The following is a 258,882-nucleotide window of genomic DNA, read 5'->3' as shown; positions in this document are numbered from 1 at the left end:
AATAGAATTATGTTCCATTCCACAGCCCCTAGCAATGGAAGTGTAAATAAAACAATCTGCAGTTCTTGTGAATATGCAATATGCCCTCCCCATCTCAGTGATGTGGCCAGTTCCTGAAACCACTTGACTCATTTGCTTTGGTGCAAAAGAGCAGAAATAGTGGAATATTGGCTGTTTTCCTCCTGGTAAAGTTCACCTAGGTGCACTGAGAATGCAGGAACAATGAATTTCCTCCTTCAGAGACATCTTTATTATGTGAGGAGGTGTCCATGACATAACAATAACACCTGGTGTGTCACCTTTGGTGACATCCTTAGGTTTCAGTGAGACCCACACACACCAAGGATGTGTTTGGCCAAAGATCATCAAGTCTAGGGACAAAGGGAACAATTTGGGAACTGCAGCCCATGAAAGCAGATTACCTCTCACTTTTCTAATCCAAGAGCAGCCTGGGTTTTAAATGCCCTACAGTTTCTTGTATTTGGACTTCTAGGAACAGGACATATTCTGCCTATGTGGAATATTGCATGAACACTTCCTGCGTGGGAGGCAGGAGGATGCTGCAGCCAAAGGAAAACAAGCTTCTGCTGTTTTAACAGCTCATGAAAATGCTTTCCTTGTGCATCAGTGCTGCTGGAGCCACAGTCCCACAGACACTGAGAGGAAGAAACAAACCACTTATTTTCTGTTTCCATCTTCTTAGGCTTTGTAGGAAGAGAACTTGAGGGCAATGTGCTGAATTCTGCCCTCATCAAGAGGGGCAGAAATTCCATGAGAAAGCTCTAACATCTGCATGGTTCAGGGATGTGACATTCACCCCTACCTGCATTTTCTGCTGTTCCAGCAAAATCCTGCACTCTGTGCACTTCAGTAATAGAGAACAACTGGATTGAGAAGGCTCTCAGCACACAGAAAATTAATAAAATAAATTTCCCCTTGCCCCTGCGTGCAGAAGCTGTGTGAACATTCCTGCACCAGCACTGTTTTTCCAGTATAACAAGTTCATTCCAAATTTTATCCAGTAGGAATTATCTCTTTTAAATATATCAGTGGGCACAGCTGGGGCAAAACTCACTCCTTTCCTGCAGGAATCTTGCTGAAGATGTGGACAAGGCTTTAACACTTCTTGCCACCTGTTCCTGTAAGAACTGAAGCATCACCCAGAGCTGTCCCTCCCAACACCATGAGCAGCCCCACTGGGCTTTGGTGACTCAGAAATCTTCTTGCAATGCAAGAGCCCACACAACCTGTCCTTCCACCTCCTGAGCTTTCCTGGACAAGCCCAGCTTTTACCACTGTTTTTTCTCCCCACAATGTTTTTCCTCACAGTCTGTGACCACTGTCCCTGGGATGGGGCTGTAGATTGGCAGTGGGAGGTCATGGAGGTTGAGGATTTTCTGTTGGCACAATCAAAAAGGTGATTTATGAACAAACTTCTGCTTCAGGCTCTTCTGCAGATCCAAGCAAGCAAGTGACAGCTCGTCTCAGCAAAGGACTGAGCTGCTCATGGGGATGGATGTTTCATTTTCAGACCTAATTTGGAAATTTTCTGAGAGGTGGGTCTGTAAAATGCTCTTTTGTGGCACAAACACATGTTCAAAGTGTAATGCTACCTTGCATAAGCCCCACAAAATCACATTTCCCACCAAGTGAGTACTGAGCTGCAGTCACTCAGGCATCAGATGTCAGACAGTGCTTATGGTTTTTACACTGTGAAAATTTCAGAATGAGGCTGAAGAGGAGATGAAACAGCACTCAGGCTTACCTTTGGCCTTCAATCCAGAGAGATTTACTTTTTCTCATGCAAGCTGGTAGGCAAAAACTTGGAGGATAATGCTCTTGAAGGATGAGGTTACACTTTTCCATCAAAGCACAGTTTTTGATGAGTCCTTTTTCATCTGTAACTGTTGCATGACTTCTTCCAGTGCAGTTTCTGTGACTTCTCAGGCTGATGAGAGCCTGGTCTGAGCAGTTCCACATTCTCCCCTCCCTCCCTTCAGTCAGCACTAGGGCTCAGCAGGTACTGCCTGAGAAGAAACCTCTGCCCCCTAAATTTCCTTTCTGGAATCTTGGAGCTGACATCCCTCCCTCTTTAGTTCTGCCTTGTTTGGATCTTGCTGAGGTCACTTTACCCTGCCCTGCTGGAGGCTCCCTCACACCTGCAGATGGGGCAGGAGCAGGGAGCAGTGGGCAGGATGGAAAGCAGGACCTCCTGACCATGGATTAGGTTGAGCCAGGCTTTACCACGAGGAGAGGCTTAGTTTGGATTGCAATTTTGAAGCAAATCACTTGATTGCTCTAACTTACCTTGAGCAACCTGAGTAGCTTTTTTGGAGGAAGTTAAACCAGAGGCCCTGCTTGGAATTCAGTCCAAATTGCCTTTGGTTCCTGGTGGGACCAAACCCGGGCGCAGCTGTGATGCCCTGCAGCACCAAACAGTGAAGCACCACCAGGGTGCTCCCAACCACCAGAGCTCTGCAGACCCTCTGAAGTGGTTTGTGGCTGTGCAGAGCCCCGGGTTCCATCTGACCCTGGGTGCCCTCAGGCTTTCTGCAGTTCTGCTCCTTCCTTGTTGCTGCACTTTTATCTTGGTTCAAAACCCATTTCTTACCTTTTTTTTCTGTCTGTTACCCCAGAATGATGGCATTTCAAGGGCAGTGCAGCTGAGGAGCCTGCTGCAGATTGCTTGAGGAGATCTTTGGATTGGGCCATGCCACCAATCTGGCTGTACCTTGGACCCTTGGACCATCATGACAACAATTTGGGGTCATGCTTCCCCTTCTATAAAGGGGAAGGACAAATGTTCAGATAAACATCATGAAAATATTCAAGATTCAAAACAAGCCTGTATCAACCCCAATTAAATTTCAATCTCCACTTTCACAGAGGGACATAGGGCTGTGCTCATGGGGTTTGGATGCAGATTCAAATAACCAAAGGGAACAAAGAGCAACGATTAATTCCACAAAACAGATTTTCACCAAGCATCATTAAAACGATCAGATGGGAAATGAACTTGCATGAACCCTGGCAGTTGCTCTTCAGTGTCAGCCCTTTCACAAACAATTACTATTTAGATGGGAAAAAACAAAGAAGCAGGGTAGAATTGATAATGTATTTTATTAACTCTTGCAAGTTTAATCCCCTAAACCTTTCTGAAACCTTGTGAAAGGGGAGAGCAGCCTTTGAAATAGACTGCAGAGAAAGGTTCTCATGAGTTCCCCCAGTTTGTTGTTCTGCTTAGAGGCAGGATTGTTGTTACAAACGTTTGTCTGACCTGCCTAAACCTTGTAGGTAGCCTCAAGTCCAAAGCTAGCCTTAGATTTATGCATTTTTTCCCCCTAACCTAAATCTTTCTGTCTGCAAATTAAGCCAATTTCATCCTTTGCATCCTCTCTGTAATGACGTTAGCACAGTGGAAGCCTGTTTAGTTTTCTTTTTTTCAATAATCTTTTTCCAACTTTTCCTCCCAGTAATCTTTTCTCCACTCCTAATTTGTCTTGCTCTCTTTAGGATTACCTTAAATTTGTGCATATTTTGTTTTTAAACATCCTATGCCAACTTGGACACAAAATTCCAACACCAGCAAGATTGGAATAATTATTTCAGAGGTTGGTTGTCTGTAAAAAGCCAAACAAACCAATCCCCCCCTCTGTGATTCAGCAGCAATGAAGGTTATGAATGTTTCTAGGCAATGTGGGCAGAAGTTTATTCCAGACCTCTCTTCCTTAATAACTGCTTGTTTCTGATCCCCCTGTAGCTTCTTCTGTCTATCCCAGAAAGTTCCTCAGATCTGATTCCCTGTGCCTCTGTTACCTTGGTAATGTGCCAGCAGGGGTTATCTGAGGACGTACCTTGAATTTTCACAAATGTTAACGAGGTGTAGATTGGTCTGGAGCCTCCTTTTTCTATTTGAAAGCAATGCCAAAAGCATTTAAGGTTTTCATCAATGAGCTGGGTGATGGGACTGAGTGCAACAAATCCATGTTCTTCCCAGCAGCGTCCATGCACAGGACGACAGGCAATGGACATGCTGGAATAAGGAAAGCCCCTTTAAACTCTTGGATTGTGAACATGGTCAGATATCAGAACAGCTTGGCCAGATTTGTTGTGGAGCTCCCAAATATTGCTGGAGGTATCCCAAACGCAGCTGTACTTGGCCCTGGGAATCCTGATGCTGCTCTGAGCAAGAGGTTTGGTCTGGCCAATCCCCTGTGCTGCCTTCCCACTGCAAACCCCTGAGATGCTGATGTTCCTGGTGTCAGCCCTGTTAGCACAGCCCAGGGGACACTGCCCCTGCTCTGGAGTGACACCTGATCCATCTGTGCTGCACTTGGAGCCCCAGATCCCTCCTAAGCAGCTACGCCCTGACCAGTTACTGACCATTGCTCCTTGAATTTTACTTTCTTCTAACATGTAACAACCTGCACTGATCTTTAGTTCCTTCTCGTTGGCTTTCTATCCCTTTAATTTAAAGCTGTTCTGAATTCTATCCCAATCCTCCAAACTCCACAAAAACTGCTTTAGCTTATAGCCCATCATCCAAAATTTTTGTATGTTCTCTATTTCACCCTCCAAAATGTTAATATTGAGCAGTATCTGACCCTGGGACAGATCCTCCTCCTTTTCCCTCTCCCTTGTCATCTTGAAATGATTTTATCAATGCTAATTCACATTGGACATGTTTTAACTGTACTCAGGGGCACTGGTCTTTAACCTGCCTGCAGCTACAAAGTTCTGCACCTTTGGGCCTCACCTCATTTTCTCCTCAGTCTGTTTGAATCCAGGTGGTCACCAGCAGGATGTTCATGAGCCAAATCTCCCTGAGCCTGTGACAATGCTCAGCCACATCTCTGAGCCAGCCTGTGACAATGCTCGTGCCCAAGTGTGGAGGGACAGAATGTAAGAGAATAGTGCAGAAGGCAATCTCACACCTGAGGAGTTGCAGCTGTACTAATCACCAAAGATTAGGAACAGGCCTGCCCTTAACAAGCCACAGCTGTGTCCAATAAGAAGAATGCTACAAAAGAGTGGGTTAGCTGGGTGAGGAGAGGGATGGAGTTTGTTGGCTGGGCTGATGAAGGAGTCAGTGCTGTGAGGAGCTGTCCATGAGAACTCCCCGAGAAGGTATGGAACTTTTACAATAAGATGACACTACCTAATGTGAAGGGATTTTCTTCTGTGAAGGGGGAAAAAACAATTTCAGTCCAGCTGGGTTATGTGCAAGCGTAAATCGACTTGGATTCCTGGAGGGGAGCCCATGGCTTGCACCAGGGAATCTCCAAATCCCATGGGTTGTGAAGCCAGGACAGGAGTTCCTAGCTGATGAAGGAACATTCTGGGATGCTGATGCTGTGTAGAGTTCTCTGTGCAGCTGCAGCATCTGAGGGCCCTTCCCTGTTGTGGAGCCCTTTCCCAAACTCAAGGCTTTGGGAGCCACAGGAAGGAACCAGAATCTGGATCCTTGAAAGAAATGTGGGCACAATATTTGAAACAACACTTTCCTGACACACAGGTCTGGGAAGTTTTATCAGGTTATGGAACGTGGGGCATTCTCACAAGTATTGAGTTCACTTTGGCCGCTTGGATGTGGGGGATATTTAAGGAGGCTCCTCTCTACAGGACTTCTAAGGCTGAAGGGAGAGAGGTCCTTGAACAGGGATTTTGTGGCATTTAAGCTCCTCTCTCCTCTGATTCAGCCCCTGCAAGCATCTGTCCATCCCCAGTGGTTGTAAGGCAGGAGCCCAGGAATGCTAACTCAGGTATTTAGGGTCAAGCATGGCAATACCTCCTTGAGCCCTTATCTGGTGAACTGCTGCCATTTGTTACTGTACCTTTCAGTTTAAATAATTGCTTAATGTGCCTGTTGACCTGAGGAACATAAATTTTTTTGCAAAATATACGAGCAAGCTTGTGTTTGGTCAGCTGCTTCAGCAGGAATACAGAGCTCAGATGCCAGGCAGGAATTTTTTTTATAATGATTAAAAGACAGCAGCTGCCCTTTCCTGGGGTAAGAGGACTTATTAAAGTGAGGGGAGATCCAAACAGCCTTGTCCCTTTAAGGTTTGGAAGCTGCAGGTACCACCACAGCTGTGATGAGTAGAAAGTTCATGACCAGAGAGTAGGGTGGGATGGGGAGAGGCTTCCTCTAACAGGCCAGAAAGAGATAAATCTCCATGAATTTCCTGGTAAGCCAGGGCCTTTAAGATATCAATGTAAAAAGGATGCAGATTAAATAGCAGCCAGAAAGGGTTGGCTTGTTGGTTTTGTTTTATTGTAGAACAGGCATTAGCCAGTTTCAGCAAGGATCATGCCCCTCCCCAGCCAGGCTGAGTGCAAAGGCTGTGACAGAACTTAATGCTTGGAAAAATAATCCTGGTGTGAACCAAGTGCTGCAGCAGTACAAGTATTCATATTTTGTCTGGAATTGCAAAAAGCCTTATGGAAATACCAGTGATTTCTTTTTAAATTGGTGTTACAGTTCACCCAGCTTTGTACAAACAGGTAATGCTGAAATACAGTGTGTTACTGCCCTGGAAAAGGTGGGAAAACCCGGTTTTGTTCCAAGGTGAAACACTTATGTGGCAGTGTGGGGAGACCCCAAGGCTGTCGCAGCCTGGCTGCTGGCAGTGACCCCCCCTCAGTGTCCTCTCTGTTGTGGCACCAAGTGCCGCCAGGTTTTACCTTCCCACGCTGAGCTGCAGCCACCAGCTGGGGGCTCTGGCCAGAGCCCCTCTCCCTCAGGTCAGTGTGAGCTTTTCCACTGCATTTTTACATTAAACTGCAGCCTCATGAGTCCATGTGAAATATTTTCAGGTTTGCCAAATTCAAATCCTGATTTGTTGAATGCTGTAATGCCTTTGAGCTTGTGCTGAAGACAACTGGCAAGTTTTTAATTCAACGTGTTTGAAACCTCTTTATTAGCTCCAGTGGTTCTGTACCTTGGGAGATAAAACAGGGGGAGGCACCAGGAGCTGTCCCACAGCTGGAGCTCCTCCAGCCCCACAGGTTAATTAACAGGGGGTGTTAATGCCAAGGGGCTGCCCTGCCCCAAGGGAGCTGCCAGAGAGGATGAGGAGGGCACATCCCAGGGCAGCTCCATGTCCTGCCCAGGTGGGGCTGAGCCCTTGGCATGCCAAGGTAAGCTGCTGGCTTTTTCCAAGGAGGATTTTAATTAGGGGGTTGGAGGCCTTGGAACAGCCCAGGGATTGTGCCTGGGGAATGGGTTCTTTGGGGAGGAGGGACGGGGAAGGTTGTGGGGGTTTTGTTGTTTTGTTTTCCCTTGGCTGTGAGTGACTTTCAGTGCCCTGTTTAGTCAGCTGTGGCTGATTATATAAAGTAACCCCCTGGCTTTTCATATAACACAGAAAGCTTATCACCTTTTCCAGCCACTACAACACTCATTAAAGGCCCTGGAAAAACAACCACCTGCTTTTATGTCTAGAGATCTCCTTATTTTGTGCCTGCTGGGATGGGTGAAGGTCTGGGGTGCTGGGCAGTGTGCCCTCATGGCAGGGCCTCTCCAGGCTGCCTGGCAGTGTACCTGGCTGAAGAAAGAAAAGAAAAAATCCTTTTTATTCTAGATGGATCCCTCTAGTCATGTTTAAATCTCCAGGTAAAACAGTGCAAAAAATGGAGCAGAGCTCCTCAAAGCCCTGCTGTCATTGGTTTTCCATGTTAGGACTGGGAGGAAAAGAAGAGGCCTGGGCCAGTTTAACTGCTGTGGGTGTTGGTGGCATTTTGTGGGAGGGCTGATGTGAGGAACAGGATTTTTGGTGCTTTTTGCTGCATTCAGTGTAGTGAGGGATAGACCAGAGGCCACTTCAGACCTCTGAACTACTTCCTTGAAGGGGTCACCCCTCCTCTCATGACCACTGTGTTGGTGGCTAAATTCATCAAAAAAATGGGGAATGTTGAATGTGTCCAGTCATTCAATACTCCTATGGCATCACTCAGTGCTCTGTGCAAGGACCAAGGCATATTTCTTGAACTTTGGTCTGAAAATAAAGGCCCAGCACTGTGTGGGAGCATGGGGGGCTCTGAGGAAGTGCCCCTCAGCCTTCCCTGTGACTCCCACCAGCCCTGCTGGCTCCCTGTGGGCAGGAATGGGTTTGGGAGCAGCTGATGGAGAAGAGGCTGAGGCACAGCTTCAGCTGCTCTCACCAAGACAGGAGCAGATGTTCCCAATAAAACATTTTCTCCTCAGATGTGGGTGCCTGGCTGATAGCAAACAGCAGGAGGGCCCTGTGCTATGAGACCACAATGAAGGCTGGGGTGGATTCTCTTGTGTCTCATAAACACTTGAGTTTGGTGGAGCCCTCGAGTGCATCTTTGTCCTTCACCCAGCTGCCTGCACTGTGAAACCCACAGGAACTCCATATCTTTGAAAGCTCTCCCACTCTGTCAGGCTTGGCTGAAGTTTGCATGTGGTTATTAGAGCAGAGGACAGGCAAGTGCATGTTTTATTGTTCTCCATTCCCCCCCCCAGTGTGCTTTTTCATGTGTGTGCATATATCCTGCCACTCCCAAATCAATTTGCTGTTGAATCCTTGCTTTAGTGTAATTTAACTGGCAGGGTTGCGAACTTGGAGGTTTTCATTTCTTCTGGGTTGTTTCTCTCTACTGTTTTACGAATATTCCATTGCTCAATAACGGGAGGTGGAAAATGAAATCCCAAGATCATCTTTTAAAGGATGTTAATGACCATGAATGTAACCAATATAGTTAATAGCAGTCCAGGCAGACATGGAAGTCCATTCCCCTCTTTTGAGTAAGGGCCAACAGAGCTTTCTGATTATCCCTACTGGAGAGGGATCTGGATATTAAAGGATAAGTCATGCTAAGTATTTCCTTCTTAGACTCCTTATTCATTTATGCCTACTGGGTTTTGTCATCTTTAAAGGTGTTATTTAGCCTGGTTTGAATTACTTTAAACCAACAAGTTTTAAAAGACAGCTCTTCAACCCATGGAGATGTTTGCTAAATCCCTTTATTAAGGGGACGGTGTTTTTCATCTTTAAGCAACATTTGGAAACAAAAGTAAGAATTATTCTTAATTTGAAGTGTGAAGGGGAGGGATGGAGACTTCAGATTCCAGAAAGCTCTGCTTGGTGGGAGGGGTAGCATGTGTTTGGTTTTCTTTAACCTTTCTGAGTTAAACATTGGGAGGCTCAACAATGATGTACCATGTCATGGATCCCAGCATGGAATTCTTGTGGGGGGGGAAGTTTTTTTTCTGTTCCATAAAGCAAAATCCAGTAAACCCCACCCCCCCCCCCCCATATTTTACCCCTGGAGCAATGAGAAGATAAGGAAGCATTGGGCAGAGGGAGAACAAAGCCCTTTGGCTACAGAGGCTGTTGCCTCCAGGTTCCTTTCAGCTCCACCTCTTTCCTTTGTCCCTGTGTTCCTCAGTCTCCTCCTCCAGCCTGGCTGCCTCTTAACCTCATTAATACTTTGCTTTGATGGTCTTAAATTCTTGACAATTTATTCCAGATGTTTGCTACTTTGAGTGAAATAGATTTCCCAAATTTCCTGTTTACTCTTAATGTCTTTTGTCTTTTTCTGCTTTGAAAGTGTGACATTTTTTTTAACCTCTTAGCAATCCAGACATGTTAGTTCACTGTTCCACCCCCTCTTCCTCCTGGCATCTCCTAAAGTTTGTGGTGCTTTCCACAGAATGCACGCTCCTTTTTTTTTTTTTTTTGTCGTCTTCTTGTGGGGCAATCTTGATCTTTTTCACCTTCCTTAATTCTGCACGGATGAAAGTCTGACTCAAAAGTTTTAGGTGTGTTTGGTGTTGCCTTTTTTTCCCTTACGTGTGCACGCCCAGAGGAGAGCAAGAAAATTATGGAGAGAGAGAAAATAAAAAAAATTCCTACTTTTTGACAGGCTCCAGACCAAATATCCTTCGAACATGGGCCTTGCTTGTTCCTTCAGGTGCTTTCCATGAATTACCTGGAGAGCTTTGAGTAGACAGAGCGGGCTGGCACTGCTCAAGGTGTAGAAGTTGTGGCTGCTGTTAACAGGGTTGGCACAATTCCCTGCACCAGGAGTGCAGTTGGAGCAGCACAAGTGACCTGGGAATGGCTGTGCTGTTGGAAGTTCCCCTTATAGCAATAAAAACGTGTCCATTTTAAAGTGGGTGTATGGCTTTAATTATTCCGTTGTTTTCTTTAAAAATAAAACCAAAAAACGAAACAAATCTTTAATTGAAGCAGGTTTTCAAGTACAAAAGCTGTGCCTAGACCAGGCCTTAGGCCTCAGTCTTGCAGACACTTTCACAGGTGCTTAACTTTACCATTATGAGTAATCCTATTGATTTTCAACAGCACTGCTCAGGCAATAAAGAGTGGATTTGTGTGATCTGGGGCTTACCATGGGGCATATCAGAAGTCACTTTTCTGAAATTAATGGTTACAGGGGTGTAAGAGGAGTGTCCAGCCCAGGATTTAGTTAAAATTAATAAGAATTTTGCTTGTAGGCTTCCTTTGAAGTATTTAGCTGTCCTGTCTGCTCCTTTGAGTGCTGTATCTTAAAGGCCCGACATTTTTTGACTTTTGTTATGATAACCTTCAGAATAAATATTCAGGTAGGACTTGGTGTACTGTGACTTTCTATCTCTTGGCCACTTATAACTTTCCATGGAGGCTCTTCCAAGTGTCAGTGCCTTACAATGTCATTTTTGTGGTGTCTGTCTGACACTGGCTGAGCTCATTTCCAGCCTCTGGATCTCTCTTTTCCATCCAGTTGCCTGTTTTCATGAAACTTGTGGCAATGTGACAGCTCTGAAACTCCTGTCTCGCTCTCAAATTGGGCTGAAAGCAACCAACTCATTCCAAAGTTATTAGAGATGCATGCTCATGCACACCATGATCATATATATGCAGTATTTTTGAAGGAAGTCAGGCAGAAAAAATAAAAAGTGATTTGATTAGGGATAGATGCATTACAATGTTTCATGAGCTTGGAAAAAAATTACTTTTCTGTATGGCTGGTCTTACAAATATGCTTTACCCCAACTTATCTCTTACCCTCTTAACAAAAACAGGCTTAAGGCTGCTGATTATGCAAATATCAGGGAAGGGTTTGCCTTTTGAGGGTGCTGGCACTGCCCAGGCTCCCCAGGGAATGGGCACAGCCCCAAGGCTGCCAGAGCTCCAGGAGAGTTTGGAAAATGCTCCAGGGATGCCCAGGGTGGGACTGTTGGGTGTCTGTGCACTGGGTGACCCCTGTAGGTTCCTTCCAGCTCAGGACATTCAGTGTTTCTATGACATAGAGATGGACAAACCTTTTTGGGAGCCACAGAAGGAAAATTCCCCTTTTTTGTGTTTCAACAATATAAGTGTAGGCTTGGCACCAGAGCTGAGAGGGCTGTGCTGGTTGCCAACACGGTGGGTGAGTAATTTCTGCTCAGGTGTTTGCTGGAGAGGGAAATCTTTGAGTTCTTAGTGAAATACTTGGGGGAAATGGCCCTGTTGTGTTGAAGCCCCAGGATTCTGAGATCCCAATGAGCTTTGTCCCAGCTGCCAAGGGGAACAGGGATCTGACTCCATCCAGCCTGTCTTCCCCTTTAAAAGGACAATTTCAATTTAAGGAGTTTCAAAATAGGAAAAGAAAAACAACAAAACCCCCTCCCAGGTACTGAGGTCGGGAAAGAACATCCAGTTTCAGCTGGAGCAGGCAGGGAAGGAATGTTCAGTGTCAGAGGGGTTGTTCTGAATGGCTGCAGAACCCTGTGCTGCACTGAGTCCTGCAACCCCAGCTCCCCAGCTGCTGTTGATGCTGCAGTTGTGCAGGGAATGCCTCAGCTTTGCCTGGCAAGAACCTCAACTGCAAATTTTGCAGAAGTTGTGGTGAATTTCCATTGAGCTCAGCAGGAGCAGGTTGGATCCTGCCCTTTAGCACTGGGGAACCTGGAGTGGGGCTGCAGGACACCAGGTGAAGATTAAGCATCCCAAATTCTGTCACCAACTCAGTAAACTCCTGAACAAGTTGCTTTTGTCCTTGCACATCTGATTTTTTCTTTAGAATAATTGTGGCACTTTGTTAGGATTCCTGGCACTGTCCAAGTGGGTGCTTTGCAGGAGCCTCCAAGGCCCCCAGGAATTGCCAGGTAGATGGTGATAACTTGAATATCCATTATTTTCCTGGCCGGTGTGGAATTTCCCTATCGAAATCCAATCTATATTTAAGTTCACAGGACAAATGTCAAAAATTCAAGCTCTGGAAATGCTGCTGCTTTCCTGCTGTTCAGCTGCTGGTGTCATTGTTCTGCCTCTGTTTTGGGGACATCTGTGGGGCTTTGGAAAGGCATGAAAGTTACAGTTGGTTTTTCTCCCTCCTGCAGGTTGTAAGACCTGTACCTTCCCCAGGGAGAAGGGTGGGATTTCTTGGTCTTGGACAGCCCCAGGGGCTGCTGCCATTGCTTTACTCCCTCTGAGTGCTGTTCTTGGGGCTCTGCCACTGTCAGGACCTGAGGCACAGCTCAGCCCCTGCTGGCTCCGATGCCTTTTTTGCAGCTCTCTGGTCACACAAAAAAAAAAACGTTGTTCACTGCAAACCTGGGGCATAGGAGATTGGGCACTACTTGTCTTAATTTCTTTTCTTCTCTTCATTGGCTGTTCACTATTTTGGAGATGAGTATAAAGGGAGACACACTGTGCAGAAATAATGTTGCAGACATCTTTTTAAGAAAATCCTTTCCTTAGGATTTTTTCTCCTGAGAATCTGAAAGGTCTCAGGAACAAAATGTAAACAATGATTATCTGCTGCTGTGGAATGCAACAGGTGCATCTGTGATTGGTCTCATGTGGGTGTTTCTAACTAATGGCCAATCACAGTCAGCTGGCTCAGAGTCTGAGGCAGCTGCCTTTGTTATCATTCCTTCCTTTCTATTCTTAGCTTAGCTAGCCTTCTGAGATGAAACCTTTTCTTCTATTCTTTTAGTATAGTTTTAATGTAATATATATTATAAAATAATAAATCAAGCCTTCTGAAACATAGAGTCAAATCTTCATCTCTTCCCTCAACCTGAGACCCCTGTGACCATTGTCACAAAATAATGTTTATTGATGATCCACGAGGTATTCTTCCAGGCATAGCCTTTGGTTATGATTAACAAAATATTAGGACTGAACAGAGTGTCCATGTGAGGCCAAACCAATGAATTTGGGTTTGAAGGCATCAACATCCTGTGAGAAGATCTGGTGAAATTGGAGGTTGGGGTAGAAAAATGTCTTTATTGGGTTGTCGCAGCTGTTCTAGGATTTTGCTGTTAGCCTAAAAAACCAATTAATTCCTTTTCCATCTTCCAAGATGCCTCCAGGTCCTGCCTGCAAGGAGCAGGATCAGCCAACATTCCCCATGCAGGACCTTCCCCTGTCCTGTGTCATTTGGCAAAACAACAGATTCTGGTGGAACCTCCAGTGCTGGTTACAAAACACTCAAAATAGGCATTGAAACACACTGAATTTGCTAATGTGTCTCTTCATAACTTTTATGTCTGGAAGCCCCAGCTGTGATCAGGGCCTTGTTGTGTGAGATGTTATGCAAATACATATTTTGTACAAACAGGATGATGAAACCACATGGAAAAGTTCATAATCAAAGCAGAAAAAAGAGCAACAGGGGAAAGAAAAAGACCACATGGAGCTGCTTCTTCAGGGTCATGGGGTGGGCTACTGGCAAAGGCAGGAACAGCAGTGGCTCTCCTGGGTTCCAGGCTGGTCCTTATCTGCCAGGGGCATCCTCCCTCTTCCCAGAGCTCCTTTAAGCTCTGCTGCAGAGCTGCAGCACTGAGGGGGTTTGGATAATTCAATTTACCCCTGGTTTGTCAATCTGCTGCCTTCCCCAGAGCCCTGTGGCTGCTCTGTGCTGCTGGGAACTGAGCTGGGCTCCTTTGGTTTCCAGAGGGGAGATGGAGCAGAGCTGGGATGCTGCAATGAACCCTGGGGATGCCATCCCAAAAACAACTTGTGGTCACATGCCAAGCTTACCTGGCTTTAAATGGTGTCCAACTGCTTCAGCCAGGCAACTAAATGCTTCTGAAGCTTATTAAATTAACCAGTTAGACCAAGGCAATATCCAAGGCCAAAGAAAGCATTGTGGGTGTGACCTTTTGAAGGAGAATTATAGTTGCTGCTGGTCAGGCTGTTACAGTAAATGTGGTGTCAGTGTTTCCATATTGGTCTTTTTTTTCTTTTTTTTTCCCCCTTTCTTTTTTCCCTGTGTGAAAAGGTTTGCACCTCATGAAAAGGTTTTCATGTGCTGTGAAATGCAACGTGAAACCACTGGATCTTTGTTACCCAAAGAACCTGATCTTTGTGTTACCCAAAGAATCTGTGCTGCTTCTACAGAGAAGGAGCAGCTTTAAAACTGGGATTTGAACTGGGATTTGATGCCAGCCACCCAAATGTTTGGGGGATTTCAGCTCACACTGATTCTCCCTGTTGTGAAAAGCATTCTCTTTGGTTCAGCACTGGAGAGGTGACAATCCCAGGGTCAGGTACCCCTGTGTGGCTCAGCTCTGGGGGCACAAACAGCTTTGCAGTGTTGATTTGTCCTGGTGAGGGGTGTTTGGGATGAGGGCAGGGGACACAATCAGCTTTGCAGTGTTGATTTGTCCTGGTGAGGGGTGTTTGGGATGAGGGCAGGATGCTGCTGCATCCCCACAAAGGGCTCTGTTTCTGGGCAGGCTCTGGCTCGGCACACACAAACGTGCAGCACTTGATTAATCACCTTCATTATGGTCATATTCTCACCCAGGCAGGAGCAGGGCACTGTGCAGAACCAGCCTCCCTTTGTTTCCCCTGGAACTGCCAACCTGTTCCCCCAGGCCACGCCTCCTTTCTAATTTGAGTGACAAAATTAGGGGAAAACTGGTTTGCATCTTGCTCTTCATCCGCCTGGGCATGTCTGGGAATCCCTAAGAATGACTGAATTCAGTGGTTTGAACAATTTTCTTTTTTTTTATTGCACACCTCCCACAATAACTCTGAAGCAGCTTCATAATGGAAATGCTGACACGACTCGATGGCCTCAGCCCCGGGAGTGTGTTCCACCTTCTATTGTTTGCCTTGGCCTCTGTAAATTGTGTATTGCCTCAGTTTAATTGGTTAATTTAATAAACTTCTGCAGTGCTGTATCAGTTGCCTGGCTTAGCTTTTATCCACCAGGCTGATGAAGAAAGTATAAGTTTCAAAAGCTTTCCTGTATGAAGTTAATCAAATAAAAGGTATCTCCTGCTATACTTTGCATGTATGTCTTGGAAGGATGGCTTGAATTGACACATTTTACAATTAAAGCATTTAACAAAACCCTCTAAAAATCTTTGTGTAGCTGAAAAAAAGGGAATATTGCACTTAAGGCTGTGCAGTGCTTCAGAAGCCACATGTGAGTGATACTGTTATAGATGAGCAATGCAATGGTTGACTCTCACAATTAAAAGACAAATATCATAAACATTATAAGTTTTTGGAAGTGAGTATAATTTCTTGCATTACCTTATGTCAAAGGGTATTTTAGATGGACACTTGGGACTGCAGAAGGAGAGAAAAGTGGGGAAAACACAACAGAACGATCACAAGGTGTTATGGAATGGAAGCCTTGCACTCCAGCCATGTGTGAGGCCTGGGTGACCTGCTGTCATTTTCTGGCTCTGGCTGAAGCTCCTCACAACCCTGAGCAGATCCTTTACCTCCTCTCTGCTTTGTTCCCAGTTTTCCCTTTCTGGGAGTCTCATCACTCCCAGTTTGGGGATTTGGGCTCCCATGCTGCCATGAGGCTTTTCCTTTGCCAAGGTGGAGTAACAAAGCTCAGTCCTCACCCTGAGGGTGCAGCCAAGCCTCTGGCAGGGAGGCAGAGAGCCCTGCAGAGGCCCCATGTGAGGGATTGTTTGTCTGCAGCCCAAGCACGTGTAACACGAGCCCATCTTTATCTATTTTAATCCACAGCTCCAGCATCCCAAGATTTAGGGGTATTCATCTATCAGGAGCGATTTAGATATACTTGATCATGCCTCAGGGCAGGGGGACAGCCTAGGTTACTTCTTGATATCCCTTCCAGCCCTGCTTTTTTATGACTCTATTAGATCTGACAACAACAGAATCGTGTACTTTGTTCCAAAGGCTCTGTCCATTAATTAGTACTTTGTGGTGCACAGCTCCTCTTCCCTTGAGGAGCTCTAAGAGGTTGACAAGTGCTAATTAAGTCCTACAAGAACTGGTGTGTTGGGTAATTATTATTTTACAGGTAGAGAAACTGAGGTGCAAATGTAACCCACAGGAAGTTTTGGGACAGTCTCACTTTGGTGTTTAGCATTTTAGCTGCTTAAAATTCCGGCTGGGCTGTGCCTCTGGGCTGCTGTCCATGGAGAATAAGGTGGTGTTTCCCTCCTCCTGCCCACATCTGAGCCAGTCAAGGCTGTAATGGGCTCACCAGCCACGTTTGGGCTGCATCAGCATCAGAGGGGCACTGCTGGTAAAATGAATCTGGCCCGAGTGCCAAAAATAAGTTTATTTTTTCTCTATTCCGTGCTTCCTGGACTTGCAGAATTATGCTGGCTTTAAAGGGGAGCTGCCCCAGAGCCTTGAATCAGGCCCCTTGTACGAGAGGGAGGAAACCTCTTGCAGTCCAGGCCATTTGAGTGTAATTTTCAATCAAACATTTGCCAGTGTAATTAGGCTGCTTCAGCATTCTCCGGTGTGGAGTGACGCAGCCAAGTGGCATTTGAGAACCCTTGACGAGGAAAGGGGCTAATTAGCTTAACTCTGGGTCAACAGCACCTCAGGAGCCAGCCTGGGTCTCTCTACCTGGGCTGCTGCTGTTTGAAGTTCTCTGCTCACTCAGCAGTGGCTAAAGGAGGGTTTCTGGTGTGGCTGAAGAGTTTCCTTTGTCCTGCAGCAAGGTCCTCACCCATTCCTGTCTTTCCATTTGTGATATTGCACTCCTAAGAGAGATGACATGTGGCATTCACATTGTCTGGAAAAATCCCTTTACCCAGGAATTTTTTTTCCTGGGAAGCTGAGAAGCCTCAGAGAAAAAGGAAAACAATAATTATCTGATTTGCTTCTCTTGTGTTTTGCTGTTTTGGAATGTGTTTGGAGATTGTTTACCCACAGGTTTGATTATTTCATTGGTTTTTGGTGTGAGTTGTTTTGATTCTTTGGCTAACTGGGGCCAAGCTGTGTTGGGACTCCAGAGAGGTTCACAAATTTTCATTACTATCTTTCAGCCTTCTGTCAGTATCCTTTTTGTATCCTTTAGTATAGTTTAGTTTAGTATTCTTTAATATAATATAATATCATAAAATAATAACTTAGCCTTCTGAGAACATGGAGTCAGATTCATCATTCCTTCCCTCATGTGGGGGCAATGCAAATAAAATAATGACATGTGCTGGGTTTTCCATGCTGATTTTCCTGTGTCTTCTGCATCTCACAACACCTGTCTGCAAGGTTAGGTTTTGTGTAGAATTTCAGGAAAGCTCACAGATTCCAAAAATAGTATTTAGTGCCCTTAATCAAATTCTGTCCTGAAAACTTAGTGATTCCACTGACTTCTTTGTGTCTGTGAAATCTGCACAGGGATCTGAATTTGATCAGCTGTGGATTCTGATGAAGCAAATTTCATTCCACCACACCAACCCTCAGACCTCCCATTTGTAAATCAGCTGAATTCCCACCTTAGGCCTGCACTCACAATTAAGGATCAATTTTAGGAAAGCCCTTCCCGGCTCCACCTGAAACACCCATTAAATGTTGGCAAACCAGGAATGCAGACCCGAGAGAACAAATTCCAGGGTGGTAGCACATTTATCCTTGATGTGCTGCAGAGGGGCTGGTTAGACAAGTTAAACTCCAATTAGCAGCTTTCGTGTGATGGCAGTTTTGTCTTGCTGCCTCTGTCCAGCCCTGTCACGCTGCTGCACATCAATTCCTCCCCTCCTCCAGGGTGTGGTCTCTCTTTGCACGCTCTAATTTGTGGTGTAAACTGCTGCTCAGTTTAAAGGACCCCATTTGCCAGTCCAGGCTGTGCTTTGGTGAGAGGATGAAGTGCCTACAGCAACCAGGAGAGGTTTTCCCATTCACACACAGTCTCTACTAATCCCACAGGTCACAGGGGAGTGATGCAGCTTTGCAGGGCAGCACAGCCTAGGAGGGAATGGGCTGGTTTATCAGGAGGACAGGAGAAAGTGGTGGGAATGAGCCCCAGAGATGTTTCTGCCTCGTTTGTTCTCCCTGATGAAGTTTTCTGGACTAGGATTACACATTTGGGCTTTGCAAATAATCTTGTCCCAAACTGTGCTGGACATGCAGGTGTGCCCTGTGCTGTGTGAGGCTCCTGCCAGAGCAGCCACACCATGGCTGGGCAGATCACACCCACCGTGCTGCCCAGCCCCTGTGCAGTGCCCATTTTGGGGAGTTCTGCCACCTTAGAAAAACTCTTTGTGTGGTTGGGAACATCTCTCCCTGTATGGGATGTTTCAGAAATGGGGCTCTGTTGCAGACAACTTTTATGAAAAATCTTTTCCTTAGGATTTTTCCTCCTGAGAAGCTGACAGGCCTCAGGAACAAAATGTAAACATTGATTATCTGCTGCTGTGGAATGCAACAGGTGCATCTGTGATTGGTCTCATGTGGGTGTTTCTAATTAATGGCCAATCACAGTCAGCTGGCTCTGACTCTCTGTCTGAGACAGAAGCCTTTGTTATCATTCTTTACTATTCCATTCTTAGCTAGCCTGCTGATGAAACCTTTTCTTCTATTCTTGTAGTATAGTTTTAATGTAATATATATCATAAAATAATAAATCAAATCTTCTGAAACATGGAGTCAGATCCTCAGCTCTTCCCTGATCCAAGAACCCCTGTGAACACCGTTACAGGCTCCTTTTCTTGCAGAGGTGGCTCTGCAGAATGCAGAAAGGAGAGCTGGCATCTCCCAGCTCTTTCCAAGGAAGCAATCCAAACTTGTTCTGCTGGAGAGGGATGGAGGAGCATTGGGTGCAAGTAACAGCCCATGTTTTCCCCATGATTTCAAGCCAAAATGCTTTTGAATGGACATTAGCAATGAATCCTCCCCCTTCTCCATTCCTTGTGGGCCAGACCTCCTAAACCTGTCCTACTCTGTTGTGTGTCCAAATCTGGAGCCTCTTCCCACCAGGACATGCTGCATTTTGTGGCTCTGCAGGAGGATGGGAGTGCTAAGGGAAGGTTCAGTGCTCAAGGGCTGCAGTTCAGAGCCCAGCTGAGCAGACTGAGCACTCCCCAGCTGCTAAGAGAGCAAATCAGTGAGCAGAAATGTCCTTGAGCATTGCCAAAATGGCCAATGGATCCATGTCCATGTCCTGGCAGGGCTGGGCATCTCAGCCTGAGCATTCATGTGGGATCAGAGGTGAAGGGCTGGCAGGGGACAGCAGCAGAACACTCAGGGGATGCTGAACACCCCCTCTCACTGCAGCCAGCCCCTCTGAGCACATCTGTCCATCTGGCAGGTAATCAGCTCTAGTGGGAGCATCAGTGAAGGGATCCCTCTTGCCACATCTCCTCCTAAAGTGACTACTCTAATTTCTGTGACATCCAGCTGCAGGGGCTCTGTGTCTGTCCTTACAAACCATTAAACTCCTTCAGATCTGTCTATATATTTTAAGTAGTTTCTGACCCCTGGGTGACAGTAGCTGAGGGGGATCTGATTTTTTAATATTTTTTAATTTTTTTTTATTATTTTTTAATGAACATTTTCTTGTATGGAATGAGTCAAAAACTTTTTGGCTAAGGAGGATGCATATTCACAAGCTCCTGTCCCAGCAGGCTGGGCATGGGCAAAATCTGCCTTCCACAACAGCTTTGTGTTTCCCAGAATAAAACAAAATCTGTTGGATTTTCCCTGATCTTACCAGCAAATGGGACATTTTTGTCTCCAGCAAGAATTCCTCCAGTTTCCCAATTACAGTGGTCTTGATACTGCTAGGCACAAATTTTCCTGGAAGGAAAAGTTGAAATATAAGGAGTTGAAATGCTGCAGGGGATGAACAGGTAGAGCAGCCTGCTCCAAAAAGCTGCAAGGAAAATGTTTCTTAAAAAGCTCCTTGGATTCTGGAGGGATGGTGATAGTAGTGAAGGAACCAAAAAGGGGAATTGGTTCAGGTTGAATCAAATGTTGTTTGACTCAATACATAATGCTTGCTTTCATTAAAGTGCCTGCAGTTTTTTTTCTTGTTAATTGAAATTAATTTATTAATTTCGGTTTGAAAATGTGTAAGCACTTTCAGGCTGATGACTTTTATTTTTTCAGCTGAAGTGACAAATCCAACATAAATTTGCAATTTATATACCTGTTTTCTTTGGGCTGGGATGAAAGTTAGACCTGAGAAACTCTGCCTGCTTCTGATCTGGACAACACCTTCTGCCTAAGGATGCTTTCATTCATGAATAAAGGGATAAATAAGGGGAATCAAAGCCCAGGGAAGCAGTAGATGCTCTGTGAGGGCTGAGGATTTCACACAAAGAAAGAAAAATTGAAAGAAATGGGTAGTTCAGATATGTTGAACAAAATGTTTTGTCCCTGTGCAAGGTTTTCTTATGATTTCTGTGATGATCCTACATGTCTGTAACAGTGCTGAGTTTCTGTAAGTTACCTGGGCTAGAGATTTGCATAAATAATAATGTATATTTAGCAAAGTGTGGGGCAGCAGAGGAGTAGGAGACCTGACCACTCCAAGCCACCATTTCCAGGCCATCATCATCCTTCACCTTCTAACCAGTGGTGAGAATGAGGTCCCACGTACTTATTAAGGAGCCTTCAACCCCAAAAATAGTGCCCAGCTTATTTTTTTTAGCTGAAATAGAGTGTTATTTTTTGCCTTTGTAGAACCAGGAATGAAAAGGTGAACTATTCTTTAGTTGTTGTCCATAACAACAATATTTTCTTCTTGCAAAAGGACAGGAGGAAAAGTTTACAACACTAATTGTCAGTGGAAGCAATTTTCTAGAAAGGGGGGTCTGGGCTCAGCTGTTTAAATGTTTACTTGCTGGTGCTTGATTAAAAGCTAATTAGAGAAGTATGATTTTATGTAGTTTCTAAATCTGTGAAATCTGGTGTCACTCAAGGATTGAGCTTGTAATTATATACCATGTGTGGGAAAAGTCCTATTGACAGTCCTCACTGATGTCCAAAGAAGCAGCTGGAGTCAGTGTAAACATGGGACTCTGGAAAGAATAACTCACTAGGGACCTGTGGGATTTTTCTCTAATTCATATTAAAATTTATATAACAAGTATGGTGTATTAATAGATCATATTTGTAAGTTGCTATATAAACAAGTCCATAAATATATATTACCTATATATTAATTTGACTTCATGAACAAAACTAATGAGCTGAAACTTGAATTCCTGCTTCCTGAACTACTTTTTCTCTGCTAGAATTCTGGAGGCTTTGGGGTCTCTCCTGTGAGAGGCAGAACATTTTTCTGGAAGATGTTCAGAACTCAGGTGTAGATAACCAAGTAAAAGTTGGATTATCAAAAACGTGTGTCGAGTTTAGGGTTTAACAATGCTGAGACTTTTCTGGAAGCTGCTGTTGTAGGGTGTCCAAGTGCAAACCCAGCTCCAGAGCTCCAGCTCTGGTGCCATCCTGAGTCCGTGCAGGGAAATGCCTTCCCCAAGGGCTCCCCATGCAAGCTGAGCTTTGGAGCCTCTCTCCACAAAGAACTTGTGCTGCAAAGCTTCAGAAATTACAGAATGTGCATTTCTGCTGTGCTTTAAGACCTTTCCTCCTGTCTGGAAATATTCCACTGAGCCCCGAGAGGCACAGAATAAAAAAGAAGGTAAAAATCAGGATGGAAAGGGAAGGGCAGAGGAAATATTATTCTGTAGGAAATCAAAATCCACCGACCTTCTACAAATGCAGAGCAGGAGAAGAGTTTGCCTCCTCTGGTTGGGGAGAATGATGGTATAATCACCAAAGCCATTTTGAAACACATTTCTAAATAAAAAAGCGTTTTGTGCAGTTGCAGTAATTACTGGTCGCTCTCTTGCAATAGCCTGGAGAAAAGTAACTCATGCGTTTGACAGCAAACATGAATATGCTTGTAAAAGTGAGGGCAATGTTAGGCTTGTGTGAGCTTGAGCTCCTCAGAGCAGCCCAGGAAGCTGAACAGGCTGCAAGTCACAACCCAGGGCCTTGACTGGAGTCAAGGGGACTTTGTTGGGATTAAATCCTGCGGAGGGAAAGCCCAGCTCATTTCCAACCTCCCCACGCTATGGGCACGTTACACCTGAGACCCCAAAAAGCACAGGGATGTTTGCAATTGTCACAGCAGTGCTGCTGTGGAAAAACACAGCTTGGTTTCTTGGGAAAACTCAATCTTGTTGTGGAAGATGGGGATTTGAGATTGTTGTTCACACCTCTGGTTTGGGTTTGCCTCTGTCTTCCACATCTTGTCCCATTCTAGGATTCCTGTAGGAGGAAATATGATTGATTCATGGGGGTGAAAAGAGGGAGGATTGGGACAAATCGTGCAAATAGTAAAAATTTCAAAAAAGCAAACAAAAAGGTGATTCAGTTTGCTTCTTGCTTTGCATGTGCTTACCCTGATTATTCCATCCAGTGAATTTGCAGGCATGAATTTTCAGGAGTATTTATTGGAAAGGCTTATAAGGAAATATGGCAAAGTTTGCACAGGGAGTGAATTAATTTCAAGAAGCTCTCGTGTGTTGCTGATTCTCTTTTATACAGGGACAGAGACACATTACATAACCACCCAAAGTTTCTACTTTGGCAATTTGAATATTTTAGATTTTGTTTGGGCATTGAGAAGTTACAAATAGCAAATACCAGTTTACAAATTCTTCCTAAACTGTGGAAAAATTCCTCAAATGAAAGCTGGGGAAAAAAGCCCTACTGATTTGCTGGAAGTGTGTTGACCCAAGGGGAAGATAACGTGCTGACTTGCTGAAGATGAGGTGTATGAAGTCTACTGAGCATTATAACTCTTGCTATATAAATTACACATCTGATCTTTCCCCATTTTTCATTTGCATCACAAAGTGCAGAAAACAGCTCAAATATCCCAAACTTCCTAATTGCTGGTCAATTTAAAATTTTCTATTTACAGGATGTGTGTTTCACTCCAGTTCTGGAGGAACAAGCACATTTTGCTTGTGTTGACAGAGACAGAAGCTCTGCTGCCTGTTGGATCTACCCATGTGGATAGAGAAGGACAGTGGGAGTGAGAAATGAACTCTTTTCTCCCTAGCAGGGCTGAGCAAAATCCTTTTGGAGCAGGATTTTCATCTCCTTTGTGCTTGTGCTCTCTAATGTTATTTCTAGCTGCCTCCTGCACTGTGTAGGATTGCTCAGTCCCTGGCATTACCTCAATTATTAATATGACAATTTCCTGATAGATTGTTTATCAAAGAAAATATTATGTCAATAATGTCTAAAAGCTGTAGCAACCCTGCTCCCAGCCCCAAGATGTAAATACTCTGTTATCTCATGGCACAGCCTTAAATGACGCCACACATCTTGAAATAACATGTTCCAATGTGTCAGAGGAAGAGATTGTTAAAGCCTTTGCCTTATATTACGTGCCTGCTAGCAAATGGGTGGTGAGAGACCCAGAGTTTAATTTTTCTTTTCTTTCTCTCTCTCTCTCTTTTTTTTTAATGTCTATTAGGCAGATCATGCAACTATCTAAACACAGTTCTGGAAAACCTGTTTGCTGGCTTACTCACAGCCCCAAATGGCTTTGAGTTGCAAGAGTGTGGTGCCTAACCCTTCAGGGGAAAAGAAAAACAGAGCAAACCCAGCCCAGTGCACCTTCTAGAACAACATCTTCCGAATTTGTGAAGACTGGGGGGGGAGGAGGGAAGGGAAAAATGGTCTGTGTGTGAAACCACGAATTATATTATGTCTGCCAAAGCCCTTTGAGAATTGGACCAACTGTCGGTTCAAATGATTTGTGCTTATCCAAACTTTACTCATCAAAGGTTTTTATGAGTTCACTTTGGCAATGGTTGTGTTTTTCCATGTGGTGAAATCATACACCTGGAAAACATGCAGCCAAAATGGTGTGGAGCCTGAATAACTCCCCTTGTTCTCCAAATGCTCTTGAGTTTTAAGCATCATGGTAGTTAAAGTGTTTGTGGTCCTATAAAATTTGTACAACTTTACAGTAAACCTGACTCTTGCATAACCCCCTTGGCCAGATGATTGGCAGCTTGGTTGTGATCTTGTAACACAAAAGGGAACCAATATTGGGCTTTGGTTTTTTACTGTACAAAGGGAAGAAAGCTGAAAATCTTTACCTTGGTACAAGCTGTGCATGGTGGCATGGAAAACACTCTGCAAAGAGACAGCCTAGGAATAATCCTGTTTTATGGTGTGCTTCACTAACAGTGCACAGAGCCCCATCCAAAAGCAGTTTTGGGGTGGACAAGAACCACCAAGATGATTGCACTTCCCACAAGTGATGGGGAGAGGCTGATGGGAGATACCAGCAAAAAATCCAACAGGAAGGGCATGTCAACAGTAGCTTGATGCTGACCTTGAAGTCACCTTGAGCAGTCTGTCTGTTGTTTCTTGCAGCCTGCAGCCAAGCCAGTTCTGTTGCCCTCCTCATTTGCAAGTTGGGCCCTCCTGGGACTTGTTTTGAGGCCAGGCTGCCTTTCCTGTGGGCAGGAGGGAGCAGCAGAGCTGGGGAGGAGCAGGAATGGTGGGGTTGCTGTGGGCTGGCTGCTGTGCCTCATGCCTGTGCCCAGGAGAACACCAGGCTGTGGGACTGGCAGCAGAGGGGAGGGCTCTGAGCAAAGGTTCCAAGGTCTTGGTGGCAATTTGAGGCTTTGGCAAGCTCAGGGTTAATCCCATTGGCATTTTGGGCCCTGGGGAGGGTCTCTGAGCATGGATGAGGATGTGACGGTGTTCACAGGGGTTCTTGGATTGGGGAAGAGATGAGGATCTGACTCCATGTTTCAGAAGGCTTGATTTATTATTTTATGATATATATTACATTAAAACTATACTAAAAGAAAAGAAGAAAGGATTTCATCAGAAGGCTGGCTAAGAATAGAAAAGAATGATAACAAAGGCTTCTGTCTCGGACAGAGAATCCAAGCCAGCTGACTGTGATTGGCCATTAATTACAAACAACCACATGAGACCAATCACAGATGCACCTGCTGCATTCCACAGCAGCAGATAATCAATGTTTACATTTTGTTCCTGTGGCCTCTCAGCTTCTCAGGAGGAAAAATCCTAAGGAAAGGATTTTTCATGAAGAGATGTCTGTGACAGGAGGGCATCCTCCCCCCAACAGTGTAATGGGATTTTTTCCCAGCTGTAATTAAGCTGGAGTTGTCTAAGAAAAAGGATGCAGCATAATTCTCAAAATGGCATCATGAAACAAAAGATACATTCAAGTGATGTAACAAATCCAGCGAAGTTGCAAAGAATCCAGGCTACAGTGAGCATCAGTTTCTCGCCTGCAATGCCCAGTCACTTGTCTTTCTGTTTACACAACAAAATAGCCTGAAGAGAGTTAATATGTTTAGAAAACGGCACTTGTGTGTTTTTCTAAAGGGAGAGGAAACTCAGCAAATTGATGTGACTCAACAAATTGAGGATGCAGAGCCGACCACAGCTCTGATTAGGCCATGTGCAGATGGGTTTGAAGGGCACTGGCCTCTGGCCAGGGGGAGCCCAGGACACTGAGCTGATCTGTGCTGAGGGATGGGGATCCCAGGAGCGGAGCCTCCACCACACCAGCACTGCCACAGGGGCCTCGGAAATGGCAGGGATTAAACATAATAGGGGCAGCCTAAAAAGGAATTTAAAAGAATGGGAATGGCTTAATGCAAAAGCCATGAATAATGGTGCCTCAAACACCAGAGCTATTAGTTCACTTCCCAGCAGTGAACCTGGGCACAAACCTGGGCTGCTCCAGCCTGCTGCAATGTAAAGGTCTTTGTTCTTGCCTTTATATAACAAGACACCACCTAATATCCAGGCAGCCTTGTGTGTTTTATGCACACATCTAATTTAGTTGTTAAATATTGCTCCAAAACTCACACGTACACCAAATAACCGTGTATTGTCAAACTGGTTTGGAGTCCATAAAGAAGGGGGTGCTTGGGAAGGGTTGGAAGCTTAAGAATTAAAGAGCATTCCTTTTCATTTAGTGGCCTTGTAATATGTTAGGAGGAGAAAAGAATGAGCCTGGTGGCTCACTGGGGTCCTGTTTCCTCTGTTGACCTGGGGTGGGTGGAGCAGGATGGTGAAGGTGTCCCCAAGCCCTGGAAAGAAAACTCTTAGGGTTTAACTCTGGGACAGAGCTGTTGGATTCACCACCCAGGCTGTTTTCTCCATTTCAAATACATATTAGTGCTTCTTCCCCTGAAGCTTTAACCTCAGAATCCTGAAGAAACCCTTCCTTGAAGGGTCTCACTGCTGTGGGGTGTGGGACCCCTCCTCTGTGTGTGGGTTTGGAGGGTCTGGGGTCCCAGGAGAGAGGAACAGCTGTGAATTACTGCAGAATCTCAATAAGGGCCAAAACCCTTGGGTTGTCAGAAACCCAAGGGATGTTCATTAATATCAGTGCTGGAATGATGATTTTTTTATTCTTTTTTCTTGGTGTCTCCTATTGCGTTAAGGCAGGAATCCACAGAGAAAACCCCCAAAGGCCCAGCCCTGAGGAGCCAGCAAAGTTAAACAGTTCACACATGAGCTGCCCTGAAAGCAGAGGGGAGGGCAAGATGCTTTTCCACTTTGTGATGAGTTGTTAACTGGGAGTCACGTTGCCATGTGCTCGTGGGAGAGCCCAAGGAGGAGGCTTTGAGGACAGCCCATGGAGCTCCCACTGCTCCCCCTCCTAACCAGTCTGCAGCATGGAAAGCTGATCCTGCTGTGAAAGCACCACATGCTGGAAGTCTGCCACATTTTATGGGGAATTCTGAGGAAAAATGCTCAGTCTGTGCCCTCATGTCCCTCTGCACTGCGAGGACAGCCACTACTTCCCTACTACGTGGAGGGGTGTGCAGGAATTATTCTTATTATTATTTTTATCATTATTATTATTTCCTAGGTGTTTGTGGTGCTAGAGTGATGGGAAAACCTGCCCCAGCCTTGGGTGATGGGTACAGTGGGTTTGGGGAGTTTTCCCCAGTGAGCAGAGGTTTCTCTGCCTGCTGTGGGGTTTTTCAGAATTAGAAACTGCAGCTGTGTGGCTGTGGCCACCCCTGGGCTGGTTGAGCTCCTGCTGAAGCTGTGCCCTGCTCCTCACCTCCACATCCTCTCTCTGCCCAGCCAATTCCCCACAGAGCTTTTCCCAGAGGCTGCAGAAAAGTTACTCCACAGCTCCAGTTCTCAGGTGCCCATTACAGATATGTTAAATACATAAATTAAAAACATCCTCCCTGCTCCTGTCCTCCCCCAGATCGTCTGGAGCACCCATCACATGACCTCCTGCTGGCTGGGGTGGTGATGCAAGGACAGGGATTACTGCTGCTTGCAGGAATTGCATGGCAGCCCCAGCCATGGATGATAATTTTGTGCTGCTTGGCGCCAGCACAGTAATCTCTGTGATAGCCTTAGGAGCAGCTTTGCCATGAGATCTCAGGAGTGATATCTTGTCTCCCTGTGAAAGTGCTGAATTAAACGAGTATTTGCAAATTTTCATGAATGTGGAATTCCGTTCTCCCCCCTGAACAAAACTGGGGAGCTTTCTTGAATCTGTGGAAATGACAGATGATAAAGAGTCTGCCCTTTTAAAATACCCTGCCCTCTGTTAATTTTGTTTTTCTGAGATAGATAATAGTTCTAAAAATTCCAGCATTATGGTTCAATATGTTCTGAGGGGAAAAAATCTGTAAATCTTTTATTATGAACCCAGGAATTTTGCTCTGTAGTGTCCCAAAGGTGAGCCTGTACTTTGCTGAGTGAAGGAGGTAAAGTTTATTAAGCCTGTCTTCTTGTTGACTTTATGACTCTGATGTCACCCAAATTATCAAGTTCTTTGTATTAACATGATAATTTCTACCTGTATTGATAGACAATTATAAATGCAACTGCACTGTATCACATGATGTTAATATGTGATTCATCCTTTGTTTCTTGTGAAAACCTGGATCTCCTGCTTTCCCAGGCTGTCTCTAATTTAGGGACTACAAGCTTAAGGCATCAAAATCTGCTCTGTGGTTGTCACGAGAAAGTGGATTCTTCACCCAGTGAGGGGAAGAGCCTCCCTCCAACCTGTGGCTCCACTGGGGAGGTGCCACAGCCAAATTCTCCCGTCCCTTTGGCTCTTGTGAGGACAGTGGGTACATTCCTCCATTTAATGTGTATTTAGAGCAGTGCTGCCTTAAGATCAAAAGAATTACTCTGGATTTGTACCAGGAGCAGCTAAACATGGAATCATACATAATTCCCAAGCACATTTGTCTTGCAAGAGCCACACCTGATCTGCCTCCGAGCTCTGATTTACATGAGACATCCTGGCTGTGTTGGGAACATCTGGGGTGGGGCTGCTCTCTGCCAGGGTGGGCAGAGCCTGGAGCCCACCTCTGTGTGCCCTCTGTGGATCCTCAGACAGCAGGAACATCCCTCTGCTGGGCTGTGCATTTCTGTGGGCCTGTTTTATCCCTGAACACAATGGGCTCGAATCCTGCACAAGAAAGACGTGTCTAGGATGTTTCCAGGATGTGTACATCAGTGATGCATGTGTAGTTTCTAGCACAGAGAGGATTAGAATAAATGCATTCTTAGTAGATACTGTTTTAATCTTCCAAAGCTAAACTTAGATCTCGGACACCTGTCTCTGCAGCAGTCTGTCTCTTGAGCTCATGAATTTTGTGCACAGCTGTCAGTGCTGTATGTGGGGTTCTCTTTTCAGCTGGCTCTATTCCCAGTTGGCTGAAAAGTAGGAGCCTGTCTTAGAAAGAGAATTTCCACTCCTGCATACTTTGATGGAAACAAGAAGATATAAAACAAGATTTAATGACCTAGGGTTTTTTTTGAACCATTTATTAGCTGTTCTGTACATACTCAGTCTCTGGGGAACTAAGTTACATATTATGATAAGTATAGAGTGCCTGTTCCCTATGGACTTTGTTTCATGATTTATGTGGATAAAATAAAGCATATAAACCACATAAATTACCTTGGATAGCTTACTTTGAAATAGGACTCTGGGAAGTGCCACGAGGTGGCCAGATGAAATGCTGACCTGAATCAGTGGTGCTAAAATGGGTTCAGCATCTCCTGGCCCTGCCAAGCCCTTTCTGTAACTCTGAGATTGAAGGTTACAAAAGGAGGAGAATGCTTGTTCTTGGGAGAAACATCCACCTGTGTCATCTTCATTCCTTGGGGACTGATGAGATGGGATGTGTCACAAACGGAAAGGTTTCACCAGGAGCTTAGTGCCGAGAGGTGTCTGCAGAGTTTTGCAGTGTGGTTGACAGGAATTGGACTTCAGTGGGTCCTTTCCAACTCAGGACATTCTGTGGTTCTGTGACTGCCTCCTTTTTTTCTCTGAGAATTGCTCTACTCACCCTCTTTGGATGGGAACCAAAGCAAAGCTGCCCAAAACGAAGAGTGGCCTGGTTGGATCTGCGGTTTGTGTGGGCCTTGCTCCTGTCTGCCTTGGGAACCTTCAGCCCTCCAGGCTGGATCACCTCAGCTGTAGCTCCAGACAAAGGTCCAATTCAGCCTTCTCAAAAGCAGGAGTAACTGTGTGTTCCTGCTCAGAGGTAAATCTCCTTCTCAGATTGTTTGCAGAATTTAAGGAGCCTGGTGCTTTATGAGGGAAAGGTAAAATCCAGGCCTTGTCCTTTGTGGGCAGTAACAGGGATGCATTTCCAGGGAGAGCTCATGTGGATGGAGATCAGCTTTGCAGAGGTACAAACAGCTGAGAATTTTTACCAAGGAGTCACCCTGTGAGGAGTAACAGGGAAGTGGAAACAGGGCCCAAAAGGCCAAGTGCCATTTTCTGCACAACATGAGCCAGACTTGGAGGATGTGGCAAAGCTGGAAGGGCTGGCAGGTTTAGCTGCTGGGCTGTGTGGTGGTTCGTTGTTGGTTTTTCTGGGTCTGGATTGAGGGCACTTGAGATGATAGTTCACGTTCAGATTCAGGTGTTTATTATTTCTTATCAGTAAAACAGTCTCACTACCATGAGTTCAGCAGCTTTTCATTAGAAGGCACAAAATGGCCCAACAATCTCTTGTTCCAAGGTCTTTTAAGACTAAACTATTCAATTAAGAGCTGACACCTAGATTATTTCCCCTTTTAACCCAATAACTGATCCCAAAGAGCCCACAATGTGACTTTTCTGCTCGATTACAAAATTGAGCAGAAAACCCAAACCCATGGAGAAGAAACCCAGGATGACACCCTGTGCCCTCCATCTTGCTTCCATCCACAACATGCTAAAAATCCCAAAACCTCAATTTCTCACCCAGTGATATACCTACACTACTCTCTATAATCTATTTGACACTTTTGTGGATTCCAGTCTATTCTGGAGTTTAGGAAACTTTCTCCATGAACGAGGGTCAAAGTCAGTGCTGCCCTGGGAGTCAGTGAACCCCAGAGCAGACAGAGCACTATCCCCAGTGCCCTGGATTTCAACAGGGCAGTCTCTGGAAATGGAGATTTTGGTGCTGAGAAGTGATAACTGTTTTTCTCTCTTCTCTTTACATATTTTCTCTGATAGCACTGTGGGCACAGCAACCCTTTTGGGGGAGCAGAAAGCAGGGCCTGCCCTGGGTGATCTCCATGGGGAAGGTGCCAGCCCCAGCCCTGTATCCTCCCTGGAAAAGAGAAGCAGCAACTGGAGGAATTTGGCTGGTGTTGGATGATACACCTACAGCAGCAGATAATGATTTGATCAATCGGCAGCCTTGTCAGATCAGACCCCAGATAAGGTGGCTCCGTGCCAGGAGCTGGATCAGAGAGACTTTGTTTGATGTTATCAGAGCACAATTAGGTTACATGCTTTGCTCCGTGGCACAGGCCAAGTGCTGGCAACCAGGAGGTGAATTTACCTGCCCTGGGAGGCCTGGGCACACCTGGCACCTCTGGTCACCCTCTGCCATGGCTGGGAGTTGCAGAAGGGGTGGCAGGAGGGCACCCTGCAGTTCCTGCCCGGGTTTTGGTTCCTGTCAGCCAGCAGATGAGAGAACAAGTAGATTCAGTTTCAGGAGACCTCGGGGCTTAGTAAAAAAGAAAGCTCAAAGGAATTACTCTGTAGAAGAGTAAAATACCAGGTGTAACATGCAGCTAATTATGCCACTGGTTTACAGGATGGATTTTAAATGTTTCTTTCTGAAAAGCCTGAAAGGAAAAAAAAATCAAAGGGGAAAGATTGAAAAACAAGTATGAGAAGATATAAAACAAGATTTATATCTAAATAATTTCCTCTAATTGCTGTTAGAAGACATTAATTTTCCTTTTGATGCTCCACTTTACCTTAGGCTTTGCTGTACCTGCCAGGATGGCAGGGAGTCAAAGAGGATTAGCTCAGCAGCTCTCTGCCTTAGTAGCCTCTGTAAAAGATTTAGCAATGGGAAGAATATACAGGTTTTAAAAAAAATCCTAATTTAAACAGGCCAACGTCAACCTTCGTTTATCCCATGCAATCATGATGACTTCACCAGCATCCTATGGGTACAAATGAGGTAGAAGCTGGGTTCAGAGTGCCAGGGAGGTGTGTGTTGCTTTTTTTAAATACAGAAGTACCAAGTGTACCTGTGCCTGCAGAGGTGTCAGTGGTGGTTTCAAAATAATTTCAAGTGGGAAAAATTTTGTCCATACAGCCAGCCAGCCTAAAGAGCAGCACCAATTAAGGTCTGCCTAAATCTTGGTCTGGAAAAGACTTAAATAATGTAATGCTCAGGGATGAGCCATCCATTTGCCAAGAGGGTACTCTGCCTGGGGAGAATCCATGCAGAAGCAATATGATAATACTTAATTTGCCCAGATTTTTATAAGCTTTTTGTTCTGGTTTGCACATGTGTGGGCCATCTCTCTGTATCTCGGGTGGCATTTGGGCTGTGATTCCCCTGTTGTGCCTTTTTCTGTCTCCTCCATCTGAGGATTGCACAATTTTCTCAACAGAGACTGGGATTGCAGAGATTGCAGTTTGCTGGCTGAGCCTGCGCCTGGCACTGCTGCCAGCTGGGTGGGTCAGATGCTTTTTGTTTCACCTCTTGCCTTGTCAGAACTGTTCAGTCTAAGGGCACTTCTTGAGCTCTGAGTGCACCTGAAATGCAGGATTGCTTTTGGTGGTTGTGGCAGCCACTTCCCAGCTCGGCTCAGAGGCACCGCTGGCTGTGACGGGAGTGGGAAAGTCCACATTCCTCAGGCTGTGCTGAATATCTCAGCCTGGAAGTGTTGTTTATCAAAACTTCTCTTAGATGAACCTTGCGGTAATTCTCCATTAATTTATTTCCTCCAGTTATTACAATGAGTTCTGCTCAGGGGTATCCTAGAAAACCACTTGGAAGCAGCAGAGGAGAGAAATGAAGTGCGGTTGGCTGGAAGGAGCACCCTATGCCACATCACAAGGCTTGATCTCTTCTTTTCCCACTGCTTTAATCTATTCTGTTCTCTGTGTAGGGCTTAAACAAAAGTTACCTAAGAAGATCCTGTCTCTTTGTTTTTACCCTGCATATCATTTTGTAGGAGGCAGTAATTCCTGAACACAGCTCAGCAGTGGTGCAGATGGGCCTTCTGGGTGAACAATAAAACCAGTGCAGAAATAATGAGACCCAAAAGCTGCTTTTAAATTGCAGGTTGAAGTTATGAATAAATCCCCTCCTTCAGATGGAAATATAGAAATATATAGTGTGTATTAACTGTCCAGTTCACTAAGGGCATGGTTTTCATGAGAGTCATTCTCATTTAAGCACGAATAAACACCCAGGCTGTCCAAAAGAGTTTTAAGTGTGTTGAAGACAGACACTGGTTGCTGAGCTCTTCTAAAAATCTGGTCCCACTAAATCAAGAGCAGACAGTCTCTCTTATTCATCTCCTTGTCTGGTGGTGGTTAAACAAATGCTTTTGAGTCTGAGGAACATTAAAATTCTGCAGCTTCCATAAATGACTTTGATTTCAAGATGAACAACGAGATGTTCCAATCAAAACCAAAACCACTGCAGAATGTAGCATTTGAAGGAAGCTGTGCTAATTTCTTCAGAAACAAATGTAGAAGTCAGTAACATGAAACAGCTGACCACGAGCCAGATGCTGCAGAGTGATAACAAGGAGTGCAGGAAGCCCCAATAGCTTTGGCTTTCCAGAGAACTCGAAGATCCATATGTGCACCTTTAGGGCTAGAACTCCTCCACTGCATGCAGGGGTGCTCCAGACACAGAAATAAGAGCAGACTGTGCTTGCAGACACCAGGGAGTGAGCACTGGTAGTACATTTGCCCCTTTGAATATCAAGTTAGGAATTCTGTTATTTTGCACAAAAAGCAGCTACAGAGTAGATAATAGCTAAAATACTTTCATCTGCTTTGATATGTTTCATGAATTCCCCTTGCCATCATATTTAGAATAAGCTCACAAACCCCTACCAAAATTACAAAATAACTACTCAAGGAAACGTGCATTATTTTAAATTCTGCATTCCTGCTCAAGAAACTGTTCAGTGCCCCTAAATATGACCGTGCCCTCTATTAAATCCATTGCATCTTGCCTGTATTCTGACCCACTGCACACTCTTTAATCACAATTCGACCAAATTTGACACTGAGTAATGGTGCAGACTCTGAACCAAGGAACAGTGGTTGGAATCTTAAGCAATACCAGAGTTACTGTGACTTTCTCATATCAGACATGTTCTTCTGAAGACGTCCTGTTCTGCTGTCAGGCTTTTCATTTTCAAAACAACAGATGAGTGTTTGGGAGTTGAGAGAAAGAAAACCAGTCTCCTACAGGAGATAAGATCTGATATAGAGACCTTGGAAAGAAAGTATGGCTAAATTTATGTTTGCTGGAGTGGCTGCTCTGTATCTTATTTATCATTTTTTGCATTTATCCCATTGTAAATTTATTGTTTCTCAAACAATTTTGTGCCACTAAAAAAGTTCTTTCCAGTGAATTCAAGGAATGATTTAAATATTATAAAAAACGGGCAGAATCTCATAGAAGCTCCTACCTGAGGTTTTATCTGTTGAAGGAGATGCTTTAAGTTGGTGATGTGTGACATTGAGGTTTCCTTGCACTGGAGGGTGGTGGCTGCAAATCCATCCCTTGAGGATGTTCAGGGTGGGTCCTGCACAAAGCAAGGGGAATCACAACCACGAGCTCCTGGGAATTCATGGAGGTTTTGTGCTCTGGTGTCATGCCTGGGATCACACACAAACCCCTGGGAAGGCAAAGGGCAGGAATTTGCCATTTTCCAGTGCTGCTCTGTGTCCCATCCAGCTGGATGATGCACGAGCAGCTCATCTCTGACATCCTGTGTGTGACCCCTTTGCTGGGGGAGGGAGAGGTGCTGGACTGAGAGCACTGGGAGGAAGACCTCACATTCCAGTAGATAGGAATGTGCTAATAGCACATATTCTTTTTTATCTTTTTTTTTTTTTTTTTAATCTTTTTTTTTAGGAGGGGCAGCTGCCAATCTTTCTCAAAGCAAAACTCTCTGCAGGACTTACCTTCCTTCCCAGCTTTGAACATTATAATTATTATTTATTCTTTCAAAATAGCACTGTGGCTGAAATCCCCCTCTCAAGATGCAGTGCTTCTCAGTCTTTATCCAGCCTGCAGTATGGATCTTTTTTCCATGTTTTTATAGCACAAAAATGCTGTGCTATCTTTGAGCCCTTCTCTTTCAGAAATTTACCCCAGCTCCCCTCAGCTGATGACTTTATCCAGAGCCACGAGCACTCATGACCTTTCAAAGTCAGTCCCAGGCTCTCTGAGTGACAAAAAACAAATTAGGGAGTGATTTGATTTGATTTTTAAGTAGAGGTTTATTTACTTGCCTGGGAGCCTGGGGCATAGCCAGGGAGAGACCCAAAGGTGTTCACAGCCCTGGTTGTGCCAGCTGTGCTAGACAGTGCTGCTGCCTTACATTAGAAAAACTTGATGATTAAAAAGAAACAGCTAGATATATCTAATTTAATAAGATACAACCCATGTGGATCATAAAAGGGAGATCATAGCTGATTAAAACTGCATGAATTGTTTTAAGTGCATTCCTCAATTTTTAGACTAGAACAAAGGAGATGACCTGATTTATCCTGGAATATGGAGATAGATAAGAGCAACTACCTCGACTAGACTCTTCCTGTGCCAATTCAGGATTGTATATTTAAAAACTAGTCTGGACAAACACTAGCTGTGTGCCAAGGAGCAATGTTTCCATCACTTCCCTTGGAAGATTATTCCATACACTAATAGATCTTGTTGTCAGGAGGCTTTTTCTTACAGCCTAAATCATTCACCTCAAAGCATTAAGGAACTCAGGCAGGAGTCTAATGGGTTGGGGTTTTTCCCTTGTGCCCTGCTCCTCTCCAGTGTCTCCAGGCTGTAGGCATGGCACATGGAGCTGCTGCTGAGCTGGATTACCAAGAGTTTGGGAAGACTCTGTATGAAACAGGCTGCTCTGAAAGGCCAGCCTAGAGACTGGTAAAAAATTGGCTTTTGGATGGAAAACAGAGGATGTCGCAACCAGGAAACAGTTCAGGATGGGGAGGTGTGGCAAGGTTCACTTTTAGCTACACTTTTGTTTCCCTTTTACATTAAAATGGTCTTCACCCATTTTGGGGCTTGAAACAAATTGCTGTTGAGGAAGAGACCAGAGAGAGGAGGTTTTTTTAGTCATACCAGAGCTGTGCTTGACTGACCTGTCTGGGTGTCTGTCCTTATCCCCAGTCAGTCCTTGCTGTGGTGCAGGACCATCAGCCTTACCTGCTGTGGGTTATCTGTAAATAAACACAAGCAGAGCAGAAGTAGTTTGAATAAGCTGCCCTAATGTATTGGTCTGATAACAGATTTATGGGACTGTTTCCACTGCTGTGAATTGGCCCAGCTCCACTGACCGAATTAGGGCTGTGCACATTTACACCAGCGAGGATGTGGCTCATTGCATTTAATATACCAGGAACTCTGGGGCCAAAAATAGCCATGGATACCTTGAAAGGAAATGCCATGTGAAATGCTGACTGAGAACAAGGCTGTTGGGAGGAGGAGGAGGAGGAGGGGAATGTTGGGGTGACTAATACTCTGCGGCCATCTGCACAAATTGGCAGCTGTAAAGCAAAGCAGCAAGGTTATTGCAGTATATATGTGTATATATAGATAGATAGAGATATTGCAGCATTAAGTGTAAAGCACGGGGATATTCTGTGTGGAAGCATTCAGCATTAATCAGTGGGGAATGTGCAATGAAACACGTAGGCCATTGTGTGAGGGTTTAGTTCCCTCGTTACGGGGAGCGCGGCGCACGTCGGAGTGTGCGGAAGGGGCAGCGCGGGGCAACCAAACTTATTCAGGGATTTGGGGAATGAATTCTAAAGAAAGATTAGCTAGGCTTGGCCTCTATAACTCTGAAACAAGAATTGTTGAGTTGAGCAGCTTGCTCAGGCACGGTGATACTGAATTGGGAGCTCAGGGAAATGATTCCTTATCTGAGCTCTTGGACAGACTTGCTGGAAGAAGCACCAAGAAAGATTTGGAGAGTGAAGCTCCATCTCCCGGTCCTGAGGCTGACCCTGGATCCATGTGTGGGATTTGAGAGCAGGGATAGATGAGAGAGCAGGGGGAGTTTAGGCACCTGAATTTCATTCCACTTTTGAAGTTACAGGATACTTTTCTAGTGAGGGAACTGAAAGAAAGTGAGACTGTGGCCCTGCTGAGGTTTGCTGGTACTGGCTTTCACCAAGGCACTCCACATTCCTGGTTTTGTACTGGAGTCTGTCATTGGCTTTTCAGGATTTAAAAAGGGTGACCTTCAGGCCTGGCATCAGGTGTGTTTTTATTTTCAGCACATTGTAGCTTTCATTGTGGTATTTCCAGCTGGATTTTCTGGAAAGCTTTTTTGGAGAAGCCATCCTGGTTTAACCTTTCCATTTTGAGGACCTGCTTTCAGCCTACCCTTATTATCCCTGGGAATCAAACCAGGACATTTAACCATGACATCTTAGATCCTGTCTATACAATGAGAACAGAGTTGGGTTTACAGTGCTGTGCTGATCTGGATATTTGTGATGATCTCCACACGTGTGGAATTTGTGGTGCAATGAGCACCTGAAAAGGGATTTGAGGTCCTTGGGTTAAAGGCCCATCTCCTATAAACACCCCATTGTGGTTTTATGTTCCTCCTCATGCTGAGCTGTCAGGGACACAGAGTCAGTGCCACTTGGCTGAGGAAATGGCAGAACCCCAGTGCCAGCACCACCCCATGGAGCAGCTTCCAGGAATCCTGCAGGGCACAGCTCCGGGAAGGGCCTGGCACCAACACAGCCAGTGGTGCTGCTCCATCATCAGCTGCTCATCCCAAGGCTCCAGAAATGCTCTGCCCATCACTGTGGGCTCCAGAGCCACACAGGAACCTCCAGGGGATCCTCATCCACCTGGTGGAGCCCTGTCCCAAGGCTGTATGGACAAGGCCTCCATGGTTTGTTTGGTTTCCTCATTTCCATCTTGGCCATGATGGAAAATGCTGCACTGGTGCAAAATTGTCCCAAGGCTCTCTCTGTTTTTCTGGGTAATTCCCACCATCCCCAGCCCCTCTGCTGCCCCATGCAGCCCTAGAAACGGCTCTCACAGAATTGTGTGCATGTTTTGGGGATCTGTAATTGCAGTAATTCCTGTACCACCCCACGGACAGGCAGGAATCAGTGTTTAATAATAATGGAAATACAGCAGTGTCTGCACATGAATCACAACTTACTGCTTCCAAGGCTGGCGGAAAGGAAGTTGATCTGAAATGGAGCCAGAACACACTGTTGGTGTTTCAGCTGGGGACTCTCTAAAAAATGTGCTCCTTTCTCAGGGCTGAAGGCTCCTGAGGAGCTGGAAGTGTGCTGGGGGCAGGGCCAGGCAGGAGTGAGCTTGGGAGATGGTTTGGCACGAGCTGTTTGTCCTGGTGTGCCTCTGGAAAAGAACTGATGGAGGTGTTGCTCTGTTCTATCCCATGGTAGCCAGTCCCACCTCCCCTCTCTGGCTGGTTTTAAGGTTTGTTTGTTTGTTTGTTTGTTTGTTTTCTTTACCTCACAGTGGCCATTTCTGAGCTCAGCAAAGCTTCTCTGCAATAAAGGGAAGCCCAGACAGACTTTGGGTTCTTCCAGTGAGGGGCACCCAGCAAACCCATCCCATGATCTCCTGGGGTTACCACTGCATGGTGAACTTCAGGTGTCTGGTCTTTACCTGGTGTTGAGGGTTTTTTTCCGTTTTGTTTTGGTTTTATATATTATTTTTTTCCTTTTAACCTCAGAATAGTTCAAATGTGTTAATTACTCCGAGGTAAAGGAGACATCTTTTAATGTGAAGGCTACCCCTGCACATGTGAAATATTTAACACTTGGTATGCTGAGACTTGCTCTTCAAAGCATTTTCATTAGCTCCAGGGGTAAATAATGTTTGGCAAGGATGATTTAGCAGGCACCAGAGGGAAGGTGCCACCAAACAAGGAAATCACTCAGACACCCCTCCGGTTTTCAAACTAATTTCAATACACCCCATACACCTTGTTGTACTGTGCTGCTGGAAGGTGCAAAGGAGGGGCACACACTTTTTATTTTCACTTTTTACTTTTTTATTTTCTGATCTGTGTCCATGGCAGGAATCTCATTTCATCTCATAAATTGTATTAGCATCCTTTAATATGTACCAAATATTCTACTGGCATTTACAGAAAGAAACCCACTAGATTAGATTGTAGAGGCGTGATTTGGGATGTGCATACGGTTAAATCCCTGATGTTTTCTTTACAAACTAATTCCTGGCCAATTTGGCTACGTGAGTCAAAGCCTTAAATGGCTCCCCAGCATTGAAACTTTGTGGAAAATTTTAGTCTCCTTGATGAAAGGCTGTATCCACAACACAGAGATCTTCAGAATCTCAGTATAAGTGCAATGCTGAAGAGTTTGTTTCTTGAAAAAAAAAAAAAAGCTAGAATGAATGGCATAATAAAGCAGACAATTTAAATGCAAACTAAAAGGAAATTAATTTTAGGGGGATTTTTTTTGATCTGCCGTTCCCAAGAAAAGTGCTTCTTTCATGGTTCAGAAATTCAAATACTGAAAAACTCGGGGGTTTGGCCAAAAAATACTTTTGTTTTTAGGTATTTGGTTTTTCAGGAAAAATAGGACAAAAATTTTCCACACAAACCGACACTTTTTCACAACCTTTCATGTTTCCTTGGAAATTTTCCTTGCAATTTGTTTTTGTTGGAGCAGTCGGGCTCCACCCGCCCCCGGGGAAGGATCCGCAGCCTACCTGACTGGAGTCCTCAAAAGCAGGTTAATGCAAAGTTCCTGCACTTAGCTGAGCTCTGTGGGCACGGGAGGGTTATCCTTAGCACCAGGCACGGATATTCCTGGGTGTCCTTAACCCTTCTTTTCCCAGGGTTTTGCTGTGGCACCCTCACTGTTATCCCTGCACAGATGCCAGGTGGTGGCTCTGGGCATCCCATGGGAGCTGTGCAGGGCTTGCAGGAGGGCTGGGGGTCCTGCTTGGGAGCTCCATCCCAGCTCAGGCTTGGAGGGGACCCCCAGGAATTGCCAGGGAGCCTCCCAGGGTGGTGTTTGTGTCAGTCCTGCGCCCCAGGGCAAGGCTGGCTCATTCCCTGAGGGGCAACAGGGTCTCAGTGCAGGAACTTTGCATTTCTGGGAGCTGCAGGGGAAAGGAGGAGCCAGGAGGGAATGCAGAGAGGGTTGTTCTGCTGGGAAAAGGTGTTCTGCAGGCAAAACAAAAAAAATGGCAGTCCCCAAAAGGTTTCAAGCTGTGGTTTTTCCTGGAGGAGTTGGGCTCCAAGGAGTTTCTGCAGTCACTTGCAGGGTACAGAACAGGTATCAGAACAGGGTGCAGGGATCATGCATGGAGATGTGCAGAAGGCAGCCTCTCCCCACGTGGGTTTGGTGGCTGAAGAAGGGCTGTGGGGATTCTCAGGAGGATTTACCTGGGAGCTGGGCAGCAGGAGGGACAGTGTGTCCCTGATCCTGTGCTGATGCACAAGGGGCTGTGAGCCTGCAAGTGCCCCTCTCCCTTCTCCATCCTCATTACCCGGCCCTAACACTGAGCTTTCCATGCCTGGATTCCCTCTGTGCTCCTTTGGCTTTATCCTGTCAGGCTCCAGGTTCCAAAGTGTGTTGGGATGTTTGTCAGAAGCACCAAGATGTGCTATTTTTACAGAAAATCAATGGGGTTCAGCTATTAAGTGCTTTCACCTGAGCCTTTTGAACACGTCGCCCATCAATAACAAAACAAAAGCAGAACCCCCTGTGTGAGGGGGCTGGGGGTTTAAAAACTGCCTTTGTGCACAGGCCTGGCCCTGAGGAGGGGCACGAGGACACAGCTGCAGCAGGAGCTGCATTAGCAGTGCAGGGATTTCCACCCAGAAAACTTCACACTGCTCTTAAAACGTTTATCCTCACAAAGTGAGGGTGCTGCAGGAGCAAAACACTCAGCCTTTTAATGTCTTGTATAATTAAGGACCACTTTATTTTCTCTTTTTATTAATGACTTACCTTTAATGTTAGCCCGATGACACAGTTGTGTAATTTAATGTGAAATGTATTATTCAGCTCGCTGCTGCCTTACAGAAAGGTTTTGACAGGCTGGAAGGGGCTTGGTTTGAGGACAATAAACCATCTTTTTTATACATGTTGGGAAGAAACTTGAAGGAAGTAAGGTGGTTCTTTCAGTAGTTTGATGGGATTAATTTTTTTAAAAGAAAGTGTAGCTGAAGGAGAAAAATCCAGTAAAGGCCCTATCATAACAAAGGCCAATTAGTTGTTCAGTCCCCAAATCAGAGAAAGCATTTAGGCATGTCCTAAAGTCTCACTGGGGACTGGCCTCAATGAAGCTTATGCTCTCTTGACTAAACACTGAGTTTAAGCAATTATTTACCCTTTGCATAGTGAAATTTGGAGAAAGATATAACATCTTTTATTAAACCAGTGTTTTGTAAGGCACACCAGCATAGCCTCTGTCCTTGGAAATGCTGCTTGGAGGCAGCTGAATATTAGCAGTTGCCTCAAGTTAAACAAATATAGGAATGTTCCTGTGATTTTGTTGAACTGGGGGGCAGAAATATTAATAATTAAATGGGCTACATGAAGAGGCTTCCTGTGGGAGCAAGCAATTTGATTCAGTGACCCAGTCCTAAATTCCATTTGCTGAAGCAAAAAATTGTATAGGGAAAAAATGAGAGAAAGTTTGTAGTAGTCTTGTGCTTTAGACTCCCTTCCAAGTGAGTGAAAATGTGGAATCTTTTTTCTGGTGCCATTTTCTTAGGGAGCAGAGCCAGTGCAGTCAGCCCGTGGTGCTCAGTGACTGTGGATCTGATGGCTGATTTCTCCCACACTGGATGGAGGTTATGGCACAGAAAGCTGGTTCCTGTAGGGAAAGGAGAATTCCCAGATCCAGGTCAAGGTCTGCCATGGGAATCTCATCCCTGAGACACCAGAGCACACCTGGGGCACAGAGCAGAGCACACCTGGCCCAGGGTGAAGCCCTGCTGGGGAGGAGCACTCAGGCCATGGCACACACCCTTTGTGCAGGGGCTCTCCCAGTCCACTGCACTGGTTTCAGGCTGCCTCAGCTGCTGGCCTTGAGCTCTGATTTCTGTAAGGCAAGAGATTTAGCTGTACCTATGCAAAATAAGATTATTATTATGTACCTATGAAAAATCAGATTATTTTATCTATCCCTGCCTGCATGACAGGGGCAGATTCCTGTAAGAGAGTGCTTAGGAGCAGTTTAAATGCAGATTTAAAACCCTAAATCTTTGGTACTGCATTGTCAATTCTTCCAGCACCCCAGCCCTGATGAAGGTAATTTATATTTCCCTATGAACCTGATCCTACAGTGTCCATCCACCCCTGGAGTGTTCCCTACCTGGTCCTAGAGTATCCATCCATCCATCCATCCATCCATCCATCCATCCATCCATCCATCCATCCATCCATCCATCCATCCCTGGAGTGTTCCCTGCCTGCATTGCAGCACCTCAGCCAAGGGGAGGATGCATTATTGCTCTTATGTTCAGACTCAGGGAGTGACCAAAGGTGCACAGAGGGATCACCTGAGCACAAACACCCCCAGCAGGAGGTTAACCCCTAAACCACCAGGGTTTTTCTTCATTCCTCCCTGCAAAAAGCAGGTAATTTGGAGTCAAACACATAAAGGAGGGAAGAGAGACCTGCACTTAGGGCAGTGTTTGCTGCCTGCCCTGCAGCACTCCCAGCCCTCCTGGAGCTGGATCCCAGGTACAGGGAGAGGCTGTGGAGAGGAGTTGGTCTCACATCCCATCTGCATCAGGCAGCACTGATATGCTTAAATTATGATCTTGCAATTAAAAACTGTATTAAAATCTTCTGCTGGTTCTGGAGTGGGAAGCTGTAGTAAATCAGATAGCTACATGGAGACTCTTAGACAAGTTACAAATTATTCATAACCAATTATGTAAATTCCTCTGGAGCTGTAATAGTAAAAAACATCCCAGAGCCCTGTACAAAAAGTGGGTTGGTTTGGGTACCCCCAGAGAAGGAGCAGCACTATTATTGTTTAAGTCTACTCTGTAAATGTGTTAATGGATCCACTCTGAAGTATCTGAGGGGAGAAAGAACAGACTCAACCTATTAACTGCCCATGTCCTAGTAATCATCGAATAAATTGACTTTTATTGTATCCAAAAGTAAGAAATCTTCTGGGATAAAAAACCTTTTGCTACTTGGCTGCTGATAATTGGAATCAACAACTCCAGGAATTAAGAAGGCTAGATCAGCTACATGCTTTTAAAATGATTTGTAGCTGATGTATTGCCAGTTATGCACTCCATGGGCTAATCTCTAATAGTATTTTCATGTATAGCTCTGGACTGAGTGGGTGATTTATTTGACACATGGTTTGATCTACTCATCACCAGCCCTTAACATACAGGGCTTGCCATTCCAGATTGAGCTCTTTGTCCAACAAGTCCCATGCCCTGCCTTTAGCAGGGGCTGAAAACACTCTGGCATGGCAAAGGGCTTGGCTGTGCTGGAAGTGCTGCTGGCAGGGATGGATCCTGGTGGCAGGGATGGCTCTTGATGGCAGGGATGGATCCTGGTGGCAGGGATGGATCTTGGTGGCAGGGATGGATCCTGGTGGCAGGAGATGGATCCTGATGGCAGGGATGGATCCTGGTGGCAGGAGATGGATCCTGGTGGCAGGGATGGCTCCTGTTGGCAGGGATGGATCCTGGTGGCAGGGATGGCTCCTGGTGGCAGGGATGGCTCCTGATGGCAGGGATGGCTCCTGGTGGCAGGGATGGCTCCTGGTGGCAGGGATGGCTCTTGATGGCAGGGATGGATCCTGGTGGCTGGGATGGCTCCTGGTGGCAGGGATGGATCCTGGTGGCTGGGATGGATCCTGGTGGCAGAGATGGATCCTGGTGGCTGGGATGGCTCCTGGTGGCAGGGATGGATCCTGGTGGCAGAGATGGCTCCTGATGGCAGGGATGGATCCTGGTGGCAGGGATGGCTCCTGGTGGCAGGGATGGATCCTGGTGGCAGGGATGGCTCCTGGTGGCAGGGATGGCTCCTGGTGGCAGGGATGGATCCTGGTGGCAGGGATGGCTCCTGGTGGCAGGGATGGATCCTGGTGGCCCCGTGGCTCTTCCCACTGTTCAGACACCCTCTTGGGCCTGACCTCTGTGTGACAGTGACCCAGGCACATCCCCAGGCTGCTCCAGACCCAGGAGTTGTTGCCTCTGTCAGTGGCTTGGGGGCCAAGAGGCAGCAGCAGGACCCTCCTGGGTGAGGAACCTGTGTGGGTTAGGCTCCAGTTCAGAGGCCAGGAAACTTGGCCAGCTCTGCTGTGGGAGATATTGAATCACTCACTCTCTCTCTCTCTCTCTGAACTTGTTTCCACCCACTCCTTCTCTTGCATAATTAGCCTATAAGCTCTCCAGGGCAGGGACCATCTTTTTATAACCTGTTTTGTGTAACACCTAACACACAATGGGGTGCCAGTCTCACCTCAGGCCTGCAGGCACCACGCTGCTGTGGATAATTAGTACTTTTTTAGGCACCACTGTAGTGCAAATAACCAGGGTGTTTTGTTGTTGTTATTTATTCTTGGCCAAGGCCTGGTGAAGGCAGCAGATCACAGAGGACTGTGGACAGGCTGAGTTTAGAGAAGAGCAGACACGTGAGCTTGTGGTGAAGATGTGAGGGCTCTGCAGACCTCTGCTTTATTCCCAGCTCAGCTGCTTCTCAAGTTACTTTTAACGTCCACTTCATTACTTCTCACCAAAGTTTCCTTGCTATGAAAAGTGTAATTAAGGACCAGCTCTTTTGAGAAGGTCTGCTAGAGGTTTGGCTAGAGCAGAAAGAGTAAGAAATTAGAAATGGCAAATTCCATTTAATTGTTCCTTGCCCTTGCACAGAGCAGAGGATGTTCTGTAATGTGTTTTGCTGTGGGTGGGCAAAAGCTGGGAGAAATCACAGAAGATCAAGTGCCAATGTGTGTGTGTGTGTGCTCATCTGACCAGCTGGGTGTGCATCACATGCGTGAGAAATGCCTTTTTTTTTCTTTAAATTCACAGAACTGCTCTTTGTTTCCTTAATCTCACCGTGGATGGCTTCCTCTCTGCGTGCCCATGCTGTAATTCCCCCAGTAGACATCTGTCAGGAATACACAAAAACGAGCACAGCTTTGATGCAACAACAGAATCCTGGAAACTAATCAAGAAAAAAAAATTGCCCTTGTAAAACTGGGTCTGTAATTATTATGGGAGCCAAGATATCGAGATAATAAGGAGACAGCCCTAAATAACTTGGGGGAATTACAGAAGGTAATAATGTACTGCACCACTGCCAGACAGGGTTAGACAGACAGAGTGGCTTTGGGTTTTGGCCTGGGTTCTGCATTGTGTTAAGGCTGCTCCAGCCCTGCCAGACCGAGGGAGGAGTGTGAGGAGTGTGAGGAGAGGGGCTGTGCAAGCTCCTGCCTTGGGCTCAGCCTTCCTGGGGCATCTGCAGCTCCTCACGCCCCTCATCCTGCAGCCTGGGGAGGCTCCAGCCCTGCCACACATGCCAGAGCAGTGAAACCTGCTCACTCTGGGGGGATCAGCTTTCCCTTCCTACGGCAGCCTGGCCTCAACATCTCCTACCCACGAGATGCCCCACTCTGTGCCAGCAAAGCTGCCCTGAGCACACAGAAATCTCTGCAGCTGCCCCCCTGCAGTGTGATACCAGAGATGCAAAATAGGCAAAGGGTTACCAAAACCCAAAAAAAAAAAAATAAAATAAAAAACCCAAGCAAAACTGTTGCTGTCTCTGAGGGAGGGAGTGTCAGCTCGGCTTTGCTGGTTATGGTAAACTGTTGTACACAAGCTCCTATCCTCAGACAGGAATCCCTGTGCCAGAAAGTCCATGTACTCCTGGAAAACAGATGGTGTGGGAGCGAGCTAATCAGGAGTGGTTGCCCTGCTGCATTTGTGTGCTGCCAGAAGAGTCAAGCCAAGCTCCTGTTGCTTTTTCACAGCCACCTTCAGCAGGGCAGGAGCAGCCCAAATTCTCCTGCTGAGGAAATTCTCCTGCTGGAGCCAGGCTGCTTCCAGCTCCAGAGAGCTCAGGCTTGGGCAGCTCAGCACTGTGGTGCAGACATATCCTTTGGGGGTAATAACAATAGAGAGATGAGATATGTCCTTTTCAGAGGGTTTGGAGCAACAGGGTGTTAAGATAATACAGGCAATCAAGCTCAAAATATATCTGGTGGTGGTTTCTAACCCTGCTGGTATTTCTCCTCGGGGTTCAGTGTGTTAGAAGAGATCAGGGGTGTGTTTTAAAGTATGCAGAACCCACAACCAGGAGTAAAGACTTCCAAGGATCTTAAAACTCATTTAGACAAACAGAAATCACCCTGTGCTGCAAAGCTGCTCTGCAAACTGGGGGGCTGAACTCATTTGGAAATTCAGCTTTTAGGTGCCATCGATTTGCTAATCATCAAGACAAGATCTCTGCATCTTTTTCAGCAAAGCAAATGCAATTTAAAGACACAAATCCACACTTATATTATTAAACTTAATGTTTCTGTTTTGCAAAGATATTCATGCTCCAGGATGGCGATGTAGAGCTGTTATCCCTTCGAGCTGACTTCAGTCCTCAAAACTGAATGTTAAACAACAACCTCTTCATTCTCCACTTAACCTTGGAGATGCACTAAAATATTCTGTGCCTTCCTTAAACAGAAGAAGAAACCCCATGAGTTTCAGGTGTGTGAGCACTGAAAATCCCAGTGAATGCCACTGAAGAGTCCCCTGTATGGCAGCACTTTCCAGAGCCACTTCCTACCTCTCCTTTAATGCCCTCGTACTCAGAACCTGGAGGAGCATAGCATGCTACTGCTAAGTGCTTTTAAATCAAGATTTTCAAAATTCTCCTGTGGTTGCCCCTGTTGATTACAAATCTGGGTTTTTCCCCCCGCCAAGACCCAGTGTTTTGGCTCCAGCACCCTCATCAGTTGTAATTACTGTGCCCTTTTACATGGAAAATGTGATCAACTTCAGCTCCTCTGAGCTGCTTCATCCACCTGCACCTGTGGCTATGGAGGGAATGGCTCATGCTGGAAATTCTGACTCTATCAGAAAGGCAATTATTAATCCTAGGAACTGCATTAAAAATATCTCCCTTTTTATTAGCACTATTAAGAGAAGTCTTATTCTTGATGATCTGCTAATCGCTTGTCATGTTAATTCCAATGTAAGGTATAAAAGCTCTTCTTTAGTTTGAGTCAAAATCATGTGTTTAAAGACACAGGAATATAGGTGATGAATTAATATGGTTGGCTGAGGGTAAATATGGCCAGGGTAGATCTCTTCACTCCCTGCTCTCTTTGAATCCTGTTTAATTCACACAGCAAAATGGCCACACACACTTTGGATTTCTGAGCACAAATGGCCTTTGCAAATCAGGAGTTTGAGCTGAGCTTGATGGGGTCTTGTGTGGCACTTACTCTATTTTTGAGTAACTGTGGGTTAATAATTCCAACACTTCCTGTAAAATACATATTTGGATGGAAATAAAGGTTGGAAATATCCCTAAGGAGGGGGCATGATAAATTCTGGCCATGGTTTGAAATGGCAGATGGTCATACCTGGATTTACACCTGGTTTGTGATGTGGGCTGTGATTTTACTGAATTTGAATGATTTGGAGACTGAGCGAATTCTCTTACCAGGCACCTTGGGCACCTGATCTCAGATTGTCTTTCCTTCCACACTGCTTGGTTCTGCCATGGCTATTGCCTCTATCCTGAACAGTCTTGTAATACACAAATTATATTAAGAGGACAGGGACATAAATAATTAATTCTGGGCTGCTGGTATCAGCCAACTCTGCCTGTCCTGCATCCTGCCACAGCTCAGAGCAGGGCTGGGATTCTGCTGTGGCTTCAGATTCAACAAAAATATCTCCTGATGAGATCAGGAGGAGCAGCTCAAAAAGTGTGCTGGTTTAAATCCTTGCTTTTGTACTTCAAATAAACTGAGGGTAAAAAGACAAAAGTTCGTGGTGTCTGTGCACAAGAGGAGAGGGAGAACAGGAGCAGTTCCCATGTCCTGCAGCAGCCCTGTGAGGCACTAAATGTTTGTCCTCCTTTGCAGCACCAGCTCAGAACCAGAGCCAGCATTCCTGGCACAAGCCCTGTGCTCAGGTTAAACCTGGCCAGGGAGCTGGGATGTGCAGATCAAGCATCACTTGTGACCTTGTTTCCATTCCCCCTGCCCTGCCTGTGTCTGCTGGGCTGTCCCAAGTCCCTGTTTGGTGCATCCCATGTCCCTGAGGCTCCTAAATCTGCTCCATGGAGCAGAGGTGGGGCACAACAGCCCCTTTTGCAACCAGCAGTGTTTCTGCCTCTGCTCCTGCCTGGGTGGCTCAGCAACCACAGCTCTCATCATTAGCAGCCACTGGTGGGTCCCAGATTTAGCCCTGTCACCACAAACCCTCTCTTTTGCTCCAGCTTTAGCAAGTGGCAACTCCCTTAATTACACATTTTTCTCCTCTCCACCCCAGCTACTGCACCCGAGGCTGGGGAGAGCAGAAAGAAGGAATCAGAGGGGGAATGTTAAATGAGGAGCACTGTGGTCCATGCTGCTGGCTACAGCCTAACTGTTCCCTGCAGCACAGTTCAGCAGGAGCCCTGGCCAAGTGTGTTGCGGCTTAGGGCTGGATTTTGGGACTTCCCCCACCTCTGTCCTTTTCTCCCTGCTCAGGGAGGTTTATAGTGTAACTCCCCTTCTCTGGCCTGCTTTGGGGTGAACCCAGCTTTGCCCTAAGCCCACCACCCTCGCAGGCATCCTCCAGCCCTGGCCGGGGCTTTCCAGGTCCCTTGTTCCTCCTTGCTCCTCTTTCTCTTTCCTTTGCTGCCCTCTATCCCCCAGCCTTCTCTGCTGCCTGGCACATAAACCTCGAATTTGCTGCATAGGCATAAAATCCTTTTGCACATGGATAGGTCAAAAAAGAAGTGTAGCAATTTGCTTGAACATGTGCACGGGCACCATTAATGCAGATCAGTTGCAAGAAATAACGTAATACAGATTTGCCAACGTATGTATTGCATAAATGCTGACAGGTGCTGACAGAAGTGTGTGCGTAAACATTTAATAGCACTGTTAATTCATAGCACAACAGTTGCTGTTGGCATGGCTTGGAATTTATTATATTTTGCTATTTATTCCTAGTCAGCTTGTTGTCCATCATCCTCCCAGATGGCATGTCTGCCGCCATTCCTTCCTCCTCACATTTATTTGCATGATGCTTTTCCTGGGAGGAAGGCAGGGTGGCTGGGAGCTCAAGTTGTGCTTTGCAGGCTCCAAAGCCTCCTTTCTTGTTCAATATAAGCCCACTCAGTAACTGTGAAGAGTTCCCCTAATCTCTTTATATCTTAATTGCTCTCTGTGAATCGGGGGAAATAAATATTTCATTCCCTTATAGATGTGTTTCCCTATTCTGTTTTTCTTTTCTAATCTGTTCAGATCGCCGTGGTGAAAATCCAGCCCCACTGAATGCAAAGGCAAAACCACCACTGATTTCAGTCCAACAAAGATTCACCTTAACTGACTCTGCCTAAAAGTCTGAGATAATTATCAAGGCTCCTTGTACAGTCCCTGTTGAAAGACACTGGCACCTCCAGCATCAATCCACCCTCCCTGTCTCAGACAGATACCTTGGGAAGGGGTGAATGGCTCTCCAGAGTTTGCCTCTGCATCCACCACAGCAGAAAGTTCAAACTCAAACTAACTTTTAGGTGGCTGTTTTTTAGTTGGGAGTGGCAGGGATGAGTTCTTGCATTGTTGTAGTGCTTCTCTCCCACAGTTGGGATGTTTCCTGATACACATATTTATAGCTGGTGTGGGATTTGTCCCTCAGGTATCCTCCTGGGAACAACACCCAGGTGGCCCTGGGCAGTGCCAGGCTCTGGCAGCAGGCTGGCACCCCTGTGCTGATCCACGGCAGTTTCCAGGAGCAGCAGGAGGAGGTGCATGGACACACTGAGCAGCCTCAGCTGGGTATTGCCAAGGGAAAAACTGAACCAGCCCGTAGGTTTCACATTTGGCTTTTCTCAGTGGAAAAACTGGACAATATCAAATGACAGGAACAGCTTTCCAAAAACATTTTCTTTCCAGCAGTGAGTGAGAGGAGCTTTTTCACTATTAATCTCCGAAGGTACACAGGAATTGGTCGTGTTTCAGGTGTGAGGGGCAGTAAATGGGGTCTCTGTGGGTCTGCTCATGGTGGTCTTCAGAAAGATGGGAATAATGAATGGCCACGTGTGACAGCCTCTAGGACATGTTCCTCATTGTTTTCCCCCAAATTCAGGGTGCTGCTCAGGAGGTGGCAATAGCAAGGACACTTTGATGGGATTCATTCCTTTAATTTCACCAGGAGCCCATAGGAGCTGCAGCGTGGGCTGGCTGTGGCAGGAGTGGTGCTGCCAGCCCAGGGTGGCCATAGGTGCTGAATCCCAGCCCTGAAAGCTGCTGGGGTGTCCTGCTGACAAGTGAGAGGGAGAGAAGTTTCTTGGCTTCAGCAGCCACCACACAGGAAAAGTCAACACGGAGAAGAAAATAAAGCCCTTGTTCCTCTGAATTGTGAAAATTGTTTCCTCTGTGGGTGTAAATGGATGGGGGATATTCTGATTTATCAGGTAAGGATCTGCTCTAACGCGCAGTAAAAGCTTCAAGTTCTGGCTGTAAGTCAGGGGTTAGTCCTTTGGGTAGTCACAGAGGAGGTTTTGCAGGGGGATCAGAAGGTAGAGCCCTTGGGAACCCCAGGAAAAATAAACACAGCCCAAAAAGCTGTGAGAGATTGTGTGACAGCCTCTGGTGAATGAGAAGTGACTGAACACCAGGTTTTTCTCTTTCACAGCCATAAACCCAGGCTAAGGAGCCTGTCCATTACATCTCTGCTGTGGTATCACTCCCCGTGTTTGACACTGCTCACATGATCTACGAACTGGGGCCTGGTTTTGATTTAGCTCTGTTTATTAACTGAGCAGTGCTGACATATTTTAGTGCAACATATAAAATCTAAGGCTTTTTCTTAAGCTGAGGAAATGAGGTTATGTGACATTGATCCAAAATGGAGGGGAGTATTTTAGGTTTCATGTTAACAGACAAGGGAGCAGAGACAGGGGAAATGCAGTTTTTCTCCTGTCCTCCCTGCCAAGTCCTCTGCAAATGGGGCAGAAACACCAGGTTTCAGTAAAGTCTGGTGCAGATTTAAAACCAGCTGCAAATGGCTTTTGATCATTTTGTCATGTGTGTGAAAGATTGTAAGAATCAGTTTAAAACCTAAAATTGAGACAATAAGAAATTCAAAATAACATCTGCTTGAGTTATTCAGCTCTGAAAAGAGTTGGATACGAATGTCCCATGGCTACAGTGAAGGTACAAGATGTTGTCCCCATTAAATGGAAGAGGAAACTGAGGCCAGAAATGGGGGAATGGTGATTGAATGGGGAGAGAAGAGGTTGGTCCTTCAGATTTTAGGAATCCCACTAGGGCTAAGGATAACTGATTAAGGAAATCTAGAGCTTTCTGGCACCAAATAGTGATCTGCAGACAGGCAATGACAGGCCATTAATAGGCCTGCTAATATGGATTTGCATTAACTTTTTGAGGTGTTTTGTAAGGCCCTTGGCTGCCTGTCAAAGCACTGAAGCTGGTGCATTGTTCCAGCACTGGAGTTGCTGCTGTTGGTGTGAGTCCAGCGCTGCTGTGGTTGTGCAATGCTCCCAAGTCCTTGCTTTTCTCCTGATTACCTCCTGAATGGAAGTCCTTTCCTTGGTTTTGATAACAGCTATTAAATTTGGCTGCACCCACTCAACATTGCTTTGCTTCTTGGAAATAGGGCAGGGGTTGTGTAACTTCCATTCATCTGTCCATGCAGAGCGGTTAATTTCCATTATTGAGGTTTCCCAACATCATAAGAGAGTTGCATTAATGGGGCTTATCTGTGATAACCAGTGCAAACTAGTGCAGGAAAATCTGTGAACAGAGCCAGCCCTGTTTCATTCAGCCTGGTGAGTGAACATTACACCATTACCCTCCACCAGCATCTCTGAGCTTCCTGCTCCTCCCACGCCTCTCCTGACCTCTCTCAGGTGGTGCTTGGAACCCACTGGCTGTACTTTGGTCCCTGTTTCAGCTGGAGCTGCCTGTAAGAGGTTCCCACCATCAGTGACTCTGGGGTCTGAGCAAGCTGTGCTGTCATTCCACCAAATTCCCTCAATTCCCACCAGGAGTGTGGGGTTGCCCATTTCCCTCCTGCAGGCAGCCCAGAGCTCACTGGTGCATCTCCCCTGTCCCATCCCTTTAGTCTCCTCAAGAAGAACAGCTGAAGGAGCTCACATGTTGCCCCATGTAATCTCACTGCTAGCTGACATTTCTCCTCCTCCTCCACTCATTTATCCCAAATCCCTTCCTTTTCAGATCCCTTCATTTCCTCCTGCTCTTGCTTTTTAAGCCTTCTCTTATGTGACTTAGTGTCTAGAACAGTTTCCCTCTGTACTTCTCTCCCCTTTCAAATCCTTCCTTAAACCACAGCCACTTCAGCAAGTCCTCCTTTTCAGAGCAGTAATCCCCAGTTATGCCAGAGCCCACAAACATTATCTGGTGTCATGTCAAGCCTGTGCACAGCCTCTGAGGGAGGCTGGGCAGGTATCTGAGAGGGAACAGAGCTTCTAAATCCCTTTGAAATGGAACACAAATCAGGCATCTCGTTCTCTTTGGTGTCAGAGCCCTGTTCTTGTCCCAGGGCAGGGTGTGGATTTAGGGACAGGATGCAGCAGCCCCATCCAGAGTGTGAGAGGTTTGTGTGGAACCACAAATGATTTGAATGTGTGAGTTAAGGGCATGTCCCCAGTGCTGAGATGGGCTGGTTTAGATGTGGCTCGTGGGGTTGGTTCTTGCTCAGTTGCTCATTTCTAGATGTGGATTTTGAGAGAGGCAGAACTCACAAGTGCTGTCTCCTGTTAGGGATCCCCCAATTGTCAGCCCCCATCTCTGCGTAAGTAACTGGGATTGCTCCCAATGGGATCAGCAGCAGCAGGACTGTGGAAGCTTTGCTTTTTGGTCACCAGCTGTGGAACAGGTTTGCTACCAGGGGCAATCCCTCTGTTCCCAGTGAGGCTGATGCTGTGAGAGTCCTGTACAAAAAGTGACATTGAGCATCGTGGAAATGTCAGGAATATTTATCCTGCTGTGCTTCTCAAAGGGAAAGAGCTGGGATTTAGGATGAGGGTAGTGTAGTCAAAAAGGGGTTTAGGACCAGGACTAGGTATGGGTGTGACCATGGGGCAGCACGTTGGTTGCTGTCTAGAGGGCAGAGCAGAGAAGTAATTCAGGTGATGGAGAGTCTGCTCCTCCATTCCCAAAAATTAAAGTGTTCACAGGGATCCCAGCAGGCCTGCACTGGGATCATAAACACCCTGTGGTAAAACCTCTGTGAGGGGGTTCTCAGGTCTCGAGCCCTAAACATGCTGTGAGCAATTCCATTTGCTCCTCACGCTGTGATTTCATTCCCAGCATAGTTAGGAGCAGCCTGTGAGTGGATGGGACTCCTGTGGCTGCTCCTGGTGCAGCTCCCAGGGGACTCTGCCTGATCAAAAGTGCTGCCCAGGATAATGTGAACTGTCAGTCATGATCAGGCCTTAATGAGTGCTGGATTCAGCTCAGTTGGAAACCCACTCTAGGGGGAAAAACCCCTCCCATGGCCATGTCTGTCCAGTGGAGTAAAACACTGGAAGGGGCTGGAATCCCTGCCCTGGGCTGGGCTGGGCTGGGGTGGGGTGGGATGCAGGAGGAGGAGGAGGAGGAGGATGAGGATGGGTGACTGGAGAGGATGAACACTGAGTGGGGACAGGCTTCCCCTTCCAGCAGCTCTGGATTTATTTCTGTTCATTCACTGCAAGTCACAATCCATTCTCTTCATTTTCATTCTTCCATGCTGTGACACCCTTAAAATCCGTGGTACATTTAACTTTTTATTTCCATTTAATACCTTTTAAAGTGATCTAATGCAGACAGATTACAGACAGTGAGGGTTACTGTCCTTTGGTGGAAATACTCTGTTTAATAAAATACTGAGAGACAGACTGGCCCCCCCATGCATTAAAAAAGAAAGATATACTACATTTAGATGCTGTGGCAGTAAAACTTTATAGACTTATCAATTTTGGACAGTCAATCTCCAGAAGTTTTCAAATCACCTTGCAAAGGCAGCCAGCTCTCCTGGTTTGGAAATCAGAACCAGTTGTTTTTGCAGTTTGCAGTATTTAATGTAGATCTATGTAAATTGCTAGGGGAGGGGGAGGAGAAGAGTTTGATCTTAAAATATAATTTGGATTGTTCTCATCTTTTCTTGTAAAGGCTGTTTTGATCATTTGTTGCCACCTCCCAGTTTTCAAACATCTCAGTCTCAAAAAGTTCTGATACTTTTAAAGATAAGGATCAAAATTTATGTATTTTTGTCTCTCAGTTCTCATGCCTTTGACATTCAGGTTTGCAAACATCCCCTATCAAAGGGCTTTAGTATCTTCCTTTTCCTTTCCTTTTTTTGTTTAATTTTTAAATGAAAATTGACATTCTCATTTAATAATGTGACTCTAGGTGCCAAGATTTTCAGAAAAAATGCCAAATACCACAATACCTACGGGAATTTGCAACCTTATTATTAGTAATGGGTGCGTCTTGCTTCTCTTCAAGTCTCCTGAGATTTTGTTGTTTCATCTAAATCCACCCAAATTCTGTGATCTTTAAAAGTGGGAAGAGTGGAAAAGTACCTCCTCAAGAGAAGAACTGATTACAAAGCATGGGTCTAATTTCCAGTTTGAAGCTCTTTAAATATCAAATATTTTCAGGTGCAAGGTTTGGTTGCCTGAAATGTTGTTTTTTCCCCACTTTTTTCTTGCTTTGCTGGTAGAATGAAGGATTTGATTTAACATTATATGCCTGGAAAAAATAAAGCATTTAATTTACATTTTACAAGGCAGTTATTGCAGGTTAATTAAATATCAATTGAGTGTTATAGGCCATATTAAGATTTATTAATAACCCAGCAGATAAATCTCCATGGAATTCAATTAAATGAAAATCACATAAAAATATATGTGCAATTTTATTCATATAATACATAAAACTTGTGAATTATTGTGCAGCATTTTACAGTGAGTTGATTAATGGGAATTAATTGCTGAAATGGAGAAAAATCAATTTAAACTTCCCGTAGCAGCTATAAGAAGCTTGGCATTCTTGTCCCACACCCTTGCAAAGCTGAGTCTGTGTCTGCACTTGGACTCTGCCATGGGATGAGTTGGAATAAATGTGCTTCCTCTCCTCTCACCTGCTTTAGCTCAGCATTTTGGGCTCAGAGAAAGGAATTAGTAAGCCAGCGTGTTCTGTGGAGTTAATTGTGCCACTGGAGCTTTGGAGGTGACAAAAGGAGCAGGAAGGTGACACCGGTGGGTGTCCCTGCTGGCCCCCAGGAGCATGGGGAGCTCTGGGGCTGTTTGACCCAGCAGATTTGGGAGCTTTTTGCCCTTTGGATGCTGTTCCTACTCTGTCCCAGTGCTCCCACGGCAGTTCTGCCAGCCAGGCTGTGCAGAGCAGCGTGTGGGGCTTTAACCAGTCTCAAGCTGTGTCAAAGAAAATACAGGTTGGATATTAGGAAAAAGTCTTTTACAGGAAGGGTGATAAAATGATAAAGTGCTGGAATTGCCTGCCCAGGGAAGGTGGTGCAGTCTCCATCCCTGGGTGTATGTAACAAAGCCTGGATGTGGCACTGGGTGCCAGGGTTTAGTTGAGGTGTTGGGGCTGGGTTGGACTCCATGATCTTGAAGGTCTCTTCCAACCTGGTCATTCTGTGAATTCTCTAAACCAGGATTAGTGAGGGGCTCAAGGCCCTTCTGGGAAGCAAAGCTTCTGACATCTCAGATGAGGTCCAGGAGCTTGTGAGAAACAATACTTTCAAAAATGTGAAAAGTTTATTAAAACCTTATCAAAAATACGACAGAAGATTGAAAAGAGAAAATATTATGGTGCCGGGGTTTTTCCCACCATGTGCTCTTCCTCACAATGGAGGTTTCCATTGTGGAAACCTCAAGGGCTCTCCACAAAGGGCCTTTTAACCCTTTAGCCCCTCCCAAAGTTCTGTCCTTCTCCTTCTTCACTGTCCAGTGGTGGAGATCATTAAATCTTGATTGGAGATCAGGTGCTGCCATAGTAACGAGTGACCCTCCCAAATGTCCCAAACCCAGGCCACCCCCTGATAACAACACAAGGGGGGTACAACATAACTATAAATCTAAAAAACTTCTCTTAACATATATACATAATATTTGCCTTCTGATTGTGAGAGTCAACCATCACATTTCTCATCTATCACAAGCTGGACTTGGAAAATATCTTCCCAATCCTCGCATGGGGCCTGGCCTGGTGCCATCTGCTCCCGGTGCATCCTGAGTTAAACACTGTCAATATGAGATTATGTTCCAATTACAGGACCAGACTGACTGGTTTAACTCCTACCATGAATCTATTTTGCTTTATTAGCATGCCCTGACTCTGTGACTGATGTACCAGACACCAAAAGAGATGGGCTCTGCCCAGAGGGCTTTGTCTCACAGGAACACGCCGGGAGAAGACCGAACGTGGCAGAAAATGCAGATGAATGAGTAACTCAGTCGAGATTTTCTTTTTAATTTGGGGATTCTTTGCCTGGTTTTGCGTTTGGCTTGAGTTTTAATATTGCTAAATTTGCTTCCTTCAGACGTTGCACAAGAACAGAGGCTTCCAGAGAAACTCAAACAGGGTTAGGCATGTGTCTCTTTGAAGTGTGTGTGTTGGGGGGTGAGCACTCCTGAGCATGGAAAACCAAGGGAGAGCCCTGCCCCAGCTCACACAACAGCTCCAGCTGAGCCATGGCCCATCCTGGAGAAGTTTAGCCATGTTGAAAATACAAGCAGGTGTCAGTCCTTGCTCGTCCTCCCTGCTCCTGCAGCAGAGATTGCCTGCATCTGTCTCCTCTGTGCTTCAGCTCTGCTTCTCCCTGCAATAGTTGTCAGGGATATTAGCATTAAATACTTACTGCCTGGCTTAACTAAGGGGTAAGATAGGATTTAATTTGTATGGCTGAAATCCAATTATATAATGGAGCCCCTGGGGGAAGCAGTTATACCTGCTGAATCTCTTGGATGAGTAATTGTGCACAAAGGCTCCTCTCCAGAAGTAGAAACAGATCTGAAATATTTTTTCTTTTCTCTTTTTTTGCTGCTGCTGTTACATAATAAGGCTGAGACCCTGAAAAGAAAAGCCAATGACAACCCAATGCAGTAGAAAGAATTAAAGCATTGCCAGGGGAAAACAAGTTATAATCTGATAAAATCAAGGATCTAACAGGAAGTCTGCAGCAGCATTAGCTTGGAGGAGCCAAAAGGCAGGGCAGCCAAAGGAAGCTTACTCATCTTTTTGGAAAATAGCACAGAGGCTTTGCTGTCTAACTTTTCCCCCTATTTCTACCATGACCAGGGAAAGGGAATCCTCTGGTTGCTTTTGTCAAAGCTTGGGAGGTGAGTAGGTATTAAAAAAGCTGAGCAGCCAGCTAATTCAGATACATCTGAAAAATCCAGCACTTAACCACCTTTGAAAATCCCTTCTGCTTATCCTGCATGTCATCTGCACCCTGATAAGCATCAGACTCACAGGTGATGATGAGCAGGACAGGAACAAAAGCATGATGAGGTTCCCAGCAAGGTTTATGAAAGCAGGCAAGCTTGTAAGGCATTAATCTCTGGGATAGCGCTGGGGCTTGACAACTCTCCCATCTGATATCCTCAGCAGCTCCAAATCCCACAAAGGAATTACTGAGGGACTGGGACTGAAGGCATCAGCCTGTTGTGCTTGTGCAAGGCTCCTCAGAGGTCAGAGGGCCAAAATCCATTCTATTTTTAAAAACAAAAAGCAAACTTTTATTCTTTTCTAATGAGCTCTGAGTGGAAAAAACAATTTCCTCAGTGTCTTTGATTCCAGGGCTACATGCAGATAAAATTGTGACTGCTTCCAGCCAGGGGAGGGAAGGCCAGAATTCCCAGTGGCACAGCGTGAGGACAGAGCCCTCAGCCTCGCTGCCTGGGCAGGGATTTCAGTCCTTGCAGAACGCAGCTCAATCCTGGTGAGGCTCCACGAGGAGGGACCTGTTCCCAGCCTCGCAGCTCCACCCAGTGGCTCTTTTTTGGCAGGATAAATCCATAATTTCAGAGGCATCAAAACTTGTTGAGGCCAGCACTGATGCGCTGTGGAGATGCTCTGGGATGTGCATGAGGAATTGAAGGTGTATTTGTCACATTGTTAAAATTGTCAGTTACCATTTGGATAATGGCAAAAAAACTGCGAAGAGACTTGTAATGAATATACAAAAATCAGAAATCTTATTATCCCTTTTCTTAACCCCTCCCAGCACAAGTGGAAGGGGGAAAATAGAAGGGAACTGGTAATTTACACACTTCACCTTCTCAAATTCTCTGTGAGCAGATTGCAACAGTTTGGGCCAAACTTATTGTTATATGAGCTTAGTAATGAACTACCAAAAGAACTGATTTCTCATCTGTAAGCTCATTTTGAAAAAGAATTCTGTCATGAGTGTGAATTTAACTTGGCAGCTCTCACTGTATTGCTCCACTTTCCTTCCTGGGTAATTACCAGGACTAACAGGAAGCAAATTTTCATCATTTCCATCAAGGATGCCATGCTGAAACTTGCTGTTTCCAGGAGTATCAGGGCACTTGTAATTAAAATAAGCTTCTATTTGTGCATATGCGCACTTTTACTCCAAGAACACTCAAGAGACGGGTACAGATTCACAGAACACAGAAGTGTGACATTAACAGTGTTTATTTTCAATTTGAGCCAGTATTGTAAAAATATCCCATTCCTCCAAGCTCAAGTGAAAACTGACATCTCAGTTGTGCATAATGTAGATTCACCAGCCTCTCTGCAAGTCTTAAAAATAGAGAAGCTGATAAACTGATAGAAACCACAGTTTTGCTGTGAATCTCCTGGAAGTGCCCGCCCCATCTGTGTGAGGAAAATATCATCTGTGAAATGCTGCTCCCAGATGGACTGTGCAGCTCCAGAGCCATGCAAGGAGTTGAAATGACCTCTTCCTCCTCGAGTTCAAACGTTATTTAGCATAAATGCAGCCCCTAAGGCCTTCACTTCACTTGCTTTCTGCCAGCACAGCAGCTGAATATGGGCTTTAATCTGCTTTGTTTTGCCATTGGAGAGCTCTGTGGTAAGAGACTTGGAGTTACAAAATACGTGGATCCCACCTTTAAGCTTGTAGACATCACTTCTCCATCCATACAATTAAAATTAAATCAGCCTGTGCCTTGTTAGGACAAAAGATCAGGGACTTTTCTTTTAGAGGGATAATATTTTGAAATAGATATTCTTTACATGTGGAATATTGAATAACAGGAAGCATCTTGCAAAAGGCAGTTTTGGAAAAGGGAATTTTCTCTTTTTACTTTTTATTAAACCCTAAATCAGAGCAAAAACCTGCTGGGTTTTGCTTGTCCTCCCAAAAACTATCACTGAAGAGCCCTTCAGTGTCTGAGCCAGGTACAGCCACCCCACCAAATGTCCAAGACCAGACTGTGGAACAGAACTGTGGAGCTCCTAGGCTGTGGAACAGAACTGGCTCACTGATTTTACCACAAAGGAGTTTTCTGGGCACCATCTCCCAGCTGAGCTTGTTCTCTCTTGTCCCCACAAGTCCCTCACCATGGTGGCACCATGGCAATGAGGGAGGCCAGCAAGTCCTGTGTGCGTGCAGGGAAGGTTTCAAATGCCCATGGGACACAAAATAGCTGAGATTTTGGCATGGCAAGGGTGTCACAGCTTGCAGCCTGTGAGTTTTTCTCCCTCTCTGTTTCTGTACCAGGATTTCTGTGTTTGCAAAGGTCTGTGCAGGTTGTGAAGCTCCCTTCTCTGCACCAAGGGAAATATAGGTTGGATATCAGGAAAAAGTTTTTTACAGAAAGAGTGATAAAGTTCTGGAATGGCCTGCCCGGGGAGGTGGTGGAGTCCCCATCCCTGGGTGTGTTTAACAAAGCCTGGATGTGGCACTGGGTGCCAGGGTTTAGCTGAGGTGTTGGGGCTGGGTTGGACTCCATGGTCTTGAAGGTCTCTTCCAACCTGGTCATTCTGTGAATTCAGATGAAACCTGCTGCTGTGAGAAGCAACCTCCTTACCCCAAAATTGCTGTTCAGTTCTTCTTTTCCTGCAGCTGGGGGGGTCCCAGGCTCCCTGCAGCTGCTTTCAGCCACTGTGCAGTCCTGAGCCTGCTCTCCTGCCACGTGAAGAGGGGCTTGTACCCAAAATGCCTGGAGGCCTTGTCTGTCTCAAAGGAGAAGGTGGTGACTATGGTGTTCAGCAGGGGCACGTTGAGGAAAGGCTGTGGCCTCCAGAAAGGGGCCAGGATGGCCCTGATGATCCTGTGCAGCTGTATCATCACCCACATCTTCCAGTAGGGGATGTGAGAGCCCAGCCTCACCGAGGGGTCTGCACTGGACAGCAGCTGGTGCCTGACCAGGAAACCCTTCCTGCTTGGGGTGTCATCATAGCAGTAATACACCTGTCCTGCCAGCAGCTCTGCCTTCAGCTGCAGGTGCCTTGCTGCAAGGACATGCATCCAAGCCACATTCCCTGCAGAAATAACAGAGGGAGACAAACAGCCATTCAAGGGGAGCTCAGTTTCCCTGCTCACCATAGAATGAGTGCATTGGGTGTGCCAGCTTCAGTGCTGGGAAGCAGGGAGGCACTCGTGTGTGCTCAACTGTGCTGCACAGAGACTGAGTAGTTAATCCAAGCCTCCAAGAGCCTTTAAACCTTTGGTGTCCCCTTTGAGCTGGACAATTAATGTGCCTTGTGATCCTGGTTCGCGTGAAGCAAAAGGACAGTGGTTTGTAGTGAGAGCAGGATGAATAGGAGGCAGTGCTGCAGGGTTTTATCCCTGCCTCTGCTGTAAGCCTTTGAAGGAGTCACTTGATTTATCTGGGCCTGATCCTTCTCTAACAGCATTTTCAAAATCTGCACTTTTGGAAAAAGACATAGAAGTGTGCTGCACAGAAATCACTGAATGCCTGCATGATCTAATGGTGAATTACATCCCCCTGAAAGGCACCAAAACAAATTCTTCCTATAGGTTTTGTGAGTAATTTCTTGTGCTTGCTAAAACTGGTCATGTAGTGCAGCCTTTTCTGTAAAGAACTTGGTAAGTAGTGGTAGTTTAATTTTTTTTCTAATGAAGAAATGTCTTTTCCTAGCAAAAACATTTTAAAAACACAGAATTTCTCTCTGCTGCCCATATATCCCTGAAACACTTCTCAAAGGGCATAAAGAAAACTCTTGCCAGGAAAATAGTAATAAGAAGCTGCTTTTAAAATCCTTTAGCCAGTGTAAGTTTTGTGGTTCCAAACCCATTTGTGCTCATTCACCATGCTGATCTCTCAGTCTGGGGAGATTATGGCTAAGCTGACGTGCACAATCCCCTGTGACTAAAGCTGGTAGCACCCATGCAAGGAGCTCAGCCCTTCACTCACCCACGTAGGTGTGATTCCTCTCGGTGTCCTCGGGCTCCAGGTAGTTCAGAACACCCCTCCTGGCTCTGGCCAGCAGGTACAGCTCCTGCAGGAAGCCTGCCTTCTCCCCATACACGGTGTTGGCACGGAGGACGCAGGTCCTGAGTGTGCCACCATTGCTCAGCTGCAAAATCAGGGAGGGGGGTCAGGGAATGGATCCAGTTTGGATGGATCCAGAGATGGGATCTCCCACAGTGAGAAAAATCTCCCACAAATAAACCCAAACCCTGGGAGTTCTGGCCTAGAGGAGTGAATATTTGCAGAGCTGCTCTGCATGCTTAGTACCTGTTTTGGGTCCCTGAAAACACAAGGAGGTGCCCAGTTTGATTTTTTTTTTTTTTTTACAGGACACCTGAACCCACATGGTACTCCTTGAGTATGCTGGTGGCATTAATTCTTCTGCAGTTTGGGGCATAAAAGAGGATTTGCAACAACCAAAACCAGGTACCACAGCAAGCCAGCAAGCCCAACTGGCTGGCCTTAAAGTGGGACTGGGGGAGAGATGCTCCAGGCAGTGGTTTAGAGCACAAGTCTCAGTTTTATATTCTCAATTGTCTAGAAGAACTCATATGTCTGCTGACTGTGCTGCCAGCCTAAAACACTGAACAGGGGGCTAGCCCTAGGTATACCAGTATTTTTAGTTCTTAAGTCACTCTGGAAAGACTGAAAATTACACATTTTTTCAGTATGAACTAGGTGAACCTGGTTCCTTCAGCCCTAATTTAGCACAGCCCTTTCCAAAGTCACACTCCTGCTGGAGCTGAAGCAGAGGCTCAAAGGGAAGCACCCTGTGATCCTGGGAGAGTCTGGCAGCTTGCTGCTGATGTGGGAATATCAGGCTTTGGGAGGCTTAGGACAATGTGGTTTATGCATCAAATCCAGGCAGAGGTTGGATACACGCTTAGCCAGGAGCTGTGGGGTTTTTCCATCTCCCTCTTCCCCCTGCCCTGTGCTGTAATTCCAGGGGTGCTAACACTGGATTTTGTACCTTTGCTCCATTGGCTTCAAGCACAATTTTTTCTGCCATGGCTTTTGTCTTCCCATAGGGCAGCTCCACTTCCCCAGTGTACTGAGTGTCCTCATTTCCTCTGGAACAGATTGTGGGAGACAGGGAGTGACCATGGGGTGGGGTATTTTCAGGGTCCCCTGTTGTGGGGAGGAAAGATGAATCTGACTCCAGATTCTTAGAAGGCTATTATATCATATTATATTACATTATATTATAGAATGCTATACTAAAACTATACTAAAAAATAGAGAAAGGATACTGACAGAAGGCTAAAAGATAATCATGAAAAACTCCTGACTCTCTCCAGAGCCTTGACACAGCTGGCTGTGATTGGTCGTTAAGTTAAAACAATTCACATGAAACCAATGAAACAATCACCTGAACCTCTGCTTTGTAGAAACAATCTCCAACCACATTCCAAAGCAGCAAAACACAGGAGAAGAGAATCAGATCATGATTGTTTTCATTTTTCTCTGAGGCTTCTCAGCTTCCCAGGAGAAGAAATCCTGGCTGAGGGATTTTTCAGAAAATGTGACAGTGACAATGGGGCAGAGCACAGGGCTCAGGGACATCTGTGCCAGCCTGGTTTGCTCTGCATTCCCTGCTCCCAGGGGTTTCTGCTACCTGGCAGCAATGGGAATCTGAGCTCCTCACTGCACTTTGGGAGGAATAAAGCCCCAAGGAGCACCAGGTGCTTCAGGGTGTTCACAGGCAGCTTTGCATGGGGCAGTGCTTTCTCAGAGCTGGATTTTAGTTTTGTCTAATAGCAGGATTGAAATAACATTCCATCAGGCAAATTAGAAGGCAGCAGAGTGACATTTTTAAGCAATTCACAGCAAGGTAAAAAGAGCACAAGAAGATGGAGGGCAGGAAAATGAGAGCAATTCTACTTCATTTTTTCATCAAGGGCAGAGAAAAGCCTCTCATGAGCCATAAACTAAAAGGAGAAGCTGCTACTTAATTTTCTCACAGAGTTGATTAAAGTTGGGAGGCATTTGCTGGGGATGTGGTGGAGCTGCTGGAGATCTCCTGGAAGCCTTGCAATCAGCAGGGTTGGGCTGGGATTGCTCCTCCATCTCCCCTCACAAATTACCCTTAGGGGGAAGGAGAAGCAAAGAACCCCTGGCCAAGGACAAGCAGGGAACCCTGGGCTGTGGCTGGAAGGCAACCTGCTCCTTAGGTGCCAAGGGGAAAACCTCATGTGGGATCTCACATGGAACTGGCCTCTCAGGGCCTGGAATAATTCCAAGGAGAAAGCAGAAAGCAGCTCTGCTCCCCAGAGGGTGTCAGCATCTCATCCCAGTGGTTTTAGATCAGCCTGAGGCCATCATGAGATTTGATTTAACATCTCCAGAGGGCTCTGGAGTGAAGAAACCTGGCTTGCAGCATGGGGAAGGAGTATCCACTTGCTCCCCTGAGTAGCAGAGATGGGCTCTCCCTCCCTTCTTGTGCTGCTGGAGACTTTCTTCCCATTTTTAAATTAATTTTCTCTATATTTTTCTGTTAAAGAGAAATCCACCCTGGCAAACCAGGACCTGCCAGGCATGAGGTACCCCACAGAGGGCAAAGAGGAATCCTCACCCTCCTGTGGCAGATGGGCTCAGAGACATGTCCTTTTCAGTGGCCTGGGAGGACTTCACCCAGCAAATCTGCAGCAGAGGTGCTTTTGTCAAACACTGGGCCTTGGGAGAGTCAGCTCTGGCTCAGGCTCCCTCTTTGACCTTGGCAAGTTGTTTTCTCTTTTCTGTGCTCAGATCTCCCTGTGTAAAACGTGGCCAGTGCTGCTGCCTGGCCCCTGCCTGTTCAGCAGTCTGGCATGTTGTGTGTCAGATATCCCAGCTGAGATCAGGCTCTCCTTGCACTACAGCAACAGAAATAAATTAGGAGCATCAGAAATGCAGACTCCTCACACACCCTGGGCTTCTATCACAAAACCCTCCTCCCCTCCCTGTGTTTACAGGGCATGAACAAGAGGCAAACCAAAAAACAAGCAAGACAAAAGATTGATTGTGCAAGGTTTGTTGCAAGCCCAGGAGAGGCCCAAGACAATTAGTGGGGGGTTATCTAGAAGTTCTAGTTTTAATTGCTTTCTCTCTTTTTTTAAATCAATTTTTGGGGGTTTTGGTTTGGTTTATTTTTTTTTCCTGTTTTTTTTGCCCTGCAAAGCTTTTGAAAAGCAGCAGTCTCACAAAGGGACAAACCTGCCTGCTGTTCCTGGGCTGAGCTGTGTGTGCCTTCCCCCACCCCTCTGAAGCTTGGTAGTAACAAAGAGCTCAGCATAATGCTCTTGCTTTTCAAAACGATCCCAGATAAGTGAACGCTAATCAGAGTGGAGCAGCATTGTCAGAAGGTATCTCAGCAGTGCCTGTCTCCCAGGGATTGAGACTGACAGAGGCATTTTCTATTATTGTTGGATGCTGAGGTGTGAGCATTATCCCTGAGCCCATCACCCCGGCCAGAGACTCCTCCTGCTTTGTCTGTGCCAATTCCCTGCACGTAAAAGGGAGGGAAATAAATTCTACGGTGCAGTGATGGAGAAGGGAGACAGAGGAAAAGGAAAAGGAAAAAAAGGAAAAGGAAAAGGCAGGATCCTGGACTGTGAGGGAGAGGGCAGAACAGATGGGGTGGGAAGATGGGAAGAGGAGAAAAGAGAAAGGCATCACCTGTGCCTTCAGTCTGCAAAGCAGAGCCATGTTCTGCTGCTCCCAGTCATCCCTGGGCTCCCTCCTGAGACAGGTGGGGTAAGTTTTCACTGGGAGGCTGATTCTTCTCATTATCTAATTCCCTTCATTCAAAATCAAAGTAATTGGAGAATGAAGACCCCTCTCTAGGGCTTCCTCTCAGGATAATGGGAGAATCTGAGCAGAACACTCATTTTGTGTTCTGCAAAATGAGTGAAAGGCTCCAGGTATGGCTTTGTTTTTGTTAGTGGTGGGAAAGGCTGTTCACAGCTCCATGAGCATCAGCCTGGGTGGGTTTTCTTGCCCCTGCTGGTGCCACCATTACAAGCCAAAGGATTGTGATTAGGCAAGATCTGGGGCTGATTTTTCAAGACATCTATTCACATCTCTCTCTTAACTCACGGGACCAAAATACTGACAAGCATGTGCCTGTATCTACATGAATTCTTAGGAATTATTTGTATTTGCTGGTGTCCAAATTCCATAGCTTTGCAGTGACACAGTCTCCAGTGCTTCTGGTCCCAAATGGATTGAGTTGCTCTCATGGATTTTTTCATAAGCCAGACATTTATTCTACAGATTTGAGTGCTTAGACACTTTTCAAAACAAGGGGCTTATGCCTTAACTTACTTGTGAGCATGAAATTTTGGCTTGTAGGCAATTTTAAGTTATGTCTTTTCTAGCTGGGCTCAAATTTCTAGAACCAAATGACTGGAGGCAGCTGTGCCCAGCCTGGCTGCCTGTGGAGACACCACTTGACTTGGAGCCAGCTCCCCTGGCACACACATTTCCATGGGCTGAGCAGTTTATGTGGCTACAACCAGGCTTGAAATCAGCAAGGAGCCTTCCAATAGTACACATCAGACTGCCCTCAAATTTAACCTAAAACTTCAGCCCCTGAAGTTTTTTAAGATATTTATTCAGAAATATCAGCCCTTCTCTCAAGGTGCAGGTGCTGTTGCCCCAGGAATACAAAAGTATTCCCAAATCCTGAGCAGGGGTGTCAGCTGATTGTCAAAGTCACTTCTGGAGATCAAAGCAAAAAACCCCTCAAAACTGTTATTTTGACCAAAACTGTTATTTACTGTCTTTGTATTGATCCAAATCCCAGCTTTGCCACAGAGGGTTTTCTAAAGGCCTGCTGCTGCTTCTGGGTCTGTGGCTCAATCTCATGGGAGCCCAGAGAGAGGAAAAGGGTTGAGCATAAAGTTCCCTGAAGCCCAGGAGATAGCTCCCATGAGCATGTTCCAGGAAGAAGCACTTTGAGGGATAGAAGGGTACAATTTACAGGCCAGAAGCAGGCCTGTAATAGAAGGGTACAATTTAAAGAACAGAAGGATGTGACTAACCTGAATCCTGCATATTCACACCAATGCCTCTGTCCCTTAGGTCTTCATAGGCAATTACTTTTTTCTGGGATAATGCTACATGAGATTTGCCCACATTTGCTAACAGGAGATGGGCACAGGCTGGCCAGCAGTTCCCTGTGGAGCTGAGAGGAGGAGGGGCAGAGTGGTGGTAGCAGTGTGGCACCACCTGCCCTTTGAGTTGACTCATTGTGAGGGAGAGCAAAACCTCTGACCCAACAGCGTGATGTGATTTGGCCATATCCCAAACTCTGAGCACGTGAAACCTTATCTGAAACTGATTTTAGGGCTCTGAGGAGCAGGGCTGTAGATCCAGGGACAGCCTGGCAGTGCAGCTGGGCCATAGTGCTCTCACCTTGGGGAATCACTGGCCAGGCTTAGGCTGGGAAGAGCCATGGCTCCTAAATGGGCAGAGCAGCAAGGAAAGGTTTTCAAGAAGGAGAAGGGGAACACAAATCTTCTCCTTGGTAGCTGAAATCCATCTGGCTGCAGTTGCATTGCTGTTTGACTGGACAAACAGAGTAAAAGGAGAAGGTTTGCTGAGGCTCACCTGAGCAGGGGCTCACAGGAGCTGTTGGGTCCCACAGCAGCGATGGAGCTGGTGTACAGCAGGTATGGGATGCTCAGGGCACAGCAGGCCCTCACCACATTTTCAGTTCCTGTGGCGCAGGATGGAAAGGACAAACATTCAACCACCTTGCCTTGATTCCTGTTGTGCAAATCAAAACAGATTCCCAGCATTTTTCCAACTTAGAACTAACCCATCTTTTTATGGCTGAAAATATGTAAAGCCCCAGGCGAGGGCTGCATTTCCTCAGGAGGGGATGGTTGATAACATGAGTAGTTTATAACATGAGTAGCAGTCACATCCACAGCTCTGATGTGGCTGATCATCCATGGCCATTGGCAACTGACTTAACTTGGACTTTAGAGCTGCTAACAAAGAGAAGCTGAGGGTTTGGCAGAGAAAAACTCAATTTTTTTTTTTTCATTTGGGGGCAGGTTGTTGGTGAAATGCTGCCTTCTGGCAAAGGATCAGTGTTTTAGTTGCATGTGTTGCTGTGTAGAAGATCTGCTGGGTGCTACAGGGTGAAATCACTCCATCAGACTCCTGATAGCTGCAGAAATTTAAATAAAATAATGAGGGCAGCTTACAAATTCACGTGAAATCCAGACAAATCCCAAACAGGGTTTGCTTTAAGGAAGGTTGTTCCGGCTGAATTAGTTGGTCAGTGTGTGTGGTTAGTGTGGTTATTTTGGAGTATTTTGGTGGGTTTGAATGATTTATGACTCTTTCAGGGGTGGTTTTTTGCATTCATTGTGATTTTGATCCAAGTTGATCCTGTGAGAGCCTCAATGACAAGGACTGAGAGCCTTCAGACCTGATAAGGAAGATCTGAAAGGAAGTTTGTGGGGCTGGCTTGCAGAAATCTCCACACTATTTGTGCCTGGCTAAGCAGGCTCTGCCCTGAGCCTGTCTGCAGACCTTGTGTGGGAGGGCATGTGAATTTTCTTCTCTTTGCTCTTAAGGGCATAATCTGAAATTACCAAGGAAATCCTGAGTTTAGGATAATTTCCAAGCACATGAATCCATCTGAAATCCCAGTGGAAAAGAATCAATGTGCTTCTCCACAAGCCTATCACAATATGTAAAGTTAACTGAGAACCCCTGGTGAGAAACATCACCGGAAACAGCTGAGTTAAAAACCATTCAGTTTAACAAAAAGCAGATTAAAAAGTCTTTAAGTGACTCGATGGAAAAAATAATTCTTGTAGAAGAGAACTCTTCAATTCAGTCAACAAGGCTCTAACAGGATTCAGCAGCCAGTGGTTGAAACAGAGGAGGGAATCAAAGCAGAAGATGTAAATTTTGGCCAGAAATTATAATTAACCATGGCCACACCACAACTCCTCAGCATTGTTATGGCTTGCTGAAAGCCATGATAGATAGCCCATTAACTTGCACCCTTAATTTGAGGCAACAAGTCTGTTGAAAAGGAATGGTCCAATTTAGCCACAAATTGTTGGGCTTAGAGCAGTAATTGGATGGATTTCTGTGGCCTGAGTTGCACAGAGGAGCCAGCTAGAGGATTATATACTTGACCTCTCCTGACCCTGCTTTTTACCATGGAGTCTACAGCAGGTATCAAATACCATTTTTATTCTTTTATCTGCCATGATTTTAATAGAGAACTTCAGGCTAATCTCTCAGTTCAGGATTTTGAGGAGCCCCAGTGAGGGCAGCAGCCCCATTTTGGGGAGTTCCATGTGGAGCCATCCAAGGGGAGGCAGAAATGCAGGACAGGCTCCTGTTAAACCATCCCAGACCGTGCTCCTCAAAGAGTCACACTGGAAAATCCTTGCATGTGTGGTTTTCTGGGAATGTCACCAACATCTGTAAGAGGTTTGTTTGCTGAGAAAGGGACTTGCCTTGTGTTCAGTGCTCTCTGTAAATCCTCTCTGAGCTGAAGCATCGAGCTCACAGCAACAGTGAGGGGGAAGAGCTCACAAAGCCACTAAAAAGCAGCAGGAACCCTCAGGCTCTGAATATTCTCAGAACACAGAGAGCACAATACAGGCTCTTAAAAGCATTGAGTTTTGAAAACAAGTACAGCAATGAAAAGAAGGCTGGAATTTAAATGTTACCCTTGAATGTATCAGCAAATAGTCGAAGCCCTGAGCAGTAATCGAGTTGGAGATGTATATATATTTAAAAAAAATAAAATTCCTTCCTTTTGGTTAACGACTATTTTAGTAGCTAACAGCCTGAGGTACCACTGGAATTGCTGCTGTAATAGGGATTTCATTATTTTTATAGCCTGTGCTTATTTCCTAGATTTATGAACAAATTTTCTCTCAGCAGAACTTGCACCAAACATGAAATTGGCTCTTGGTGGTAGGAGGAGAGGGCTGTGGAGCTCTCAGTTACACGTGGCCTGTTGGTACATGATAGCTGGGAACTCTGACTAATTAAACAGCATCACTCTGCTAATTAAAACAGCATCACTCCCTTCTGGTGGGTGCAGCTCAACGGGTACAGCCTTGTGCTGGTATAGACAGGGCAAAATCCCTGGGAAAGCTGTGAGCTATCCAGAACAGGGTTTAATTTTAATTGTTGTCCCTGTCACACACAAAACAGTTTCAGACCACTGTAGGTGTGTCCTGACCCACCTCAGTGCCACCAGGGGAAGATCTGCCCTGGCCCAGGAGAGCTGTGCCAAAACTGAGCCCAGATTTGATGAGAGGAGCAAGGACAGAGGGGCAAAGGGAGAAACCTTTCTTCTGGAAATGTTCTGGACACCTTTGCCCTGAGCAAGGACAGAGGGGCAAAGGGAGGAATTTCCCTGCTAGAAAGGTTCTGGGCACCTTTTCTATGCCTGGGTGTGAGGGATTCAGGCAGAGGTAGCACAAAATGTGGTTGGATGTGGCTGAAGGTGTGTGAAGGGGACAGGGCAGTGCCCAGGGCCCCCTTGGGAGGACAGGGCAGTGCCCAGGGCCCCCTTGGGAGGATAGGGCAGTGCCCGGGGGCCCGTGAGGGGACAGGGCTGTGCCCAGGGCCCCGTGAGGGGATAGGGCAGTGCCCGGGGGCCCGTGAGGGGACAGGGCTGTGCCCAGGGACCTGTGAGGGGACAGGGCAGTGCCCGGGGGCCCGTGAGGGGACAGGGCTGTGCCCAGGGCCCCGTGAGGGGATAGGGCAGTGCCCGGGGGCCCGTGAGGGGACAGGGCTGTGCCCAGGGACCTGTGAGGGGACAGGGCAGTGCCCGGGGGCCCGTGAGGGGACAGGGCTGTGCCCAGGGCCCCCTTGGGAGGACAGGGCAGTGCCCGGGGCCCTGTGAGGGGATAGGGCAGTGCCCGGGGGCCCGTGAAGGGACAGGGCCATGCCGGGGGCCCGTGAGGGGACAGGGCAGTACCCGGAGTCCCATGAGGAGACAAGGCCATGCCCAGGGCCCTGTGAGGGGATAGGGCAGTGCCCAGGGGCCTGTGAAGGGACAGGGCCATGCCCGGGGCCCTGTGAGGGGACAGGGCAGTGCCCAGGGACCTGTGAGGGGATAGGGCAGTGCCCAGGGCCCTGTGAGGGGACAGGGCAGTACCCGGAGTCCCGTGAGGAGACAAGACCATGCCCAGGGCCCTGTGAGGGGACAGGGCCATGCCCGGGGCCCCATGAGGGGACAGGGCAGTGCCCAGGGCCCCATGAAGGGACAGGGCAGTGCCCGGGGCCCTGTGAGGGGACAGCGCTGTGCCCAGGGCCCTGTGAGGGGACAGGGCTGTGCCCAGAGTCCCGTGAGGAGACAAGGCCATGCCCAGGGCCCTGTGAGGGGACAGGGCAGTGCCCAGGGCCCTGGTCTGGGCTCACCCCCGACATTGACAGCTCTCATCTCCCAGAAGGGCACCGTGCCCCTGTAGTCCACCACGGCCGCTGTGTGCAGCACCACGTGCACCCCCCTCATGGCAGCCAGGAGCGCATCAGGGTCTCGGATGTCCCCTCTCATCACTGTCACACGAGTGGGAGCTGCAGAAAAACAATGCAGAGATGCAGGGGGGGAAAAGGAATATAAATCAGCATCTGTACTTTCTGCAAAGTACAAAAAATCTATAAATTAAAAACATTCATTTATTTTAATTAAATTTACATTAAGTAAATAAATTCTAGCAATAAATTAGTTATTAATAAATAAATCATAAAGATTTTATTAATTAATAATTAAATTAATTAATAATTTAAAATTGAATACATTTATTTTAATTTATAAATACAAATTATAAATTGAACAAAAATTTATAAATAAAAAAATATAAATCAAATCAGCATTTGCACTTTCTGCAAACTACAAAAAATTTATACCTTCCTGCAAAGCATGGAATGCCCTCTTTGCAGGGCAAGCAAAGCACTGTCTGATAGTGACTCTGCCATTTAAATCCAGCACACCAGGGCAAAAGTCCCTTTTTTGGACTCCAAGAAGCCAGGTTTGCTTTTAATTTAATCTGCTTTTAATTTAAGATGGTGCTGTGCATCAGCTGTAGGGCAGAGTGGCTGTGTCTGTGTGTCTGTGTGTCTGTCAGTGCAGAGCCCCACCCTGCACCAAGGGCAGCAGGGCACACCTGGCCCAGGGAAGCTGTGCTGGACTCTTCCCTTCAGACACAAAATTTTAGGGCTTGTGGGAACAACACCTGGTGATTTCAGGACATCCCACAGAGCTTTGTTTAAATTGCAAATACTGGAGATTAAGAAGGAAAATAATGCAACAGGTTTAAAAAGTTTCATAGGAAATTCCTCCCTTAGAGCCACTCAGAATTTTTCCCCTGTTCCCTTTTACCTCCTCCTTCCTCAGAGCAGCTGCTCCTTACATGGCTACTCTTGGCATCTACTATTCATTTTCTTGCTTTGTAACATTTAATTAGGATTTTCCCTTTTTTCCTTTCCTGTAGCTGGGAATAGACCAGGGAGAAGCTGGGATGAGCAGCCTGTACTCCTCAGGGGTTTGCAAGGAGCCACTCATGGGGTTGCTTTGGGAAGGAGATGTTAGGAAAATTAATCCACAAACATCAGAGGTTTATGTTCAAAAAGGAGACAGAGGAGTCCTTTTTGGCTTTATTAGAATAAAAGAAGAGGCCATGGGGCATTCCCCTCAAATTTTTGGAGGATGCAGCCTCCTTTTTATCCTCATTTCCCAGCCACATTTCCCTTCTCTCTTTCCCCATTGCCTGAGGTATTGAGAGGTTCAGACTTCCCAAAACACCTGATACTGAAGATTTCCCTCTAATGTATAACCCTCCCTTTTAATTTTTAATTCCTATGGAATTTAAGGGTTTCTCTTCCCCATTATTTCTTTCATCTTTCAATATCCAATTTCATTTATCAGCAAACCTAGAGTTTATTTGTAAAGGCAAATATATTTTTCCATTCATCAATCAGTGGAACCCTTCCCATTGTTTATTTTCTCCCCCAGTGCTGGTTTTATCTACCAGCAGACCCACAGTTGGTTTGTAAACACAAATCCTCTATTCCTCTCAGAGATGTCTCCTCTGTCCTGGGCAGAGCCCCACACATGCTGGGCTCAGGCCTGGACTTCCTGGAGGATCCCACAAATGAGGGAAGGGTCTGTGGGGCTGTTATGGCTGGAAAGCCTCAGAGAGGATCCAACAGGGCAAGGTGGGCAGAGGATTATTCCTCATGGCCCAGAAGGAGGGATGGAATCCAAGCCAGCAGATCAAGTGGTTGTGTTCTCTGAGCAGCCTGGGATGGAGGAGGAGACAGGAATTTTACCAAAGGGTCCAGCTGCTTTCTTTATTAGCAGAGCCAACAATCAGTGGACTCACTCTGAGGAGTTTTAATATTAAATTAATTAACATTGATCATGAATATTAATTTAGTAGTAAAGCACAGAGGTGATTCAGTGAGAATAGAGGGTGAAAGGAAGGAGCTGTCCATGGAGCAGAGATAAAACCCTTGCCTGGAGGAGCAGAGGAGGATGCTCCTGCTGAGAGCCAGAGCAGGGCGTCAGCAGAATCTTGGGGGGAATTTTTCTGCTCCTCTGTTGTTTGGGAAAGCCTAGAAGCCATCAGGCTGAAGTGTTAAATAGCCTTTTTCACATTGCCTGTGTTAAGGCAGCTGGTGTGGAGCAACCATGAGGAATTTCCAAATTGACAAGGCCTGGTGAGCTCTTCCCAGGGCTCCTAAAGAACTGCAGCTCTAATGTGTTATCAGCTACTTTGGAGAACTTCTGAAGGCACTGGGAGAGTTCAGCAGAGCAAATGAAACACTTGTGCTTAGAAGGGAAGTAAAGAAGAGGCAGGAAATTACAGAACATTTTGGTTTCAACCCCAGGAAATTCAGGAGCATGCACTCCAACACGTGTGTCTGAGCACCTGTGGCATAATGGGCAGGATGGAGGCAGCTGACATGGATTTGTCAAGAACAAATCAAGCCAGATAAACCTCCTTTGTTCTTATGACAAGGTAACAGGCTGCAGGGATATTGTGGAACAGGTTGATGTCATCTATCTTGATTTTTGAAGGGCTTTGGAAACTCAGCGTCATTCTCACAAGGAGTCAGTAAAACATGGGCTAAATAAGCCCCATTAAGGAGAGCACAAAGCTGATGGAATTACAGTTCCCAGGGAATTGCCAGCTGTGGTAGGTGGCTGCCCTGGGGCTCTCCAGGGCTTATTGCTGTATTTGAGTCTTTTTGATTGTTTTCATCAAGAATCTGGCAGATTTGTTCATTAAATCAGCAGATAACATCAGACTGGGAGGGACCATGCTGGAGGATTTGAGTATGAGCTGAATGGAATTAACAGAGTCTGGAGGGGGAGGGAAAAAAAAGTGAAATTTGATAGGAACAAAGAGAAGTTTTTGGGTTTAGCAAGGAAGAGGCAGCTGCTCTTCATGAAGGAATTAAATTGGGCCAGGGCAGCTCAGGAGCTGTTGCTTGTTGTCAGCTGGAAAAGGCACAGTTGTAGTGACAGGTAAAACAGGAGGATAAATTACAGGATGGAAGAGCCAAATCCATCAGCTTTTTGCAGCAATGGGAAGGCCACAGCCCAAAATTCAGTGCCCTCCTTGCAGACAGGAGCAATGGCAATGCCCTGCAGTGCTGGATGGAGCAGAGGGGGAGGAAGGAGGGTGTGAGAGCTGCTTTAGCCTGAAGCAGAAACCAGTATGGAGTGGAAGGATGTGGTTTGCAGATGGTGGAGATTGTTGTTAAAAAGAAAGAAAAGAGACACAGTAATCCTGTAATACCTCTTCTACCTGTAAGTTTAGATTGGAAATCAAGGAGCCAGATTGTACCCACTGCCTGGTGGGGCAGAGATAAATGGGGTGGCCTGGGGACAGAACAAACATCTGTGGTGGGGCAGAGGATGGGGTTGGGATGGCCCCTCAGGCTGCTCCTGCCTCATTGCCTGTGGTTTGCTGGGGTGTCAGGCCACAGAGCCCTCCTGGAGCAGGGATTTTGGCACCTCCCTAAGGTTTAAACAGATTTTTCTTCAATTATGGGTGCTTTTAAGGTAATTGGCTCCCTGAAAGCTGGGGAAACCAGTCTGCTGAGTTCATCTGCCAGGGAGGTTTCTGATAGTGATATTTCCCTGGGAGTCTTGACTTGCTGTGGGTGCATCCCCTTTCTGTCCATATCTCCCCACAGGATCTCCCTCAGCATTTTTGGCCTCTCTCAAAGCAGGCTGAAGGTTTGGGCAGCCAGAGACAGGGAACCCAGCCCAGCATTAGCTGAGCAGAGCACCCTGAGCTGCCTTGGCTTGTTTTGCATGGGTATTCCTGAATCCAGTAAAACAGGATGTTTTTCCCCAACAAATCTCACTGTGCTCAACCCTGCATGAGAGCAGCACTCAGGATATGATCAAATGAATTAATTCAGTATCTCTGAGTATTTACTGAGACTCACCCTCTCCTTTTTTAAGGCTGCTATAGGTTTATCTCTATTTTTATAATTTATTTCACAATGCCTGCAGTAGATGATGAGATGGATTCTGTTGCTGTCAGGATTTTTAGTTGTTCCCCTCAGAAGCAGTGGCTGGTTGGAGCAGGTCAGGAGAGGGTTGATTTTAGCCCCTTTGTGTCAGATAACTGGGCAGCCAAGTTCCCATGTCACAGCCTCTGTGTGCACGTGGCTCCTCACAACTGAGCCCTGCCTGGGACTCAGAGCCTCACTGGAAGATTTCTCTTGGGTGATCCATCCCTAGGGGTCTTTTTTCTTTGATTTAGTGCTGTAAAACTTCTGAGCTGGAAGTTGTTCCTCACCCAGTCTGTTTGTCCAGGTTCCTGCCCCATGCCTGTAGCTGTGGCATCTCCAGTGTTTTCCCAGCTGCCAGGAAGGGGAGGGTTATGGGCACTAAATAGATGTTGGTGCCCTTTTCTTACCTGTGCTGTATTTTTCTACTTCTTCTCGTGCTACTGAATCAAAAACTCTGACTTCTTTGATGTAGTCTTGTTGAGACAGGAGCTCCACAATCCTCTCCCCCACAAAGCCACATCCTCCTGTCACCAGGTAGACCCAGGCCCCATCCATTGCTGCAGATGTTGTTGTGGTTGAGGAGCAGAGAGAAGGAGGCTGCCAGGACCTTACTGTGCCCTCAGTGTTTGCTGAGCTAAGTCTAAAGTTTAGCTGTCACAGAATGCTGCTGGGTGAACATTAACTGCAGCTGGTTGCTCATAAATCAGCTTTTCCTTGGCACAGTGCTGCCACAGGTCCCCTCTGGGCTCTCTGACCCTTTCCTTGCTCCCATGGTAGCCCATGGCCAGTGGGGCACCTCTGCCTTGCCTTGGTGTGTGTCCAGGCTCAAGCCAAAATTTGGATGCCGGTTTTGCACCCTGGACATTCCCTTCCCACAGGCAGGTTTATCAGCTGGGGGAGCTCAGGGCTGCCAGGGGATGCTGCCAGGACCCTGTTCCCATGCCCTGGTGGTTTGTAGAGAGGCTTTAGAGCAGCAAATCCAGTGCTGAGCTGTGCCAGGGATGGGCAGCTGGGGTTTGGTGGTCACCAGATCCACCAGTCTGAGCATCTGGCAGGGCTCCCCTGGATGGATGTGCCTTTAGCTGAATACATCACACACACCCCTCTCTCTGATAGATATATATTTTTTTTTAATTTATATATATATATATGTATGTATATTTAGGAGGAGAAAGACCTCTCATAAATTTGAAAACTTTATTGAGTGCAAACTCAACCACATCCTTTGGCAAAGTGTTCCAGCAATTAATTCTCATCACTGATACAAGTTCCATCTTGGCTGACACACCTTTCCCTGCTATGCTATACAGTTTGTGCAGTTTAGTTTCCCACTGGAGTCCAAAAATGGCATCAGCTTTGTCCAAGGGAGCTTGATCCTGTCCTAAAAGTGGGATGGAGCAGGGACAAGACCTGTCCTGTTTCTCCCTGCCTCTCCCGAAAAGGCTCAGAGATAACAAATCAGGCCTGATCAGCTCCCAGCTCTCCTTGATGCCAAGCAAATGACATCCTTCAGTCTGGAATATTCACATTTTTTCCAATCCATCTTTGAAGGAGCTTGTCACTGGTGTTGGTGAGCTGTTCTTAGAGGGTAAATAAGGCATAATGCTCTCCCTGCTTATTTTTCCTTTACACAGTGTAGTAGTTGTTTTTCTATAGTGTTGCATGGGAAGTTTAGGGTGAGTTTGTTCCTGTTTCATGTTCACTGCTTTCCCCATCCCCAAGCTGGAATGTGGAGACAATTCCAACTGCATTCATGGCCAGAGCCACTCTTACCACAGTGCCAGTGCCTGGCTGGCTCAAGAGCCACTTGCTGCTGAGCATGAGGTTAATGAAGAGTTAAGGCAGTGAACTCCAAGAGTAGCTGTGTTTTGTTGGTGAATAAATAGTTTTCTTTTAATCAGCTCCTGCTACAAGTTCAATGTGTTCCCCTCTGCCATTGATTTTCCTGGGCTGTGTTAAGCTCAGGAGAAGTCAGTTCCCCTTGCTGTGATTACAATCAGTGCCCATAATGGCCCAGAGACCAACATGGGCCTGATGCTAATTTGGTGCCTGGCAGACCAGCACAGCCACAAATGTCCCAAGAAATTAATTTAGCCTTTTATCCAGCAACTCCCAATCTGTACAGTGGTGATTAACACAGCTGCCTTCCCTCAGAGGACTTTGCAAGGATAAATACATCGGAGTTGGAGGTGTTAGGACTCAAAAACTGAGATAAATACACCCTGAGAGACCCAGAGAAGTGCTGCATGGGAATGTCTGGCATGGAGTAACCTTGAGCATGTCCTCATCAGTGATGCACAAAGCCCTGTGAAGCAGAGACCTCCACTCTGTGGACATTTTTGTGTTTACAAGGCTCAGCCTTTGCTGCACTTTTGGTATCTGCATCTCTGCAGTGTAGTCTGATCAGGAGGGGGAAAAACTGGCTGGGATTTACATATCTCATTTTCTTTGGGATATGAAAAACAAGTTCAGAGCCCAGAGCTGTGACATCTGTGACAGAAACAGCCCAGGCCCTCCCCTCCAGCCTCCCTTTGCCAACACAGAGGTGTTGGATCTCCAGGGGTAGCTGTTCCCAGAGCAGGAAGGTTAAAAGAAGGGCTTTACCCACATCATCATCTGGCAGTCTGAATTGCCACAAGAGGTGACTCTGGGGGTCTGCACAAGCCCAGAGGCTGACTCAGAGAGCACCCAAAGGCTGCTGGAGGGGGCAGATACCCAGGAGGTGCCAGGGCATGTCAGGGAGGGGGCCTGGGCTGTCTTTGCTGTCTTAGCTGAGCCAACTCAACCTCCTTGTACTGGGAGGAAACTTTTGGGGAAGTGAGGAACACTGCAAATATCAGCAGATTTGAATTTACACTGATGGGCAGAGCACAATTCTCTGTCTGGCTTGTTCCCCCCTCACAATCTGCTGCAGCCTCCTGTCCTCTGAGTGCCCTCACTGAGCCCAGGCAGAGCTGGGATCCCTGGGTCTGCCCTGGCACAAAATTCCAGCAGGAACTGGAGGAGGAATCTGCCAGGTCTAGGCAGAGCCTCCCTCTGCATTGCACAGCAAGGTGCTCAAAGGTGACCTGAGAGGCTGCCTGAGGAGCTAAAACACCTCCCCAGAGGGCAGGATCTGTCCCTGTGTTTGGGATGTGTCCCTGTGTTTGGAGATGCTGAGGGGTGGCTCTGTGTGTCCTGCAGACAGATCTCTCTGTCCAACTCCTGCAGAGGAGTCAGTGCCACCAAGGACAGGGAGACCCAGCTCTGGTTTTAGGCAAGAAAGGCCCTTTTTGCCCTTTTTTGCCCTTTTTGCCCCCCCAGACCACAGCAGGGCCTTCATGCACATCTTACTTTTAAGAGCCCTCCCAAGGAGCTTTCCCAAAGAGAAGGCTGAGATGTCAGGAAGGAAAAGCCCTGATTTCAGGCTGCAGTTTGCAGTTTGAACTTGCTCTGAACTTCATAAATAGAGGACAGCTGACATGATATTCATTTACAGTAAGTTTATTTCTCAGTGCATTACATGAAAGGTCTTTGGTATTTGTGGGTCCTTGAATACTGTTCCCACTCTGCTCCGTAAGAAAATGCTGAATACAAAACATTCCATATACAGTAACAAACCCCATAGCAAATAAAGAGAAATAGATATTTTGAACAATAACATAGCAATATGAAAACAGATAAGTAACCATGCAAGAGGTGGAACAAACAGGTTGTGTTTACAACAAACATTAAAGCCTGCCATAAATGAGTTCATCCTGTCAGACGAGATTTATTCTTGCTCTAAGTTAAGAAATTACACGTGATTGCAAGATACTGCCTATGGCTGCCCTATAAAAGACCAAATGGTTGTAAAGCTGATCCCCAGCAGAGAAGCCAGGACCATTGGCACACATACAAAACACACTGATATAAATAAAAAAGGTACTGTGTAAAATAACTGGTGAAGAAGTTACCATTTCCTTCTGTGGCTGGGCATGTGCCTCGTGAACAATTATAGCACCTTTCAATGCCTTGGTTTCACAGGAAACCAAGAAATCACAGATACTCTGAGTAGTTTAACCCCTACACCCCCAGTGGAATGTCATCTGGAGTCAGACAGAAGGTGTAAACCTGGAGGAGGATGGGTTTGCAATCATTGCATCAGGAGGGAAGTCCAGGAGCTGATTGTCTCTGGAAGCCTTTGTCACAGTGCTCAGGATCCTGTGTGACAGCAGCTCATGGCAGACACTGGAGCAGAGCCCACCCAGCACCAGCACGTGCTGCTCCAGGGCTGGGTCTGATTTTTAAGGCCTGTTCCTTTGAAAGTTGATGACAAAATGACTCTGGAGTTTGGTGGGAGCAGGTGAGGGCTCTTCTCTCTAGTTAAATCCTGCTTCCCTGGGTTGCTAGCAATTCCTTACAGTAAGTGCAAATTAGACCCTCTGGAGAGGAGCATTCCCTGCATCCCAGGAGTTGCAGGTTGCTGGTGAATGTGAGGGTGCATGACTTGCAAAGGGTTTTTGTTGTGCAATGTGCTGCTTCTGGTTAGCTCAGGGCAAGGAAAACACTACTACTACCACAGCTGAGCCAAGTTAAAAACACACTGGAGCTCAAACAAACATCAGGAATTTCAAAAAAGTCTTAGGGAAAAAAAAAAGAAAAAGGAAAAGAACACACTATGGTATTGCACAGTATGTATGTAAGATAAAGCACTAAACATTTCAATTAAAATATATTTCTAAATGAGCACGCGTTCCAAATAAATCCCCTAAGTTACATAGACATGGCAAGAAGCATTATATGGCCTGGCTGAAATGAACCTCAGGATCTGCCCATCATGGAGAATGTGGTTGGAGTGGTTTGCTTGGTCATCAGTCTCACCAGTGTCAGTGTGTGAGGCTGTGCTCACCTTTAAATGTCATTAAAGTGGGGTGGCACAACAGTGTGGTGCAGCCCTCGTGTGAGTGGAGAGGAGTGAAACCCCAGCAGAGAGAGAAAGTCCATCTGGTATAATCCTGCTGTCCCCCATTTAAAGATACAGCACCTCATCAGAGAGATGGGGCTAAACAAAGCAAAGAGAAAAAATTACATAGCTCATACTATCAATAATTAAAGTGGTCTCAACCCAAACCTGAACAGCCTTTGACAATTGACTTGGCAGGATTAATTGCAAACAACTTCCACTAAATTTTCCTTTCACTTTGTCAGTAATTTGTTTTAAATAATATAAAATTCCAAATCCATGTCAGTATGAATGCCTCAGCAATGTGAGTGACTAAAGCATTACTTTGAATTCAGAAGACAAACTTGGAGAAAGAAAGATTTCTCTTCCAGTTCAGTGAGAAGCCTCTGAAATGCCAGGGAAGTAAAAATGGCCTCATTGTATTCCCTCTTCCCTAAATTCAACCCTGTAGCCACAGGACCAGTGAAACTGAATTTCCCCCTTTCCCCTTTTAAAGATTGCTTTGGTCGGGTTTGGTTCCTGAAGTTGCCATGAGCACAGATTGTTCCTGTGGCCTCAACGACAGCTGCTACCAGCCTGCCCAGAGCAGGAGTTTAGACTGAACTGAGATTTCTCCTCACTCCCCAGGCCTGATTTTCCAACACCAACTGGCTGATTTATCTCCTGGAAGCCACCAGTGAGGTCTTGGAGTGTCCATGTGATCCAGACCAAGATAGTCCCAATTTACCACAGAGGTAACCAAGTACTTCTCAATTCCTGCACAGGAATCATCCTTGTTTTTGGACATTTAATTCTCAGATGGAATGATTATTCCAAGAATGTTCCCATGGCTGAACTTTGCTTGGCTGGCCACAAACAAAACTCTTGCCCTGCCAGTAGTGAAGGAGGGACTTGGGTTCTTAGAGCACCACAGACATCCTCAGAGTTAAGGCTGGGTTTAGAATTAGTGCTGGGGGTGAAACCAAGATGCACTCAGAGAGCTTTATTTCCTTTTCCCAAAGGCATTGCAGATACAGGATGGCTCCTTGAGCTCAGGAACCTGCTGAGTTTTACTCATTTCCTTGTCTCTCTACACCACAGCTGTAACTCAGAGTGCAGCCAGGGACCTCCCCAGGCTCCTGCAAAGCTCTGTGTTTGTTTCTTGGGAAATTCAATCATTCAGAAGCACAACCTGAGCCAGGTGGGCTGAATGAGCCCCACAGCTGGCACTGACCAAGGAGGGGGAGGATGCAAAAGCAGGGCAGGGACTTGCCTCCCTGCTGCCTCCAGCACAGCTGGTTGTTGTTCAGCTGCACAGCAGTAAAAGCAAAAGTTTTGATGCTTGCTCAGATCAGCTTTGCCATTTCACCTGCCTGGGCATGGCTGGGTTCCTGAGGAGCAGGGCCAAGTCAAGGGATGGTGGGTTCAGCCATCCTGGAGGAGCCTGAAACCTGCTAATTTGTGGAAATTCCAGGTTCTTCAGAGGAAGGATTGGGATTGTCTCTGCTGGTAGCACACTACCATGTTTACAGTGTTTATGGACAGTCAGTTTAATGTGGGGCTGATGCTGGGCTGGCAGAGCTCCTCCATTTTTAGCCTCATTTCCAGGGGGCTTTGCCTTGGGAAGATCCCTTGGGGTGCTGGATCAGGGACTGCAGAGTGTTTTCTTTGGAAAGCCCCTGACAGAAACACTGCAACAGTGCAGCCCAGCGTGCTCACACAGCTGTGTTCTGCACAGGAACCAGACACACAGGGGCCATAACACAACTCAATTTGCTCACTTTTGTCCTGGGCTGAATTTGAGAACTGTCAGAATGTGGGAATTAAAACCAAAAAACAGTCCAGTCAGTTTTGTTGATTAACCTCCCCCTTCTAACAAAAATCACTGTCTACATGGATGACATCAGCTTGTCTGACCTGGTTAGCACAGCAGGTGGAGTGATTCATTTGTCACTGAAGGGCAGGTTCAACTTCTTAAACCTGGAAGCTGGTACTTCCCCTAAAATAACCAGTTATTGCAAAAAGGAAAATGACTCTGTATGTAACTCCCAGTGCCAGATAAGCTCTTGACAAGACTCTAATTCCCTAGGCTGTGGTTTGCTCCTACACTGTCTCCAGATCTAAATGGTGAGGATTTACTCACAAGATTAAAACAAAACACTGTGAAAACATTTTTCCTGATTGCTGTAGGATTAAGAAACTATTGCAAAATATCCTTTTCTGTGAATAGCTACTGCCACCACTTAAATTAATTATCTCTGGATGTATGCACAAGCTGAACACAGTATGGGAAAATTCTTGCACAATTCCATCATATCTCATGCAAACTGCTCTATGTTTTCACAGAAATAGTCTAAACTCTTTGAAGATAGACAGAAAGCCAATGCTTCTAGGAACATTTGCATCAAAAGTCCTTGTTTAGCCAACCACAAATAGAAATAATGTCACTCACAGGCAATTAGCAACATGAAAAGCCAGGATTTTGTTGCTAAAATCCAGAGAGCCACCTGAATTTTCAGAGTAATACTTTTAAATGTAATTTGTATTCTAATTTGTTCTTTGCTTAAAAGAAATCCTTGCAGGTCATGCAGGAAATAAAAGCAGATGTCTCCAACTGCAGCAATGGACAAGGCTGAGGCTTGGCTTTGGCTCTGGGTGGGATGGGTGGGCTTGGCCAGTTAAGCAGAGCTTTACTGAGTGACTGTCAAGGGCAGGGAGAGAACAAGGGCAGGGTTAAACCCTGGAGGCACAGCCAGGAGGTGCCACTCCTGTAGGCAGCTTCTGAGACACCTGACAACTGCTATTCCAAAGGCAAAACAACAAAATCAAGGAAAACATTCTCAAAACCCTCTCTGAGCTATGGATAAGTCATTCCCTGCAACCAGGGCTCAGAATTGGCCAGGGAAGGAAACCCAGCCACCAACACTGCAGCCTCCCACCTTCTTCATCTGCAGGGTGCAATTCAGCACTGGGTACTGGATCTTGAACTGCAGAACAGGCAGGGAGGACACAGAGATGCTCCTACTTCATCCTGTGGCTTCTCCTTCTGGCTTCAGCATCATCCAGCAGGGAGGAGAGGATCTGGTGGGCCTGGGGCTGCCGGGGTCCTCCTCGCTTGATCTTGATGCTGCTTCTCAGGGGGGAGCCTGGGATCACATCCTGTCCAGAGCCTGGCTCAATGGAAGACAAAGAGTCTGTAAGGAGAGAAAGTCATGGGAGAGCACTATTTAAAAGGGGAGGCTGAGGAAGGCACTCGTGGGCCCTTCTGAGTGGTTCCTCTTGTGGGAGCAGCGTGCTCCTGTTGCTGGCAGGGGCTGTGCACAAATGGGAAAATGGGACGGGACTGCTGGGAACGTGCCTTGCGCTGTTTGATTTCCCAGCATCAGCCTCATTACATGGTTATGGCAATGGGAAGATGCCAGCAGATCACATCCCAGGCAGCAGACAAAGAACTCAATGTTACAACTCACTTTAAAAGTTTTTTGGCCAATCACACAAAGCAAAAGCACATTGACAGCAGTTCTATCTAATCACTATAAGCACACGTGCCTTTGGTTAAACAATGCTTGCTTATTTTGAATACAATATCTGCTTGTGAGCCTTAAAACACAATGCACAGAGCTCCATGATTAGGCTTAGAACTTCCTAATATCTCACTAGATAAACTTTTCTGCAGCTTAGGGAGTTATTCTAGCCAAGTGTTAATACACAGACCATTGTTCTATTTGTCCTTACTTTTCTAATTTTTACATAATTTTTCTGCTGACCAATCTCATGGCTGCTGCTTAGCTCTACTCACAGTTCTGCTGTCTCTGAGGCCTGCCTCTTGCAGCTTTCCCAAAACCCTCTGAATTTTATGGATTCCCACAATCTCCCTCCTGTTTGCTCTCCATGCAGGAAGCAGCTTTGGAGCTACAGCTTTGCTGCCACCACTTCTTCTACATGAGATGTTTCCCCTCTGCTCTGCCTGAGCTCTTTGGGGTGAGTGCTCCTACTGCAGGGCCTGTTCTCCTCTGTAGTTCCAGGGCCTGTTCTCCTTTATAGTTCCATTCCTGAAGTGCTGTTCTATTGTGTTTGTGAAGTCCCCAGGATGAGGTGAGAGATGAGAATCTGACTCCATGTTCTCAGAAGGTGGATTTTTTATTTTATTTTAAAATAAATATTAAAGAATACTATACTAAAAAGATACTAAAGAAAGAGAGGGGATACAGACAGAAGGCTTAACAAGAATGAATAATAAAAACCTGTGACTGACTCCTCAGAGTCCAACACAGCTGATGGTGATTGGTCATTAAGTTAAAACAATTCACATGAAACCAATCAAACATGCACCTGTTGGTAAACATTCTCCAGACCACATTCCAAAGCAGAAAACACAGGAGAAGCAATCAGATAATTTTTGTTTTCATTCTTTTCTGAGGCTTCTCAGCTTCCCAGGAGGAGAAATCCTGTCAAAGGGATTTTTCAGAAAATATCATGGTGACACTGTTCTTATATTAATTATGAATTTGCTTGGGCTGCAGCAACTACTCAGCACTGCCCACAGACCCCTGGTGTTGGAGGATGAGCTGGTGGGCAGTGGGCACTGATGCTCTTAGGGTTCAAGTACCATTTCACTCCTAGTAAAGGACATTTGGAGGCACTGAAAGGATTGAATGGAAGGATTGACCCACCCTGGGCTGCAGCCAAACCAGCAACAATGCTGGGGATGGATGGTGGCTGTCCCTGCTGCCAGAGCACCTCCAGGTAACAACCTCCTGCTCTTCCCTCTGAACAAATTCAATGTACACTGCTCTGGGCCACTCTTCAGCAACAGATGCTGGTGGCTTGATCTGCCTCATCATTTCCACTGCCCCAATTTCTTCTTCCTTCTGCCTCCAGAGCTGGGTGTTTGTGTTTCCCTGCCAGGAGCCCAACGTGCCAGCCTTGGTTTGATCCCACCAGGCAGCATTTCTGTTTCCAGTGAGATTTTGGCTGCTGGAGGATTTGGGCTCTGTCTGCTGGCACCAAACCCTGCCAAACAATTTGGGCTTTGCTGTGTCCTGCTAGGCTGCTCTCTGCAGCTCCCAGGCCAGGTCAGCTCCAGCTGCCCTCCCAGGGCAGAGGAGAGTTTTGTTTGCTGGGATGTTTTGCCTTGTTGCTTGGCTAGCTGTGGTTTTGGAAACCACACTCAGTGGGAAGATTCTTGGGAAAATGAGAGCATGGGATTGGCATTTCTGAGTGGGGTTTTAAAGCTGGGCTGCCCCAGAAGCTGTGGTCAAATCCTTAACACCTACACTGGGAACATGACCAGAGAACTGGTGCTGGGTGATTTAGACCTCTGTGGTGCCTTTCAGTCCAGGGAGGTCTGTGCTCAAGGAAAATATTTTTTGTTATTTAATGTCTTTTCTCTTTGTTTGTTGGAGTTTTTTAACCATAAACACAAAGATGAATATAATTGCACAAGGAAAATATGCCTTACTTTCCAAGTACAGTATTTTTTAGGGCCTAAAATATGTGTGAAGTGAAAGAATGGAACTATTTCAAAAGCACAGAATAGGAACACAATTATCAATACTTATGGGACAAGAAAACCCCTAAAGTCATACAATATAGGTGTTTAAATATGACCTAAGCACAGTGCACAATTAAAAAACATCCATTTTTGCTGATGCAGTTACACTGGTACAGAAGTACACATGGGTGTAAATAACTCATCTCCATCCCAAGCAGTAACAGATCAATACAAATGGTTTGCTGAAATGACTGTTTCAAAATAACAGCAGCACATGCCTTGCTGCTGCTGTATTTCCACAGAGAATGTGAAAAACAGCTAAATCAGGCAGCTCTGCTAGGGCAAGGTGTGTGAACCCCACTCCCAGGGTCTACAGAAGATCCCTAAGGATGTGATTTTTTGCTTTATACCACTATAAATAAAGGTACAAAGTAAAAGCCAAAGGAGGCCCAGACCCTGGATCTTGTAAATCCCTTTTTCTAATGGACTCATCCAGGGAACCCCCCTTTCCCTCCTCCCTGGAGATCACCCCAGCTGGCATGGGTTGCTGCCCAGGAAATCCAGTGGGCATCTCCCTGGTACCTCCACCAGCTCAAAGCAAAGCAGCTTTTTATACGTTTTTATACAAATTATATAAAAACACATTTTTCTACCCTTGGAATGAAAATGAGAAGTGAAGCAGGGTTAGAGCAGAGGTAAGGTCAGGGTGAGTGTGGCTGAATCATGGGGTTGTGATTCAGGGTTTCCCAAAAATCTTATGCTGTTGCTGCTTGTTGCTTTTGGAAATAGAACTTGGAGCCTCCAAGGGCAGGAGGCCACTGAGCTGTGTTGCTCTGAATTTTTAAGATTTTCTATGCCTTCTGAAATTTACATTCTTGTAACAAACTTTCTCACATACTTTTTGTAAATATCTTATTGATTTGTATTCTTTTATGGAAGAAGAGAAATTTGATGGGCTGTTGGTCTGTCCAGTGTCATTGGAGAGGTGGCACTGTCACCCTCCAATCCACTGTCACTTTTAGAAAACTATAAATGTTGGAGCCAGAAAATAAACTTCTCTTTTTTCACCTTGAGAACAGCGGTGTGTGTAAGTCATGTTTTGTGTCCTATAGTGACAGAGCAGAGCAGGCTCCAGCCCAGCCATGCCCTGGCACTGGAATGGTCCAGCAGCAATTCCATCCCAGCTCTGCTGCCCCCAGACAGGGCTGGGATCCCCAGGTGCTGCCTGCAGTGCTTGGGATGGAATTACTGTGCAGTGAGGCACTGTCAGGACTGCTGGGCAATTCAGCTGCTTAGCATTCCCACAGCTTAAATCAATCCTCAAAGGCCACATCCCAATGAAGGTGGATGCTGATCTGAGGGGAGGTGTGAGGTGGGCTCACAAGCAAGGCCAGGATTGAGGTTCCACGTGTCAAGGACAGAAAAGTGCTCTGGGATTTGCTCAGTGCTATGGAGCAAGTTTGCTACTCACAGGCTGGGATAGCAGAGCCAAACATTTTGCCTCTAACTGTTTCTGAAACACAGAAGGTGTTTGTTGTTCTGGCACAGAAGGTTTTGGCAGCTGGGAGAGAACTAACTGATCCTTGGCTACAACCTGGCAATAACCAACTCCTGTAACAATAACCAACACCATCCTGTGGTTAAGGGAAGAGATCATTCTTTAAGGAATGATGTACACACTGTACCAGTGATGGGAAAGCCAACAGCCTCAAGAGATCACAAAAATCTATCTGAATGTAGAACATGTGGGACTTTCTTTAAATCTGACTGTGAAAATAGGTTTCATGTAAGTTATGACCACAAAATGCTCAGGGATCACTGATTTTCAGGGTGACATGGCAGCTCTGTCAGGGCTTTCTCTGCAAAACCTGGTGCTGCACAAAGCAAGGGCCTCAGAGGTGTTCAAGTCACTTGGAAGATGCTGTTAACAGGATTAAATGATCTGGCCTAAAGACTTGAACAAGCAGCTCTGTGGGAAGCTGGTGGATGATCTGTGCCACATGGCTTGAGCTGCTGCTCATGACTTGGCTGCCTGAACTGTAACAAAAATCACTGTAAGGGTCATTTCACCTGCTACTGGAAAGCCAGAAGAAATAGTGCAGCTGCTGGAACTCAACTCAAAACTAATTCATGGTACCTAGTTTTGAAAATGGGGCTTGAACAGACACCAGAGAGCTCAGGAGAGTGGGAGGATGTTTAACCACCAAACATGAGCAGAGCCCTGGTTCTCTGGAGAAGAAAACCTTAGCAGTGCTTACCATGAATTCCTATCATGTGCTCAAGGATCAATACCCTCTCAGCTAAAATCTTCAGAGCCTCTCGAAGCTGTTGGACACCTTCCCCCTGCAAGAAAGAAAACCAAACATTGGAATATGTTACAGAATAGGCTTCTTGTCCATAATGTCACTTTCATAGCACCAAACCCTGCAGTGAGCATGTTTAAAAATTAAAAGATGCAAAAGCAGGAGTGCAGGAGAAATCCCTGTTCAAAGAGCTCCTCATGTACATTCAAGCTGTAGTTTGTTGTCCTTGTCACCTTAGGTGTGAGCTTGAAGGGCCAAAGAGATGTTGGGAAGTGTTTCAGGGATTGAGAGCAGAGATGTGAGAACTCCAATGCTCTGCACTTGCAGTTTGGTCTCTTGTGGGAGTCTGTCCCTCAGCAGCTGGGAGGGACAACAGGTGAGCAATTCCCAACCAGCTCCATGTGACAGAACAACCTGCTCCGACTGAGGTGCTCAAGAACATGGTGAGAGCATGGCCAAGGAAACCTCACAGACCAGAATTTCTGGCACACAATAAATTCAAACCCAAGGCACCCTTGCTCTGCACATTTAACTGTGGACTCACCCTCTGGCCCCCCAAACCCACCTGTCAAAGGGTTGAAGGACAGAAAAGTGACAAAACCAAAAGTAAAACAATAGAAACACATCCTTACATCAGCACCTTTGTCTCCTTCCTCACCCTTCTTGCCTGGTTCACCCTGAAACGAAGGAAGGAACTTTGGTTACGTGTGGCTGAGGAGCCTTCCAGGGGCCCTTGGATCCCTCCCCACCAAAGGAGCAAATTAAAGCAGCATTTCACCAGCAGGAAACACATGGACCTTCATGCCAAGGGCCAAAGTGCTCTCCTGAGCTTTGCCCTGGCTCCTGTCAGCTTCCCAGGAGGTCACCAGCACTTCTAACAGAAATGAGCTTGTCCAGGAGTGGCCAAGCTGCAGGAGGAGCCACTGCCATGGCCTGCCCCAGCACGGCCACAGACATCTCACTGTGCTCTCAGATAAATTGCTCCTTTCCCCCCAAAATTGCTCCTTTCCCCCCAAAATCCATAGAACAGAAACCCCCTCCATTTTGCTTTCATTAATTAGTCACATCCCTTTCTGCCTCTGAAGATGCTCATTAAGCTTTTCTTGAACAAAGATCTCTCTGTGCTGGGAACATTGCTCCCATGTTTCCCCCAGCCAGGAGGTTCATGCACTTTCTGAAGAGCAGATGACAGGGAGAGATTCAACCACTCTAAGCTAAACATAAAACAAAACTAACAATCTAAAATAGAGTGGAAAGACTTGGGCTCCTCAAATTTGGACATCCCTGAGACATTTGCAAAGCAGAGGTGAGCACAGGAGAAGAAGGACCAAGGAAAAGGTTGTGTGAATTGTATGAAATGATGAGGTGGAACCAAGGAAGAGAGATGAGAACCCTCCCAGAGGCTCTGGGGCTTCTCTAGAACCTGCCAGCCAAAAAAAAAAAACCCAGTTTTCTCCACTAGATCTCTGTCAGCCAACCTTCATCACCATGGGTTTGTTTCCACTGGCCACATGTGCCAGTGCAGACATCTCCTCTGGGCATCTGTCCAGGTATTGCCAAAAAATCATTTGGACACATCTCTTAACCTCATTACAGAGTTTCCAGCTCAGCTTGGCCAGCTGAGGTGCAGGAGGGAGTTGAGAGCAGCTGATGGACTTTGAGCTGTTTAACTGTGCCCACCTTTGGTGCCAGGAGCTGCTGTGTGTGCCCAGAGGGATCTGCAGGCACAGCCCAGCCCCCTGATCCTCCCTGGTCACATCAGCACTGTGCTTTACACCAGGAATGCTTCATTTGTACAGGGATTTGTTAAGGTGAGAGTGTCTGGAACAAATGTGTGAGCTGGAGCCTGTGACCTGTGTTCACAGGGATCCTAGGATGAGGGAAGAGATGAGGATCTGACTCCATGTTTCAGAAGGCTGATTTGTTATTTTATGATATATATTACATTTAAACTATACTGAAAGAATAGAAGAAAAGGTTTCATCTCAGAAGGCTGGCCAAGCCAAGAATAGAAAAGAATGAAAGAATGATAACAAAGGCAGCTATCCCGGGCTCTCTGCCTGAGCCAGCTGACTGTGGTTGGCCATTAATTACAAACATCCAACATGGGCCAATCCCAGATGCACCTGTTGCATTCCACAGCAGCAGATAATCATTGTTTACATTTTCTTTCTTGAGGCCTCTCAGCTTCTCAGAAAGAAAAAAATGCTAAGGAAAGGATTTTACATGAAAAGATGTCTGAGCTGGAGCCAGCAGAGCTCAGCTCTGGAGCAGCTCCAGTGGCACCTGCAGTGCCAGGCACCAGCCCCAGCTGAGCCTGGCACCACCCAGGAGTGCAGCACTTACAGGCAGTCCCTTAATGCCCCTCTCTCCAGGCAGACCTGCTTGCCCCTGTTGGAAATAAAGGCAGTGTCATTAGGAGATGCTTTGCCACTTGACAAGAACACAGTGTAATTTTTACTAGTGGAATTAAGATGGCTTAATGGGAAAAAAAAAACTTTACACTTGGGATAATGTGTAAAAAAATTCCTCTCCCTTGACATTATCACTTAGAGACAGCAAAAGGGGGTTATGGTTTTCTGTCAAGTATCAGCTCCAAATCCCATCAGGCTCTGGAGGAGCTGGGTTGGATACAGAGCTCCTGAGCTCAGGGCCCTCTCTGTAAGACGATTAGCAGGTTTTCTGAACTTTCCAGCAGTCAGTTACATTATAGCAAGAGGGAATTTGGCTGGAGATTGGGTCCTTACAAAGACACTGCATTCTCTCTGGCAGAAGTGATGCTGCCCCAGCCAGAACAGAGCCCAGGACTCCCACCAAGCCCTGATTTAATCTGCTCCTGCTCCACACACCCCACAGCTACTGATCAAAACACAGGTACAATATTTTGGTCGGTTTGTTTCTTTCTCCTGCTGTGCTAATTTCACATTGTTCTCAGTGAGGGGTTTTTGTTCTTTTTTTAAAAATTATTTTATTTTTTCTTTGAGAGAAACAGTTTGAACTAGTATGTGTTGCTTTGGGGCAGAATGAAATGCTGTTGAACTGAACATCTTTTCCTCCCCAGTGTTCCCACCCTGGAGCAGCTGGGGCAGGGCAGAATCCCTGACCAGGAGAGCAGTTACAGGTTATTTAGTGAGAAAACAGGAGCTTGGGAAGAAGAGGCAAAATGTAAAAGCATTCATAGAAATCCATTAATGAAACAGCCACATATTTCCCCTGGCTCTTTCCTGTAGACACACACAGCAACAAACCCATCCTTTCCCCGCCCCCAAAAATTATATACATATATGTACATGTACAAATATATGTACAAATATATACATATATGTATATGTAGTATATAATATATGGTATTATAGTATATATATATATACACACTATAATATATAGTATATATTATAGTATATATATATATATTATTGTATATATATATATTATAGTATATATATATATATATATATATATATATAGTATATATATACATATATGGTAGTGGAAAGGGAGAGCTGCTGGGTTTGTGTCCATCAAATTTATATAAAACCAAGGGGCACCTACAGGACATTCCCATGGAATTCATTCCTATGGAATGCCTTGCCAGCACCAGGAACAGACCCCTATGGACAGGGAGAAAAGCTCAGTCTGTCAGGTGCTCCCAGTATCTTCAAAGGGAAATACTTGGATTCTGCACAGGCAAGAGGAAAAATCTCAGAGAGGAGCACAACAACAGACTGAAAATACATAAACAGCCTGTGCTCCAAGTCCAGGAGGAACAGAAAGGATGTTATCAGCTTAAAGGGGATCAAAGGATATTTAGGCTGGATGTTGGCAATATCTTTTATCCCAGGCCTCCCTGGTTTTGCTCTGAAGAGTGCCTGGAGATGCTGGGGAGCCTCCCTGGCTGGGCTGAGCAGAGGCTGAGCGTGAGCAGCACACAGAGCTGAGCCATCCAGGGGCTGCGTCTGACTGCTGCAGGTCTCTCCCACATCTGTTCTCTCCCAGATTAAGCAGGAAGAATGTATAATAACATTTCCTCAAATCTCAGTAGATGTTGTAAACCTCCCCCTCCCCTCTGCTTTTCTTTGCAGCTGCACAGCTCCTCTGCTCGAGCCCTCATTTTTATCCACCAAACCCAAAATTGCAGCATGCAGTTGTCAAAACCAGCATTCAAAGCCACACTCACAAAAGACAAAAAGCACACAGAGGATCCTACAGAAATTCTGACAGGAAAAGCTGCCAGCTTCCCTTTCCACACTAACTGGGGGGTTTTTTTCTATTTATCAAGACATTTTGATATTTGAAAATCTCATTTGTCCCAAACCTAAGAGGAGAATTACAATTCTAAATCCCCAGCAAGGAGGGAACAAAACCAAATTCTAAGGGATCTGTCAGGAGTGAATGGACACAATGCAACAGGATTTTGTTTCAAAATAAGTGTAGTAATAATATGGTATATTAGTAGTAATATTAGTAGTATGGTCAACCAAAAACTACAGCAAAATGTTAAATAAATCCTCAAGGAAGAGTTTTATCTGTTTCCTGGATGGAAATGTGACACTTTGCCACACACCATGCCCTTCTTTTTTTTTTTTTAGCTGAAAATAAAGATTGAATGGCAATGAGATGCAGTTGGTAATCAGTTCAGGTTTTGCTCTCTACCAGAATCTTGAATTCTAGTCCCAGAACTCCATCAGTCTATTTGTAAAGCCAAGTCATGCCCAAACTGGCTGAGCTGCACAAGGAAAATGTTACCAAAAAATGACCAAAAGCCACTCTGTGTTTCAGAGAAGTGCAAATGATTTCTTACATAAGAACAGGACCAAGCACCCAAAACTAAATTATAACAGAGATTTCCAAAGGCAGATGTGCCCCACCCTCAGATCTCTGCTGCTCCTGGTGCCTCAGGAGGGGTGAAACAAGCCCCTTGCACAGTCTGCACAGAGGAGCAGTTTGTCTGTGGCTGGTTATTGCCAGGAATTGGAGAAGGCAGCACATTGGAGCTCACTGATCTGCATTTCCCTGTCCTGGCTCTTTCAGGCATCCTCTGCTCTGCTGGGTTGGAAGGGGAGCAGGAATGCAGAGGAGGTTCTGTCATGGGGGAATCACACACCTGCAGCCCCCATCACCCCATCTGTGGGACAGGAAATTTGGGAGGGAAAGGAGCTTTTCTCCCACAGCTGTGGCAGTGCAGCCACCACTGCAGCCATCCACAGGAACCAAACAAGGTTTTCCTGCTTGTCCTTGTCCCCTCCTTTGGCTCTCTCCATGCTGGGGTCTCAGTGGCTCTCCACAGCCCATGGTGCCCATTTCAGGCTGATGATCCTTCTCCACCCACTCCACTCCCAAGTGATTTTGTGCTCCCAGACTCACACAGAGATTTCAGACCATGATATTTTGGCAATTCAGCTGGACAGAAGCAGCCAAATTCCAAATGCCACTTTCAAACCCTTCCCAGTGCCTGAATGCTGGGCTGGGAATCTGACACATTTACACCCTTGTCAGACATTTCTCTGGTAGTTCCTAAACATCACCAGTTGGGAATTAACATTCTATTTCTCTGGAGTTCCTAAACTTCACCAGTTGGGAATTAACATTCAAACCCTGATTAGTTATCAGCACTGGACAGCCCACTAAAGATTGAGACACAAAAACATTAAGTACATTACTTCAGTATTCCAAATTTGTTAAGAACATCATTAGACCTGGGGAATGACTTTGGCTGAGGAAAATCTGGTGAGTTTTTAAAGCCTTATACCTCGCAAAACACCCCACACTAAACAGATTTGGCTGGTGGAAGAAAGTTGGTTTCCACAGGCCTTTATCCACCATGTCTTTGCTACCTCTTTGGGGCAACAAATCTAAATTAGAAAATCTAAATTAGGAAATCTGCTAATCTCTTTGGGGAACACCTGACTTTGCAAGGCATTCAACTCTTTCTCTGTAGAGGAAACCTCATCTTGGTTCCTGCAGAAACCCCAGAAACTCTGAATTTACAGCTGGTGGTGGCTGTGGTCCCACTGCATGTGTGAGAGCTGTGCTGTGTATAATTGCACAGCCCCCAGATGCTGTGGGGATCTCCCTGTGCCTGTAAATCCTTACCCTCTCTCCTCGGTCTCCTTTGGATCCCTTTGGTCCAGGCTGTCCTGGAGATCCTGGCAAGCCCTGGAAGAGATGCAGAATGAGAAGGAATTAATTTCTACTGTGCAGCCTTTGTGTAGGTGTACTGAATACATTTCCCAGTGATCCTCAGCTCCTGAAAACCTCATACACCCATTAAGCAATTGGGCTGGATTCTCTTTTTCCCTCAAGCACACACAACAGGAGCTCTGTTTGCAGATATCCCAAGCCCTGCACTTTCTGCAGATCCCTCAATTTGGTTCTTTAAATGCACTGCAGGCCCCTGATGTAACATTTTTTTGGGGTCAGTATGACAGGACAGTTCTTGTTCTCAGTTACCAAGAAGAAATTAATACACAGGTACTGTGTTTAACTTAAAAATCCCCACTGCTTCCCCCTACTTCTTAATTGCCTCAGTGGGTGGCAGGAGCAAGCACACATACCTGAAAATTAATTGGATTGTGTAGTGGAAATTATTTTGAAGCCATTCACTCACCCTAATAAACAATTTTGAAATTAAGCCCAATCTCTGCTAATAATTTTACTCCCTGGGTTGAACAAATCTATAAAGCAGTCACCAATGGCTAAGAAGGGCACAGTCTCCAGATTTCTACTAATTGAACTGCTATGCAGAAATCGATCCAAATTCTTCACTTATCCACCCAGAGAAGCCACAGTTATTAACCAGACCATGAGAGAACAATATTGTTTGTTTATATTCAGCCTGTCAGCTCTGCTTCTCCCCACAGCCATGTACAAGATGCTTTTTTTTCCACCTCAAGTGACTTGGAGGCTGCAGAAGCGAGTTTGGAGCTCCCCTCCAGGCCACTGGGGATTTGAGCCAGCCTGGTTGGGAACAGCCCCACAAATCCCCACATCAGCACCCAGAGAAATGGGGTTTGTGGGCCCAGAGAGAGGAGCATTGCTGTGAGGAGCTCAGACCCAAGGAGGTGGCACACATGTGATTTAAGGGTGCAAATGAGGAGCCCTCTCCCATTCCAGCTGGGAGCCAGCAGTGCTCACCAGCAGCACCTTGTTCCCTGCCTGCAGCCAGCCCCACCAAGCATTCAGAGACTTAGGCCTGGCTTAGGAGCTTCCCTGGGGCTGCCAAACCAGGTAGGGCACAGACCAGGCTTGGCCTTATGTCAAACATGCAGCATGGACAAAGCCCAAGTGTCCAAAGCATCCTTTGCTGTGTGGTGAGACAGGGATGCTCAAGAACACTGAATTCCACAGCTTTGCAAAAAAATAAAAGGCTTACAGTGTGTGCTGCATGTCAAAAAGCCAGACTCTGCTGCAGAATCTACTTATGAATTGTGAATTACCTTATATTTAATGATGTTAAACTGCATCTGTCATTTGGCTGCCAAATCTCTCACTGTGTTTGGATCTATCTGGAGTTTCTCATTGTTCTCCAGAGTATTTCCTAATTGAAAGGATTCTGCTACACTGGCAAACTTTCCCTAACCTGTAGTTCATTGCTTCTTCAAAGTGGTTAATAAACACATAGGAAAAATCTTTATTTTCAGTTCCAAACCTCCAGATCTGAGTTACATCCCTCTATAAAGTTACTTAACCTCTCTCTGTGCTCTCCAGCCATGTGGGATTCCTTTGAAAAATCTGATGCTGCTCTTTTACCTCCACATTGAGCAATATTCTTCCCAAAACTGAGTCCCTTTGTATCAGCCAACCACAGTTTGAGAAGTTTGGCAGTTCCCTATTCATGACTTCACTTCTTTCCATTTAATCAGCTTTTTCCATCCATGTGAGTACTGTGCCCTTCTTCTACCATAAATTCTTTGGAGTGAGTTTTTCCCACTCCATTATTATCTCCCCCCTCCACAATGTTTGTATCAATAAATAATCAAACTGATGGGAATTTGTGATATTTTTCTTGAACAGAAAGTGTTATGTCTGAAAAAGTAGGCTTAACATTCACTCTGGTGAATTGGTGAATTCCCATTGATGCATTTTTGTTCTTTTTATGTGTTCCACAGGAAATGCAGAGTTTTTTCTATCACTGTGTTAGTAAAGCCCATGTCAGATCCTTTGCATCAACTCAGGCCACAGTGAAATGTTTTGACACAGCAGCAGCACAGTGTGTTGTTATGATTAAGGGAAAATCTGGAAAGCACAACCATTTCAACCTCTTAATCCAGAATGAGAAAAGGGAAATAAATCACAGGAAAAGGAATTAAATCACAGAATTTCATGGGGAACAAAACAGCAGATCTAAGATTACTTTCCCTCCTTGTGCATGGGATGATGTTTCACCCCTGACCCCCCTCTGCCCTCCACCCCAAAGCACCAAAGCACCTTACTTGTGATCCAGGGGCTCCAATGGGTCCTGGGGGCCCTTTGGGTCCTGAAGCACCTGGTGGCCCTGGTGGTAATCATAATTGGAGACAATGTTAAGGAAATTTAGGAGGAAGAACCCTAAATTCCAAAGGCATGCACATTTTTCATGTTTTGTTGAGTCTCCCAATGAATGAGAACCCTTCATCAAACACTGGATTATTGAATACCCACATCCTGACAGAACACATCTAGGGGGGATGTTAGAGATCTAGGAGGAAAAAAATGGTGAAAATAGGCAGGAAGGATGTCAGTAACATCCACATTTCCATTCCTTAAAATGCAACTTTTGAGGAAACTTAAACTGGATCCATGGAACAGCTCCATGAGAGCGAGACACTGCAGGTGCTGGTCCTGAAACAATCTCAGGTGGCAAGGGGAGCCCCAGGGCTGCTGCACTTGGTCAGAGATAGGAGAGGCTGAGCAGGGCAAAGCAAAGCTCTCTCTTGGTCTTCACTCACTGCAGTGGCAATAAATTAATTTAAAATCTGTACCACAGGAGAGCTGCTTCCAGGATGAGTTAAGCACCATCTAAACAGGTCAACTTGTCTCACACAGTGACTTAACAGATTCATTCCTTTTGAAAAAATAATTATATCTCAACAGTAGCTGTTAAATTATACCTGCAGATGGGAGACGGGATATTTGCTTAGCCTGAACTTAGCAATACTCCTCTCTGCTTTAGTTGTCACAACCCTTGAGATGAAACAATGTGGACATTATACACAAAGTACAGCTGAATCAGCCTCAATCATTAATGCACCATACAAATGCTTAAGTCAAAGAATAAAGGAATTGAAGGATAAATGAAAGGCCCTCATAATGAAGGGAGAAGCCTTTTCTGCAACTAATGGGAGTTGACTCCTAAATATGCATCATACAGGGAAGTGCTGACGTTTGCAGGAATATTATCATTTAAGCCACCCATCAGCACAGAGAGAAAGAAGGCTTGTCACTGAATTTTCATCTCAGATTCTGATTTCAGTTACACTGGTGAAAATCTGCAATTGCTCAAACTGGCTCCAAAGTCTTTACAGCCATCACAGAGCCTCTGGCCAGCCCCTGCCTGGTGCAGCTCTGCAGTGACAGGACAGGTTTGCAGCAGGGGGAGAACAGCTCTGCTCTCAGGAAGGACTCACTGAACAACCTACTTTTAAAAACAGCTTTTAATCAGCCCCTTTCTCAAGATGTAAAGGTCAAACAGTCAGCCACTACCAACAGATAAAAACCCAGTTACTTCTTGCCAGTGAGGAGCCCTCCCTTTCCCTGCAGACACCCACAGACCATCAACTCTGCACCAGAGGGGCTTTGGATCATCCTGCCCTGCCAGCCCTGAGGCCAGTCCCAGGCCCAGATCCAAGCCCAGCTCTGAGCCCAGCCCCGAGCCCATCCCTAAGGCCAGCTCTGAGCCCAGCTCCAGGCCCAGCCCCGAGCCCAGCCCTGAGCCCAGCCCCGAGCCCATTCCCAAGCCCATTCCCAGGCCCAGCTCCAGGCCCAGCCCCGGGTGTCACCTGGTGGCCCCACAGGCCCCGGGGCTCCCCGCGGGCCGGGCAGCCCTGCCAGGATGGTGTCGATGACGGTGGAGGCCAGCTGGGCTTCTCCATCTGCAACAGAGCACAGGCAGGGTCACAGGCAGGGTCACAGACAGGGTCACAGTTAGAGTCGAGCCCAGCCAGGATCTCAGTCTTGAGCCCAGCCAGGATCACAGCTGAACTTGAGCCCAGCCGGGATCTCAGTTAGTGTCGAGCCCAGCCGGGATCACAGTGTTGAGCTCAGCCAGGACCACAGCTAGACTCAATCCCAGCCGGGATCTCAGTTAGTCTCAAGTCCAACTAGGATCACAGTTAGACTCGATCCTAGTCGCGATCACAATTAGTCTCGATCCCAGCCAGGATCTCAGTTAGACCCGAGCCCAGCCCGGCTCTCTCCGCGGTGCTCTGGCGCCCGTTGCTGGCCGCGGGCCGGCAGCGCTGCAGGGTGAATTTTGTGGGCAGTGCTGCAGGGTGAATTTGATGGGCAGTGCTGCAGGATGCTGAATTTGGGCTCCTGGAGCACCTGCTTTGCTCTCCAAGGCTGCTGTGGAAGAGGTTTCACAGCGAGTTCTGTGAGCCACAGAGAAGAGTTTGATAAGAGGATCCATGTTTGCCCCTGAAAGAATTTTCTACCAAGGTCGCTGACACAGAAACCAAGAAAGAGAGAAGAATAAATAAATAAAAAAGCAACCCTCAGTATTTATTGCGATGTCAAAACCATATTCCAACCCTGCTCCCTGTGGACCTGTACTGTGGCACAGCTGTAATCTGGGCAGGGATCTGTATGGCAGCACCTTTCATCTGAGTACCCCACAACACTTTGGGACAGTTGTGGAAACCTGGGGCAAAAATTCAATGAGCAACTAAGACAACAAGGCCACAAAACAAGCACGAGAACAAGGAACCCCACATCCTGGTGCTACCAAGGCTTTCTGTCCTGACCCTTTGCTAGAGGATCAACAATAAATCTCCTGTTCAACCTGGATGAAGATGTTGGCTCCTGGTCACCAGGATGGCAAACCCTCTGAAAACCCCACATTTTCCACAGCTGGAGGTGCCATAAAGGAATAGTGTCCACCTCCTCCTGCCCATGACCTCAAGCTTACCCGTGTTTCCTTCCAGCCATCCCTGTAACTCATCACAGTAAAATTCAGGGGAACCCTGGGCAGGAAAAGGCTGGGAATGTCTCACTGCAGATGCCAAGTGACACCAGGAAGGTCAGAAGGGTGTTTGCTTACTCTGCAGAGTCCAGCCCAAAGCTCAGAAGGTGAACTCTCCAGAAATTTCAGCAGCCACTTCTGAAGCCTTCCCAGCTTCTGGAGCAGTGATAGAGTGGACTTCCAAGGCAGGTGTTTGAAAGCAGTTCCAGGGGAAACTGTGCAATGGCTTGGGCTGCCAAGGATGACAGGATACCTCTGCAATGCCTTCCTGGCAGCAGGACAGCACAAGATCCAACCCAGATCCCTCTAAGAACCACATTTTGTGCCTAAAACCTGAATGCAAACAGGTATTTATCTGATTGCTGTTTCTAAACCCATTCATCTTCCCCCTCCTCACAGCCCTGAAACAAAACAACTGAGACTCTTCTCATGTTCAGGAGGAAAGGTACCCCAGTGGAGTGTGTAATCCAATTAATTTGAGTTTTATTTGACCATGTCAAAATCCATCACAGCTTGGGAGTAAGATGAAATTGGAAAATGAGCATCAAACAGCAATGAAGGCATTAACAGTTGCAGAGCTTTTTTTTTTTTTAAAGTGATCAACAAAATCAACTGCTCATCCACTGAGGGGGCAGAGGATGGACAGCAAACAACCAGGGTTTAATTTCTGCTGGAGGTGAGCCAGGGATAAAGATTTGGGTTACAAAACATTCCAGCTAAATGGCACATTATTACCATGACAGTTACTCCCACAAATCCACCCCTGCTGACATTTGACTCAACATTATTTAATGAAAGGTGATTCCATGATTGTGACACAGAGGAGAGCTCTGATCAACAACCCTTGGGCTCAGCAGCTCCTGCCTGGCATGGGCAGCACAGGGCTGTGCCAGTTCCTTCAGAGCCAGGTTCCTTTCCAGGATCAGCTCTGAATGAAACACACTGTCAATGAAACATTGGGACTGAAGTGTGTAAAACACAACCCTCATGTGTTTTTAAGGGATTCCTCCATGTTCTCATAAAGCAGCAGGAAGAACTTGTATCCCCTTATAAACTCCCTTATAAATGGGGACATTCTGGGGCTCTCTGCAGCTGGAGATTGTTAGAGCAGCCACAAAACAGCATCAAATGGTAGCAGGAATCTTCCCTTGTCAGCCACCTCCTGCACTGAGCCAGGCTCTGCTGGGCTCAAGAGCTGGATTCTGGTTCAGAGCTCCTGGGCACCCCAAAGCAGCAGACAATGCTTCATTTGAGAATCCTTGATACTGAATTTGCTCCAGGAGCTTTCCAAGCCAAGGGGACAAGAGAAACCAGTGTGGCCTGGCCAGGTAGGAGCACCTGTGTTCTCTGGAATGGAACAGAGACACCCTGAACCAGCACAGAAATGCCCTGAAGGACACAGGGAAAGCTGCCCAGCCAGAGCAGCAAAGGCAGCTCAGGGCACACTTGGAAAGAAATCAGTTTTCTCAATTCCTTTCCTCCTCTCCTTCCCCTTCCCTTCCTCTGCTCTGTTCTCCTTCCTCAGGCAGGGCCCTGCTGGCAGCTGGGATGGTGCTGCACTGATCCCTCTCCCTTATCACCTCTGACATGCTGGGCACACCAGCATGCTCTGCCTCAGTTTCCCCTTGCTCTCCCTCAGGGAGTGGTGGAGTCACCATCCCTGGAAGTGTTAAAAATGTGGGGCTGTGGCCCTTGAGGACATGGCTTGATGGCTGGGCTTGATCTTGATCTGGCCTTGATCTTTCCAACAGTGATGATTCTATGAAAACAGGTTAATTTTACTTCATGTGTCCTTGGCAGATCTTCAAGCTGGAAGGAAACAGCCCTCAAGAGTCAGAGTTGCATTATTTTCCCTAACTATTCCCTAGAAATCACCCATGTTAGCACAAGGAATAGGAATGAGCTGGCTCTAGCCCACGTACCTGATCACTCATTTTTAACTGAGGGATCCCAGTAGCAGCAGCCCCAGCAGTGGGGAGCAGCAGCTCAGTCTCTGGCTGAGGGTTCTGACTAAGGGATAAATTCCCCCATTATGGCCTTGATTTGTTGAAATAGGATGGAAATGAAGTAATCCTGTCTTAATTTTTTTTCTGGTACCTGATCTGGAGGGAAAAAAATGGGACCAATTCTTTTACCACAGCACAGGGAAACTGAGAAAATATTTGTCTCTCTATTTCTGGCTTCTGCCTGCAGATAAATATTGCCAACAGGAACTTGCTGCAATTAATAAAGGCACAGGCATTAACCATGTTCAGGCAGAACCAAACGCTTTATAATAACAATAACCTGATACAGCTCTCACATCTCATTCCCATTAGCAGGAATATGCCTCCCTCTGCTGTCAGCAGCTGGAATTTTGTGTTTATAGTTTTCAGATGTGCTCCTTTCAAAACAAGTAAATACATTTTAAAAAAGCTAAACAGAATTTACAAGCCTAAGTTTTACTGGTGGCTTTCCACCAGCCTGTGGGAGGCAAAACCAGCCAAAAGAGAGGAAAAGTGGTAAGAAAATAAACTTGATACTGCCAGAACATTGTCATGGTGACATAGATAACTTACACTTGCAGCTGGATTTGTATTAAGAAAAAGTGTCATAAAGTTTTGGGCTGCTCCTTCTGCAAACCAAGGAATGCCCAGGGATGGAAATGGAGCAGTCACCATCTCCTCACTGCTCTCAAGTCCCTGTGCTGCAGAGACAATAGAAATAATTATCCATCATTTATCCTCTCCTATTTGGGAACAACACTGAGTTCACCCTCCTCGCACATCAGCTGGGAAGGCCATGCAAAGCCTTTATTCACTTTTTAATTTGTCCACTGATCACAAGGAAGAGTTTAATTCAAAGGGAGGTTGGAGGGAGGGGGCAGCAGCAGCAGCACCCAAACCATCCTCAGGAATACTTGGAATAAAAGGCAGAATGTGTGACCCTGAGAGGAGTGAGAGAGCTGTAATGCAAAACTCCCTTGTTCTCAGGCTGAAGAATGCAGAATGTTGATGTGTATTTTGTGAAAATCTCAGTATTAAACCTGTTACTCATCCTGCCCATACACCCTAATAACTGAATACAAAATCGAGCTGTTAAAATTCTCCCTAAATTCAAAATACATCTGTTCACTTTTGGGAAAAGGAGTCTGGAGAGCAGAGTGGGTGGAAGGAAAGGGAGAGCTTGAGATAACTGTCAGACATGGGGAGACTCAGTAATCCTTGGCTGTAACTGAGACAGCTGAGCTTTGAAGCTGGGCAGGAGCAGCAGAGCCAGGGCAGACACAGCTCAGCTCTGCTCCCTCATCATTGCTGCCACCTCCACAGGGCTGCACCAGGAGAATCAAGCCCAAATCTGAGAGCATTCCAACCCAAGTGCAGGATGTGCCTTCCCTAGAAAGCTTTCACAGCACAAATCAAATAAATCTATGCTTTAAATCAGTATAAGCACAAAGAAACCCTGGCCCTCCTGTTACAGGGAAGGGATGAATCAGGGTGGCAGTGTGGACTCTCCAGTCCATAATTCTGTGTTTTGTGTGCATGTGGGATAATGTGGATGCACCAGAAACACAGGTGGAAGAAGCATCTGCAGGGGCAGGGAAGGAGAGACATTCAACAGATGTTAAATGTTAAATGTCTGTTGGAATTCCAGAGCTGCAGATCTCTAGTCCTTGCTGATTCCTGAGCACCCCTGACACTCCAACACCACAGCAGTGGCACCAAGAGGGCTCCAACCCCACAGCTGGGGTGCACCAGCACCTCATCTGCCCTTCTTGATCCCTCTGGCCCCTTCTCTCAGGTGATGCTACCTGAGCTCTGTCATTTCACCAGAGACCCTCCTCCCACTCCTGATGGAAGCTTAGAGAACACCAAACTGCCTCCCCAAAGCTGGGATGAACCTAAAAAATAACATGCACAGAGAACAAAATCCTCTAAACCCTGCTCTCCCTGACAGTTTAGGAGAGCAGGGGCTTGGTTCTTCATTTTGGAGAAGTGAACTCCCTGTGGTTTCCAAGATGTTCCACCTTGACCAGGAGCTTCCAAGAGACCCACACAATGCAGGGAGTGCCCAGCTGCTCCCAGGGCTTGGCAAGGAGGTGGGAGCAGAGCTGAGCTGCTCTGTGCCTGCCCACTCTGCTGATGCCACAGGAGAACATAGGAAAGTAGGAGGAACTTACTTTCTTTGTCAGCTGTGGGCTGCAGTGAGTAGAGAACCCCTTGCTGGAAGGTGAGAGGAAGGCTTGGCGTGGCTGGTGGCCCTGGAGGACCTGGGGGACCTGGGATCCCAGTTTCTCCTGGAAGTCCTCTTGGTCCCTGAGGTCCCAGCATCCCTGTGCAGAGGCAGGAGAGGAGTGTTAATACTTTTGGGGATGTGCTAATGGTGCTATCATGTGCAAAGGCAGCAAGAAGACAAAGGATTTCTGTCCTGAACTGCATAGAAGGGTGGGGAAAATAGAAACAGCTTCCCAATTTTCCCTTTTTTGGGGGTTTGGGTTTTTTTGGGGTTTTTTTTGGTTGTTTGTTGTTGTTGTTGTTGTTTTGGGGGGGGTTGTTTGTTTGTTTTGGGGGAGTTGGGTTTGGGGTTTTTTTTTGTTTTTGTTTGTTTAGCATCTTCCCCTGCAAAGGAGAGAGCTTGACTTGGCTCACAGGTACTGCTTTTGAGCAGCCCAATTGCTGAAAGAGAGAAATCTCCCCTCTCCCTGAGGCTGAGTGAGAAACTACAGGCAGCAAAATGTGAAATCAAATCCTCCTTCCCTCCAAGTACACCTGTGTCCCCTCCCTGCCAGGAAGCAGAGTCAGTCCAGGAGCAGACAGATCACATCTCCTGTGGGGCTGCAAGGCTCTCCTTGCAAGCTGAGAAACCAAAAAAACCCAGACACATCCTTGGCCAGACCTTGGCCACTGACAGCTTGCCAGAAAGTGCCAAAAAATGTTCACATTTAAGGCACTCTCACAGTTTTAAATGTTACCCAAGCTCAGGCTCACAAGGCACAGCCTTTCAGCCACAGAGAGCAGAGCCTGAGGTCTGGCACCTTTTGTGCAGTTTCACCTTCATCAAAACATTCAGGAACGTTTGGGGAATGAAGAAAGACTCCTAGCTCAGGAATGGAGTGCTCTCTGAAAGAATGGCCTCCTAACCTTTTCCCTTAACACACAAAAGCATCATTAGTTTGACATCCTGGCATCTGACAGCTTGACACAAATGGTGGAGAAAAAAGGGCGTTAAAGCAGGCACCCAGTGAGAGGGTTAAACAGGGAATGCTCTGCTCCAAAGGCTGACAGGTCACAGGCTCCTGAGCAGGATGGGGAAACATGATCCTGCTCTGCAGCTTGCTGGGACAGGCTGCCTCCTGCTGCACAGGAAATCCCAGGGTCAGCCATTGCTCCTGCAGGTGGTTGCCTGCCCTGGGAGCTCCTGGCTGATCCAGCTCCCAGGGAATTCCCACTGGGATGGATTTGATACCAACTGAAGATGCTCAGTCTTGTGAGTGTGGCCTTGTGTGAGCTGCTGTCACAGCCAGTTTGTGTGGAGTGAAGCCTCTCCTGTGACAGGACTCACCTGGTGGCCCTGCAGGGCCCCTCTCCCCAGGCTGTCCCTTCTCTCCTTTGGGCCCTGGAGGTCCTGGGAGCCCCGTGGGGCCAACCGGGCCTGGGGGACCAACCTGGCCTGGAATCCCTGAAATGTTAGAAAGGAGATTAGCTGAAGTTAGGACACTGCTGAGCCAGAAAGGCTTCAGCAACCTCAGAACCAGAGGGGAGGGACTCAGTGATGCAAAAGGGAGAAATGCAGCAGTGCACAGACAGGGGGACACCGTTGGCAGGAGCTCTCTGGCAGGTAAGCCAGACTGGAATTTACTTCTCCTCTTCTTCCTTCAATCCTGTAAGGAAAAAGCACATCCCCATGCACAAGACCCTCCCCAAAATCAGCAGGATGTGCACCCCCAGCTGGGATGTGCTGGGCAGAGCCACACTGAGCCCACACTGTGCCCTTCCCAAGGCCTGAATGGCTTTGGCAGGGTCTGGGTGTCCTTTGCTGGGCTCATCCAAACTCCTGGGCCATCCCAAAGTACCAAAATACACAGAATAGATTTGCCAAAGACAATCAGACCCTGTCTCCCACTTGCTCTTTCACACCCCCAGAGGTTCTGTATCAATGATGTTTCCCTGGTTTCTCCTGTGCTCATTCATCTCTCAGGGCTCTGTGCTGTGCACAGGTTTTTAATCCCAAAGTGACATTAATGCTCCCCCTTGTGCAGGAACTGTCTGTCAGTAATGAACATCACTGAGCAGGGGTCCAGGGCAACACCAGGAGCAGTGATTGCAGCCCATGGGACATTTCTTGGCACTCAGACCTCAGTAAGCCCAGGAGAGGTGCAGAGGCAGCGTTGGTGATCCCAAAGTCACCACTTCTGGTGACACTAAATAAAACCTTAATGCTCTTTTCCCCAAAACAGCATTTCTACCAAAACAACAACAACACTTGGCAATTTTATGGTGTTGTTCAGAAGAGCACTGCTGATCTTGGGCTGACATGGAGAGACATTTAAACACAGTGCAAACAGCACTGAAGCTTTGATGCCCTGGAGGTGTGGGCAAGTGGCTCTGTCTGCTCAGATTAAGTGGTTAATGGTTACAATAAAGGCATGACTGTCAGAGGCCCCTGGTTTCTGGGCTACCAAAGGGCTCAGAGGATTTGAAAGCAGTGGCAGAACAGATGCAAGCCCCAAAGCCAGGGGGAGATCAGGATGAGTCCAAAGTTCAGCACCCTCAGATTTCAGATTTCAGTCCATGTGGTACATATGACCACAACAGAGCAGAGCAATTGAAGGTTTGATCAACTCTTAAGGAGAATATTTCTCCTTCCCAGGTATCAGGAGAGGTACTGGACCCCCCAAAATCAGAGCCAGCAGAATATGCTGCACATGGGGGTGGAGAGCACGGATGGGAATGGAGGGAGAGAAGGAGGAAAGGAAGGAAGCTGGACAGCACCTCCCCAGCTGGAAGAGGGAACAGGGCTGCACAACCACGTCGAGGCTCACAGGACTTGCAGCTCCCACATTTGGGTACAATTCCCACTCTAGATGTGAGATAGCTCACCTGGAGTACAAAACCTCATCACCCCAGACTCCTCATTTCTCAAAGCAAAGCAATAATCCCCCAATATTAGACCCTCCTGAAAAGATTCCCTTTCCTCTCTTCTTTTTTTCTATTTTGCAGAGATATCCAAACTGGTTTTTCTTACAAAAATGAAATCTCTCCTCCTTTAATCCACGATGAAACTGGGCAGAGTGAGGAAATGATTTTTCAATGGCTTTCAGTGGGAGTGTGAGCCTGTACTTTTGTTGCATTCAGTCATCAATAAAGATCTGATTTAATCTGAGTATTGAATAAGGAATTAAGGCCAAGTTTCAATTTGCTTATCCACATCCACATGCAGCCTTTTCTGTGGATAGAAGGATGGATCTCCCCTGGCAGGGGATATTGTTCTGGGAAGCCCAGGCAGGTGATCAGGAGCTCTTTTAGAAAATCAAGTGCATTTTTCACAGCACTGGAAACAGCTTCTACCCCTAAAAACCCCAACACACCTCAAACTTCATTGCAGCAACTTGCAGCACAGAGGGAAGAAGAGCAGAAACTGTTTTGCTGTGCTGCTGAGTGTGAGCCAGAACATTCCCTCACTTGTAGAAATCACCCTCAATCCTTCAGTCCAACCTTATAACTCAATCCATGAAGTCCTGGAGCCCAAAGCAATCATTTCCTGCAGCATCCTCAATGCCAGTGCTGCAGCAGAGCTTTAGAGAAGCTGGCACTTCCTTCCCTGGAGGGGGAAGAGCTGAAGGAAAGGCTGGAGAGGCAGCACTGGGTAATGAGGCAGGCAAGGGCTCACACTGGTGACAAATGGTGTTACCAGCTCTAAAGAGACAAGTGCAACAGGGGGAAGAAAGAGGGAAGAATGCAGGGAAAAGGAGGGAGGCCAAATCAGCTGGCATAAATCAGCTCTCTGCAGTGCCATTGCTTCCAGAGAGCTGAAACCCCTGGTGTTTATCCTCCAAAAATATGAAGTAAAAGAACACAGGAAAAATATTATTTAAAAGGCAGAGGGTGAGTAATCTACTGCTGGGAACCAAATCAGATGTGCAGAGACCTGGATTTTCCCTGGCTCTGTCATTAACCTGCAACACACCATCTGCTGCCCTCCTCCCCAGGGTTTTCCCTGCACAGGAGCTGCTCTGTTTGTGTGGAGCACAGGAAAGTGATATCCTGACATCCCCAGAGGCTTCTGGAGGCCCCAGCAGGTCACACCAGCTAGAGAGGAGTTTTCTCCCATCACTCAGGACATGCCCTGCTGGCTCTGGCCACATGTGCTCCCATGATCTGCCTCTCCATCCCTTGTGTGCTGGGGAATTAATGTCTCAGAGGTGACAAAACTGGTGTTTGGCCTCTCCAACCAAAGCAGGCTGATATGATCAGATAAAACCACAAAACCCAAAGAACAAACTCAGCCTCTCCATCTGTGAGGCTCCAAAGAGCTCCTGGCCACAGGATCCTTCTGCTTTTTGGGATATAAGTACAGGACTGGGCACAACAACAGTCTGTGCTTTGAAAGAGAAATAGCAGAAACTATGAACTTACCCTGTGGTATCAGCTGCTCCTCTGCACCTCTGGGTCCTTTAGGCTCTGTTCAAAAAGGACAGGGTAAAATAATGATAAAAAAAAAGAATAGGAGAAAAATAGAGAGATATGAAAAATTAGGTCTCCTGCTGCCAACTGGCTCAGCCAGAGTATATATATTTTCTTAATACTCAGAAAAATGTATTCTGTTGATTAACAAGCTGATCAGAAAGGCCAGTGCTGCAGCTGTCTCAACAGCACTGATTGCTTTTAAATGATTGTCTGTTCTCAGCCCTGTCACTCACAGGAGCAATAACCACCCTCACAAACAGTAGCAAGTTCTCCTGGATCTCAGCCTGGAGAGGCATCAGCCAGCCCAGAGCTACAGGGTCATCCAGAGACCCTCCCAGAGCTCACAGCACCCTGTCCCTGTCACCCACCTTGGTGTCAGCCCAGCACCCTGCCCTTGGTCCCTCCAGCTGTGTGACATGCAGGGCAGGGCTGGGATTTATTTTGGCAGAGCACCCAGAAGCAGGGCAAAGTAGGGAATGGTTCCCAAAAGGCTCAGGGGAAGGGGTGGCAGGGACAGAGGGTTTGCTTTCCACAGAATCACCCAGCACACTCAGGATTTTGGTTTGACTTCCACCTTCTCCAATATCCCACCTGATGAAAGGTCTCCTGAGAACCTGGGGGCAGCTTGGAGCAGCAAGTCAGGGCATGGTGGTGAAATCATGCAAAATGAGCAGCTCCCCTCCATCCTAAATTGTGTGGAGTTCCCTTCACTCCACCAAAATCCACTCTGAGTTTTTTTGGCTGGCTTTGACTCATGGACACAGACTGGTGTGGGGAGGGAAGGAGGCCAAATATGGCCCCAGATCCATGAAATATCCCCACAGCTCTTGAGCAAAACAGGAATTTGAAGCCCACAGAGGCTGGGTAGGGGCTCCAGCAGTGTCAATGAGCCACTGAAGTGATTATTTCTCATTGCTGAAAGACTCTGGCCTGGCTCCAAACGCTCCAGTGCATTCCTGATTCCTTTCCTACACCACAGTTATTATTCCACACCAGGTTAAATAAATCAAGGCCAGAAAAACAGAGGGTAACAGTGAGCAAGGACAACACCTGGCAGCACACACACAGAGCCTGGAAGCTGGCTGACACCACAGGCTCACCCACAGCTCAGACATCACCACCTGCCTTAGGAGGTGACACCAGTGCCCACCTGGCCTTGCTGCAGGGCTGGGAGGTGCTGGCCCTCCACCATGGGCTGGTCAAAGTGCTGCAGGGGAGCTGCTCTGAAGCCTGGGGAGGAGACAGCCACTGCTCTGTGCCCAGCAGCACAGTGAGACAGAGGAGAGATTCTCCAGAGTAGAAATCCATTTTGATTTAGGTGAAATGTACATCTTTGAGTCTGTGCTCAGAAAACACAGCTATGTAGCCTGACTGCAAGGCCTAGGCTCATGCATATGTATTTGAGAGACAGATAGAACCCTGAAGTTCCCAGAAATACACATGTCTTTTAAGGAGAGCAATCTCCACATGGTCCAGCACTAGTAATAAACATACCAGCTTTACAACTTTCACAAAGTTGTGGAGTTTTTGGTTATCTCTGCAAAACAACAGGACCACGTGTGAGGAGCCTCCATGAGGACAGGACCTGGCATGGAAGGCCCAGAGCATTTTCCTGAGCTGGCGCAGCAAGTGCAGAGCCACTGCCACAGCAAAAATAAATGACATGGGAAAGGCAGAATGAGCATCTGATGGACACTGGGGAAGCTGCTCTCATTCAGCTCCTGGCAGCTGTGGCTGTGGTTCTGAGAATATTTTGCAGAACATATTGTTAGTGAACCTCCCTCCATGTTGTGGCATCATGACAAATCATAAACAGGGATGACATCTGGACTGTCTTGGTTGCTCCAAGTCTGCTGCCATAATCAACTGCCTGGGCCAAAAAAAAAAGAAAAAAAATAAAAAAAGAAGAAGAAAAAAGCAAACCAGGCCCTAAATAATAAAGGACTGCTCTGGAAGTAAGCAAAGCAACAGACAGACAGGGCTTTGGAAGGAGAGAGCAGGGATCTTGAAAAAAGATGGCAAGGTCAAGAAAATTCAATGTGTGGGGATTTGTCTGGCCAAGTGGGCTCACAGGGAGACTTTCTTATAAGTGTATTTTTTTTTCATGCCACAAGAGGGATCATAAAACAGCCCATTGCATTTATGGCAAATTTAGAAAATATAAAGCAGACTGCAACTGATGCTGCTATTCATGGGAAAGCTTTTTGTCCTAATAAAACCAAGAATGACCCATGCAGCCCATTCCTCTACCCCCCAGCACTGCTCCATTCCTCTACCCCCCAGCACTGCTCCCAGACTGGGAAACACAATTTGGTGCTCTGTAGGTAAGCAGGAACTGTCCAACTGTGATCCTGATGGCTCTCTGGAGTTTTCTCAGGAATGTTTTAATGTGTCCAGGCCTCGAAATCCTCAAAAAACTTAAAACAAGCCCACTGAAACACACAGTGGCCCTGTTGGGGTTAACAGAACTCAAACAGACCCAAATCCTGCTCCCAGAAGATGTTTGTGCCCACAGAAATTGTGGCTGCCACAGGCATAATGCAGCTTGAATGGATTTTTCCAAGCACATCCCTGCTCTGCTCTGGCTGAACTCAGGGAAGGGCAGAGACCTCCCAACCCCTCTCCTCTGCAGCTCCCAATGATAGAGCAGACCCAGACTCCTTTCAGCTCCCCAAAGGCAGGGTGTTTGTGGGATGGGTGATTTGGGGAGAGCAGGCCAGCCTTACCAACAGCTGCCACGTTCTTCCTGAGGACGGTGCCAGGGTTCAGCAGGGGAAAGGCGTCGGGCAGCAGCTCCTGGTCCCACGTGGCCGTGGTGCCCGTGATGGGCAGGTTGTTCTCCAGGGCTGGGCTCCTCTCTGCAGCCTCCAGCAGCAGGATCTGCACAGGGCAACCAACACACACAGCTCAGCTGGCTCCCACAGCCAGGGGATCACAAGCCCAGGGTTGTGTTAGGTTGGAAATGGGGATGTGAATTCTATTGCCATCTGTCAGAGCTGGGGCAGTCTAGGGATTTCTAGCTGGTTAGAGTGACTTTGAGATATGTTAGAAAGTCTTTTTCCTCAGCCTGGTGCTTGAAGAAGGAGTCAGAGCTTTTCAGTTCTCGGTCTCAAGGTTCTTTATTGTATCTTATCTATAAAACTTTTTCTCCTGTCCAGCCGAGGTCAGCTCAGCAGGACAGACAGAGCCACTCTGCCTGCCCCCAGGGTGGTGTTATCTTTTTATACTAAAAACTACCTGTACAATATTTATAATTACCTTCCAATACCTATCACCTATGTTAAACAGTGAGCTTCTACTCTAAACCAATCTAAAAGTGCCAACATCAGAGCAGAAGATGGAGGCCAAGAAGAAGAAGGAGAAAGGCTGGACACAGCCAGATCCCTCCAGCTTGCCCCCTGAATCTCCATTCTAAAAACTCTAAAAATATGTTTTTCACCCTGTGATAAATTCACTATCATTCTACTTAAACTTGTGGCTTGCAAATCTTCATATAAGGTTGGTAACTTTTTCCATGGGTCATAATCAAAACCACAGGGGCATCTTGGGCTCTGTGCCAGAGTCTCTGAGCCCCTGGCAGGGATCTTGGCAGTCCAGGACAGCCAGAGGGATGTTCTGAATTCTGACAGGGCAGTTATCTTGTGTTCATTGGGCAGTTTTCTTTATCTCTCCCACAGCCAACCCTCCCTCCAGCAGATCTCTGCTGTCCATGGCCACTGAGTGTCCCTGCAGGGCTGATCCAACCCCAGCATCCCATGGGGAGATGCTCCGCCCAGGGGAGGAGCCAAGCATTCCTGCCTGGATCCAATCTGAGCCTGGCACAGCACAGCAGCCTTTGCCCCCTGCACTACCAGAGGAGCAGCTTTCTGCTGCCCTGCATGGCCAGAGGGAGCCCAGGCCCATCTGCAGCAGCCCTGGAGCTGCAGAGGAAAACTCCCCCCTTGTGCAGGATCCCTGCTGCAGCAGAGCCACAGCTGGCACTGCAGGAGGGCTGAGCCCCCATGGCATGGGGCTGGGACACCGCCCTGACACACAGGGGACAGGGACTGCTCTCACTCTGGCAGTGGTTTGTTTTGTATTACTACATTTTTCTATTTTTATTTTCTTCCCTAGTAAAGAACTGTTATTCCTACTCCCATATCTTTGTCTGAGAGCCCCTTAATTTCAAAATTACAACAATTCAGAGGGAAGGAGTTTACATTTTCCATTTCAAGGCAGGCTCCTGCCTTCCTTAGCAGACACTTGTCTTTTCAAACCAGGCCATGGGTTCACATGGGCCCTTCCCTTTAGAGTTGGACTGGGTGGTCTTTGTGGGTCACTTCCAACTCAGAATATTCCATGATCTCTGACCTAGATGGTTTCAGACACAGTGTAAATTCCTGAGGAGGTCCTAAACTCCTCGCCAGACAGGGCTGGGAATAACTCTGCTTATAGGCCACAGGATTTTGGCATAAGAGTTTTATTGGTTTTAGGAAATCAGCGTCAATTAGGAAGCTGCTGTGTTAATTGTGAGTGTGTCCCACACACACCCTCCTTGGGGACGGCTTCAATGCCTCCAGAGGAGCCTGGCCTCACGTGGGACTGTGTCCCTGGTGAGAAACATGAGAGCAGGAACTGAAGCTGCTGTCAGGGACACAGCATTTCCCTGGTGCTCAAACCAGAGCCAGAAAATCAGGAATTACTGACAGATGGGATGAGGTGAAGGGCTGTACCTGAAAGCCCAGGGTAGCAAACAGAGGATAAGTACTGCTTGTAAAGGCACAAATATCGACTGAATTAAAGATGATGGAGAAGATGAAGATTTTAGAGAGTTGAAGTACTTGAACTTTGAAGCAATTAAAAAAAATAAAAAGCAGACTATTTACTCAAGGAGCTTTGCTTAGAAGCAATAGGATATTATTAAAACTCACACCTCTCTAGGCCTTGCAAACACACACCTGCAAACAAACCCACATCCCAGCAGGCATCCCTGAGGTGTTTGGGCCATTTACAACCTTCTCTCCTTGGCAAACTGACCCCATGTTCCCCATATGGTCCAGGCTGTCCCTCAGGCTCTGCTCCCTGCCCTCTGGTAGCCTCTATGAAACTGGGAGTTGGTCTCCAACATGGGAACATTTTTCCAGGCATGCAACACTGAGGTTTGTTACAGCATCATCTTTTCCTGTTTGAAAACCACCTAAGCAATACTAATTTAGGGATAAGGGAAATAAAAGGGAAACTCAAACTTTCCATTAAATCCCTAGAAGTTTCAGCCTTTACACACTGTGTTGTTTTCACATAATGAAGTCACACTGCAATTACAAATGAGAGTGACTTGGCTCCACTTGTTTGTTTTTAACTTGCAATTATTACAAGGTTTATCACTTCTTTATTGCAAGGCCTGGTGAGAGCCAGCACTGCAGCAGCGCCAGGAATGATGAACTTCCTGCAGAATGTACTGGCCTGATGGGGGTGAATCAGAAACTAATTAAACTGGGAGCTGGGTTAAGTGCAAGGGAACTGAACCTCACTCTTGCAAACAAGCAAAATTCTTCTTTATTGCAAGGATCTTTATTTACAGATCCAGAGTCCTGCTTTCTGAGTACAAAATGGAGTAAGGTCACAATGCTTTTCTTCACCAGGTATGAGTGATGCCAGGCAGGAAGGAATCAGTTCCATCTGCCTCTTGCACTCTGTGCTCCTACACAGTGATTTATTCCTCAGACTTTCCAGGAAACGTGTTATCAGTTCAACAAACACTTAAGCATGTGCCTTACCATAATTGTGCTCAACTTCCACTGCCATGGGACTCAAGTGTGAGCTGAAGACCTTTTCTGCTTCACTTTATATTATTTATTATATCATCCTTTCACTTCCCCAGCAAACATCTGGATGTTGCCAAGATGTGCTCGGGTAGAGAGGCAGAATAAACCCTGGAGGTGGCAAATCAGAGGGGCTGCAGCCAGGGCAGGGTTGGGATGCTCCTGCTGAGAAGAAGGGGCACCCAGGGGCTGTCTTGGCCAGTGTTCTGCAGAGCTGTGGGAACAGGGATGTTCAATCCCTGCAGCCATGGTCAGGGCCCAGCAAAGCACAAGGGCCTGTGGCTCTACCCAAGGTCGCATCTGGAGTGGGATGGCTCCAAATCATTTTTATGGGTGATAATAAAAATGTGTTACCACATAATCAACACAAAACGGTGGCAACGGTATCCTTTTCATTAAAACAACATGTTTGAAATGAGCACTCTGCTGATAAATGCTGTAAAAGCTGTAAAGCCATGCACAGGATAATCCAGCATGCGCTGTTATAAATTGACTATATATACTCTGCAGTCATTAAGGCTCAAACCATAGGAACAAGTTTATTTTCCCTGGGCATGAAATGATACAGGTCAGGAAGTCTCCAGACTTGAAATTGCTGAGAAATTCTAGTTTTTATGATTAGGACTGAAAAATGCCCAAAAGAAATAAAGCAGAAAGAGGAGAGCTCTCACATCCGTGAGATCCGCAGAGCCAAGCTAAAGAAGGAGAAGCACAAGGGATTTAGTCACATTCAAAAATCTCAAACTACACACAGCTCTTTCAACAAGGAGTGTCCTCTCACAGCTCACACAGCACAGAGCACAAATGGGCTCCTTACACATTATTGCAATAGCACTGGAGCCATTCATCCACTTTGTGTCACGTTCTGTTTTTCTTTAGGCTGCCATTGCTGTAGTCAGGGGACTCGAGGAGAATTCCCACTTTCATTAAACAAAAAAAAAAGAAAGTTTTGAGCCCTCTGAGTAAACTGCTGGAAAATGATACCACAGAGGCTCACAGCCAGAAAGAAAATTAGCAAAATGTGCAGTGTATTAAAGTCTCAGTACTAAAATCTTGGTATTTTCTAGTCAATAGGGTTGAGGTAGACAGAGGGATAACATCAAGGGAGGAATGTGTGGTTTTCACAGGGAATCCTCATGGCAAGCAGTGCCCACCTGTGCTACTGCTACAACTTCCATCACAAAAGTTCTGCCTCCATGAAGAATGGAGGCAGAAAAGATCCTCATGCCAGCAGATAAATGAAGGGGGGAATGGTGGATTATGTCACTCACCAGCCAGCCAGGGAAGGCAGAGAGGAGGGCAATGGTTGCTGCCTGTGATGCCAGGACAGCAGATCCTTGCAGGACACAAAAACCCCTTTTCTCCTCACCTTGCAATGTGCACTCTGAGTTTAAAGACAGCCTCAATTCAGCAAAACCCTCAAACTTTTGTCTTTTTGCACTTATGGAAGGAAAAACTCAAATCAGCCTAAATGGCCATGCTGAACTGGAGCCTCTGGCAAGAGAGGGTTTGTCTCTGGCTCAGACCCAGGTCAGACCCAGCTGAGCTGGGTCAGGAGGCTGGAAGGGACTGAGATGGAGCCACCTCTGCTGCCAACAGCACACAGGAGCTGTGCTGGCTGCAGGAGCCGCTCAGAACATGGGGACCATCATGGGGACCATTTCTTGTGCATCAACTGTACTTGATGGCAGATTTTCTGTAAATATGTGGGTTAACAGGTAGAGGACTAGGCTGCAGATTGCCAGTGCAACCATTAGGGCGTGGTCATGGATTCCTATCAGTTCTTCTATGATAGGTGAGGAAGCATCTTGGAAGTTGTGGGTGGTTGGCCACGTTTGGGTAGAGATGTGCTGGGTTTTCACCTGCAATTTAGTCTTGCAAGGCTGTGTGATTGTTTTACTAACATCTCTTTATGAGGAAGAAGCATAAGTGAGCGAGGCTCAGGGCCAGCTCCAGAGGCTGTGGGGTCACCCTGGGGCTCCCAGACCCACCAGGCCCCAGGGCAGGCTCTGGCTGCTGCTCCTCTCCCAAAGCCTGGCTGTGGATCCCGCTCCGCTCGCGGCTCTCCATGGGGACACGGGTGTTGTGTGCCTGGAGCTCAGGCCCAGCTTACTCAACACACCTCCTCCTTCTCCATCTGCCAGCATAAACTTTCTCAACTTCAGACAAATACCACATTTCTTGCATCAGATCAAAAGCTCAGGCCAGGGACAATGGAAATGGGAGGATGATTTTCATCTTCTGGAGATGTTCGGTGTCAGAGGATGTTTTTTGGCTTGTAGTGGCTTTCCAGAACCCTGGTTTTGTTGTTCCCACTCATCAAAAAAAAAGATTTCACAAAGGCAGCCTCCTCCCATCATCTGCTCACATTCCTGATGTCCTGTAACTAGGTAGGTGTTAGAAACAAGGGAAGAGCAGCTAGGCTTCCAAAGATTTAAAAGTTGATATGACAGAGCTCAGAATGCTTTTTTCTTTGGATAAAAATCCAGATGAATATTATTAATTAATAAACAGGGGATATTTAGTCTCTTGAAGCATTGGTGGAATTAACTCCCTTCCATCCCTCTCTAAAAAGGAGGAAAAGAAACTGCATGAATCCAACTCATCAGCTAAAAATTCCAGTGTAAAGTAAAATTCCCTTGATCTTGTGGAGACACAAGCTGATTAATAATGGTAAATTACATAACTTGTTGGACAGATCTTTCTTCATAGCAAATTATTTGGCAATATAAGAGTTTTTTAATCATTCATCAAGACAGATCTAAACAGGGAGTTTGACAAAACGTGATGGGGAAGGTCTCTCTCTCAAAGTGGGACCTGTGAACACAAGGCTCCAGCACTGACACAAGTGCTTGGTTTCAAAAGCCAAAAGACATCCAGTAAGTGTCCACCAACATCTGAGGAACTGGCAGCCCAGAGAATCTGGGTGACTTCAAACTTAGAACATCTTAGAGGCTTTGGCCAAAGGGACAAGATAATTAGTGCATGGAGAGGTTGTTGTATTGATAAATTATGAGGGGAACACTAGCTGATGTCATTGTAGTGACTCAATGCAGAGCAAAAGGTGAGGTTTGTGTCACCAGATAATGCATGGAATACAGAAACATGGATAAAGGCTTCCATCAGGTAGCACAGTTCCTGTTCTTTCTACAAAGAGACCAGATTTCCGAAATCAGGATGGAAAATGCAGCTCTTTCCTCAGCAGGTACCTTCAGGAGGGGAATCAGGGCAGAGAAGACACAAAAGCCCAGCTGCCCTCCCAGTTCAGACCAAACACAGGCACTGTTGAGCAGCTCCTCAGACCCTGGAGGCTTTGCTTGAGAGAACAGCTGGAGGGAAGGATTGGCTGTGCTCCTGCAAGGCACCGGGGAGCTCCTCTGAATGTGCTCCCCAGTGGGATTTACTCTGCTGCTGAGACCCCAGCCTAACACAGGAGCCAGATGGGGAAAGGATCCAGCAATTCTGTACACAAAGCACACAAGGGAGCTCAGAGTGAAATCAGATTCACCATTGTGCCTTTAAAACACCATATAAAAATACATGGGAGCTATAACCTTCCACCCTCAAAACCACTCCTCTGCCCCAGGTATTGCTGGGGATGTAGAAACACCAGGGGTGTGGAACCAGCCCAGCCTGAGGTGAATTTAGTCTTGAGCAAGTGCCCCCTGTGCCCAGCAATGCCCTTGGGATCAGCTCAGGGGTCACCTCAAGCAGGCTCAGATGCCTCCAGTGCTCTTCTCCTCCACAGAGCTCTAAAAGCTGCTGGGAGAGAGCAGAACAAGGGAAAAGATGAGGACATTGGGCCTTTCCTGGCTCACCTCAGTACAAATTCAAAGAAAAAGGACCCAAAGTTGTTTTTATCTCACAGTGATACTTTACTTATGAAGCTCCCATAGAATTTCTGATTAGAATCAAGTGGAAATTCAAATCTTTGGACACTGAATTACAAAAGGATCTGAGCACATCCCTTGGGCTCCTCACACACCTCCCTTGATAAAACCTACTGTTTGCCCAAAAATGTCTTTATCTTAAAAAATCCAAGCTTGTAAACAGTGTTCCCAGGTATTAAACACACCAAAAGTATCCCCTAATGCAGACATTGGACTTGCTTGGCAAACTCGAGTTGCGTGTCAGGAAAAGAGAATTTTGCAAAGTTATTTTATGAAAATATTAAATCCATTTGACTAAAAATGCCAAACTTGTAACTAAAAGACTTTGTGGGAGGGAATGGTGGATGAGGAGGCCTTTGCAGCCTTTTTGTTGTTCTGGCAAACGATTTACAGCATTGGCCAAACACATGGATCAGTCTTAGGGGACAGACTGCTCCTTCCATCCAACAGTGATAAGAAATAAGGTCCAAAAATCACTAGACTTTAGGAGGAAAGGATTTTAGCCATCATTCTGAAAGACAGCAGGATGCCCAAATGAGAGAAGGGTCAGTACCCAAACTGCCTCATCATCAGGATTATTGCAGAGCAGCTAAAAACAGGAGATGGATGCAAAGTTACACAAAATTCAGTTTGCCGACCCAGTTTTGATTCATGGTTCCTCCTTGTAAGAATCAGTTAGGAAGCTGGATTTTATTCTTAGGGATATTTGAGTCACTAAGTTACTCAAAACTCAGCATTAAATTAGAAATTTTACAGGGATTGATTCCACGTTGTTACTGCTACCAGAAACCAGCCAGTTATTACATAGCAACCTGTGAAACAACCCAAAGTCTTCTTAAATTCAGTGTACTGCTGGAGAAACAGATTCTGCACAGAGCCATTAGGAAAAAATACAAATACTAATACTAATACTACCACCTTCCTGTTCAGATAGGAATGGAAATACCTGCTCATAGCTATCACATACAGAACATGGAAAATCCATGGAAATCCTTGGAGTATCAAGCAAGTGCTCATGTCCACCCTGCAGAGGCAGCAGCAGCCTCCCAGCCAGGCAGTTCTGGTTCCCCTCCCAATCTCTCTGCCATGTCACAGCACCGTGAAACATTTGCTATCTTCCAAATATTCCTCCCCTCCAGCAGGGAATTGTTTTATTGTCTATCAGAGAAAGGAAAGACAAACCCCATAAAACATCCCAGACAGCTGCCAGTATTTAATGTAACAGCCTGGGAAAAGAGAAATACAGAAACATTTCATACAATGATCCAAGTTATGATGTTTTACCATCCAAAGACAAGGTAGTGAAGGTGCTGTTGGTGATCTCTCCTAAATAAATGGGCTGATTTCAGAAAAATAGCAATGAATTGATCAAATTCTTTGCACTCTACAAAGATTTTCTTTAAAACCTTTCAGAATCTTCCGTGGGGGGGGATCACATTACAGGGGCTGTTTTCATGCAAAAACTATGCATGTCATTTATCAATCACACAATGAATCAATCAGACACTGGATGTGTAATGCTATCTCCAGGCATTAAAGCTGGAAGTGAAACGCCACGAGCTTCACAAGAGCTGTGTCAGGAGATAAGGCTGGCTTAGATCAGCTCAGATCAAGTACTGCACTCCAACTCCAGCCCAAACCTGGGATTAATACTGCCCAGAGCTCTGTGGTGGTGCTTATTTAGAGAGAATGGGAGAGGAAAATGAGCAGGAATTTGTGTGCAGCTGCCTGCAAATCTGCCTGCAAATCTGCCAGCCCCACTTGCAGCTCTGCCTGCATCCCTGCTCCCTTTCCAGCCCTTCCTGCAGCCCTTCCAGCCCTGCTCCCTTTCCAGCCCTGCTCCTTTCCAGCCCTTTCTGCCATGGGCAGTGCTGTTTGCACTCCCCAGGTTTGTCTGGGCTCAGTCCTGTGACACAGGAGGGCAGCACCAGGCTCAGGAAATTCAGGAAGGGCTGAAAACACTTCCCACTAAGGGGCTGTGCTGGCTTGAGTGAAACTTTGCTATGAAATAAAAGCAGAGTTTGCTCTTTGGGAAACATTTGCTATGAAACAAAAGCAGGGTTTGCTCTTTGGGAAACCTTTGCTATGAAACAGAAGCAGAGTTTGCTCTGCTGTCCCACCAATGATGCTCTCATGGGGTCAGGGGTATTGTGGGGGTGTAAACTCAGATGTCACAGGAGATAAAAAGGGTTGGCATGTTGGGGCTTGGGGAAGGGGTGCTTTTCTTCCAGTCCACGGCATTTCTTGTCCTGGAGCCCAGGGTGGGCACCATCCTCCCTGGCACAGGTGCTGTGCCCTGTACATTTCCAGCTCAGCACCATCAACCAGGCTCAGAACTCTGGCACTCAGTGGGGCTGGTGAGCACATGAGCTCCATCCTGGGGGGACAGTGTGGCAGCTGGAAACAGGAGATGAGGATAGGATGGAGCCTGATTCCATCTGCCCTCACCTCCCTGCCTGCAGAAACCCCTCCTGCAGGCACAAGGACATCCTGGGGCAGCACAGCAAGGTGTGAGGCACCTGAGGATTTGGTTCTGCTGCAGCTGAGCCATGGCTCAGCCTCTCTCCTCCCCAAGGGCAATGAAAGCACTGGTCCCTAATGACTCGTTTTTCATTCCATTTGCTCTGTGTTTATTTTTGCTTCTCACCTTCTGATCCAACTCTCATATTACTAAAATCAGAGGGTTGCTTTTATTACCTCATTTGGACACTGATCTTACAATTTGGATGAACCAGCTCACCCTTGTAATAGGAAAGATGAGACCATTGCTGGTTTTATCCCCATTTTTAGGGGGGCTGCTATAAAAGCTGAAGAGGAGTGAGAAAAGAAGAAATCTCGGGCTATTTTGTCCCCTTGCCATCCCCTGAGCTCACCTTGGTCATTCTGGGCTGAAATTCAAAAGAGCAAAAGCAGCAAAGTGCCTCAACTGCAGCTCCCTCCAGAGGGAGCAGCACTGTGGCAGGAAAATCCAGCTCTGCTTGGGGGGAAGATGAAATTCCATATCTGCCTTTGCAGAAAAAACCTGCAAAAATCCAGTGGGAAACAGCCTCTGGCACAGGCAGAGATGTGTGTGCCCATCCCACCTTCCTGGGCTCCTCAAAACAGCTTCAGGTTGTTGTGGTGAAGTGGGACATTACAAGAAGACAGTGAGGACAGCTGAGAGACAACTTCACATTCAGACCATCAAACAGGAATCTTCCTCCAAAATCCAGAGCAGGAATGCAGACACCACCAAACAAACATAAGCACCTTTTAAATGATGCTGGCTATTGTTGAACAATCACAACTGAGTTCATTAGATTGCTACAGAGATCAAACTGAACTTAAATTAACCTTGAAAAAAGGGGGAATCAGCACATTTCTCCTGTGTACAGCACCAGCAGTCGTGTGCTGTTGCTTCACTCTCTCTTTCATTGTTACAGTCAATTTTTGCAAAGCATCCACAGCTTTTCAAACAAAGTGGAAGCCAAAAGATTGATAAGGACCTTGCTGGGCTGTGCTGCACAAGGTCTCCTTGCAGACACATGGTATTTAGTACTTCAAAAAGGAAAGCAATAACTCATTTTCCTCCGTAAAAGTGAACCCTTTTGATGAGCCTTGCTCCCAGCTTGGGTCTGTGTGGGAGCAGAGGGAAGTCAGGAGGGAAACCATCACAGCCACAGCACCAAGTGCCTGACTGCAGCACTAAATCAGAGACACAGCACTCTCTGCCTGACTTCCCAAAGGGGTCTGGGCAGGTGGAACCTCCTTCCCCCTCCCCAAAGTCCTGCCAGGCCCCAGCTGAGCTGCCATCAGCCTTTACACCTTGTTACCTGTGCAAACCCAGAGACCTGGGATATTTCCCTGTCTGCTCTGGGGTGCCCTGACCCCCAGGGGAGCACTGACTTTGACCTCATTCATGGAGAAAGTTTCCTAAACTCCAGAATAGACTGGAATCCAAAAAGTGTAAAATAGATTATAGAGAGTAGTGAGACACTGGTGAGACATTGAGGTTTTGGGATTTTTAGTATGTTGTGGATGGGAGCAAGATGGAGGGCACAGGGTGTCATCCTGGGTTTGTTCTTCCTTCTTCTTCCTCCTTCTCCATGGGTTTGGGTGGCATTTTGTAATTGGGCAGAAAAGTCTGCATTGTGGGCTCTTTGGGATCAGTTATTGGGTTAAAAGGGAAATAATCCAGGTGTCAGTTCCTAATTGGACAGTTTAGCTTTAAAAGCCCTTGTACCAAGAGATTGTTGGCCATTTCTGTGGTGCTTTTCCAGTGTGCTGAGCCTGGTGTGGACAGCGTGCAAAATTCTAGATAAGGTAACAATAAACAAGAACCTGAAGACTGAAAAGATCCAGTGCATCTCTTTCCTGACACAAAACCACTCCAGGAGAGTCAGGGGAGCCCCTGGGAGGGCCCAGGCAGAGTCCCAGAAGTTGGGAATCAGCAAAGGTACCCTGACAGTTCCCACAGCAGTGCTGAGCAGCACAAGGCAGCAGAGGGGCAGTGATGGCAGGACAGGCAGGACAGGCAGGACAGACAGGACAGGCAGGACAGGCAGGACAGACAGGACAGACAGGACAGGCAGGCAGGACAGACAGGACAGACAGGACAGACAGGACAGGCAGGACAGACAGGACAGACAGGACAGACAGGACAGCCTCTGCTTGTCCTTTTCCAGTCAGACAGACAGAGAAAATCCTGGACAGCAAAGCAAGGTCCAGCCTGGGAGGGAAGGGCTGATTCACATCTCTCTGAGGCCAGGCCTGTGGCTCACCTGCACTCAGGACTGCACACACAGGGGTCCCTCTGTCCTGTCCCTCTGTCCTGCCCTGCCAGAGGACCCCCAGCTTTGAGGAGGCTCCAGACTTCATTTCAGCACAAACAATTCCCAAATTACCATAATATCATGTACTGGCCTCAAAAACACCACACAACCACCACCTCCCTCCACAAAGGTTTCTCCCTAAATTCTTTTATGTCATTGATAAGCATCAGTTAATGAATAATAACAGCAGTAAATGCCTTAAAGGGACCAAAGCATGATAAGTAGCAGCCAGGAGTGGGCTGCCACAGGAGGGACCACAGATCAAAGGGGAATGCTGACTCAGCTGCTTTGTTGCTAGACTGGAACAATTTATCTGAATCCCAGTAGGTAGAAATTAAAACTATTTGTAGGGAAAAAAAAACAAATTCACAATGTGAAGGTCTCCCCCTAATATTTGTCTCCACTAAAGTATGTATGAGAGCCTCCCACCCTTCAGAAAAGGGATAAAAAAAGCAGGACTGGATTGTACTTGAAGAAATACAGCAGAGCAGAGGGAGGGCAGGTGGGACAGGCAAACAGGGGTAAATAAAAATGATGGCAACACTTGGCAAGGTGTTTCTGAGGTCTGAGCAGGATTTTGGAGGAGCTGGGCTGAGGCAGGGATGCAGCCATGTGGGAAGGGGAAGGAAGGAGCAGGGCGAGGGGCAAACAGTGCCTCATGTTCTGGGGCACAGCCCCTGCCATGGAGAGAGGAGGAGGCACTGATCAATCCAGGCCAGCCAACTCGATGTGTTTTTCACCAGAAACACTTGGAAATGTTGGTGGAATAGAATAAAGGCAGCTCCTTACCTTGGCCTCCAGCGTGTTCAGCCTCTCGCTCATGTCAGCCAGCCTGGTGCAGTTCATGCACTCTAGAGAGAACAGAACACACTCATGTCACAGAGAGAACAAAACACAGCCATGTCACTCTGCCAGCTGCTCTGTGTGCTCACACACAGCTCCAGGCTGATCCCTTTATCCAGGGCTCATGGAAAAGTGAGTCAAGATCAGTTATGGAGCAAAATAAATATTCAAATCCAGTGCACAGCTCACCAGGCACATTACATGAACCTTGTTTGGGGATGTTCAGTGGGGCAGAGTGTGAAATGAAGGTCCCAAAATGCAGAAGGTAGATGAAATAAAAATCAGTTTTAAGATTTTTTCATGCTGCCAACCAGCATGGCCTGCTGTCATAGACAGAGACACTTATCCTGCCACTGGTGCACGCTGGTATGGTGTTGCAGACAACTTTTATGAAAAATCCTTTCTTTAGGATTTTTTCTCCTGAGAAGCTGAGAGGCCTCAGGAACAAAATGTAAACATTGATTTCCAATTAATGGAATTGTTTCCAATTAATGGTCAATCACAGTCAGCTGGCTCAGACTCTCTGTGCAAGACACAAGCCTTTGTTATTCATTCCACTCCTTTTCTAGTCTTAGCTAGCTTTTTGATTAAATCCTTTCTTCTATTCTTTTAGTATAGTTTTAATGTAATATATATCATAAAATAATCAAGCAACCCTTCTGAAACATGGAGTCAGATCCTCATCTCTTCCCTCATCCAAGAACCCCTGTGAACACCATCACAGAAGAATTTAACTCTTGTGCTTCCACAGGGCTGGGAATGTTGTCCTGCAGTTCCTGAGCCCCTACAGACTGCTCAGGTGCAGCTGAGGCTGCAGGGATGCAGAGGATGGTGGGGAAACCCAAAGGTTCTCTATGGCAAGGAATGGGTGAACATGGATTCTGCCCTGAGGGAACACCCCAATATTTGAGCTCTGCTGTCCCCCCAACAAGATTTGTCCCCTGTTGCACAAGGCCCCCCGGGGGACCCCTCCCATCCCCAGTCTCTTGCTGGCTTTGTGGAGCACATTGCCTGCCCTGGTGGCTCTCAGCCATGCAAAGATTTGAGTGCATGGCTTGGAAGAACAGGAAGCTGGGCTGTTCCACCCAGGTGATTTACAGGCTAAGAAGATTGTTTGAGTGCTAACAGCAACCCACTGCATCCACTTTCCAAAGGAATTCTCACACTGGCCCTCTGTGAGGAGCTGTGTAGCTTCCCAAAGGAGCCAGACATAGATTTTCCCCCTCATAATATACAACGTTCTGCAGAAAAAGCATCTGATGCTTCAGGAACACTCAGATGGAGGGATTTCCTCACAGGTCAATACTGACATGGACTTTATTTTTATTTTCTGCAATAGATCTTGGGCAATCTCTTTTGGCTTGAATGGACCCATGAACATGCAAGTGCCATAAGTGCACAGTCCTTTGGGGAAGGAAATGGGTGAGGCTTGTTTGGTCTGGATCTGCTTGTGGTGTGTGAAACAGGGAATTGGTTCCTGTATGGAACTGGCTTCAGTCTTTTGATCTTGCTCATCCCCACAGAAAGATAAGAGTGAATAAATCCAGTGCTCCCAGGAGCCAAGAGAGGCACCAGATGTGTTACAGAGCAAATAAAACACAGAGTCCTATTCTCACTTCTGCTGGCTTGCAGACATCAGTAACTCCCACAGGTTTAGAGAGACTGACTTGAACTGCCTGGAAACCATCTCTGAGATGGACTGAGCACTTCAGGTCCCTCTGGAGAGCTCAGCTCATTAAAAAAGGTGTTTGTACCACCCCTGTGCACAGGGATGAATCAATCAGCTCCCCAGGGGAAGGACAGGCTTCAGAACCAGCACCAGTCCAGCAGCTCTCTCTGCTCTTGAAGAGCATCTCAAAGAGCCCTCTCAAGTGCATTTGCAATAGGAAAGGTTTGATTGAAATGGACACAGTGACAGAAGAGGAAAGAACCCAGCAGTGTCACTGCATGTGATATTTGATCACTAATGTGATCTTCATGGCAGTGATGTTGAAACAGCCTAGGTCAGAAATAGAACTACTTGAATTCAGGCTGGATTTGATCTCTGACCCTTTCTGTTGTGAAATGCTTGGAAACCCAGATCCACACCCAAGGTACTTAGACTGGGCCCAAAAGACATTTAAATAATCCAGAAAGTGGATATCTTCATGCAAAAGACCTTACTAAGGCAAGAGTCCTGCCAACAAATCCATGTGACATTTATTTATCTGACCAACAGGCAGACAAGGCTTTGGAAGGCAGAGATGAATGCTCAGGGCTGCAGGACTCTTCAGGGGCTGGAATCCACAGCTGTCCTTGCAGGAACACTGAGAATGGTGGTGACAAATCAAGCTAATAAATATCTTCCCTGAGCATGATGCTCTGAAGTATTTAGTGTCTGATCTTGATGGCTGCTGGTTCCAAGGCCTGGGACTGTGAAGCTGAATTTTCTGATCAGGGTGGAAGCAATCTGTGTTACTTAGAAGAGTTTGAGAATCTCACATCATTATTTCTCATGGAACAAATATAACACTGGGGCAAATGCACACACTCTCTGACCTGGGACTGCAGAGCAGACGCTTTCCATATCTGCAGAAATCCATCACTTGTTGCTACACAGAACCACAGTTTATTTCTCTTCTATTCCTAGTTGGCAGATTTGTATTTTTCCAGCTAAACTCTGAGAAAGGAGTTGTGATTTCACTCTACGAATCCCAACCTCAAAACACATGGTAGGATTTGTTTTAGAAATATTCCAGCAGGGAGGATAAATAATTGAGATAATGAACATGAGACAGTACCAGCATATCCTGTGACACCCAGTCTGTCTCCACAATAGACTGTCCCAGCACATCTCTCCCTTCCCATTCCTCCTTTCAGCTGGAATGCAACTGCAGGAATGGAAAATCCTAATGCAGAGAAGAGATGGAAGACTTCACATGCTGGAAAATAACAACCAAGGTACTCTGTACCAGCTGTGATCCCCTTAACCCTGACACACAAGTTGATATTTCGACCCCTCTTTGATTAAAGATCAGCCTCCAGTGCTGCAGCTTTGCCAACAGGAGATGATCTGAGCACTCCAGATCTGAGCTGAGCTTCCAGTCTGGATACACCCCTGAGAGTGACCTAAAGCAGAGAGTGATGACTTCAGGTTCCTTGTTAACCTGGCACTCCTGCTTTGTTAACCTGGAATTCCTGCTTTGTTATCCTGGCACTCCTGCTTTGCATAATTTCATTATTAAATAGTTGCACAATTCAGTTTCTCAAGCCTGGAAGCCCCACAAGTCTTCAAACTCCTCACTCAGTTCCTAACAAGGACAGTGTGGTAACAGCCTGATACCAGCAGGGCTCTGATGATTTCAGCACTGTTATCACAGTGGCACTGAGGGCAGTCAAAGAGGAACCAGCCCAGCTTTCAGCATGGGACACAGGTCAGTTTTGTGTGAAAAGGCAAAGAAACCTCCTGGCACCTCTGCCCCATTTCTCAGCTCTGACAGCCCACACTCATTTGTACACCCAGAGTCTCTGCAGAATATTAAAAGAGCTTTTGGTTTCCCCACAGCCAGATGCTCAGTAGATATAAATTGCACAGCTCAACTGAAGTCAAGGGATCAAGGCTCTGTCTCTCTTTTTCTTGATGGATTGCTCCAAAATTTGTGTTTCAGAGGAGGTGGTTTATAGCATATGAAAGGGGGGAGAATTCTGGAATCACAAAGCCTTTGTTTAAACAAATAAAGTCTTTGCAGCCAGTTTTTTTTTCAAGACCATATTTTGCTATTACAAGAAACTTCAGCCTTGCAGTGCAATGGGGCATAGCACACAGGCAGGCCCAGGGACTGAGAATCACATCTGCAGCTCATGCTTCAACCTGCTCAGACTCCAAACAAGGCACTTCCCCCCTCCCGGGATCACTTTCCTTTCATCCATTGTTAGCTTCATGTAAAAGCTTAATGTAAATGATCCAAGGTCAAAGGATGACAAAGGACCAAATGTAACATATATGCAGAGAAACAAATAAAATATTAATTTTTGTGCCACAACTTGCCTGGCAGCTCTTCCCTGTCCATCTGATCTAGTCCAGCACTTCAATTGCATGGCCATGCACAAAGAGAACAGGCTGGGTGATCCCAGGGCAGGGCAGCAAACCAGAGCTGCCAACAGCCCATGCTGGAGCTCTGGGGAGGCAACAGCAGCTCCATGGAACTGAACACAACAGCTCTGAGTGTGCAGCAACTGCAGCATCAGCTCCTGCAGCGCCACAGCCACAGCTCTGCCCTGACACAGCAGTGACACAGCTCGAGAAGGCCCAGCTGCAAGAACATTTGGTCTGTCAAAGCAAGCAGGAGAGCAGCTTTTCTCAGCAGACACCTTCCCCCAGGACAAGTTCAGAGCAGTCTCTGAGCAAATCTGGAAGAACTCAGCTAAATTCATCCAGTGCACCATGTTTCTTTGCAAAGAGATGAAATCAAAACTCCCAAGGGAAATAGGAAGCACCATTAACTCTGTGAGCACCCAGGATCTCATGCATTGATGTTTTATTGGACACCACCAGACCATTGACCCTTCCATCTCCTTACTGCCACACACATTGGACACTTTAGCCAGAAAAAGAGCAGTGACACTTTCTGACACTGGCACAGGAGGAATTTCAAGTCAAATTCCACAGCAGAAATATGAACATGGATCTTCTGTGCCTACCTAGGTGGCCCCAGCTGGGGGACAGCCAGCCTGGGCCTGCATCTCCACCTCTCTTTAATTTGTCTGATTTGACCCTTCCAGCCTTTTTACATGGTTACTGAGTTTCCTTAAGTAGTTTATGTTCTGGCCCTTTGCAAAAGCTTTCGCCAGTGCCTGTGAAGGATAGCAGGCCCAGGCCATAAATCACGGCCAACCTGGGATCTGTTTTTTCAACACATTTCCTTTAATGAGAGTCAGATGTTGGCTAGATAGGCTTTATTAATTGTGCTTGTTTAGAGCAGGCTGTGTGTGACTGGGTTTGAGCAGTGAAAGGCTGACAGCAGGCAGGGAGGGGATGGACACCTCTGTCACCCAGTAGCCTCTGGCCTGAGGAGCAAAGGCTCAGCAATCAAAGGGAGGGAAGGGCTCTGACCCTGGCCACAGCTCCAGCCCCAGTAAAGCCAGAGCAGGAGCTGTTTCTGCAAGGGGAAGCTCTCTGAGTTTTGTTTAGTGTAGGATTATTAAGACTCCACTGCTCTGTTTTTACTGCCCTGATATTTATTTGCTGTGTGCATTGTAAACCACAGAACATCCTCAGCTGGAAGGGACTCAAAGATCATCCAGTGCAGCTCCTGGCCCTGCACAGACACCCAACAATCCCACCCTGGGCATCCCTGGAGTGGTGTCCAAGCTCTCCTGGAGCTCTGGCAGCCTCGGGGCTGTGCACTCACTGCCTCTTCTCCCAACACTTCCCATGTCCAGCTGCACCAAATCTGTGTTCTGGCAAACCTTGCAGGCTCCATCCTGGCCACAGCCTCACCTTCCACCCTGCATTTACACTTCTGTTCACTCAGGATGGGACTCTGATCCTTTGGGTTCCTTCCTGCTCAAACCATTCTGTGATCCAGGTTTCCCCCCTGCATTTACACTTCTGTTCACTCAAGAGTGAGACTCTGATTCTTTGGGGGTCCCTCCTGCTCAGACCATTCTGTGATCCAGGTTCCACTCTGGACTGGCAGAGCCCCACAACATCTCACTCATCCTGCTCATCAGCACAATTAAAACATCTCCCACATCAGGAACCTGGAGCTCAGAGCAACTTAAAGATGGTATCTTTGATCAAAGTGGGTTTGTTCTTTCCCACAGTTTTCACATCAGGATTTTGCAGGCTGGAATGTTTTATCCTCACCTGGAAATTGTGAGTTATTAGGTTGCCTATCAATATGAAACAGAACACCTCCAGAATATTTCTGCCTTTTTACCTTCATTCCAGATAATTCACCATCTCTGCTACGAGACCCCAATCACTGCCAAAATTCCCCCATTTGCAATGTCTCTCATATCTCTGTTATAACAACCCTTCCCCTTAACTTTACTGGCTATCTTTAAAAAGCAGCTCAGATTTCCTTTCTTATGAGAACTGCTATCTGATCCTTTTCCTCTTGTAAAGTGTTCATACTTCATTTTCATGTCTACTTTCTTCTTTCCCTTCTTAAAGAGGAAAAGGGGTTTTTTTTTTCCCATAACCAAACAATAAATGTTTTTTCATTATCAGGATATTCAGTGATTTTGAAATGTCTGTAAGGAAAACCTCAGCAAAACCGAGTGAAAAGCAAGTTTACCACAAAATGCAAATTACTCCAAGTTATTGGAGTAAAAACTACAATTCAAGAAGCTACACAAAATTTGGTACATTGTTGCGAGTGAAAAAAATGGGTGTAATTTTTAAAAGTTTTGCAATATTAGCTCTAGGGGTTTTTATTAAATTATTTTTCATACCTTCTGAGTTAAATGTTTCAGCCTTAAGTTTTGAATAGCATTTTTTTCAAATCTTGCTTAAATTAAAAATAAATTATATATTATACAGTCTTAAGTGAAAATAAATGGTTTTGTTTGGGTCAAAAGAAACAATTCTGGTTGACCCAAACCCATATTTTAGTTATTACACTGTGTCAAAACCTGAAAATTTTCCATTTCAGATTCTCCCAAATAATTTTGCTTTCCTTTTTTTTTTTATTTGGCAAATCAATTCAAAACCCCTTCATTATACCCAGGTCTATTCTTAAACACTCACCTTGTTTCATTTAAGATTTCACACATGCACATTCCCACCCCAGTCACTAATTTTATCCACAGTTCCTCTCAGCCTGGGGATTTGTGCTCTTCCCCATCCTGCTGGTGAGGCTGGTGCTCTGTCAGCATTGGGAATTTGATCAGGATCATTCATTCACAGGGAACCCTCAGCTGTGAGATCCATGTCCAATCCATCTCCATCTGCCAGAGGAAGGTTTAGCAGGGAATGGCTGGGTTTTGATGCAACATTTTTGGATAGAAATGCATCATCTTTATTTTTACAAGGACATTTCACTAACACACCCTGACTGAAGTTACCCTGAAAACAAAGATTTTACCTGTCCAGCATGTTTGCTAAAGCCTTGCTGATCCTGGAGCACCAAGTGATGCTGGTGGCACTGGGGCTACTCAATAATTTTGATATTGCACCAAACAAACCCTGCCCTGGTTCACAGGGCATGGCAGCAAAGCAGACAAAGCAAATAAAAGGACAGAAAATAAAGAAACACAGGCGGGAGGATGATATGTATCTAGAAACCTCTCACAGCAAGACAAATCTAAACTGGATTGAAAGTTCCCAGATTTAAAGAGGGATTCCACAGGTTTTCCAGCCAAGGAAGATGAGGGCATGATGTCTACAGGGCCTGGGGCTCCTTCCCAGGGAAAACACCACAGAGTGCTGTCCTCACTATGCCAAAATCCCATGTTTGATCCCACCATCACTGAGCTGAACTCATTTCTCCTCAATCACTGCTCTATGACACAGAGAGAAACTTCATGGGACCCAGAGAAGAACACACAGAAACTCCACCACACTCAAAATTTCATCTCACATTGAGATGGCTTCACATCCCTCACAAAGCAGACTGCAAGTTCAGGGACATGGACCAAAGCTTGCCAAAACTGATCCATTCAAATCCCAGAAAGAGAAAAGAATTTCTTACAAACACTCTGAAAAAGGAGGTATCATCAAATGAAATGCAACTGAAGGAAAATCAAAAAGAAGATCAGGAGTTTTAGTGACTACAAGAAAGTGTTCTGGGAGAAAATGAGGTGCAGTGCAAAGGAAGCTGAGGGCAGGATGTCCACAGGGCCTGGGGCTCCTTCCCAGGGAAAACACTACAGAGTGCAGTCCTCACTATGCCAAAATCCCATGTCTGATCCCACCATCACCGAGCTGAATTCATTTCTCCTTAATCCCTGCTCTATGACACAGAGAGAAACTTCACGGGACCCAGAGAAGAACACACAGAAACTCCACTACACTCAAAACTGCCTTTCACATTGAGATGGCTTCACATCCCTCACAAAGCAGACTGCCTCTCCCTGCTGGGAGAAGCAATCACAGGGAAAATGCAGTCAAAATATGGTGCAGTGTAAGATGAAATAAGGAAGCAGACAGGACAAAAGGAAACATCTGAATCAGGCTCACAGTGATGTCTGCAGGGACTCTCACAATATTGGTTCTGCACCTGTGTAACACAGGACAGGGAATCTCTCACAGTCTGGAGCCAAGCAATGTGTGCTGAGCTGGGGTTTGTGTTTCATAAAGACACTACAGAGCCAGACAAGCAAGGTTTCCTTAGTGAACTGCATCCAAAGTTAACCATTAGATAGATAGAAAATATTCATCTTGTTTCCAGTTGGGATTTCTGACCTCAAAATCCACCCCTGCTTTGGGTTTTATTACTTGGGGCTGGAGAGCTGCAGGGCATCTCTAGGGTTGGACATCTCCTCTCTGCTCAAAGTCCCTGCAACCCACAGACCTGTGACATTCAGGATGCTCAGTCAAGCTCTAGTTGTTCCTCATACTGAACATTTAACCCTGGTTTCCTTTAGCCAAGACAAAAAAATCAGCTGAAAGGCCAGTAAGGAAAAGAACTCTTTAAGCCACTGAAAAGGATGGTCAGAATTCAGAAGAATTTGGCTTCCTGAACATCAAAATACTGTTTGCACATTCTTTCTCCAGCAAATGCACAATGATGATGATGATGATTGTTATTATCACTATTGCCAGAGGCATTTTTGCAAAGGTTTGATTTCCCATGTCAGCTTGTCAGCCTCAGGATCACCACACCATTGTTTGTCCATTCTCCCCCACTCCTTCCCTCTCTCCCTGGGGCTCTGAAGGGCCCCTACAGCCCTCACCCAACTCCCCAGCCCTGCACAAGGCCAGTGAGCACCAGTGAGCACTTGGAGCTGGGCTGGGGTGGCTCACAGGTCCAGGACTGTCGCAGACATCTTTTATGAAAAATCCTTTCCTTAGGATTTTTCCTCTTGAGAAGCTGAGAGGCCTCAGGAACAAAATGTAAACATTGATTATCTGCTGCTGTGGAATGCAGCAGGTGCATCTGTGATTGGCCCATGTTGGATGTTTCTAATTAATGGCCAATCACAGTGACCTGGCTCAGGCAGAGAGTCCAAGCCACAAATCTTTGTTATCATTCCTTCTTACTCTATTCTTAGCCAGCCTTCTGATGAAATCCTTTCTTCTATTCTTTTAGTATAGTTTTAATATAATATATATCATAAAATAATCAATCGAGCCTTCTGAAACATGGAGTCAGATCCTCATCTCTTCCCTCATCCTCAGACCCCTGTGAACACGGTCACACAGGACATCCCTCAAGGACCCTCACTGCCTCCTGCTGCTGTTACCCCTTATCTAAATCCCCCTGAGCTCTGCATGGTCCTTACAGATGTGAGCAGCAGCAAGAGCAATCCTTCCCACATCTCTCTGCAGCTGTGATTTTGTTCTCCAGGACACCCAGGGACACTGGGCTTTCAGGGGACCCAGCAAATCCCTCACATCCTCTGGTCTCCATCATGTGAAGAACAAGGTAGTAACATTTGCATCCCATTACTGGGGAGCACAGAGCTGTGCAAAGGACTTTTTGTTTGGGTTTGTTTTCTGTTGTTGCCTTGTTAACTTCTGGGTGAAGGAAAATTAGTAGAGGAAATATCTGCTTGGGTTTAGCCAGGCACGTTTCAGCTTCAGATTTTTAACTCTTCTAAAGAAGCTACACCTCCAACTCCAACATTTTAGATTCAAAAAAATCAAAGGATATTCATAATCAAAATGTTTTCCAGGATTACTGCATTCTGTTGTTTTAATCAAATCTCACTAAACACTTCCCAACATGGGGATCTATTCACTTTCTGATGGGACTAAGACTTTAATCACCATTTGCCTATTTGCCCTTTCTCTGCCCTGTGACAAACAGCACAGCATGTCCCCAAGAGCCCTCATCCTGGTGGCAGTCTGAGGAGCCTCATTTTGAGGTTCTAGATGATTCCACCCTGAAACTCTCCTTAAAAATGCTTTAAATGGCAAGTTTAGACCCATGAAAGAAGGCCTAACATGTGGGGAGCATGGCAAGCATTGGGTAAGGCTGGGTGTCAGCCAATCTTCTCTCCCAGCCTGTCACCCCACACACTCTGCTTCAATATTATGGTACTTTTACAGCTGTGGAGGTTCTGACAATGAATTTTGACCCTCCCTCTGAGCACTGATGAGGAACAGGGAGAAGAGTCCAAAATGGATAAACTCAGAATGGTGCAATTTGCTTGCAATACAGCAAGAAGGAACTGGATACCTCCAGAGACACCTCCAACCCCACACCATCAACAGTCACTTCTGAGCACCAGGCAACAATACACTGACAAAAAAGCTCCAAGCAGGGCTTTAAATGACACAGCCTGAGCTTTAGAGGCCAATGCACAGTCACTGGTGCCTGCTGGCAACAGGGGTGATTTTGCCACTTCAAAACAAGCACAGGGCCAGATTGCAATGGGAAGAAACAACCATAATTCTCCTGCAGTCAGAGAGCTCTTAGGTTTTGTACCCACTGAGTTTAGCCCCAACAGTACCATACAGAAACTTGTGGGCACTTCATCAAATCAAAGCTCTTAACTGTTTAAGTTCATCTTTCTCCATGAAATGTGTCTGCAAGACACTCTCAGGCACTTCACCAGAGTTAATTGCCTGAACCCAAACCATCACAGCCCACAGATCCTTTAAACTTTGAGAACTGACTTAATGCTGAACAGCTGCCAGGCCCTCACTCGCCTGCAGCCATGGGAACAGCTTTTCTTATCAATAAATGAGGATTCCTGGGTGTGCAACACCCAGGAGTGGCACTGCAAACAAATGCCTCTGCTTGGAGATTAGGAAATGCCAGCAAAAATGTGCAAAGTGCAGCTGGAGGCCGAGCAGGATGCACATTCCCACCAGGGCATGGCCCAGTCCCTCTCCAGAGGTGGGGAATGAGGGCACAGGGGGTGTTTGCTGGCAATTGCTGTGCTGCCAAAGGCAAGGCACTGCAGCTCTCCTCAGCTCAAAGGGAAGCACTGGGCTTCCTCCAAGAACCATTGGTAAATGAGGACTTGAATGGTGACAATTGCAAAAGTACAAAAGCAATCTCCTATTTTAGCCCAATTAGTGCTGTGCTAAATCATCAGCCTGGGCCTTGCCTTTTGCAGGGGAAGGAGACACATCTGTGAGGCTCCTCTGCTGCATGTGGTTTGTGTTATCCTCCAGCACAATATGCATAAACTAATGCTGGTCTACACTTACACAGCACCTCATCTGGAAATCTGAAAGGGATTTATGAATGGTGGGCATCTGTGACATGTTACAGATGGAAATGGAGGCACACAGGGATTCAGTAATTAGCCCCAGACTTGCACAATGAGTCAGCTGCAGAGCAGAGCCCATTATTTGTTCTGTAGTAACATCTAGTGTCCAAGTACAGAGGGAGAAAAGGCTTTCTCCCCAAAAAGTGTACACCCAAAAATACCATCCATGCCTGTGTTCAGACCAAGACTGTGGAGGAACAGCCTAAATCACAGCCTCCCCTGGCACACAGGTCTCTTCATTCTTGAAATACAAGCACAGGCAAGCAGAGGGGTTAATATGCCTGCAAGTTTGTCTGCTTTTTCCACATCAGTTGATCTAATAAAAAAGATTGATTCTCCCCACAAATCTGGCCTCACTTTAACAAATCACTTGATTTGACACAAAGGACTGTATTCAGATAGCTTAAATTCCACTTCACTCCCTGAAAGTAAAGTTTCTAATGGGCTGAAGCCTCAGAAAGAGCCAATAGCAAAGGCCAGGCAGAGACACCCACCTTGGGAAGGGCTGGAAGTGCCTGAGTGCAGCCAGAGGCATCTGCAGCTCTCTGTGTGCTGCAGTGCTTAGGAGGAACATTGCAGTGTGAAAGAAAACACACAGACCTTCCTGTGCCTTTGGGAAACACAGCAGCAGCTCCTCACACTTCTGAAAGCCTCCCAGTGGTAAATATAACACTGTTATTACCTGCCCACCTTGCCTGAAGTGACAGTCCTAAAATGTTGGGATGCAGATCACCAGGGTGTAGAAAAAGTACATAACTACATCCAACCCATAACCACTGTCTCTGCCTTGCTGCCTGGCCCCATACTTCCAAAGGGTTTAGCCCACATCCTAAAATCAGAGCATCATTTGGAAGCTGAATGACTAAAATTAAATCTGCACCAGAGAACTCTGAAGCAATTTTTAACATCATTTTGGGGATTTACCACACACAGCTCATGCACCAGCAAGCAACAAATCAGATTTCATCCACTTTCAACCTTTAAAACCAGTTTGGTTTTCTCAGGGAGGCTGTTCCAACACACTCAGACACAAGGAGACACCAGGCTGCTGGATGCCAATGGCTGAGGAACCTCAAGGGAGAGCCTGCAACTGCAAATGAGGCCACAGCCACCCTCCCTCTGAGGACTCAACCCAGATAAACCCATTCCTGGCTCTTCTCACATCCCACCCCAAAAGATTGATGAGAAGCAGGTTGGGAAAAAGAGAAGCATGAGCTTTAATGGCAAGGACAGCACAACAGGTCTCCTAAGACAGCCCTGAGCCTGGTGTCCTCTCTCAGACAGTGAACCCAGCAAGGAAGAGGAAAGTAAAAGCAGGGTGGCCTTTCCCAGGTGCTCATCAGGCACCTCCTGGGCAGTTCCCAGAGAGAATCAGGCCATTCCTTTTCCAGATGCTCGAGGGAAACTGAGGCAGAGAGCAGGCAGAGACTCACAGCCCCCCTCCCAGAAGCAAAGGACAACCCAGGCTGGCAGTGCCCCCCCTCCCCCAGGCTGCTGGGGTCTGCCCATGGTGCCACTTACGGTCCTGGCTGGGAGAGGAGCCGAGCTGGGGGCCAGAGGAACCTGCGGGGAGACAAGGAGTGAGCACTCAGACAGGGAGTGACAACTGAGACAGGGAATGACAACTGAGACAGGGAATGACAACTGAGGCAGGGAATGAGACAGGGAGTGAGCATTGAGACAGAGAACTAGCACTGGGACAGGGAATGAGCACTGAGACAGGGAATGAGCATTGAGACAGGGAACTAGCACTGGGACAGGGAATGAGCACTGGGACAGGGAATGAGCATTGAGACAGGGAACTAGCACTGGGACAGGGAATGAGACAGGGAGTGAGCTCTGAGACAGGGAATGAGCACTGAGACAGGGAATGACAACTGAGACAGGGAATGAGACAGGGAGTGAGCATTGAGACAGAGAATGAGACTGAGAGAGGGAGTGAATGAGCATTGAGACAGGGAACTAGCACTGGGACAGGGAATGAGCACTGAGACAGGGAATAAGACAGGGAGTGAGTTCTGAGACAGGGAATGAGCATTGAGACAAGGAGTGAGCACTAAGACAGGGAATGAGCACTGAGACAGGGAATGAGACAGGGAATGAGCACTGAGACAGGGGATGACACTGAGAGAGGGAAGGAATGAGCACTGAGACAGGGAACCAGCACTGAGGCAGAGAATGAATGAGCACTGAGACAGGGAATGAGCACTGCTGGTGGCAAAGCCTCTCCCTGCACAGCTCTGCCTCAGCAGGGCAAAGTTCCCTCAGCTGGGGGGGCAATGCAAGCCTGGGTGAGCAACAGGAGCACCTCCATCACCCCTGGGCCAGCAGCAGCCCTGGCATGCACAGCACACACTGCCCTCCCAAAGGCTCCACCAGCCCCAAAACTGCCCCAAAACTCCTCTGGAGATGGTGCTTGCAGTGAGGATGTGACAGCCTGGCCACAGAGAGAGAAAGCAGGATAAGTTTTGCCATGAATTGCCTGGGAAACTTTAGGGAGCTGGAGATAAACAGTGATAGTCAAATATTAAAATCATCTGCAGGTGGTTTTTTAACAATCTGCTTTGCTGGTTTTCTCATGAGGTTGTTTACAAATGTTTATAAAAAGACATTTACAGTGTCTTGTTAATTAGTCTAGCATGTGAAATGCATTGATTAAATGACCAATCAGGTCCACCTGTGGCAAACTAAGGTCTAAAAAGAAGAGAGGATCAAATAAATTGGACTTTTGCTATTTGCCTTCTGATACGACTCTGTGTCATCTCTGATTCATAGGTGGCACTTCCAGGAAATACAATTCCAGGAAATACAGCCTCAGAGAGACCTCCTGGAGGGAACAGGCTGCAGCATCCACCCTGGCTCAGTGTGAAAGGGCCAGGGATTGGGGTTGGGGTGGTTTTTGGGGTAACAGCAGTCACTGCTTCCATCACCCACAATGGGGAATAAATGGTCCCAGGCGCCAGGAAGAAGAGCAGCTGCTGTTGTTTTGGGTGAGCCATGGGGAGGAGAATCCAGCACCTTCCCAGCTGCTGGTGCATGTACTAAAAATGATGTTTGTGACAAAAAGAGAGGGGATTAAGAAGAGGGGAAGGCCTTTAGCAGTATGGGCACAGCAGCATCTCCTAATGCTTAGAAAAACAGAGTACACTACAGAGCTTCTCAGCTGGTTTGGTCACCTTCCCTCTACAGACTTTTTCTGTTTCCAAGTGTAAAGCCAGAGATGATGACTCCAACTGCCTTTACAACCAGTCTGAGGTCTGTGAAGACCTAATTATTTAGGTCTGTGAATCACAAAGCACTTTCATCTGGAAATATATGAGCAAATCTGTATCTGTGTTTTGTGACTAAAAGGGCAATAAAAGGAAAAAGAAAAATGCTAAACAAGCTGAGAAAATAATTGTTTTAGTAGGAAAAACTTCCCCCAGCAGCAGAGGGTGACAGTCCCACTGAAGTGATGGATATTAGTCATGATCACACACACAAAACCATCTTGAAGATACTAACTGCAAACAACTGTTACAAGAGTTTACAAGAGTGTGTTTGTTGTACCAGTGAATAGAAACATTGCATTAAAACCAACCAAACAAGATCAGATAATTGCTTTGAATGTGGTTTTTGTTAGTCTGGGGTCCTGGATGGGTTTGTGCAGAGGCCTGGGAAGCTGAGCAGCCAATTTGCTCACAGTCCTACTCATCCTCACTGGCAGGAACAGGAGGTGCTGGTGCATTTACACCAGTGCCAATCTGGGCAATGTCTGGAGCCCCTCAGGACCCTCACAGAGTCACTAAAGACCACACACATTTCTTTGGAGGATGATGCTTTAACTTTCCTCCAGCTCTGCTGTGTCACTCCTGTGTGCCTTCTAATGAAAAGCTGCAGAACTCACAGTAGTGAGACTGTTTTACTGATAAGAAATAATAAACACCTGAGTTTGAACATGAACTACTGTCTCAAGTGCCTTCAATCCAGACCCAGAGAAACCAATGACTGGGACCCCCTCATCCCAAAGAACCTCAAATCTGGTTACCCTTGGCCACAACAGCTGCCCTGCATGCCAGGGAAGGACACATCAGCTGCAAGAGGAGTGCAGAGAAACAAGAATTGAGCTTCACATTTGAACCCCAAGTCTGGCAGAAGCCTCCCCTGTGCTCTGACACTGTCAGTGCAGCCTGAGGAGCTGCACCGAGGCACCACTTTGATCCTGAGTGAAAGGGAGGAAAATTAATCTTGTCTTTCACGTTTGAGGACTTAAGAGCAACCAAGCACATCCTGCATGAGATTTTTGGGAATGGGTGGTCACAGAAAATGGCAAATTTCTTTGGTGCTGGAAGCCCTGCACCACTAAGAGCATCCACATTACCTGCAAGCCATAACAAAATGCTCCAAACCATATGGTTTTGCACTCTTATCCCAATAATAAAATAATCACTATGCAATAAATTTTCTTTCATCATTCAACCATTAACAGCAACTTCAAACCACCGAGTTCTGCTTCTACTTTGAGAAGCAGAGAAAGATTCCAGTTTAGTCTTTTCCAGATGAAATTAGATAAATGTTTAATGCCTTCTGCAAGATCTGCAGAGTCAACAAAAATACTAAAGGCCAAATCCAGAGGGATCCTGTTAACTAACTCAAGATACATCTAGAGTTAAACAGCATCCACAGTGAGAACAGAGTTTCTCCCTTTGCACAACAGTGTCAGGTCAAGATCAATGACATTAAGAAAATGTTTGCTAGGTCTTTTCTGTAATAGCAACAAGAAAGAAAAAAAAAACCAAACCTCAAGAATGGTAACAGAAAGGCCAGTCAAAGGTAGAAATGTATTCCACAGCCCTGTGCAGAGAATCCATTTCTGGACATCTGCCTAAAACTCTGCATCCGCCTTGTGCTGGCTCAACCCTCACTGCTCTTGGCAGGTGAGATAGAAAATTGGTTATAAAATGAGCTCTATATTTTATAAGTTTCATAAACATTTTTTTGAAAAAAAACTGGAATATGAGGTATTCTCAGAGATTCTGTGCCAGAGAGTAATGTGGTCTAACTTGGAAACAGAGTTACCACCTGTTCATGGCAACTGCTCTTTTAATCTTCATTTCTGTTTTATGAGCTGACCAACACTATTTTATTAGCTGACAATTAGTTTAGGTTGATTTAATTAAGCAAAATTGAGTACAATCCCTCTTTCTTCCCGGGCAAACGTTCTGCAGGATTAGGGGTATGAGCAACCTGGAACCTGTACCAATAAAGCAAAATTCCAGATCTTTTTGTCAAAAACAATCCCATGACTGTCCAGGTAAATACATGTTAGAGGACACAGAGATGTTCCAGGTGTTTCTAAGAGAAAAAGAGGTGTTCTAAGGAAAAAAATAAAAATTGTTTAAGAGGAAAAGAGATGTCCTAAGAGGAAAAGAGATGTCCTAAGAGAAAAAGGTAGGCTCTGGCTGCCTGGGGAAAGCCAGAGGTGCTTAAGCCACTTGTGCTTAAGTTTAACTGTTTGAGTTGCTACCTTGGCTTTTAGAATGAGTGCCTGCAGGTCATGGAAGGACATTGCCAGAATAAAAAGGAGAAAGATGAAAAATAACCCAATCTGGAGATAGTAATTGGTAATTTTTCGAGGAGATAAATTTTTAAGGAGATCAATTCCTTAAACCATGCAGCTGTTCCATTGTGGCAGTGGGACAGAAAGGGCAGAGCAGGGTGGGAGGAGGAGCAGGCACATGGAGGGGTGACTGGAGCAGCCCCTGGGAAGGAAGGGGCTGATTGAGCTCCTGCAGGGATGAGGACATGGTCATTGCTTGCCATGCCAGGCAGCTCATCAAAAATCTGCCCATATCAGCACAAGGTCAGCTGCATCTCAAACAGCTGCCTCCAAAATTGATGTAGCACAGGAGGCAAGGCTCAGTGATTGTTCTTTTCTGCCAGTGTTTGTTCTCCTGTGAGCAAATACCCTCATGCACCAGCATTTGGGCTGAGGAACCACATCTGCAAAGTGCTGCATTAGACAGCAAGGGGTGGATAATGTCTTTAATGTCTTTGGATTTGGCTTTGCTTGTTGTTGTAACTGTTTTCTTCTTTATTTTTTCCCTTGAATATTTTGTATAGAGCTGTACCAAGAAGGAATTCCCACCTGGGCAAACATCTCAGGTTTAGCACAAACTCAGCCTTACACACAGACAGGAGTCAGGTATCAGGCTGAGAGGATTTAACCTTCCTCAGGTTGTAGAGATGTTTCTTCTTGGCTAATTTTAAAGATTCAAAGGAATAATTGATCAAAATCAGCAACCTTTTGAGTACCAGCCTTCACCAAGGTAAGCTTGAGTGAAATACTCAAGGATGAGCTTCCTCATGTCACAATTTCTTGAGTCCCACCTTGCAACAAGGCAGAACCCAGTGGTAATTCTATGTACAGAGCTTGTAATAGAGGTTGTAGCCACAACTCAGCCCTAGAGGATTGATAAAAATGACTGTAACAGTAGTAGAGGCTCGGGTGCAGTTCAGTGCAGACAATTTTGCAGTCAAATGGCTCTTCTGTAAGATATATGTTGCCTTTGAGTCTTAGTGAGCCTTGAAAAGTGAGCCACCACCATCAGTTATAACTCCCTGGCAAGGAAAGCACTAATAATTCTGACTAATTGTCATGGAAAGTTACCCTGATTGCAAATTTGACAGTTATAAAAATCCAATCCTGGAATTCCAAACAGGCCAGGAACATAATTAGGCTGTACATTTTAACACCCTCTTGATCAATGGTGGGGTAATGGAGACCCTTCCAAGGGCTTTGTTTTGAAATGAATGGCGCCATATTGATGAAACAGCTTGGACCCAAACCAGAAATTAAATTGAAAGTTTAAACAATGCAGCTGTATTTTATCATCCTGTATTGTCAAGCTTTAACGAAAATAGCTCCTAAACAGAGCCACATGTTTTGCCTGTTGCCCAAAAACTGAAGGTGAATTTTAAAACCCTTTCCTAAGCTGCAGGATGCCAAGATTTTTCAGCTAGAAGTTATTATTAGGACACAACAGTATTTCATATAAGCCCTGACAATGGTTTTGTATGGTTTCTGTAAAAGCAACTTCATTTTTTACACCAGAGATGGCTCAGATGAGTGACACTTCAAAAAAATGGAACCTCTGCTATGTATTTCTTCTTTTCCATGTACATGTGATAAAGGCAAAAATAAAACCACATTTCAATCATCACAACAACCAATACAGGGAGTGTAAGTTGGATTTCCCCCTCATCCTACGTATCATTAATGGAAATTGTCAGCTGCCTTCTAATGCCTGGACCTGGAGACAGATTTAGTGAGGGTCTATCAGGTATTTCAGTGTCACTGGGAAACCTGCAGGCAGCTTTTACTCTGAGAGTTATCTCCTGCCTTTAAGGATTAAGATATGATTAAAAAAACACTTGTTAGTAACAACATTCCAAGAACCAGATCTTTGATTTTTCTAGCAAATTGGTCATGATAGAGGAGACAGAAAATGTATAATGAGAATTAGTCTTTTTAATATCCAAGGATGGATTTGCACAGCTGGAAAATTAGGGAAAAACTCTGGGGTTTGGTTTGTAATCTGTTCAAATAGCCTAGAGGATTTTAGGGGGTGCAACTCAAACAAATTAAATGGGATTCTACTGCATTTATTTATTGCAGTATAGTATTGCAGCAAGATGGCAAAACTCAGTTCCACATTGAGAAAAAAAAATCTGCTGAAAACCAAAGAGCACATTAAGTTCTACCAGCCTTTCCCATAAAAGTTTAAGTGTTCAATCTCAGTTTTGAATATCCATAAGCCCAGAAACAAGACCAAAAAAAGCTCTGGGGCTGTGAGCCTCCAGTGGAATAGGTTCAATGGCTCAGCCCTGCCATGTGCTCCAAGGATGAGGTATTTCAGTTGGATCTCTGAGGAAGCTTGCAGAGGGGTGCACACAACTTTCATCTCGGTCCACCAGGGGAAGGAAGGGAGATGAGACACGAAGAGATAAAAAAGCTGAGAACAAAGAGGTCCTTGCAGTGCCTCCAGCCTCCCTCATGCTGGATAAACACGTCTGTCAGAGCCTGGGGTCAGGCCAATGCTCTGATGATGCTGCTCTGCAAGCCTGAGTGTCTTTTATCTCCCTGTGCAACTCAGGCTTCCCAAGAGCACCAGGACCAGCTTATCCAGAAGGTTTTCATGGAATGCCACCCATTTCCTCCTGCTGGAAGAGCTGTGAGCTGGACACTGGGTGCCAGCACTGAAACCAACACCACAGCAAGGGTTGTGGGAGCTGCTGTCCTGGCACAGCACCAGGATCCCCAGGAGCAGCACAGCACAGGGACAGTGCCCTGCTGCAAGGAAGAGCTCCCCTGGAACTGGAATTCAGGCAATTTCTCCACGAGAAATGGTGCTGACAGAGGGACAGGGCAGCCATCCCAAGCTCCTTGAGCATCACTAACACCATGTGGTGACACTGCAACCTCTGGTGTACTTGCCAGGCATGGAAATCATGCTCAGCCTCTGGAGATATCTCTCCTTTCCCTCCTCCAAGGGGAGCCCAGGTGAAAAGGAGGCAGGCAGACAGATGAACTTCAGATAAATGCCTTATTTCATGTTTTAGCTCCCTGCCTAACAAACATGGATGTGGTGCATCTTTTCCTTGCATATATCAGGGATGTGAAGGGTGTTACAGAGGCTCAGGGACTCACAGTCATATCAGAGGTCACAGATTACAGAACAGGTTCCTCTAGGTGGGTTTGGGGCACCACCAAGTCCTTAAAGTTTTAAGCATTGGTGCTCATAGTTCTCAGGCAGATGTTTTAGTAAGGGTAAACATCAAAATTTAGGGCCAGGCATAGTGGCCTTGGGCACACCATGAGAAATGCAATTTTTATTCATCTTTTCACCCAACATTTTACTGCAATGCATTCTCAAATGCTACCTAAATGTCAGGATGAGGAGATGATTTTTAATGAGGTTACTACTCCCATTCATCTGCCACTGTCCAAAATCTCAGAGGCATTTATCTCTTTTAGCAGACAAACAAACTATGAAAGAGGCAAGATAAACACCAGCCAAATAACTTGGATATTGTAGCCTAGTATGTGAACATGGGCTTCAAAAAGCACCCAACAGGCAGCCACTGAGGTGGCTAAGGAAGGAGAAGCACCAACCTGTCCTGTGGCAAGTTTTCTCTCCAGTCCTTTCATGGCTAATGAACATCCAACAATGCTTGATAAAAACAGTGTCTGCTACTGATCAAGTGCTGGTTGCTTTGTATCACACTTGAATCTAACAGGAAGAAATGTCCAAGAAGATGTATTGTCTAAGTTCAATGTTTTATCAAAACCAGATGAGCACACATAGCCTGAGGTGCTGGGCAAAAGCCAAAACATACAAGCAGGAAACTGCAAGCGGGTAAAATGTGACACTTGAATTAAAAGAGAGGTCCTTACCTCTGTGCCAAAATCATTTTTACCATGATAGTACTGTGTATCTGGAACACCTCCCCAAACAGAACACTGCAGTTGCTAAAAAGCCTCCCCACATCAGGCTCTGCTGAGTGGAAATCCCAGCTCAGACCACCTCTGGATGATGCACTCCAGTGCCTTTTACACATTCATTTACACAGACATGTCCATGTGCACACACCCAGAGGAAAAACTGCTTCCATCTCAGCAATTTGTACACTCTGCAATACTACTGAGCAGCTTCCTGAATTATTTCCTTCATGCTATGGCCTTCAGTGAGGAACCTTGCCCAGTGGTGTTATGGTGGAGATGAGCAAGACAGAACTGCCAGAGGTTTAGCCCTGACTTTCCACTGACCACCCATCTCCCTCCACTCTCTGCCTGTTTCACTCTGAGGCCCTCTGGAGCTCACTGAAGCCAGGTTTGGAGTCACCGGGATGTGGAGATGTGTGTTTAAGCTGGAATGGATGTGTCTTTTCTGATGTGAAGCCCCACCGTGGAGTTTCCCAGCCCCAGCTGCTGAGGAAGCACAGTTCAGTGGTGCTCACTGAGCCCACCACTAACTCCCAGCACAGCCAACACCAAGGACCAGCTGGCTTGTGGAATCCTGAAACCTGCCAGGTGTGCTTAAGCACAGATCCTAAACTCTCTGGGACAAGAACACAGGGGGAATAGAAGGCACTAAACCATCAGCAAGCAATGCTTGCTGCTTGCACTTTTCTTTCTTTTTTTCTTTCTTTTTTTCTTTTTTTTTTCTTTTTTTGTGCTAAATTGTTGTTTCCAATTTACTTCCAGCAAGGAAAACATACACTGAGTAGGTTTGTCACATTCCTGGTAAAGCACTGCCCATTGAAAAAGCTTCAAGGCAACAGGAAATGTCTCAAATGCCCCCAAATTCCTCACTCCACAACTCCATCCCAGTGGTATCCCTGTGAAACCTGGCTACACTTTACACCATGAAAATTAGTAGCAGAAGAGGCATTCTAGCCCCTGGACATTTGAAGTTTTCTGTCCAGCCAAGTCCATGGAAAAGGCACTGCCACAGATGCAATGGCCACATTTCCCTCACTAACATCCCCCTCCTCTTCCACTGCTAAAAAGTAACATAACTGTTGGAAAGGACTGCAAAATAGTTTTTAGGGTTCATTAAAATATTTCAAAAAGTCACTTTGATTTAAAAACCCACCTTAATAAAGCCATATTTATAGTTTCTTTCCACAGTCTTCATCCATTTATACAGCTGCAGTTCCTCTAGAAGACAGTTCAAAGAAATGCAGCTCTAGGCACCCAGTCAGAGCCTAAAAATCCACTGCTGAGTTGCCCAAGATTTTACTAATAAAATTTGTCTTCAGTGATATAAATTGAAAAGTCAAAGCAGCAACCTGCTCACAATCTACTGCAGAGGGGTTTTCAACCTGCAGCTCAATTCCATGAAAAAAGGTGTTCCACATGACTTGTGATTGCTGGAGGGAGATAAGGACAGAAGCAGAGTAAGTAGGTGTTGAAACTTCTTAGAAATCTGACCATATCCTGGGGTATTTTCACCTGCTCACAGAAACAGGCACTTCATTTCTGATCTGAGATCACAGCAGCCACTTGATGACTTCTAGGAGAGCAGGCCACCTGCTTCCACAGCCTCTGCTTTCAAAAGGACACTCTCCCCCTTCAAGCTCCCTATTTTCCCAATAAAAAGATATTTCAATTCCTTCTCCCTGAGGTCCAAGATACCCCAAGGAGAGGCACCAACTGCAGGAGCACCACACATCAACAGCTGCTCTCAAGATGCTGCCAGATTCAGTTTAGCTGAAAAAAAGCACAAATAAATTTCCTACCAGTGTCTGGGTCCAGCCTTCCGGCTCCACCCAGTAAGATACAGGTCAGAATTCCAGACTAGGAACAGGGGGTAAATTTGGAGCAGCTGAACTCATCTAAGAATCAAAAGCAACAGGAGTTTAATGCTGTGCAAGAATGACACAATATCAAAATTAGGATGGTATCAAAATGTGCACAGAAAAGCTAAAAGGTATTTTGATTTCCTACATTGCTGCCTTTGAGCTGTAGCATCTACCAATGCAGCATTTCTTCAGAGTCTCCATTATTCCCATGCAAAAAAGGGAATGTTTGGGGCTGCAGAAGCTGCTACCTGGCAGGTCCTGCTGCAGTGGGAGTTTGTTCCATGCCCACAGAGGGCTCTGTTCTGAGTGGTCTCTTGGTGTTCCTGCAGCAATGCTGCTAAATGAGAGAGCACTATTTAACTTGCAAAGTTAACTAATGCACAAGCAAGCCTGGGGTTATGTTTGTTTTTTTTTTTTTTTTTTAAGAGAGAAAAATACACATAATCTTATTGAAGAGCCAACAGATAACAAATAGGACAAGAGTCAAGTGTGTTATCAGTGAATGAGGACAACCAAATCATTTTGAGCTTGAGATGTAAGATGCTGACTGACAAAGGCTGGACCTGAACTGCACAGAGACTGCCTGCAACACCAGCAAGGTTAATGAGAACAGCAGGGCAGGGATATCTCCAACAGCCAGACTCTACATCCTAAAATGCTTTCATTTCAGTTACTATGAAATTCCAGTGCTTCTCTGATAACATCTAGAAGGCAAATGTTACCACAGCACAATCTCTGAGGAAGCAAATTTCAGAATTGAAGTGACCTCTGAAATATTTGCCTCCATCACTTTTGCCAAGAAACTTGGGGCAGTTTCATCTTTCATCAGTGCTGATTCTCAGCTTTTGACAAACAGCAAGCATTAGGTTATTATTAGTAGCAATATCTTAAATTAGTGCCCAAGAATCCATTTACCCTTTGGTATTGAAGGAATTTCAAAGGAAAAAATTATTTTTAAACAAATAAACAAACATAAAAACCCCTACCACTCAGAAATTCAGCTGAGCTAGCATGCCTGGATTCAATCTATATCTCCTCAAAAATCACAAACCAGTGGAAGATTAACTGAAAATCATGGGATGGAAATGCATCTGGAATTCTCATTGTGGAGGGTAGATGAGAAGTTTTTAAACTCTGAAGCTTGGTTGACATTTCAGGTGGTGAAATACCTGCCCAGCCACCTCCCGCCCATGTTTGGTGGGCTCCACTCACATCAGCCTTGAGTGACACTCTGTGTCCTTGGCCCTCACAGGGCAGGAGGAGGATCCCTTACCTCAGTACTGGGAGGAATGAGGGATTTGTCTTTACAAACAGGCTGTGTGTCTGCTGGTAGATAAAACCAGCACTGAGAGATAAAAGAAACAATGGGAAGGATTCCACTGATTGATTAATGGAAGAAGATATTTGCTTTACAAACAAACTGTAGGTTTGCTGATGAATGAAATTGGATATTGAAAGATCAAAGAAACAATTTGGAAAAACCCTAAATTCTATAGGAATTAAAAATTAAAAGGAGGGTTATAGATTAGAGGGAAATCTTTGGTATCAGGTGTTCTGGGAAGTCTGAACCTCTCAAGTACCTCAGCCATGGGGAAAGAGAGAAGGGAAATGTGCCCAGGAAATTGGGATAAAAAGGAGGCTGTGTCCTCCAAAAATTTGAGACCCCAGGGGAATTTCCCATCACCTCTCCCTTTATTCAAATAAAGTAAAAGACTCCTCTGTCTCCTTTTTGGACATAAACCTCTGATGTTTGTGGATTAATTTTCCTGACAATACCAATGCTGTCCATACTTTTCCAAGGAGCAGGCATCCTTCCTGCTACATCTCTGGACAAAAAATATATTACTGACAGGGTTACAGCTCCCTGGAGACATAGACAATTGCTTTCTTATTTCACACCCCTTGGATATATGCATCTAACTCCAGATGTCCATGGAATATTTCATTCTATAGCAGGCTACCAATTTCCCTCACCATTTTCCAATTAACAAGCAATTATGATTAGCACTGGCCAAGACATGGGGGGGGGGTGTGAGCTCACTGAATGTCAGAAGGAGAGTTCTACCATAAAGTCACACTCAGAGAGGTTATAGAAGCATAATGAGATTATTGGCTCTCACAATTAAAAGATAACTATTGTGTGAATATTAAGGAAAGCTTTAGTGATGTACAGTTATGTTATTGTAGTTTAGATGTTCCCTGTTCTCCTCACAGTTCCCTTTCCCCCCTGTATTGTTGCCATCAGACATCAGTGGCTATCTGGGACAGGTACAAAGAGGCTGCACAGGTGTCCCTTGCATGGGGCAGGTGGGAATGGAAAAGCTTGAGGGTGCCTAGGGTGTGAACATGGCAACACCTGAGCTCCAATCCAGGTACAAAGCAGTCTGCACTGATAAATGGCACAGAAGAGCTGACTGACAGACTTTGGAGGGGCCAGGGCTGGCTGATGCAGCCTGTGAGAAATAGCTACTCACTTTTCATAGTTTAGGAAGGTTCATTAAACCTTATCAAAGATACAACAGAAGATTGAATAAAGAAAAAGGGTTACGGCGCTGGGAGCAAAAGATTTTCCTCACCATGTCCTCAGCTCTCTCACAATGGAGGTTTTTCCCTTTTTAACCCTTTAACTCATCCCAAAGTTCTGTCCATCAACCCCTTCTTTGTTGTCCAGTGGTGGAGATCTCTTCCTCAAATCCTCATTGGAGGTCAGATGTTCCACAGTGACAACTCAGCCCTCCCAGGTGTCCCAACCCAGCTGTCCCTTGATAACCACATGAGGGGGTACAACATAACTATAAATCTATAAAACTTTTCTTAACCTATATACATGAGATTTGTCTATTAACTGTGGGAGTTAATCATTGCATTACTCATCTATCACAAACCCCCAGGGGTATAAAAGACTGAGCATCAGTCTTGGAGATGAACCGGCCATGTGGTATCCACAAGGGCAGTTGTGAATTTTTCCTTATATAGTCCTTTTGTTGTATTTTTGTCAAGGTTTAATAAACCTCTTTAAATTTTCAAAGTTTCTCACATACAGGATCATCGACAGAAACTCTAAAACCAGCCATTTTCCAGGAGGGTTTTGTGAAGTCCTTCCCCCACACAAACCAAGAGAACCTCAGACCGTTTCATGGTCAGACAAACCATGGAACGCTGCTCAGGCCATGCCTGCTCTGCTCACAGGGTGTGATGTACTCCTCCCCCAGATAACTTGGCCTTGCCTGTGCTAATCCAGCTGTTTTATTTTGTGAATTGGAGTTCAGATTCGCTGGTGCAGGGGGGATTTTCTCCGATAATCCCACTCGTCATTACAGGAGCTGGGTGTGCGAACGATGAGCCGCTAATATCCCCCGGGGAGAGCCCAGCCTCAGACTGGGCTCATTCAGGGGCTGCATCTGGAGCTCCCAAACATGATTAAGTGCCTCAGCTACAGGGAACTGCCTTTTCTTTCTTCCCTTTTAATGAATAGCTCAGAGTCCAGAACATAGGGAAGAGGAAAAGTGCCTGAAAATGGTCAACAGTGCATCAAAAGGATCTGGAAACTTCATCTTGAGTGTCTTCAGGCTCCTTGCATCCTACAGCTAAATTTATATCCTCTCTCTTGTACCTTAACCAGAAAGGCTGAGGGGAAAAGGTCACACTAATCACAAAGAATTGAGGATCTCCTGGTCTGGACAGAACCACACTAAAGGCCAGCAAATCTGACCTGTCAAAGTGGAACCATGTCATTTTATACCAGAATCCACCCCTTTACCAGCAGCTTAACAAACAAGTCTCCCATTTGTGAGCATTTAATATTTTATATTAACTGAGTTAATGATATCATGGCCAGTAACTCTTCCCTTCTGACTTTCAGTTATTTCCTTCTCACTTTCTTCTGACTTCCTTCTGACTCTTCCCTTCTGACTTTCAGTTATTTCCCCATGTTTTTCACAGGACATAAATTGCAAGTTCTGATAACCAGCAGTGGTAACTGTGTGGCATTTTACCCCGTCCTTTCCCTTTCTCACTTTATTCTCTTCTCATAATCAGTTTTAGTTACATGAAAAAGTGACATTGGTTGTGACTGTATGTAAAATGTTTATCAATCAACAGGTTAAGTACTGCACTGCCAGTACCTGCAGCTCTGTCTGCCTTGGGACACTCCTGCATGTGCAGTTTCTGTCCCACACCTTTGGAGACATTCAGAACTGACAAATTACAGAACAAAGATCAGAGCAAGGAGCACTCTAATAGGAGGGCTCGTATACAAGAATGTGAAAGATCAAGCAGAAAACCTGCTTTCAGATTTTTTTAGCTGGTGTTGAAGGACAAATCTCAGTAAAGTTGAGATGAGAGGCAACCAACAGCTCAACTTCTTAAAAAAGTCACCAGTTATGTTACTCTGGCTCAGTTCTCAGTAGAACATCCAGCTCAAAGGAGCAAGTTGCTTGAATTTCTTTCTCTCATGGCTTACATTAATTAAGTACTACTTAATGCAATATGATGTTTTCGTCATTGTATTCTAAAAGAAAGTCAAGCAACACTGGAACTGTTCTCATGGCAAAGTTACTTGAGTGCATTACATCTCCTGCAGATGTCATCACACAGATTTCACACGTGGGTCATTCTATCTGCACAAATCAGGAGCAGCTCAGCAGAGTCAGCACAATGCTGCCATGCAGCCATGTGAGATGAGAAATGAGGCTGCTGCCTCCATCCCTCAGCTGTCCTGGAGCTCTGCAATGTGCAATGGAGGAGGCTATTGGGAAGGATGAAAGTTTGACAAGAAAGTCTCACAGATATGTGTGCTTAGCAGAAAGATTTTTTTAAATGTGGAGTCTGAGGAAGGAATAGAGATGGAAGCAAGTTTTCATATAGAAGAAAAGAATTGCTGAGCCAGTCTCACTGGATAACCAAGGAGGCAAAGGGTGTGTTAGTCAGAAGGGGTTTTTATGACTTAGAGCAAAGGATAAACCCACCTCAAACAAGAAGATGTTTTTACCAAGCAGAAAGATAGCACAGGCAAACAAGGCAGCAAATGTGGCAAGCAGAAAAAAGGTCTCAGAACTTTCCAAGAAAATTCTGCAAGAAAACTGAAAAACAACTTCTAGCTTAAACTGTAATGTACTGACTTTTAGCGATTGGAGAACAGTAACATGAAAATGGTAATTATAGAGTTATGATAGGCTATAGATAAAAGTTAAGGTATAGATTGGTTCTACTGTATGAAGATGCTCAGCAAAGAAAAGTCTATAATGCATTGTAACCAAAAGAAAAGTCTATAATGCACTGTAACCTAAACTCAGGGTCTCCAGGCCTGCCTGCAGCTGGAGCTGACAGCTGTGGGCACAGCTCTGTCACCCACAACCCTGCACTGCTGTAACCTCTTGGATGGAATAAACTGCATTTTGGAGACTGCCTGGAGTCCTGCATCTGTCATTCAGGCTCTTACAGGAGGCACTTCCTAAGAGGGGAAGAGGTGAAAGGGAAAAGCCGTGTAAAAGCATGGAGTAGCTCACATTTCTGAAGTTTAGACTCATTGCCCACTTGCCTGAGCTACAGGAGTCACTTCAGCCAGATTGTGGCATATTGGATTTTAGAGAGGGATTTTTCTCCTACACTTTGACCTTATGGAGGTGAAAAGGAGTCAGAGCAATGGTGGGGCTGGCATACAGCATCTGCTGTATTCCCCTCCTGTGCTTTCCTCCTTTTTCTAGCTAAAGAGTCTACAGCACGTAGCATAATTCCTGTTACAGGAAGGAGAAGTTAATGCTGAATCTGGAGAAGCCAGGGGAGTATCAAGAGATTTCCAACAGCTGACGGCTGCTCTGGAGGAAAATCCAGCTGCTCCTTTCCATGCAGTGACCTGTTAAAGTTGGAACAGCAAATTTCCAAACCAGTCTGTAGCCATGCTTGGAACAGTGAAGCATAAATAAATTAAATTCTTATCTCGGAAAAGCTTATGAGTGTCTCACTCTGTATGCAAGCTTTTCAGGAAATGGGGAAGAGGGAGAAAACCTTCCAAAATTTTTGCACTAAAATAATTTATACTTTTTGCAGTCAGAGAAAGGGGAAAATGGATAAGAGAATAGCAGTTTTTTGTGGGATGGAACAAGCAATGCTGTCTATGGGAGAGCAGGAAAAGTTGTTTTAGATTCTGGCACTGGCTCTTCATTAAAGGCAGCGGGAATTCGACCCCACACATGTTCAGCTGGGACTGGCACAGCTTTCTGCTGGATTCCCCCTCAGAAAACTCCCCTGAAGAGGAGCTGGGTCTGCTGCTGGCAGCACACAGGCAGCATGTAGGGCCTCAAAATGACACAGGCACAAAGCAATGGCAGTGGCAGCCCCAAAAATTGGTATTCCCACCACCCAAGGGCTGAGGCCAGCAGGAAACAGACAGGAGGACACAGGAACCAGGCAGGTGACCAGCAGTGCCCAATTTAAAAGGATAAAAGGATCCTATTTAAAAGGATACAACCTATAAATGAGTGTTAACATGTGGAAGAATTTTCACACTATTCCACACCTTGCATGGACACGGAGCAGTGGCAGCAGCTCTGACACTTTGCCCCAATGGTTATGGAAAGGGAACACTCAAGAAGACTTTCAGTGACATCAGGCAGCTCCACTTGTCAGACACAGAGCACAAAACAGCAAACACTCAAATTAAACCTTTAAGGACTACTGAAAATTGCCTGTAATGATTGTTGGGAAGTGATTCTCTTGCTGACCAGAGCAAACCCAAGCTCAGCCTGCTGCTGTTCCCTGGGAATTAATTGTACCACGTGAAAACAGGGCAGGGTGTGTAGATAAAGAGCAGTCATGACATGAAACAAATGTCTCCTCAATTCAGTAATTTCCCACAGGGAGCAAAAGTTAACCACAAATCCTAAAGACCAGGCAACTGCATTTAAAAGTAATGATGCAAACCATTCTTGAAAATTATTTGCCTGTCCTTAGATTTTGACATTAAGACTATTATTTCAGTTTGACCTTTATATCACCTAAGACAAAACAAAACAATCCTCACTATCATAAAACAATATTGCTGGAGATACTTGTACATGTATTTTATGGTTTTATGAAAATATTTCTCTCAAGAATGCTGTTAATATCTAGTGCATTCTTAACTAATCAGGGATTCTCAGCAAAAAGAAAGACCAAAGCTTGCAATCTGAAATTCTTAGTTCTGGACTAAGTTTTCACATGAAAACTACAAAGACTTTGGTCAGGGAAAAAAATAATGGCAATTAAGTAACTTTCTAACTTAAACTAAATGTCAGCTCTCTCCTCTAAAAACGTCAAAGGCAAATGTTCAAGCATCCTCCCTAATGCTAATTTTATTAATACTGTCAGCAATTCTCAGTATCTCAATCTAAGACAGTGAGTCAGGCAGCAAATCAATCCAATTGCCAAATCTCCAGAGGGAAAGAAACAACAGAGGAAGCAGGCCAAGGAGATTGCTGATAATGGATATTTAGTCTTTATGTGGGACAAATTCTTTGCTACTTCCTCACACTCCTTTTGCTCTGTTACACTGGGGGCACTCAGTGAGTTGCGGCTCAAATGCCTAAATATAGCAATTTGGATTACACTGCCTGGAGTTTTTGTATGGGAAGAATTCCTGACTTCCCAAGAGCATCCACAGCTGACTCACAGGACACCTCACCAAGGCTGGGGTCTGTGCCTTTCCAGGGTGGGACAAGTGACACTGGTGGGGAGCAAACCCAGCAGCTGGCTCAGGTGAATGTGCTGCTTGAGTTCTTTTGTCCTGGGACACAGGGGCACCTTGATGGTCACACCTGCAGGTCCCCTGTTAGCACAGAGCCATTCCACACACATCAAAATCCTGCAGTTTCTGACAGGGTGACACTGGGGATGATTTACAGGTGAGCCCATGCTTGTTGAACAAGCCACTGAAACAATTTGGTTGTAGAAACTGGGTTGCTCCTGTTTGTAGAAAAGGAACCAGACACTGGGGTCAGTGTCCTGGACAAACAGAACATGGGGCCTTTGGAGCCATCCCTGACAGTTCGAGTTTCACCAGCATGGCAGGACATGATGGCATTTCCTTCCCTCAGACTGAGCTGTTCCCCCTGAAGCACCACTATCTGCAAGCCCCTGTCTACATGGGATTTATCTGCCCTAATTTAGGCACCTGAAGGTGAGATATTGCAGCCCAAGGTGGTTGTCCTGGCCTCTCTTCATGCTCAGAGGCAGAGGGTGGGTGGCTCACATTCCTGGGTGACCAGCCTCCAGTACACTTCATCCAGTGTGGAGGAACCTGTTTCTGCACTGTCTGTGTGGGGAGCTTCAGGCTTTCCACCCAAGTTGCTCACAGCCATGTCAGCTTTTCCCTTTTATGTTCTTTGCTGCAAACTTTTATTCCTGCCTCCAGCATACAGAAGATTTTCAGCTCCTAAAACAAGCAGGCAGCCAGGATTTCCAGTGCAGCATTAATGAAAAACCAGCACTGAAGGGATTGAGACCTGCTGGGCACCGAATGGCCAATAAACCCAGCTCTATTTCCTTGCCAGCATTATTTTTCCTGCTTGGTTATATTTAAGCTGAGAGACTTAGGAGAAGCTTCTCCACATGCCTGCACGTGGAGGCTTTATTTCCTTTTCATGTGGGAATGGGGCTCATATTTGATTTGCACTGACCCTTCTTCCCACACAATGCCAGATCTCTATCGCCTTGGCCCTGGGCCACACGCTGTGGTTTGAAACCTGCTCCCTCAGGTAATTATCTGAGGAACATGTACATGGAAATTGATGGTACAAACTCACAGCTGTCAGCCTAGGCTCTGGGTTTGGCTGAGCCAGAAAGGGATTCAAGGAAAACAGTCAGCTTCTAAATATAAATTAAGGGATGGGGAATTTTTTTTTACTTCTTCCTTATGGATTTTTAAGAGGCAGAAGTGAGGGAGAGGTGAAAGTGGTTCTTCTTGATGGGCAAACCTTAGATCCCTCAAGATGTCTTAAAATTTCAATCAAATTACTTTGTGCCTTCAGCTGCTCTGCTGCAGGACTGGGCACTCTGTCAAAGGGAAATTGCTCAGAGACTGAAGCACACGCTCACTGGCACGAGAGATCAAGTCATCTGCTAAAAGTATTTGGGCTTCTTTGAGAAAGTTAAAACATTTTACACCACTTATTGTGTTAAAGCACTACAGCTAAAAGAATCTGGTAAAGCCAAACACAAAGTGCAAAATTAATAGGTGGGATATCCGTTGCTTCCCTGCCTTATTTCTCTGCTGGGCCTGCACTACATAAAACCCCAGGGCTCTCTCTTGCCATACTTGGGTTGACTTCAATCAGTCCTTAAAATCCTTTTTCCAGTTTCCCAGCTTCTTTTATACTTTCTTCTCTGGGTGTGAGGGGAATCCACATTCAGACTCACCCAGTTGGGAGGCTGAGTTTCTGGGCATGACCAAAACAGTGCACAAAGTTTAAAAATGAAAGGTTTTACAGTGTCTCTCTCACAAACATCGCATCCAAAGGAAAAAAGATCTTGCTAATTATTGCATTATTGACTTATTAAGGCAATCCTGAAGTTTCTGATTATGTGAGCCACAGTATCTTGAGAGCACTTAGAGAGTGCTCAGGTGAGTGACCGGTGAACATGTTCAAGAATTTCTGGAGGCTGTCCTGTGATCCTGTGAGCAGAAGGGCAGGATGATGCTGATTGTTAAAAATGGAGAACAGAAGCCAGTTTTTTCTGGATATTTAAGTATTTTTACTTAAATACCCAGGAAAAAAAATGAAGCAGTAAATAAGCAGACTATTTATAAGCACCTGGAAGATAACAATCAAGTCACTTTACAGTCAATATTCATCTGTCCAGAACAAACCATGTCAAACTAATCTAATTTCCTTCTGTGATGAAATACCAGGCCCCTTGAGGAAAGAGTCACAATAGTAGTTTGCACATATCTTGATTTTTGATATGGGCTTATTCTCATTTTTAGTGCCTTTCTCCTGGTGAACTCAGAATGCCAAAATGGTTCTGGAGCAGAACAGGGAAGCTGGATGCCACAGGCTGATGTCTCCCCTTACTCCCTGCTGCAGGCTGGAGAAGCACTGGCAGGAATCTCACCAGCCTGCACATCCCAAAGGAAACCCCATCAATGCAGAGCTTCCTAACAGCTCCCAGCCTCTCTCTGGAATGTGTTTAATTTAAAAGAGAAAAAAGAGAGAAAGAGGTGGGAGCAGAAGGAGAAGAAAGGAAGAAAGATTCCAGGCCTAAGATTTATGGAGAGCCAGGTCAGTGGGAAGGGAGAATTAATAACTAAGGGTTCTGGGGTTTTGTGTGTGGATGATGATAACTGGAAATTCACAAGATATAACTGGCAACGGGGGATGAACACCAAGCAACCAAACCCATCTGTGTGGCTGGAGCCAGAACTGATGCTTGCTGCTACACCAGTGCATAGATATTCCTGTTCTCTGGTTCTTTTTCCAGAAAGAGATGATTTTGAGGTCGTTTGGGGGTTGGAGGTTTAATTGCTTCTTCCAATATTTTCCAACAGCAGATCTGGGGAAAAGCAAAGACTACTCCTGGTTGTACATTAATTGCTAATTGTTTAAATGATCAAAACTGAAGCAAGAGCTTCCAATAACATAATGATATGCACTAACAGCAATAAAGAAAAACACAAACAATCCATCTCACCTTTATTTCCATTTTCCCAAATCCTCATCTCAAAGAGGAGCGAGAGCCAGGGTGAACCTCCCCCTCCTGTCAGTGCTGTAGTTTGTGCTAAATGAATATAGAGCTGCAGGAGTTTAGGCTAAATGAACAAATGAACATAGAGCTGCTGGAGTTTGGGATAAAAGAACACAGAGCTGCAGTAGTTTGGGATAAATGAACACAGAGCTGCAGGAATTTTGGCTGAATGAACATAGAGCTGCAGTAATTTGGGGCTAAATGAACATACAGCTGCAGGAGTTTGGGCTAAATGAACATAGAGCTGCAGGAGTTTGGGCTAAATGAACATAGAGCTGCAGGAGTTTGGGCTAAATGAACATAGAGCTGCAGGAGTTTAGGCTAAATGAACATAGAGCTGCAGGAGTTTAGGCTAAATGAACAAATGAACATAGAGCTGCTGGAGTTTGGGATAAAAGAACACAGAGCTGCAGTAGTTTGGAATAAATGAACACAGAGCTGCAGGAATTTTGGCTGAATGAACATAGAGCTGCAGTAATTTGGGCTAAATGAACACAGAGCTGCAATGAAGCCTTCCTGTCCCTTGCAGTGCTGCCTCCCATGGCTACAGCTCCCAGCCCTGGCCAGAGCTGCTCCATCTCTGCAGTGTCAGAGCTCTCAGGCTGCAGGCACTCCTGTTCTCTCATCACCCCCTTTCCCAGCACACAACCAACACCTTCTAAAACAATCTCAAACACCAGAGGATCACAAGTCCAGGGATTTTTAGCTGTTTTAAAGCCACATTGCAGCCAGGCTAAAGCAGCCTCCCCTGCAGCTCAGGGGGTGAGCTTTCAGACCTCTATAAATTGTTCATGAGGAATGCAAGGGCTTTACAGTCACTGATTGACTATAAATCAATTAGATGATCTAATTTCTGCCACACATGTGGAGTTCCATGAAGTTACAAATGAAAAGGTGCAGGAATGATTTTTCATTTTTAGAGAACAGAAGATGTGGATAAATCAGCCTTTTCAGGGTTTGTGCTCTGCATGAACAGAGCAAAGAAGGCAACATTCTCAGGTTTCATATCACAAAATATTTTCAATTCACCATTTCACAGGTGTCACCCACCCTGAAGAACGTTCCACCTAGCAGGACAGACCTGACACCAAGGAGAATTTATTCTTCTCCTCTTTCTTCCCTCCTTTCAGCATTTCAGCCCAAGCCAGGCATGGTGAGGAGACATTCAGACTCTTCAATCAGGAAAACATGAGAATCTTCTTAAACTCTGCTATGGAGGAGTCTCATGTTTGAATGTGACAAGGACTGTGAATTCCTGCTGAACCTGGGAACTCTTTAACTCTGCAGTGATTTTTAATGATATCCCATTCAAGGTACAATAGCATCCTGTATCTTGGAGTTTAACACTGGAAAAGCCACGTTAAGAGCATGTCCAGCACAAATATTAGGCATAATAAAGACAGCAAAGATACACCTTTGTTTTTTTCTTGAGAGAGAGAGAAACCAAATTAAAAATAATTAAAAGAAACGGCCTGGTTTCATGGCTTGGGCTGTTGGATGTCAGAAAGGAAACAGATTAAGACCAAATTGCTTAATTTAGTATTTATATTTCTATAAATCTCTCAGCCCTTGTATCTGAAAAATCTCTAAGTATTATCCTCCCAATTCCCTGTGAAACAGGCATACATAATCCCTATTTTACATAAGAATCAAAATGTCTTGACCAAGATAACAGAGTTTTGTGGCAGAAAACTGCTCTTCCACACTGCAGGCAGTGAAGCTGGGTAACTGTTTGCCAGGAAACTTGCAGTGTAACACCATCCCAAGGACTGCCCTTGACCAAATTTTTCACAGCTTCACAAAAGGATTGGAGGAAGCTACAGAAAAATCCATTGAAAGCTAAAAGGAGAAATAAAATCAGCTCACAGCTAAGGACATGCCTAAGCCATAGCTTGCTGGATTCAGGCCTGCAGAGCAGTCAGAAGCATTACTACACACTTGCATTTTTACTCACACTTTTCCCCAGCCATCAGCTCCTGGCCACTGTCAGAGACAAGACCAGGGGATGGATGGATGGATATTTTGGATGGATATTTGATCTGATCACACGTGACCAATACGATCCCTGTGCCTTCATTCTCCATCTACTTCCCTCAGCTTCAAAGATCAGGGTAGCTGATAAGGAATTTCTGTTCTTTATCTCAGACTTTTGAAGAACAGAAATCTTTGACATGGTTCTTGCTTAACCCACCTAGGATTCTCTCTTATGGAAATCAGAGCCTGGAAGTTGACAGCACAAAGAGAGAGGGATATGATGGGTCCTTATCCCATCAAAAACCAACAGTTGCATCTCACCACCAACCTCTTGGACCATCACAGAAGAGTTGCTAAAATATGCAGCTTTTGAGGAGACAGCTGCTGAGGATTTTGCAGCAAGCAAATCCCATTTTAATTCTATCATGATTTCCCTGCTCTTTGGGATAAAGAAGACAGACAGAGGGATTAAGGCAAGAGTACCTGGAAAGTGTCTGCTGTAGCAGGACTAAGCCTCTGCTGCTTTTTCTAGCCCATAATGCTGAGGGCTGAGTGCCAAGTGGCACCATGTCAAATCCTCATTGTAGGCACCTGGTGGAAGCTCCACAAGCAGCTGCTCCAGGAGGATGGGCTTGAAGACCATAAGGGCTTGGGACTGTGGCCAAGCCTTAACATCACAGTGCTCCCTTTGATGTGTTTAGACAGTGCTTTCTAGACAGCAGATGATGCTGGAACAGACCTCTCTGCCTGCGCACAAAGTGACCCAATCCCAGAATTTATACACACATCCTGCAGGGATTCAGATGAGGGGGAGACACCCAGGGTTTAGCATCCAGCAAAAAAAAAAAAAAACCCAACAAAAAACTTGCTGTAAGACTGAGGGATGAACCTGCTCAGGAAGGAAATGTGGAAACACAGCAGACATGAGTTCCTGAAGGAAGAGCAGTGCCTGAGAGGCAGAGGCTGCACTCAGTGAACAAGGACAGCTTCTCCTGAGCAAGGGAGGACAGCTGCAGGGAGAAGGGTCACAGCAAGCCCTGGCTGAGCAGTGTGGGTCAGACAGTGCTGCTGGAACCTTTTAGCTGCTGCAGAGATCAGGCTGAGGCACTGTAATGCTAAATAGTGCTGTGTAAGGAAACTGCAGCTCAGCTGAATAAAACAGTTTGTGGATGGCCAAAAGTGCCCACAAATAAATACACATTTGCTGCAAGAACTCCAAATACAGCATGGGTACATCACCAACTCCAGATTTGGGATGAACCAAGATGTGTGGTTCACCTAATATATAAATATGGCTTTTACCATGAGATTGAACACATGTGGCACTTAAAGGAAGACACCATTAACAAACCTCTGGTAGTTTCTAGGCTGTACCACAGCACTGTTGTGGAGCCTTGCTGCTTCCCAGATTGCCTCAGGAAAGGAAACTGAAGCAGCAAGAGTGGCATCTCAGCATTCCCAATGAAACACAGCCAAGGACTTTGCTGACTGCAGCTGCAATCACAATTATTTTGGATACTGGTGGTCCCCTCCACTTAGAAGAGGCCATGAGGGGAAGTGAAGCAGAAGGATCTGCCCCAGGTTGCTCACATTCACTGCTCCCACCTCCCAGGTCTGCTTTCTGTGCTCCAGCCCTGCTCAGCAGGCAGCAGCAGCATCCAGCTCAGCTGGGTTCCAGTCATTAGTGACACATTGATTAATGAGCTTCACTGCTTGGTACCTCAGGAGACACTGCAGAGCATGGCAGCAGCTCCTCTGCACAAAGCCAGAAACAAACACTCAGCTCTGCCCATGCCAGCACTGCCCAAATCAGCACACACACACTGCACACAGCTCTGTGACCTGGCTGGAAACAGTCTGCTTATGAACTTGGAAATGATCTGGGCAAATGCAGATGGAGGTTGCTAGTTCAGTTCCTTGTTCAGTTACTAAAGTTAGAGGTTGTAACAGTGGAGCCAAATTCCAGCCAAGCACAAGCTCTGGCTGCTACAGAGAACAAGGCTTTCAAAGACATCAGTAGCTTTAACAACTTCTGGATGACCCCAGGAGTTATTAGGCTAATCCATACTCTTTCCTAAACTGGTAAGAAAAAGAAAAGCAGCCCAGCAAGGAAGGCTTGAAAGTTTGTCTGAGGGAAAACACATTAGAGTTTGCTGCAGGTAAGGGATTACCAGTCTTTCTGGGAGGCCTTGTGGGATTTCCAGACAATTTTTCCTGTAGCAGCAAGAAATGATCCAGTTTCAGTAGGAAAGGCTACAGGGAAGATTGATCCTGCATGTGTTTAGTCTTCAAAGGTTCAGTAATTTCAGCCACTTGGCTAAGCTTCCCTGCTCATGTTGTTTATCTTCAGTGATTGTTTGGAGATGCATTCAAAACAAAAAAATCAGAACCAGATAGGGTGGGTCCAGCCCAGACGTCTCAGAAAGGCTTCTTGTCCTCCCTGAGCAAGCTGTAAATTTATTCTTCCTTAGTATTACATTAGGGAAGGACTCATTCTTGACAGGACTCTGGTTGAGGAGTTGGCTTCTGGGGACTGCAGGGCTCAGCAGATTAGCCAGGGACTCCTTGCTCCAAGAAACACAGATTTTTTTTCCTTCCTTTTTTCCCCCCTCCCTGTTTCTTTATACTCTCACCCTCTGTTAGTGGTTTCCAAAGAAGCAGCAATCAAATCAAGGCTCACATGTAGTGTCCTTGATAAATGACAGAGCTGGTGAGCAGCTTCAGCAGACAGGGCTTGCAAGATGAAATTTAATCCAACACTGTCTCAAATTATTGAATAAACGAGGCAGCCTGGGAAACAAGCACTGTGGATGGGCTTAGCTCATAAAGAACTTTTTTTTCCTTAGTGCCCAGGAGTCGAAACTCTTACAGCTGCTTTGAAAATGCTGGCTTGTCTCTGAAATGTTCTGGACTCACCCACAGTACGTGCCAGCCCCCAGAAGTGGTTGCTGACATCATATAAAATGAAAAATATAAACCATGTTCCCAGCAGCATTGCAAGATCATTAGTTAGACATCAGCTCATTTCTTTCAGATATTAATAGCTGTATTTTTTTAAAAAATTCCAGATTCAGAAATCTGTACAGGAGACACTTTTTTTTTTCTTTTTTTTTTTTTTTTTTCATGAAAGCCAGCATGCAAATTTATCCTGGTTTTGAATTAGCATTGCAAGACAGGCTAATCTGGGGTTTGGGGGGGTTTTAACATGACAATCAACTGAACAAGGATTCCCATGCCACATTCACTGTTATGATCTATTTGACAGGAACACTCAAATAACCATTAATACTCCAACCTGGAGCTCAGTGACCATCTCTCTTTGCAGGAGGATTCAGAGCCCATCCCTGCATCCACAGCCCTATACCTGCATCCATAGCCCCATCCCTGCATCCACAGCCCCATCCTTGCATCCACAGCCTCATCCCTGCATCCACAGCCCATCCCTGCATCCTCTTCTCCATCTTTGCATCCAAATCTCCATCCCTGCATCCACAGCTCCATCCCTGCATCCAAATCTCTGCATCCACAGCCCATCCCTGCATCCACAGCCCATCCCTGCATCCTCTTCTCCATCTGTGCATCCTCTTCTCCATCTGTGCATCCACATCTCCATCCCTGCATCCACATCTCCATCCCTGCATCCACATCTCCATCCCTGCATCCACAGCTCTACCTGCATCCATAGCCCCATCCTTGCATCCACAGCCTCATCCTTGCATCCACAGCCCATCCCTGCATCCTCTTCTCCATCTTTGCATCCAAATCTCCATCCCTGCATCCACAGCTCCATCCCTGCATCCAAATCTCTGCATCCACAGCCCATCCCTGCATCCACAGCCCATCCCTGCATCCTCTTCTCCATCTGTGCATCCTCTTCTCCATCTGTGCATCCACATCTCCATCCCTGCATCCACATCTCCATCCCTGCATCCACAGCTCTACCTGCATCCATAGCCCCATCCTTGCATCCACAGCCCATCCTTGCATCCACAGCCCATCCCTGCATCCTCTTCTCCATCTTTGCATCCAAATCTCCATCCCTGCATCCACAGCTCCATCCCTGCATCCAAATCTCTGCATCCACAGCCCATCCCTGCAGCCAAATCTCCATCCCTGCATCCACAGCCCATCCCTGCATCCACAGCTCCATCCCTGCATCCACAGCTCCATCCCTGCATCCACAGCTCCATCCCTGCAGCCAAATCTCCATCCCTGCATCCACAGCTCCATCCCTGCAGCCAAATCTCCATCCCTGCAGCCAAATCTCCATCCCTGCAGCCAAATCTCCATCCCTGCAGCCAAATCTCCATCCCTGCAGCCAAATCTCCATCCCTGCATCCACAGCCCCATCCCAGTTCTCCAGCTGAGAGCTGGCTCTGTGGAGCACCCACATCCCACACTCACATCCCATTTCCATCCCTGGGCCTCCTCCTGTGGTGGCCATGCCTGAGCTGACAGTTCCACTCTTCCTCCTCCATCACAGGGGGCTCCTCCCTGGGTTTAGAGGGAGCTCTCCTGCATCCCAACAGTGAGACAAAGATGAAGGAAAAGAAGTGTCCCAAGATTTTATCTTCTCCCACTGCCTCTCACCCAAGGTAGCTGAGCAGTGGGCTGGGGTGAGGACAGGGTGAGGACACAAACCAAAAAAATCCAAAACTAAAATAAATAAATAAATAAACAAAACACTGAGAATTTTAAAAAATTACAAAGAGCATCTTGTATTTGTTGATCTTTCCTAAGGTTCATTGACTTCAGAGTTTCCTGCATGTAGGCTGAAAATAACACAATTTTTGTAATTTATCTTAGTCACTCAGCATAGGGCCTCTGTTCTCAGCTTGTACTTCAAATCTGTTCAGCAATGTATACCACATGAGTCAACTGTGTGGAGTAGCAGGCTCTTCCCTGGAGAGCCTGAGTGTGTGTTTTGGGCTAAGAGTCACCAGGATATTTCAATAACTTGGTAAGTATGCACAAACATCAGTAATTCTAGTGTAGCCATAAAAACTGCACAGTATGGAAACATACAGAAAATGAAAATTGGTACCTTAGACGGCCATAAAACTTTGAACTAGCCACAAGTTTGACTTTAGGAGACCAAAGATATCTCTAAAAAACCCCATTAGCTCGTTGGAATAAACTTTGATACTAACCACAGGGGAATGTTATAGCTCAAGTCTTACCCCATGATTTCTGTTTTAATGCTGAGTTAGACCAGGTATAACCTTCCCTAAATTATTAAAGAACTGCTCACCAAGTGCTCCTGTACTGGTTTCCTATAATTCCCTTTTTCAATTTTATTTTTTCCCCTCTCCATTCACATAACATGCCCTGGCTGTGCAGCCTTTACTGCCTATAGATCACCAAGTTCCTTTTGTACACATCATCTGCACTGACACTTAAAAATAGCACATTTTAGAAAAGCATCAAAACTATTACTTCAGAGTTGCAACTCTAAAATTCAGCTGCTTCTATATTCAACAGCAGCTGCTGGAGCACACCCCTTTCTTCACAAGCCAAATTAAAACCCAACAAGAGCAGTTTTAATGCTGGTCAGATGGTTGAAGCCTTGTGCAAAGCCCTTCCTCTTGCTGTGTTGCCACAACATCTTTGAAAACAAGACTGAGAAGGAAAACATTTGCAGGCTTTAGTCTCAAAGTGTCATCTATCAGTAAAGTCTAACCCAAACCCACTCCTCCACAGCTCTGACCCTGTCCCAGATCTAAGCTGGAGGTGGCCATGGTCCTTTTATAGGGCTTTCAAATTCTGGCTCCATCCTGCCCCATTTTGTTTCTCAAGGCTGGGAACAGGAGGTCACACACTAAAAGAACTCGTGACTGGTGGAGACTTAAAAGTTTATAAATTCAGAGTTACACTCAGCACTTGAAAGTGCCAACTCTAAGATCCTTCTCAAAAATTCCTTTGCTAAATGGAACTGTGGGGGAAGTTTGGGATGGGCAGCATTTCATGTCATGAGAGCGTCTGGCTAAGTCCAACATCAAAGCTGACCATTTTGCCAAAAGCATTGGGAAGACTAAGTCACTGCAAAAATAAAGATTAAATCTCAGATTTAATCTTGAGGTGGGAAATGAAACCTCTGCAAGGCACCAGTCAGTGCCCCAGACTCATGAGGAGAAGTTGTCTCCACTCCAGTCTGTTTCCCCCTGGTGAACATTTTCCTGGTTTTGGGCTGGGAATGCTGCATGTGCCAGGCAGGGGCCCAAGCTCTGCCCTGCCTTCAGACCCAAATCCCTCACTGGCAGACCCAAATCCCAGAGATCCCAGTGCTGGAATGCACTCCAGAGAGGGAGGCAGTGGGAGAAGAACCTTCACCAATTCCCCAGAAGAGGAAATCCTTGAGTCCTTTCATTGCTTCTGTTCAAAGCTCATTTCTAGTGCTGGCTGCTGTAGGAAGAAGCTCCATGAGGAAAACTCCACACCACATTCCTCCTGAACACCTTCCTTCCTGCCCAGGCACAGCAACAGGGCTGCCCCAAAAGCAGGATTTCTCCTCAGCTCCCATCCCTGCTCTGCCACCAGGGCTTTCTGTGCCACCATTTCTGTAAATGCAAGACAGAGAGAGCAATGCCATCCTTTGCAATAAGGCACTTCACACAAAATATTAGGTACAAATTAGGTATTTTTAGCATAATTCAGACCTGCTGACAAAGACTGCACTTTTACCATGATGGATGCATGGTTGGGTGTGTGGTGCAGACATTCTTAAGCAAGCCACTTGCAAAGTCCACAAACCCATCTGCATGCAATTTGATGCTTACACTTATCCAAGGCTATTTATACATCATGGCATTCTTAACCTCAGTGGCTTTGCAGCTCCCCACATCTTTCAATCACATAATTGAAATGATGAAATGGTCCCTGCTGTACTTATTTCATGATACCATTATCGTGACTGCACAATGCAAATACCTGAGGCTGGAGGAGCTTTGAAAAGTGACCTGTGAACACCAGGCAGCAGCAATGCTCCAACCAAAGTCATCTTTTGTTGCCATCCACACTCTGAATGACAAATGCACCAAGCCATGAATGAGGTGCACAGCACACCCGATTCAATTAAAGGCAAAGAGCTCTGCAATAGCTTTTCAGTGCTGACAGCCTGGTGATAATGAAGCTTAGTTATTCATTGCACTGTGAAATGCAAAGCAGAACATGCAACCTGGAGGAGGGAAAGGATAATGTTTGTCTAATTTATCATGTTTCCAACTGACAAATAACTTCAGCCCATAAAAATGAAAAGGAAGTGAAACTTTAATCCTCTCTCCCTTCCTGCTCAGTGGAACGCTTTTAAAGCTTGTATTTGCATTCTGGACCACGGATCCCTGATCCTCCTAAAGGCTGCTGTGTATTAGTGGTTTCACACACTGCCCCAGCTCTATTCCAACAGATTCCAGCCATTAGGCAAGAAGAAATGGGCATTTGGGAGGAAGGGAAATGCAGGAAATACTCTTGAAAGCAAGAGAGGCTGAGATTTTATCCCACTTCATAATGTAGCAGAGAAAGGAATTAAACACACTGACCACATAATCAAGAGGAGTTTAAAACACTCCACCTCTTAAGCAAGAGCATTTGTATCACATAACCCTGGGACACAGCCGACATGTCTGTGTTTGGTCTGGTCTCCCCTGGTTGCCTGTGATCAATGGACAGAGCAGTGAAATCACCTTCTGGATCTTTATCAGCTCCTGTTCTGAACAGACCCCTGAGGACTCCTTTCCTCCGGCTCTGATTAGAGGGGGAGCCTTGCTAGACAGGCTGGGCTCTCAGGAATCCTGGGGAGAGGGGCCAGGAGTGCCCCTGCAGAGGCTGAAAGGCTGGGACAGCCACCCCACAGCTCCCAGCAGGGCACACAAGGGCTTGAGATGCTGGGGCTGGAGCCCTCACTCTCCAGGCTGAGCCCAGAGGGACAGCAAGGGTACCCAAGGTGGCAATCACTGAGTGGCAATGGCAGTGCTCTCTCAGCACCAACATCCTTCTTTTCTAGGCTTCAGCACAAGAGACTGCTCAGATCTGAGCTCCTGGATCCTTCCACAAGGGCAACACATTCCTAGAAACCCAGTTCAGATCTGAGCTCCTGGATCCTTCCCCAATGGCAACACTGCCCTGAAAACACAGATCAGATCTGAGCTCCTGGATCCTCCCACAATGGCAACACTGCCCTGAAAACACAGATCAGATCTGAGCTCCTGGATCTGTCCACAAGGGCAACACTGCTCTGAAAACACAGATCAGATCTGAGCTCCTGGATCCTTCCCCAATGGCAACACTGCCCTGAAAACACAGATCAGATCTGAGCTCCTGGATCCTTCCCCAATGGCAACACTGCCCTGAAAACACAGATCCCTGCTGTTACCCACAGACAAGGATCATTCCTGGATCTCCTACAACATCCTGTGCACTTCACATTGGGAATTCAAAGCATTTCTTTCTTGTTTGCAGTAGGGTTTTAGGGTGTGAATTCCTGTAAACTAAAACCACTGTTTCTCTCCTTTTATCAGCTACACCAAAAGGAAAGGGAGAAACCTAAACCTATGTGTAAGCAATGGGATTGTCCCTAAACACACACACTGGAACCAACTCCTCTTTCAAAGCTTGCAGGTGGGCCTACCATTATCTGTGCAGGATCTCAAGGATAACTGAATTAGTGTCTTCAAACCATGACAGAGAAGATGAACTCCCATACATCAACTGTGTATTTTCACTTACTTATTTTTCTGTTAAATTATTGTGTCTGCCACTCACTCAACCTTGCCATGTGAAAAAGTCGGACACACAATTGGGTGTATAAGCAGGGCAGAGATTTTCCACAAGCATGTGAGATGAGAGATCTCTCCCATCTCCATCATCACAGACCAGCAAATGTTGCAAAGGATCTTTTAGGAGGCACAAGGCAGAGCCTGAGACCAACCACTGCCTCTTCTGAGACACCATCTACCAGCTTAACCCAAAAGGTTGGACCATACAGTGGATTTGTTCAAGTAACCTCTGCAGAATCAGAAGTGATGACCTACAAACAAACACTACAAGCCCACAGGCATAAAAAGCAGCTTAAAATCTCACACAGCTTCCAGCATACTGGATTCTCCTGGCTGACCCATTCAGTGGCCTCACCTAGGAGAAAAAACACTGCAAATTGCTTGGGAAAAGGGCCACAGTCTGTGCTGCAGCCTTCAGCTCTGCCAGACAGTGGTCAGAGGAAATTAAAAGAACTTAAATGAGTAACCAAGCCCCAGGTTGCTCACACCACTGTGGCCAGAACAGAAATCTTCATGAGCCTGCAGAGGGCTGGGAATGAGGACTCACAACTGGAACAGGACTGAAACAACACAGGGGAAGAGATGAAATTCAAGCCTGATCTCAGTCAGGATACGACCAGTCCAGAAAATGCCACTAGGACTTCCTCCAGAAATGAAAGGCAAGGGGGAAGAACTGCTAGGAGTGGAACATTATTAAATCATTTCTGGCAGCATTTTGGAAAGAATTACTTGAATGTTGGCACTTTTCTACCTCTGCTCACAGTTCTGGTAGAGGTTTTTGGAGCCCACGGGCTCTATCTGGAGCTTATTGCTGCTGTCGCCTGACGTTTCCTCAGGCAGGAGCCAGCTGGAAGGTGGGCACATCCACCCACACTCTGAATCTGGAGTGACTTTACCTTACTGCTGAAATATTTGCCTAATTTTCTCTCTCTGCAAGAGCAAGTCTTGTTAGAGGGATTTGTACAGCTCCCTCTGCTCTCACTCCTTATCAATAGGACAAGCTCTTCATGAACACTGGTAGCTGAACTAAGATCTAACCAACTTCCTTTCTGTGCTAAGGTTGATCTTAGTTCAGCTACCAGTGTATCAGCTACTTCTGAATTCTTCAAGGGTCTTTAAGTATGAAAAAAAAAAAATTTTTTTATTCAAAAGAACATTCAACCTTCTCAGACATTCTCCATGTCTGAGAAGCCACACTTAGCCTTCCTTTTGCAGCACAACAGTGATGCAGGGCATCCACAGCCAGAGCTATAACTCAGGATGGACTGAAAATACTGCAGCAAAGCCCTGCAGTGAAGGAGGTCACTCCCAACACCCCCAGCATCCAGAGCAGATGTGCTGCTTGTCCTACCTGCAGTCCAGGTGCCATGGGACACATATGAGACACGTGTTAGAGAGAAAAGGGATTGTCTAAACAAAAAACACTGAGGAGAAAGAGCAACAGGTCTGGGATCACTCCACCAGAAGACAGTGACCTTCCTGAAGCTACAGGCCCATCCCAAGCCCTTCCCACGGCTGGAAGCAGCAGGTCAGCAGCCACAGCCCCAGTGAGAGCAGAAGGGAGGAGGTGGAGATGACAATCATCTCCCTCATGTCCACCATGGGGCTGGGCACGTGTGTGGGTGGGTCCCAGGTCAGCCCAATGACATCAACTTCTTCCCCAGCCCCTGCTGGCCCCGTGCCCTGCAGCTGGAGCTGGGGCTGGCCAGCAGCTCCCTCCCAGCACACCCCACTGCCAGTCCCACGGCCCCACCAGCCACTGCCATGGCGTTTGGGAGATGTTTGGGACACACTGGGGACACATTTGGGACACATGTGGCTGGGACACCACGAGTGGGCTGCACCTGGGCACCAGGCAGGTCCTGCTGGGGCAGCTCTCAGAGCAAGCTCCTCACTTCCAACCCTAAAAGCAATTGTAGGCAAGGCTGGGAACCAGGCAGAGGAGCAAAGGGAAAGAAACCACACATACCTATCACCTATTTAGCAACTGCTGAATAAGCTGTTCTGTACACATTGCCCAACAGAGAGGAATAGAGGCTCTTCTGAGTGTAACTCAATAAATTTGTAGGGAGGGAATGCCAACACACACTTCCAACTCCAACCGCTAAATAAGGAAACATACGTGGAAATTACAGATGAACAAATTCTAAACAGACCTAGGGGAGTTTTCTCCTTTTCATCCAAAAAGCAATAAATGTCACAGAACTGAGCAGCAAATCATTCAAAACAATGTAGCTTACCAAGCACGCTGTCAAAGCAAAAAAATCTGAGTCACTTAAACAACTGGATGCTATTTCAGGAGGGGTTTTTTTTAAAGGCTCATGAAGTGCAAGTGGCTCAAATTCTCCTTTTGTAGTTGCTAACAATGGGCGTGTTTCTTGGCCAGAGCTGATCTGCAGAGGTCTGATTTTTGTGTTTTATTTCGTTCTGAAATGCCTCTCTGACCTCCAGCCGTGGGGCCAGGACCTCTGGAGGCCATCTGCCCAGCCTCTCATCCCAAAGCAGGATCAGCTCAGCTCTTATCATTCCTGACATGTTTGCTTAAGTGGTTCTTAAAGATTTCCAACACTGGAGGCTCCACAACCACTTCAGGCAATCTTGTGTGTGTTTTATATAAATCAGCAGCTCATCTCAAATTGAATGCTACATTTAATTTTGCTCACTTAGGTCCAAAACAAACGTTTGAAACATGCATGTTAATGTTGAAAGATTGGAGAGCACATGGCCACGAGTGCCTACACTCCTGTCCCAGCAGCATTCCCAGCACATCCCAGGAATGCACAAGCACTTGCAGCCACTGCTGCAAACCAACAAACCAACCCTGAGATGGCTGCAGAGCAGGCAGATACACAGAGTTCTTGAAAGCACCTTTAGGTTAGTGATTCCAAGCCATTCAGAAGTTTAAGTATCCAAAGCCACAATTATACAGCAATTTTCCCTTTCTGCTGAGGAGGACCACCACTGTGGGGAGGGTACCAACCTTCCCCGAAGGTTTTATCTCATTCCACAGAAATGTTCACATTTTTACCACACTGGGAACATAAATTATAGTCTGCAATTTGAGCTGGGATCTTGCAAATATTCCATCTGCTTGCTTTGCACTGGGTTTCATCCATCCATGGAACCAGTTCCTTAAACATGTCATTCCTTTATCTGCATGGTTCATCAGCTGGTTTTCCAGGATTTCCAGTTATCAATCAGGTCATTGACAAAGCAATCACTTCCTTTATTTCTTGCAGGATTTTTTTATTGTTTTCCAGAATTTCCAGTTATCAATCAGGTCATTGACAAGGCAATAATTTCCTTTACTTTTGCAGTTTTCTTTTGCTCCCTGTGGTTCAGTTCCTGTGGATCAGCACCTCTCCATTCCCATCTCCAGAGCCTTGGGGAGATTTCCCTGGATTCTGGACTCTCCCAGATCAGGCTGGAGCTGTTAAAGCTCTCCTTTCTTTAAACAGAGCTACACTAGTACATGAGTATAGCCATTTTTCTCCCAACTACTTTTTATTGTCTGCTGTTTCTATCTAACTCAAACTCTTTCTTGCTGTCAAAGTCGAATTAAATTTATCCATTTCCTTTGAAGCATATAATTTTTGTTGTTTCATGTATTTGGTCAAAACATACAGAGCATATAATTAAAACAAACACAGCAACTGGAATTATGGGAAGCACTTCCAGACTCACCATGCCAGAAGTTCTAAGCACCCTGTAGAAAGTACTTTTCACCAGCTGGGTTTTTTTTCACTAAATTCTCAATGTTTGGCAATTTATTTTAATGCTATTCCTTGCCATCTTGATTATGGTTTTGTTTTGCTTTTATTTGGTTTACCTTGTATTTGGATTATATTCAATTACACACACAATATATTTTGGGTAACTCACTGCATGGGTTTACAGATATTTCAGTTTCTCCTCATTGGTTTATTCACTCGCTTCCACCATAACCTCAGCTTGAGTTCCAATCTGACAGCATATTTTTCCTATTTAATGTAATATACTATTTGAAGTGAACATTTCTTTCTAATTGTAAAAACACGTTCTCATGGTTAGAGTAACAGTTGTGACAAACTAGAACCTCTTGGCTGACAAATTAATTCTGTAGGTTTCTATTTACATCCTTTCGAAGAGTTTGCTGATTTATAACTTCCAGCCAGGAATGAAATGTGCTTGTAACTAAAAGTGTTGATTAAATCATTGCCTGATATTAATCAAAAGAAAATGCAGTGTGAGGTGCAAGTCATTTAAAGGATGACATAAATCTGCCACTTATTAAAGTTTAATTCCTCCAGTGATCCAGTAAGATGAACTTAAGTTAAATGAGGAAGGTGTGACTTCCAGGAGTCCTCAGTCTCTGTATCCCAGTGAATTTGGGCAGAGCTGCATGTGCTCAGCAATCTCTGAAAAGTCAGGCAAAGAACCAGAAACAATGAAAACCACTGAATTTCATGCCAAAGGGGGACTCATCCTTTCCTGGAAAGTTCTGCTGCTCTCAATTTGGGACCAAATTATGGATTGCAAATGACTTTTCCTCCACACCCCCCTTAAGAAAAAGAAGTAAAATCTTTGTCTCTCTCTGAAAAAGAGCTCGATGAAGCAGGAAAGCAGTGCCTGCCAAGTCTCAGATGAAAGAGGAACTGCACATCCAAGAGCAACCCAGGCAGACGATCCAGGAGGGAATAAATGATGGCTGTTCTTCCATGCAAGGCAGTTCCATGGTGTGCTGCACTTCCAGCTGCTCCCAGAGGCTGTGAGGGGTGCACCAGGCTGTCACTTCCCAGCTGGCTTCCGATCCATCTGTGTGGGAATGAGGGAGCTGGCACGGGGCAGGATGGATCCTGTTCTTCTGCAGACATTGCACACAGCTGTGATGGTAATTTAGAGCCTTCCTACAAAGAGCTGTGATGGGAAGGTAACTGCTTTTCCTTCCATGCCAGATGAAAATCTAAGCTTCCTCTGAAACCTGCTGAGTCAAACTGGAATAAGAGAAAGGAGCCATAGAAGGGCCAGACTTGCACAGGGGATTTCCTTGTCCTTGGACAAGCAGAGGAACAGGCAGAACAGCTCCTGAGCAGCTTCCATGTGGGCTGTATTTGTTTCAGGCATGTGGACTTGTGGGATGACACAGGGCAAGGACAGTTTGAAAAGTACTAAAAAAAAAAAGACCACTGATCCAATCCAATGTGATAGAAGGGGAAAATTATGGCATGGAAAAAATCCACCCAGCTCTATGTCTGGTGCACAACATATACCTGAACTACATCTACTGGATTGAGCTTTGAATCCTTGTGATTGAGAGTACTTATCCGGGTCTGCCTCAAATCACAATGAGGACACTCAGGAATTGTGACATTTCCATCAAGCAGCTGCCACTCAATGGCTCCTCCAGCACACTGTTGCTCTCTTTTGTCATACAACACCTAAGCCAGCACTGTTTTGCTCAAAAATATGTAAGTAACACTTGGTAAGCCCAAAATGTAGGACTTTGTGTTACCTAAGGTCACACAAATTTCCTTCTGCATGACAATACGACAATCTTGCTATAGTGGGCTAAGGAAGGGAAGAAGAGAGAACCTATAACGGTTCATAGGGAAGAGAAAGAGTTAAAATGAGATAAAGGAGGCAAATACTGTCAAAGTATCACACACAAAGAAGTCCTGCCTGAAAAGTTTTTGAGATCTGTGCTCAAGAAGGCATTGGGGACCAGCAGCCCCCTTAGTTTGGTCTGGTTAACTCATGAAGGAAGAAGCAGGGGTTCAGATAAAGCCCAGGAGCTGTGCTGAGGCTGCTTAGATGGACTGAGGGGATGGCAGGGAAGAGGCAGCAGCTCAGGTTGTTACCTGCTACACAAGATGCCAGTCACAGTAAATAACAGAATGCTTTGTCTCTTCCACACAAAGAACTTAACACATAAAATACCACTTTAGGAATTCAGTCAGAGCCATGTCTCAGGTTCCCTGAGATCCCAACTTCCATACAGCCCATAGCTGCTGTGTGTGGAAGTGTACAGGACCAGCACAAAGCAATCCTTGACCTGGAAACCCTCCCAGACTGCAGTGGTTTGTGGTTCAGCTGCTCCCCTGGCCTGTGCTCAGCAGCACAGAGCAGCCTGTCCTCCCACCCCAGCACCTGCTCCCAGCTCCTGCAGAGACAAGAGCATTCTTCTGCACTGGTTACACTTCATTCACTCCTTGACAGCACTTTCAATCAAAGTAATTAAATTCTTGTGGAATTTTTAATGGAAAATCAGTGTTTGCAACCTGAGATGGTAGCTGAGAAGCACCAGCCTGCCCAGGTGCCTGGATCCATCCTCTACAGAGGTGGCAACAACACAGCATTCCCTCCTCAGCCCCACCTTAGCATTGCAGAGACACTCTGGAGGAGGAGGGAGAGCAAATGGCTCTTGCTGGAGAGACAGATGGGAAAACAGATCCCAGAGAGGAAAGGAAACAGCTTAAAAACTTTTCATCTGACGATTTTTTGGGCAGAGATTCAGGATACTAAAATTGGGCTATGGATTAGGGATGTTGCTCCACATCTTTAAAAAAAGGAAAAAAACCAAACCCTGAGGCAGAAGCCAGGAGTCCAATCACTCCAAAATTCCAATGACTCAGACCCTGGTTGAGATGACACTAAGGCACAGCAAGGCAGGGGTGAACATGTGTCAGGAGAGGAGGAACTCCCCAGTGCGATTTGCTGAGCAGCCAACACCATCAAGCACTGTGGTGTTCCTAATCTTCACAATTCAGAATCTTCCTGGCCATAATTGCATCCATCAGATATTTAGGAGCATTCTGATCTTATCAGCAGATCTGAGGAGCTCTTGAGGAGACTGTAAGGACTCGAGAAAGGAATGTACAGATTTTTCTCCCCTTGAGCAATAGATTGAAAATGCCCTGGAGAACATCAGTGAGGACTCTTATGGCATGTCTTGGAAATTATTCACCAAAAAAGATTGGGAAATACTTAAGGAACAGCTAGAGCAACTAAAACTGAAAGCCAGGCAGGTTTAGGAGTCAATCTGAAGGCAGAACTCCACCAGACTAAATGGATGAGAGGAATAGTGCACGTTTATACAGATTACACATATCCACCTTACTGGAGGTATCTACAGCAGGCTTATCACAGGAGCAAATGGGAGTTCTGAGGGAAGGGAGGCAATGGTCAAGAACAAAACCTGCAGACCTGGGCATTGAACACTTGTACTGCAGCAGCAGAGCCTCTGGAGGGTCTGTTTGCTTGGAGTCCATGATCTCAGAGGTCTTTTCCAACCTTAACATTTCTGCAAGGGAAGCCAGTCACCAATACAGGCAGAAGTTTGGTGCCTGGGAAATAAACCCAAGGAAATGAAGAATTTGTGCTTACATGGTTTGCTTGGGAGTGTGCACAGAGAGCATTGACGAGCAGAAGAATCACCAAGAACTGAAGCACAACCAAGACACTTCCAGCTCTGGTGAACTGAGGGGAGAGCCCAGCCCCACAGGGTGAGAAACGGCTCAGTTTCTACTGACATCTACTGACTGCTCAGTTCAAGGATCTCACAGGCTCTGGATCACACTTCACACAGAGCAAATCACTTGACACCTTCAAGGAAGGATGTTTGATACAGAAATCCAGCAGTGCAGGGAGAAACACATGCCTCACCCCCATGAAAACCCTTGAAGGAAGAGCTGAACCAGTCTCTACTCTCACACTGCACTCATCCATAGCACCAGAGCACCCTTCAGTAGCAGTTTCAGTGGCAGGAGTGTCCCTGACTTGCTTTGGTTTTGTTATTCTACCCCCAGACAAGAGGGAAATGTTGATTAGTGACTGCCCTCAGCACTGTGAACTCCATTTCACATTCCCTCAGTTCTGGCTTCCCAAGTGATTCTCCCTCAGGCACTGAGAAATGCCAAAGGAGCATTGGTTTGCTCCCATTTGTGATTTCCTTGTGCACTAAGGAGTGCAAAGCTCCCCAGGGACCTTCACCAGTCCCTGTGCAATCCCCTGAATTTTGTGACCTTTCCCAGTCCCTGTGCAATCACCTGAGTTCTCCCCAGTGCAGATAATCTAGTCAGGGAAGACAGAGCAGTGCATGGTGGCTGGCATTGCACTCTGGCCTTGCCAAGCCTTCTGAACCTCCAAAAATTTTATAAATGCTGTACAACTCCCTGAATTCTGGGACCTTTCCCAGTCCCCATGCAATCCCCTGAGTTCTCCCCAGTGCAGATGATCCAGGGAAGGCAGAGCAGTGCACGGCCCCTGGCATTGCACCCTGACCTCACCAAGTCTTCTGAACCTCCAAAAAGTTTTTTAAATGCTAAAACCAGAGGTGATCTCATGGACAAAGGAGATCATCTAATTGAGTTTGAGACCAACAGGCATGCTTCTGAATAATCAGGGGATGTGATGTGCAAGCAGCCAGAAGACTCTTAGCTAAAATTACGATGTATGGAACTTATTGAGCCAAGTACCTTTTTACTAATAATTTTCCCCTATCTTAATTCAGGCTGATAATTTGCAATTACAGTTGTAAAGGGCTCCAAGTGGAAAGCCCTTTTATCAGATGTTTCTGTTGTTAGTCGACTTTACAAGAGGGAATCAGATCCAGATGAAGGCTCAGAAAAGTCCAAATCAATCAGCTTTTGACAAGAATTGCAACCCTCCAGCAAATCCAAATAAAGCATCTTGATTTAGGAAGACATGAATGCAATTAACTGAGGAATCCACATTAATTTATTTCCCTTTGTAAATATTGTTTATTTCCTTAACAGGTTACAAAAATGGTGACACACTGAAAACTCAACAACTCTAATCACTGGGCTAACAAGAACTAAGTGATTCCAGGTCCCCCAAAGGGAGCTCAGCTACTCTCAGATACCCAAGTACTGATTGTCTTTGTCAGAGAAGTATTGGCTAACATTTGTTAACCCATAAAAACCACTGTCTGAAAGGGGCATTGAAAGTAAAATCCTTGGCCCTCGAAAGTTTACATTTTTCCTATGTGAAGCATGCTGACTCTTTGATTAGCAGCCAAGAGAATGGACTCAACTCCATTCCAAGTCTTAAAAAATAGTATGAAACAAAACATTAGTGAAGTGATTTTCCCTTGTTTTAATGTGGTTTTCAACATTAGGTTTATTGTTTTGTGGTTTTCTGCATGGAAAGCATATGCTTGCAATATGTTTACAATATTCCAGGGGTTTAAAGCTACAGCATAGTCATTTAAAGAAAAAAAAAAAGAGAGAAAACCCTGCAAATTGAGGAATATTCTAATGAAATAACACCTGATGTTTTCACTTGCTGAGCACCTTTGGAAAAGGTACAGTATAGGTAAAACAGATTCAGTGTTTCTGGCTAATGAATCAAATTATCTCAAACACTACTTTGGACATAATATTCCAGAAGTGTTCTGGCTCTCCCACAGTTTGCAGTGTTCACTGGCCCACCTGCTAGAAGGTGCCATCCTTTTAGATCTCAGTTTATTCAATTAAATATCCAACTCATTGCTCTTTAAATACCCAGAGTGTAGAAGTGCCCTTTAGGGCTGAGATGACCCCAGCAGCAGTGGGGGATACTCCGGACATCACCAAATGCAGCCCCAGAACCTCACCCCAAAGTGTCAGGCTGGTAACAAAGGGAAAAATATCAAGTGACTGAAGTACTTTGAGGCACAGACAGAATCAAAACTGGCGCTACAAGAGGAGGCAGGGTGGAGGAATAAGCCAGTAATTCCTGAAATATTGACTCCAGAGGTGAAAGAAAGAGAACAGCTCCTGGAGAAGCGGTTAGCTGATCTTAGCGCCAAAATGCAATCACAGGGAGGTTGGGAGGCCCACAGGAGGAGCAGATAACACCTGTCCATCCTGGATGGGTGCTCTGGGCAGGCTGAGGTGGCCACAAGCCTGTGTCCTGTGTCAGGGTTATCTGCTAAAGCCAGGCACCCAAACCCATGGTACAAAGCTGCTGCCTGTCTGGGAAATTTGGCTGCAGGCAGCCCAAAATCTGCCAGGAGAGAACTGTAAGTGGGTCCTAAGCACAAAACAGAGGTGGTCACGTAAAATGGATGTAGCACTCGATCCACCAAACTTGGGCAAACCTGTGGAGTGAGAGCCAACTCTCTCTCCAACATGAGCATGTGAAGCAGAGCAAGAGGGTTCCTCAACATCTTAATGTCCTCCAAGCTGTGATGTGAGAGAAGCAGAGGAGAAACTGCTGACATGACTCTTTGTGCACAGTCACACACCCTTCCCTCACACCTCCCCCAGATAGCCTGGCTCCAAGGACTAGCGTCAGAAGAGGAAAGAAGCATTTAATTTTCTAATTCCTACTTCAATGATTCACGAGGTGCTTTTGCAAATTGCAGGAGAACACCCTATGAATCAGTCAGTGACAGAAATAAATTGCATTAATCCATACTAGTAATAAGCTCAGAGTGCTTGAGTTTCAGTAGGAATGAGCTCATTTGTTAAGCTCCCCACTCGGAGCATGTAGGATGGCTTTGTGCCCTAACATTGTCCCACAAGACAAAGGCCCACTTTCCTGCTGGAAGGGACCCCAACTTGCACACCAGATCTTTGTCTTCCATTTCAGACATTGCTGAGTGGCATCCTATCCTTCCACTGCCTTCTCTCATCCTCTGTGTGCCAGCATCCATCTCTCACCTGCTAATTGTGGCCTCTCACATCACCAACACTGAATTAGTCAGCAGACATGGGCTGAGATCCAAACTCCATCTCCAAAAGCAGTGGCCATGGCTACACAGGGAACTCAGCCACCTCAGGATGAAAAGAACCAAGCCAGTACCTCTAAAGGTGAGGGTGAACTCTTCTAATGGCAAAGTAAAATTCAACAGCAAGACAAATGACAATGAACATCAGAGAAATCTGAAATCTGGGGCTCTGTGCACACAGATTGCTTGGAATGCTCCTCAGGCAGCATCACTTGGCTTCACTGCCCTCATCCCAAGAGCTGACCCCAAAGAGCTCTGCAAGGTAAGAGCTGCACACACAGCCATGCCATGGACACCAGGGAGCCTGCTCCATCATCTTTGCTTCAAACACCTCCCATCAACTCCAAGTGATTAAAAAAAGTAACCTATCCATTCCACCAGAAATTCTGAAATTAGAAAGGAAAAAAAAACCACACACACACACTTTTACAATCTTAATAAAGTGCAAGAAATCCTGTTGCTGTGCCTTTAGCCTTGCTAGCCCATTTTCATTTAAATAAGATTTGCTGTGAAGCAACTGGTATGTGTAAGAAACAACACTGGCAACCTGGATACAAATGCTGCTCCCAAATCCTCTGAAACAGGACTTGACAATGAACAACTTGCACCTTTATTTCCAACAGCAGCTTCATTTTAGAGAACTGCAGGAAAAATTGTGATTAGGTCTGGGAAAAATTACAGTAATTATTATGAACACATTCCCAAATAAAATTATGGTCTCAGGCCAGGTTCACAGTCCTCTTCTCTGCCATGACTGCACATTGGGGCAGCCAATCTGTCTTTCTCCTACATTTTCTCTATCTGCTGCAGCTGGATAAGCACAGGATGACTTGAATTTTCACCCTTCCAGTTTGTTGTGGGAATTGCCTCAGCATAATCACATATTAAAAATCCAGAATTATCCTTTCAGGTACCTAACTTCTGCTGCTCTGAGTATTCTGTAGTCACTGCTGCAATAAAATCTGGTTTTAGAGAAGCAGACAACCAAATGCAGAGAAGAAGACATACAGTTAAGTGGTCATACAATGCTCTTTTGTGAGGACTAACTTGCAATTTAAAGAAAATATCACTGTTTTATGAACTGTTTGGGACAGTGCACCATAAACTGGGATTGGTTCCCCTTTTCCCTGGTGTCTCCCCAGCATCAGGTCTGTATTAGAACAGGGGACCAGGTGGGATGTGCAGCCTCTGCATCCTGCACACCACAGCTGCCTCACAAACTGAGAGAACATCAGTCTGACAACTGAAATCAGCACTTCCAGAAATTATTTGGATCCATTCACATTATTAAAATGGAGAATTTGAAAAACCTTCCTCTTTCCACGTTTTTCACACTGTATGATTTCAGAGCTCTCTTCCTTCGTGGGTTCTGGGTGACAGCTCCCATCCTGTCTCACTGAATGGTTCTTGGTGTGCTGGGAACACGTGGGAGTGCTGGGGATGTAAAGGATACCACACTCTGTATTACACACACATCTTGGTGGAGGAAAGACATTTCTCTTAGTAGAACATTTTTCAGCGAAAAAAATGTTCCATGAAGTCCAAGTCTGAGAGAAATGTTGCATGATGTTTTCTTGAGAACACAGATCCTAAATTTGGGGTGAAATCTGACCTTAGATTCTTCCTTTATGTCTGCATTTTCTTTTGACTGAGTGGACTACTTTCACCCTTTTGCTGGGGAAGGGTTTTTTAGTTAGATTTTCAAACATTGCTCAGCTTTTGACATTAAAGTGCCAAAGAACCCAGTATTTCTTCAGTCAAGCAGTTCAACAGATTTACAAACTTAGAACAACTTCTGAAATGTGTTAATTCCAGATAAAAGCTGTGGCTAAAAGTCTGATTCTTAGACCACTAGAGGTCCACAGAGCTGTTTCTGCTAAAGCAGCAAAAAATGCACAATAGTTTTTATCCCTCTGACCTTGAAAGTTTTGAGTGTCTCATTTTAAGGGTTGAACTTCCCTCCACACATTTGGTTAGCTGGATTATTGCAGGACAAGGTTGAAAAAGTCTCTTCCTTTTTTGAGTATAAGCTTTTTTTATTGGTATAAACTCAACCATGAACAAGTTTGCTGCTGACACCTATAGCAATAAAACTGAGGAAGATAAAATGGACTGGAAGCCAATCAGGAAATATTACAAAAAGCAACTGAGCCAGATTTCCTTGGTCATTGGCAGAGCAAAATTTCTTCTCATATGAAGGCAAGTTTAGCACTATTTGGTACCAAAATATTTAAGTTTTCAAGATGAAAGGGGATGCTAATATCCATAAAAGCATCTAACCCAAGAAAGCAAAAATAACAGCCCCAAGACAAAATGGGATGGAAGCAATCAAGGACCTGTAGCCACTTCAGTGAAGAGATTTTTTGTTGTTGCAGTTCTGGCTGCCCTAAAAACTCCACTGTTATTTTAACCAAGCCCTACAGTTTAGCATGAAGGAGATAAGGAGATAAGCAGGTGGGGAGGGGGAGAAGAGCTATGCCCAAAAAGACAGTTCAAGGCAAAGCCATGCTTCAAAGAGAAACTCTAAACCACACTGGGCATTTAGAGGTTGTCAACAGCTTCCCCAAAACAGATCCTTTACTATTACTATAAGCACTGCTGAAGAAACTCTCAGGACTCAAACCCACAGGACTGATGCCATGGGCTGTCCTGACATTTCTGTTTTGAGGGTATTTGCAGGAGAGGATTCTCCAGTTTTCAGAGATCCTTCCCCTCGTGTGTCCTTCCCACCTGGAGCATCCCACACTGCTCAAGCTGTCCCTGTGGGTTGCTGTGGATGGGATTCCACAGTGCCACAAATCAAATCTTGACTCCAGGTGCAGAGCAAACAGCAGGAGCAGATAAACTCTGACAGAACAAAGATCTTCTTGTCAACCAGACAGCAATGCAGAAAGCAGAAAGAGAAATGAGAACCTGCCTGCAGGAAGAATGTTTCCATCTCTGTTAAATGAACAAGGACATGCATGACAGTCCATCCATCACCTGTACTGCTGTTATAGCTAAGACAAAGTAGGGTTAAAATGTGAACCTGTGCACAGCTTGTAAAATGGAGCAAGGAAGATTAAATAGATTTAATTTATATGGGATTGGGCAAGAGTGAAGGGAGACACAGGCACACACAGATATATTCTGCTGCTGCCCTTCTGCCACAGACCCCTCAGAGTAATTCCTTTTTTCCTACTGAAACATTATCACCCACTTACTCTTATCCTGCCTACATAACATCTGCATTTAGAGTCAAAAATACTGAGAAAATCTCCATTAGCAAGGACCAGCTTTCACACTCACAAAGCATCTCTCAGATATCAGAAGAGTTCATTCTCTCCCTCTTCAGTAAGAAACCAGGTTATTTTCTGTTACATTTCTGTTACCAGGTTATTTTCTGCAGTTGCATTGGCTGTAAAGCATGCATTAATCTTTTATGTCTCCAGCACCTTTGCAGTCACTGTTATAATTAAAGGGAAGATAGTAAAGTCTGCCTTCAATCATAAGTTTTCCACAGGTGAGCTTTGACATTTGTTCTGAAATTCCAAAGCTGTATCTCTGGTGACATGTTTTGCTGAGTTTTTAAAAATCAGCAATATTTGCTTGACAAAGCAAAGATCACAGGGCTGTCCTGGAGCATGAAAAGTGAAAAGCAAACAACACAAATAAAGAAAATATCTGATCCTTTGCAGCCTTCCCACATGTAACTTCTCTTGATAGAAGTGAAAAGCAGCGCTTGCTGTAAGATCCAGCTAAAATAAGAATATTTTTCATTGTCCAGCTGAGAAACTCAAATGGCAGCAAACAAAATCAATGGCAAAAACACAATTGTTAAAAACCAAGACCCCTCCCTATGTTACAAAATAACCTTGGCTTATTAAAAGCAGAGACTTCTAATTCCTTGTTTTCAATACAAAGCTTCTGACACCATCCTTTTAAAAAGGAAAAAATGTTCATCTGCTACCTAGAGCTTCAGTAATATCTGGTGGATAAATCTGTTCCTTCTAAGGGAGAGGTGAACAGCAACACCTGAAATGCAGTAATCACACAATCTAAAAGTTTGGCTTCAAGCATGAAGGATAAACGGCAGGAAACTGGAGGAAGAAGAGTTTTAGCCAAAACTGGATGACTGAAGACCAAAAATACTACCGTAAATAATTCACAAAGGAACACAGCCAGGGGATAACTGTACAAAAGCTTAGATCTTTTGCAGGATAATAAATTTAATGGAGATGCCTGATAGCATGAGCAGCACAGATCACTAACTGCACGTGTTTGAGAGGAGCCTGAGCACTGAAACATAAGCATGTGGTTGGAAGGGTGGTCTGAGGAGCACAGCAAAGGTCTCAGTTTCCATTCCCAACTCTAAGACCAATAACTTTGGCAGACCAATAAGAAAACCTCTTAATTTATCTTACTCATAGACAGATGTTATGTGATAGACAGATGTTCCTCACCTGGCTGCCTGGGATCTGAGCAGGCCCAGTATTTGGAGAAGCTTTGAGACTGATGAAATTCCAGGAATTGTCACTGTAATTTAGTTTTATTTATTCAAAATTAAGATGAAAAAGAAAAAAGCAAAAAGCATGCTTGTTCAAGATCTAGGCCTCCTGACAACCCTCAAAACACAAATCATGCACTAAAACTCAGCTGCTCAGGCAACTGAACTCCCAGCAATTTAATCAAGCAGCCAGACAACAGAAAAACACCCCTGTACTTCCCAGAGGCTCTCACTCTTCCCACCCAAAGCCTGAAGGGCTGGATCTGTCCTGCACCATGCCAAGAACAATTAAAATAATGCTACTCCATATCAAGGTATAGGATAAATCCCAATGTAAAGGGGTTATGCCAGCAAAGCATTTTAAAAACAAGATGGCCTTCAGTGTATCCACAATTGATTCACCTGGAAAGCACAAAACTGTGCTGGGTAACAAAAAGCACAAAACTGCATCAACTACAACACCACCCTGCACAGCTTTTTCTTCATGGTGCTGCAAGGGCACAACACTCAGTTTTTTTCCAGATGTCGCTGCCAAATCCCACAGGTACCTTTCCAGCAGGGCAGCATCCTGCTATGTCAGTGCTGGGATTACCTCTGAAAACCCTGGTACTCTCCAGAATTTAAAGCAGGTGTGCAGATTGTGAGGATGCAGACTCTGTGCATGCCCTATCACAATTCTGGCCAAGAATTGACTGAGGGGTTGGATGGGAAATGAGAAAAGAGGGTATTTAGAGGTGCCTGAGGCAACCTGGGATAGTGGAAGGTGTCCTTGGCTATGGCAGGGGGTGGAACAAGAGGAGCTTTAAGGTCCCTTCCAACCCAAACCATTCTGAGATTCAATGATTAACCTCAGTCAGGTGAACCATTTCCTAGCACACTCAGGTTTTTTTAGCCAACCAATTGTCCTTTGTGTCACAATCTGCAGAGGGCACAGAATGGCAGCAGCCTGCTAAATTGATGTCCTGACACTCACCAACCTGCAGTGAGCACAGCACACACCCATCCCTGCTCCTAGTGCAACCCAAAATAAGCATTTCTACATGGGAAACTTTGCACTAAAGTACCAGACTATTAAAGCAATTTTGAGTTAAATATCTGCATGTGGACATCATCTAGCTCCTTCTCCCTGCTAGAACAATGCTTTTAATGACCATAAGCTGATTTGCCCAAACAACAAACTTACCTGGCCAAGTTACCTGTATCAATCATTAGATTTCTAAGAGTGTTTCCTCTAGAATCTCTAAGTGACAAGAACAGCCCCATCTCCTCAATCAGTGTGAGCAAGAATGGTTATTTCCAAATAATACATAAGAGAAAATCAATTTGTGAACTCTCCCAGTGATTTTAACCTGAGTTAGGTGAGCTGTTACACACCTGGTACAACCCTCTCCTGTCACAGACACAATCCCTAATGCAAGGCCAGGGGATCTAATCCAGACCTCCACTGCTTTCAGATTTCCTTTGCTTGATCCCATGAGCTTTCCTGGTGCCTTGCAAGCTTCCCCTGCAGTTCTGCAGTAGCAGGAGATGGATGGGCTCTGCTGTCCCCTGAAACCCCACAGGAGATCACTCAAACAACCTTTCCCATCATGTCCCAAAGGATAAACAGGAAAACATCACAGCTCTGAGTAAATAACCCAGATACAGCTCTCAGTACAACAAACAAGCATAGTTCTCAAGGATGCAATTAAAGATTTTAAGAATAAATTGCAGCAATTAAAGTGGCAAGGCAGGGCATTGATGTGATTCAGGTATTATGAAGTATATTCAGCTATTATGAAGTATATTTATCTATTATGAGTTATGTGCAGAAAAAAGGCACAGACTGGACAGAAGGGGAAGACAGAGCTCACTGAGAAAGGCAAGTTTATTTGGGTTGCAATGGAAAGTACAATTTTGCTTTTAAATTGTTTCAAGACCAAGGATAATTTGAAAAGAAGAAGCCCAAGAAAGCTTGGAGGAAGTGTCCTTCTACTTTCTCCTTCCTTTTTTTCTTTGTCTTTGTTATACTGTATTGGGGGTTTCCAGTATTAAATCTATGGCAGGTCCAATTCTGAGGAGGGATTTTAAAGGAAAAGGGGAAAAAAGAAACTATAGAAGAAAGTTATATCTGATCACTCAGCCTGGAAATTATTTTGTCTGCACAGCCTTGTTTCAAACCCAATTAGTATAAAAGCTTTGGGGAACATTATTTTCAAAGTGAAATCTTCTCTGTCAAAACTTTCATTAATAAGTTCTATTTCTTAGTAGGGTATCATTTTACACAGAGTGGCCAGAGATCCTGCAATGTGGGAAGATTCTTTTTAGATGAAGTGCAGTAATTTGCTTTAGGACCATGGTAGCTCAACATTTTATTTCAGCTTTTGAACCAGAAAGGTTCTCAAATTTTACATATACATATGATAAATTATTTCTCTTGGGCAAACATACTAACAGCTTTTGTTGGTGCTGTTATTACAGGAGAGGGGAGAGCAGAAATGAAAATTCACAGAATAACAGGAGGACAGCCATAGGTCCAGGGCATGTTCATCAGGGGACATAAACGTAGCTGATTGATCACAATTTTAATTGTTGAGCTGTGCTGTGGTCCAGGGTAATGTCCTCAATATGCTGCAAATCCAACAGCACCAGAGCAAAGCATATGAAAGGCTGGGACAGAAAAGCCCCAGTTGCAGCAGTGAAGCTGTGGAATAAACATCCAGAAGAGAGGAAGGGAATCAGGAGTATTGGGGTGTAGACCCACAAGAGAGCCTTTTATGAAAATCAGTGCTTCTGCAGAATTTCCTAAAGATTTCCAGCCATGGAGTAGGAGAGGTTCTTTATTACCTTAAACATAAAACCATTAGCTGGGAATTCCTCTGAAACTCAACACACACAGGTTTTATGCACAAATAATAAAGTGATTTCTGGCTATAATACACCTACACCCAGGAAAAAGACTGGAAACCTTCATAGCCTTGAAGCCTTGTAGAATATGGCTGCACATTTATCCCAAAAGCAAGGAGATAATTATGCCTGTCTGGACCAGTGAATGAAACATCCACATCCAAAAAATGGGTCCCTTTTAGCCTGCATTTGAAAATCTTCCTTATGATCCCACAAGGTTGCCCTAAAGTGTATCTTAGAATTTAGAGTAGGCAGGTTTGCTTTGGATCAGGAAGCTGATCTGTCCCAAAGACACTGATCTGTGCAGTAGTTGCTATGGTACTGCAAGTATTTTTGTTTGTTAAACAGTAGATTAAATAGTCACATAAAACGATTAGACTGGACGTTGGATCATTCCCTGGGAAGGCTTAAGTTACAAACTGGCTTTCTGGGGAAATTATTTAAGCTTTTCACTTAAAAAAAAATGTTTTTTGAATCTTAGGCTGATGTGTTTAAGAGACTCTACTCCTTACTCTGATTTAAACTTATTTGTGTAGGCAGGTAATATTTTTAGGCACTTTTACACCTATTAAGAATGTTTTTGTAACTGTTGGCTTCATGCAGTGAGTGCATTAATAGCTCCTGTTTTATCATCACTATCCTGAATGGTCAGGGCTTGGATTACAATTCTTTTGCAATAGGAATGGATGCCTTGTCTTGGGTCATAACAGTGATGCAGGAGTTAAAGATTAATTGTTAGTCTGAATTTCCAGACTGAACAACAGATTCCCCTTAAAAGGCCAAGTGCTCTGTCTCCAAAATCAGCTTGTTTGGTTACAAAAGTTACTGGGGGATTTGAGAACTTTGAGGTTTACTTATTTCATTTACCTGCCTTGGCATCTGTACCACACTCCCTTCATTAGGTCCAGGCACTGTGATGAAGGAGATCCAAAAATAAGCATAAACAGTCTCTGGCTGATAAATGAGCCTTGGACTAATTGCTCAGATGAGTTAACAGGCTCAGAAGCAGATGGGGACTGAGCACAAGGCAGCACAAACACCACATGTGACAATGATACAAATGGAGAATCTGTACTGCTGGCTCGTGCTACCCAAGAATTCCTATTTTTCTTCAAGAATCTACCCAAGGAGCCAATCTGGGTGGCAAAGCAGTGCCAAATTAAAAATAAGGTGTTGTATTTTATCCAGCCAACCAGTGGAGAACATCCAGCTTCTGAAACCACAACAGCTCCTTTGCTGCTGATGGCTTCCACCAGAATGGGACTTTAGAAAATAGAGTATTAAAAACCAATCCCAATGCAGTAAAAGTGAATCATGCACACAGATACCAACACAGATAACTCTAGTTGCTGAACAAAGATGCCTGATTTCAGAGAATTCTACTTTTTTTAACAAAAACTTCTCTACAGAAAGGTCCAGCTAAGCAAAATAATTATTAACATTAAACAAGTACAGCTGTAGATATCAGATAAGAGCAGTTCTGAGGATAATATTTGGCATATATTACACTTCTTCATCTGTTTTTCTTGTACCCCCATAAATGATGACAGGACTCTTCTCTGCAAGAGTTCCCACAACCAAAGGCATTGATCACTGGAGCTTCTAAAAGAAAGGCACAAGTTGCCAATACTGGCTCCAAAAAAAACAAAATGTGTACCAAACTTGCAAGAAAGAAGTCATAAAATTCCCATCAAAAATGCCAGTAGGACTGAAGCAGATCAACTGCAGACAGACCTGGAAAGTTTAGTGCTGAGTCCCCTTCTTGAGCAGGGGTGTCACAGAGCAGATGCTAAACAGCTAAAATTACAGCACCAAACACTCTGCCCTCAGGCAGGAGGAGACATGAACAGCCCCTGCCTTTATCACAGCAGCAAATACAAATAAAAATGCCCATTTAATAGAATCTAAAAGCTTTCAGCCTCATTTCAGAGACCCAAGGCCCACAGCCACCATTCAAACCCCCAAAGCTGCAGCTTTGGCGGTGTCCTCCTGAGGTTGTTGCTTTGGAGTGATCTCAAATCAGCATTTTCTGGGGTTGAACACCATCCTGCTCAAATCCAATGCTCTCCATACAGCCTGCCCTGGGAACTGGGCTGTTCCACATGACCACATGGATGTCAAAAATAAACTGGAAAATGGGAACACCCATGTTCAGAAAGGACAAGACTAGCAGGAGCCTAAAAAGAAATGTTCTAAATTAGTTCAAAACAGAGAGTTACACAGCGTCTGAGCCTCCCATAGAGACAGGGCCATCATGAAACCTTGGCACCACATTTGTAAAGTTTGCTCCACAGCTGTTTCCTTTGAGGAGGCTAACTTATTTTTATCCTTACATCAGCTATCAGGTATAAGTAATTGCCTGTAAAATTGCTATTTTACAGATGAAGAAACAGACAAAGATGAAAGTCAACATTTTCTGCTGTGGAAAGAGGACTTGGGAACTTGAGACTTCAGATGTCTTAAGCTGGGATGTCTGAGCAGCAGGGGTTGTTTGTTTGTTTAAGGCTCTGCCTACCCTGAACCACCAACAGAAGCCAGTGGAAGCTGCTTGGACTTGGAAACTCCCAAACCAGACAGCCCAAAAATTATTGACTGCCTCTGACAAGCTGGCCTGAGTACTTTGGTCCCCATCACAAGCAGGAGTTGGTGGTGGAGCCACAAAGCACAGCTCAGGGCTCACTGTGCTGGGCCAGGGTACTCCCAAAAACACACAAGTTCATTTTTGGATGCCTTCTGAGCAACTCCAAGAGTGAGCAGCAACATTAAGCTCGATTTCAAGCTGGACTCCTTCCCTCCAGTTCCATTTTTCTTTTTGAAAAGAGGAATTCCTCCATTTAGTTTTAATCCTATTTCTCTCTCTCGAAGCTGCCAAAAAAATCAATGCCAGCTCATGTCAGACAGCAGTTTGTTTCCTTGGGGTGATCCCCACAGGACACAGAGTGCCCTGGGGCTCCCCCTGCCCTGCCAGGCTCTGGGGCCATGCCAAAGGATGGGGATGTGTCCCTTGTCCCCAGCCATGGCCACAGGCCCCACCAGATCCCAGGCGTCCCTCAGGCCTCAAATCCATTGGAGCTGCAGTCCCAGAGGCAGCACAAAGAGCAGCCCAGCAGAGGTTTTATTTACAACCTGCTGACAACAGAGTGGAAATTGATAGAAGCTGCAGGCAGCGAGTGACTCCCTGTCTGTCAGCACCAAATGGCAGCTCCTGCCATTACTCCCTGGACAGGAGCTCTTTAACTCTTTCTGGTTTGGTCTGCAATTCACAGGGGTGCTGCAGGTCTCCACCATGTTCCTGTTTGTGCCATCTTTATGGAAATGCTCCTCCACTGCCTTTGGCTGAGTTGTTTCCAGTTCCAAGCAGTGAGAATGGCCCAGGACTCCAGAGTTACAGATTTACTGTACCCAAGTGTTGCTGCTCCTTCAGGCTCCTGCAGTGCCAGGTGTTACCACACACCATGTTTGAATCATTTCTCCTCTTTTTATTTCTCAATCTCTCTGAAGCTGAATTCACAACAAGCCCTTATCAAGGTCATTAAAATTTGCAGGAAGCTCAGAACCTTTTCAGAACCCAAGTTCACCCCTAGGATGCACCACTTTGGAGCCAGCATAACTACCCAAACCAAATCCCATATTCCAGCCTCCCAACCTAAACCCAAAGTGACTTAAAACACAAAAATGTGGAACTGGAATCACTCTTAAAAAAGCCCATTTTCTATAAACTTTTGCCTTCTACAGGTGCCTGCTGTGATATGAGCAGGTACAGCCATAATGTCACCATCATCCCACTGAGCAGAGAATGCTAAAGGAAAATGAGATAAACTCCAGATTCTTCAGCTGGCATCCACCTCTGCTCACTGAAAGAGCAAACACTGAAGGGCACCACAAGTGCCTTAAACCTTTTTGTGGAAGGATCTGTGGCAATTTCTGTCTCAAACAGAAGCAAATGCAACAGCTTTGATCCAGTTCACCCAGACATCTAAGGGCATAAACAAAATCATGTGGTCCCCAATAAAACCACCAAAAGTGCTCTGTGATTATGCTGGGTCCAACGCTATGCGAGAAATGCAAAAAGTCCCTTGTAAAAACACTTCCTCCTGTTTCACCAGACTTTTCCAGGTCACAGATCTGAGCAAAAATGTGAGAAGATCTTCTGTGAGTCTGGCTTGTAATTCTCAAGATGCCCATCAGAGCAGACAGACAAACTTACTCTTGATTTCTGGATCTTGTGTTAAATCTGTGGCAGCCCATGACATGCTCACACTGAACAGAGGGCACACAATCCCAGACTGAGGGAAGCACATCAGCCCAGCTGAACCAGGAGAGATTAAAGCTCTGTGCACCACTAGAAAAAGAACCCAGTACAACCAAACAGTTAAAAACATTTATGGAGCAAACATAAACTTTCCATCAGGCAGCTGGTTCTTGCTTGGGGAAAATATATACGTTGCTAATAGGAATTATATCCTGTTTCCTTTCTACTGCTTAAAACATACAAACAAATTATATTTCAGACTAATGACATATTATTCATGGATCTTTTACTTCACTGGAATTTATAGTTCAATTCCAAACCTGTAATTTTAAATGTTGGCTGTTTTTCTAAGTAATTCACCAGAAGGAGGTCCCAGGTCCCCTTCCTTCTCCTGCTGGCAAGGGAAAAAAAAACCTGCCAACCTCTACATAAATTGCTGTATATCACAAGCTACTCCACTTAAATGCCCAGACAGAGCTTTTCACATCAGAGCTAAAGTGAAAAAAAAATTACAGACACACACACTTTATGACATAGAGCCTTTCTTCTCTGAGGGTCACACAGCTGGTGTTAAACTAGTGGCAGCAGAGCTCTGAGGCCCAGAGAAATAAATTCAGCATTTATAAAAAAGGCAAAATATCACTAAAAATGCAGTGTTCAAAGAGAAGGAAAACTGCTACCAATCTCTTGCTGCACAAATCCATTGCTGAGTAGGGCTGGGCTGAGGGAACATCTTTAAGGACAGTGAGGGGAGAGCTCACCAAGGCAGGTGTCCTGGGCAAGGACCTGCTCCCCAGCTCCCCTGATCACCCCTGGGGCACGGCAGGGATGGAGCAGAGCACTGACACGTGGCACTGAGGGCTCCCTGCCAACCCACAGGGATTCTGGCTGGGGAAACTGCAGGCTGGCTCCATCCAACCATGCAAGAGGGTCCATAGGAGCAAGCTGGCACCTCAGTTCTGGAACTCGTGTTCCAGTCACCCGTAGGTCACATACCAGAAGGCTGAATGTTAAATTTTGGCTGGGTGAGTCCCCCACATCACACACAGCTCTGGAGGAGACCTGTACCCAAAGCATAAGGATTAGAATGTCCCCACAGTGACCACAAACTGAGTCGTGCCCAGCACAGGGCAGAACTTCCCCTGCTGGGGTGGAAGGAGAGGTGGCTGTCATGATTACCTACCTGTCCTGCAGGAAAGGCACAGAGCAAGCCTCAAATCACATACAGGGACCTTCCAGTTGAAATAAGTGACAGTGGAGGAGTGACATTTTGGGAGTCCAGAAGGACCCTGGGACCCCCACACCCCTGAGAATGGTCCCTGCAGAGCTCACAGTGCTTCCTGAACCCAGCACTGCTTCCCAGTCCAGTTTCTCTCCCTGAGCAGGTCATGGGAGCAGGCACATGAAGATGGGACTTGATCTAAGATGTTTCTTTGTCAGAAGCCACACTCAAGTCCAGGGGAGTATTTCTCTCTCACCCCCCCTTGAAGTCACAGGGGCTGCCTTCGTGCTCTGCATTATGTCAGATTATTTTATAGCAAGAAAGGGTGGAAATAAATACCATCAAACTAGCCTTGCCTTTCCTCCACCATGTTCCACTTTCCTCCCCCATGTTCCACTCAAGAAAATCCCTCAATCCCCACAAAACAAGCTGAAGTTTATGCCAAACCTAACAGAGCTCATACAGACATTGTTATCTTTTGAAATGACACCTTCAATTTAATTATCTCCAAGATTAAATCATCTCCAAACTATTAAGGAAAATAACTCAGTCGTGCCAAAACACTGCATCACACCATGATTTCTCCTTTTTTTTTTCTAACCCCCTTAAGACCCTCTCTCACTAGATTCACAGAATGGCAGAGCACACAGATGTGCACTCATGCCTGGCCCCTGCAAAGGCCATCCTGCCTGCACAGCTTGCCAAGTTTCCCATCTGCTCTAAACCCAACCTCAGCTCTGCTGGGGTAAATTCAGAGCAGTTCCAGGGCCTTCAGGGGTAGGAAGGGACCAAATTTAACCTACTGGACCATGTGTTGTGCAAGCAAAAGAGTACCTGAAAGGGCACCAGCTTCATCTGAGAAGGTGCATGTGGCAAACCAACCACCTCCAAGGTATTTTGTGTCTTCAGTGTTGCTTTGCCTGCAGTTCCCACAGAGTCATCCCATTCCCTCACTGCATTTTCCTGTACAGCTCTGTGGGCTGGTGCTTGCTGAGCTTAATTTGGCACAGGATTCTTAACCCACCCCCCCAGTGGTCAGGGGAGTCGTGGCACCAGCACATGGCACTGCCCAGCCTGCAGCACCATGGCAACAGCACATTCCTGGGGCTTGTGAGCTGCAGACACTTCAATTTTAGCTCAACAGCCAAAACTGAAGTATTTCCTTCCCTCTCCCACAGGAATGGACACCTGCATCAGCAGGAACAGGGCTGAGAGAGCAGCATCCCCACCCCACTGCAAAAGATAAAGATGATTCCTTGGTCTCACTGAACAGCTTCAAGCCAGGGGAAGTATTTGCCAAAAAGGAATGATTATTCCAGCCAAGCTTGTTAGAACGGCAGCGTCCTTTACCATATGAAGGCATGAGGAGCAGCATAATGAAGGCTGGAAGAGCAAGGAAATAATTGCAACCTTCTGGCTGCAGGGCCCAGACAGGAGCACACACGCCTAGGAGTGGCTCCCTTGGCCATTCTAAGCCACTTAAACCAGAGTGTACAAAATAGAATATTCTTAGTTGGAAGGGACTAATGATCATCAAGGGACTAAGGACACAAGGATCATCAAGTCCAGCTCTTAAGCAAATGGCCCATACAAGGATTGAGCCACAACCTCAGTGATATAGGCACCATGCTCTAACCAACTGAGCTAACATGTGTCTAAAGGACCAAGGACTGGATGAGGACCACAAACCGGTTTTACCTGGACCCCAGGAAAGCAAATTTGCTCAGAGGTCAAGTGTTTGGGGCACTACATCTTCCACCAGGCCATGCTGGGGGCCAGGCAGGGCAGGGGGGCTTCACCAGACCCTCAGCAGCGCTACACAAAGTGGGCTTGGTCTAGGAGAAAAAGGACAGGGGCAGAACTTTTCATGATGCAGGCAGATTCTGTCACTCAAATATTTGTCATTTTTGTTCCTGGGAGAGAAAATGCAAACTGGATTGAGGCACAGAGCTGAGAAGAACCAACATCTTCTACAGAGGACTGTTTGTTAACCACGGGAAAGTCACTGGAGTTTTCCCTCAGTGTCCCAACCTGCATAGCACCTAAGTGTGCTGTTAATTCCTGCTCTGTGCACAGGCACACACCATTCCTCCTAAGGAGCTCTTAAATTCATGGTGGTAGCACAAAGTGCCATCTAGGCCCTCAACAGCCACTACCTGCCTCAGGTACGAATAAGGTAAATGCCAATAAAAAGTGCCAGGAAGAAGTAGTTTTTGAAAAGGGCTGGCATCAAGGAAAGTATAAAGGACCATACATCAGACAGTTAACAGAAAATTTTATCCTTCCTTAGGGCTCTTCTCAAGCACCTCAATTTTCTAGCTGGGCAGTGCTCTGAGAGGTTTATCTGCTCTCATGCAACCAGAAGAGATCTCAATAGGAATAAAAAGTTCTGAACCACACAGAAAATTCAGCTCTGTTCATGCCCTGTGACACTGAGATCTGGAGCCCATTCATATGCAAACACACAATTTCACAACTGCCCTCATTTTGTGATCTTTTAACTAAAGCAGACAGTGCAGACAGGAAGAGCTTTCAGTTTGAGACTCCATTCTGTGTTTATAGCACGATACAGACCTACAGCTGTTATTCACAACATAAATAACTCCAACTTCTCCACTCCTTCCCATCCTCTGGTATTCTTATGCCTTGGCAGGAGAATTAACCACTTGACTGGTGTCTGTGCTGTTTGTTATTTCATATTCTATCCCCCCTTGCACAGGAATGGTGCTGAGCTGTGTGGAGAGGAATAAGAGTTTCCTATTTCTACAACAGTTTGTCTTTTTAAAAGTTGGAGGATTTGGTTCTCTGGAGACCTGGAAATGAGATCCTGGCACAGGAGACCTGTGTGCTAATGACATGACACTGTATTGGATTTAGCTGAACTGCAGGCCTGTGAATGACAGTGCTTGCAAGTGAGAGGCAGGGCAGGAAGGAGGAAAGGACAAAAACATGATGTCAAGCCTGAGAACTCACCCGTCTGAGTTATTAGACTGCTCAGAGTCAGCAATTTATTTTATTAACATTATTCCCTCTGGTCTTACGTCTCTGTTACCCCAGCAACCCTTCCCCAGACTCCCTGTGCTATCCCTGGGCTTAAAAGCAGCACAAAATAAAGAAAAAGGTCTGATGGAGCAAGAACTCAGGGCTGCAGTTAACAGGGCCATTGTTACCTTCCAGCCTAGGACTGAGGCATCACAAGCCAGACACACTCAGACAGAATGGGGTCCACAGCAGGGAAACTGGGACAGTGCAAGACAAATTGTCTGCTGTGAGATCTTTGGATGAAAGAAAGAAAACAACAAAACAAACTAACAAACAGAACAAAGACAAATAAACAACAACAAAAAAGGAATCTATTTTATCATGCCAAAATATTTTATCTTTAAAAGCCTTTCCACAAGTTGACAACAACTGTTGGTCTGACCTAAAACTCAAAGGTTCTGCTCATGATGATCCTGCCTCTGTGCAGAAGCTGATTTGAAATCCTGTGCTGTCCCTTTGGACCAGTCTCTTGCTCAAGTGTCCAACTCCACCACAAAGTGAACATCTGTCTCAGGCCAAAGCTGAAACTGGGATATTGCACTGGGGAGGAGATGCAGGACTGGGATTCCATCATTCTGGGTGGGATTTCAGTTCATGACAAAGACAAGCAAAAGGAACAGACTCCTGCAGAAGCTATCAGGCAAATAGCCACTCCCAATTCCTCCCCAGATGATCATTCCACAAGAAAATTACCACCAAACTCCCCAACTTTCAGCAGGTCTTGTGTCCCAGCTTCCCTCATCAACTGCAAATGTCATCTGCTTCTCAAACCCCATTAACACCACCAAACAGGGAAAAAGACAGTGAAGTGGTTTTCATTTTTTCACCTATGACAGGCACAGAGTTTTGATATAGTCAGATAAGCAGCAGCTCTCAATTTTCACCAAAAAAAGGAGATAAATAGCTTCCCCTTCACTGGTTCCTTTTCAAGGTGGAATCCCACTGAAACTATCAGGGTCTTACCACTTCTCTTTCCACTTTTCTAAACAAATCAAGGGTGTAAGAGTTATAGCCTGCCATGCCAGCATCCCGAGTTCCTCATGGTCCTTCAGCTCTCCTTGGACTAAGAATAAATTGCTTTCCTTCCTACTGGTTTTCCAGTTCTTTCTACCCATCAATTGTGCAAAGACCTGTAAGCAGAGCACAACGCACTGAAGGTTTTCAGAAAAGTTCAGGATACATTCTGTGGTGTCCAGTTCCAAAATGGCATAAATTATATCCTGGAACACATTATGTCCTGCTATGTTAGACAAGAGGAAATGTGGTATACAATGAAATAAAAGACATCCTGGAACCCATTACATACTCAAAAGACAAAAGAAAGGACATTATAGGATCGATGTGGCTAATAAATGATGTGTTGGCATCTCTTTTCTACCAAGATGTGGATTAACAACAGATGTATTACACTAATGTCTATTTGTACACTAATCTAAAACAACTGCATTGCTGTTGCAGACAGGAATTTGATAAATGCAGCCCCTATTCCAGCTCCATGAGTGCTGCTGAGCTTTAGGAAAGGTGGGGAGGGAGGTGAGCCACTCCCAGAGTTTTGCTTTTCAGAGTTCAGGCGCTTGCTCTCACCTTCTTTTCTTGCTGGGTTGTTCCCTGATGATTTCTCACCTGCACAGCTGGGATTCTGTGGATGCAGGGAAGAAAATGGGCTGCCTTGCACATCCCAGAAGGCTCAGCTCAGTTGCAGAACACTTGGGAAGCCGGGGCTAACTCAGCACAATGTAGCAGTCCACGCTTGGGAACTCCAGAGGCTAAAGAGTTAAATCCTGGAGTCTGGTAATTTCCAAAGCATCATTTTCCTTCTCACAAGCCAAGAGCCCTCCTGCATTTCCATCAGGGGAGCCCTCCAGGGAAGGCAGCTGCAGAAAGCAGGCACAGGAGATCCCTTCCTCAGGTGGCTGAGGAACAGGAGAGAAGCTCCTGCTGGATTCACCCTCTGGTTCCTTTGCACAAGGAGCAGCTGCAGAGGGGTGAGAGGCAGAGCCTCCACACCCTGTCCCAGTTTGAGAGCTGGGACAGTTCCCTCACCTTCCTCAGCCTGAGGAGCCAAGCACAGGAGAGCAGCTTTGCCATTCTGAAAACCCACAGCAAGGTGGGGACAATCCTGTCAGCACAGGAGTGAAATTCAGTTTAGTACCAGTTACAGAGAGGCTTCCCCAGGCATTGCTGCTCTCAGAACAAATTTCTGTCCACAACATCCCAGGTTTGGGGTGCTTTGTGCCAGGAAGATGAGGAAACAATTGCCTCCTGTTCCTTTTCCCACATTTAAAGCTTCACTGATGTGATTATTCCCCATTAGCAGTGCAGAAGAAGGGGCCTTGTACTTGTAGAGTACAGGCAGAGGAGTTTGGAATACCTGACCCTGTGGAGGCAGCAGAAGTTGTGTATGATGGCACTGGTGGGAGCTGCTGGGAGCCACCAAGGACTGGGCACAGTGGAGCAGCTGGGGCTGAGAATGGGGAGCCCACCTCAGCCCAGCACCCCAAAACTGCTCTCTGGCTGTTCCTGGCTCCAGCTGTGCCTTAACCACAGGAAGAGAACAAGAACAATGGGTCTTGGGGGGAAACAAAAGAAACAGAAGCCTGGGAGGAGGAGGGAAAGGAATGTGAAGCTGGCTAGATGAGAAAGCCTAGGTGAATATATCTGATCCTTCCTCCCCAGCCAGCAGAGGCTTGCTCTGTGAAAAAGATTTTCTCTGAAATAATTTGCATTTGCTTCCAAACGTAGAGCAGATCTGTCACCAGTCACTCAAAGCTCCACTTCAGGAACTAGCTGAGATTATAGAAAAATGTGATGGAGTCTGTCCTCACAATATTCACAGCCTGCCTTGCTGGTGTGGCCAAAAGCACCACTTGGAAATTGGATGGACAGAGTCCTGCAATTACATGGCACAAAATGCCAGAGTGGGTTATCAGCCAGAGGAAAACATGAAAATCTGTGAGCAAAGATGTTTCTTTTCAGTACATCCACAGATGCACACACATTTTTTCTATGTATATTTAGAACTTATATAAAGGGAAATTGTTATTTTGTGTTAAGCAACACAACATCTATTCAGAATCAGCATCTCAGCAAGTTTCACACTGCATTCCATCCACTGCTTCACTTCCAACAGGCCTGTTCAGTTCCCAATAGCACTGACCCAACCACAATGTATGAGAAGCAAGTCCCACTGTGAACCAAACTTTAACTTCCTACAAGTTAAAATTCCTATTAAAATTTAAAATTTCTATTGAAATTAAACAAAACCTCTCCCTGCAGAGTTCCTAGTGGTGATACTCAGAGAGATATTGTTAAGAACTTGGAGAAGCTCTGCTTCATATTAAGAGCTTATCTGTCCACACACACTTGCTAAGGGCCATCTCTGAGTAGAAAGCTGCAGAATAGGTGTGTTCTTCCCAGAGATCATATCTCTTCCCTTCCCCATAAAAATCCTATACAATCTGAAGCAAAAGGGAGTATTATATCCAGGCCATGGTCTCTGCCTAAGCAGCTCTGGTTCACATTTTCATTTCTTGCATTTCTGCTCCTTTCCCTTCTCTGGATGTATGTCAATGCCCCTAAGGTGCTGAAAAAGCTAAGTTACTCCACATGGAGCAGAAGTGGGAAAATTCTCCAACTTCCACATAGTTCAATATTCCAGTACAGTCTGAAGTTTTGCTTCCTGCAACACTTCAACACTTTGGAGAAAGTTAATTTTTCCTGGGACAATAGGATTTGCAAACTTGCATATGACATTTGTTTGAAAGATGGCCCCCACTGACCCTGGCAAAGTTACATAGTGATCATTCCACAGGAGAAACACACACAGTGGTCCAGTGGAGAATTCCCTTTGTTGGCACAAAGTCAGGACATGGCCAAACCTCCTTACAACCGAAGTAGTGCAGTGACCAGGGCCTCAAAACCACACACACACCCCCCGAGGCAAGATGGCCCATTAGTGACAATTTCTGTGCTAACTAGGGCTTCTGTTTTGTGGGTATTTGGGGAAAGGAACAGCAGAAGTTGGCATTCACAACACACACTCAGCAGCAGGACCAGAATCCTTTATCCAAATAAACAGTTCTTCCATTGCAGAGCACTTCCTAAACACCATAAAACAGAGAGGGTGCCAAGACAACTCTTCCATGAAACACCAATTGTTTCTCTGTGACTTTCAGCTCCCATGGACCATCAGCCATCATTCCCTGTCCCTCTGTGCCCAGGGAGGGGACAGGTGCCAGCTGAGCCTGTACCTTCCTGTGCTTGGACTTGGCCAGGAGAGGGACACCTCAGTATTCTGGTAAGTCAGCTCCATCTGGGCAAACAAGAGCCTTGGAAAGACATGGTGAAAGGGGAGGTGAGGGAGAGGTAAAGATGGGAGAATAGTGAAGGACAGCACATGGAGGAACCTACAGCATCCTGCCCCAGGTTATGCAATTCCTGGCTGCAGCCCTGTCCCTGAGCACCAAACACTTCAGATGAGTTAAGGCCCTGGCCTGGGTGCTGCTATGGAGCTGGATCTCTGCTGCTTTCCATCTGTTTGTACTTGAGCTGATCAAGAGTCTCATGAAAGGAAAAGAACCTCTTAAAAGCCATGAATAGGGAAAACTGGGACAACTGCAAGTGGATACCCTAGAAGGAGAAGTGAGGACAAACTTTGGCTGACAGCACTTAGAGCTGTAATAACACTCTCCTCCTATGTTTAATAGCCATTAAAGAAAAAAAAAAGACACCCATGTACAAAAACAATCACTCAATCAAAAGCTGAAAAGGGGCCCTAAGGCCACCTCAACTTGTGCAAGACATTGGAAGGGTGCAGTGGGAGTTTTAATTTCTTCAGTGCTCTTAAAACAACAAAGTATTCCAGTGGCAGCATCTACTCCATGGCCTTGCTTCAACAATCACTTTATTTGGATCTCTGAAGATGTTATAGCATTTGTGGTGCCTTCATAAGTACCTCAAGGTTTGTGCCCTCTGCACAGAGCATTAATCCCTCAGAGGACCCCTAGCAAGATGCACAATGTTCACCTTCCACACACTGTCCTGCAGGCAGCAGAGAAGCAGGGGGCAAATGCAGGGAAACAATGCAGGAAAAAGGTCATTCCTGGCTGGCAGGGGACAAAGAGGCCAGGAGAAACAATGGATGCAAATGCATCCAATGAAAACAGGTCTTGCTGTGATCCTGAAAAGCAGGACAGCAGAAAGAACCTGGGGACCTTTTGTACAAATACTTGGTCTGGACAAGAAAGCCACAGTTCCAGAGCAGATCTGGCATCTATGGCACAGGGACAGTTGACCTGATCACTGTTCCACCAAAAAATGGGTGTTGAGAGTGAACCAAGGCTTAGGGCTCTCTCCCTAAGTTCATGGATACCAAAGAAAAGTCTTCCACACCAGTTGCCAGTGTGGATGCTTCAAGTTCATGAGACTGCAGAAACATGTGCCCCTTTGCAATTGAGAACATTGCTGCATAAGCTGAAAATAGAGTGAAACTGTTCTTCAGTGTATTCCAAAACTGTCCCCATGGCAACAAGAGCAGAACAACTTCTCTAGAATCAATTGCCATCTCTGCTTGCTGAGCATTAATAGTTGTCTCAAGAGACCTGCAGCATAGACAGCTTCCAGGAAACAAACTGATGTGAGTATGGGTTAAAAAAGAGCATGAGATGCCCAGGTAGGACAAGAGTTAGATCCTTGCTCTCAAGAGGACACACAGATGGCAAACCAGGTGTCTGGGGACATCAAGGTGCTTCTCAGGTAGGAGGTATCGTATTTGGATTTGGCAGCAAAATCCACAAGAGGCTTCTACACAGAGAAATTCTAGATGGCAGTTTGTTCTAATGGAGATGACTGAGAAAAAGCTTACTAAGAGAACTTGAGAGCAAGCACCAGTAGAAACGGAAGAATGTTCTTGCCAAATTCCTTCATTTGAGGATTGTGTAATTAGGCCAGGAAAAGCACAACAGAATACACTATGGAGAATAACCCTGCACAGCCTTGCTAACCCAACAGGCCTCCCCCACCTCCAAAGCTGGCTTTCATTGCAGCTACCTGCAGGTACAGTTCACACCAGGTGCTAAGCCAACCATTCCCATCTCATGGGGAAATTCAGCCCAGGGCAAGCATGGGGAGCTGCATTTGACACAAGTCAGAGTAACCAGGCCCTGTCAGCAGGGCAACCCTCCCCATGCAGCAGTGGAGTTCTGCCCAAGTCCCTGGTGGTGGGCAGGACACAGATTTGCACATGCTGCTTGCTGATGTGCACACCCCATTCCCCAGCACCTGTAACAGCCACGCCTCCTCTGAGCCTGCAGCACTCAATCCCCCAGGTGAGACTGCCCATCAGCTGTGCCCACCATCCCCCTGAGGGCTGCAGCAGTGACTCCAGACAGAAATCCAGCTCACACAACCACAGGGATGATCCTGCTGTAAATGGGGTCCAACTTCCCCTGAAATGTAAGGCCTACGCAGCTTCACTGGGATGTTGCCAAAACTCCAAATTCTGAGTATTTGGAAAATCAGGCACCTGGGCACTACAGCAGAGTTCTCTTTCCTCGACTACCCCATAAAACAAAGCTACCCAAAATAGCAAGCCAAATTTTGGAAAGTTTGCTGTACATCACCCCTTGTGTGACCTTGCCTGAGTCATGACTGGACCCAAGAGTCTTCTTCTCCAGCTCTGGACTCTGAGTAGATGGCTACACAGCTTCCCTTGAGACCCAGCGAGGCAGAAATAGGAAATGAAATGGAGAACAGGGAGGAAATTCCATCTCCCAACACAAAAAATTAAGAGGCAGTCGCAGAATTCTCCTGGTAAGAGGTAAAGAAATACGTATGCAAGAGTGAAGGCTAGAGACACAGAAATATCTTGTTAAATTTTTACAGTTTAACCACTGAACAAGCTACTTTCTCTCCATAATTTATACCTGAATTGTATGTCTAGACATGACATCATTTTAAGGTATGCCTTGTGTTCTGTGGTAAGTTTACAATAACCAGAACTTATAATTGCTGTGGTTCAGGTCAGCAAAGGCGGAAAAAATATTCCAAAGCCCCTTCTAAGCAGCTGTTCTTGGTAATGGCTTTAGTCTGTTGTTTTCTGTCAAGGAGACAAGGCCTAGCAAATGCTAAAAGCCAACACTGAACCAACTCCCCTTCCTACAAGTGATGAATACCACAGATAATCTTCCATCCTCAGTCAGCTTTGTTTGGTATGGTTCATATTAAAAGAGTGAGGGACAGCCAGATAAGCAAGGGCAATAAAAACATCTACTGTGCCTGTGGAGATTGATGGCTACAGGCACCCAGATCCTGCTGTATGCCCATTATCCAAATGTCCTGTGGGGCTCAGGTGGGATCACAACAAGTCCCAGTGTATTCTCACTACTGAGGCAGAAATCCCAAGGCTATGAAATCTGGAACCCCAGTGTGGTTAACATGCACCAGCCTCTCTTACTGGAGGAATGAACCCTGCTGTGATAAGGGCTGCTGGCCAAGTGACTTTAATCACAGGAGGAGCTGCAATCACTGCCCTGCAGAACATGGCCTGAAGCATCCTATTGCATCAATGAAGTGGAATTTAGTCATTAGAGTGAGGGAGAAAGCTGTGCAATTTGAACACTAAATGATGTTTAGGGGGTTTGAGGTTGGTCTGTTTGCATGGGCAAGCTGGATACCCCAGGAGCAGGAGCTGGGAGCAGAACACTCAGGAAGATGCTTCAGGACACATCAAAACTGTCTTTATGGCAGCAAACCCAGAGAAGCACCCATGCTGGTCTCTCTACAACTCCCTGAAAGGTGGCTGTAGCCAGGTGAGGTTGGTCTCCATCAGGCAGCACTGACAGAACCAGAGGACACAGTCTTCAGCTGTGCCAAGGGAAACTTAGGTTGGATATAAGAAAATGCTTTTCATGGAAAGAGTGATAAAGTTCTGGAATGGCTGCCTGGGGAGGTGGTGAAGTCCCTATCCCTGGGTGTGTTTAACCAAGTGGCACTGGGTGCCAGGGTTTAACTGAGGTGTTAGGGCTAGATTGGATTTGATCTTGAAGGTGTCTTCCAACCTGGTCATTCTGTGAATTCTGTGAATCCAAAGCAGCTCCAAGATCCCAAAGAGAAACCTGGATTTGCAGGTGCATTGGATGGAACTTGGCCCACAGCATGCATCTCAAAAGGCACAGGAATGTCACACACAGGAAATTGTTTTCTAGAGCAGTCCCTGTTGGAAGGGATCTACAACAAAGACCTAGCCCAAGCCCAACTGGTTTTTTTGACAGGAGCATTAATGTTGCTGAGAAGGAAATGCACATGGAGGTTACACACACTGTGCTCCTTCCTGTTATCTCAGTGGGCAGACAAAGCAGCCAAAACAAGGTCAAAGACAACAGGCAGAAGCGCTAAGTTGTAGTTACTGACAGTGAAGTAAGAAAACTCCTAAGTCAAAAGGTAACATCACAACTAATGCTGACATCTAGAAGGCAAGAAAATCTCTCCAAAATCCAGCTTCCCGCAACAGCCTGGAAAGACTCAAAAGACAGAGGATATGACAACCCCTGTCCCTTTTTGTCCATGTCCCACAAGTGATCCAATCCAGACCACACAAGTGCTCATAGTTACAAGAATGTGAGTGGGTAGAATCAACATGTTGATGTGTTTTGAAATGAAATCACCTTCCCTTTCTATACAGGTTCCACAGACTTTTGTTATATAAGCATCAGTGGTCCAACTCTCCTCTGTCATCTGTAGTAATTAGAAAAATCTTGATAATTGCTTCTTAGCTCTTCCCACACCCTCTCAGAAACTGGGATCCATTTCAGCTAACAGCAAATGGGAGAGAGCCCATACTAGTGCACCAGCAGAGGCTGATTATTGCACCCAAACTGAAGTTAGCCCCTATTCAGCTGGTTAATGCAGACCCAGAGCTCAACCCTGCCTGCTCCAATCCACATGGATGGGACATGAAGCTGCTGGGGATTTGTACCAGAACAAGGGATTTAACACACATTTCAAATCAGCTGCACACCTGGACCAGCAAATCTGGCCCACTGTTGTAGTGCAGGGTTTGTACAGAGCTACAGGATGATTCCCAGGGAGCTGCTCACTGTTCAAGGTCACAGGGAGAGCTGGGGAGCAAAGGAAAACCATGACAGAAGCTGGCAAGGACTGCCCCAACATAGCTGGTGCCCAGGAGCAGTGGTGAAAAGGAGAAGTGCCCACTGCTTTTCAGTGCCAAAGCAAAAAGCAGCCCTGAGAACATCATTTCTCAATGGATCCCCTGGGAGGAAGCACATTCCTGCCCAAATGGTGCAGCTGACCCACTACATCCTCTGTCCCAACGTGGGTGTACATTAGAGCCTACAGCTGGCTCATAATGAAAGTCTGAAGTCATCAGAGCTGTTCTGGCTTCAGTTCTTGTTAAAGACCTTGAACATCAGCCCAGGTTTGGTCAAAAGGTTACACAGGTTTTCCTGGGTTTCCAATTGTTCCAGCTTGCAGTGACCAAGGGTTGATTTAGGGTTTGCTGTCACAGCATATTCACATATACTCTTCTACAAGCTGCCATAAAAAGCCAGGTGAAGATCAGAGTTTCTGCTGATTTGAGATATAAATAAGGTACAAAACAATCTGGACAGGAAAAAGGATACCCATTACTCTGGGATCATCTCAATTTCAAGGAGAAAGAACTGATAAATAATCAGCTTTTGATATACTTCAGGAAGACCATCCTCTCTTACTCCTGACCATTTCAAATGTGTTTGAGGCATCAAATTTACTTTTGCTCTCTTCTGCATCAATCAGCAAAGACCAAAGCTTAACAGCTGAACCTGTAGCAGAATACAGATTCCAGGGTGAAGATTTCTATTCTAGTGTGTACAACATTCACATTTGTTCAGGTAGAAGAGACCAGTGCTAAGTGTAAAAGAAAACAAAGTGCCCACTAGGCATTAATGGAGCCGTGTAAATGCTCATTCACATTCCCTATGAAGGGTGTGAGGGTTACATTGGTCTGTGAGGAGCTTACAGTTTTATGGTCAGTATCCTAACTACTACTGCTGGTAGATATTCTACTTCACTAAAATAAGGGCAGAACAAGAATGACCCCTTTGTACAGAGACATCCCACTGCAGATGAAGGAGTTCATTGCAAGGAGAAAGGTCTTTTGCAAGGATGTTTTCCTGGGTAGCTAATAAAGTGCTGTGCCTTGCTGTGAGTGCTAATATTAAGGCAAAAAGCAAGAATCTTCAAGTTTAGGTTAAACATAAAGCAACACCCATCCTCTGCATCCCACCCAGACAGACCAGATGCAATAGAAATAACTGCTTATTTATGTTCCCACAAGGACCAGTAGTGCACAGCACAAGGACAGTGTTCAAGGCATCTCTGGCAGATCACACTGTGAGATGTGTTTAGCAGATCACACAACTGGAGAATGCTTGAAAAGATACTGTTTGCTTAATCACTTGAGGCTAAGGTAGAAAAGATCAAACAAGCCAAGTTTAGGAGTAGCTTGTCCCCTTCCTTGAATGGGCTGTAACTTTTTACAGTGCAGAGCCCTGCAGCAACACAGTAGAGCCATCCCTACACAAGTACTCTGAGCCACTTGGGTTTAACAAGTCTCCACACCAGTAAAGAGAAAACCAAAACCTTTGTTCCTTAGCACAGGCCTCTGCCACTGAGCCTAAAACATTGGCTGACAACAGCAACAGGTTTGTATCTCCATCCAAATTGGCCGCTGAAGAACTAATTAACCAAGATACTGCACAGTTTCTCTCGGTGTCTCGGGGGTACCGCAGCACTTTCTACAGCTCATGCTGCAGGAAACTCTCTTTCCAGAGCAAGACCTGACACCTTCAGCAGAAAGCTCTAGTGCTTGATCTGGGGAGACACATTTGACAGTCACTGGCAAGCAGGACAGAGTCTAATTAAAGCCCATCTGCCTTGGGTGTCCCTCAAGGTTTTTAGAATGAAGGACCACCTAGCAATGAACACAGACCCTGCACTTCCCACAGTGGATACATGCCAAAACTTCTTCAGCATTACTGCTACAGAAGTAATTATGTGCACACAAATGAAACATCAAACTGAATCCTGACTTGGTCTGGCTTCTCCTCTTTTAGGTTTGAGTGTATCTCATTTACAGGAAAAGACGAGAAAAAAGCAATTTTTTCACTTCTTATCTCCACAACCAGGTGAAGGCTAGGACATCTTCTAGCCTCAGATTTAATACTTCTGATTTTATTAAAATTGCTGCCCAAATTTATTTCAGCCACTGCCTGGGGCAATTGTGCACCCCTCTCTGTTACTCTAATGCCCTTCTCTTGGACCTGCCTGCAGGGGAGGCATCAGCCATACCTGGCACTGCATGGCTAAAGGAGCAGAAATAAAAGGCCTGAGCTTTATCAACCTTTGAGCCCTCATTTGATGGGATTAGCAACCAGAAAACCGCAAATGCTACAAGAATTCTCCAGTCAGGAAGGAACACATGTGAGATGTGGCTGCATCTGTAGCATGACCCTGCTGTTGCCTCTCTTTTATGCTGCACCCATTGCTGTGCATCCTGAAACATCTGTGCCTTCCCAGTGACTGATTACCCAGAGACACGCAACAGAGCTCGGTATCTGCGCGAGGCCGGGGACTGAACCCTGAGTTTATTGCAGAGCAGAGCTGGAGGGAGCTGCTTGCCAGAGATCCAAACTCTAGCCAACAAGTCCCTCCAGGCTCACTTGGAAAGGTCTTGTAACCTCACTGCTGTATGCCTGCTGGGCTCAAAATGAAATGCAAACTTGCATGTTACTTGTGGATTTGGATGCACTATCCAAGGAGACACAAATCAGGAGCCTGAACAAGAAGCATATGTTAGAGACCAGAATAAAGTTTATCAGTCCTTAATGAGCTTCATGATAGGGGATTTTCACAGAGCCATTCCTCTGGTGTCTTTCTTGCTTTGGTGGTTGAGGGACCTAGTACAACTTGGTGAAATTGTGATGCTTCACTCACATTTTGGTGAAAACTTTTATTAAATATTGTTTGAAATATGATGGGACATAAAAGCAAAGCTCATTTCTCCTGTAAGTTTTTCCCAGCCTTCATTTACCTAGGAATGGTAAAGTTGCTAAAGAATCATCCAACAAGATTTCTTGACAATATTGCAGTGACAATCAGGATATCTTGCAGTGATACATTCATAGGAAATATTTATTCAGTCCTAGACTTTCTGTAATCATGTGCATGTCATCATTAGATGACATCATGTCATGTCATCTATACTTACTTCTTGTCCAGTTTCTGAAAACCATGAGTTAGCCTAAATGACCAGCAGTCATGGTATATTTAGAACAGCTTGTTTGTGCTGATGCTATTTTCAGCTGTGTATAACCCACACCTACTGATTCCTCCAAAGTTAAGCAGTCCAATTATTTAACTGTACAACATACTCCTCATCATCTACCATGAAAGGCATATTCCTTTCTGAGCCAAACACTTGTCTTCACAGATGCAACGCATCCCTTTACTGCATTGAAGGTCCTGGGTCTCAGATGTGCAGCACAATTAGGACTGGCTTTCACATGAGTTTAGCAGTTAAAAGGCTGAAGTTCCAGTCAATGCTGAAAATTGACCTCTCTGAGAACCACCAACACAAATGCAGGTACCACAGTCCATGAAATTTCTACTTGTGTGTCAGGCAGTGCCATGGATTATTTAGTAGTAAATGTTACACCTGGTCAGAGTATCTGTAACATCAAACTCCAACATGGCATTTCTTCTCCTGACTTTAGAGCAACACTTCAATCTGACATCTTCCACAAACTCCATTCCACCCCTGGGATCCCACTACCTTCAGAATCCCTTATTTAAATCTGTGCATTTAATTATTCCTGCCTCTGTGGCTGTCCTTGATTGAATCTCACTTCATGGATTCTTGCCCAGCTCTACAGCTCAATCAAGATTTAACAGCATTTTCATCCTAGTCTACCATATATTCCCAGTACTGCCCAGCCTCCAACTCACACAGATCTGATTAGGGAGGGCTCTCCATTCCTTACTAACTTGGAACAGCCCCTGGGATAACTCCATTTTCCACCTCTGCCCAAACAGGCACAGGCTGAGCCCTCACTAATGACAGCACAGAGGGCTTTTTGAGTGAGCTGTGTGGTTTGCAGTTGCACATTTCTGTAGCTTCCCAAATAAAGCTCTACTAACTTCACTGCCTTTATCCTTCTAAGGGGCTCACATAAAGAAGACACATTGAAATGTAAGGAACATGCTTTTGCCTAGCACTTCACGTTAAACTGAAATTAAACTCCACCAGAAATTATTATTTGGAGGAACACTTTTGGTTGCCCATTTGATAACATGGAATGGAGTAAGGAAAGCCTAGGATTCAGCAATATGGGAATTCAATGCTTACTTCTTCCTTTCACCTTGAAGTCTACAAAACATGAAACCAACCTCAAACTTCTCTGGAAAATCCACCTTTTTTCCTGCTCCGGGGCTTGCAATCCCAATTCTTCCTGGATGTTGTCATCTTACTGCAAAAGTTCCATACCTTCTTGGTGATTTCTCATGGGCAGTTCCTTGCAGCACTGACCTCTTCTTCACAGCACAACCAACTAACCCCAACTCTCTCCTCACCCAGCTAACCCACTCTTTTGTAGCACTCATCTTATTGGACACAGCTGTGGCCTATTAAGAGCAGACCTGTTGCTAATCTTTGGTGATTAGTACAGCTGCAACTCCTCAGGTGTGAGATTACCTTCTGCACTGTCTTTATTTTCTTACATTCTATCCCACCACACCGGGATCCCAATTCCTTGCAATCTTTTCCACATGGCAAAGCATCCCAGGGTAGTTGTAATGGGGATTTAGACACCTAGTAAATCTCTTCTTCCTGAAGAAAGTTTGTGTGGATGAGGCTTATCCTGCTCTTGCATAAACCCTCCTTGTGATGACATTTTTGAGCAACCCACAACTGGAAGTAGTTACCACAGAAGACACAAGTGTTACTGTACCAATCACATTAACTTGTTTAATGAAAAACCTACATAAGAAAAGGGGGAAAAGGCAAGAGTCCCTAAGATATAAATAGAAATGTGTCCATCTGCTTCACCCCCAAATCTTGGCTCCAGTTCAGCTTGCTACCAGCTGCACCACCCCATGTACTCTGTGGCCTCCTTCAACCTCTCCCCTTCGTCTCACACCCCCTCAGACACATCTTGCCACTCAGCATGTAAAAAGCTTGCACTGTGAACAGCTTGGCTTAAACTTATTAAAAAAAAACTTTTTGCAAGAGTACCTTGGCCTACCTATCTGCTCTCTGTGGAAAGCTGGTGATGAAGTCTCCCATCTTCAGGATCTTTCTTTATCCTCATGTCTTAAATCTCAGGAGTACAAGATATTTCTCCATCACTCACACAAACTGACAAATCATTCTTTGATCAGTTCTGCACAGATCTCTTAGAACTTGTGTGGTGTAAATTATGTTCTTGTCTCTCCCCCAGTATTTGACAAGATAGAAATAAGGGATGGCAGCAAGATTCTGAACAGAATCACACCTAGGTGTGAAAGTCCTGAAAACCTGGAACTTTGTCCCTTATCTTTCCCTTATGCTCACCAATATTCATATCTGCACAAGTCCCCCCTGCTTCTAGAATCAGATATCAAAAGATAATTACAAGTAAATAAATTACTGCACTAAAAAGAAATGGCACCCTGCAAATCAGGCCACTCAAGTATTCTCCTGCAAGAAATTCAGTAAGTTCTTCCTCAAGGAACCATCCCATTCAGCACTGTTTGACAGCAACATTAAATCCACACATTTCATAACTAAGCCCTTGAAAAGTGATGGGGAGGGAGCTGTAATTTCATAAGTGCTCAAAAATTAAACACAAACCAGCTGGTTAAGTGGGTAATAGCCTTGCAAAGTGAGTGAAAGAGAGAGACTCATTGCCACCCCTTCCAACTGTGGAATTTCATATCAAAGGCCTAAGCCTCATTTCCTATTCCTGATAAAAAAACAAGTCAGTGCAGCAGCAGGAAACTTGGAAACAGCATCAGCAGGTGGGTTTAATTCTTCTTCCATTAATTTACTTGAAAAGAATCAAACTGATCAGTAGCCACCAATTAAAAACTATTCCTCTCATTTAGCTCTTCCTTATGCAAATGGGAGTGTTCTCTCCAAACAGTACTAAATTCTGGTATAAACACAGCTCCACCCTTTCCCCACCACCTCCATGGGAATGGCTGTGGAAAAGAGAGACCGGGTGGAGTTTTTGGGAGAATGTTTTTCCTGACTTGGGCACTAACTGCATTTGCAGGATTCACAGCATAACATGTCACATGTCCCTTTTTCCAGAGGACACTACACTGTCAGCAACTCCCAAAGGCTCTAACAATGAGAGACTCAGAGAGGAAAAAAACCAACTCCCTTCTAACAGCCTCAAGCAAATAAAATTTCATCATTGGGAGGATGAATGGGAAACAAGTGATAATTTGGGGGAAAACAAGAGCTCTGAAGGAACAGCTGCATGAGAAAGTAGCTTGTGAAAAGCTCAGGGTTGAAGGAGGCAGTAAAGATTATGAAAGAAAATGTCAAGAGATTGGATGGGCTCTTCAGAACCCAAATTCTACCCACACCTCCCAAATTCTATTCTAAAGTAATTCAGGAGCTCCCTTGGGTGCAAAACTTTCAATATCTAACTAATCTACCACTAGAGATGTCTCTAAGCTTATACAAGTCTGAAATGGTTTGGGTTGGAAGGGACCTTAAAGTTCATCTCATTCCACCCCTGCCATGGGCAGGGACACTTTCCACCAGCCCAGGTTGCTCCAAACCCTGGCCAGCCCTACCCAGGGGAAGATTATGCTCAGTCCTGATTAGAAATAAAGCAAATTCATAAAGGAAAGTCATTCACTATAAACAGGTGGGTCCTTTACTTGTGAATTAAGACATACACAGCAGAAAGCATCTCATGTGTTTGGGAAAGCCAAGAGCTTATGAAAACACAGAAGATTCTCTACATACCACAGTAATTTGATGGGAGCTAAAACATTTGGGATAGTGTAATGATACAGAATAGAGCTTTCCCACTTATGTTAAGATAACATCTGCAGATATTTAGCACTTCAGATATTTTGACATTAGGTGCTCAATAAAATTCTCCCTGTTCAGATTAGAAACATCCAAAGAAATGAAACTACTCAGATGCTGGAATGCAGCGTCAAAATATTTGGAAATCTAACAGGGATTTTTATTTTTTATAATCTATGTATTCAAAAGGAAGATGAACATTTAGAAATTGTTCAAGTAGTCACAGAGTGCTGATGCCAGAAATGCTCTCAGCAGGCTGTGGATAATTCCAACAGTGACCACACACTCCAGGAACTCCTCAGAAAATGTGATCAGTTTGATCAGGGGTGACACAAACTATGCCTGAAACCAAAGGCTGCTGAGTGGTCAGCATGGTGATGGGAGCAGACAGCAAGTGGGTGACACATTGTAGGGTGGTTTGGGCAGCTTCTGGTGGATCTTGTCTTGAAGAGGCCACCAGAAGCACAAGCAGGAGGTGGAACACTGGAGCAGCAGGAGGTGTATGCTATGGAAGAAAATACGGGGGAAAGTACTGTCCAACACCTGGGACCTACATCACAAACATCAGCGCTCAGGAAGCCACTTCCATGTGTCAGCAATTCCATCATGGAAACAAAATATTTTATGCAAAAATATCAAAACATTCACATGTTTTGATATTTTCACATAAAATATTTTTGAAGGTAGATTTACAGAGATATTTGCCACATTTTACCTCCTACTTAAAAAACTGTAATTAATTCACATTCCGCTTAATAGTCTATAACATGTATTCACATAATTCACTTACTGTGTCTAACAAACAAACTTTGGCATGAAAAGATATTTCCAGAAAAAAAAATTTCTGTGTGGAATCAAATGTTGTACTTGGTTTCAAAGATCTCAAATGAGAGCTAAGCCACATTTCCCTAAAGGAATTACTGAACCAGTCTCTAGTAGAGAACTATATCCCTGTTAGATCCAAACTTGGAGGGAAGGAAGCTCACTCTGCAATGTCTGCAGCCCAGAACTGCCCAGCCAGTCAGAGGGCACTGAAAAAACCACCTTGGGGGGAATTTCAGTGTTCACATGGAAGCTTTTGTTTTATGACAGAAGCTGGGCTCAGCTGCATCACTGAACCAGGATTCAGCAGAACAGGCACTGCAATGGCTCTGACTCCCACTGCTTTCTCTTACACTGTCTCTGTTTCTAAGGGAAGATTAAAAAGTTCAAAAAGCTCTGCTGAGGAAGGAACTGAGGGACTTGAAGAAAGGAGAACACACAAGCTCAGCTCCTAGAGAGAATTGCTGTGATACTACAGAAATGTTACTTCATCATCTCTGTATTGCACTTTCACATCATGGACAGTTCTGTCTTTTAATGGTTCATGGAGAAGAAGGACAAGGTTGGAGAAGTGAGGTCCCATTAACACCACTTTGAATTCCCTTCCTTTCAAAGCTCTTCAATGGGCTTTCAAACTTTCAGGTCCCTTGTTTTGATGTCTTTTCTCCCAGTCTCATAAATTTTATCTCATAATTGCATTTACTCATTTAAGATTTTCCTGGCAGTGTTGTTCTGCATTTCCCCTCCTGGGACCAAGAAATTTTGTAAACCAGCAGTAAAAATGAAAAGAGTTTTTGCGTTCTATCATACCAAGGGGAAAGTCCTCATTTTCTTATGCTGCTTGGAAAACTGTAAACACATGGGAATTTTAAGAGGTTTAAAAAATATCAGGATAACAAGAAAGATGCAAATAATAGTTATTAGAAGTAGATCAGAATATTCCAAGAACTGAAATGAGGAGGGGGAGACATTAAAAAAAAATGTTAAGCCATTACTTGAACAAGGCTGCTCAAATTTCCTATCTTACTTGCATGCTTAGGAAAGGAAAAAGAAAAAGTAAGATTGGAATCACAATGGCATCACTTTAGAGGTGCTGAGGTTGCTCTGGGAGCTGTTTCTTGCCCAAACAACTAAGCTATCTACCATCAATGTGCTTCTGGGGTAAATAAGATACTGGCTACTGTCCCAAACTCAAGCAGTACAAACAAACAAGGAAGAAAGCTATGCTATATTTGTAAAGTAAAATAAGACCTTGCCTGGCTGGAGAGCTCCAGGGCAATGCTGAGCCCCTGAACTTGCTGGGGACACTTTTTCTCTCCCAAGAGGTTGCATTTGCCTTTGAACTTTCAGCCATATAGAAAAAAAGGCTGAGTTGAAATGTCAGCATCATCTTGGATTCAAATCAATCAGCTTGATGCATGATTGCAAGGGCTAAAGCACTTCACCCCTGCACTGCCCTCATCCATATGTTCTTTATATCAGCAGTCAGCAGACTGGGTGGCTCAGTGCATTCATTTCCTGTCCTGGGCTTGGGCTCCACTTTAAACAAAACAAAAACCCCCTGAAACTGGAAAATAAAAGTTAGTATCTAGTGACAGTTATATTCACCAGACTGGTTTGCATCAAGTCTTTTTCTCCATTCAAGGAACTTGAAAGAGACCCTTTGGGAAGGCCTGGTACAACTGGTGGTTTTTGACTATCAACTCATTGAGCAGGTCACAGTTGTACACAACCAGTAAAGGAACTGGAGATCTTTCAAATACTGACACACCTTGGACTGAGTAGAAAGCAAGGAAAGGAAAGGGAGAAAGTCCTAGGCAGTGTCAGCTTGAAAAAGGAGACAGGTTGGAAATTTACCTCGGAAAATTAATGGCCCACTGAGAGCAAGACCTCCATCCACCTCTAGAGCCAGGCTTCCTCCAGACAATGTTGCTCTTTATCAGCTCCAATGCAGGAGTTAGACTCCCAGGATAATTTAAATCTAAACATGTGCAGCTTTCAGTGTTACTGTAGGTGCCTGTCAGCTGGTGACACTGAAGTGGTGACTGTCTCAAGCTAAACTTACCAGCTGAGGATGGAGACACTTCAATAAATTAATTACATTTAGCACCTTGCTCTAGCAGAGGGGAGTTTTCCCACTGAAGGTGTTTCCAGCAAACCAATCTCATCAGGAGTCTGTCATACTTTGGGGCTAGACACCCACACTGAGCTGCTGCTTTTGCAAAAGAAAAGCTGACCTGCCATTTGGGAGATCACAACAAGTTAAGGTATCAGAAATAGCTGCAGCCTCTGAATGGCTTCAAATTCTTTCACTTCTTTCCTTGGTTCACCCTATCCTGTCTTCCCTCATAAAATGCTAAAAGAAATAAATTTTCAAAGGGCAAGGAAGGCTTGATATAAGGACAGCTAGTAAAAATAATCTATGCTACAGTGATTCCCCCAAAAGACACTGCTCCAGAACAGCACAAAAAAGGAGCAAATATTAACTCTGCTTATAGTGGGTTGAAGAAGGAATCAATAGATTTTATAGACAGATTTATATCATCAGGATGCAGAGACCACCTTCATCCATGCCCATGCACACACAGCTCCCAGAACTGTTCTGTGTGCTTCATCAATCCATTCTCTGCTGGCTTAATCCATCCCACTGAGGGAAACACACCCTGACTGTCCCAAGGCCCATTGGGAAAGGAAGAGTTTCCCTTCAGTCTCTGGAACCAGAAGATGTTGCATGGAAGCTCAGAGCCACTGCAGCTGCCAGTGGCAGCAGAGGCTGTCAGAGAATGGAAGGATTTGTAACACAGCAAAAAAGCAAGCTAAAAATAATGCAGGTCCAGGCTGCCTCCAGTCATACCTTCCTCACATCAACTTCTAAAGCACCAGCTGCACATACAAGTGAAATGAAATATTGAGGAGGAATCTAACTACCAAAGAAAGATGAAAGCATTTTGAGGTTCTGCCCTGCTAATTCACTGTGGCTTCAGCACTGCACTGTTTTTGTTTTGCTTCAGTTTAGTTTTCTGTTTCCTTTTGTCTGCTGTTTCCAGGAAGAACTCACACAGATAAGCATCCCACTCTCTCAGAGGAACCAATCTTGCAGCAGGGGAGAGCACAGAAAGGAAAGAGTACAAAAGGCCTCATATTGGGTTGCCAAAAACCCTAAACCAGCCTATTTTTAGCTTTTCTTACTTTGATTTCCAAGTGACACTAAAATTAAGAATTAACATAAAGAGTAAGTAAATATTTCCATTTCAAAATTGACAGCTTGAAGGGCCAGGCAGACCACTAGCACCTTCTTCAACCACTAAAAACTAAGTGGCCCAACACTGCTGCACTAGAAAGGGTCTTTTTTATTTTCCTCTTTCATTCAAGGATATGGGACTGTCAGTAGCACCAGATGTTTTAAGGAGAGGGAAAAAAATGTAAAAAGAATCTCACACTTGAAAGTAAGGGCTTACTACTGGCTTTCTTCTCACACTCCACAGACCATATCCAAGCCCAAAAGAACAGTTCCACCTTTCAAAGTAGCTGTATAAAATTGTCACCTCGTTGCACAGAGCTGCTCCTGCGAGATCGCTGCCGGCTCTCTCAAACCAGCTCACATTGGCTTTTTATTTCCACTGAACTCTGCTGAGACAGATCTGGCACTGCAGGGGGGTGCTGGAATCTCTCCTTTGTACCAGCAGCACCACTAAGCTGCAGTAACTCACACTTGTCCAAACCTACAGGCACAAACAGGGGCTCCTCAGGTCACCAAGCACATCCTCAGCTCTGCCACCAGCCCCAGCTCCCCTTGCCTTGCAGGGACAGCTGAAAACTCAAACTGCACAGAGGAGCTTCTCTCAGCTCACTTCTGTGACAGTGATCACAGGGGTCCGAGGATGAGGGAAGAGATGAGGACCTGACTCTATGCTTCAGAAGGCTTGATTTATTTTATTATATATATTAATTAAAACTACAATATATATATATATTACTTAATAGAAACTATACCAAAAGAATAGAAAAAAGGATTTCACCAGAAGGCTAGCTAAGAATAGAAAAAGAAAAACTAATAACAAAGGCTTGTGTCTCAGACAGTCTGAGCCAGCTGACTGTGATTGGCCATTAATTAGAAGCAACCACATAAGACCAATCACAGATCCACCTGTGGCATTCCACAGCAGCAGATAATCAATGTTTACATTTTGTTCCTGAGGCTTCTCAGGAGGAAAAATCCTAATGAAAGTATTTTTCATAAAACACGTCTGACACATACTTCTTTTAGCATTATGTTAAAATGTAAAGCTCTCTTCTGCAGACTGCAGCTTTGGGTAGTTTTGCCACTTTGCAAGGGTTTTCTGGAGCTTCTGGGATGCTATTGTCTGCTCAGCAGCCTGGAGCCAGCTGCTGTCTGCAGCCATCACTCTTTGGGACTGCAACGAGGCAACTGCCTCAGCAGAGATTGGCCTGAATTGTGGGATTGGTATTAAGATATCACAGCACAAACAGCAGACTCAGAGATGTTGGACACCCCCACTGACCCCTCAGCAGGCTGTGTTGACCTGATGCAAATGAACAGAAAACTCCAGGCTCAGTTTCTCCCATTCGTAAGCTGTGAACTCTCAAGTCAGGTTCAGCAGATACCTTAATGCCTAAACCTGATACTTGGTGGAGAAGCAGAACTTGTTTCAAATCCCCAGACAGTTAAAATAGAAAATGTTAGGAAGAAAAATGTAAAACATGCCCTATTGGGATAAAAAAAGGAAAGTACTTTTTCCTCCTCCTCTGGAGAGAGCCCTTTTCCTCTGAGTGGAGGGAACTGTTTTCACACACACTGTGCAACATGAATGTTACACCAATAAGTCAAGGAGCAGGTAGGAAAGGGAACCAAAGGTATTGATTCAAAGCTCTCTGGGAGCACACATTATTTATGTCCAGACCTTACAAAAGCAGCATCCAGGGACCAGCTTTTATTGGATACAGCAACTGATGGTGACAACAGGGACAGGGAGAAGATAACACACAAAATGGATAAAGCATATTTTCTGAACCACTGATTCCCTTTTCTTTATTTATTTTTTCCCCCTCTCCATTCAGGCCTGTTTGCAGGCATTCAGAAAGATCTGTTTTCCAAGACCACCTTTCAGACTGTGTGTGACATTCAGATGACAATGGGGTGTGAAGGGAACAGGTGATTTGTTCCTGTGTTTGGGAGGTGTACAGAGCACATTAAAGAACAAACCCCAGCTCAAGGCAGCCAGTCCATCCTTGCTGCTCACAAGGACAGAGGCATTGCTGGATAACTCACCCTCCTCACAGTTGCTCCCTGTGAAGCCAGGACAGCACCTCCACTCCAGCGTGGTCACGGTTCTGTAGGACATTTTGTACGTGGGCCTGATGAGAGTCCTGTAACTAACACAAACAAGGAGTCAGCAGAGCACAGTGCCCTGATCCAGCAGTGCTGCTACTGATTCACAGCACATCTTCCACCTGGATACACCCCAGAGCACCCAGCCAACCCCAGCCACAGAAAAAGGAGTCACACAAAATATCAGCAAGGATTTATTCATTGTGCTCATATTGCAGAAGTCCCATACCTTCCCAGTGATTTCTCATGGACAGCTCCTTGTAGCACAGACTCCTTCTTCTTCACAGTACAGACAGCAAACCCCAACTCTCTCCTTACCCAGCTAACCCACTCTTTTGTAGCACTTGTCCTCATTGGACACAGCTGTGGCCTATTAAGAGCAGGCCTGTTGCTAATCCTTGGTGATTAGTGCAACTGCAACTCCTCAGGGGTGAGACTACCTTCTGCACCATCTTTATTTTCTTACATTCTATCCTTCCACATCTATTAGAGTGTGGATGTGATGTAACAGCTTTTATTTACCTCCTTAAGCCCTCATGCTCTACTGGCCCTTCCCCACACCTCTCCTCCTGCAGGTACCACCAGCAGCTTTGTGGAGATCTCACCAATGCAATGGCCTGCAAGATGCAGAGATGATGACTTGTTTCCCACACTCTCCCTTTATGTGGGCTTCTGCGACATTGAACAGAGGCTGGCAACAGCCTTTCCTCACTCAGCAGTAAAAGTTTCCCATCTCCCAGGTGCCTTCCTTTTCCCCACCCCTCAGACCTGGGATGTACCAGCACATCAACATGACAACTACATCAGGGAACTTCTTTTTCCCAGCTACCTGACCTGTGCCTCAATTCTCCCCCTATCTAAAATAGGGTCACGCTCTTCTGGACCACAGCCAAGGTTCTGCAGGACAGTTTGGGAGCTCTGTGAGCAGCACAGCATCCCCAGGGTCCCAATTACAGCACAAGCACTGCCAAGCCCCTCTGGGAACTGGAGGGTGACCTGCAGACACAGCAGGGCTGTGCAAGGCACCAGTGATTCTGAAGTCAACACAAAACAGACAGTTGCATAAGTGACAACTTTTCCTTTAAAACAGCAGCTCGTCAAAGCTGGCAGCTCAGAGTTTTCCCAGTATACAGCCAAACAAGTCACTGCTGCTATTCATGAAGCTAAAAGCAAACACAGAAGTTGTACTCTACAAGTTCCCCTCAAAATTCCTACCCTTATTTAACAGCCAAAAGAATTTGGCACACACAGGGAGAGTCTGAAGCTTTGGGATTACAGTGTTGCAGGCTGCAGTTTATGCTTTTCTCTCCAAGCCAGGCAGACACAAGCCCTGAGCACCCTGTCCCTGGGGAAGAGGCTCCTCCTGCTGAGAGCCAGAGGAGACAGAGACAGCCCCGGGCTCAGCTGGGCACTGGGGGAAAACAGAGCTGGAGGTTGCATGAATCTCATCCAAAACTGCTCCAGGGGGAGGCAGGTGTGCACCCAGGACAGCACTGCAGTGCATGGTAGCTACTCCAAGGAGCAGTAACAAAGGCTTGCCAGGAGAGGCTGCCCATGTGTGTCTTGGAAAGATGGAGCAGCTCAGTCGTGGTTAGCAGAGTCTTTGGGAAGCTAATTTCTCAGGAAGCTGTTTGCTGATGATTTGTGCCAGCTGCCAAACACAGAAACTAAGTTCTGCTATAACCACTGGAGAGGGTGAGCTGCACAAGCTTCCTGCTGAGCACGGGGCTGCCTGCCCTGGGAACAGCCTCACCCAGAGAGGGAGAGCAGCACAGTCTCCTGAGAACAGGATGTTCTCACCCTTGAAGCTGCCATAAAGCCCACCAGCCCCTGCTAACACCCACAGCTGTGATCCAGGCACTTGGCTGGTATGGGCTGCACAGAGCCAGCTCATCCCACCTGTTTCTTTGCTCCTCTGCATCCAGTGGTGTTCAGGAGTCCACAGATGTGTGAGTTTGAGGACTTGGAGCACTCTGATGTAGGTAGACCTCAGTGCTTTTTCACAAAGAGACCAAAGACTGTGAGTGTCTTGCTGAGGGTCTCTCAGAGTAGCTCTGGCAAAGCCCAGGAACTGAACCCAGGTCTCCCAACTCCCAGTGCTGGCGTTGGACTCAGACACATTTCCACACGTAAGCCCCAAAGCATCAGTCACAAGTTCATGACTTTGTCACTAACACCACAGCTGGATTTGACCTTCAGATGAAAGTCTCCAGCCTTGTTACCAGTGTCCAGAGCCAGCGTGTCTCCAACCACACCGTGATTTTAAAACCATGTTTCTGCCAACACCAAGATGTTAAAACTCTTTCAAACTTCATTATGAAGTGTGGAGAGTGGCTTGAGCCAGACTGGAATTTTGGCAGCAGTTCTGTGTCGGGGAAGTAGCTCTAGTTTAATCCTCAAATGAGGGAGGACTTCTCAGGGCATGACAAGCGTGGAGTTCAGCTGTCACAGTCTACCACCCACCCTGAATTCCCTGGAAGTGTCCTGATGTGTGCAGCTCTGTTCAACATTGCACACTCAGGCATCTGAAGTGGGCCCAGTTTGCAAATCCAATTTGTTCTGAAGTTGCCCTGTCCTTCACAGCTTCATTTTTCCTCAATTATGTGACATGGCACCAAGGTCTGCTGGTGCAGACACATCATGCAGATTTATGACTCCTGTTCTAGGAAGGGATCACAGAAAGCACCTTTAGCAAAGCATCATCACCATCTGACACTGGCAGTGTTGCAACTGAAGGAGATGAAAAAAATATATGGAAAAGGAGAGGGAAGGAAGATACCTGTTAAAGATCAGAAGCCCCTGAATGAAAATGTGTGGAAAACACAAGAGGCAGAAAAAAGGATTGGTAGCAAAATAGGGAAGCCTTTTCCTTGGATGTCACTCAAGCCACAAACACTGCACAGAAATCTGCCAAAGGAGAGGGGAAGAAGTTTGGAGGAGCCACAGCCTTGGACTGCTCTGCTCCTCAGGGAGCCAAGGGATGTGCTTAGCACACAGCTCCCTTCTGCAGGAGAACCCCAAGCACTTGATGGAGAACAAACCACCAGGGTCTGCCACCCCACTGCAAGAGTCAGGAGTCATTTCTGGGATTTTGCTGAGGCTTCACAACAACATCCCAGGGAGTGGGGCAACTTTTTTCCTCCAAAGAAAGCTCAAGCAGCTGTTCCTAGAGCAGAGCCAAAACATGGCTGTCCTTGGAGCTGCCTGATCCCTGTAGGATGAGCTACACAAGCCTGTCCACATGCAATTATCATTTGGGAAATAGCATCTCTTGCTTGTGGCTTAAGTGAGTGCCAAGGAAGAGGTAATTTGGGGAAGGAGCATGAGCTGACTGATGAACTGATTTGGGGGTACAAAGCTGTAAGTACTGGAGAGGTCAGGACATACCAAGGGATGGCAGCCAAGGAGTCTCACTCCTCAGCACACAAGGATGTGTTCCCCTTGTTTTCAAGGAAGTGTCACTGAACACAACAGGCAGACATGACACAAGAAAGGGGAAGAGTGTCACATTCCTGGATCAAAGCCTCAAAAATCAGGTCAAAAGAGACAGGGTGATCTCTGCCATGACCCAAGCAGGACAGGCTGTCACACACAGGAAATACCCTTTCTGGATTTCCCTTGCCCTTTGACACTCACAAACAAAGCTGTTTGTGCACAAAGACCACAGAGAAGGAAGGCATGAAACTCCTTTCCACATCACAAGAGAAGGTTTTGTTACTGTGACCCATTCAGCCATTGCAGTTTGTGCCCAAGGAGACCTCAGTGACCCTCAGAGGCTCCTATTGGTTTCTATTCAAGCCCCAGATTGGAAGTTTCACCATCACTTCCTGATGGGCTTCAGGATCACAAGATGAATGAACTTACCTTTTTGACTGGCAAAGAGTGCAAAAACCAAGGAATCCAACCTCTGGTGGTTTCCCTACTTCTCTCATGGCACTGAAGTTAGGTACCAACCCAGTGGGTCCAACCCCACCCATAAAACTTCCACCTCGTATTCCAGGGACCCTCATCTTCATTCCAAAAGTGCATCAAAAGGCATCCAGGACAAAGCTTGGGTAGTTCCTCCAACTCTTGGTACCAATGCCCTGATTTACAGACATGCCAAAACCCTGCAACTCCCCACAGAAAATCAGAGTGTTCAGAAATCAGATTTCAAATCCATCAAGTTAAGTAACCATATCTCAAAGCACTTGGAAAGAAGGGACTTTAAGAGCTCAGAGAAGCTATCAAATATATATTTGGTTCCCAACACCACCATGCCCACACAGACCATCCTAACCATCCTCTCAAAGCCTACCAGACACTGATTACACCAGTCTGTCAGACACCTAGAGCTTCACCTCAAACCAGTGCCAGAGCTGGTGCAGGGACAAGAAGCACCTTTACCATCACATTTACATTTATAGGCATGGCAGAGACCATCACTGTGAATCAGAGCTGTGCTCTTTTTTCCTGCAACCCCAGCTCTTCCAGCTTCCCTACCACAAACACAGCAGTTCCCCAGGGAACAACATAACCAGAGGAGCTCCAAATATGCTCCTGCAGACAAGATTAAACAAAAAACAACCAACCTGCAGCTGCAGGAGTGTTGGAGCTCATTGTGTCTTCTGCCTTTGCCAATGGGGAAGAAGAAGACTGTTTAGCTCTGAACACACCTGGTTCAAACAACTCAGCAAAAGACTAAAACCAGGAAACAAACTGATCTACCATGCCCTGCTGTCCACAGCAATATTGAGTCTCTCAGTTCCAAGGAAAAAGGCCAAGGACACAGAGACAAATGTTTCTGTGCCACCACAGAGTAATCATCAGCTCCTGCCTTTATTAACAATCAGATGTCAGTGCTATTGCAAGCAGCACTGCAGCAGGGAGGAGAATGCTCAGAGAATGTCTGGGCAAGATCAAAAGGCCTCAATCAGCAGCCTGAGCATAACCCCTGGAACAGGTGACCCTCCACCTGTGCCCAGGCAGCACCACACAGCCATTGTTCAAAGCTGAGAATGCCCCTTTGTGCTACAGCTCTAATCCCACCCACCCAGAGCCTCTGTCTGTCCTGCTGCAGGAGCACTGTTCATCCTGCTTTTCTACCCCATGTGTGCTTCAGAGAGCAGATGCCTTTTTCCAAGCACATTTCTCTTCCAAGATGTGGAGTTGTAAGGGAATTAAACACATAAAAGAGTTTATGTGTAACAGGACTTCAAATAGCAATCCTAATGCACTGGAATAAGCTCTGGGATTTATTATTCAATTGACTGGAAAGCAAGAAAGAGAGAAGGATTTCCCTGTGGCATTACTAGTTCTGAAACTGAGGGGAAACAGCATCTACAGGCCAATCTCCTGGGTGACAGAGCCCCAACTTCTCCTACTGACCCTGTAGCAACAGAGTTTTCAAAAGCACAGAAGACCAAATTGGATGAGCCTGCAGAATTCCTTCTTTGTTATTCTACAAACCAGCTTGTAAAATCCCTCCGGGAGCAGTAATGTGTTCAATTTAAATGAAAAGAAGAAAAAAAAAGAAAACCCAGCATTCAAAAACACCAAACAAGATGATCCATGCAAGATGTGTAGTCTGCTTACATGAAATGCACAGAGTATTTGTGATAAGCCAAACCAGCTACAGTACTGAAATAAAAAACCAGGCAGTGACAGGCAGCTGAAAGGGCATCACAGCCCAGATTTGCTGTGCTGCAAGAACACTCTTCCTGCTATCTCTCCCATCTCTGGGTGAAGTTTAAAGCCAACAGATGCATAATTTAATGTTTGGAGTTTCAGTGATTCTTATCAAAGGAAGAGACCAGGTAAACCCATCCTTGTACAAGCCAGCTGTGTGTTTCCCAGAAAATCTTCAAAATCTCTGAAGGCAGAAAATGCTGCAGAGACAGGAGACTCAAAAGCTGAAGTGAGACAGCTCTGTGACCACAGAGTACAGCAAAGCATAAGAAAAACTCACACAACCTTGTTGGGAACATTAATTTTCAAGGATGAGACAAGTAGGAGAGGAGCTGGAATATCCCACCACAAATGAAGAACATTTCCAGAGATGAGATGGGGATTTTCCAGAGATGAGATGGGGATTTTCAAGGCAACAACAGTTTGCAGCAGAAAGTGTTTGTCTTCTGAAGACTGTAACAGCACATGATCTGCCTAGGCCACTCATCCCATCCATTTACCTCCAAAGACACTACTGACCACAACAATCATACACAAATATTCTAATCAAAAGTTGGCTGATTTTGGCCAACTAGAGTATAGCAAGAAGCTGCCCTGTTGTGTCATAAAACACAGTAAGACCAAAGCAGCTCTGTTTTCACCTTACAGGTGAGGTGGCATTGCTGGTCTGAAGGCACAGGAGGTCACAAAAGCTCCAACAACTGAAAGGTCTCAAATCCTTGCCTGGCCTTCAAGGCCACCCTTCTGAGTGAGCCTTGAGGAGTGCAGTGTCCCAGGCAGGGCAGGACTGGGCATCACCCTGCAGCTGCTGCAGCCAAAGGATTGCTGAGGAGAAGGGTTACAATTTGGATGGCTGGGTTTACCAGGCTGGGGACAACCATCCAGGCAGCAGAGAACCAGAGATTAGGTTCCCATTAACACCCCAAGGTAGGGACTTTGTCCTTTCCTTTAGACAGAAAAATGGCACATGAGTTTGAAGCATTCAGCCAGGCTGCTGCAGAGCTGCCCATGCACCAGGAGTGTGACACTGCAAGGGCACAGCCTGTGGCACAGAGGAGCTGAAGCCTTCACTGCACAAATGGAGAGAGCTCAAGAACAGATGTGCTGAGGGAAATCCTCCAGCCAAGACTGCTCCAGAGCAACTCAGCACCCAAGCTAAATAAAGAGCCTGGGGCAGAGGGCAGGAACAGAGCAGCTCATCCCAGCCCAGCCAAAATGATGACACTTCTGCTGAAGCAGCTTCCCAGGAGCAAGTGAATGGACAGCAAGGACATCCCACAGCCAGGGCTGCAAGGCTGGGATCTCACAGATCCTCCTCTGCCAAAGGCTTGACTCTGAGCTGTAGTTTGTGCAGTAAGGGAAAGAAACCCAACAGGAATGAATGGGAGACAGGAAAGGGATTAAATCCTGTCTGGCCCCAGCGATGTCTGCTCGTAAGTGGAGTCTCTGTAGCAGAGAGCCCCTCTCAGCTGTCACCACGAGGCTGAGAGATGCCTTTTTCCTTGGCTGACATCCCTTTTGCTAGTGAGCAGCCTGATAAGGGGTGCTGGCAGAACGAAAGCTCTCCCAGATAGGGCTGACTCCTGTAAACAAGGAGATGAAAACAGTTTGTTTCAAATCACAGCTGGGAGAAGCACTATAAAGGAAAATGGTGCCAATGGCTTACTGACACATTGCATTGCTTACAGTCACACTGAACACTCTGTGCCCTCCATTTCAAGTTCAGGCACCACAAACCTCCCTGGAGAAGAACAGGAGAAGGCCAAAAGACACTTCAAATTTACTTTTTAGCAAAAGAAAAGCAGATATATTTGTATTACATGAACAACTGCAGGGATATAGAGAACAAGAACATTTTTAGCCACTACCAGACCTGGAACAAGCCTGACCTTGCTGAAGCCAGACTTCCAGAAATCCCAAAAAGAGAGACTGGTACAGACAAGGTAAGGAGGAAATAGAAACAAGCAGGGCAGCCAGGCTGAGTTTTGTGCTGTGTTCATCTTCTGCAGGGATTTCCAGAGACCTGTTAAAGGAAGCCACATCTTGGTGGCTGATAAACTCTTACAAGCCCCTTCAAAGCCAGTTTCTTAACAGGAAAGGCACTACACTGCTTTGTGACTTTGGGAACTGCTTTCCTTATTTCTATCCTTTATGCATGAGGAGTTTTCATGCATCTCAAAACAGGAGATGGGTTTTACCTGAATTAGGAGAGAGATTGGTGGTTCCTAAAAAGACAATACTCATTTTGGCGAGAGAGGAGGAAAATGTATTTAAAAAAAAAAAAGTTTTAGAACTTCAACTTAATTCCAAGAAAAAAGAAAGCCACTTCAAGCATCCCTATGGGCTGGCAACAAAGTGCTAGGCTACTGTGTGCTCAGAAAACATCATCTCTGTCACACAGCCTGGCTCATGGTACCAAACATTGCCCACAGCAGCCACACTCAGAAGAGTCATCATTTTCAGCAGCTGTTCTCATTCTCTTACCAAAATCAGGTTCATTGCTGAAAACAAACAACCACTTACAGAAGATGTCTTGGCTGGAGATAACTTATCCAACAGCCCATTCAACTCTCAGATCTCAGATCCCACCTTTGCTGTTACTCTTTCTTGGGGCTCTCCCTTTCAGATGGTGGCAGTAGGGGAAATTATCAAGGACCTGTTTTACCTCTGATGATAAGTGGATGAGTTCCAGCATTTTGTCAGCAGCTTTCTGAGAGATCCTTGGGCAAGAGGTGCAGGGTCTTTCTCTACTTTATGCAAGAATGTCATGCAATATGTGCCTAGAGGCATGCAGGCATTTCCCTGGAAGGGTTCCATCCTCTTGTCCTGCATTTCCTCCCAGTCCGAAGGGAACAGAGCATTAATGTCCTCCCATCTCTTCAGGAAGGTTTCTCCATAGTGATCATCTTCCAAAAATGCAGCTTCTGTTAGCTGAGCTTTCACCAGCTGAGATCTTGAATATTTAATAACCTCAGCTTCTTTCCATGATATTTTCACACAGAAAGAAAAATTGAGATGTCTTCTGCTGTTCTGCATTGTCTCCAAACAATTGGACTCATCAGGCAAACAAACCAAACTACATTTGAAACTGAAAATGTTCCATGAACAATGTCACAACAGCACACACTACTCCTAAAGTCTCTGGGTTAATGTAAGAATCAATGGCATCAATCAACTGCAGGGGCCCACAAAAAGAATTTTTACTATTAGCAAGATCAAATGTTTGGTTCTTGTGAAATTCCAGTTGTGTTAAAAACGAAAAATAACTAAGATTTTTGGCAAGTTTAGGAGACAAGGTGAAAGCTCACAAGTTTCTAATGACAATTATGTGCCTAAAAAGCCTGGGAAATTAAAAAGCTTCAACAGAAGTTTGGCCATGACAGTGTAAAATATGAAGTGTTTCAACCACAGCCTTGCATAAAGACAAAAGAGACACCAAAGCAGATATATTACAAGTGAAAAAACTGAGACTGACCACTGGCCAAGTGGAAACTGGAGAACCAACAATGGGAACAGCCCCATGCAAGATGTGAGTTCTAGATGCAGTGTCACAAGAACAGGGAGGTGGGGCTCAGCCTGCAGTCACCTTCTGGCCAGGTTATCAACTACAGGAGGACCTCAACCAGTGCCCTGTGGGTGAATTGGTAACAATAACAATAAAATGCCTGAGCTCTGTGAGCTAAGTTATGCCTTGTTTATTTGGGAAATTGTTTTAGAAGCTAGGTGCAAATTTAGAGCACAATGGCTTTTTTGCCCCAATTCCCAGCTGGGTGGGTAACACTATTCTGCTCTGAGAATGCCTTTGAGAGAAGGCAAAGAACAACGATGCAGACATTTTACTGAAAGGTGGTAGCTGGGGACAGCTATTCCACACTTCTTTTTCCTTCTTACATGTAGGTTCCAAGACTATAAATGATCAAAAGGCAAAGCAGGCTCAGGGCAAGTTTTTGACACGTAGCTGTTTTTAAGCTTTGTTTCTTGTCTGAGGAGAGAACATTCTGTTTTGAGGTGTCTTTAAAGGATACTGAAATCCAGGAAGTCTAAAGAAATTCCATTCTGAAAGATACAGGGCACATTACCTTTGTTCTCCATTGCCTGTAAGGGATTTGATCACAGCTTTCCAGTGTATGTGATCAATATTTCCACTACAGCCGTGAGTGTGGGGACTTGATACCAACAAGACCCACAGAACCACTGACCCAGCACCCCTGCTCACCTGTTCACTCACTCTGAACATTTATCTGCTTTCATGCCTGACCAGCAGCAGCCTCCTGTGTGGAGAAGCACAAAGTGGCACTACAGCCTGAGCTAACCTGTTTCACATAATTTGTCCTAATACTGATATCTTTGAATTGAACTACCTGTCCCCAGGCTGAATTTGTTCTCCTTTTGTAAATGAAACTGATGTTGTCACATAACTTCTACAATAGAAGTTACTTAATGAAAAAAGAGAACTTTATGTTTCAAGCATCTTGTGTAAGATTATATCACCCAAATAAATAGGAGAATGTATATTATGGGGGTTCATGTAAACATTCCTGTATAAAATATGTAATATTTTACACCTCAGTGTTCTTGATTTGTGGGAACCTCCACTTTGCACAGAATAAACAATGTCTCCTTTCTAAGTTAGACCTGTCTGTGTTTAGGGAGCTCCTAAACCTGGAAGCAATGCTACACTTACCTTCGCCTGTGACTTCCCTGCAGTTATCACCAGTGGTGCTCCTCAGGCACAGCCCCCCAAAGCAGGACATCCCACTCTCTGCAGCCCTCACCAGCCCCCAGCCCAAGGGGAAGGGCAGCAGGGTTGGGCAGCATGAGACATGAAGATTTTTACCTGACTAAGTTGGCACAAGGTCCCGGCCAGCGGCAGCTCTGATAAACTCTCTGGATCACCGTTTCTGACCCGTTCTGCACCTGGCAGGAGACTGTCCTTGTGACTGTGTAGTGACACCAGTGCCTGCAGAGACAGAGGACACACATTAGTGAGACAACCAGGGAACCAGCACACACCAGACTGCAGGAAAAACAGACCAAGAATCTGAGGTGGGGTGGTTTCTTCTGCCAGCCATAGCCAGGCTGACTTGCAGTCTTCACTTCTCACCCCACCCTCTCCTTCCAAGAGCTGCAGAAAGATTCCCAGCTCCTGCCAACCTGAACCACAGATCCAGCAATGCCTCTTGCTTGGTTGTCAGAGGCCAGAGTTTTACAGTGCATAATTTAGTTCTGTGACTTATCAGAAACAATAGGACTTGGGGAAAAAAAGACATGTTCCAAATCTCCTGATAGTCAGCTCCCATTGTACTGGTCTTAATTCCACCCTGTTTGTTATGGTATCATTCCCCAGCCTCCCACCATTCTGAACAACAGCAGAGTAGGAAAATTCTGCTTTTTGGTGTGGTGGAGTTCTCTGTCAGCAGGGTTTGAATGAGCTGGGTGCTGAACAAGTCCTGTTGTTGTCCTGCTGAGGTTACTGCCTAAAAATTGGCAAGGGAAAATGCAGGCAGGGAGGGATGAGTGTCTCACACTGTCTCAAGAGAGAGACAGACCCCTCACTGCAAGGTGTATGAGACAGAAGGAACTGCAGTGTGAGCACAGGGAATTCAGACCTAAAAATCCTTCAGGGACCTTCTCTGAAAAAAAAAGTTTTAGGTTCCAAGAATATGCTTGAGGGGACACAAAAATTTTCCCCCTTGCAACTATTGCTCATTTTGCCAAATACTGGTTCACTTTTTTGTGAATATTTTGGTGTGGAAAGTTTTGTGATGCTTTTGTACATCAGTGTAGTTAACAGGTTTGAGAGTCATTTTCCTATTGACTGGGGATCAGAACTGGGGTCACTGTGGGACATGGAGACACCAACTTGTGCTCCAAAACACACCCAGTGCTTGTGTAAGCATTCCCTGCTGAACCAGAGCCAGACTCCTGGCTCCTCATCTATCTTAAAGCAAGAGCCCTCAATAGAGCACCACAGTGACTCCCCAACCCTGCACACCAAAAATCAATGTGACAATGCACCTGCACATCCCCTTCTCCTTCCCTGAACCACCTCCTGTCTGTCAGTTTCCCCAGAACACACCATCTACAGCATTTGTTGCTATTTTTTTTCCCCTTTTTGCATTCCCCTCCCATCTCCACAGGAATCCCTGCTCTCTGGATAGCTCCCATCTCCATGAATAGGAGGCACAGATGCCAGCACCACATGGGGCCAGCAGGCTGCTCGCTGACCCTTGGGCTACAGCCAGCCAGGAGGGCTGGGACACCCAGGGAGGGGTGGCTCTGTGCCACTGCCACCAGCTCAGAGCAGGGACAGGGCTCAGCTTGCAGTGAGCTGAGACACAGCTCCTGCTCACCAGAAACCCCCCTGGATTCCTCAGCAGGGAGGGGGCACTGTGGGCACACCTGAGGTGACCCCAGGTGAACAGGGAGGTCTTTCAGAGCCACTTATCTCAGATTTGTCAGGGATCTGTGGTGTATGAACAGGGATCAGGACTGTGGGCACACCTGAGGGGACCCCAGGCGAGCAGGGAGATCAAATGTGAGCACTCATCTCTCCAACTTCTCTCTTTACCAACAGAAGAGAGGGTTTGGTTACAAAGGTACTCACAAAGGTACATCACACTCTTGGCTTCCCATAAATAGCATAATTTTCCTGCAAATACAACTTTTAGGGGTTTTTACTGTGGCATGCAGGCAGGTGAGACAAAACCAGGAACACAGATGGGCAAGGATGCATTAGGACATCCAGCTTGGCACTCAGTGCAGATAAAATAGCACAGTGATTACAACAGAAAGACAGACAAAACCAGCCCAAGACTTCCCTTTGCAAGCCAAAAGTCAGCAAGAACAGCCTCCAGAATGCAAGCAGGCTTCAGACAATGTGATGAAAGGCCCCATCATGGCTTACAGAGATTATAAATGACCCTTTATATTATACACAGATGCAAGGAAGGAAGGTTTAGGACTTTTACTGGCATGCATCCAGGATGGCAGAGAATATGTTGCTGCTTATTCAGAAAGAATATTCCAACCAAGAAAACAAAATGATCCAAACAGCAGCTCTTTTAGGATCTCATGTATGCTCATCACCAGCATATTTAGTGTGATGTTCTGCAGCATCCCAAGGAAACTGGTCCTTGCTCAGAGAGAGGAGTTTCACTTGGTCCATTTCCTCCAGCTGTTTCCAAACACCCCCTCCTCTCACACCCTATTTAATTCTTGGAAGACTTTCACAGACAACAGAGGATCTGCACATCATGGCCTGCAAGCTGCTGATTTAGACAGTTTCCTTCTGGGGCTACAGACCCAGATCTCATGTCTTGATCCCAGCTGACAATGTGTTTTTCCAGAGGGAATGGGGGTGTTGATGCCAGCAGATATCTAATCATATTCACTGTGGAGGTTCAGGATGTTGCTGTGGACCCTTCAGGCTAAATGGAACAACAAAATCAATAGTTTGCTTCCATTTGGAGATAGTCTGCAAACTCCTGCTTGGAGCTTGAACAGACCCCCTCCCTCAGCAGATGCTGAGGGGTGCCTGCTCTCTGCTGACTTAGCAAAAGCAAGGATGGCTTTGGGCACCTGGACACTGGAGGACACAAGAAATCCTCCCCTTCCAGAGCACATGGGGAACAGCCTGAGAGCATCACACAGGGCATCCAGGCTTACTCAGAAAGCTGGAGGTGCAGTTTGCTTCCATAGGCAGACACCAGACAAAGCCATACCTGCACCCCAATGACTTTCTGAACCTCCCACACCCCTCAACAGAAGTTTATTGGGAATCACAGTTGACCCCTGGATATTCTGGATGTTTTTACAGCCTGGCATCCAACAGTGAAAGAGAAAAGGGACTGCAGAAGGTGGAGAAGTATGAGGTAACTTATAACCAAGCTAAAATACAGAATGTCCAGAAGAGCAACACAGTCACATATCAAAGCTTCATTCCTGGATGGCATAGTTAGAGCAATCATTTCATGGATGGGAAGACACTGACAGGAAACTTCATCTTCCCTCCCTTCTCACCACTGGGATTTGCACAGTGTTCCCGAAGCCCACAGGGTGCATAAGGGAGGTCTCCATCCATCCATCCATCCACTCACACCACAACACACAGATCCATCCCCAAAAGCAGTGTTTGCTTCTTTCCTAGTCCAACCTGCTCACTTTTTCCAAGCTTCTCTTTGTCCTGGGGTGTCCCTGGAGGACATTCCAGGTGTTCACAAGAGAAAAGCCCCCTGGCTGTTATCTGGCTGCATTTCACTGGAGAAGAGATGACAAAGTGAGCAGTGTCAGAACCACTGGGCTGAACTGAGCAGGACCCAGCAAGGGCTGGTGAATCAGGACTGTGCAGCTCAGGAATGGAAGTGGCTGCATTCCTGCCTAATCACCTCTTTCAGAGAGGTGACAGTTCAGCACCACACACAGACCCAGGGCTGCCTGCCCTGCTAGGGACAGACCTACAGCAGGCACCACCTCCCCCACAGGAGCTGATGCTCTCACTGGGCTGAAGGACACAGCTCCAGCTCCTGAAATCAGTGGTCTCCCAGCACACCGTGCTCCCACCAGCTCAGAACTGCTTCCAGCAGAAACAATCCCCCCAGCTGGGCTCTGCACAAAGCCTGTTGTAGAGCTCACTGAAATGGAGATTTGGTATGGGTTTGGTAAAGAGTTAATTGGACAAGCCAGAAGGAAGAGAATTCTTTCTGAGAGTGGGAGAACATTTAATATACAGGATGGTTTCATCAGCACCTGTTCCATGTGTTTGGGCACAAACTGACCCTCCCCACTCAATAAATATCACAGAAGTCTCTCAGAAAGGTTGGCATTTCTGATGCTTGTGATTTGCCCTAAAGCTTTGTCCTGTGTAAACAACTGCACTGAATTATCTTTTTGTTTCCATAAGGATAACACACTGTGTGTTATACTTAGCAGAGATCAACACTTAGGGCACAGAAAACAGTAGGAGTGTTTTGATAGCTAGGTAGATTTCCCCAAGTTTCCTCATAACATTTTTCACTGGAGCTATCAATTTCCCTGCAATCCTAGCAAGGAATTTCAATAAAATCAGAAGGTCACTGACTTTCACTGGGAAAAAGTTGCTGTTCTGACTCAATGAAAGCAAACTGTGCCCTTTTCTCTGTGTAAATAGTACAGCATCCCATTTGCTCTGCCAGAACAGCAATCCATACACTGTGTGCTGCAGCCCAGCTTTAGGAGGGGTTAGCTATTTATATATTCCCTTGAGGCCAGGAGCAGAAGTTGCCCTCTACATTCTAAGAAATCCAAATTCAAAGGCTGCCAGGCTGTCTGGGTTATCTCTTCCTGAACCATCCACTTCTATAAAATTACATTATTCCTTTCTTATTCACAAATACACACCTCCCTGAATGTGCTTTGACTCTCATCAGGATCAAGTTTAGCAGCTAATTCAGTTGGCTGGGACCAGGTCACTCTTTACTGCTGTGACCTGGCTAAAGAGGAAACTATCCCATCACATGTTACTGGAAAGCTCAGATAAAAGCCAAGCTGGGCTTAAGTTTCCCCTGTTCTTGGCTGTATTCATGCTCTCCCCAGGTAACCAGGTTTTAGGATCAAGGCTGTCATCCAGCTCATTGTCCAGCCACAAAATTCAATTGTAACCAGCAGTCTCCACATTATTGGAACATTCAGCGGTGATGGATTGATTCAGGATTGCCTATAGATAGATGGACCTTTGCTAAGAAACCCATGAAAAGACCACCTGGCAGGGGTGAGGGGCTGGCTGTACACAAGCTTATCAAGGCAGGGTTCAGTTCAAAGCAGATTCTGCTCCTCCATTACAAAGTTTTAAGAGGCCTGCAAGTCAGAAGCCACGACAAGCCACAGTAATCTTGCTGTCAATATTGATGTTTTACGCATGCCTTACTCCCACTGAGCACTTCAGAGTCACTAATAGAGGTTACCCTGACTCCTGCAAAAAAAGGGAGAGAAATCTCTGTAACAGCCCATTCATTTTGGGAAAGGAATAAAACTGGAAAGCTGCTGGTGTTTCTGAAGCCAGACAGCAGCAGCCATTTGAAGCAGCAGAGAGCCAGAGGCACGAACAAGAATAAAACAAGTTCCAGGTCTCCCACTCTGCTCTGTTGGTCAGACAAAGGTTGGAAGGAACTCCAATCTCTCTGCACACACCACCACTCCACCCCCACAATAAGAGTCTGAACAAAGTGGCCATAAAAATAAGTTCTGGCTAGCAGAGTAAGATGGGACAATTTATCTAGGAACCTCCCAATAGCATAACCCTTCCCCGGGGGGGCAATATGTTCTGTGCTTTGTGCACTTCAAATACTCACTTGCCAATAACAGCCTAAAGTTTTCCCACACAAAGTGCATTATCAGAGCCTGCTGGAGGGAGTTTAGTCCTAGAGGAACCTTTACCTGGGGAGGAAAACACGGTTCAGTCTGCACAAGAGCTTCAGTCTCAGTCTTCAGCAAGTTCTGCAGCCAAGCACATTTAACTGTGCTTTCCTTGCTTTGTTTTATGCAGGGGTGACCCTCCAAAAAGCACTACCTTGAGGGCTGAGCTTGCTTCAATCCATAGGAAAGGGCACAAGATTTTACCTTATCCTCCTGCAGCCTCTGAAGTTACAGGGGCTAAGGGAAAACCTCTCCCTATTGGGATTATTAAACACCTAGAAGCAGCATAGCTAAATACCAAGGAACATGTGTGCAACTCTTCTTCAGAGACAAGGAGAGATCCAGCTCCCAGAGCCACATTCAGCTCCTTCAGCCATGAGAACATTAATTTTCTCTTCAAACTTTCAAACTCATTCACTAGGCACCTGCCAGCTGCTGCAAATAAGAACACTCACGTGTTCCACATCCTTGGTCCACTTGTAGAGCATCAGCACTGATATTAATGAAGGATAGAACAGAGAGAGATAAAGATTTAAGTGTTGATCAGGCAGGGAGTATCAGAAACACATTGATCACATTCAAAAATCCCAGTGAGGCTACATACCTGTTTGTGTGTGTGTGTAAGGGCAGAGGGCACAAGGAACATTCATCAAGCATCAAGTCCCTCTGATTCACACCCAGTACCCATCTCTCAGTTTGCCAGTGACATGTTCCAACTGAATCAAACCATAAATATGGTTGACCTGAACCATAATTACCTTCAGCAGTGAAATGAAAGAAGTTAGTCCATGACTGAATGCTCAGAAATAAAAGGGGGCTTCACCCCTTTGAAGTTCTTTGCTTTTACAGACATTCTTTTACACACTGCAGTGTTTTGCTGCTCCCTCCCATGAGCTTATCACAATCAATGAGAAGACAGTAGTTTCCAGTGTTCACAGAGGGAGGAAAGAGGAAATGTACAAAAATATCCATGGAATCTGTCTTTGTTAAATTAGACTGACTTGATGGAATTTGGCATTTGATATCCATGCTGCATGGAAATCATGCACAATTACAACCAAGTATGTCATTTTTGCAACATTAAAAGCTGCTTGAATTAGAGCCTTTCAAAAGAAGAACCTGAGTCTAAACATTTGTGCACAGCTGGATAACATGGCTGTAGCTAGGTCTAACACCTCCATACTGAGAATAGATCCACAGAACTGGTTTGTTCATTCCTAAAAAGCCTAACCTTGAAAAGAGGGGTGGGATCACAGGAAAAGAATCCTTAAGACCTGGATTGAAAGTAGAGAGCTGGGATTTGGCAGTAGAGATTTGGCACACAACTGTTTGTCTGAAACAGATCCCTGTGGTCAAAGTCTACATTTGGTACTGGTCTGTGTCCTCTGAGGGGCTGATCTAGAACTGGTTAGGCTGAGGACAGTGACCCTGATCCTCATTAATAGCACCAGACTAACTTTGATAAAAGACAGTACACCCGAGTTTAGAAAAATTCATTTAGAATTAAATTCTAAATTTGATTTAGCAAGAGGTAGAGTGTGAATTTTAAGTAGAAGAACAGGGCACTGACACACACTTGCTTGTCCTCAAAACCTTTGCAGAAAGAAAAGCAGTTTAAGGAGTCGCTGATCCTGTCAGATCATCCTGTGCTTTACTACTGCTCCTGTTGTGGCTACAGCTGCTCCTCCACCAACCACAAAGGCAGTGCCCATGGCTGTCTTTAATTCCCCTTGTAACAAAACACTTTGCACAATTCAGTCCTCCAAAAGGGACAAATCAGGCTCCTGCTGGTTCCAGCATCCCCTTAAATCCCACCCTTTGCCCTGCAAAGCCTCTATCTGCACCACCAGCCAATCTGCAGGGATTGGACAGGGCCTACTCCCAAATTTGTTTTGTTTTTTTGCTTATAGAGCTCTGCACAGAAAACAGAGCATCTTTGTGCCTCCCATTCAGCCCTCTGGTGCCAAACTCCCAGCACTTACCAGCAGCAATGAATGCCACATGCATGACAGGAACACAGGCACTTGGCCTAAATGAAGCAGTGTTTTTCATTAACATTATACTGGCACCAAAAACCACAAACTACAGCAAGAACAAAAGGCAGTGTCAAAAGGACAGTGTTGAGTCTATAAAAAAAAAAAATTAGGATGGCATGATGAAGCTTCCTACTATAGCATGATGTTAATGTGCTCATGTAACATGCATGTTTTGGGTTTTTCCTGGAGCTGAACAGTTGAGATATTGCTGCTACTGGAGAAGGTACAACCTTTTGACAGTTAGAAACAAACAAAAAATTGTATTGAAAGAGATCAGCACATTGCTTTCTCTTTAGGGCAATACTGATGTGTTTTCCTTATGTTTTCAACTGTCAGAGCCTCAAAAGGTATCAAAAATCAGATTAAAGTTTTAGCTTCAGATTCACAGGTCTTAAGGTGCAACTGGAAATACCTGCACAAACAGCTGTGGGAGGTAAACTGAACCCACAACTCTTCTAGCAACACTTCTTCCAGCTGCCCATTTCTCTTTTCCTGTGGCACATTACAATTTTTTCAGTCTAGGTCTTGAATTTTGTCAGCAACTTGTAAAGGAATTTGTGGGCTCTGGTGTACAAGGGACTACAAGCAGACATTTCTAAGTAGTACCTACCATGTGGTTGCCATCCCTGTTGGGAACAGGATTTCATGGGCCAAAGGCACCTCCTCCAGAGTGAAGCTGCAGCAGCTGTGCAAGCTCACTCCTGGTTCAGGTGGCTGCCAAAGAGCCAGACCTGACACCAACCCCACTGAAACCACCAAGGGAAATGATGGTTTCAGCCTTTCCTCAAGTGCAAGAAAACCCCACAGTTTTCCAATGTTTCCTGTGCTGGAGGAGGTGATTAGAAACAATAGGCCAGTCTAGACAAATCCATCTTCTTTTGCTTGGAGAAGAACAATTTCTCTTCTTCCTTTTGGATGTCTCACATTAGCCTCTCACAAATGTCTCACATTTTGGATGTCTCACTTGTGTTCAGTGAGGCAGCTGACGCTCAGGTACCTGGAGGCAGCATCTGCACCAGGCCTGAGGCAAGACTCCAAGAAGATTCTTTTGGGGACAGCTGTACCCCACAAACACATCAGCACCTCAAGAACAAAGCACTTTTCTCCAGTAACTGCTCTACCAATGTGCCAGGTCATCTGTGCTGTGTGCAGTAGATAAATCAGGCTGTTACCCCCAGCCCAGCTCAAAGATTGCCAGGATGAGCCACATAAGACCCAGTTCAGAGAAAACAAAGCCTTGGAAAACCTTTCTGCCTGGGTATTCAAAGTGTTAATCAGCCTGAAAAACAAAACCCAAAGACTGTGTGTTAATTTGCTATTTAAATTGAAAACTTTTTTATTCCATGTCTGCCATGTCTGGCACAAGGCTGTCCTGGGCGTTACTACAATAAAAAATAATTTGGAAAATAATCCTATTGTTCCAGTCACACCCATGGGAGTTTCATGTGTAGGGAAGTAGGAACATCAGAACTGAGATCTGTCCTGTCATCAGAGAGCTGAGTTTGCCCTTTACAAGAGCCAGTTTTGATCCAAGGGCATATTGAGAGCAGGATCAGGAGCTGAGTTAAGGCAGGAGGAGGTATCAGTAGCTCTAAGGTTAATAAATTCCAACTTGCACAGGCTAAAACTCTTAAAAACCACTATCAGCATAGCAATAGCCTTTACAAACACATGTTGACATCCATGGGTTTTAGTCTATCACATCTTTCTCTTCCTTGCCTCCCTCTCAAGCCAGTCCTTCCCAGAGCCCATGTAATTGAAGTGAATTGCTCTAAAGCACCTCCTGCTTGCCAGTGACCAGCCCTTCCAAAGAGCCTCCTCTGCACTGAGGCCTCATTGAAACCTCCCTGCAACTCCAGCATGGCTGGGATGAGGCAGTTCCAGGCACAACAATCTGCTGTACCAGCAGCCTCCTTTTCACCTTCCTCCAGACTCCCACTCTTACACTGTCCTGGCTGCACCCATCCAATGCCATAAAAATCACCCACAGGGTTTGCTGTAGCTCAGCTCCTTGCACACACAAGTCCCAAACCCTGCTGGTGAGCACCCAGCGCTGCCTCACCAAGCTCTAAACTCACTCTTCAGCAGATGGTGTGTTTTAATCACACAGAACCCACTGCACTTTGATAACTGTCTACAGACAGACTGTAAAGAGACAGCAAGAAACCAAGTGCTCTACCTAACTATTTTCAATGTAAAAGGTTTTTCTGCTTTTAAACAGCTTCCTAAGCTTTCACTGGTTCTGGAAGCAGTCACCATACCTCATTTCTAGCCAAGAACAATTATTTATATTCTCCTTTTAAACCCTGCTGCAACCCAGTTTGTTCATTAGAAATAAAAAGGGCTTAAAAAAAAGAAAGCCTTTCTCTTGTGAACGGAAACACTAACACCTTTCTCTATTATTAAAAAATTCTCGAGCAATCTACGAAACTGCTTTAGTGCCTCAGTGCTTTGGAAGCCTCTGTTTGGAAGGGAGGAGATCTACATTTCAGTATCCAGGTGGAAAATGGGTTTGATTTGGCCAAGTAATAACAGCTGAAGAAAAAAAAAACCTCCATAGGCTGTGCATGCACAGTAGATTCCTTAGGAATGATAACACTGCCTTGAAACATTCCCAAGAAGACACGTGGGAAACAGGATGGGGAGAAAGCAGCACTGAGCAAGAGAGGGGACAGCAGGAGGTCTGAGGGAGATACAGGCATTTGGTCAGAAAAATTCCTGCCCTGTTCTGTGCAGAATTGTACAGCAAACTCCTCTAGATGGGGATTTGCAGGGTTTATTTGGTGGTGGTTTAAGTTAGAGGTTGCCTGCCGATGCAAAAGGACAGGACAACCTGACTGCTCCACCATGGCAAAGTGCAAAAATCCACAACTTAAAGTGTTTTAACCACAAATTGGTGAAAATTCAACCTGATGCCCACAAGTGAACCAAACTCCTAATGCAAAGGTTTCACAGGCATCCCTCATCCTTCTGCTGGGAATGGGAATGCCTGGAGTTACTGGTGAGAGGGTCTATGTGTGCAAAGGAGTGGCTGACACTAAATACATTAAACACACAATACTGACAAAAGCTTGGGGCAAATTCAAGGCAAAACCATTAAAGAGAGATTAACTTTTTTTTTTCCTCTTCTCCTATTTACACACATTTCTGCCATCAGAGAATGAAGAGTGACACAAATAGCATGCAAGATAAAAGTTTGATTAAAACAAGAAATTATGACCTGAATTTTACCAAAGGGTGACAGTTATTCTGTATTTCTGGTACCTTTTACATAGTTTGGGAACATCTTACTGTTGTTTTACTGGCTGAGGGCAAACCAGCAAACCTGTGAGTGATACACAGCAATAATCTGTGTTTATTATTGCCCTAAGTATGTACACAAACATCCTTCACACACAACAGCTCAAACTTGTTTGTGGTTTTTCCTCCTTCATACAAACATACATAAGAGTTTTCCTCTACAACTTTCACCACAGTTTGGAGAAATCTTTCCATGCATTGTCTCAGCAGAGGATGGTGCCAGACTGAGCCACCCTGCAAGCAAAGCCAGCAGCTGCCATTGCCACAGCATTCACTTGAACCATTTCTAAGGAGGTGTAGAGGGATATATGAACACTGCAGTGCTGAACATCACATGAAATGGCTGTGACAGACTCACATCACAGCAGAAAAAAAGTGGTTTGAGTTTCACTAGAAACCACTCTCATTCACAAATCAAAAAGTTTGGTAGAACCTCAGAGCAGAGTGTGACAGAACAACTCTTGAACTGGTTCCCCTGGCTGGAATTATGTCCATGGGAACAGCCTGCTCACCTATCCAGCTGTTACTGGCAACACTTGAGCCACGAGCCCATGGGAAGTGTGTGATTCCAAACAAATGCTTGTGTGGGGTTTGGTGTTGGTCATCATGGTAGTGTTTTTTGGCTGGTTGGTTAAAAAATCCAACCAAACGACAACAAAAAAAACCCCAAACCAACCCCACACATGGAGTGTGCCCTGCAAAGCCAACCTTGCTTCACAGGGATGCTGAGACCAATCCATCATCCAGACACAGGCAGCACAAGATGACTGCCAGGCTCAGCCAGGACACAGCTGAAATGTCCAAAACAAATCAGCCCAGTTGCTAACTGCATTCAATATAAGAGAGAAGCTGGGATGATTTCTATAATTTCCACATTCACATTTTTCTCCTCCCTCTTCCCAGCCACTGTACAGCTATACAGCTTCACTCTAACCTTCCTAAAAGTTATGCAGCAGCTTCTCCAAATGGTACCTGGGAGCTGAAAGTTTACCTTCAGCAAAATTCCACAGACATTTGCAGAAGCTACTTTGAAAACCTTCTAGTTCAGATGCCAAGAACCACTTGGCAAGGCCTGACAGACGTAATTAGAGAGCTTGATTGTTTCAAAGGACATTACCCAAGAAAATTAGTATGTTGCTGTGGTTCTTGCAATAAATTTACAATGGGTTTGGTTGCAGAGGTCTTGCAAGGGTTTTAGCAGACTTTTAATTACAGTATCAGGCCTCAAGTATTTTTCTAGTGCTTGGCAATATGAGATCCTATTATTTCTGCTTGCAATGCACACTCATTCAAAGCTTATCCACAGGCTGACAGCCTAAGAATTCCTAGCACTCTGTAATCCAAAATTTTTGTATCATTTGTGATATACATTAGTGACTTCCAGTAACAGCTGCCCCAGAGACAGCATTTTACTGTGTGATAGTTTAAACCCTTTGGCTCAGTGCTGTATCCTGAAATACACTGCAGGGAGGCTGTAGCTTTTGCTGCAGGTTATGCTGATTTACAGCAGCATTAAGCCAAGCACTCTAACATCCTACAAAGCCAATTTGCCTTTTTGCTCTCTGCTGTATTTCAGATGGGAGCAGGGGAAGTTTGCAGCATCACAGCCCAGAGCTGCCTTTGCTCCAAGGCTGGTGCTATGGGTCACACCCATTGCCACAGGTATTTGTGCCCTGAGCTCAAAGCTGCTTCTAAAGGTTTGTCCCACAGCCAGGCTCCCAAAAACCACCCTGGGGACAGGAGAGCCCTCAGCCTGTGCCATCACCCAGCCTGCCCTGCTCAGCGCCTCCCTCTGCCACCCCTCAGCATCCCCTTCAAACTAATCCCTCTCTGCAGAGCTCAGGCAAAGGCTTACTCCCAAAGACCAATTTCAGTCATTCAGACTCAGAGAGGTGCAGTAAGCAGGGAGCACAATGCCCTCTGTTCTGTAAGAGTGGAAGTTTATACAAGAGCCAAGTATTATCATTCATAGATTTATTATAAACTTCAGCATAAATTCATGTACAGTACTTTGGATTTTGTAGCTTTTCCTCTAAGATATAACCACACCCTCATGAAATACTCCCCAGAACCCTCCTTTACATGAAGGGAAGTATTACTATTCCCATTTTATTTAGGGGAAAGAAAAGAGAGAGAGAACTTGCAAGTCTCCGTTCCCAGACTCTGTGCTGCTCTATAGAATATATATTGAGCATTTAAGGAAACAGTCTTTGTCTTGGGAAAGAGGGTGGAAAACAAAGCCTTATGAATCAGCCAGCTAATAATTAAAAGCAACTAAATCCAGATCACTTTAAGCTGCACACGAGAATCTGAACTTCTCAGATGCTGAATTCCTCTGCCGACCAGAAAAGCCAGGGTCACTTGCCCAGCTGGTCACTATTGTTCTGTCCAATAAAGTTCTGGCAGGAATGCATGTTTAACAAAATACAGAGATTAGGCATAGCAAAGAATGCAGCTCCCCCCTCAGTGTTTAGGTTAGCAGGGTTTGCCATGTTGAAATACTGAAGCTTAAGCATATCAGATTTTCTCTGTCCTGTACTGCTGGTGCCAGTGACAGACACAAGCTGACAGCTCAGTTCTCAGGGGCACTGCCATTTTAGCTCCAAGTTTATTAAAAGCTGCATAGAAAGTTCACCTCAAATCTGCAGTGACCACTAATTAAATCAGTGTTTTCTTGGAGATACAGAATCACAATTAAGAAAAGCTCCCTGTGCCTCCCCACATGGCAGAAACTTTTGAAGGGCAGTTTAAATCAAGCCATAGACTCAAGGGACCAGATTTTGAGAATCTTGCAGCAAGGTAGCTCATCTTTAAGTGCTTTAGGATAGCCTAAATTTCCAAAAGGAAACTTAGCACCAGTGACTAAATACAGCATCAGAATGGCAATGACCTTCCTAACATCTGCCATAGCCTGGCTCTGTCTGGCTCTCTGTCAAGAGCTCTTTAGCTCAATTTACAGCAAGGGACAACACAAGACTAGAGACACAAATGTCACAAGAACAAGTCACACAGATGATGTGACAGAGACCATCAGAGATTTTGCAGGAACACAGCTTTTACTAAGCCAATGCTATGCACAAAGCAGCTCTGATACCTCAAATGGGCCAAGAATTTCTCAGCTCAAAGTAGAATTATATTAAATGGACAGATATTTGAGACTCCTAAGTAGATTTGCAATGGATATAGTCCTTGGAGAACTGCATACAGGGAGGTTATAAATAGCCTGGATTTACCTCAAAGTTAGTGGGTTATATTCAGAGATACCAAGGATTCCTAAGTCCCCCCACAGGGGTACAGTAGCTCATGCTGGGTGAAGCTGTGGTTCATAGGTAGGGAGCATCTAAGATCCTGTTACCATGGCAGTCTCTCCTTTCCTTCTCCCTCCACAGAAAGCTGAAATATCATTTTCTGTCAGAGGCACACAGTAAATCTGGAACAGGTACAGCTGAGATCCAGACCTGCTGACATGCAAATCTAGGTGTTTCTTCTAGGAGAGCCTTTTTGATTCATCTTAACACAGCAACAGAAACCTTATTTTAGCTGGTGTTGCTTTCACTTCCACTGAAAATGCAAACAGCTCAACATTTGAACAAGATACAGTGATGAGACAAGCAGCCAGACAGCCAACACTGTGCAGGGTTGCAGAAACCAGACAGGTTCTGGGGAAGCACAAGACACAATCAGGCAAGAAGGAAGCCAGGAAGTCAAGCAACCCCAGGCAGGCACAAGAGAAGTGGCATCAGATGAAAAAGTCTTTTTCTTTAGGGAAAACACAGGCAGAATCTCCCTTGGGTTGAAGTGTTAAATTCATGTGGGGAGAGCTGTCACCCATTGCTGCCTCAAAGGAGGATTTGAAAAAGCTCCCTGTGCTCTGCTGTGTTTACAGCAATAATGAGAGCCTGGAGGAAGGGGTTAGAAACATCTGAGTTTAATAAGGGCTAAGCAGCACACAGCAAAAAGAAATGTCTGCCCTTCCGTTCGGGGCTGCCACACCCCAGCAAGCACCGGCACCGCGGGCAAGGGGAGCCCAGCGTGGAGACGTGATCTCATCCAGCCCCAGCCCCTCTGCCCCTGCCCTCACCCAGCACAGCAGCTCCAGCCAGGCTCAGAGCTCCCAGCACCACACTCCTGAGCAGCTAAGCAAAGTCCTGCAGGGAAAAAGCAGGTTTGGTTGAGCCCAGGCACAAAATAATAAGGTTTTGTGTAGTGACTTAACTGAGCAGCTCCATCTCACCAGGTCATCCCAAGAGGGCAAAAGGAGGATTTAGTTCATTTAGCACCTATGCAGCTGCCTTTTTTTAGTTCTAAACAGCTCTAACATCCAACAGGGGATGGGGCATCCTGTTCCCATTTCTCACACAGAGGGCCAAGAACCTCAGTACTCAGGTCCTGTGACTGAATTTGCTGTGCCCCCTTCCTCACAGTCCACCCCAAAACTGTCCTTCCATGAAACAGGCATCTTTCTTGAAACACCTCATCCTACATTACCTTTACAAGGCACACTCTTTCCACATCCTTGGTCTTTTTATTCCATTAAAAAGTGGAAATCAGAGATTAAGATGTCCAACAAACACACCTCCTCTCCAGAGTGCACATATATACACAGAAGAGGTGGGGGGACATCCAGAAGAAACAGAACTGGACCTGTTCTTAACTCTACAGACTCAGTCTAACTTGGTTACACAACCACATCCAGGGAATACTCCCCTGCCTCATGATTTCACTGCACTGGCATTTCTGAGATGCTCTGAGCAAACACATGCCTGTATGCAGCACAAATGCTGCAGAGAATATCACTTCCACCCAGTTCCTAGGGGCAGAAAAAGTGGAATTTATTAAAAAGACATCTGACTACATAACCTGATGTCAATATTGGACATGAATTGGTCCCTTCTATGCAGTGGTACCTCACTTTAGCTTTAATGTTTTGACAGATGGTTTGTTTGCTCAGCACAAAGGCAGGTGGCTGGATAAGAACAGCCTTACTCAGCTCTGGGAGGATGGATAGGAGACACAAAGCAAACCACAGAGGCAAAGGGAAGAGTCCTGAATAAGAGAATCTCACAGATTGCATCTCTTCTCAGTTTCCAAATCAGCTACTATGATTTTGAGTAGCAGAGTCTCTTTCCCAGATAAACCACATCAATATGGAAGAGGAGATTGACCTGTTCCACACATGAAACATTGAGAAATTGCCTTCAACTTTTGTCTCAGAGGCATCCACTGTGGGAGCCTCTGGGTGAAAGCCATTTCTAGACAGATAGAAGAGGCTTCTTTCTTTGCCAGAAATATGATTGCCCAGCTTTAGAAGTGGAAAAGGAGTCTGAAATCTGAAATAGTTTCCTATTTGTTGGTCGTCCCCGAAAGATTCAGCTATTTTCAAACAGCAAGGCCTAAACATTACAGGCGACACTTTCACCCAAACATACTCCTCACACATCTGTTCAGTTCCAAGGGGAGGAAAACATTACTTGTCAAAAGCAGCCAAAGCACCTAAACCATGTAATAAATTACACATCAACAAACAACATTTCTCCAAACAAAAGGAGGCAAGGAACAATAAGACAGCTCCTACTCTTGCTGGTTTCTGCAGTATTAAGGACTCTAATTCAAATAAGTGCTACATTGTGCATATTTACATTAAGCAAGAGATTTAGTATTATTCAGCTATATAAAAAGATGAGAAATGTAGGACAGCAACCAAATTAGTAGTATTTGCCTCTTTTCTAATTTGCAGCTACTACCCTCAACAGAATCCTTATGGTATCTAAGTTGGCACAGTCTGGCTGCATGCTCAAAGATTCTAAATAAACATTATGCCTCAGTGGAAGTATATTAAGCACTGTCTAGATCTGCCTAATTAAAAGTGAGTCAAGAGCTTTGTGTATATTTCAGAAATGCAGTTGGATGAATTTTTGTATAATCCTACAGGAAAGGCATCTATGCTTTATAAATCAGTGAAATTTCCAGACATGCTGGAGGTCTGCTGCAGGAAAGGGTCCATGAGTCTGACCCAGAAGACCTAAAGCAATCTTTGCTTTCAGTTCTTAATCATTATCTCAAAGCCATTCTTCATTTTCCCTTTTTATCAAGACACAGCCCAACAACACTAAGATGTAAGTAAATATTCTGTGATCCCAGTGTCACAGAACCACTCCCCAAGCAAAGCTGTGACATTTCTAACCTATTTCCACCAGCACTTTAGCACCCTCACAAGCTCAACTTTGAGAAAACTAAAAAATAAGGATTATTGAAAGAAACATTTGTTAATTTATCCAAAGGGAGCACAAGTTCACTGGCACCCATTGTTTTGCCTTTCTGCTCCCTTTGTTTTTCCCCTTGAGCTGGTAAATGAAACCTACCTAAGGGGAAATTCTTCACACAAGCAGCTGGAAAGGCAGGACAGTAGATTTCCTACAGGAACACAATTTACTGCAGTAGCTACAATCACATCTGGTATTTCAAAGCCATTCCAGTGTCACCAGACCCTCAGCCTACCATTGGCTCCACTGCTAATTGCATTGCAAAGCCACAGCCCTGAACCCCACGAGGCAGATGAAGATCATATGGCTGCAGAGCCCAGGGAACAAACACCAGAGAGTTCCAGGGGCTGGTGATGAGCTCAAGACCTTCTGACCTCTTGGTTACCTGGGTCGGGCACTTCAAAGCAGAATTAGAGCAGAGGACTCAGCGTGACACAAATCCCAGTTTGTTTGCTTGACATCCTCACAGTCCAGAGCAAACCAGGGACCTCAGGCAATGAGCAGACAATTAGGTGATGGAGAGAATGACTCAGAGAGCAAGATCCTGTCACTAAAAGGAGAGAGAATCACATTTGGCCAATATGTATAGTTTTATATTCCACACCCTCTTAAAAGTCATGAGAGGTTCAGGATTTGAGGCTGAAATAAAGTTCAAGTCATCTGTCTCTAGTGAAGAGAGAATTAATAAAAATCCACCAGGAAAACTCTGAAAGCATTCTGACAGACTACATAAATAGGGATACTTATTCATAGATGACCTTTTAATATTAAGAACAGGCTTCTATCACATAAAGACACTCACAGTTACTTAAAAGAACTAAAACCTCACCTGAGAGGCTGGAGGTTGCTACATTTCAGTGCAGTTGTGCTGAGGAGGGTCATTTCCAGCCCAGCACAGATGGAGCTGTAGGGCCAGACACAACACAGGCAGTTATTCTGGACAGAACACATCTGCCTACAAGAGGTCCACACAGACATCTTGATCTTGAGAGACAGACATCCAAGTGACCTGTCAGGAAACTGGGAGCCTCAAGGAATAATTGACAACATATTTCAAGCACCAACACTTTGGGTTTCTCAGCTGCAGTACTGGAAAGCTGATGTCTGTTTAAGTATCATTCCCACATCAAAGCAGCTCACAGAGCCTGTTTAACTATTCCATGGAATCCATGGCAAAGGGATTTGCCCCCTGATATGGAGTAAACCATTGGCAGAGGAGCATCTCGGACCCAGGTCTCACTCTCCTGGGCTGTGCTCTGAGTCACAACATGAAATGACCAAAGGCCACCTGGGCTTCCATGTCAAAGCCTCTGCCAAATAAATATTGCAATAAATTACTTACACCTATCAGATATTGCTTTCCTCTCCATATCCATCCTCAAGAAACATCACTGCTGTAGGCATCACTGGGAATTATTGTGACCAAATGTGCAATTATCAGTAGAATGTGGATAAGAATACCTTTTTGTACAGCCCTGTTAGTTGTAACATCATGGTTCTAATGTTCATTAACAGGCTTTTAGGCTGAGGAGTGTTTTGAAGACCTCACTGCCACAGCTGGACTTGCATCCACCCCAGAGGGCTTTTGTGATGGTACTGTAATGATCCCAGTGAAAAAATTATCATCCTACATTGCTTTTGGGTTCATGTTTTGGGATTTTCTATCAGCCACCTCCAAGTCTCATCCAAAGAGGTTTCTGGTCTAAGCCCTGCATCTATTCTCAGAAGTTTCAGACTCCCACAATTAAGTTCACAAGGACTCAATGTGTGACTAATTAGAAAGTACAAGAAAATAGAATGAGGAGTTGGGAGAACACCAACCCCAAAGACAACTAACACAGAGGCAGTGTTCCTTGACAACTGAGCTACTTCCAGCATGGGAACAAACTTCCCTTAACTCAGTCAGCAAAGCTTCTCAGAGCTTGGAGGAAGATTTCTCCTTGGCAGGCAGCCCCTCCATTCTTATGCTTCCAGTAAGGCCCACTTCCCATTCATTGCCTTAACACAGTTCAAAATGCATGCACTGAATGGGAATTTCAAGCTAAATTGAGAGGCTGTTGCAGTCCATACAATGCCAGCAGACACTGCTGCCTGGATTTCAGGCAGCACATCAGAAGTTCAATTCAAGCACATGCAAAGATAGACTGCAAGTTTCTTTGGTCTAATAACCAAGACCTGTCAACTGAAGCCAACCAGAAGCTAGAATATTCATTAAAAATAGGGAAACAAAGAACACATCATTACTCTAGAACAAGTATTCCATGGCTTCACTTTGAAGAATGTGAATAACAGTAATTTTTTCCTCCAAATTTCCCTTCACCACCACCCCAAAGTTTTTACAGTGCTCAGGGCCTTATTTTTTTGGCAGGAAACATGGTTAGCAGTCCTCACAGCTTCAGGAGCCCATCTCTAAGCCAGCCTGCAACCTAGATACCAAGGGCTGTATCAGCACAAAGGACTCCAGAAACTTCTCCCCTTGGAGAAATAAAACTCTTATGACAAGTTAACTTTTAGAAAATTGATAGCAGATTCACAAACAGCTCTATCATTTGTTGATCAAAAGACAACTGCAGAAAGATGGTGTGTCCTGTATCAAGGAAACCTGTCCACTGTAAGGCATCCCATCAATGTGTGCTGCAATGTACCAACACCTGGAGCTGCAGCAGGAACTTTCAAGGCTCTGTCCCTGATTATTTTTGACTCAGAAAAGTGCCAGAAGTCACTGGACAAAGCACACACACTGGGAAGGTTGAAGAAGAGAAAGTGGGAATGGCAATATAGTGCCATTAATACCACTATATGGCCACTGTATAAAGCAGTCACCTTCCCACCATCTTGTCTCCTCCACAGCCTCTCCAAAGCAGAGGCCAGAAAGTTTCATTGTGGTGGAGCTGCTGTTGCTTCACATAATTCAGGTGCTACCAAGATCCCCTGTTTCAATGGCAAAAGGGACACTGAACAACATAAAAACCCATCTATACTACTCTGATCAGTCCTTTAAAAAAGGCTTTGCACCCCTATAGATCAATATCAATGTCAAACTCAGAGCAAAAAGCCTCACTCCTATCATGGACCATATCAAACCCAGAAAAGTCCAGCTATCCCAACCTGAAGCTGCACCCAGCAGGAGACTTCCCTCAAAAGTCCAACACTGTGGCTGGGGAAAGTTTTCCCACACTGATTTTCCCATCAGAAAGTGAAGCTGTTAGACATTTGCCAACAACAAAACTTCACCACTCAAGGGGAAATTAAACATACAAAGATTGCTTCAACGTGCGATATTTAACTGAGCACTTGAATTTTTCTTTCACAACATCCACTGGTGATTTTTTCCTCCCTTCAGTATTTTACTTCCCCCTCTATATTAAACTAGAATGGGAGAGTCTCCCAGGGCAAAGTTCCATCAGACATAAAAAATAAATCTAAAAAATCTACCAGCTTTCCCCAGCATCATTGTTTAGATCAGGTTTATGTGGTTTTACAAAACACTTTATAGACTTGGAGAGAGACACATTCCCCTGACAAAGCATCAGCTATCCAAACCATTGAGGCATAGGAAAGCTGTGCAAGAGTGGGAGCTGGGGAAAGTCTTTGGTGAGCAGAGTCCACACTCATGTAAGTGTGGTAGCTCTGAACAAAGATCTGCAGGCTAATAGATATGTAAGACAAATGACATGTGGTTCTCATTGCTGCTCATGCTTTGGGAAGGGGGTACCTTGGAAGAGATCCAGCTGGGATAGGTTTATCCCATTACTCTCCTATAATTTTCTGCCGTTTCAAACCCTTTGACAGTTGCTGTAGTTTAACATCACACCCCCTGCAGCCCCAGGGCTGTCTGACAGCGCAGCGGACAAAGCCACCTCCCCCCGGGGGGAAATCCGCACCATATGCGAGCCCCGTGCAAGGCACAGGGCTGGTGCCGCCCCTGCGCGTCCGATCCGCCACGGAAATCCACAGAGTCCGAGCCTTTTCCCAAACCCCAGCCCAAGTCAGCCGGGCTAACAGAAGCCCTCCTCCACAGCAGCACAACTCACGCAGACTAGGTATTAGCAAGGGAGGAGGAAAAGAGGTAGAGACAGGATGGACGAGCCTTGAATATTAAATCTCAAATCCCCACTTAAGGGAATGACAAGGGGGAAAAAAAAGAAAAAAAGTGAAATTCAAGAACAACTGGAATCAGGTTAAGCCACTCTCTTGCTTTATACAGTGCAGCTCATTCATCTGAACAGCTGTTTCACCTCTAGAGAAATACCCAGAGAAAACAGAGGGGAGGGGGAGAAGCCTAAATTGTTTGCTCTACTGAAGCAGTAAGATACAGTAAATCAAACCTGATTTATATTAAGTTTATAAGAAATTGGGGTTGGGGTGGGGCGAGAGGAGAAAAGCGGGAGGTTTAGTTTTAAACAGCTACTTGGAAGTTGCAGCTCTTGAAGAAAGATCTGCAATTAAGGGCTTTCCTTTGTTGAGCTGAACAAGTTTCTCCTCGCAGCCGAGGGCTATAACAGTTCCCTCTGCCGGCATCCCTCGTGTCCCGGCTCAGGAGGTTTTCCTGCTCCGGCCGCGCATTGCGCGGGGACGCTCAGCCCCGCAAAGCCCCTTCCCCTCCCCGCGGGGCTGGGGACACTCTGCGGGTGTCATTTACCCAGGCTCAGCTCCTCGATCCCCCAGGAGGCGGACACTGCTGCGGGCAGGTAGGGAGCGTCCCGCACCCCGCCGAGGATGCGGGCAGCCCAGCCCAGCCCGGCTGGCCGAGGGGCAGCAGCCCAGCACCCCCTGCACCCTCCGAGGCACCGCTGCCCCGTTTGTCCCCGGGGCCACCGGCGGGGCGCAGCCTCCCGGCCCGGAGGCGGACCCGCTCTTACTCACCGGCGACTGGCGAAGCCGCTGCCCGGCGAGCCGGAGCTCTGCTCTGGGTAGTTGTGCTGCAAGGTTGATGCTGGGAATTGATAGAGGAAGCCAGTGCCCAGCGCGCATCCGTGCAGGCAGCAGCACCAGGACAAGAAAAGAGCGAGCTGCATTTTTGCAAGGACGGGGTTTTCCTACCGCCTCCCCCTTCCCTCTCACACCGCACGGCAGGCGCAGGGCCACACCGCGCTCCCCCGGCCGGGGTCACGGCGGGATCCCGCGGCACGGAGGAGCCCCGGGAGCGGGGAGCAGGGGCGGGGGTGCCGGGCACAGGGGATGGCCGCTCCGCCTGCCAAAGGGAAGCCCCGACCCTCGGCAAGCCGAGCCCCGGCGGCTGCGGCTGCTGCCCGCGCAGGGGGTCCGGGGCCAGCGCGGCTCGATGCTCCCAGGGCGCACACTCAGCCCCGGATGCCTTTTCAAATTTGGCGAGGTTGGCCCGACTCCGTCAAAGGGGGCGTGGGGCTTCGGCGTTAACCCTTGCCAGGCCTCGCGGCAGACCCCGCTGCCGAGGGGTTCCAGACGAGCCGCGCTCCCGCGGGACACGGAACCCGCGGGGCTGCGCCTTGCCCCGGGCACGGCTGGCAGCGCCCCGAGGGCAGGGAGAGCCCGGGGAGCCCCAGTCCCCACCCAAACCCATCACCGACACAGCAGAATCCATGTGTCTCCTCAGTTAACCGAGGGCCGGGTCGAAGGGAACTCGCTGCCGAAATACCCCAAAGCTGGTGTCTGCTGCCACTAACACAGATAACTTCTGCTGCAGAAGTTACACAGATAAAATAGGAAATAAATAATTTAAAGACATTTAATTCACATGGTAAGCAGTGAGAAAGTGATCCTTGCTTTCACCATCCTGCTCATTCTAGCATCACTCAGATGGAGACATAGTGGTGAACATAGCAGCGTGAAGTTGACTGTTGGACTCAATGATCTTAGAGACCATTTCCAACCTTCATGAGCCTATGATTCACACACAAGCACTCCCTTTGCCACCACTTCCCACAGACCCCCTTGGCTGATCAGGATGGACCTGAACTTGAAGAGGCAGGAGGAACATTTTTGCAGTTGTAGAAGAACATTTTGCAGTTGTTTGTGGGTGTTTTGCAACAGTAACACCCCAAGAAGGAAGGCAGCAGCAAGGCTCCCCCTCAGTACAGCAGCTGAATCTTTGTTTAAAACCCTTGTACATACCCCATTTAGCAACAGGGTCACAACCCCTTTTGCTGGCTCAGTGTCCCCTTCCCAGCTCCAGAGGAACCTGGGCTGTTGCAGCTCACTGATTAGGCAAGCAACTTCTCTGCACCAAACACCTCAAGAAGGGATTTAATTTTAAGATGACACAACTGTCTTTCTAAATTTTTTACCCTCAGATCCTGCAAGCTTTCAACACCCCCTCTGCACCTTCACTGTGCAGTGAGCCAAAGACAGCCGTGATGTACCACTGAAATCAAGTCTCTTGCTGGGGTATTCTAGGGGCCCGGGGCCTCCCCATGGGGCTCTTCAAAGGTAGAGACCCTCTTCCCTCAAGGGCAATACAATCCCTGCAAGATGCTGCAGCTGAAAAAATGTTCCCTACAAGACCCTGGGAAAATGCAGTATCCTGTATCTGCCGTTTGCCCCAGCCACAGGTGAGCAGCTACCCCTGCCCCCACAGTGCCCACCTCCAGAGCCTGCACACAGAGATAAATAGTCCCTGGCTGGAGCCTGGAACCAGACAAGTTTAGACTGCAAATGAGGCACCAGGTTTTTAAACAGCCGCTGCCATTAATCACTGCAGCAAATCACACGAGGAGGCAGAGATGCAGTTTGCACTGCAGCTCAGCACAGCCTCCCCAGGCTGCCCCAGAGCCAGAGCTGGGCCAGGCAGTGCACCAGCACTCTCTGAGCCCAAAGGGACCTAAAAGTTCTGTTCCAGCAACACTGGATGCCAAGCCCACTCAGAAACAGACACTATATATTTACAAAAAGCCCTCAGTGCCTGAAGGATGGACATAACAGGGCCCTCTATCCCCAGGCCTGCAGCCTGAGCACTCTTCCCTTTATATTCCCCTCACCTCCAGCAAGGGAATGTTTTCCCTTCCTTCTCTCACCCCTAAAAAGCACACAGCTCCCAGAAAGTCACTGTGGGATGTTCAGCCTTTCAGACACACTGCTCAGAGTCAGTCCTCAGGAAACCTCTGCTCAGCCTGGCAGGGCAGTAAAAGAAGAGACTGCTCTTCCCTCTAAGCTGGACTACAGACCACTACAAATTCAGCCTTCACCTAGGAAAGGAGAGGAACAGCAAAACACTGAGCAGTTCTGTAAGACCCCCCTTCCCCTCAACCTAGGTGCTCATCCTCAGCTCTGTGTGCACAAAGTTCCTTGCAGCACCAGACTGAGAGTTGAGGGCAGGGTTCAGGGTTCAGGGTTTTGTCCCAGTCACACTTCTTTCTCCTGACAGGCTCAGATAGATCATTTATCAATATTTAACAACACCAAACAGCACCAGTGGCTTTCTAACCTGGCCTGGGTTAGATCCTCCAGAAGCTCTTTGTAGTCTTCAAGTCTCAACTTTCCAAAAGCATTTTGTTTTCAGCTGCATGGAAAATTTGCTGCTTCAGCCTTCACTGATTTTGCAAGACCCTAGGAAATATTAAACACAGGTGATTAGACAAGACATGATTCTGGGAAATTATTAGAGACATCTGTAGGAAGCAAATGGTCTTCCTATTTCATGAACTGAGAGAGTGGAGACCAGAGGTCAAATGACTTTGCTCAAGACTGCAAAGAGCTAAAGGCAGAGCCAGAAACAGAGCTCACATCTCCAGCCTCCCATTATTTCTGCTGTGTCCCTAACGCACACTTGCTTTTATTCTGTATGGCTGATCTAAAATGAAAATGAAGAATTGACTTCCAAGCTGTTTCTGGAAAGAGAGAAGAAAGGGTGATATTGTCTACTGTAAGGGGAGAATTAAAGATGACATTTCATTTTAGTCCTTTGGATATGTGTAATATAATCAAACACAATAGCAGTAATAAATGAATATTTTTTCTCCCCACGGTGCTTACGAGTGCAACATATTCTAACAATTTCTCAAAACTATGTTGATAAATTGGAAACACAGTGATGGAGGTAACAAAGACAGCCAACAAAAACATAATCCCTTCAATTTATCAGAGGGACTGGCTTTGAGAAGAAAACCCTTGAAATCTGAACGGTCCTGTTCTTATAAACCAAACGTAATATATTTAAAATAGAAAGCTACACTTCTTATGCCTGTTAATTAAAGATTTGCCCAGGCAAGCAGGGCTAAATAAATTATTTGGATGCATTTCACCAATTCTGTTCAAGATAAAAGGGGCAGATGCACACTGGAAAGCCACAATGCAGAGCAGCACTGGGGGAAATAAGTAAAGAGTAAGGGGCAGGTTTTTATTTACCAACCCTGTGAACTGTCTGTAATAAAGAAGAAATCCTTGGAGGACTGTCCTCCTGCACTCTGCTCACCTGCTATGCAAATGCCAGCCTTACACTGTCATGTCAGAAGGATAATCCATTGGACAAAAATCATGTGGGCACATGGACTGTGTTTCAACTTCCCAGTCCACTGGGCAAACCTGACTTAAAACATCAGAAACTGTACTGAGAAAATATCTATAATTTATTTAACTATACACACCCTGCATGCAAGCCAATCAATAAATTAAGTGGTGAAAAATAGAGAGAATAAAATGAATAATCAAAGTTTAGTCTGATTTTAGTACAGTTGAAAGGGAAAAACTGGAATGATTCAGCAAAAGAGGGATCTGTGGCACAAAAAAGTAGAAAAGCACTGTTGTAGCTCTAAGCAGACTGCAGCTCCACAACAGAAATGCCTTCTCAACTCTTCAGCACCACTTTTATTCCAAAAGTCAGTAATTAGCTGAAAAAGAAAAGTCACTATGTTGTTAGAATCATACCAAACAAATTTTGAAAGGGCAATCTCTAGGATTTTTCAAGTGCACTTTTCATGTGGATACTAAGAAGAGACCAAAGGAAAAGCAGCTTTGTTCTGGTTGATAAAACCTTGAGGAGCTTTAGAATTATGAAGTGTCCTTTTGAAGCTAGAATGAAGTCATTGGTAAGATCATCTAAACCTAATAATAATTTAGATAAGCCCCTTCTAGCTTCCCAAAATGCCTAGATCATTGTGATATACAAAACATTTAAGAAACATTGGAAAATTGAAAGAGATGGATAAGAGGTTAGCAACAGTAAGAGTTCAAGACCTCTATTATAAATTAAATTATTAGATCACTGAGGTTATTGGAACATGCCTGTTACTGGGGAGTCAAAGCAAACCTGAGCCAGACTGAAGATTTTATGGGACTATGGAAGTTTTTTTTCTAAGCCATTGTGTGGACATTTCTTACATTTGACCAGGAATAAATTAATCATAACTCAGAAAGGAATAGAATTGAAAAAAGGCTCACTTACACAAGCAGTTTAACATACAGCAAACATGATAGACAGTGCTATTGTGTGCAGCATGAGAAATGAGTCAGAAGTCATGAATGGCAAAATTCATGTGAAGCACTTGTGTGGGTATTATAAAGTAATACATGGGATAAAATAACTCAGATTGAAGCATAATTCAGCAGATGGAAAATGTGATGACTCAACTGATCAGCAAGACAATGCCTGTGTCCGGTGGAATTATACATACTCTGAGCATGATTGTGTCCTGGGAAAAAAAGATTGATGTCACCTTTGATGTCAGGCACTGATCTGCACAGGCACAGGGAGTTTGTGGACACACCCTTGATCCATCAGAATCATCCAGAATGCAGCAGGGGTGCACACAGGTGTGACAAAGACAAGGCAGAAATAGCACCAAGGCTACTGCACTCAGACCTGCCAGAGTAGGAACACATCCAGAAGTGGCCAGGAAGGACTGTGAGAGTTACCTAATCCTTCCTCCTCCCAGTAAGGAAAGATCTGTTATACACAGATTATTGTTGGCACAAATTTTTCTGCCTTGTTCTTAAAGACCTCAAGATAGAAAGTCTCCATGCTCATCTGAAAACAAATTTCAATGTTTGTGCTCTGTTCTGGTAGTTTTTCTTAGTATCCAACCTCATTCTGCTTTACTGTAATTTAAGCTCTTAATGGCTCACTTTTTTCATTATGGATGTAGAAAACTATTTCTTCTCTCATTGAAGGGACTTTTAATTCCTCAACATACTTTAATAAATGCTTCAATAACATTCTTTGTCTTCTAGGAACAAAACAACAGCAGTTTCTTCAGGCCATGTTAGATAGTTCTGCTTCTTTTTGGTATTCTCCTCTGGATTTTCCAAGAGGCCTACATCTATTTTATGGTATCCATGACTTATATTTCTGTGGAATACCACTGCCCTGCTGAGAATTTGCCTTTTTGACATCTGTACATCATTGTTAATCCCTGTTCAGTTTGGGATTCTCTACCTTTTCCACAGGACTGCTAGCCTGACATTCCCTCATCCTGTACTTGCTAGTTAAAATTATTCCTGCCAAAGCAAAGTGCCCTGCAGTTGTCCTTAATTAGTTTAATGTAATTTTATTCAGATTATATCACCAATTTGTCAAGATCACTTGAAATTTTAATCCTGCCTTCCAGAACTCTTGCATTCAGTTCCAGCTTTGCCTCATGTACAGATTTAATAAGTATGCTCTCTCTTCCATCTCTGAGGTCACTAAAGAAAACATTGGGAGGTCTGTCTCCCTGTCTGTATCCCCAACCATGATCCTGTTCATTAACTGTTCATTAAACATCATCCAGTCACTGGGGGCTGCCTGCCTGCTTGATGCTGTACAGGACATAAACACTGATATTATAAATTCTCCAGACCACAGAGAATCTTGAACTTCTACAACAAAACAAAGTACTTTGTTACATGCAGTGGGAGCAGCTACCAGAGACAAGGCTGCAATTTTTATTGGAGTCACTGACTAAAGGATATCCAGATTCAGTGGGTTCAGCTGATTTGAAAACTTGTCCTGAGTCATGGACTCTCTGAATCTCAGAGAAGGAAGGACTTCCATGAGCAAAGACTGTCTCAGTTTTGTACTCTGGCTCTTAAATCCTTCTACTTCTCCCAATTTCCCCATGGACACAGGTTGCTTGACTTGAGGGGCCCAGTATGAGTGGGAGTCTGAGTTCCCCTTCTGTATTGTGCAAGTCACAGAAGAGAGAGTGGGGTCACTCCCTTGCTCACAAAATACACAAGTAAATGCCCCCAAAACCTAAGGGGTTATGGAAATAAGCACCCTCATCCCAGCTCCTACACACCCTCACTGTTACGTGCCATGTGGAACCATCCAGTGTGGATGCAACTGGGGAGACTGGTGTTCCACCCAGCAAATCTGAATGTTTTAGATATATTTTTACAGCTTCTATTGATTTTTTTTAAATCTCCTAGGAACTTTCCCTGTGGGCCATTACAACAAGGACTAACCACAATAGTCTGCTTTTCTTAGCTGGCTTTCACAGGGCCCCTAGAAGTTGGCTTTGGTCCTTCAAAAATTTGTGGGCTGCAAGCTGAAACTTGTTGTACTTGGTCCCATTGTATATGGACCACCACATCCACAGCAAGATCCTGCCCACCTAAGAGCAGAAATTGCCTCCAGTATTTTCACCTTGGGTGTCTGCAGTTCAGGTGGATTAACAGCAGCCATATGCTTTCTCAATCTTCTCTCTCCTGCCTTGTTCCACAAGCTGCTTACCTGTCAGCCTCTGTCTTCACTCTGCAAACTCTGTCAGTCAGTGCCTCCCTGCAGCACCCTTGCCCATGCTGGACCCACCACCCAGGTGCAGGACCTTCCTTTTGCTCCTTGCTGCAGTGTTTCCCAGAGCCTGCTCCAGTGTGGCTCCCACTGCTTGTGTGTTACTGGCCAGCAGTGACAATGCCACTGTCACTCCCCTGTTTTCCTTACAGTTCCAGCTTCACCTTACCCTGCACATCCAGATTCACAGGACCCCTCTGATAACTGACATCACAGATTTATTGGAGCATTCACATGAACCTCTCCCTTCTCTGTCTTCATTCTTTTCCCAAGATCCTATTTTCCAAAGTAACTCTTCTTGTTTCCATAGACTTTGTATCTGTTTCAATGTGATTAATCTCCTTCATTATTTTAAAATCATTTAAAATCACTGCAAGATCTTTTTTAAAACAAGATAATACCAAAGCTCTTCAGTCTTGCTTTATAACTCAAAGCTGAAAGGCACAGTATTACTGTCATTTTCCTTGCTTTATCCCTTAATCATATCCTCCTTAGGCAGAGTGAGCAGTACTGAAAAGAGCACTCTCAACAAGAACTCACCAGTGGTTTAGGTAATAACAATAACACCTTTTTGATATATATTCTGTTCTTACTGTAATGCAGCCCAACATCCTGTTCAGTTGTTGGGGTGCTTTTTTTCCCCCTACAGCTGTGTGTTAGGCTGGGAGCTCTGGGGATTATTCAAAGAGAATATTTTCCAGATTTATCAATTTACCTTTATGACATTTGGGTCTCCTCATTCCAAGGGGAACAATCACCCAAGCAAACACCAGCACTGTTCAGTGGCACTGCCTTGCTCTTAGCTGGCTCTCTACCCAATCTCCTCTCTTGAACCTGACAGATTCCTCCATGGAAGCAATAAAAAGGCAGCTAAGGTGCTAAATACAAAAGATTGCAGGCATTAAAGGATAAAGTCACTGCAAAGCAACAGGTTCCAAGTATTTCTTGGCTAAGCACATGTACACTAATGCTAGTTTAGGTGTTCACATTGTCAGCAATGGATTCCACATCTAATGGGCTTGGTTTCCAAAATCCATCCCTTTTCCAGGGCCTCGCTTCCATTTTTAAGTGACCCAAGCTGGAGCTACTAAATTGTACTTTACTTCTATCCAGCTCCACACACAGAACACAAATCTCTTTTACCACAAGAAATGCTCTTCATCTCTCTGTTTTCTCTTCTGCCTAAGGGAGATCAATCTCTCTACAAATGCAAAACCAATCCCCAAATAATCCTCTGGGATTACACTGGCTCACAGCCCCTCATGCCACAGGGTCTCAGGCAGGAAGGATACATGGGCTGTCAGTCTACACCCAGAAAGAATCTGGTTGAACTCCCTGACCTACCAGAGCCATCAGGAAATCTCTCAGTGCCTCCCTTTGTAGCACAGGGTTCAGTGCTCTGTTATGTATCATGGCTATTGTAAGGATAATAGGAATGGAATAAAAATGACATGGTATAAATAGTAACAACAATGAAAGAAGAGAAATAAAAATAAAAGAAGCAAGATGAGATGTAATCTAAAGAGAGATATAAATTGTTTTTTGGCAGAAAGGAAATTATAAAGTCTGCAAGATACTATGAAATGTTTAAACTGATTGTTGCCCAAAAGAAGAAATAAAAGCTTTTGACCAGACTAAGGAGATTTTTGGTATGTGATGGAATGGAAGGACAAGACTATCAGCCTTGCTGTGTGCCTGGAAAGAAGTGTCTCCCAGCATTTTTTGGCTCAATTCAGAGTATTTAACTCTCAGATTGTTGTGAGAAGCCCAGTGCAGTGCCCCAGTGTAGGGTGATGCCCTGTTCTGCATTGAAAACAGGTGCCCAGCTGGCTGCATTCTAGTGGAGCACAGGAGATTTGTCCCAGATTTTCTGGACATGATCTCTAGGTAAGACTTGCCCTTGTTTTCAGATATTTCAGTAAAATCAGATAATAATTGTTCATGTACTGAGCCTTCCCTGCATGGACTGACAATAGATGTACAGAGCTGTAGGAGGGCCGAGGGGGATCCTAGCCAGTGTACCTGGGAGGTGAGTGGATTTGGAGCTGCAGTTCTGGAGCATTTCTGGTTTGTTGGGACTGGGACACTCCAGCTGTGGCTGTGACCCACAGAGGTGCAGTCCCTGCCTGGGGATCAGGAGAACAACAGCCCTGATAACCCAACCACTCATTTCCTTAGTTTTGAAGCTGTGTTAGGTGAAGAACTACATTAAGAAAAACTCTTCACTGTGTTTATTCATTTTACATGGCTTTGAGATAGAATTTCTTCAACAGGCCCTATACAATCAATCTCCATTGCTCTGTATATATTTGTAGAAGATAACAGCTTCATTAAAATATGGTGTGCTATTAACTGCAGTAAATATATAGCCTTAAACCTTAAAATGTAATGTAATTAAATAAGAAATATGAACCTAAGGAGGTTAAGTGCAATCAACCACTGACATACACATTTGATTTGAATTAAAAAACACACACAGAGGGAAATAAAGGGCCTCCGTACATACTTGGATAACAGGAAATCCCCTGGACATAAAAATAGTGAATTTAAGAATGGAGAATATAAAGGTCTAGTTCAAATTTAAGATTTTATGACTGAGGACTCCATTAAATCTTTGAACACTTACAGTAAAGAGTTTGGAATGCTTCCAGTCCAATTCTTTATGTTCTCACAAGTGACAGATTATACTTCTGAACTTCTATGGCAAAAGAAAGAAAGAGTGATTGTATTAATCCATCTAAATCTGCAGCTTGCTAATTAAGATGAAAACTATAACAATCTGTGCTTAGGTGAAGCACAGTATTTTTATAACCCAGATCAAGAGAGCATCACTAGCCCAGCCAAAAGTAGAAGATTTAAGTTCTCAAATTATTGAAGAACAATAAAATAATGAACCACTTAATACTAAATGATCAGCAATCTGTACTAAATATGAACTCCTTCATAGTGCCCAGTCTACTTTGCTTTTTATATTTCCAAGACATTCCTCATGGTGTTTAAAATACAGAGAAGAGCACAGTGCTTCAAGCCCACCTGCAGCAGTGGAAGGAGGTTCAGTCCCAGCAGGTCTGCAGTGGCAGCTCCCATTCAGAGGCCCAGGCTCACACATGGGTTTTTGTGGCCCAGAGATATTGAGGAAGGAATTTCAAACGAGGAGTTTGCCAGTGAGCCAAGCATTGGAAACTAATGCACTACTTTTACAAGGTTTTAAAGGGAATTGAGGCAAAATTATTAAGAATAAATCTTTTAAAGTTTAGGGTGTAGAGTTAAAAATTCATCACTGCATCCAGGTACCTAAGATAAGGAGCAAGGATTTTATTCCAGACTTCTCAAAACATACTAATTACTGGTATAAATTTGTTGTCACTAGTGGCATATTGCCAAGAGGTAATTGAGCCTTAAATGAAAATGAATGTGAGACATGTGAAAAGACAGCTGATTTGACCCAGGATGTTAGCAGAAACATAATGCCTGGAAGGATCGTGGGGTTAAGGAACTCCCGTGATCGGCCATAAACTGCAAAGTAACACATCAGTCAAACCAGAGAATGAAATTGAGAGAAAACAAAATCTTCCTGTCAGTAGGCTCTCCTCTCCTACAGAGTACATGGCAGTCCCTCTAAAGACACTACACACTGCTTTGCTTTCTTTCTATGAAGTCATTGAGGGTCTGGCTTGAGTGAATAAGCAGAACAGACAAGGTTAATAAATGCTGTCTCTTCCCAGACCAACACGGGTGGCAAACACCACAGCTGCCACTG

The 258,882-nt window shown here is 45.5% G+C and overlaps 2 protein-coding genes across 2 annotated transcripts; both read right to left on the bottom strand.

The window, feature by feature from the left end:
* Positions 1-59,978: 59,978 nt before the first annotated feature.
* On the bottom strand, positions 59,979-75,432 carry HSD3B7 (hydroxy-delta-5-steroid dehydrogenase, 3 beta- and steroid delta-isomerase 7). Its single transcript, XM_058037828.1, has 6 exons — positions 75,285-75,432; positions 70,765-70,920; positions 66,961-67,069; positions 62,342-62,441; positions 61,315-61,477; positions 59,979-60,418 (listed from the first exon to the last, which is right to left on the bottom strand). The coding sequence occupies exons 1-6, from the start codon at positions 75,430-75,432 to the stop codon at positions 59,979-59,981; spliced, it is 1,116 nt and encodes a 371-aa protein (XP_057893811.1).
* Positions 75,433-82,632: 7,200 nt separating this feature from the next.
* COL26A1 (collagen type XXVI alpha 1 chain) lies at positions 82,633-248,454 on the bottom strand. Its single transcript, XM_058037866.1, has 15 exons — positions 248,303-248,454; positions 226,283-226,405; positions 215,719-215,822; positions 122,693-122,754; positions 110,156-110,281; positions 104,574-104,583; positions 104,277-104,393; positions 102,895-103,047; positions 97,555-97,647; positions 96,010-96,053; positions 93,671-93,733; positions 89,924-89,968; positions 88,210-88,254; positions 87,533-87,617; positions 82,633-82,974 (listed from the first exon to the last, which is right to left on the bottom strand). Exons 1-15 carry the CDS (start codon positions 248,452-248,454, stop codon positions 82,802-82,804), a joined length of 1,395 nt encoding a protein of 464 aa, XP_057893849.1. The 3' UTR covers positions 82,633-82,801.
* Positions 248,455-258,882: the final 10,428 nt, after the last annotated feature.

Source organism: Melospiza georgiana, chromosome 19 (assembly GCF_028018845.1).
Source record: "Melospiza georgiana isolate bMelGeo1 chromosome 19, bMelGeo1.pri, whole genome shotgun sequence".
Taxonomy (NCBI): Eukaryota; Metazoa; Chordata; class Aves; order Passeriformes; family Passerellidae; genus Melospiza; species Melospiza georgiana.
This window is presented reverse-complemented; position numbering and strand designations above follow the sequence as displayed.

Bases quoted from the DNA above. Each gene is read 5' to 3' on its own strand.
- COL26A1 (XM_058037866.1), bottom strand. From the start codon at position 248,454: ATGCAGCTCGCTCTTTTCTTGTCCTGGTGCTGCTGCCTGCACGGATGC. The intron at 89,969-93,670 runs GTAAGGATTTAC...TATTTCCAACAG, and splicing joins AAGGAGACCGAGGAGAGAGG to GGGCAAGCAGGTCTGCCTGG. The intron at 88,255-89,923 runs GTAAGTGCTGCA...CCTTCGTTTCAG, and splicing joins GGGGCATTAAGGGACTGCCT to GGTGAACCAGGCAAGAAGGG.
- HSD3B7 (XM_058037828.1), bottom strand. From the start codon at position 75,432: ATGGATGGGGCCTGGGTCTACCTGGTGACAGGAGGATGTGGCTTTGTG. The intron at 61,478-62,341 runs GTACAAAATCCA...CTGATTTTGCAG, and splicing joins TTGAAGCCAATGGAGCAAAG to CTGAGCAATGGTGGCACACT. The intron at 60,419-61,314 runs GTGAGTGAAGGG...TTATTTCTGCAG, and splicing joins GAGGAATCACACCTACGTGG to GGAATGTGGCTTGGATGCAT.